The sequence below is a fragment of the Embiotoca jacksoni genome, unplaced genomic scaffold (assembly GCF_022577435.1).
Source record: "Embiotoca jacksoni isolate LCO1_2020_lvr unplaced genomic scaffold, fEmbJac1.0.p SCAF_20, whole genome shotgun sequence".
NCBI classification, from domain to species: Eukaryota; Metazoa; Chordata; class Actinopteri; family Embiotocidae; genus Embiotoca; species Embiotoca jacksoni.
The window spans coordinates 3861672-4144041 of record NW_027185341.1 but is presented as its reverse complement, the minus strand read 5'-3'; the positions used below and the strand labels follow the sequence as shown (position 1 = coordinate 4144041).

At 40.8% G+C, this 282370-nt stretch overlaps 19 protein-coding genes and 2 long non-coding RNA genes across 53 annotated transcripts; 12 read left to right on the top strand and 9 right to left on the bottom strand.

The window, feature by feature from the left end:
* The first annotated feature begins 10096 nt into the window (after positions 1–10096).
* lrrc4bb (leucine rich repeat containing 4Bb) lies at positions 10097–18812 on the top strand. Its single transcript, XM_069155741.1, has 3 exons — positions 10097–10550; positions 14646–15259; positions 15361–18812. Exons 2-3 carry the CDS (start codon positions 15017–15019, stop codon positions 17353–17355), a joined length of 2238 nt encoding a protein of 745 aa, XP_069011842.1. The 5' UTR covers positions 10097–10550; positions 14646–15016; the 3' UTR covers positions 17356–18812.
* An 11944-nt stretch (positions 18813–30756) lies between these two features.
* LOC138202050 (testicular acid phosphatase homolog) lies at positions 30757–38752 on the top strand. Of its 2 annotated transcripts, XM_069155740.1 has the most exons (11): positions 30757–30880; positions 32120–32215; positions 33708–33794; positions 34948–35103; positions 35380–35478; positions 36415–36510; positions 36978–37110; positions 37385–37467; positions 37580–37686; positions 37974–38155; positions 38388–38752. In XM_069155740.1, the coding sequence occupies exons 1-11, from the start codon at positions 30791–30793 to the stop codon at positions 38495–38497; spliced, it is 1239 nt and encodes a 412-aa protein (XP_069011841.1). In that variant the 5' UTR covers positions 30757–30790; the 3' UTR covers positions 38498–38752. The 2 variants fall into 2 exon arrangements, with proteins under 2 accessions (XP_069011841.1, XP_069011840.1); XM_069155739.1 differs by having other exon boundaries at positions 37974–38475.
* A 55-nt stretch (positions 38753–38807) lies between these two features.
* mybpc2b (myosin binding protein Cb) lies at positions 38808–60797 on the bottom strand. Of its 4 annotated transcripts, none has more exons than XM_069155735.1 (30): positions 60668–60797; positions 56269–56286; positions 54265–54285; positions 52718–52741; positions 48404–48472; positions 48135–48283; positions 47634–47751; positions 47474–47522; positions 47158–47217; positions 46860–47029; positions 46516–46648; positions 45602–45726; positions 45335–45440; positions 44382–44551; positions 43794–43959; positions 43536–43642; positions 43393–43422; positions 43106–43248; positions 42560–42719; positions 42294–42398; positions 41983–42171; positions 41726–41860; positions 41407–41574; positions 41140–41228; positions 40692–40887; positions 40436–40575; positions 40168–40327; positions 39866–40002; positions 39357–39543; positions 38808–38937 (listed from the first exon to the last, which is right to left on the bottom strand). In XM_069155735.1, exons 1-30 carry the CDS (start codon positions 60687–60689, stop codon positions 38912–38914), a joined length of 3372 nt encoding a protein of 1123 aa, XP_069011836.1. In that variant the 5' UTR covers positions 60690–60797; the 3' UTR covers positions 38808–38911. The 4 variants fall into 4 exon arrangements, with proteins under 4 accessions (XP_069011836.1, XP_069011837.1, XP_069011838.1 ...); XM_069155736.1 differs by having other exon boundaries at positions 52718–52738; XM_069155737.1 differs by lacking the exon at positions 52718–52741.
* A 13103-nt stretch (positions 60798–73900) lies between these two features.
* On the top strand, positions 73901–77376 carry LOC138201846 (stonustoxin subunit beta). The gene is made up of 5 exons (XM_069155350.1): positions 73901–73965; positions 76078–76110; positions 76223–76285; positions 76393–76535; positions 76881–77376. The coding sequence occupies exons 1-5, from the start codon at positions 73917–73919 to the stop codon at positions 77304–77306; spliced, it is 714 nt and encodes a 237-aa protein (XP_069011451.1). The 5' UTR covers positions 73901–73916; the 3' UTR covers positions 77307–77376.
* Positions 77377–84991: 7615 nt separating this feature from the next.
* Positions 84992–99531, top strand: plekha4 (pleckstrin homology domain containing A4). Of its 7 annotated transcripts, none has more exons than XM_069155714.1 (24): positions 84992–85284; positions 88615–88633; positions 88771–88869; positions 88980–89052; positions 89151–89251; positions 89408–89526; positions 89622–89828; positions 89943–90240; positions 90606–90665; positions 91416–91556; positions 92265–92324; positions 92420–92500; positions 92730–92882; positions 93038–93136; positions 93410–93518; positions 94113–94174; positions 94541–94645; positions 94726–94816; positions 95051–95106; positions 95669–95803; positions 95907–96290; positions 97292–97407; positions 97504–97613; positions 97830–99531. In XM_069155714.1, the coding sequence occupies exons 1-24, from the start codon at positions 85244–85246 to the stop codon at positions 99047–99049; spliced, it is 3939 nt and encodes a 1312-aa protein (XP_069011815.1). In that variant the 5' UTR covers positions 84992–85243; the 3' UTR covers positions 99050–99531. The 7 variants fall into 7 exon arrangements, with proteins under 7 accessions (XP_069011815.1, XP_069011813.1, XP_069011812.1 ...); XM_069155712.1 differs by having other exon boundaries at positions 88615–88684; positions 91416–91532; XM_069155711.1 differs by having other exon boundaries at positions 88615–88684.
* A 1076-nt stretch (positions 99532–100607) lies between these two features.
* LOC138202043 (liprin-alpha-3-like) lies at positions 100608–128714 on the top strand. Of its 3 annotated transcripts, none has more exons than XM_069155720.1 (32): positions 100608–100918; positions 109010–109810; positions 112824–112925; positions 113432–113596; positions 114839–114913; positions 115016–115075; positions 115292–115420; positions 116826–116918; positions 117219–117271; positions 117841–117934; positions 118075–118209; positions 118509–118592; positions 118700–118831; positions 118917–118979; positions 119091–119170; positions 119567–119708; positions 119817–120010; positions 120190–120433; positions 120534–120673; positions 120792–120940; positions 121065–121161; positions 121453–121534; positions 121808–122008; positions 122106–122168; positions 122664–122690; positions 123696–123871; positions 123985–124082; positions 124201–124376; positions 124570–124638; positions 125132–125294; positions 127383–127446; positions 127578–128714. In XM_069155720.1, the coding sequence occupies exons 2-31, from the start codon at positions 109475–109477 to the stop codon at positions 127433–127435; spliced, it is 3675 nt and encodes a 1224-aa protein (XP_069011821.1). In that variant the 5' UTR covers positions 100608–100918; positions 109010–109474; the 3' UTR covers positions 127436–127446; positions 127578–128714. The 3 variants fall into 3 exon arrangements, with proteins under 3 accessions (XP_069011821.1, XP_069011820.1, XP_069011822.1); XM_069155719.1 differs by having other exon boundaries at positions 119525–119708; XM_069155721.1 differs by lacking the exon at positions 115016–115075 and having other exon boundaries at positions 119525–119708.
* A 34-nt stretch (positions 128715–128748) lies between these two features.
* fgf21 (fibroblast growth factor 21) lies at positions 128749–132668 on the top strand. Of its 3 annotated transcripts, XM_069155733.1 has the most exons (5): positions 128749–128769; positions 130904–130928; positions 131033–131110; positions 131249–131352; positions 131437–132668. In XM_069155733.1, the coding sequence occupies exons 3-5, from the start codon at positions 131050–131052 to the stop codon at positions 131725–131727; spliced, it is 456 nt and encodes a 151-aa protein (XP_069011834.1). In that variant the 5' UTR covers positions 128749–128769; positions 130904–130928; positions 131033–131049; the 3' UTR covers positions 131728–132668. The 3 variants fall into 3 exon arrangements, with proteins under 3 accessions (XP_069011834.1, XP_069011832.1, XP_069011833.1); XM_069155731.1 differs by lacking the exon at positions 128749–128769 and having other exon boundaries at positions 129697–130928; XM_069155732.1 differs by lacking the exon at positions 128749–128769 and having other exon boundaries at positions 130866–131110.
* An 816-nt stretch (positions 132669–133484) lies between these two features.
* Positions 133485–142234, bottom strand: LOC138202046 (potassium voltage-gated channel subfamily A member 7-like). Of its 2 annotated transcripts, none has more exons than XM_069155729.1 (3): positions 139025–142234; positions 137970–138744; positions 133485–135178 (listed from the first exon to the last, which is right to left on the bottom strand). In XM_069155729.1, the coding sequence occupies exons 2-3, from the start codon at positions 138657–138659 to the stop codon at positions 134285–134287; spliced, it is 1584 nt and encodes a 527-aa protein (XP_069011830.1). In that variant the 5' UTR covers positions 138660–138744; positions 139025–142234; the 3' UTR covers positions 133485–134284. The 2 variants fall into 2 exon arrangements, with proteins under 2 accessions (XP_069011830.1, XP_069011831.1); XM_069155730.1 differs by having other exon boundaries at positions 137979–138744.
* A 102-nt stretch (positions 142235–142336) lies between these two features.
* On the bottom strand, positions 142337–192013 carry LOC138202044 (voltage-gated potassium channel KCNC1-like). 6 transcript variants are annotated; one of them, XM_069155727.1, is made up of 6 exons: positions 191462–192012; positions 182685–183373; positions 164079–165060; positions 162405–162599; positions 161325–161453; positions 142337–147498 (listed from the first exon to the last, which is right to left on the bottom strand). In XM_069155727.1, the coding sequence occupies exons 2-5, from the start codon at positions 183303–183305 to the stop codon at positions 161332–161334; spliced, it is 1920 nt and encodes a 639-aa protein (XP_069011828.1). In that variant the 5' UTR covers positions 183306–183373; positions 191462–192012; the 3' UTR covers positions 142337–147498; positions 161325–161331. The 6 variants fall into 6 exon arrangements, with proteins under 6 accessions (XP_069011828.1, XP_069011829.1, XP_069011825.1 ...); XM_069155724.1 differs by lacking the exons at positions 142337–147498; positions 161325–161453 and adding exons at positions 148673–153729; positions 160399–160419 and having other exon boundaries at positions 191462–192013; XM_069155728.1 differs by lacking the exon at positions 161325–161453 and having other exon boundaries at positions 191462–192011.
* Positions 184759–196858, top strand: LOC138202048 (uncharacterized). Its single transcript, XR_011178622.1, has 3 exons — positions 184759–185651; positions 186246–186368; positions 192257–196858. It is a non-coding gene; the product is annotated as an uncharacterized lncRNA (long non-coding RNA).
* Positions 196859–198653: 1795 nt separating this feature from the next.
* Positions 198654–202409, bottom strand: rexo4 (REX4 homolog, 3'-5' exonuclease). The gene is made up of 8 exons (XM_069155707.1): positions 201870–202409; positions 201449–201768; positions 201224–201364; positions 200289–200482; positions 200084–200172; positions 199919–199993; positions 199577–199651; positions 198654–199414 (listed from the first exon to the last, which is right to left on the bottom strand). Exons 1-8 carry the CDS (start codon positions 202089–202091, stop codon positions 199283–199285), a joined length of 1248 nt encoding a protein of 415 aa, XP_069011808.1. The 5' UTR covers positions 202092–202409; the 3' UTR covers positions 198654–199282.
* Positions 202410–202619: 210 nt separating this feature from the next.
* Positions 202620–204400, top strand: pigp (phosphatidylinositol glycan anchor biosynthesis, class P). Of its 3 annotated transcripts, none has more exons than XM_069155710.1 (5): positions 202620–202631; positions 202926–203010; positions 203339–203411; positions 203565–203683; positions 203951–204400. In XM_069155710.1, exons 2-5 carry the CDS (start codon positions 202926–202928, stop codon positions 204064–204066), a joined length of 393 nt encoding a protein of 130 aa, XP_069011811.1. In that variant the 5' UTR covers positions 202620–202631; the 3' UTR covers positions 204067–204400. The 3 variants fall into 3 exon arrangements, with proteins under 3 accessions (XP_069011811.1, XP_069011809.1, XP_069011810.1); XM_069155708.1 differs by lacking the exon at positions 202620–202631 and adding an exon at positions 202645–202668; XM_069155709.1 differs by lacking the exon at positions 202620–202631 and adding an exon at positions 202695–202797.
* Positions 204401–205453: 1053 nt separating this feature from the next.
* LOC138202039 (putative nuclease HARBI1) lies at positions 205454–207779 on the top strand. The gene is made up of 2 exons (XM_069155706.1): positions 205454–206315; positions 207068–207779. The coding sequence occupies exons 1-2, from the start codon at positions 205592–205594 to the stop codon at positions 207499–207501; spliced, it is 1158 nt and encodes a 385-aa protein (XP_069011807.1). The 5' UTR covers positions 205454–205591; the 3' UTR covers positions 207502–207779.
* Positions 207749–222284, bottom strand: LOC138202038 (receptor-type tyrosine-protein phosphatase H-like). Its single transcript, XM_069155704.1, has 27 exons — positions 221974–222284; positions 220949–221069; positions 220327–220581; positions 219926–220177; positions 219163–219414; positions 218762–219013; positions 218361–218612; positions 217600–217851; positions 217199–217450; positions 216436–216687; positions 215272–215523; positions 214871–215122; positions 214109–214360; positions 213651–213926; positions 212988–213245; positions 212586–212816; positions 211915–212175; positions 211578–211671; positions 211434–211484; positions 211117–211198; positions 210872–210962; positions 210637–210713; positions 210198–210332; positions 209857–209979; positions 209386–209546; positions 208786–208921; positions 207749–208191 (listed from the first exon to the last, which is right to left on the bottom strand). The coding sequence occupies exons 1-27, from the start codon at positions 222043–222045 to the stop codon at positions 208045–208047; spliced, it is 5091 nt and encodes a 1696-aa protein (XP_069011805.1). The 5' UTR covers positions 222046–222284; the 3' UTR covers positions 207749–208044.
* A 1538-nt stretch (positions 222285–223822) lies between these two features.
* LOC138202036 (ferritin, heavy subunit) lies at positions 223823–225964 on the top strand. 2 transcript variants are annotated; one of them, XM_069155702.1, is made up of 5 exons: positions 223823–223949; positions 224540–224643; positions 224779–224925; positions 225034–225159; positions 225376–225964. In XM_069155702.1, the coding sequence occupies exons 2-5, from the start codon at positions 224542–224544 to the stop codon at positions 225523–225525; spliced, it is 525 nt and encodes a 174-aa protein (XP_069011803.1). In that variant the 5' UTR covers positions 223823–223949; positions 224540–224541; the 3' UTR covers positions 225526–225964. The 2 variants fall into 2 exon arrangements, with proteins under 2 accessions (XP_069011803.1, XP_069011802.1); XM_069155701.1 differs by having other exon boundaries at positions 223823–224390.
* A 1174-nt stretch (positions 225965–227138) lies between these two features.
* On the top strand, positions 227139–232064 carry syt5b (synaptotagmin Vb). Its single transcript, XM_069155696.1, has 9 exons — positions 227139–227299; positions 228185–228496; positions 229541–229716; positions 229807–229905; positions 230055–230222; positions 230551–230718; positions 230874–230991; positions 231138–231271; positions 231366–232064. The coding sequence occupies exons 2-9, from the start codon at positions 228262–228264 to the stop codon at positions 231573–231575; spliced, it is 1308 nt and encodes a 435-aa protein (XP_069011797.1). The 5' UTR covers positions 227139–227299; positions 228185–228261; the 3' UTR covers positions 231576–232064.
* Positions 232065–232560: 496 nt separating this feature from the next.
* LOC138202033 (dynein axonemal assembly factor 3-like) lies at positions 232561–237184 on the top strand. The gene is made up of 12 exons (XM_069155695.1): positions 232561–232627; positions 232863–232946; positions 233844–233950; positions 234049–234142; positions 234218–234372; positions 234583–234777; positions 234886–235008; positions 235098–235220; positions 235990–236134; positions 236312–236426; positions 236612–236686; positions 236901–237184. Exons 2-12 carry the CDS (start codon positions 232865–232867, stop codon positions 237040–237042), a joined length of 1356 nt encoding a protein of 451 aa, XP_069011796.1. The 5' UTR covers positions 232561–232627; positions 232863–232864; the 3' UTR covers positions 237043–237184.
* Positions 237185–237505: 321 nt separating this feature from the next.
* LOC138202035 (troponin T, slow skeletal muscle-like) lies at positions 237506–239955 on the bottom strand. Of its 3 annotated transcripts, none has more exons than XM_069155699.1 (10): positions 239848–239955; positions 239469–239487; positions 239301–239361; positions 239080–239196; positions 238810–238887; positions 238560–238673; positions 238340–238449; positions 238071–238161; positions 237937–237977; positions 237506–237594 (listed from the first exon to the last, which is right to left on the bottom strand). In XM_069155699.1, exons 4-10 carry the CDS (start codon positions 239176–239178, stop codon positions 237549–237551), a joined length of 579 nt encoding a protein of 192 aa, XP_069011800.1. In that variant the 5' UTR covers positions 239179–239196; positions 239301–239361; positions 239469–239487; positions 239848–239955; the 3' UTR covers positions 237506–237548. The 3 variants fall into 3 exon arrangements, with proteins under 3 accessions (XP_069011800.1, XP_069011801.1, XP_069011799.1); XM_069155700.1 differs by having other exon boundaries at positions 239469–239484; XM_069155698.1 differs by having other exon boundaries at positions 239469–239926.
* A 4601-nt stretch (positions 239956–244556) lies between these two features.
* LOC138202032 (carnitine O-palmitoyltransferase 1, liver isoform-like) lies at positions 244557–259764 on the bottom strand. 2 transcript variants are annotated; one of them, XM_069155693.1, is made up of 19 exons: positions 259634–259764; positions 256210–256386; positions 255857–255996; positions 254830–255001; positions 254355–254456; positions 253875–254012; positions 253605–253682; positions 252552–252659; positions 251881–251968; positions 250128–250323; positions 249841–250029; positions 249602–249707; positions 249399–249515; positions 248490–248654; positions 247940–248068; positions 247528–247683; positions 247275–247388; positions 246869–246961; positions 244557–245929 (listed from the first exon to the last, which is right to left on the bottom strand). In XM_069155693.1, the coding sequence occupies exons 2-19, from the start codon at positions 256348–256350 to the stop codon at positions 245804–245806; spliced, it is 2358 nt and encodes a 785-aa protein (XP_069011794.1). In that variant the 5' UTR covers positions 256351–256386; positions 259634–259764; the 3' UTR covers positions 244557–245803. The 2 variants fall into 2 exon arrangements, with proteins under 2 accessions (XP_069011794.1, XP_069011795.1); XM_069155694.1 differs by lacking the exon at positions 251881–251968 and adding an exon at positions 251256–251340 and having other exon boundaries at positions 259634–259762.
* An 815-nt stretch (positions 259765–260579) lies between these two features.
* On the bottom strand, positions 260580–276662 carry brsk1a (BR serine/threonine kinase 1a). 7 transcript variants are annotated; one of them, XM_069155686.1, is made up of 20 exons: positions 276069–276662; positions 275214–276025; positions 274629–274723; positions 274331–274416; positions 273815–273955; positions 272730–272846; positions 272415–272448; positions 271670–271738; positions 271385–271531; positions 270662–270693; positions 270385–270549; positions 268853–268950; positions 267891–268044; positions 267693–267753; positions 265906–266536; positions 265593–265641; positions 265345–265468; positions 264787–264997; positions 264212–264301; positions 260580–263311 (listed from the first exon to the last, which is right to left on the bottom strand). In XM_069155686.1, exons 2-20 carry the CDS (start codon positions 275296–275298, stop codon positions 263112–263114), a joined length of 2589 nt encoding a protein of 862 aa, XP_069011787.1. In that variant the 5' UTR covers positions 275299–276025; positions 276069–276662; the 3' UTR covers positions 260580–263111. The 7 variants fall into 7 exon arrangements, with proteins under 7 accessions (XP_069011787.1, XP_069011786.1, XP_069011790.1 ...); XM_069155685.1 differs by having other exon boundaries at positions 275214–276662; XM_069155689.1 differs by having other exon boundaries at positions 265906–266182; positions 275214–276662.
* A 2326-nt stretch (positions 276663–278988) lies between these two features.
* Positions 278989–280962, bottom strand: LOC138201823 (uncharacterized). Its single transcript, XR_011178608.1, has 3 exons — positions 280856–280962; positions 279986–280098; positions 278989–279227 (listed from the first exon to the last, which is right to left on the bottom strand). It is a non-coding gene; the product is annotated as an uncharacterized lncRNA (long non-coding RNA).
* Between the last annotated feature and the right edge of the window lie 1408 nt (positions 280963–282370).

The following is a 282370-nucleotide window of genomic DNA, read 5'->3' as shown; positions in this document are numbered from 1 at the left end:
GATAGATCGCCAGTCCATCACAGGGCCAACACGTAGAGACAGACGGAAACAAAGACCATTCACGCCTAAGGGCAATTTGTAGAACTACCAATGCACTAAGATGCATGTTTTTGGATGGTGGGAGGAAGCTGGAGTACCCGGAGAGAACCCACGCAGGCACAGGGAGAACATTCTGCACAGAAAGGCCCAGGCCCAGATTGGAACCCAGAACCTTTTCACTGTGAGGCGACAATGCGAACCATTGCACCAACAAACAGTTTATTCCTGATGTTAAAACAGTCAAAAAGTCTGGTAGTTTAGGTGCTGACAGTTTGGACTGACATGTTACAGATAAAATTCTGAAACTAGATTTTAGTGAGACACGTTAATATTTGTTACCTTTTTTTTTTTATAGGCTAATACAATGAGGCAGACACAAGTGTCACATTGAACTTGTTGTTTGAATTAAGAGGAGAAAAAAGTCAACAAACTAAAAAATCTTTACATTTTGTATATAATTCGAAAAAATACTTTCAGTTTCTACTGATGTTATTCTTTTTGAAATATATAGACATTACTTTATTGGTGTAGTAAGGGCAAACAAAGTCCCTCAATCCGACACATGGCCAATAACGTCACAATACTGACATCTACTGGTCAGACTATGGAAATGCAGCCGCAGTTCGTCATCTCAAATATGACCATAAGTGAAAGCGAAAGCTTTTAAATCGGGAACATTTGGATTTCCTGTAAATTTCCGCAGTTGGTTGGACACAGAGGAACAACAAACCCGCAATAAAACAGTAAGTTGACTTGAACTATAAATGCTATTACTTTCCGACTTTACCTTGAACAGTAGAACTTTAGTAGCCCTTAAAATGACACTTACTGATAGCACTTTGTAGTTTGGCTTTCTTGAAGAAATTGTATTTTCTTGATTCCTGTTGTTCTGGGTTGGTTTATTCAGGGCCTCGCCAGACTTTCAATTCTCCCTTTATGGGTGAGACTGAAGACGGAGATGTGTGCAGTGTCACACATCAGTGTCAAATAGATTTTACTGTAAGAAAACTGCAGGTTTGTATTCATATGTCGGATCATGTATGATTTCTCCCGACAGTGTTCTCATTTCTTGTTTTTAAATGTAATTCGACTTTTTTGCGAAAACATGAGATTCAGGCAGCTTTCTGAGAGTGATTTAGGTTAGAATATACGGCGTCATGGTACCCTCATGGTTGAAATGCACTTATTGTAAGTCGCTTTGGATAAAAGCGTCAGATAAATGTAATGTAATGTAATGTAATGTAATGTAATGTAATGAATAAATAAATAAATCAAATAATAACGATATGCTGAATGTTGGATAATCCAAGATGCGATTTTGCCAAGTCTTTCCCCACTTCAAATATTTTCATTTTCTTCTGATTTACTCATCCTGTTCTGTAAACTGGTTTTAAACGACTGGCTAAATAGTGACATCGGTCATAAAACTGAGCATGAAAAAAGAACATTACACTTTATCCCATCAAATACAGACATACATTTTGTTTTATGTAGAAATAAATGCATAAATATATTGCTTGCCAAAAAGCTAGTCGACTATTCTATCCTGCATAGTGACTTACTTTCTTTATCAGATGTGCAGTCATCAAAAGTATCAAGCTGACAGAATTGTGACATAATTATGTTTGGTATGTATTTTGAGGAACCTTGATCTTCCGTACCCTAAACAGAACTTCAGGGTTGAGTAACACCTAAATTTGACTCTGTTCTTTTTTTTTTCTTTTACAGTAAAATGGTAAACATTTACCCACATGTCGCCGGGAACACTTTGGATTCTCATAAGAAATTTCTCTCCAAACTTGAGAAAAAAGGTGCAAAAGTAACATCCTCACGCGAAGGCAATAATGTGACTATTGTCTTCTGTCCCATCGTCAGTCGTTTTGAGACAGACATTAACTCGGCTTTATCCGGCATCTCAGGTAAACACACAGAAACCCCAAAACAGATTTTAATTTTTTTTTGTCTTTATGCTACAAACTCTGATCTGTGTTGTCTATCTTTAAAGGAAGTACGAAAGACGTGATAGTGGTGGCGATGCATCACACCTTTGACCCAGACTACACGGTACCGAAGCTCAGACAGGGCTACTTTGATGTGGCTCTGCTTGTGGACTGTCTGTTTCATGAGAGGAAGGGCCTTTTGTCTTGCCCTCGCAATAAAGATGCAAAGAAAAGGGTCTGTGCAAAGGTAATGACTCAAGTATGGTGTTCTCGTTACCTGGTGTAGTAACATATTAGTATATAGTAAGCATTATAATCCAAGAAACATAATTAGTCATGTAAATGTAGGATAAGATTTTAAGGAAATGCGTCTGTAGTTTACATTAAATTCTGGTCAGCGAGAACAGTAGGACATATATTGTATATTGATATCATGACATGAGTGTGGATATTAGATAATATGATATAAGTGTAGTCTTTTCCTGGTTTTAAAGGCTGCATTACAGTAAAGTGATTCAATTTCAACTGTTTTCGCAGTTCTCTTATTTGCCTTTATGCACTTAGTCATTACATCAATATTACTGATGATTATTGATTAAAAAAAAAAATCACATTTTGGAAATATTTTTGTGAAAGCACCAATAGTCATACTCATAATATTGTGTCAATATCAAGTTATTTGATTCTGTCCTTATCCCCCAGCCCTGATTTGATGTATTACAAAACAGTCCATCAAACATTTAGTCAAACCTCATGATATTTTTAAAATAATAATCTACCTTTATGGAGTAAAGGAAAGTGAATTTACGATATAAACCCATAACAGGCCCATCTCACCAGAGAATAACAGATTACAATTAAAGTTATCAGGACTCACTTTTGTGCAAACACCACACTCGCTTGATTCTTCTTTGGCACAATTTCAATTTGTATTTTAAATGCTGATTATTTACTTTTCTAAAGCTTAACAACTTAAAAAATATATATAAATTGCAGTTTATACAGTGTATTTTAGTATGTGTAATATATTCCCTGTATTATTTTGATGTTTTTTTTATCTTCTCTTTGTTGCAGTTGGATCTTCCAACAAAACGTTCCCCTTTTAAAAAGAAGTGGCCATTTGAAGGACAGAAGACGAAATAGATAAAAAAAATGAAAAACCAAAAGGATCTGAAAAATCAAGTAAGATTTTACAGATGCTGATTGTTGAACTGAAAAGACCAAAGAGAGCTCAGCTGACTAAGTCTTACTCAACGATGACTCACTCTGTACAGTGGTTTAAATGGATATGAGTTGGAGTTTTTATGATTTATCTTTTTGGATTTCCATGATCTTCTTCTCTACTGCTGACCAAAATCATGAGATCATGAGTAAATATATTCATGTAAATTACAGAATAGTTGGAGTTTTTATGATTTATCTTTTTGGATTTCCATGATCTTCTTCTCTACTGCTGACCAAAATCATGAGATCATGAGTAAATATATTCATGTAAATTACAGAATAGTTGGAGTTTTTATGATTTATCTTTTTGGATTTCCATGATCTTCTTCTCTACTACTGACCAAAATCATGAGATCACGAGTAAATATATTCATGTAAATTACAGAATAAATCAATTTCGTGCCTATAAACTTACTCTGGTCTTTTTGATTTGGGCTCATTTCTTGGTTAGAGGTTTGCTTTACAGCAACACACACTCACGGAGATGATCAGAAAGACGTTCTGTCGTCACATACTTTTGCACAAAGGCCCATAGAAAGCCCAAAGAACAGAGGTGGAGCTGCAGAGTCAAAGTCCCTGCAGGTACACTAATCCTGTTATCATTCACCTGAATCTTCCTCATTATATGCTTGGAGCGGTGTGTAGGATCTTCATACCAATATCACTGTGCTCCACATGTTGTGATAGAAGAAGCTGCTTAAATAATCAAAAGTCTACAATGACAATGTTTACATGCTGTTTAGCGGGTTTGTTAGTTACAATCTTAGCATGTTAGCATCATTAAATCAAATCAAACTTAATACTAAGCAAATACATTTTTACCTAATGGCAAAGTATCCAGTAGCTATGGAGACTTTTCACTTAAAACAACAAAATGGGGACCACATGGCTCAATAAAAAGTCAATTATAAAGTAAAGTCAGTTTCTCACATCTTGCTCTCTTTGTAGAAACTCTACAGTCTGTGACACTAGTCTGCACTTGATGGCACATATATAACCTACCACACAAGGAATATCTTTTTATTTCTCTCGGAAAACACTTCACCAATCAAGAAGAATCTCAAAACATAAATCGTCCATCAGATGTAAAGATATTACAGCTCTTTCAGCTCAGTATTTCAGAGAAAATAATTGTTCTTTTTCCCAGCATAGGTGGTAATCCCGAAAAACTACTACAGTTGTATAACCAGAGGGCTGTTGGATTCACATTCATGTTTTGTTTTTTTAAATTCCTCTCCTGTAGCAATTTATGAAACAATTTATTAAAGTTTTATTTATTGTAAACAGTGATTTATGTCGACTGCCCTGATATCATCACTGTAGATACCACAGATGTTTATTGCTATTCATAATGGTTATAAATTTTTTTTTTTTTAAACTTATAGGACTTTTAATGTTGGGTTGGAAAGCGGCTTTGGGAGGTTTAATGTGAGGCAAATCTTAGGACACTTCTCATTCCAGGAGGCCACTTGCCACAAGTTGTAATAGACCGACAGACCCCTCCCTTTTTGTTTTGTTTATTAACGGTCGCCTGACAGTGATTTTTCCTTGGACATATCCTGAAGTGGACTCTTTTTGTTGGTGTTTCTCCTTTTTATTTTTCTCTCATTGAACAATTTTTTTTTCCGTTTCTTCTCTTGGGAAAATAAAAGCCACTTATTGACAAGAACTGTGCATCTCCTGTGGTGTTTTGTCATTGCTAAGGACTGAAAGACGTCTATTTTTGTTGTTGGTACTTTTCTATTGAAAGGTCTTTTTAGGTTGTGTGAGAGTAACGTGAGTTAGGTTACATTACATTACATTTACATTACATTTCATTTAGCTGACGCTTTTATCCAAAGCGACTTACAATAAGTGCATTTCAACCATGAGGGTACAAAACCCAGAACAACAGGAATCAAGAAAATACAATTTCTTCAAGAAAGCCAAACTACAAAGTTCTATCAGTAAGTGTCATTTTAAATGCTATTAAAGTTCTACTGTTCAAGGTAAAGTCAGAAGAGGTGTGTTTTTAGTTTGCGGCGGAAGATGTACAGAGTTATTGTTCATACCTCCTTTGGGTTGGCTTAGTTTAGTTTAATTTAGATAAATTATTGGCAGGGTTCTCCCTGGCTGGCACCCCAGGACCAAGAATACACAAAGTGTAACATTAAGCTGTCACAAAGTGTTGGTAAGAAGTTGAAAGGGCCCAACCATGAAACTGAACTGCATACTGAGGAAGGCATAGCTGAAAAATCAGTGCTCTCTCCTCCTTATGCTCATATTATGTCAGTTTAGACTACATAAAATGAAATGACTATTGATTTAGGGATGTAAACCTTTATATATATATTTTTTTTCTTCTTAATTTAGTCTGGTTACACACCCCAGTGTCTTCTTTTTGGTGTCTTGAATCAATGTTTCTATGTAATTTCTTATTGTCTATCCGCAAGACTACAAAACTGTCTCCTTAGAGTGATATGTAAAGACAATATGTCTGTTTTCCTGTTTGTTCTGTATGCAACACTAGTTTTGCAGGACAGTTCATGTGTCTGGTTGCCTGCTTTATGTGTTTGCAGCTGTGACTTTGCAGCCTCTGTCTCTCCTCTGCTCTTCAATTTGATTGAGGCTACTTTAATGATGACGTTGTGTGCTTGAATAAGAATGATTTGCTGAGGTGTGCAGAATTTACTGAAGCATCAGCTTGGCACATTGTTGGACACTGATTCCCCTGGGATGTCTTGTAAATTGTATGCTGATCTGTATGATGGTGTGTCTGCGTGTTGCTGACTTTGTTGATTTGTATGGGCCTGGAATAGTAAAGATCTTGTAGAAGGTTAAAGCTTTGAATTCACTCATGGATCGCCAAGGTCTGTGGTGTTTGTCATCATCTTTGGCAGCCATTTTATTCTGTGTCATTTTGTATCTTTAGCATCTTACAATCATGATTCCAAGCTGTCTTGACATGCTTCATGATATTCTTCGTGACTTTTACGTGGCATGATTATTGGAATATACTTTCAGTAACATCAAACCTCCGACTGTACAGAGTCACATGTCCAGTTTTCTTTGAGTTCTTATATGTGCTATTATTGTGAAGTTAGTATATATTTTCTTCAGGGTGTATCATTGATGTTAATGTTTTTCCTGTTTACATAGTTGTTACTGCTCATAGTCTCATCAGTGTCTCTGTAGCCCCTTCAAAACAAAACTATTATCTTCAAAGGAATTTGCAGCCAGTTCTGCTTCAATGAATGTCTGAACAAAAGTCAGTCGTTCACTGCTGAACTGTTTGTTTGCAATCGTCTCTACCAGTGCATACCTTTAAATGTTTCTCTGACTTTGGGCTTCCTATTTAGGGAAACATCATTCTGGATTTATGAGAATCGTGTCGTTTTAAATTCAGTCTAGAGATTAATGCGCATGTCATAACTAAACAGAAAGCTCTGGAAACCTGCTGAGTTCTTGATTTTACTTCTCTTTTTTTTATAACTTGTGAAATGAAGCACAGTCTATTTTGTCCCTTGATTAATGCTAACAATAATGTGGTTTAGTGCTGATATTCTCAAAGGATGTGGGAAGTGATACAAAGAAATATCTGACTTAAACTTAAAAGTGAAAGAGGATGTATTTGTGGTTGCACTTCACTCTTCTGCTCACCAGATGGCAGTTGAAGATGATATTATCTCTGCCTTTAACACGGTAGATGCTTGATAGGCCTCCATGAACAGCAGACTCTCTTGAATCTGATTAACTTAATAGCATGAACACAGAATATGTGTGAAAGTATGAATACAAAAAAGAAAGAAAGAAATACAAACATTCCACGTTACATTAGTGACATGTCTGCAGAAAACTAGTTTGAATTCAGGGTACACATTTCTGTTTGTTTCTTTACTTTACTTTAAGGGATAAGAAAAAGGATAACAAATTGTTAAGAATTCTAAAAAATTTACATTTGGGACTGAAAATTGTTTATGTTACTATTTTACTGTGCCATTTTTAACCCATATTTAAGAAATTATAGTTCAACAGTTGAACTTTTTCTTGGTTTTTCTCTTGACTTAACATAGAGCGACATTCTTCGGAGCACATTGACTGAAACACGAGTACATCCTCGTTACATTAGTGGACAAACTGCAGCCCAATATTTGTAACAGGAACGTGGCAACACGCCAGCGCACATACAGACACATGCGCACACACACATAAACAAGTCATTACCTTCATATCCACAAAAACACTGTGTACAAACCAAAAGTGAGTTCTCACAGACAGGAAATGATGTCAGTTCTTGTCTCCAAGGAGATGGAGGCAGTTGCTAAGATACTGTGACACTAGGATTTTTCTCTCTATTTTCTCTCCCTCTCTAACGCATACATACACACACAGGGATGTCACCATGAATAAGTCGAAACTCTCACTCGTGTCTCTTATTCTCTTGCACAGATGGCAATGAGCACCAACTCAACTTTTGTCAGTTACACTTCTAAAAATAAACAACAAAAATATCACTTTGTTCACAATCCCAATTGGACGCTCGGGGCTGTTAAAACAGATCACTAATGCTCTTCGCCCAAATCTAACAAGAGAGCTGCAGCTAGAAAAATTAGCCACATTTTTTGTCTTTCCTTTGAACTATCACTAAGTCACCCACTTCCAAAGCGGTGAGGCCTGTAGCTCCGAAAGAAGTGGTGGATGTGTATCAGTACCCCTCCAAAGCTTCATCACAGCGTGAGCTGCACCTCTCTAGTGCTATCAGCATGCCACATATGTCTTGGCACTAGCATGTTGCTGCCAAATCCTCGTCGCCCTCCCCTTCTCCTCCCCTGTGGCTCCTAACACAGCATTAAGAGTTTATGGGGTTTGGGCTGTATTGGAAATGCCATGCACTCGTCCTCTGGATAGTGGGATTAGCTCTCTCTAGCTGTATTTCTACTCCAAGAGCCTTCCTGTAATGATGACACAAGCAATACAGCAATGAGTGTTTGTTAATTTACTGTGCACAAATGCATGTCCTTCTCCCTCCCTCCACTCCATTGCTCCCGCACAGACAGACAGACGCACACACACACACACACACACGCACACGCACGCACACACACACACACACACACACACGCACACACACACACACACACACACACACAGACGTGCGTGCGCTCAGGGTGCCTGCACACACACAAGCGTACCATAGATGCATAAGGGGCATATCAGATTCAATGTGCAATGACACAGTGAGGACATAGAGTGGAAAGAGGGGGAAGGAAGGAGAGCAGAGGCACAGGGTGGGTTTGGCATGGGCAGCATGGAATCATTTTAAATGGTGCGGGGGTTGGAAGGCAAGAAGATGTACAGAGAGAGGAGACACAAGTGGCGGAAAAGCACTGAAAGGCAGCCAGGGTTGGATGAGAGACTGGATACGGACTAAGATTTTAACATGAGTGAGAGGGAATGAGGGAACAGGGAGAAAGAGGGAAAGGAGGAATATCCTCTGCACCACTGTGTGACTGGAAATTTAATAGAGGGAGAGAGATAGAGGGAGAAAGAGAGGGAAGGAGAGAGGTAGATGGGTGGGAGAGAGAGATGAGAGGGAGCCAGAGGAGGGGGAGGGGAGAGGAAGAGAGAGGCAAAAGGCACAGAGACCTCATTGCTGTGCAGCTTTCAGCAAAAGCTAGTGGTCGTGAACAATGCTCACTACGGCATTCACAGAGAGGGAGGGGAGGAGCAAGGGAGAGGGTGAGGGAGAGAGGGAGGGAAAAAGAGAGAGATGGGGAGGAGGAAAGTGAGTATATATCTTGGGGGTCTTTCTGAAGCATCACTGGCCTTCTCCGTCCTTTGACCTTTAGTGTGAGCTGAGACAGAGCAAAGATGTACCGAAATTTATTTTTACCCACAAACTAGTCTTTGATAGTGGATACAAAGCTACAAGCAGGGTGTCTCTTCTTCTGTACAAATTCACAACTGAAACAAATGCAACCTTGTAAAGAGGATCATGATGATACAGAGGAGATAAGCATGTGGACATACACATGACAAAGATCAATATGTTGACGCTATTTAGTAACACAGGCATCCCTTAGGGATTTCGTTATTGGCTAATAACTTGCTGGTATTTTCAATTCACTAATTAAAACATGCACCAAGCCTCTGGTATCACATGTACTCTAAAACTGTGCTCACAAAATACCTCATGTGCTTACATTTTTGCACGACTCACAAGTATTTAAATGTTTTGCCAAAACTCACAGAGCTGCAGAGTATTGAGGATTTGCTCTCAGTGTCTGGAGAAGAAATAGTGGCGGTGGCTTCCTTATTTACAGCTTTAAATCCTCCACAGAGGCTTTGGGCCGACAAAATAAATACTCATATGCAAAGTCTGCAGAAAACAGATCTCATTAGTGTGCTAGATTTAATCTTAGCTGGCCATCGTCGAAATGCATATGCTAGCGTTAAACGTTCATTATGAATTTGGACATTAGTAGGGCCTATTAAAAAAAAACTCTGTAAGACTCAGTGGACCAGGAAGGTTTCTCACTGCAGATGTTTGGTGGCTTAAACAGGTGCCTGTTAGAAACACTGAAAACTGAGCAAATCTCACTTCATGGAGGAGAAACACTCTGCCTCAGTTTGTCCTGTTGATCATACAGTGCTGCTGAGTCATATTAATAAATAGGTGACTACATAGCTACTCATTACATGCCGAGAGCTTATGTTGCACCAGAGGTTTGTAAAACAAAATATGCAGACTAAAAAAAAAAACACATCAAATATCTCTTATTTCGGTAGGATGCTGCTGTGGATGAACAGTTTAATGCTTTAAAACATTTAAAGAACGCATCTCCATCCATCGGTGGCTGGTCCTTCGTCTTTTCTCCCAGTGCTGTCTTAGTAGGATTCAGACTGAAACATACGGAATGTGCGTAAAGAGCCGCCTATGCTGGACGCAAACTGCTCTGCCCAGCGGGCGCCGTCGCGTTTGCTGCCTGCGTTCCTCTCCAAGGATGATAAGGCGCATCGATGCACTCGTCCCCGACCTCGTTCCTAAATGTGATCATTCTAACATAATTTTCCTCCAACGACCCTTAATCTGATCTCCGTTTTTTTTTTCCTCTTCCTCTCTCCCCGCGCGTGTGTGAGTGGATTGTGTTCATCTTTAACCTGCCATCGCTGTAGCCCCCCGCGTTGCGTTGGCGCTGCGGATCTAGCCTACAAGAACAAGAGCCAGCTCACAGCCGTGGAAACAAGCGAGTCAATTTAGGAAGGAGAAAAGGAGAGACAGATAGCGAGGTTGGAAAACTGACGATCGGAGAGGGGACGGGAGGACAGAAAACATCGACCTTACGCCGCAGCCGCCGAAACATTAAGGTATGTGGAGGCTGGGTTGGTTGTCCAGGTAGAAGCGACCGAAATGGTCGGCGTAATTATTGCATTTGTTACCTAATCTGCATGGATTCCCAAATCAGTCATGAGATGACAAAGATTGAATAATAAAATGTGCAGAGGTTGCAAAGATGCATAACAGTTTAAGTAAATAATTAATATGAACAAAAGATAGAGTCAGCGTCGATGTCACTGGAATAAATCTGTGGTAGTCCTGGAAACTGTATTAAAATCATTTGGCTCCTTACGTAAGCCTGTCTATTTCACATGTAGCCTTTACACTTGCTCGTTTCCAAAGAAATACTGAGCCTATATGGATTATTTTGGGTGCAGTCATGTTGTCATTACCCTGAAGAGAGAATGGATGCAAGCCATTTTGTAATGCAGCATGTGCAGAATTGGGCCTATTCAGAATTTCAATTGCGTTCCCGAGAAGGTGCGCCGTAGTGAGCGCAGCTGCATAGATGAATAAGGCCATTCTGTTCAATTGTAGGATATATTATGCTCGAGGCTATATGATGAGGAGAGATTGCAGATTAGAGGTTGCGACTGCAGGAGAAAACGGTCAGCTTCTTGCGTTTTTTTTTGTTTTTTGGCCGTTTCTCACAAGTTGTTATTAGTGAAATGATGGAAATATATTTGTGATGAGCTGAAAGTGGTGGAAAACATTTGGCACGAACCGGTCATTTTCTCTCACTAACATGTTACTGGTGAAATGCGTCCCATCCTACCCCGATTCCCACGTCCTGAATCAATCTAGTGTTGTCATAGTTACAGTAGATGATGTTGGCCCTGCTGCACCTGTGCCGCTTTGTGTTCATTCTAGACCATCTGTAAATACATGCGGTCTAATTGGGCCTTGTGAGGGGACACAAGAAACAGTCTACAGCCTCGGTGTTTATTGAAAACAACACCACGATTTTTGCCTCTTCATAAACCTTAATGAGTCTGTTGTGGAGAGCGGGACATTGATACAATCAGGCGCTTACGATGATGTGATTGGTTTGTAGCAATTGGTCAGCAGCTTGCAGCTAATTTGTCTTTTCACGACTGAGCGCTCTCTCAGGCCTGATCGAATAATCAATACCTACATGGTTGCAATCTGCTCTTGACACGAAAGAACGGCTAGGATCAAGAAAGAGAAATACATTTGAGTGAAATTGGTTTGAAAAAAATACAAGGTGGCCGACGTGTCAAGCGTGTCACAAACCCAAAGTAAACAGGTTCTGCACAAGGATCATGATGAAGGCCACTGGCGCAGAATTCTCCCTCAGATGAGTCAAGGTGTAATATTAAAAAAAAAAATAAAGACCATCATGGTGTTTGCTGTTGATCTTGAGCCCTCATGTGGTTGGGAACTTGAAGAAGAGAGGTCAAGTCAACAGGCGTCCTGCTTGGAGATTCATGGTCTCTTCCTCAATACAATTACACCCTGCGTGGTGCTTTACATTAACAGCTTGTACTGTCCAATCCCTGTGACTTTTTCCACCTAAAGCAAAGAAAAAAATGTAGCTCAAATCCTTTTATTATTTTAACAAAAAAAAAATACAGCTACTTCTTGACAGGTGCCAGTAGCTCTAACCAGTTGTTAAATGCATCTTTATTAAGGATGCAATGAAGGAAACCCAAGCAAAAAAACAACAACTATTTTGCATGTCCACAATCAGAATGTATTTTGGCTTAATACTACTCTTCCTTGGTGCAAAAAAAACACTTTACTCTTACATCCATGTTTGTTCATTTCAAAAGGCCGCAGGAATTCTTGCAGCTGCATTCGTCCATTTTCAAGACAGCTCCATCTAAAAGAAAGTAAAAGAACAACAAAAAAAGGCAAAGCAACACCATCACAGTGTGTTTGAGGAAGTACCAGAGTACAAAACACGGCATAAAAGATAAAATTCAGTTTGAGAGCATTGATATCATCAGTTCTTTGACCATCTGAATATTAATGAGGTTGTGTTTTGATGAATTCATGAATCATTGTAACTATCAAAACCACCATTTTGGATCAGACACAATGTTGATTGTAAGACAGACACTGAAACATTTTTTAAAACGCTGAAGTTATTGAAATGCATAATTACCTGCTGGACTGGGATGAGAGGGCAACTCTTCAAGGGAAGGACCGCACAGAGGAGTGCTGCAAGGAGGAACATTTAGGTTTATCAGTTGTATTCATAAATCTGCATTTATTCTCTAATCAGAGATGGATAATGTCTTGTTATTGCTCTGTGGCAGTTACAGTTAAGATGGATGGATGTGTGGACCTCTGTGTGTGTGTGTGTGTGTGTGTGTGTGTGTGTGTGTGTGTGTGTGTGTGTGTGTGTGTGTGTGTGTGTGTGTGTGTGTGTGTGTGTGTGTCAAAGAGAGAGAGACAGAGAGGGTGAGAGAATCTGTGGGATGTGCAGAGCATCAGAAAAAGTCTATTTTTAGTATACATTCCCTTATGAGCTTTCTTAATAGCTGCTTTAAGAGTTCTCAGAACTATGTTTTTAATAAAGACGGATGTTGACCTAATCCTCAGACCTGGTAGATGTTGAGATTCATGGCGGATTTGTTCCCTCTGTTGCGATATTGAAGGCCAAGGTTCAACAGTGTGCTTTCTCAGGTTTTCTTGCACTTATGTGAATGTATATTTTCAACATGCAGTTTTTGTGTCTCTAGGTAAAGATACCAACTGAGTAAAAGCATGCTGATTTTATATTTTTATGCCGCAATAACAAATGCTATGATGTGAATAAACTCTAAAAGCTTGAAGTCTCAATGCTCGTTGATTTAGACCTGCTGATCGTTTTAGAGCAGGAAATGTTCATCAAGCTCAGCTAAACACAGTAATGTGGAATAGGGCACTGGACAGTAAAAACACAAGATGGTGAGTGAGCAGGTTGCCACAGCAACCGTGTTTCTAGGAGCGCATGCATCTTCGCCGCATAGGAGAGGAGATGCTTTAGACAGCCATGGAACTTTAAAAAAAAAAACCAAAAAAAAAAACCTGTCTATTACAGAAATTAGAGGCTAGAACGTATTCATAAAATGTATCCAGGAGTTATTTTAGATAGAAGATTGATAACGGTAACACAGTGCTTGTATTTGTGACAGGAAACAAGGACCTTCCTATTTGTTTTGAAAAGACATCACAGGCTTGTGACTGCTAGAGTCATAGTCTCAAGCATAATGTGCCCGAGAAGACAATGAACACTTTCTCTTTCTAATCATTGCAAGGGAAACAGCCCAGGCATTTCTAAATTTAGTGAGTCTGCTGATGCTTGCAGCCATGTCTGTTCAAGACGTGTGTGACAGTAACCAAAAACAAGGCATTTGAAAAACACAATACACACCTGTGTATTACAGAAGCCATAAAAGTGTTTCTGCACCATCGTCTTTCTCTTTGTTCACAATCTTCTTGTTATTTTCATGTCTGGTTCATCAACTTCAGTGGCTGGGGATCTTGTCTGATTGAGCGTTGCATATTGTACACAGCATGTGCATTGCAGTAAAATGTCAGGAGTCAATAATCATTTCTTCATATTTTAATTTCTAAATTACTGCATGCAGGCATCATTTGTTATCTCATTTGTAATGCTGTGCCACCGCCTCATGATGGATTGCATGAATCTCTGCGTTAACCTTAGGTCTTTGGGAATCCCACCAGCAGCAGTTGGAATTGCTTTCAACCACTTTGCATCCTTTAAAATTTGAGATTCTACTCTGTCAGCATGCATTTGACCAGAAGCATGCCAGTATCATAGAGTGGATGGTGAGACAGTCATCCTCCTGCCACACTTGTGAAATTGTAGACTTTTTGTGGCCATTTCAGACCACGACCCCGATGTTAAGTTCAACTTGATGAAGAAAATGGCAGCTGACTCACCAGTCACACTGCAAGGCGCACTTTGAGAGACACCTCTTTAGAAAATAAAATCAGATGTGGCTTATCATGCGCTCAGGACATTGTAATATTTTGAGATTTAAATTCAGCCCTACTTGTATGTATGTGCTACGCAAATATCTTAAAGCCACTGCACACTGCACTTACTTGACCTCCTTCCTGTCTCTTTTTGTCTCTCTCTCCCTCTACAGTGAGAAGCAACAGCCTCCACCGTGACAACACTTTCACAGCCAAATCCTCCCCAAAATCTTGATTTCTCTCCTAATAATTGTCATGGGAGCAAAAATACAGGGTTCCCTAAAATGACATATTGAAAAAAGAAAAAAGGTCAAGGTATTTGATAGTCAAAGAAGTATGAGCAAAGTAAAACAGGAATCTATTAATGATAAATAGAGTCTTTAATATAACATCACACTTTTCTCACATTTTAAAGTGACTGCTTGAAGGAGAAAAACAGAAAAAGAGCATTAAATATGAACATCAAGATAAGCACTTAAATTCCCCTGTTTGGAGGTGACTTATCGACATCATAGCAATAGGGGTGGGTCATGACTCAGTTGCCATGCGTGTTGTCATGGTGACCAGCCCCTGTACCCCTTTCCCCCTCCTCTGGTTGGTCCAGCTTTTGTTGTGGTTTCACAACCATGGACCTCAGCTGACAGAGGCAGCACCCCCCTGCCCCAACCCCTGTACCTGCTCCAATCAGGCGAGTCGTGTCATTTGTACCAGGAAGAGTTTAGATCAAATCCCAGACAGCATTTCAGAGAACACAAGATACCTCAATCTACAAGAGAACTCAATTCAGGTAAATATGGTTTCATGTACACATTCAGACTGACAAGAATATATTATGATTAATTCTGATGTTGCCACCAACGTGCCTCCATGTTCTTGTTTCCACACCAGGTGATCAAGTCGGACACATTTAAACATCTGCGGCATTTGGAAATCCTCCAGCTCTCCAAGAACCACATCCGGCAGATTGAGGTGGGAGCTTTCAATGGGCTTCCCAACCTCAACACATTGGAGCTTTTTGACAACCGTCTCACAGTGGTACCATCCCAAGCCTTTGAGTACCTCAGCAAGCTAAGGGAACTATGGCTACGAAACAACCCCATCGAGACACTGCCGGCATTTGCCTTTCATCGTGTTCCCTCTTTGCGGCGTCTCGATCTAGGGGAGCTCAGGAAACTGGATTTCATCTCAGAGGCTGCCTTTGAAGGTCTGGTAAATTTGCGCTTCTTGAATCTTGGCATGTGTGGCTTGAAGGACATCCCCAACCTCACCCCACTGGTGCGACTTGAGGAGCTGGAGCTGTCAGGGAACCAGCTCGGGATAGTCCGGCCTGGATCCTTCCAGGGTCTAGTCTCACTTCGCAAGCTGTGGCTAATGCACTCCAGAGTGTCAGTCATTGAACGCAATGCTTTTGATGACCTCAAAAACTTGGAGGAGCTCAACCTCTCCCACAACTCCCTGCATTCCCTGCCCCATGACCTCTTCACCCCTTTGCACCAATTGGAGAGGGTACATCTCAACCACAACCCATGGGTGTGCAACTGTGATGTTCTGTGGCTCAGCTGGTGGCTGAAAGAAACAGTTCCCAGCAACACCACATGTTGTGCTCGCTGCCATGCGCCCCCAGGCATAAAGGGCAAGTACATTGGGGAACTAGACCAGAGCCACTTTACCTGCTATGCCCCAGTAATCGTTGAGCCACCCACTGACCTCAATGTCACTGAAGGTATGGCTGCTGAGCTGAAATGTCGCACTGGAACCTCAATGACCTCTGTGAACTGGTTCACTCCAAATGGCACTCTGATGACCCACGGATCGTACCGAGTTCGGATCTCAGTGCTTCATGACGGAACACTCAACTTCACAAATGTGACCGTGCAAGACACTGGGCAGTATACTTGCATGGTAACCAACTCTGCTGGAAACACCACTGCAACCGCCGTGCTCAATGTGTCAGCTTCAGATCCCAGCAACAGCTACAGCTATTTCACCACTGTCACTGTGGAAACAGTAGAGACAGTAAGAGGAGAGGAGGAGAACTCGGCAAGACAGTATATTAACGAGACTTTCATAGATTTCCCTAATCCCACTGTTCAAAGAGGGTTAGATGGCCGACCTGGCATCACTATATCGCCTTCTCTCTCTTCTCTTTCCTCACTGTCCCCAAGAGCCAACAGAGCCACTGAAAATGCAGTGACTGTGTCTATAATGGATGTAACTAACATTCCAGGTCTGGACGACGTAATGAAAACAACTAAGATCATAATTGGTTGCTTTGTGGCCATTACTTTTATGGCAGCCGTAATGTTGGTGGTCTTCTATAAACTCCGTAAGCAACACCAGCTACACAAGCACCACGGCCCAGCCAGAGCTATCGAAATTGTCAACGTTGAAGATGAGATCGGAGCCGGGGCCGGAAGTGGCATCTCAGGTGGTTCAACAATGAATTCTGGCACTGGTGGAGAAGGAACCCTTAGGATACATCATCCAGAAATAGTCAACCTTCCCAACATCGGCCGTACAGATACTCTCAACCATTACTACAAGACACATCATTTCAACAACAACGTGATGGGGCTTAGTATTGGCACCGATGGGATGGGACCAGGAGGGATGCTCATTAACAAGAACCAGCCAGGCCAGGATATCCCCATCTCCTGTACCTCAGTCCCAATCTCTACATCGAATTTGCTCTCCTCATCAGGCAACGGCACCAACATCAACCCAAGTTCTATGTCCCCACCGCTGCCGATGTCCCTCCCCATGCCGACCATGGGCTTACATGGATCGATCAAGGGTTTCATGGGCCAAAACCAGAATCCCCAAATGGAGCCTCTTCTCTTCAAGGGGAACTCGAAGGAAAACGTCCAAGAGACTCAGATCTAAAAACAAAAGTGAGAGTATAGAGGGAGAGTGAGCAAGAGTCGAAGACAGAGAGGGGATTGATGTTGGGTTTATGCGCGGAATGATTAGACACTAGAGTGCATTGACATTACACCAGGAGAGAGGATAGACTGACACGGCAATACACAAACACATAGACTTATCTGTGACAGTGTACTGAGCCAAGGATTACCACAATGGCCCACTTGTGTTTGTAGTAACGATCATGGCCATGGAGATCAAGGAATGGACATTGCTACAATGTAAATCTGTGCCAAAGCAAATGTTTTTTGCAGTTTCTACAAGCTGTGTTCTCATAGGAAAAAAAAAAACCTAGCCTTTCAGAGTAATCAGTCCCCAAATCGTTGTTGGCCAGCGAAGTTGAAAGACATGCACAGCACTTACCACACTGAGGATCAAAGATATCGCAGAATAAAATCCAAGAGACATTTTTCTTCCACAAAAAAACATGAGCCACACTCTCTCTCAAGTGACTCAATAGACTCCCTCAAGGTGAAAATTATGTAGGCATAAATAGATGGACAAAAAGGTACAGTGCAGTACAAACTACTGTGAAAAATCCACAAATTATATAAATATATTTTCATCTAAATATGTATCATTGCAGACTCCGATGCAGACATATTTTGGGGTGGATGTATAAGCTGGTATAGTTTGTTTCTTTGTGAATAATCAGGGGCGGTGACAGTGGCGGTTTGTTACGATACGTTTTAAGTTTGGCTACTTCTCAGAAACATAAGGGCTCAATTGCAACACGCATTGTGAATCTTTGAATTGGCTTTGTGACATGAAGTCCATTTAGGTTGTAGAACAGTAAATGCAGATCTCTGTTTGACAAACTTTTGTCTGTTGTTTCAGTAATAATCATTGCAAACTTTTGTGTTCTGAGAGTGTATTATGTATTTTGTAAAAGCCAGCTACTTGGTATTTGAATTGATGATTCTGATACTTAAATGCCAGCATCAAATAATGGTAAAAACAATGTTTCACAAACACGAAAAAGGTAATCCAATGCAAAGACCTGTATGGGTAAAATAATGTGTTGACAATGTGTTATTTGAATCAGATCAGTAGCCAGATATTTGCTTTTAGACAGGAATTTGATATGACCTCCTTGCTCATGGTTACCATAATCATGCCATAAAATGCTGTCATAAGGATGATTAGACATCTACCTGCAGCAGCATTCAAGAAGGGATTAAACATCCATCTTTGGATGATTGGAATGAATGGAAATGTACAGTATATTAATAATAATAATGTCTGGTTGTATGACAATTGTAAGATCCACATTTTTACAGTGTAACTTTCATATGTTAAATGCCATTTACGCTTCTTGCGTTTCAACTCTGTATTTCTTTATTTTTGTTAGTTTGATATAATGTGTACAGTTGTCTAGCCATGTATCATTACGTGTGAAATAAATCAATCATATATTGGGTTGTGGCGGGTCAATATGGCAACCACACGCAGCGAGTGAAGGGTGAGAAAATATGCAGTCCTCTGTGCTAAACCTAAATTGAATGTATGGTTTGTGGTTTAGCCATTACATAGTCATCCTGGTAATGACAGGTGCCGTCTGCTCCGTTTATGTGCTCAGACAGGCTTTTAGTTACTCTCCTATAGGTGGGCTATAGACACTACTGGTTTTGGAAAATTTGTGTTTTTATGAACAGTCAGTGTATTTATCCGACAGCAGAGTGATGTGTTGAATTGGTTTGAAATGGGAACATACAGTTAAGGAAAAGAAATATATTGATTACATTCAATTTTATTTGACTACGTTCATCAAACAGGAACCTAAAATGTTTGTTGCAATTGAGCACAAACTGGACATGTGACCAGTTATTCCGCAGATAGTACAGCATCCTTTTTGACTGTAATGCAGCGCTGTGTATGATTTTGCTGGGCTTTGCTTTAATTTTTTTCTTTTTTTGTAACCCCTCCCTAAGATCTTTTAACCGGGAATGTTATTCAAAACCACAAATATGAAGTGTTTTATGTGAAGGTTTTTTGTTATCGGCATTGAGCCCGGAAGGAATAGTAATAATGATGATGATAACATGAGTGATGATATCAGACAAAACCCAGAATTCACTGTCACTGAGGTTAATCTAAAGGAACATTTTCTACATCAGTGCACACTATGGCTTACCCTGTTTAATGTTAAATATCTGAGCCATCTTTTAAAGTATATGTCTGGTTATACCAACAATATTACATGTAAACAGGTTGATCAAATAACTCCAGTTGTCTAACTTGCAGCCATGTATTTTCTCAACTTGGTGCCCTGAAAATAATTCCAAATGTGTGACTCAAGATGTAAATGTGGGAGTAAATGTAAATGTGTGACCTGAACCAACAGATCTAGTGGACTGGGTTCAGCTGTAGCCCCACAGGGACACAAATAGAATATAAATGAAGGCTAAAGACACAACATATGGCCACTCTCTTGATGTGCTACATTCGGTGGCTCTGTCGTTGGATTTCAAAGAGCATACTACAGTAGAGGCCTCCTTGTCTGCTTGTGTGAGAGTACATTTCTGCATGTTAACCACGGAACAAATCTTCTTACCTGAACATTACTGTAGCAATGTTTTAGCAGGATGGTGACTCACATAATCGGCACAGAAATATTCCTTTCATACCTCCTAACATCCACAAAATGCGACATGCACAGTTATCATCATTATTATTAACATTTGGAGGAAATGCAGAAGGGTTTTGACGCATCTTAGTATAGTGGCTGTCATTGTACATACACCTGATGCTCTTGAAAAAGGAAGCTCTGTGTCGTAATGTTCAGAAACAAATGACCCCTTTTAATGAAGATCACAAGCTCCAGACTGGAATCTGAATATGTACATACTGGGCAACTGTACCTCCCTGCATTAAGCAGTTGGGCTACAGATGGAGTTCTGACATATGTGTATAATCTGCACCACCCGTCGCTTACAATGGATGCTTTAGTCCAGATGACATTTCTTGGTTTGTTGGAGGCAAAACTCCTGAATGAAATGGATTATGGTATCTGAGACACCAAATTGCAAGACAAGACAATGGACTGACCTTTTGGTCCTTTAAAGGTAAGATGTTCTGTTTGATAAAACAACATAAAAACATCCTGGTCTGCTTTTTAAAAGGAGAGAGAACAGTGTTAAGCACTAGAAAAATTTAAATTTCTTTAACTCAAAAAATATATTTAAAAGAAATGTCATTTTGTGTTTTTCTTTCCTTTTAAAAAAAAAAAAAAGATTTACAGTTGTTGGTTGTATCTCAGTATGTGGTATTATCAGTTTGGGTCTTTATGGATTGTCATTAAATGTCATTTCCCCCCCTACATATTCATTCAGGTACACAGTGTGGCAGAAGAGTGTATTTCTTCAGTTATAGGAAAACCAACATGTGCTTTACATGCACTTCAATGACTGTCATACAGTGACTGAGAGGTATATTATTTCACTGTGTTGCTACTTGTGTGACTTCAAGTTTCCGCTCACTGTAAGGAGTTATTCTGCTATTAGAAACGTATACCACTTTCATTCTTTGTTGTGATTTCATCCTGCAGACCACCAAAACTAACTAAATAAGAAATTAGTTAAAAGGCTTAAAATGACAAATTATGTTGAAAATTGAGTGAAATTTTATAATGAAAAAAATGAAAAAAGAGTCTGAACAACAATTGTGTTTACATTGTAATTTGTTTCTTACGTTTTTTATATATATATATATATATATATATATATATATATATATATATGTATATATTTAGCTTCAATCAGGAAACTGGAAGAACTTTCAAATTAAGGTTAAGGACAGAAACAACCCATCTACTATGTGCACATTAATATCCTAAAAGTAGCTTATTATATAAAGGTAAATTAAAATGGTATTGCAGAAAACGTGGCTGTACAGAACTCAAAGTGCCAGCTGGCTGACAAACTATCACAATTAGAAGCTGTAAATAAAAGAAAAAACAGATTTTCTCTATAATTTTTTTACCTATGAAAATCTATAATTATGAAATATGATTAATTAATTTAATTTAAGTGCCAGAGGTGGGCTCATAATTTTCTTGGAATAAAAGCACCCCACTGATCTATTAGTCTTTGTGGATTGAAATTGTAAAAATAAATGAGTCGACTAATTGATTAAGAAGTCGCTGTAGAAGTGCAGTCACAATATTTTGACAAATTCAACACTAATAGATCCTCTAATCACTACAGCGTGGCAACCGCCTTAATAAATCAAACAGTCCGTCATGTTACATTAGCGCAGTCGTACATTAACCTGTACTGCCATTTTTTATTTGTAGTAAATTTTATGAATTTGCAAACTGGCCAAACAGGTAAAATGAACAAGGAAATCAAGGAAACAAATCACTTCCTTTTAGGGATTCGTTGGACTTTTTCCATGCATGGTGTAAAGAGTAAAAGCAGCTCAGTGGATCTGGGTTATACTGCTGACATCTCCAGAAGAAGAAAATGGGGAAAAAAAAACCGCAAGGCCTTAAAGAGAGACATTATCAGTACTTCTTCTCTGACAGAGCACAGCCTAATTCGTTTGCTTCCCTGTCTCGTATTCTGTTCATCTGTATGCTCCGGAGTTTATTTTAAACCCTGAGGTGAGGTAAAACTGTGTATACTATCACAGATGTCCACTGTGAAGTCCAACCCACATTACAAAACAACAACTTCAAGGGATTCATGCAATAAGAATTGCATCAGTCATGAACCATAACTGTGAATTTGAATATTTTCAGATTACATGTTTGGGCCTTACAGCGTGGAGACACGCATTTGAAATGTTTTGCGATGTAAAGTCATTTTCTTGAATGTAATTGTCTCCGGCTTGTACTCTGGTCTCCAGAGACTTCAGTCCCCATGAGACTTCTTGGACATAATGTTACAGGCTTGTACACTGAAATAACAACAGAGGAGACAGCCTCGGTATAAAATTGTAGAAACGAGGAAAGAAATATTCTTTAACACAATTTGAAACATGTTATTGATATCTATGTTTGCAGCCTTTTCTCAGCTTGTGTTAATAGTGAGAAAACATATGGTGAATGCACAGAAGACTTGGATTTGTCCTCTTTGTGCTACGTTTGAGAAGGGTAATGCTAATATGAATTGTGTGGGGTGGGTTGGGGTGGTCGAGGGGGGGTGAGAGTGAGCAAAGAGTGTGTATGCAGCAGAAAAGAATACATTAATATGCACTAAAGATCAAAGAGAAATGCTCAAATGCAAATACATTTGGAGCATTCTGTGATCTTGGCGTGAATATAATGTGATGCAGTGGGGTAATTTTAAATTAGAAAAGGTGGAATTTAAAAATACCAGTTACATCCCTTGCAGCAAGAAACAACCATAATCCACGGGAGGTATATATATATCAACATAAACCCCCACTTGTAATTTCCAATTCTGTGTTTAAAAAGAAAAGATGATTTCTGTTTGCAAAATGTAACACTCTCCCTGTACAGCCTCATCTCCCTCTGCTCGGTGGTGGTGGTGCAGTCATTTTCTAGAAATCCACAGAGCCTGCACTATCCTCCCCTCTTCCCTGTGCTGTCTTTTCCCTTCAAATTCAATAACCTCCCAGCTGTGTGTTTCTCCAGGGATTCCCCGAGCTCCCCTGGCCCACAGACAGACTCCAGAGTCTGTGGGGAACCTGACACAACATAAACTCCGCTGTGAAGCAGAGGTGTCAGAGTCTGGGCTGCATCTCTGCTGATCGAGGAGCCACGAGAACGCCTTTCATTCCTTCACACTTTTGAGGGTTGCGATGAGAAAAGCATGCGTTTAGCACGAGAGTAGCGTGTTTGTTACGGCGGTGTGGGCAGCAGTCATAGAAAAAAATAAAGCAAGTATAGATCCTGCGTCCTATTTAGGAATTGTTGATATGAAGATGGACTACACAGAACCATCTTAGCTTAGGCTGGGAATCCAAAGTATCATGGAAAGTATGAGGAAAAATACAACAGTGACCCAGTTGGGCTTAATTTGTGTAAGATGGATAAAAGAAAACCAGAGGCCCTTTGATTTAAAGTCTGCTCTTTGTTTAAAGATTCCTTTTTTTGGCTGTTATTACATGAAACTGTTGGCGACTAGAAGCTGATGTTGTCAAAGGAGCGTTCTCACACCGTACTGAACATACTTTGCTTTTGTTTCAGTCTATATCTAGATTCCCTCTCTTCTCTCAGTATCATTAAGAGCCCTGCTGGACCTTTTCACTCGGTGATACGCTTTCCTTTTTCCAACCGAAAGAACTCAATTAATAATCCAGGGAGAGGAGCTAAACAAGCATACCAGAGGGAAGCTATTTTGGTTGGCATGTATAGCTATCTTGCGAGCACTCAGAAGCCCTTGTAACCCCAGACGGTTCTTCACCTCTTCAGGGGATAAAACACTCAAGCTGACCAATAAGACACGTCACCCGGAAAGAGACCTGTGTTTGTTTTTCTCTCCTCTAAATGTGGCTGAAGTGGGTGTGCAGTAGAGGTGCTGTGGTACATGTGTGTGTGGGCTTAGACTGATGCCGACTTATGTCAGATTTTCACGTGGTGTGTGACTTTTATTATGTCATGCCCAAGCACTGTAACAGTTGTATCTATTCATTATTCATTCATTTATGAATTCATATACATAAGTTAATTTAAAATGTTGCAAATGCAGCAGAAAGTTTTGGTGAATTTGTTTTAATGGGTGATAAAAATATCTCTCCCAATGCTAAAAACCAATTGAAAATCTAAAAATACTGTTAAAAACAACACAGTTATATTGCTTCATGATTATATTACGTGTTACCAGAAAAGAAAAAAGAAAAAGATGCCTCCCCAGTGTTACTCTGTAGGCCTATGGTCAGAAGAGCTTTAAAGTAATTACTTTCCCTATTAATATTTAGTTTCCAGCGTACATTGTGAACACACGCTTCCCATGTATTTACTGGGGGAAGGTATGCAGCAAATTGTTCCCCAGTGCATACACTCCCACACACAAAGATGCTCTTCAGGCACTGCGCTGATGTTGTTATTAGATTATTACACTTACTCGGGTATTGATTTACCATAACTGCAGATAGGGGTGATGTTTTTACTTTACCTGGTTAATGTTGTGGCACTTTTAGCGTTTAATGGCACTGTGACTTATGGAGAGATTTTTAGCGTTGTTGATGCCTGGAGAGTATTCATAGATTCAGTCCTGGTGCTGGTTGTTAAAAGAAAAAAAAAAAAAAAAAAAAAAAAAAACGCATGGTGAAGCCTTAGCTAATTAGAACCTCATGATGATGACAAGACATCATATGTTACTGAGCAGGGTCATTAAATAGTCAAGTATAAAATCATTTTTTACATTTACATTACACTAATCTTTTTACATTTCAGTTTTTTTGCAGTTTAAATTGACAAGCTAGACGGTGTGGTACTGCATTCTGTTGAGGACAGTCTCCCTTCTCCAATATGTATGCTACGTTGTGCTAACTGGCTGCTAGCTTCAAGTTGAAAGATTATCTATTAATGTTCACCGGACTACTGCTGACCGCTTCATTCTTTTCTGCGGAAATAGTCAGGAAACCCTGTTTTCATGAAGGTTTGCTCAGCTGCTCTGAATGGGGGACCAATCAGCAACCAGTGGGGGGTGGCTAAGTGCGATGACCTTGAAGCGGTCCAATAAGTATGTGGTGGTGAATGCCGATTGATTACAGGCTGCTCCAATAATTAAGGTGAGGTCTACGCCCGTTAGGATTCAACGATTGGAAACAATCCTCAAAGGAGCGTCACCAGACCCAAATATTCACACAGTGAATTTGGGTCTGGTATCACCAGGCGAGTGGACCTTGGGCTTATTTTGAAACTAATGAAGAAACCTTTAACGAAATTGGCAATGGCCAACATTGCTGTGCAAAAAAAAAACTCGCCAGTTTCCAAACAACAGCTCCTCTAATGTGAGCAGAGTGCAACTTTTTGCCGGTAAATTAAAATTGCAATCTTTTTATTATCATTACTTATTTATACATCTATATTTATTTTCGGTATTGTTCTTGCTCCGACTTAAATTCCTCGATATTTGCCAGCGTTGCTACATCTGGTTGCATCGCTTCATCTCGCTCCACCACCATCGCTATTGTTGGAACTACATTTAGAAACAAACACTTGACTTCATTGCCTTTGTACTTAGCCACGCACAATGCTTGCCGATCGGTCCGCCGTTCAGAGTGACTGAGCAAACCTTCATGCAAACAGGGTTTTCAGACTATAATCACCGCAGTAACTACTGAGACAATGGAAACGAAGCGATGACACATCATTTCCAGTTAAGGCTAACTGCATGAACAAGGTTATAAAAGAACTCTTGAATGCCACAGTTTACACGGTGTCGTCCTGGGTTGTGTGCAACATGGCTTCGCATGAGGTATTTCCTAAATAAAACCAGGTTGTGAAACTTCATAAAAACGGGCAACGGTACAAGAGCATTAGGGGGCGACTAAACATAAGCTGAAACACAGCCGCAGCAGCGGTTGGGAGATATAGGAAGATCCATACTACCAATACCAGATGGTGCAGTGGCTGTCCTAAAAAAATAAATTAAAAAAAAACACCACAGACATATCACTATATATGCATCCTGATGTATATATAGTGAAACGATGCAGATGGTTATCTGTGGGAACCAGTGTTTCAGTCCTCATACAGGAAAAAGTGCTCTCCTTGAAGTCGAACTCTCCACACGGCATCTGAGAAGGAAAACATTGCTCACGAAACCAAACAAATCTGCAAGATCAAACTTTGACAAAGAACATGAAAAGACGCTCGATGAATATTTGCAGCACACTTGTTTGGTAAAATGAAACCAAAAAAAAAAAAATGTTGGGATCAGACGTGTTTCTGAATGTTTGGTGTGGACCTATCCGGCACTTTGACAGTGACCGCGAGAGTGTTTATGGATGCGACTATGAATGCACGTATTGTACAGTGCAAACACTGAATGATAAAAGGACTGAAAATAGTAGAACATCGATCCACAGATTCGGGCAAGAGTGGCATCATCCACGCCCAGAAGGACTGAGTCTTTCTTCAAAAATAAATACAGGCAGACATACAAAATATAAACATGAATGGAATCTCACAATTACAGGGTGCACTGACTTCATTCCTCTGGGAAAGGATTTTGTAATAATTTAATATCTCAGTGATGTTGTACTTTAGGTATGTGTTTTCTAAATTGACCGATTCATGTAAGTCAATAGGTTTTTCTGTCTGATATTTTGTCATCAAGTATAAGATGAGCACTTCAGATGTATTCAAAGGAAAATGTTTGCCATCGAAGAGCAAAAAAAAAGGTGGAAATTCACGGAGATTCCTCGTATGGATACCAAACGGCAGAACAAACTCATCTTTCTATTTTTCACGTCCCCTTTCCTGCCGTTGCGCATATTCTCCTTCTGTCTTAAAGAAGGACATTTTTGTCCCGTGGGGGATAACGATATTGACATCAAGAGACGAGTCGTTGACTGAGAGGACAGCAAGACGGTTGTCACGCAGCAGACGACTCCAGGTAGGCGACCAAACGGCGTAAATGTAACATGTCTGCGGAACACGTGACGGAATATCCGGTCCGGTCCGGGCCGATATGAATCTGAGTTTTGTGCAACATGTCAATCAGATAAACATGTAGTGAGGGGAGAGGAGGGTGGAGGCGCTGCTCTGCGGGCCACAGGAGCTTTGCCGCTCCCCTCACATCTTTACATATTGGGAAATTGATGCAACACCGCTTTGTTCTAATGGCTTACGATATATATGAAGAGATAATGAGATTGTGTTCTGTGCTGATTGAAGGGGGATGATGACATCGATATGAAATCGCTTTGGTCTTCCCGTGGCTTCTGCGTGTATCCCGCGCAGATCCATCTTGGCCCAGTGGGTCATTTGACCGGCGTCAGTTTACGCTCACGATTGAATCACCCGGAACAGAAGCACGTGGCAGTTCAGAGGTGCTCCAGGTAGGAAATCCGTTTTCCTCCAAATGACGCTCGAGAAACGACTGGAAGTGCTGCGGAGCTGCTCGTTCGAGGAGTCAAACGGCTGAGCGTCGGCAGTCCTCGTCTATCATTTTGCGGAAGACGTCAATACGGCGCAAATAGGTTCCCGCTGGCAATTGTGCAAATGTGGATGTGACACGTGAGTGTGCGCCAGCAGGATGCGACAAGAGAGAAATTCACCAACACTTGGCTGCTCTTCTGCTGCTGCTGCTGCTGCTGCTACCATTAGCATTAGCATTGTTCACACATCCCCTCGTCTTAAGGCCGCTTCCACACCCCTCCCCCTCTGCCTCTTCACCCCCCACCTCCCCCACCACCACGTCTCCATCCTCCTCTCCTCCTCCTCCTCCTCCTCCTCCTCGTCCTCCTCCCTGCCTGCATGCATCCTCTCTTTCCTGTTCTCGCTGCGGCGGTGTTGCCATGACAACGGAGAAATGTGGGAATACCTCCGTCCTTCAGAGCGCAGGCGAGAGATAGAGGAAGAGGGGAGAGGATGGGAGACGGACAGAGAGTCCAGGGGTCGACAGAGAGGAGAGGCAAGAGGAGGAAAGCGTTCAAAAAAAAAAAAAAAAGAAAGGCCGTTGATTAAAAGACGGAGTGGGAGTGGCTGTGACTCACTGAACGGACACCGCCACCTGTCACTCAGTTACTGACTCCGACCGTTTGTCCCCCTCCTCCGCCCCCCCACCCGCCCCCCACCTAAAAAAGCCAACCCTCCCATTGATATTCAGTCTCCGCGACGAGGAAGGTGCCACTGATATGTGGAGGGGTGGGCGCCAGTGTGGGTGGGGGTACGTTTCGACTGAGATAGCGCGGTGTCGGTCGGCCACGGCGTGGCTTCACGCTGAGCCTTACGCACGCCATTTGTTTGACGATCCATGTGTTCTGGATGTCTCCATTTGTAGTGAAGCTGCAGTTTCCATGACAACGCCCAGACTAAAATAGCCCCCCCGCCTTTCCCCCCCACCACCACCACCCCCCACCTCTTCTCTCTCACTCTCTCATACACTCATAACTGTTCATTCCTGATCTCGGGCCTCGTTCTGTCTGTCCCATACTGCTCATCTCCATTCATCATATGGATTGAAGCACATGTAAGCCTCCACCCCTCCAACCCCTCACCCCACCCCACCCCCCACCCCCCACACACACACCACCGCCATCATCAGCTTCAACACACAAGCGCGCGTGCGCGCGCACACATTCACGCTCACCACATCTCCTCCCACCTCTTATCTCCCATTTTCAGTCTCTCGGTCGCCCTGCAACAGATTCTGTCAACATGCATCAGCCTCTGTGTTGCCATGACAACGGTCTTGAAAATCACTGCAATTATTTCAACAAAGACAAAAAAAAAAAAAAAAAAAAAAACACACTACAGCCACTTGGGGGAGAGAGGGAGGGAAATTGATGGAGTGTGAGTGGTGTGTTTGTGTTTTATGTTTGTGTGAGTGACAAATGTAGAGAGAGGAGGCGGGGGGGGGGGGGCGTTCAGAGTTCTGAGTGTTTGCTTGCATGTTTAGTGACCCTTCAGTGAACTGCTGTGTATCAATTGCAGCATTTTTCGGCAAATGTGCACATGTTGTTGTTGTTGCTGTTGTCGTTGTTTGTGTGTGTGTGTGTGTGTGTGTGTGTGTGTGTGTGTGTGTGTGCGTTGGCACCATATGGAGAAACTTCTTTCTTTTCCTCCATTCAGACCTTTGAGTATGTGGCTTTGTAGATGAGTGCAGGTGGATTCAGTGACCCGTTTGTACAGGTGTATAGTTTTTCAAAGCCAACCTGTACAATCTACAGTACCAGTGTGTGTGTGTGTGTGTGTGTGTGTGTGTGTGCGTGACAGTGAAATGATTATTGTGCGCTGCTGTGAGATATAAATACTGTACTTTGGTGTATTTGTTTGCTTGATTATTTCTTTTTTTATGCTATTATTCCAATACATTTCACACTGATTGCCATTTAAAGGGTTTTAAATTAGTTCCGACACATGCTGACCGTCATGTTTCATGAGCAGACATTATAATAACTACACTGATAGATTGAAATGCTGTTGTTAATACTATTACTATTACTGTATTTCTGCTTAAAATGTAAGGCTGGTGGTACTTTATAGTTTGCGTTACTGTAAAGAAATTCCATGAAAAGACCACACTTTATCTATAATGGAGTGTTTTTACATTGAAAAAGTCCGGTCCGACATTTAAGCTGCCACTTGCGTGTGCTCTCTTATTGCAGATCATTATCTATGAGACTTAATTTAATATTGAAAACATTTGTTACTCTGACACGCCACCTCTGTAGATACTGTAAATTACTCGTCACGACAGATCCTATCTTACACTTACATCAAATATGGTGTCAACGCTGTATAGCTCTAAGTCTTCACACTCACTAATCCCATTGTATCCCATAAAGCTGCTTTGATACTAACAGATACTTACATGTGTGCTAAGTAAGGGAAAACACTCCAGGCCCTGTAATTTTGGGGCCAAACCCACGGCGGATGACACAGCAAGTTATAATGAGTGTTTGTGGCCCTGGGCCAGTGGCTAAGTGTGCACATGTGTGTTTATTCACGTAGGAGTACAACGTGAGAAGCCAGGTGGGTGCATTCACACTCAGCCTGTTTCTTTGTCTCTGTGCTCCTCTAAAGAGCGTCCTTAAGAAGATGCGACTGTGGCTTTAAAGTAGAGTTATCCACATTTTGAGGGGGGCCGAACCTGTATCCTTAAGATCAAGAGCTGACTCAAACATGTCCGGCAGGGTGGGCTGTCATGTCATGTGCACAGCGGGAGACAGTGATTTGGACTACAGTCGACAACGGAGTAGATTGGGACCAGAAATCCCTGGGGAGAGGGAGAGAGAGAGATGAGGTCAGGTAGGAAGGGCTATAAAAGCACTGCCTAGAACTTCAGTGAAACAGGCACTTGGTGTCAGTCTAGGTAGGACTGAAGATTTGGGATGCACAGCAGCCCACGTCTGTCTGTGAACCATTTGAGTGCAACAGCAAAACGTGTGAACAAGCATGCTGAGGTAAGTGCAGATATTCATTTCTACGGTTTGCTATTTTTTTCAATGCTTTTTGTTGTGCATGTTCTCTTATATATATAATTTTGTATTACATTTAAAAAAAAAAAAAAAAAAAAAAAAGATTAAATAAAGATGACTTAAAATCTGGACATTATTAGTATTTAAAGTATGACCAAATTTAATATTAATCCAAAAGACACATCTTGCATGAACTTTGCTTGACTAAAATCAACAACTATTCATGATATTTTTTTGGTCATAATTAGCTTTATAATGAATGTTTTATGACATTTTTTTCTCTCATATCAACAGGGGGACTTTGCACAGGAAGTAGCGATCAACAAGTCAAAAGATGCAGAAGTTGCAGAAGACTTTGGGCTGTGTGTTCTTCCTCTGTTGCGTCTGCTTGACTGAGTGCCGAGTACTGAAGTTTGTTGTGGCTGTAAGTTTACCCACTTTTTTTTCCCCCCCCCCATCTCCTGTGTACATAATTGAGAAGGGATTTGGACATTTTATTGCTGTTTCAAATTCAGCTGTGCTGGATCAGTGACACATCACACAAGATGTTTGTACAGTGTTATTGACAGCATTTATTTTTTGAATGCCACAATTTGAATATAATCTGGAAGCTACTTTTGCTTGGCATTGTTGCTGATTACACTGTATTTTTCTGCCCAGTGAGTATTATCATATCTGCACTTTTATGTGACAAAGGATTACTTTGAGCCCAAACACCAACAGTGTCAAGCATATCTCCCCCAGACACCACAGCTTTGCTCATAAACCTCTTTACATAACACCTCATTACACAATTGAATCATTTCAGTGAAAATCACACATTCTTCTTATAATGTGTCACTTTTTGAAGGTATTCTGTTGATCTTTTTTTTAACTGTGACCTTATATACCACTTTTGTGTGTTTGTCACTTCCTACTGACGGCAGAGTATTATAATATTATGTTTACTGTCTGTTAGTTTTGCATCTTAATCTAAAGATAAATCTACATCATATCGCATTTACGTTTTGCTATCAAGCAGTTACATTTTTATCAGTTGGTTCCTCTAAATTCCTGCATATCCTCTGGAAATGTGCTTTCATGTCATTGAATTTTAATTGACACATTTTGAGTCACAGTTTGTTTTTTAAAAGTGTTCTATTCTAATCTATTATCGTTGAGTCCTGTTTAGATTGGTTTAGTTAAGATCATGCTAAATCCTAAAACTGTGTTTTTCGTGAAAAAGGACAGTATTGGAAAATAACAATTACCTTTAAAAGCAGACTATGACTTTGTTGACTTGACAATATGGTTGGCTTTTTTTTTTTTCTCAAGTTTTTACACCCACGTTGCTTGTAAAATAAGTTAAGATGTCTGTGGTGTTTGCAGCAGTGAATCAGCTGTGTCCATAATCCAGTTTAATCAACCCTTGGGTTATGTCATTGCTCAGAAAGTGAGCCCTCAGGTTAACAACACTAATGGAGCAGCTCCACTGTCTTGATGATGTCATAAAAATGTCTCTATTGTACCTCAAATCCAGACTGGATTGTCCACAATCACAGGTTTCTATTTATGACTTCTGCCTCAGGGTGGTTATCTTCCTCATAAGTGCACGGTGTAATGGAAAGTACAGGAGCAGCGTGGCATCTGAATACATGTGACATTATTTGTTCTGACTTTGAAGGTGTTCCGACACGGTGATCGATCGCCTATTGAGTCGTATCCCAGGGACCCACATGGGGAAGAAGTGTGGGCTCAGGGCTTCGGGCAGCTGACTGAGGTATTTGGTGTAACTCTCCGTTTGTCATCATTATTTTGTCAAGCAGGATTTTGGGCACAAAACAACTAAATATGGCAATACACCCTCACACTGAAACAACCTGATACGTCAATTTCCATCTATAAGACCAACACGACACCTTAAGTAATTTGACCATTGAAGAGGCGAACAGCCGCACTAGACTTTCATCTTCATGGTAGCGATAATAAACACTAGTTAACGCTGAGAAATGGTTGAAGCCCGGTTAGCTTCAGGAAAAGATCATTATTTGGGTTAAAATAACAAATGTCAGTGTCCTCTGTGAGAGTTCTTTGTTTGATCCGTCCAACGACCCCAAACCTTCTTCCCAAGGTGCACTTCGTCAAGTGCAATTTTACGCTTGATGTTGCCACTCTTGCGCATGGTGGTGTGTGCCAAAAGTGACATCATTCCTGCAGGTGCACGGTGCGCTTTGGTGTCGTTTCGGCTGGTCACAGGCCATCAAAAGTTTTTTGTCACCTGGCGTTCACAGCAGCACCGGTGCATGCAAAACGGTTGAGCAGGAGGTGCAAATCTGTGAGCAGATCCATCAACGAGGGAGCAAAGGGATTTCTAGAGGGCACCGAATTTATGAAAGGAGATTGCTGCAACAACAGTAAAAGATTAGACGTTCCGCAGAAAACTATTAGGAGTGTAGATTGTATGTTTCTCAGTAGCGACACCTTGTTGTTTAGGAGAGAGACGGCACCAAAGGAGATGCACCTCGAGCGCGGGTATCAAACTTCAGGCCTTTTCAGATACGACGCGATGTTTTAATAGCCACAAACAATCGACCGATGTTGTCGTTCTCAGTATGAGGACCAGCTGACGTAAAGAGCTTTTAGTTGTACTTAAAATTCATTCTAAAACACACAACAGCATTTTAAAAACACAACAATACGATGACGAAACCATGACAGCAAAGAGAAAACCCGACAACAAAACAAAAACGCACTTCAAAAAATGTGTTGGTGTGTTTTCTGAAATGTCATTGTGTTTTATGAAGTTTTTGTTGTGCTTGGCACTTTGGGGTCCCTGTACTAGAGTCTATCCCCACAGTGAACAAGCTACCGGGTCAAAGTCTGAACAATGTTAAATAATATACATAAGTCATGAACATCACCTTAAGTAAAATAGTAGTAGTATATTTCACTTACAATGTTACATTATAAAATAAGTTTCTAATAGACTTAAGTCTTTTGATGGGGAAAAAAAAAGTTGGTTGTACAGAGTTTTAATGAAATTCCTTCCTACTGTTCTGCTCTCAGGCAATTAGCTAGTTTACAGTGAATAAACTTATTATTTTATGCTCTTGGAGGCACAGCAGGAGGGAGATTAAATTTGTTATTCTATGTAAATAAGTAGAATGGGGCCATAAATCTGCCAGGGTTTTTTTTTTAGATGAAAGGTCAGATTCTATTAAAAAAAAAAAAAAAAAAAAAAAAATGAACAGTGCTGGACATTTTTCTTTTAGCTGGGCATGAAGCAGCAGTTTGAGCTGGGCAGGTTTCTAAGGAGGCGGTATGGAAACTTCCTCAGCAAAGACTACAGCAACAAAGAAGTAGGTACATTTGCTTATAAATATAAGTATGTGTGTGGGAATTTTTTCTTTTTCCTGTCCTTAGTTAGTTGATGTCCCTGTGAACTAGCGTCATTCAATCCTCCTGTCATGTTTGCCCTCCAACAAGTGAAATCTATGGTGGGTCGCCATCTATAATGGCTGTAACCACACACACTAAGTTAATGTGGCTGACTCACGGCCTTGTAATATGCTGAAACATGTGAGGTAACGTAGCCTCTGGGCTCCATGTGCAGTACAGTTAGTAGCCTGCTGCATGTTCAGTGTGCCCCTGAGCTGCATGCTCAGCATAATGTCATTATGTAGATATTATTTCTGGTTTTCTTCTCCTGCCTTTTTTTCTTTCTTTTTTTAACTTTTTACAATCACTGCCTTCCTTTTTGTTCTCCCACTGTCACTACCCACCTCCCTCTCTCCGTCTCCTTCTGGCTTTCAGTCCTCTTCCCCCTCTCTCTTAAATAACATGCAATTACCACAAAAATAACAGCTCTTCTCAGTACCTGTCATTGGCAATTTGTCGCCCAGCTCTCAGTCAACTTGTACCGTACCTTTCCCTGTGCTGCCGCGTCTGCTTTAATTTCACAAAAGGGGTTGAGAAAAAGAGAAGCATTCTCGGTATCACAGGAACATCCAACCTTATCAGCGTGATTTACTGTGTGCAAAAACCTGACACAGAGTGACAGAGAGATATAGATGAGCGAAGGCTGATGTCAGAAGAGATCACCGCAAGACGGATCTCTTCTCTCTTCGGATCCCTCCTCCTCCCTCCCTCCCTCCCTCGCTCATTCATTTGGATCTCTTCTGACTCCCCTCCTCTTTATGTTCAGGGAATACCTCGGCTGACTTGGGATAAATACAGCTCATTCATGACACACTGCTGCTTTGCTTGGTGCATTTACTTTGCATGTTTATTAAATAAAAATAGAAACTGGGAAAAAAAAAAAAAAAAAAAAAGTCTCTGCGATTGCAGACGCAGTTATTTTAAATTTCTAAAAAGCTAGTTAAGACTGATTTAGCCATTTGGAAGAACACAGCAGAAAGCGGTACTCATGACGAGTTCAGCAGCAGCAGCAGCAACAGCAGAAGCAGCATATGCATGCTACGTAATGCCATGTTCCCTCCATGTTCACCACAGTTGTATGTACGGAGCACCGACTACGACCGAACTCTGATGAGCGCCCAGGCCTGCCTCGCTGGGATGTTCCCGCCGACCACACGCCCGCCTCCCATCACGCCCCAGTTACTGTGGCGGCCTGTTCCAGTGCACACCATCCCCAGGGCCCAGGACAAGGTGGGCTGCAAAGCCACACAAATATTTCCCCTTTCCCACAACAGCAGCTGTACGCAGCGGAATCCAAGCCTGGCTAAGTTCATTGAAGTGTCTCTCTGCAGCAGCTCCCTGTTGTTGTCGGCGTTCACCTCGGCTGTGAACCCGCTGTGCTCAAATTCCCCACTGTTTTTAAAAAGTGTGAAATGAACATATAATTGTGCCCGGAAGACTTGCGGTACCTGCTGTAAACATGCATTATTTCCACTGATGCTTGGCTGCTGTTTTCGATTTCTCAAGCTGTTGAAGTCTCCGGGCAAAGACTGTCCGAGGTTCAGAGCGCTGATGACGGAGACCTTTGAGAGCGAGCCGTACCAGAGGTTCCTCAGGGCTCACCAGGTAAGACGAGCCGCACAGAGAGAGAGACGGGCCGTCTGTGCTGCAGCTCATCCTCAGCATCTGTTCAGTGACGCAAATGTTCTACTCGCTTGTTCGTTTCGTCTTCAAAACATCACTTTCCCGTTGAGTCATGTGCCCGTTAAACAGAGGGGGAAAACTTGCCAGTAACTCTCGTTTCATATCCCCAGACTTGTATAATCCAAATTACCGTGAACAATTCTCTTCCTCACCTCGGCCGCTTCTATTCTGCGCCTTGATTTGTAAATGAAACTAACACGGTAAAATGCACATTTCAGTGAAATATATACTTCACAGTTGTTGGGTGCCAACGCAATCAGCACCTCCAGTGGACGTGTTAGTTATGCTGCAGACATCGTGTCCTCTCAGTGATTTTTCTCAGGCAGGGTGACTCCAGTGCCCACAAAAAGCTGCACGGTGCAATTTCTCTCACATTCTCGGAGAGACATTAATTAACGGTTGGGTTGAATTAGATTTAGAATTACAATAAAAAAGGTTTTAATTAAACGGAGTCCCATGTGCTGCCTATTAAGGTGGTGTTTGAGATCAAGCCAGGGGCCTCCTGCATTGAATTTTAACACCCTCTGCTGGAGGCACAATACCTGCAAGGTATAGGCTAGATGAACTAGATTGGTACCTTTTTTTTTTGCCACCATGCTGTTTGACTAAAGGTTAAATCAACAGCATTAGTAAACTATTCCAGTTCATCAAATTAAGCAGCTAATTTGTGCGATTTTGAATTATAAACACCTAAAAATAGATTGTCGCTCAGTGTTCCTGCCAAAACAACCGCAAAAAAAAAAAGAAAAAAAAAAGTTTCATGTTAGTCACATAAACAATAATTAAAGTGTTGTATTCCCCAGATCATTATTATCCACGGTTTAATGTGATGTTCTTACTCGTTTCTTCACCATGCAGTACTTCGTAGAGGGTCTCTCCAACCACACCGGCTACCCCGTGTCCAAACTGGTTGGGAAGAAAATATGGAGGGTCTACGACACCCTTTCCTGCCAGGTATAATATTTCAAATTAAGCGCATGAACAGACACACAAACAGTATGAAACTCGTCTACTCCTCGTATTATTCAGATTACAGGTTCTTCGATCTCTGATACAAAACAGCAGCTGCAGGGGAGTGAAGCCGAAGGCGAGGCTGCAGAGAAAAGGGGGGAAAGGGGCGGAAGTGGGGGGAGGGGGGGAATCATTTCCAGACATACATTAAGACATGAATAGGGCAACATATTGAAATGATAATTAAAGCATTATGAGATGGGTGGATTCTAGGCCAGGTTGAATACGCTCATTCACACTCGCAAAATGAGCATCTGTTATCTTCAGACTGGCGCTAAAAATAGAAGGGATAATAGAAACGATGAAATGCAGCCATGTAAAACCTCGTTCGTTGCCATTCATGTGTTGTGTAATGTGATTATTAGCGTGATGCCGGATAGTGAGCACTTTTCTTCTTTTTTTTTGCGCAGAGGATCCATAACTTGACTCTCCCACGCTGGGCCACCCAAGACGTCCTGGACACCCTGAAGAGAGTAGCATCCTTTGAGGTCACGTACAGCATCCTCAGTCACAAGCGAGGAGAGAAGGCCAGGCTCTCGGGAGGTGGGGGCTCACATTAGCAGCAATTAATTAAAAAAAAAATGTGTTTCTAATGTTACTGCTGGCCGAGGCTTTGTTTATACCTCTGACCGTGTAATGAGCAGGGTCGGGTTTCCCAAAAGAATATTAGCACATATGAGCTAATGCGACAAAAAAAATAAAATAATAATAATAATAATAATAATTTACGAGACAAGATACCCAATAAGGTCAAAAGGATTGTCTCGCTATCTGGGAAAAATTAATTTGCACTGTTGACGCTGTGTTAATTTACCAGGGGTCCTGCTGAATGCCATCCTGGGGAATTTCTCAAAGGCAGTAGAGCCAGGGAGCACTCTCAAATTCATTATGTATTCCGCTGTAAGTTTGGTTGTTTGGGTCCTTGCACACATTTATAATCTATTGCGCAAACTGCTGTTTTCACATGCGCGCCTCACCTCCTTATTGCTGTGATGCTTGTTCCTCATTCAAGCATGACTCCACACTCATCACCCTCCAGGCAGCTCTGGACGTGTACGACGGCCTCCTTCCTCCTTACGCTGCCTGTCAGCTCTTTGAGTTCTACCAGGAGTATGATGGGTAATGACTTCCTTCCAGTTTTACTTCATGCTCTTTTTTTTTCTTCTTCTTCTTCTTCTTCTTCTTCTTCTTCTTCTCCCTATTGCATATTCAAGTAAGCTATCTAGGTCAGATGCCCAAAACCACTCCACATTTCTGAGCATTTCACCGTTTACTCGCACAAATACCTTTCCCTTTTGAATTCCATGGGAATATGGCAGCCATCCAGGACTGCGATGGTCAAATTAGCACATGATACAATCCCCTTTATATAACACGCAATTGTATTCATCCTAATAATTACCCAGATCCTATTCTGTGGAGCTGTATTACCGCAATGACTCCCGGCGCGACCCGTACCCCAACCCTGTGCCAGGATGCAATGGACTGAACCCCTGTCCTCTGCCCATGTTCACCGAGCTGATGAGGGGCGTCATGGCGGAGGACTGGGAGGTCGGATGCGGGTTTAAGACAAAATGGTCAAGCGCAGGTGAACAAGTCATATTTTATATTCCCGTCCATGTCTTTTCTCTGCTGCACATTATTATTTGGCTCTATTTAAATTCATATTCAAGCACTGTCAAACTGCAATATATTTATTCCAAGATTTACTTTGGGAACCAGTGCGGTGATTTTCAGAGCAAAACTAACTTAAAAAGATGAGCGCTTTTGGAAATGTTCCACATTTACATGTACCTAAACAGAAGTGATGTCTCCCTCAGGTGTGATAACAGCTCTTGCAGTGGCGGTGGGACTCCTGGCAGTGGCGCTGTTGTTCAGTATTGGTGTGGCGATCCACAGGCGGAGAGCACGCTACTCCAGGGAGGTGTAGGGCAGACGACTGTCACACAGGCGTGCCAAAAATACAAAAACAAGCTTCCCAACTTAAGCTGGAATAATAATGCACTCTGTATTTTAATCATTTAGATCCTGACTGTCTGTGGAAGAGGGGACGGTGGCAGTGTGTGTGTGTGTGTGTGTGTGTGTGTGTGTGTGTGTGTGTGTGTGTGTGTGTGTGTGTGTGTGTGTGTGTGTGTGTTGTTTGGGGGCTCTTTACCTCTTCTGTTTGAGATGAAATAAATTGAATACATCCATTAATAATCATAAAAAAGTATTTAAAAAGAAATAAAATGTACTCCAAATTGTTTATAGCAGGCATCACTACATTTTATTGACTGCACTCCTGACAGTGGGAGATTCACCGTTTCGTTAATATAATAATTTTACATTCTTTGCTGTTGGTTCCTCACTTCTTGTCCGGGTCAGTGGCAACTGTGGAACAACACAGCAGGTGACCAGTGTTAGGTTTTGTTCAAAAAGGGCTGAATATAATGACAGCTATCGTGTTGTCCTATAACTTTGTAAGAATAATGATACGATTATTGTTCGCAGCTGTCGTCGCTAAAAGTCCGATTTGTGCTTTTAGCATCAGTCCACTCAATTTAGTAGTGCTAGATGGGATCAGCCGGAGGGACGCGCGCCCTAATGGTGTGATTTATAGTTTAACCGTCAATCAAACTGGCCCCTAACCCTATTCCTAGCCCTGACCCTCCCACTGGGTAACAACCAATCACAGGCATAGTCTCTCCCGCTGATCCAATCCACCACCAACCCGCTCAAATTTCCAAAGCTCTGCCTCCTTCATCTGTCCCCTCCCACCTGTGCAGCCTCCTCCCTCTCTCCGCTCTTACCTCGGACGTCGAGCTTGCACTCCACTTCATCCTTGCCCAGGTCGTTGACAGCCATGCACGAGTATTTGCCTCCGTCAAAGGTGCTGGGCTTACGAATGTTGAGGGTCAGCACCCCTTGGTTGTTCTGCATCAAGTACTTGGGATTCTCCGCAATGATCATTCTGTTCTTCATCCAGACAATCTTAGGCTACGATGCGGACACGTTGAATTCATTGTTAAAAAAAACAAAAACAGGTGCGATAAAACTTCTTAGATTAGATAAAGCGGATTTTCTTTTAAATGTCTCTTCTTGTTCCTAATTAGGCTGCTGTTCAACATGACCTTTGATTAAAAAAAAAAAAAAAAAAAAAAAAAAAAAAAAAAAAAAAAAGCAACGCTACAGCTGGCAGATCTGTGCGCAAGTCCCTTTTATAGCAAACTTCAGATTGTAATTTGCTTATGAGAAGTGGCACTGTCGGCCTGCTCCTGTGAATCACACTCCACAGACTATTTTAAACATGAACGCTTACCTTGGGGAAGCCTTTGACAGCGCAGCTGATGGCAGTGCTGTAACCGGCCACTACAGATCTGTCCACCAGGGGTTGAGTGAACTTTGGCATGCAGGCCATGTCTTTTTCCTTGAACGGGGTTGGTTTGAGCTCCAGATCTACGGATAAGAGGGGTAGGGGCGGGAAATCCGGTAAATCAGAGCAGAGGTGGCGTATTTATATTAACAGATCAAATGCAAGTGTAGGGTACAATTTAAACTACGAACACAAAAGCCTACATGTGCTGTATATACTGCACAGGGACGCGTTCAAACGCATCTCACCTGTCTTGTTAATGATAACCGTGTTCTTGCTGAGCTTGGGCTCGTCGCTCAGGCCGCAGAGGTTCTCACTGTAGATGCGGAACATGTATTCGTTGCCCATGATCAGATCTGAAGCTGTGCAGTGTGTCCGTCTGTTATGCTCATAAACGGTGTACCATTCCTGGAGAGAGAGAAAGAGACCAAGACAAACACTGGCTGGTGGTAACTGGACATTTAGTTAGGTTACTGTCAGGCGGATGAAGGTCTGAAACGCGTCTTCCTCTCTCACCTTGGTCTTCATGTCTGCCTTCTGGATGGTGTATCCGGTAATCTCAGAGTTGCCGTTGTCCTTGGGGGGCTCCCACTCCAGAGCTGCGTTGAAGCCCCAGGCTTCTGTCACCCTCACATTCAGAGGAGGCCCGGGCTTGTCTGTTTTGGGTTAAACAACTGTTAGTATATTCCAGGTGTAAAGACTGCGTCTTGTCTATTTTTCTTTCCATCAGTGATTTCTGAAATGAAATCAGCTCGAGTGTTGGCAACTTTACCAATAATCCTGATGTCGATGGAGGCCCTGTCCTCCATGTTCTCAATCTGTAGCACCAGCTCATACTTTCCAGAGTGATCTCTCTCTGCTGAGCGAATGAACAGGATGCTGTCCGTGTTTGAGTTACGGACGTTGACCATCTTGGGGTCGAGGGGTTGACCGTCCTTGTACCAGGTTGCGACAGGGCGCGGCTTACCCTATGACACAAGAACGTCATCCCGCGTTATGAATACAACAGTCGTTTTTCTAAAAGTTGTGACATTTACTTTCCCAAAACATGTTTTCTAGCAGTAGACAATAGTATCTGATGCCGTTTCTGTTTAGAAAACAGGAACAGAACCAGAGTAAGATAAGTTTCAAGATCTGTCCGACTAATGATTATTATGTCATGTCTTTATTTATTTATGCATATTTTTTTTTTTATTACAAGCTAATGCGGCCCGTCTAACCTGGAAGGGGATGGTGAGGTTGACCTTTTCTCCTACTTTCCTGATGAACTTTGTTCTCAGGTCACGAGGAAGGCGGATCTTTGGATGCTCTAAAGCAAAAACAGACATCCGATATCATTAAAAGATTCGGCATGATGATAATGAGGGCACAAAGCATTAGCATAAACAAATCAGAAAAAGTACTGAAAAATATACGATGTCAACTCGAAATGCTATCAAATATGAGAAGTACTTTTTTCTCGTCACTTCTAAATCTGTCTGACTCACCGACGATCTCCCGGATGGTGACGGGCTGTGACAGTATAGCAGGAGTACTGGATCCAGCGATGTTTACTGCCATCACCCTGAAGTTGATCTTTTCTCCCACGGGGAGGTTACGCACCACAAATCCCTGCCTCTCACAAAGTTCAGTGTTTGCCGCCACCCACTCAGTGTCTAAAATAAAAGAGAATTGCAGGCAGTAAATCGCAGCGAGTAAGATTTTAATCGTGTATTTTTGTTCCGTATTATAGATTTTCATCCGTTTTTCAATTGACCACCGGAGGCCAAATTATGATCTTGTCAGAATAATGTGAGGTCCAGTCACCTCCTTCCTTGCAGTATTCAATAAGGTAGCCGTCCAGGCCCCCGGCTCCAATCCTTTCTGGGGCAAGCCACTTCAGGCTGCATGTGCTGTCTGTCACATCGTGGACTGTCAGACGCATTGGCTCACTAGTTGGGGCTTAAGGTGACAGAAAGAGAGAGTCAAGAAAGACACAGACTGACTTGGCCCAAGAAGGGTGGCAAAGGAAAGGACAGAGAATAGCCGAGAAACAGGAAGGAAAAGACGACCGTGAAACGTACCAATGGGCATGAAGGGTTTGGAGTTGAGACTTGGCGGAGACAAGCCGATGCTGTTGACAGCAAACACCCTCATCTCGTACAGGACTCCTTCAATCATCCTCTTCGCCTCATATGTGGTTGATTCATATACATCAAAGTTGAGCTTTGTCCATCTGCTAGAGCCTTTCTTCTTCCTCTCCATGAGATAACCTGGTGGAGTAAAAACAGTGAGGGTAAAGCCAAAATACATAAATTTACAGGTACTGCTTTATAACACATGTTCCATATTCTGTAGTATAAAAAGGTAGGTATAAAAAGATTGTATTATTTACCTTTGATTGGTGCACCCCCATCAAATTTAGGAGGCTCCCAAACGATGGTGCCACAGTCCTCTCCCACTGATGTGCACTTGACGTGCTCAGGGGGGTCGGGCACATCTAAAATAAGATGAAATTTAGTGTTAACATAGATCACATCAGAAAAGTTCAAATCCAGCAGATACAACAGTTAAAAACTGGTGGACCGTAAACACCGCACACCGTGTTGGTTTCTGTGAAGTTACGCCAGCTGATACCTGGCTGTAAAATCTTCAACTTACCCACAATCTTCACGAACAGCACAGCCTTGTCCTCTCCAGCCGGGTTGGTGACACAGATGGTGTAGTTCCCCTCATCCTCTCTCTCTGCCCCCTCTATGACAAAGCAGCTGAGGTCTTTCTTGGACTCCACCCTTACACGCCCCTCAGTGTCTGTGATTGGCTAAAATACAGGAAATTATAGTGGCTAAGCACCATGAAGTGTAACTTTGCACACGTCATGTGAATTGTCAGAGTAGAGCAATTCAATTCAAACAGCCCGAAACGAAATGGTTTATAGGTAAGAGGGTTACGTAGGTTAGAGCAGTGGTTCAACCTCAGGACCCCCATTTTTACATAGTTATTCAATTTTTGAAATCTTTAGGCCCCTCAAATCTATTTCACAAAAACATCTGCAGTAATACCCAACACCTTCATCTGTATGAAATATGAAATAGAATCGCAGACTTATCTAATTTTAACCCTGTTTACAAATGCTCGATTGAGTGCTAATTACTGATGTGCCAACGTTTTGGAAAACTCTTGAATATACAGCATGTAGATCTTTACTTTATCTCCTTTAGACCAAACAACAGTAGGTGCTGGTTCTCCTGAGATCTCCACATCCAGACGAAGCTTGTTGCCCGCCACAACAATGATAGTGTTTTGGGAGACCATGTTTCCAGAGGTGTCCAGGTGGATCTTTGGAGGATCTGGTTCATATACAACATACAAAGAGGTAGACAATGATGGGGACGGTCTTTTAGGATATGAACCAAACATAGGATTTTTTTTTACGCATGAAAAAAATATTGATTTTGGTTATGTGTGACCTGAGTTAAATTGAGGCTACCTACCTTGTCTGGGTACATAGTCAATCTTAATTTCTGTTTAAAGAAACAGGGGGAAAAAAAAAAAAAAAGAGTTGACAACATTATGAAGGCTGCTGGTGATTAATGCATCCACAATAGCATCTTTGTAATCGTTCTGTCTTTCTCACCCAAGAAGTTCAGCTTGGCAGAAAGTGACAGAGCATATCCATCAGGAACAAACGTGTAGTCTCCGGCATCCTCTGGCTTCACATTATCAATAAGCAGCCGGTGAAACCTGAAACAGAGAAGATAGAATGTAGGGTCAACATCTGCTTCACCAAATAAAGACATTGTTTACATTAAAAAAAAAAAAAAAAAAAAAAAAAAAAAAAAAAATCCTTCTCCGTTTTTCTACAGCCTGAATGGATTTGCTCTCATCTTGGTACCTTCCAATGTGAGTCATTTTGATGCGCTCGCTTGGCAAGACCTCCACTCCGTCTTTGTACCACTTTCCCGTGACCTTGTCGTCAGACACTTCACACTTGAACATGGCCTGGTCCGTTGCCCTGACAGTCAGATCAGCAATGTCCTGCAGCACCTCCAGCTCCTTTTCTGAATAAAACATTGAAAACCACAAGAGCACACATCAGGCGGCCGGTGGAGTATGTGAAGGCAGGAGGAGGATAAGACTGCAGATGGTAACATCTTGACAACCACTGCCATGAGTTGTTACTTAGTTTATAAAGACAGGTGTTAGGCCCTCGGCCCAGCAGTTCATTCAGCTGCATATTCTACACTGAACAGCATATAGTACATTTAAATGACAGAAAACCTGCACTAAATATAGCAAACGCATATCGTTTGTAAAAAAAAAAAAAAAAAAAAAAAAAAAAAAAAAAAAAAAAGGAAAAGGAAAAAAAAAGATTTAAAATTCATCATTATTATTCATTTTTTTGGTCTCAAATATTGTATTATCTGTACATCACTCAAAACTGTAATAAAGACTGAGTGAGACTGATGTTTTGCTGTGGTACCTTCCACCTCCACTTCTCCTTTGGTGTGCCCCCCATTTGTCCAAGCGTGGTACATTCCAATGTCATCCAGCGTCGCCTCCTGGATGATCAGCGTGTGCTTCTTTCCGTCCTTCTTGAAGCGATACTTTGTAGAGTCTTTGTCTTTGTGAAGCTCTATATCCTCAAAGAACCTAGAAAAAAAAAGAGGAAATATCTTTTCATATCTTTTTGAAAGTTGGCAGAGCTAACTTATTGATAAAAAAAAAATAAAAGCAGTAAGGCTGGTTCTGCTGGAATTTTAACAGACACACCGTAATATTTCTAATATTCAGTGAGTATTAAAGCGTTGCTTTGGAAACTATTAATATGCTTTGTATTAATTTGTGGGAAATGTACTATGTAAAGGATACTATGTTTTTCTTCTTTTGATTATTTCTTGCTATGGTACATTGAATAAAAGCCACCTGCTTTAAAAGTGCTACACTCACAATTAAAAAGATCTAAGACTACATACTAAAAATAAATACAAAACTCACAGCAAAACAAATGCAAAGAAATCAAGAAATTGTTTCCTAAATTCTGTAGTTGAAAGCAGACATTAAGCTTTTCAATATTAAAAGTAAATCCACAGATCCTGTTTAATTGGTTTCAGATATCTTTGCAAGATAATACAAGATTTATTTTGTTTTTAATTCAAATATCCATATAAGTCCATCTCTATAACTATAAAGCAGTTATGGCTCTGGAAATTTAAACATGTGATACAACAAGCGCATAAATTAATAAACTTAGATATATGTAATATATCTGATTGAGGTGGAGATCAATAACTCCATAAAACATGCTGCTGTATACAGACAGACTCACTCTTATTTGAAGATTAAGAACATGTTCAATTGTATATTCTGGCAGAGATTAAATCCATGAGTCATGCGAGGCTGAGCATGTACTGCCAAGTAGAGATATTTACTGACCACATGACATGGGCACCTTCTTCCGACACCTCAATCTCAAACTCCACTCTTTCTCCCACAACCACATGATAGTCGTCCATCAGCTTGGTGATGGTCACGGGGGGCTCTGAACACAGCAGAAGGAGACATTAAAATTCATGAGCTCAGCAGAAACCCAATGTGTCATGCAATAAAGATAACAAAGCTAACATTTCTTTTGCTGTAATCTCAGATTGTTACTGCCAGGATGAAAAAAAAAAGAAAGAAAAGAAAAGAGGGATAATGCACCTTTGACAAACACCTCTGTGAAACTCTTGTCCTCGCCGACCACACACTCGTATGCAGCATCGTCAGCCAGGCTTGCCTTATTGATGGTAAGTGTTCGGAGATTCCCGTTTGCCTCCATGATGTACCTTGAAAAGTGACAATCCACAACATCAAAGAGTCAAACAGAGCGTTGAAGTGTTTTTTATCAAAAAGAAAAATGCATGTCTCCATTTCTAACAAACCCTTCATATTTAATTTAGGTTTAACGTTGTCTAACAGACTCTACCCTTGCAGAAAAACATATTCATTTCACGTGTGCAAAAACCCATTTGATCAGGTATCAACATGACACGTGTAAAAATGTATTTTGGACATGGGAACACTTTTATGGTGTTATGTGTAAAGTCCATGTAGATTCCCATGTGAAAACCTCCCCACATATTTTCCACATGTTATCATACGTTGCACCATGTGGTAAATATGTGTCATACGTGTGATCACATGTGTGCCATGTGGCAAACAATTTTTTTCTGTAAGGGTATTTCAATTTTCAATTTTCTGCTGGGCCACAGATTTATTTTTACATTAAGACCTTTAAATGTAGAGGTCTTTGTCCTGGAGTTGCATCTGCATTTCTGTACTCGGGGCACAAGATGTCTTAACATTGAGACATGGTTAACCCACTGGGGGGGGGGGGGGGGGGGGTCCTTATGACTGGCTAAAAATAAAACATGTTGGCAACATCATTACGGAGTAGGACTTTTTGGAGGAGACAATTTTAGCTTGATATTTGTAAAGCACTGCCAATCAAGTCCCTCTTCATCATTTATATGATACAGCCTCAAACAAATTAAGCAATATTTTGCATGGAATTTATCACAGTCTATGTGGACGAACGACAACTGGTGTGTTTGTTTATGCTTTAAGGCATGTACTTGGCTGAGGGTTTGATCTCCTGGCCATTCTTCAACCATTTGACCGGGACATTGGGATCGACCACCTCACACGTCAGGACTATTTTCTTGCCCTTTTCCACTGAGTAGCAAGACTCGAGTTTTTTCAGGAAAGCTGGGAAAGCAGACAGAAAGAGGAAAAACTCAACTCATCATGTCACAAAATCTTGTCAATTCACTTTTATAGTGCCCTTCCTACTTCTCTCCCCTGCTGTCCTTCCTTCTCCATCCCCTTAAGGTAAAATCTCACCTCCTAATTCATTTCTGTCATACTTCAAATACTCCCCGACTGCTTTCCCCCCCCCCCCTCGCTGGGCCCAACTTACCCTCGCTGTGCTTGGGCTCGACCGTTTTCATCTTTTTCAGACGTTTCAGCATGCCTCTCAGGTCAGTGATGCCATATTCAAAGGCGATTTTCTCATACTCGCTTGGATGGGCACTCTTAAGCAATTCCCACACATCTATCTCTGGCTTCTCTTCTTGAGCTTTCTTCTTTCTGGACAGTCAAAGAAAAGGGATACGCTGGCAATTAGGACTGGAGAAGCAATAAGGGATGTTTAAAAGGAATCAATCATACTGTGCGCATGATAATTTTGCAAACCAAATAGTGTTTAAATGTCTCACTTTTTAGTGGCTTTCAGCAGAGCACTGAAATCCAGATCTCCTTCATCCTCCCCAGCATCCCTGCGCAAGGAAACAGACATATAGCAAACTAAATATACTATGTAACTAAGATCAGGCATACCCCTGACATGGCACGAGATAAAATTTACTACTGTCATACCAACGTGCTGAAAGACATTCACACACACACACACACACACACACACACACACACACACACACACACACACACACACACACACACACACACTGGAAAACGTTATAAATAGTCGACGTATGTGTTTTCCCTCAACCACCCAAACCCCAGGGCACTTACGCTCTCTTGAAGGCTGACAAAATATCCGCCTGCTGCTCCTGCTGTGCAGCTGTAACGTGAGAAGTTGCAGAGAACGCACATTATTGCTGGATCAGATCAAAACATCAGCACGTATAGAATCTGTGGCAGCTCCAGCGGGCCGGTGTCCGTTTTCACTCACCCTCGACACAGATCTCAAAGGTGGAGCTATCACACTTGTCTTTTGCCGTCACCTCACACCTGTAGCCCCCAGCATCTCCAACGACCACTTTAACGATCTTCATTTCATAAGTATAAATCTAAAAAGGAGAGAATATGATTTAATGACTTCTGAAAGAAGAGGATCAGATCACACAATACTGGTAATGGTAGCCTCTCTCACACTGGCGCACACACACACACACACACACACACACACTCTCTTTCGAAGGCTGACAAAATATCCGCCTGCTGCTCCTGCTGTAACATGAGAAGTTTCAGAGAACGTACATTATTGCTGGATCAGATCAAAACAACAGCACATATAGAATCTATGGTGGCAGCTCCAGCCCGAGATTATATATGTGCTGATGTTTCTCACTCTCTCTCTCTCTCTCTCTCTCTCTCTCTCTCTCTCACTCTCACACACACACACACACACACACACACACACACACACACACACACACACACACACACACACCTTAGTATTTCTGTCGTAGGCTTCTTTGAACTGAAAATGTTTCCCGGCCTTGCTGCCGAGGTCCATCCATTTGCCCTTCAGCCATTTCATGGCGGGTTTTCTGGTCAGGGTGGTCGAGTCCACCCTGGCAGTGAAAGTAACATCCGATCCTACCATTTGCAAATGACAATTACTTCATATAACATTGTGTTCTCGGGTTATACATTATGGATGGCTACAATTTCCTGTCTGTCTTGACAATGAATCATCCATCCGTTTGAGCGTCTAACCTGCAACGGCAACAACATAATCCGGTGGCTTCTCGAGAAAGAGCCCAGTGAGCTCAGTTGATCCAGACTCTGAGAAGAAGAAAAAATCAATTTCAGTGACTTATTCAATTCTAACTGATTCATAGAACACGTGTTGGAAAACATAACAAACAAAAACCTACACAAGCGGTTACAATGACAATGTCCACAGTGTGCAACGAACAAAAATGCAAAGGACGCAGTGAAATGCTTGGATATTCTTATGCAACATCAAAAATTTTTTATTCACATTTCACACAGACTGTGTACATACAGTAAATATGAAATATTACAGATGCTAATAAATGAACCAACAGCAATCAAGTTAACAAATTGATTGCTGTACAATATATACAACAAAAATAGTTGTCCCAAAGTTTTACAACTGATTTCAAACCACATTCACCATTAACGAGGCTCAGGCCTTTCTAAGATTTAGTAAATAGCCTTTTCTAAAACATCATTCTAATGCAGTAAGTAATAAATACCGTAATATGCTAATTGTTTTGTAATTTGTCCAAAGTTTAAAAAAAGTAAATGATTCAATAAGGCTTTCAGAAGAATTGATACAGGTCACTTTTCAATCGCCTGCAATGACCGACAGCTTACCTGATTTATTGCCATTAAGGCAGCAACAGGGATTGTCCCTCCCAGTCTTGGAAGATAAAGTGTCTCACGTGTTCAGGCAAGCTAAAGTTCCAGTGACATATAATCGCTGCAAGGAAGTATCTTTACCAATTAGAAGTTCCAGAATGCTTTGACACCGACTGTGCTAAGTATAAAACTTCTAGCAAGTGCACCTGCTGACCTCCATTCATCAGCACTTTCTACCCCAGTCCAATCCAACAGACAACTCCGTAAACAATGCACTGGGAATCGGCATTAGCGTCTAATGTTAAGTCTTGCTACAGTGTGACTCCCTGCTTAAATTTCCAATGGTGAGAAGACCTGGTCCCAATAAATAATCATATTTTATCAATCAATAACAAAAGAGAGGCGCACACAGCCCCTCAGAAATGTTTATTCGTTGAACAGGATACTTGACTAACGCATAGAATGGAAAGTTCTACATTTTACCACATTTTGTGGATCAACAATAAAAATATAAATATCCTCAGTCAACATATGGAAGTATAACAAATTCAAGTTATACTGTACCATAAGTCAGTAATAACTCATGAGTTAAACAAGGCAAGTGAACACCATTTACAGAGTGGTTATTCTGTAAAATTATTACGTTATCACACCACACAGTTAAAAACAATCAATTTTATTCATGACGGTAAGATCATGACTGCCAACAGAAAGTAATCAAATATGTTGATTACTGTACATTTCATCATAAAACTTGGGATAAAGTCTTTGAAATTACCTTGATTATTCATTTGGACTGATCTTGTAAGGCAACTCGTCACAAAAGGGGCGATTAGTTTACCCCTTACAGAGCATGTGCACACCGCTCTGCTCAAACCAACCACTGAAATATGACTTTAAAGTGTCCCCACTTTTAAGTGTTTCATATTTTTTGTTCACAGCGTTGACGTGTTATGAATATATAAGTTTGTTGCGCTTAAGATACCATTGGAATAATTCAACTCAAGGCAAGCTTTACAGTCAAAAGGTTTCCATGGTAGGATTTTCAGATTCAAATTATTTTTTCTTTTTTTTTGTTAAAGAAATTGGCAGTAACTTCCTGCTGACATTTATTAGGAGTACAAGTGCCCCCAAAAGAGACTGCAGTTGGCCAAGTGATGATAACCCCCCCCCCCCCCCCCCCCCCCACACACACACACACACACACAAACACACTATACCCCCGTGGGTATGGCTTTAAACAGCCTTGGTATGATAAGCACTACCCACACAGTCTCCACTCTTAATAGACACTGAAGGCAAACTCAGCGTGGTGCAATACCAACTCTGGAGTCAGGACAAGGGATCAAACAAATGGTAGAAATGAAAAATAAAAATAAAAAAACTGATGGCAAAATGAGCGTAGCTTGCTACCACCCAGCTAAACGTAGCTTGTTGGATGCTGATGAGAAATGGTGCTTGGGGGAATCATGCGCTGATAGTAATAACCACGAAGCATGCAAATTTCCCTCAGATCAGGCTTTGCACTTGCTCAACCTTTGTACTTCTTTATATCATGCTCCAGTTTTTTCTGTGGCTACGCTCTGCCACTACGCTCATCTTTTTCTTCTCTTCTGTATGCCATAGTTCATATGCTGAGCTCTGCCTGGGTCCTGTGCAGCAGGGTACACCTTTCCTCCCTCTGGACAAACGTTGCCACAGCTGGAGGACCTTGCCCAGTCCCACAGTCAGTGATGGGCATTTATGGAGGCGAGATGGTGGCATGCACGCTCATAAATTCTAAGAAAAGATTCACAAATGGGGAAAAAACTGTGGAGGACTGACATCACTGGACCCATTCCACAAGGAATTTATAGGAGGTGACATCCAGGTCAGTAACCAAACTTAACATTTAAAGGCTTCACCCCGGCTGCTTGAACCTCCCCTTTTCACTTGGCAGGCCATATTACAGACGAGTTTCAGCTTAGCAGCCAACCTCCCCCACATAACAGCGTTGTTGTGAGGACACGCAACTGAAATGCCACCTTTGAAGGAATCTGTGGCTTCTCACCTCTCCTCTCCTCTGCATACATCATCTGTGCCTCACCAAACAGCCCAAAGAGGAAACACTTTGGTCATCTCCCTGGTATTTTTGGCAAAGCTCCAGTCTCCAGTCTATCTAAACTACAGACTTCTTCTCAACATGTACTGTGCAGCACAAAAAAAAAAAAAAAAAAAAAAGATTATGGATTTCTCAGTTGGCACTACCACCTCTCTCAGCTCACCTAGGTGTCCAAGCAGGGAAATGAAAAGCTTGCTAATGTCTGTGTTTTCCCCTTAGGCGCAGCAAGCGCAGGACATTTCACACACATTTGAAAGGCACCACAAGGAATTAGCAGCCTTCCGTTCCCCCGAAGCCTTGACACTTCCATAACCCTTCTCCACCCAATCTCCTCCGAGTCAGTCAAAATAGAGCAGACACTAAACTCATTGCTCTGGAAGCTTCGGCCCTGAAAGACCGTGGCAGGCGCTGTAACATGAACAGCAGCTCTCGAGTTTCGCTTGTAAAATCTGAGCTGCAGTGCATCCCTGACATTTTGAGACACCTGACTTAAGAATCACACTACATGGCTGTGACATGTGTTAGTAGACCATGTCGATGCCTGCGAGCTGCCGAGACATGACCCTATGTACAGAACCTGTACTGCTGGAGCCATCGAGTTTGACGATTTCTTGGACGACTTGATGCTATTTGACCTCTCCTTTCAGTTTCCAAATACAGCGTATTGCTCAGTTGAGAAGCAAACATAAAAAGTGTCATCACATCAGATGACACTTGGTACGTTAACGGCAACAGCTGCCATTATTACACGATGAGTGTCACACTTGAACCGCAGCTGTGTTTCTACTCTCATTGTTCAAATTGCCTAAGGGACAGCAGCAAGAGAGAGAGCTGGTATCAGAGGTCACAGATGGGAGGAAAAGGACTTTTCACATTGAGGGACTAATTCTGTATTGCTGAACATAAACAGCGTAATTTGCGAGTGACGTGTCTGGTAGCAACGGCACATACGAGCGGGAGGAGACACAACAGGTGAATGAGACGAAGACGGCAAGACCCAATATACCACCTCTTTGTTTTCTCGATGACAGCTGAGGATGTGGTGGGGTGTCGTGTGGTTTGTTCTGAGGGAAGCTTCTACTGGATTGGAACAAGCTGCACGCTCTGCCGGGTGTTTTTTTTTTTTTTTAGCTTGAGGGGTTTTAAATGGATCTGTAAGATAGTATGCAGGACCATACATCTCGCTATCAGCTCTGTGTCACACCAAAACGGAGACACAGTTGTTGTTTTTTTTACATTTTGGTCAATGAGTGCTACTTTGTCTCGACAGATTACAATGAGGTCATAAAATAAGAACCTTGTTTCCATAAAATATCAAGTTAAGATATTGTGCAAGATAATCACACAACTTTGCTGTTTGCTAAATGTACTTAATTGCCTATAAAGCCTACAATCAGTCCAAACTGAAGTATTCAAAAAGATTTCAAGTAATGAAATAGACCCATATCCACTTAACACATATATTATGTCACACATCTTGACGAGCACATAATATCAAAATGATACTACAGATAATGTTGTTAACACTCAAACTGAATGCTTGGAGGGACAAAAGTAAATCGTCAAAAGACATGTTAATATAAATGTTGCTCTTTTCTTACCATCCCCATCAGCGTCTGAATCTGCTGCAGACAAGGAAGCAAACGAAACTGAAAAAAGCAGCCATGAAGCAAATGCTTGTTGTTGCACGAAAAGACGTACAGTTGCAACAGAAACCAAAAATGAACAGCTATAATGGAGGCACCATGCGCCGTCACCGTTCCTTAAAAATCACCAAAATCCTATCCAGCTTGCAGGCACAAAGTTTTCCTTTAGGCATGTTCAGAGTTATCGCATGCATAAACAAATTTATATGTAGATAAGTAAAACATAGAAATACAAAATATTAAAAAAAAATATAAAAAATAAAAATTCACAGTAGAAACAGAGGAAACAAATAAAAATACAGTACATTTGTATACTGTACTTTGAAATTCAACTGTAGATTACAAAACTCTATGTTGCAAATGCTGCTCTGTAAAACCAAATGGAGTGTAAAGTCACGCATAACATATACTATACAGTATACGTGTATATCAGTCCAGTGAGGAAAAACAACATAAAGCATTCAATGTCATATAAATAATTGTAATTTACCAAGCACTTTTGGTGCCTAAACACACCCAAACTGTTTCGGTGACCAGGACGACAAAAGGTTCAGTAAGGCCGTTGCTGGTACTATACAGCGGTACAAAGCCCGAAGACTCAGTGATGCGCACGGAGCAGGCGTAAATTACCACGCGTGTGCGATTTCACCATGGACCCTAAAACCTGAGCAGAGAGCATCAAATGTTGGGTCAAATTTTTGGAGAACACAAATACCCTGAGTGGGCACGTTGTCATGTGCCATCGCATCAGAGGTCAGGTTGTTGATGCCGGATGTTTTACCTCAGAAAATCACAGCTGAACTCAGTGTTGACAGTCTGACCCGAGGGGGCCAAATTTACAGTTGACAACCCCGTGAATGTCGACGTGGCGCCCTCTTCAGTCTTGGAAAGTGATGTTTTGCTTTATATGCAAACATCGCAGAAAAAAAGAAAAGAAGCCTTTTTCTGGCTGATTACTTCATCGCCGTAGGTTTTCTGAAGCATTTCAAGGGTCTCCATTGCCGGTTTCCCCGAGATTGACAAAGAATTTGATGCGCGTCCTCTGCTCATGTCCATGATGATGTCACAAATGCACATTTAGTCTCGAGAAAGCATGTAACTCCGGTGCTGGTGTCAATCAGGCAACGTAAGTGAATACCTGCTCACAGAAGATACTGCTTATTCCTGCTCTGTGAGTATTAGTGTGCTGCAATCTGTACGTGCACAACAGGAACAGTCTCGGAGGGTTTTGGCAACCTGTTGTATGTAATTTTAGCAAATAACCTATTCTGTTGTTTTAGAATGAACATGTGTTGAATTTTGCATATTAATGAAAAAACATAATAAATACTTCATGAAGGTGTAACCAAAAGTTAAACACACAAGAGTCATGCAGATACTGTAATTCCCACACAGTGTGGCTCATGTATGCACTTCTATGTGAATACATAGAATGGATTACACATGTGCATATATTAAACCAAAACATCCGATGTCAATTCATTCCCAGGATTCTGTCTTACCTCCATTTGCAGGGGGTGCATCTAAGGAAAATGAACTGAAGTTAGCTTAGGTTTCAATGCAGACTGTAATTATTCACTATATGGAGTAATAAGTGAAGAATCGAAGTTGAAGAACAATGTCTGTGGAATGTGTGTATTATTCCTTGTCACTAAGATGTGCCTACCATCTTCTTCTGGCTGTGGCTTAGCTATACAAATAAAAATCATGGTTCAGAGATTGAAAACAGAAAGATGTTGAGACCTGGAAAACGTTAATGAAACGAATATTGAAAAAAACAAAAAAGGAAAAACTTTAAAAAAAAAAACGCAGACACTTGCAGATTTTTTTTCCTCACACTTCACATGCCTGCAGTGAAATACAACCCAAAGGTCACTGTGAGAGAGAGAGTTCAAAGATGTGGAAAATGCATCCAGTTGCAGTCAGTCGGAGTGCATTCCCTCACGGTGCTCCCTCACTGCGAGCTAAACACTCACACTCTACAAAATCACGACCGTTTGCTGTCCTGGCTCCTAAATGGTGGAATGAGTTCCCCAACGACATCAGGACAGCAGAAAGTCTGTACATCGTCCGCCGCAAACTAAAAACACACCTCTTCCGACTTTACCTTGAATAGGTAGCACTTTAGCAGCCCTTAAAATGGCACTTACTTTTAGCACTTTGTAGTTTGGCTTTCTTGAAGAAATTGTATTTTCTTGATTCTTGTTCTGGGTTTTGTACCCTCATGGTTGAAATGCACTTATTGTAAGTCGCTTTGGATAAAAGCGTCAGCTAAATGAAATGTAATGTAATAATGCAATGTAATGCATTCAAATCCACACAGACGTCTTGTTCACTTCATACATAAGAATCATTTCTTAACGATACAAAAGTAAACATGCTGAAAAACTAAAAATCCACTTTTTTTTCTTTTTTTTTTTTTTTAACAGCGACAACAAGGAAACAAGAACATGGTCATCAGCACACGACAAAACAGGAAGAAAAATGGACTCCCATGTTGCAGTGAACATGTACAGGCAACTGATTTTTGACATTCGATCGGTGATTGTGATGATGAAGTGGTTTCCCGCACACTCTTGAAGTAGTCTTAGCTAGCACAAGTGATGCATGCTGCAGGCTAGCCAAGAAATGCAAACACGCTGAACAAGAGTGGCATAATAATTGCATTACCCCATTCAGCAGCTTCATGTTGTCTCGTGATGTGATTGACTTTAAGGCCTATCTTCTTGACACAGTAATTGCTCGACTTATTATCTATAGTTAAACTACTTGTTCTGGATTTTATTCAGATAATTACCCTGACTGATTAGTTCAAACGCATTTTTTCCAAACACTCGGTTCCACTCACTCCATGTCACATATTAACAATGTGTAAATGCACTCAAAGTCACAAAAATTTAAACAGAAGGCAATTATTTTCAGCCTCCTCCACCGGGGCTAAAATGAGTGAATCTTTTGTTAGTCATGGCAGCAAATGAGAAGTAACACCATGGTAGCGCCATTGGAGAACAGGTAGGCTATTAGAGACACTCCAACAGCTGAGCAAATGGATTTCATCAGTGTGTCACATAAAATCCAGACCGCTATCACATGGCCACACTCAACTGTAGCCCGTGGACACCAAAGCAATTTTCTCAGTGCACTGTCTGTGCGGCTACATAATTTAAAGTCAGTTGAGTAAACAGTTCCCGTAATCTTGTAATGTATGGTATAACAGATTCCCAGTGAAACGCCTGGAGGTTAAAAAAAAATACAGAACACATGCAGTACAGTAGCACGCTGGCATACATGAATAAAATAAAAGACGCTCTCCTGACAAAAAAAATAAATAAATGTTTATGAATAAATAATGCGGTGCGAGCTGATTTACACAGTATCAGCGTTTGCTTGACACAAGCGGTTGACATGAGTGAAAAGTGAAAATGTGAGAGCTATGATCACGTCTCTCTGATAATGTAAGGCGCACAAAAGGTCAGCAGGCAAATGCTGTGGGGCAGCTGACTTACCATCCCCCGCCGGCTTTGCTGAGAAACAGAAAGAGAAGAAGAAAATGATTACAAAGATGCATCGCATACTCTGTTCATATGCAATCAGAAATGTTAGCAACATGCATGCATTATTCATCTGTAGATAGTTTTCTTCCTCTGTAGCTTGGGGTGTGCTTTACCTTTAAAAGATAAACAGACGTTGGATCTTTAACTATATCACTCCTTTTAATTGTGACATTTAAATAGGTGTTTGTCTAAAACTGATGGCTATATATATATATATATATATTTTGAAACAAATATTAGAAACTGATATCTTGACCTGGAACGGTTTCATTTAAGTTTTTTTTATAATGATCTGGGCGTGTGATTGTTGCTTCAACCTAAATCTGGTAAAAGGAAAGCCTCAACTGAAATAGAGGCATATAATATCCCCAACTCTCCAAGTGACCCCCCCACCCCACCCCCACCCCCGCCACCCCGCGGCTGGAAAAGGCCAGGCACGGTATCTTATGACCTTCTTGAAGTCATGCCACGTTCTCGTGAGCTGCGCACTCGTTTCCTTGAATAGTCTGGCCAATTTGACCTTGTGCACTTCACTGTTTAATTAAGGTTTGTCACATATTACTGGCTAAAATAGGTGTTGTTAAACAACGTTGCTGCCGTGACAAAAAAAAAAAAAAAAAAGAAGAAAATCCTGATTTATTTTACCTCTGTTTAAAAAGCTGCTCCAAAGTTCAGATGCATTTGATTTCCCGATACTTAAGAGATAGTTTCGAGAAAACCCTGCTCAGCTGGGTCCTCATGATAACGGGTGCAGTCCTGATAGCACTGAATTTAGTTCTACACCTGCGTTATTTCATGTGATTTGTTGCCAACAGCTAAACGGTCTTTAAAAGGAATGATGGCTTGTTATTTTTCCCAGTACAAAACGGGAAAATGATCCAACACTTACAAACCGGAATGCAACTCGGCACAGAAAGTCTTTGGTAGGAATACTTCGTACACCCTGTTAGGAGGGTTAACACCTGCATGGAGTGTAAATTTGCACCAACATCTGCTAAGTCAATCCACTTGGGGGTGAGAATCTCCATCATCTTCAACAAGTTTATGATAAAGCAAGAGTAATGAACTTCTGAACAGCTGCTCCTCACAGTTTAAATGTCCCCCTTCGACACCGTCTGTGGTTTGACATGCAGAGTTGAGCTAGTTGTATAATTAGTATGATTTTTAGTATGATATGCTTGTTGGGTGTAAACTTATATTTTTGGGGTATTTTCTTTTGTCCAGAGAGACTCTCTCATATTTCAATTTGTCTAACAGGGCGTGTACGCTCTCTGTAGCACTATATAATATCCCTCTTTGTCCTCCATCATAATTCAAAAATACATTTTCATGTGTCCTTTTTCTACCTCAAGTGTTTTTGTTTGCTTTCAGTTTAGGTCTTCACATTTATCACTGATAGTCTGATTTAGTGTGTGTTTAATGACCACACAAATGTGTATTGGGTGGCCTGACCTGAGCAAACCTGAGAATCTCTGGATGTCCTTCCACAAACATTAGTCTGCTTTTATAGATATCTGAATAAACCAGCTTTGAATGCATGCTAGTTTGGATATGTTATGAGCAAACATATTTTGTATATATAAATGCCAGTGAATGTGATTCATTTTTAAATATTATGATTTGAGCTTTAATTCTGCATCTGGCCAACGTGCCAAAGAATTGAAACTTCCTATTTCTTCTGTTTACATGATGTAAAGCTCGCTTTTTTTAAATTTAGATATTTAGTCTAAAAAGAAGATTGTTCATTTTTACAAGAAACAATAAAATGTTTGTAACGATTTCAAAGGCTAATCTGTACTTTTGTCCTCATCAAACTGAGATATACAGACAGCTGAAACGTTTGAGTTGGAATGAGAAAACGAGTCATATGCGTGTTTCTTAACGACCTATCATTCTACCGCCGTCTTTAAATAGTAAGTTAGAGACCTGCCACTCAGCCCGGGAGTGACAACAGGTTTATATCCAGCTTGGTTTTTGGTAATGGGGCTTTTTTGTAGAGATTCTGGGATCACAGTGATTGATTTTAAGACAACATGATTCATTCACCAAGATTCATCATTTTATCATTTCATGTTAGAGTTTGGTTTTTTTTTTTATCCCGAAGAAGATAAACAGTGGTGAAGGACCGGAGCAGTTTTGGCCCAACTTGCTCTCATAGTGTTACATCAAGATGAAACGTTGAAAGGAATAACGGCCATGAATCATAGCATCACTTCCAACCACTGACTACAAAACTGTCATGTGCTTGATTGACTGCACTGGAGCAGCGCCACTGCTGACCAAAAAGGAACTTTCTCAGCGAGTGACAGATTACATCATGATTTATCCCAGCTGGGGCTGCAAAAGTGTCAGAGCAAAACCCGATACGCTGGGGTGTGTGAAACTTGGAACTTCCAAGAAGAAAAAAAAATAGAAAAATAAAATAAAAAAAGGGTGGAAAATGTCGGGGCTTAGTGCAGAGTATTTTTAGCTGTTAGCTGAGGGCCGGATATGGCTGCTATCGAGTGAAGCAGAAAACATCTCGACAAATCTTGTGTGCAAATACAGAAAATAATTAATAATGTGTGAAAATATGCGGCGTTACATTGTCGTGAAAATGTTGCCACCATCCTTTCAAATGGTCGTCAGACACGTCGAGCTGTTAAAAAAAAAAAAAAAAAAAAAAAATCGTCTTTTCTATTCAAATATCACATCAAGGGTTTCTGAAGTGCAGCTAAAAACTAAACAGCGGTAGGTCATCTGACCTTCACAGTTAAAGTTTAGCAGCTGAGTTTGGCTCAGAACGACAGGGCGGAGGGTGGGGCGGATACAGAGTGAGTGGAAAGTATCCATATTACTCAGATAAACACTGTTACTGTATATGGTGAATAAAAGTAGTGCCTGGTTATGTTTCTGGGATAAAAATAAAGAGGGCTTAGCTTAGATCTTTAAAAAGATTAGGGCAAGGGCAGACGTAGAGAAAGAGAATCAAATACTGCAAAGCAGAATTAGGAACAACGTGCTAACAACCCCAGCAAAGCCTGTTATCACAGCACGGTCAGTGTAGAAATCAGATGCAGGGGGCTTGAGAGGCGCAACACTCTTCTCTGCAATCTTGGACTGTAAAACTGAACTGACACACTGGTCTGCTGCGACATTTCTCCTCTTGCTTTACCACCAGGTGAACGTCACCAGGCAACTGTTTATGAGAAAGTGGTTTTCAGTGCAGGACAGCGAAATCATGAAATGTGAAAGAATTAGTTACGATAATGCAATAAAACAGACTCTGACTGTGAATTTTGGATTTAAAGTGACTGCAATGTCTTTTTCATTAATGGGGAGTTCAAACTTTGAAATGAGTTATGTGCAGTAACATAAACTGGCCTTCCCTAGAGAGACACATATAGCCGGAGACACACAGCTGTTTCTGGAAGTGTTCCAATTTCGTCTACAAGACAGCACTGATGTCATTAACATACTGACCCTGATGATATCCTTTTTAACAGTTGGCTGTGATTATTTATGGACTATATATTGAGATATAATGCATTTCTTCATGCCTTATCTCCCTAGCAACTGTAATATTAAAAGCATTAGCAGTGTATCATCAGATTTATAAACTAATGTTGGACTTTTTTTTTATTTTTATCACATTTGTAAGTATTTTGGTTTGAAATGTTACTTTGACTTCAACATTTTTGGCTTAAAATTGCATTTGTTAAGGGATATTGTTTATTTTTCTAAATTGTAAGATTTTGTTCTATTTTACATTTTGTCAGTCAGTGTAAAAATGACTTCAGAAATGGGATGAAAGTGGGTGAAACTGTCATCAAGATACACGTGCACGAGTTACAGTGATGAATGAGATCATCTTGTCCTGTGTAAAGCAGTTTAGCTATAGTTTTAACCCTGTGAAGCTCATCACTGCTTTCCCCGAATGTTTGATCATAAACAACTAAAACCATTTACTCCCTTTACTTTTAGCCATCTGCTTGTGTCTTATGCCATAACAGCAGACATCATACATCAAGCAGCTAATACCATTCGTCTCTCCTTTTTCCATTTCATTTGAAAATGTATGCATTTAATAAAACAATCCAAACATGAAATGATCATCCTGAATCTTTGTGTAAAGCACTATATGAGCATACATCAAAATACAAACAATGTTGCAAACATAAACCTGGAAACATTTAATACGAATCATGTATTTCTGCAACATCCTCCGGTAATTACTGCTCTCCATCTATTTCAAACCAATACACCTCAGTTCAAACCAGGTTATCTAAATTCAAGCATCAACAGTGGCACTGAAACCCAGTCTCCAGACTAATTACAATGAATTAGGCTGTTACAAAAAGTATCTGCATACCTTCAGGGACTGGCTCGGGCATGGCTTTTTCCTGTGTCTCCTCTTTGCTGCTGGAAGACTGAGGGGCTTGTCGGGGCAATTCCTTTTATTTCGCCCCTCTCTCTCTCTCTCTCTCTCTCTGTTATTCAAAGCTTTCCTGGCACTCAAGTCACCCACACCCCTCTGGTGAGCGAGGATTCTGGAGAGACTGATGGCACCCTTGAGGAGTTCAAGAAGAGGAGCACTCAGTGAGAGCGTGTTAAGGTGGAGAGACAAGAGGATACGGTGGTGGCGAAAAGGGTTTTGCGCATTTACAGCCCGATGAGATTAATGAGCTGACGAAACCTGTTGGGCTTCGATGTTTGCTGGAGAAACGCAGAATACACCGAGATGACCAGCAACTGATCCGTTTTCATCTTGGGCCTTGTGGAGTGAGACTAATCTTTCAGTTATCACCCCGTACACCCGCATTAAGAGCGGGATCAACAAATGTTTCAGAATACGTCGTGTGGTTTCTCTTAACACACTTAATACTTTGGCAGATGTGTGGCACAGAAGTGGATCCAACAAAATGGCGGACACTTAAGAATTAAAAAGTTCATCATGCCGTCCGCCGTTGACGATCGACTCTGTTGAACTGATCAGACACATATTGTATGTTTTTTTTTCAGACTTTGAATTTTGGCACCTTTACACTCATGTGATTTCAGCAGTCGGCACTATAAAGACATTCATGCCTTCTCCGTGTGTAACATTTATTCAAAGAGTTCAAATATTTTAGATGGAGGAGTATGAAGAACGTCTAGAATTGACATTTTGGAGAATATGCTGCTTCTTTTCTTTTTTTTGTTGCTTTCTGGTAGACAGTTCGGGGAGAACAGAGATGCAGCTTTAAAATATTTTCAAATGTGAAGCTGGAGCCACCAACCAGTAAACTTAATCTAGCAAAATGCCAGAAAAGACAGGGGGAGATAACTAGCCTGTCTAACACCAATTAACATCTTATATTTTGTACTCACTTTATGGGAACGAGAGAGGGGGGTGGGGTGGGAAGGGGAGGGGGAGGGGGAGTAAGGTTATAAGGGTATAACTGTGTCTTCAGTGGAAACTGTAACTCCCTGGAATCTTTGCTGGACGGCAAGCAAGTGGTTTGTTACCTTTGGAGGAAACGGTTTAGCTGTTTCCAATATTTAAGCGAGGCTAACTGTTTGCTGAGCCAGCCTTACATTTCATTTAGCTTTATAGCCTCATCTGTTATAATCAGCCTTATATTTATAGTACAGATATGAGAGTGGTATCGACCATTACTTTCACCCGTCGTCGAGAAAGTGTTATTTTACAAGAAAACGAATACAGCGGTGTAAAATACTTCCGTAAAAGTACAGCAGTGCTGTGAGCAAAATGTAACTAAAGAAACAATAGAAATGTTTTCCCTGTGTGGAAAAATGTATTATTTTTGTTATTGGATCATTTAAGTTTGCTCACATTTTACAGTTAATGGGACTGGAACTCATTTGAATAATATTTCAGAATACAGTGGTGTTTGGTTGTATAATGTGGAGGAGCGTTTTACATCGTAATAGGCCGATACGTGCTTTGTATGTGTTTATACGTTCTATATATTCATGAATATATTCAAATATATGTAATGGTGTAAAACGTACATCATTTAAGTAACTTTACTTTTTAAATACTTCACGTAAACGGCTCAAAACTGCACTTGGGTAGAGTATTTTCATAAATGTGGGAACCCGAATGATTCTGCGGCGTAATTTGTGGCACAGATGTTACGTCAGCAGTCAGTTGAAAGGCTGACTTGCAGCGGACTCACTGCAGATGGCCGGCCCGGCCACAGTTAATAACAGTGTACTTTAATCATGTGACCCCATGCGGCAGTATCCCGTCTCCCGTTCCCAGGCGTCTCAGGGTGGAGATTAAGGCCCAAGACGCATCTTCATTACTTGACGTCATCTCCCTCTTTATTTGTCAGAAATGTGCATGCATCAGCTTGGAACCACCGGGGAGACAAGTCTCCCGCTACCGGGGTCAACGTGTGAATCTGTGAAAGGGGCAGGAATGCCAGCCGACAGGGACCCCCAGACAGGTGTATCTATAGCTGAAGAGGTCGCAATATTTTTAGCAGGAAGTACAGCAATAGAGAGAGAGAGAGAGAGAGAGAGAGAGAGCAGAGCTGAGAGCGGGAGAGGTTTGGATCGAGACAGGCTAGCTGCTTCCCTATCGGTCCAGTCTTTATGCTAAACTAACAACCTGCTGGCACCATAGCTCCATATTTACTGTGCAGACAAAAGAGGAGTATTAGTCTTTTCATCTCACTTTCAGAAAAGAAGGGAAAAAAAAAAAAAACATATTTCCCAAAATGTCAAACTATTGCTTTGTAACCTGTTTAGTGTCTCCAAGTCTTAAAAAAAGAAAAAAAAAGAAAAGAAAGTACGCGTCATTCAAAAGCTAGTATAGTTGAGTGCTTTAATTTGCACGGTGATAGTGACAGAGCAGTGAAGTGGTGAACAATAAGGCACATACATGACAAGTAGAGTGAGTCACTTCAAATAACTTTGATATAGGAAAAAAAGAAAATAAATCACAAAGCAGTTAGAGAGAGTGAGTGTGTGTGTGTGTGTGTGTGTGTGTGTGTGTGTGTGTGTGCATGAGCAGCATGAGAGAGGAAGAGAGAGAGATGGAGAAGGGCAGCATGTATATTAAGTTTCTCTGAGGATGCTTGCTAGCGCCTCCAAAAAAAAGAAAATTTGAATAGTGATGAGATGAAAATTCACTGGCAACATGAAAATAATTCTTCCCCAGTCAGCCGCTTGTGTATCTAATGTGATTAGTCAGTGATTAGTCCAGAATCTGTGAAGACACACTTTAATGGAGTGTCTGCAAGTACAAATTTAAATTGAATTTAACTGAAAATTTGCTTCGCATGGAACGAATTCTCGCTGATGTAGCATTTTCAAAAGAAATGCTGAAATTAACATTTCAGGCCTCTCGCATTCAACAGCTGTGAAACCGAAAAAACCCAGGAGGAGGAGGAGGAGGAGGAGGAGGAAGAGGAAGAAGAGGAGGTGGTCTCGGTGTAGTGGTGCATACCGCATCAGGAGCCTGGAGATGCTCACTTATAAAGCTTCTCACCATTTTTCTTTCCATACTTCACCAGGTTGATCTAAACAATGTAAACTGTCTTGTAGACATCTTAAGTTACAGATTTTGTTCCTCAGCTTTCCTCTTTTAATCCAACCCCCCCCCCCCTCCCGGGTTGTATAGATTCCACAACTCCTGAAGTCCTACCAGTCATATTCATGACTACTGCAGCAAATATTGAGACAGACATTTTAACAAGCTTGCAGGGGATTCTGGGGTTTCGTATCTTCCAAGGGGGAGACTTGACTGTGTTGGTGACTTTGTGTCGTAGTGCAATACATTTTCCAAGTTTAGACGCTGCTCCAAATACCACTCAACAGTTTGATATGAAAATTGAATCGGAGGGCAACTATAAATATCTAGGGGCGTTTACAGATAGGAAACTTCAGAGACGGTCACAGATATAATTTGTAGTTTGAATTTCATTTTCTCCAACAGAAAACAAATTCTTTTAACATCTGTTATAACATTATGACACTGTTTTACCAGATTGTATTGCCTTAGCTGGGAGTATTGCAGTTGTTGAGTGGAGCTTTATGAGGAACCCCAGTGTGGTTACTGCTCCGAGCTACAAAAAAAAGAAAAAAAAGAAATAACAGATCTGCGAGAGTCACATGCTCAAAGACGATCATCTTTTTGACTTAAAGAGGGACTGATCCTTTCTGGCTGCTCCTCCACACTGAATAAATTTCATGGCAAAGGCCCCAGAATCTTATTTATTCTCTCGGAAATTAGATGGTTTAATTTGAACATGAAATTCTTCAGCAGTGGGGTTTTTTTCTACACAGCAACAGTTCGGCAATTTACACAAAGACTGACCAATTATTCCGCTGTCTGGTGGGCGATATGGGTATTTTGGGTTGATTTGTGTACTACAGTGCTTTTATATTAAGTGTTACGATTCTCGGCTTTAAGTGTAGTTTTATTGTTTGTGTTATGTATTTCTAGTTTGGTGATTTTACTGCTCAATATTCCCTATAAAGTATTTGGGTTAAAATGAAACAACTATATTGATGTTTAAACAACAGGTAGTCATATAGTGACACTCCATCATTACTTTTTTGAGATTTTTATCACATCTACAATTACAAATATTTCTAATTGGATTTTCTTGAAATATTTTTTCAGCAGGAGACTAATCAGCCAATCAGTCACGTGGAATTTGTGTTAAAAATGTGTAATGCTTTAAAATGGCAATTCTGGGCAAAAGTTGGTAAAAGTTGTTCCAGTTTTTCAAGTTTTGATTAATACCAGTTTTACTTTTTTTTTTTTTTTTCAGACTTGCACAATAAGATTTTGACAAGAAGAATTGCAAAAAGTAACCAATAAATTGTTCTTACTGTACATATATAATGAATAAAAGCGCATATTAAATCCTATAATTAAAATTTAAAGCAATTCAAAGCCCCCCCAAAAATTCATAATTCTTGGCTAAAGTTCTCATTACATTTCACCTAAATCAATTTCTGACACAATGGCTCTATCTTGTGGAAGTATGAGGACATTTCATTTAATTCACTGAGGAAGATGTTTACAATCATCTCTATTGAGGTTGACCATCTTGAAGAAATAATAATAATAACAATAATAATAATAATAATAATAATAATAAATGTGAAGCAAATTGTCCTTTCTTGCATAATAAATTATGTAGCACAGAAGTTAAAGGCTCCATTCTTGTTCAAATGCACAGAAACTTTAAAGGCATTACAAAAGAATGGTGTCCATGAAAAGACAAAATGCGAAACGGCAAACGATGGGAAGGATACTTTTGAAACGTAATCAGTCACAGATTATTAGTCTCCCACTTGAAAATGTAATGTAACTATTTTAATTACTCTCAAGTGAAAATCTCAAGTGACTCAGGTGGAAACATGTTCCCATAACCTCAAACCAAGTCTACATTCAGATGACAGAACTAAGGGCCGAGTACTAGTCCCTAGTTTTTAACCAATGGTTCATGAATGATCCTTTTCAAATACCACTTCATCTTATCCAACAACACAAGCAATGGCCTTGATCATTGATCTGATTGGCAGATGAGAGATGGGGCCAATTCATAAAAAGAGAAATGATCAAAGATAAGGCTCACAATTGTAGGTATAATGCCAAATGAATGGAGTCTGTCTACACATACACAGAAGGCATTCCTGCGCAGCGTAAAGTTGCAAAGCCTTTATAATTACAAATATTTCGGATAGTAATTCAAGTACTTAAATTGTGTTATTAACTGTAACTTATAAGAATGGCATTCATTTTGTAATTCAATTACTCAAGTCCTTTACATGCAACTAGTTATTACCCAACACTGGATTCAAACTATTAAATTTATATATTGACATTTTCTAAATGATGATTTCCCGTATCCGACATTATAATTCAGAAAGGAATATGCAAAGCCTCAGTAAAGAAGCACATTAGGCAGACTGACGAGGCAAGCGTGCAAGTGTGATTATTGCTTAACTTTTTATGTCAACCCTGTAAATTAAAACCTAATTTTGTTGTTGAAATCTCGTTACTTTTGCTATTAGGACACCGTGCTGCAGATGTTGTAATAAAAGATGCCGTATTTCAAGTCATTCTTGTTGCCGTATACTCTACTTTTACAGATCGAGAAATGGAAACTAAGGTAAGACACCCAGTGGCGGTTCATTTAAACCACGAGGTTCAACATCCAGGCAAGAATCACAACACTGAGGACTTCTATATGTAGAGCCAAGCACACAAGAGACACCTGTGTCTCTAACTCACCTTTGGTCCGCTGCATTGATGGTAGTTTCGTTTGTTCGTTCATAGACCTCCTCATCTCCTCCCTCCGGTGCTGCTTACCAACTCCTCTTCCACACAAAAAAAAAAATCGTCGATGCCAGCTAACATGCTACGCCTTTAAAAGCGTCCAGGTGAACACGCCTGCTCACCTTTACGCGCCTGTTCTTTTCTTCTTCTTCTTCTTCTTCTTCTTCTATCCATCCATACAGTCACCTTACTGCCCCCTCTGGTTTTAGCCCTCCGCTACAATCTTGTATCTAGTTGCTGGCAAAAACTCAAGTGAAGCGAGACCGAAAGTGTTGTAACCTGTAAAACGCGACATTTAACTATAAGGTTGTAACACGGTCGGTTGGACTTCAATATATTGAATAAAACTTTTAATCATCATTGGTCCACTCCCCTCCCCCTCCCCCCCTCCCTTGCCCCATAAAGTCTGAACTTTTGCACTATGGACCCATATTTGCACTACATCGTACTTACATATATTGCAGTTAAGCGTCACTGTGGTTGTTGTCTGTTTTACTATTTTTATTGTTACATATTTATACTTTTTCTTATTTTATCTTTCTATTTTGCACACCGTGGGACTGTGAGAAACAATATTTCTGGTAATTGTTCAATTGAGCAACAAATATGGAGTTGCTTTCATAGCGTGAATTTCTTCAAAAACTTTAGATTCTTGCAGTCTGGACCCACCGTTGTACTTCTGCTGTGCGTCCAAGATGCGTTCAATATCTGAACATCTGATTACGACCCACGTGTGATTCAATATTTCAAAGTATGGCTAGGGTTATAAAAGTTACAAATTATTCCATCAGACACATCCATAATTAAGCGTCTTTGCTGACATTCAAATCACATCCGCTGAGGGGCCAGAATGAACGTTTTTGCCACTTCCATTTTTAAACATCTATTTAACGTTCACTATTGCCGTCCAGGTGACATCCATCGTAAACGTTAAAAAGACATTCTAAAAAAACAACTTTCATCCTGGCTCCTCAGCTGGTGATGTGAACGCAGTGGGTAGTTTTACAACTCTCCTTTCATAGTGGGGTATCTTATTACAATGGAACTCTTTGTATTTGATATTACTTTACATAATCTGTAATTGTGTCATACATACTTATTATTATAATTTCATTTGCAGTAAACAAATATGGGTGCAGTGTAAAAGTTTGAGAGATCTAGCCAAACAACCACTGAGTTCCTGCTCCGTCACCCCCGTAGACGGTGATGGAAATTTGAGCTTTCCTGGACCTCTTCCAAGGTGGCTGACAGGCAGAGATGATCCAGTTTCAGATGCTGTTGGACATGATTTCAGTTGCAGTGTCAGCAGTTTCTTGGGGTTTCCTCTGGGCTCGGCCACTGCGGAGGTGACTCAACGCCTTCAACTGCCACCCAAGGTGGGACAGGCATGTGAAGCTTCAGGTGACACGTACATGTCTTCAAGCTTTACATCCGTGGAGGGACAGGGCGCTATTGCTCCAAGGAGTCCCTGCCATGATCATTCCGTCAAGAAGGACAGTGGTAACCACAGACTCCTCCCTGACAGGTTGGGTAGCAGTTGGGAAGGTAGGCCGGCGCGCAGTGTGTAGAAACCCCATTGGGGTGTCGAACACTTCAGCGTCTTAGAATTGAGAGCGGCTCACCTTCCTCTGAAGGTCCCCTCCGTTCAGGACAGGCATGTCTTGATAAGAACAGACAGTTCCTCCGCTGTGTATCACATGAATCACCGGAGAGGCACGAGGTCCCCGTGTTGCTTCCAGGTGGCAAAGAAACTCCTGTGTCTGGTTTTGCACAAGGTAATTTGTTGAATATTCCGGGGGTTGTATCTCAGCCAAAGACTTTCTGTCCAGGACCGGTCTTCCTCAGGAGAGTGGAGGTTTCATCCAGAAAGTGTTGCCCTCTTAGGGACTCAGTTCGACATGGCCTATTTGCGTCCGCACAGACGACACATAACAGGATGAGGTTTCGATGAACAGTCTCAAGAGAGATCTGATAGTTGTTTGCTTTCCTCCATTTTGTCAGGACCCATTACAAGGTGCCGTTCATAGCCCCCTTGTGGCCGAAGAGGCATTGGGTTCCAACGCTTCATTCACTTAGTTTACACTCAACCTTCAATCTGACGGTCAGGGTGAACTTTCTCTCTCTGGCACCCTTATTTTTGCCGAAAGTGATAAACCCTAAGATGAACCAAGAGGATGCGATCAAGTTGATCCAGCTCTCCCACGGAAGGAAGTGAGCCTGTTTACTTTGTGTCCAGTGAGGGTACTAAGGCCTTATATTGCACACACTCAGCCTCTGTAATTCTCTCAGTCATTTGTCTGTTTCAATGGTAACAAATTGGGACTCCCGGTGTCTAAAGTGTGTCTAAGTTCAAGGTACATTTTTGTACAGTATATCAAAATAAACGTAAATATATTCACACAAAAAGATGGTTTGGTGTCAAACTTCCGAAACACTTTTTCAGGTCTTCTTTAAATGCTGTCTATGGCTGTGAAACACAACAGTGGCTGCCCAATGAAGTGTCAGCAGAGCTGTGATTGGATTATAAATGGAAAATCCACGGTCAGTTTTCTGTCTTACATTTCTGAGATTGTTAGGGAACCATCAATAATCATACATGGTTCCAAATGAATTATATAGCATTTCACTTGTGTGGAAACAAACGATAAAAGTATGACACGTCAGAATCATCGTACAATTTGGGGAATTTTAGAAGTGGTTGTTCAAATACAAATACACAGAAATACTATAAATGTCGTGCATGTGACCACACCGTAGGGAGCCACTGTGGGTCCCAAGCTTGTTACTCGTGAGAGCCAGTGGATGGAGACAAAGAAAAGTATTTCTTAAACAGGAGACGAGCACGGCCGATATCTCACTCAGAGGAAAACAAACTGAGTCACCATTGGCCCCAACAGTTGTGATTATGTCCATTGTTTTGGTCGGAGTCACAATATGAATTGCAGAATGGGGAAAAAAAATAATTGAACAGAAGTCTATCAATATTTGTCCCACTTTGATCTGCAATATGAAAATGTTTTGAAGTTGAAAGTCATTGACGCTCAATTGAGTTAAACTTTTTTCATCACTTTGCCGTATATTAGTTGCAAAACATCTTTTCTGAACAAAAGACAAGAAAGAAGTTGTATAGAATTCAGAAATTATGCTTGAGTCACATAATGACATAAAAAAAACAATTGTACTTTATACCATTTAATGCAATGTTCTGTTTGTGAGTCAATGTAGTGTTTGTTGAAATTTTGGTTGCTACTGACAACCTCAAACATCACTTCAACGTACATAAAAAGACTTTCAGGTTGCCATCAACTTCTTAAATTGCTTTTGACTTGAGAGAGTTTAGCTCATCTCCGCATGCCTTGAGCCTTGAAAAGGTAATGCAAAAGAAGTTTGTACCCAGCCTGTGGAAATCTGTCCTTTCTGATCTCTTTACTCCATCATGAAAAAGTGAATTTTAATTATTGTCTGTAAACTTAGGATCAAGTTTACGCCTACGCCTTCTTTCAGTTTTATCAGCTCCTCTCCTCCGTCCATGCTCCCTCACTTGCCCTATTTATGTTCTCACATGCGACCTTGTTTATTGCTTCCCTGGATCTCCTTTCATGTTAGCAGTCAAATCCTCTGGCTGCCCTGCTCCGTGAAGAATGAAAGATCCAGAGCAGCTGGAGGTATAGTACACTTTGAATGTGTCGCATGACATTGATGGATTAATGTTCCTACGCTGTAACCTAGTATTTAAAAATCACGAGTTATCCCCTGGGTATAACACGGAGCAATGCAGCTTTGCAAAAAAAAAAACTGTCTTGTTTGTCCTTTCATAAACATTAAGCATGAAAACTACCCCGGCTAATATGAAGCTCATTCAGTTTATTGTACAAGCGCGTATCTCCCCCTCTCTTCCCTCTTAACGCAGCTTCTGAAGGGACGGTTAACTGCCTCAAACACTCTTCACATGCCGTGTTTTTCATGAACTGAATCCTGTATCCTGAATTTTAGGTTGATTTGAGTACAGGGCATATTTATTTGGATTTTAAAAGTGACATTATCAGTCATGTGTGACACTTTAGACCCACTGTCTGTGATCCACAGCATCTTATTGGCTGTCTTATCATCCAGGGAAAAGTTGATCCAGTCTGCGAGATGTGGAAAATTTATAGTGAGCAACGACATATTTTTGGAGTAGAGGGGGAAAGTGTGGCAGAATAAAGCAGATTTCAATGATCGTTCTTACATTTTAGAAGATCAGCTCTGCAAGTGGGCTCAGGGATGTTGGGCTCGTAGACAGGGATATTTTCTGAGTGACGAGAAAAGTCCCATTATAAAGGCAAGCTGACAGTGATTGCAAAATTATGAAAACATGATAGATATAATAGAAATAATATATAATATAATAGAAATAACCCATGTTTAAAGAGTGTACGAAGGCAATATATTTTCCATTATGTACTTTAAAAAGTGTACGAAAGAGTGTACGAAAGCAATATATTTTCCATTATGTACTTTAAAAAACGAAACTTTAGGAGAAGCCTTATGTTTGGATTTTGTCCCTGTGAGTTGTTTTGTTTTCACCAAATACTTTGGTTTTTAAGTTTAAATATAAGAAAATTGTTGTAACAATGTATACAATCTGTTCAGAAGAACTGGCCTGATAACTCTTCCCACTTAAACACTATAGAAAACAAATCTAAACAACAAAAGTCACAGGTAAATATTTAATAACAGAAAATCAGGCTAAATCTTCATAAATGTGTTTTCACTGCCACCACTTACTTATGTACTTTTAGATGTTTTTTCATTATAGAGCATCATCTACGGAGAACCTAAAAGGGAGTTTACTCACCAAGTCTGCCGGCTGGAGGCAGAATTATCGTACTGGGAGCACTGGTTGGCATCTTTATCGCTTCTTGTCCTGTAGAGGTTTCCTGAATGTCGGTGTCTGTCAGCAGCATACTGCCACGATGATGCAAATGGATTCTTTTTATACCTCCAGGAAAGGGGGTATTAAACGTTTCGGGGGGCCCCTGGGGCTCCCTAAGATACATTTTGGTAAGGTATGTAGAGATAATGAGCTCACTAATGGGCGTGCCACAGATCCTGCCAAACGAGGACATGGACATCTGTGCCCACACCTGACCTCCTGACCCATATTTATCCGAGTAGCTCCAAATTTCTTCTTACGATTATCCTGTTATCTTTTTGCAATCAAACACACATCTTGGAAATTGACACCTGTTCAGAAATTTGGAGGTCCTGTGCCAAACAGAGGGAGGGCGTACGAGTGGATTAACCGACCTTTTAGAAATGGTGATGGAAGGAACAGGATTTGGTTCAGTGAGGGTTTCATTTGGAGTTTATCAATATTGTGTGCTTTTAAAGAGGAGTACCGTAAGGTAAAGATACAATCCTTACAAAATATTTTTCTATCTTACTGTAAGATATTTAGACTTAAAGACTCTCTGAAAGGCTAAACCTGTGGTGAGGAACTTTTGTCTCCCCTTTCTGGCAACATGTTTATATCAGGCTTTGCCACTCCTTTGGTTGTGTTGCATCTTTAAAATGGTAGATAATTTGTTCATCACATGCTCCACGAAATTATTTGTTTCAATATCAGAATGAGACCAACTAAAAGTTAGCCAGCTGAAGTCTCTGGTGCACATTCTCTGCTCATAAAGTATGCCCAATATGCATTCTTCTGGCCAGCACGGGAATGTCTCACCAGACAGCAGATTTAAAAACTCAATATTTTTAAATACAGAGAGATGTACCTGGTTGCAATATGCTTAATGACCATGGTGTGAATTTGTTTGTGTGTTGGACCTTCATTTGTATGTAAAAGTCCTGTACTATATCTTAAAGAACTAAAGTGTTCTGGCAGAGATCTTGGTCTCTAAACTCTGTTTCAGAAGCCTGTCACCTCTGGTTCATAATGCTTTTGTGAGAGGAGAATTGGACGAACTCGGATACACCTTAAACCCATTATACACATTCCCCGCTCCTTTTTAAAGATTCCCCTTCTGGGACAATTCTGATGCTAAAGTTTCTCGTATGTATTGTTTATTATGTCATTTGCACTGCAATCAGTGCCTGGCCAACCAGTCATCTGCTTGGGCAGGCTGGAACACAAGAGGGACGAGCCAGCCTTGACAGGAAGTTTGGCGGAGTGCTGGCTACAGTAAACACCTCAGACATGCAGAGACTGGAGAGCTGATCACAAGAAAGGTTTTACGACCCGCGACATGCTTTTTCTTTCAACCCAGTCCCTATGTATGCAGACATTTGTGATGGTAAACGGTTGATGTGATAATGCAGGGCTAGAATATTGTTAAGTCTGGTATGATGCCAAGCAACATCCAGTCAAGTGACCCCAGTTGCAGTATTTAGGTTAAACTGCACTGTATATGTGCACATGAAATTTGAATTTCTTTTATCATCTATGATTATCAGATGTTATATAGTAAAATGTATTAATTTATCTTTTAACCATCAGTAAACCAAATTACCAGAATGTTGAATGTTTGCAAATATGTCTAGTGCTATACATGTTATATAAGTGTTTTATTGTGAAATGAATAAAAAAAATTGCAAATCAATGTAATATAGCTTTTTTTTTCAAGTTTGTGTGTACTTGTACTGTACTTAAATATGATCACTTAATAAAGACATTTTAAGTATTTCTTTGTAAGAAATCATTTCTTGATAGAATATTTCTAAGGTTAAGTTTAACCAGGCAAAATGTGATATGCACTTAACTTAAGATACATATACAGCAGCATGAACAAAAGCTTCTAAAATGTATACTTTAAAGAGGGAAAATATTTCAGACTAATTTATTGTTTTTGAAATTGCCACTAAATCTCTGCAGCTGCATACTGTAAATTAGTGTGTGTGTGTGTGTGTGTGTGTGTGTGTGTGTGTGTGTAGATGTTGATGAGTGTTTAGATACTGTACACCAGAATTCCTTGGTTAGGTCAGGTAGTGATACTGAGAGTGGGGCGGGGTTTACTTGGTAACGGGGTGTCGCACAGACACTGAAGCATCCATCTGACCTTTTTAAGGAAAAACATACCTACACAGATCCGATTACAAACCTCCGGCCTCCCCCTGTTTTCTATTGGCAAGTTTTTTTCCTCACGCTCACATTCACGCCGCCAACGATGACTCCTTCACCTTTGTCCTGCATTTCAGGTATATAAGAGCAGCATTAAGCTTTCAGACAGTGGAGCCGACGGAGATTCATCATACTCAGAGGGACGAGTGACATCAGGCCTCGACACTGCAGCAGCTTAGACCGTTAGTCCGATCTCAAGCTGGTATCAAGATGCCGACCACCAACAGGATCATTTCTAACACCCGGAAGACAGATAAAGGTGAACTTTATTTTCTGCATGTCACACTATTAAGAATAATTAATTTATGATATAGTTTATCCTGAAAAAGTGCAATATTTCTTTTTTTTACAAATTCTTTATAGTTTTTTTTGCAAATATTTTAGAGTTTATCTCTCAAATTAAACCTTTAAATAATATTGCACCACACATTGGTTGATGCATCTAATACAGCGGCAATCCTTTAAATGTGCTGATTTAATAACCGCGCTGTATCTGCGGCATTAAGGGTTTTATTATCCTCCGCGGCAGATTCTGAGTAAACGGGTCACTAGAGTTTATGTCTGGGTAGAAAACGCAATAATTCACTGAGTGATTTCATGCTTGTCATTATGAGGGCTGTATAATGGTTTTATTGCCTGCGAGCAAGGGTCTGCAAGTGTCAACATCGTCTGCATTAAAAAAAGATTTAACACGCTGCGCTGTATGCATTTAACACGCTGTATGTACAGCATAACGCCTGGTCCTGAAAATGAGTGACATTCAGTCGGATTGTGAGCATCAGCCTGTACTGAACATACAGTGTTATCATGATGAAAGCAATACAAGTAATCTAAGTGTTAACAGATGTAAACTCATATGACCCTGCAAAAGTTGCTGAAAAGTTAGCAGTTTTTTGTCAGTATAACTCAATCTAACTGTGGGCTCTCTAATGATTGGAATCCAGCAACTTTCCCACTCAAAACTAAGAACTTTTATAATAATAAAAAAATAATAATCTTTACACACCTAATGTAAACATTATTACCATGGAAACAGATCAAGTAATGAGTCTCTTATAATCAAAAATATTCTGTCAAATACCAAAACCAATTGACTAACAAGCCTCACACTGATTGTAACAAGGGGTGGCCGCTGGTCTTTAGCTTAAATGTTAGGTATGGTGTTGGGTTGTAATGAGGCCAGACAAAGCAGTTCATTTTATCACCTCATGCTATATCGAGACAGGTGGCTTAGCATTCTCGCGTATCGTGTCTTTCAGACTGCTGTCAACAGAGAGATAAATCTCAGCTAATGCAGACGTGGTACACATATTGCGTCACGTAAAAATAACCGTTAAATTTGAAAAATGTGGATAATGATGACAGGCAGATTTACATGCACCGGCTGAGCGCAGACTCTCCTTGAACTCTCAGTCTCAACACTGGTGCAAAAAAACCTGCAATAAGTTGAGGCATTTTGTTAATTCTTAATATTCTGAGGTGGTTTCATGTGTGAAGGAAACAGGTAGTTTCTTTTGAAGGTGGTGCTGCTTGTTGGTAAAAAAAATAAATCACATTACTATGTTTGTCTCTGCTGACATCTTAATGATGTAAGGATTAAGTGTCTCCTCAACAAGAAAATAAAATAAAACAACTGGAGACTGAATGCGTATATGATACCACAGTATTACTTATGAAACTGGCCTCAGGGCTAGGACTGATATGTAAGAAGAATTAATCAGCCACTACTTCAAGGGAAGTTTTGAAACAACACAGCTGCCGGTTGTCAAACTTAATTTGAAATCTAAATACTGGCAGGCTTTTAATTATTTTCCATCTGTATTGCTATAAACCTGTCTGCTTTAATAATTTCAGGGACAACTATGCTGAATTTGTTATTATTCATTGTCTGCACATAAACTCTCCTTTAATACGGCTTCTTTGAGACAAACTTTCAAATGCAACTGGTAACTTCTTGGATGATCTTGACCCTGAAAATCTCCAGGCGAGCATTGGATCTGCATCTCTAACTTATCTGATTTTACAAACAGATCATGTCCCCTCTTCTCATCTGATAATCTGCTCTGAGCTTCATGCTGAGCGCTGTAGTGTGACTGTAGCCAACCCTATAGCATGTGAGGTGTCTTGGTAATTCCAACTCCCGGGCATGAATCAACCACTGGCTCCAGAAAGCATGCAGTTGTTGATGTGATGATCTGACAGAGGCAGATGGTTTTCTAAGTATACACTTTTTTGCAGCGGCTCACTTCACCATCTGTTGACACACCTGACGCCTGCCATTGCATACAGTATTTATGACATTCAAGACTGCCTGTCTTAATATAGATTGCTCTGCTGAAAATAATATTGATTTTTTTTTTTTTTTTTTCAGGCAAAAACGTGAAAGCTGAAAGCACATCCACAGGTAAGACAGTCACATTATTGCAGTATTTGTTTTTAAATGTTTGCACTGTAAATGCTAATGCACCCACGGCTTTCCTGACCTCTTCATTATCTCCTGTCACTTTACCCCTCAGAGAAGATCCCAGCCTACGAGCCAAATATCCCTGAACCTCAATGCAGAGCAGATCTCGTCAAATGTAAGAATGTCTCTTATATTTGAAATCTCTTTTCACCATTTGGTCCAAGCATGATCATCTGTTAAATAAATATTTATTCCTGTTTTTTTTGTTTTTTTCCCCCCCAGACTGGATTAACTTGTCCTTGGATGACAAGACAGCCAACAAGGTGCTGTGGATCACAGAGGGCGGCGCTAAAGTGGCCCGTATGACAGATGAAGTCACTTGTCCCGTCTTGGACAGACCTGAGAGATACGAGTATGCACCACAGGTAGAGTGCGAAGATGTGATTATATAACTTTGGTGTATAATTACAGCGTTTAAAATTTATTTTCTCCTGATTTATCATCTGCGAGATGGTTTAAAGGGAGATCAGAGTGCCGTGAACTCATCGCCATGCCATAGCAGGTGGAGTCTGATATGACTGTAAAACACAAGCAACAGTATTATGTACCAGAGGCCCCCTGAGTTTATTTAAACCCTAAGCCAACTGGTTAAGAGTTGCTAACTGGAAAAAGCAAGGCCACTCTTAATTCTCCTCAGTGTCAGCTACAATAAATCACAGGTTATGTTGGATTACTGATTCACGCTGACATTCTCATCTGCGTTCCTAAAGGTTCTGTGCAAAGAAGGCATCCTGGGCTTCCGCGGCTACTGGGAGGTGGAGTATTCAGGATGGGTGGTGGTCGGAGTGGCATACGAAGGAGCAGCAAGGAGAAACGGTGAAGGAGCCTGTGGCCTGGGAGAGAACGAGGAGTCCTGGGGGCTCGGGTGGAGTGGTTCCAGCTATCATGCCTGGCACAATGAAAAAAGCATGGAGATCAATATCCCTCAGTGCTCCACAATAGGTGTATATCTCGACCAACCTGCTGGTATCCTTAATTTCTATGCAGTGGAGGAGGTGAAGGAGGGAGAGGAGGGCACAGGTGTAACGGAGGTGAAACTTTTGCAGCAGATTAAGGGCTCCTTTAAGGAGAAAATGATACCAGGTTTCTGGGTGGGGACACAGTCTAACTGTTTGATCATAAAGAATGAGGAATAAAGGACTGAGTCAACATTATATATTATATCTAAATGTCAGCAGAGCTCTGGCTGGAGTGAATCCTATTGTAAAACAGCTGCCAATATGGCAGCTTTGAACACAAAATGACTGGACACGTGGTCATTTAACGCGAGTCGACCATGTCTATGGAACTTTTACTAACATAGCGCAGAATGACATGAATCCTATGCACATTTCATCTGCCAATTAAACATTAGCACACATATATAATGTAGATAAATGTCTTATATGCATTATCTCTAAGGCAGACAGTTAAAGAGTTTGTACATTTCATTGAAGGGAACAAAGTGCTATCAGGGAGGGATTCAGTTGGGATTCACCTTTGACCGCCCACTCTCTGAACTTTCCTGAAACCACCGGACCACTCAAGGTTTATACTCGTATATTTATATGTATTTTTATTCCTCCGTTGTTATTGTTTGCTGAGAATGTACAAACTTAAATAGTTTGATATGAGTGTATGTAGAATGTTAAATCTGTAAAGTTTGAATAAATAATAAAACAGTATGATACGTTTTCTTCTTTTTTGTTATTCTCAATATTAATATATGATGAGGACAGCAAAAATATGCACAAAGTAGTGCTGGACATCTATGAATGTACTAAAATTAAATAAAGTACACTGGCAAGGTGTTTGTTTGACTAACTGTAGTTTATAAGTTCACATTTTCATTCCATTAAGAACGGCTCTGAGCATTATATACTACCCACATAGTAATATTCAGCCCGGCCTCACGCCAACGCGTGCAATACATCCATCAGCCCACTACACAATACTGTGTCAGTGTCATGTTTAGGTTCGCCTCAGCCACCTCTGAAGCAGTTTAACTTTGGGACAACAGATCAAAATGTACCAAGTACCACCTCCTGACCAATCAATTCTCTTGGAAAATGGCATCACCAAAGAAAATCCTGTGGGGCTGAGTAGTCTGATAGTTTCTGTGGAGGACTGAGTGTTCAGACACCAACAAACGTCTTGGTCTTTCCCAGACGATTTTCATATGAGAGAAATAGATCGGTCATGTGCTACAAACCCAGCCCCTTTTTATGCGACCGCACGCATAGCTGGATTGGGAAAACCGGGGTGTGCTTAACGAATGCATAACCACAGCGTGATGTTGTTTGTCAGGCTTAGTTAAGCCAAATAACAGAAAGATACCCTGGGTATGTTGAATCTGCTTTGTAGTACAGGCCACAGGAGTTTCACCTAGCAAGACCACTGTTTCGAGTCTGTGAGAAATTGGATCTGTTTAAAGAAATCTCTAGCAAACCCTAACCAAGTCGTTTTTCTTATAGCTAAACTTAACTGAGGAATTCTGAATGCCCTGGCAAGGCAAATCATGGCACTGAGACAGTATGCTGTGGTCGACTGACGGGTGTGTGAGCCTGGCATTATACCATGGACATTGACAATATTGGAATCCACTGAATTACATTTTTATTTTTATTTTTTTAAACACACCCACTTTTGCACACATGGTTCTCTTTTGAGTCTAAATAATTAATGGGTTTAGAGAACATTTATTTTTGTTTACTTTTATAGCATCACTTTGAATATTAATGAACATATATTAATATGAATCAGGTATTTATTACAATAAATGAATGTTAATATGGAATGTTAAAATGAAACTACTCATTCTCTAATGAGTAAGATTACACATACAACGTAAAGTACACATGACACCCATCCCCTTCAGATTTGGCTAAGTAAAGGAGTGAGAAGTGCCTCCCTCTGGGTTCAGCGGTCTCACTTTGATATGCGAGATGCTCCACCTTGAAGATCACTTTCGTGCTTTGACAGATGGGCCCCAACTCCTGCTGCTTTCACACCTAAAGCCTGAGCTTTACCGGAATTTATATGGGGCACACCGACAAATGCAAAACAGCACAGGCCTGGTGCATCACGCAACCTCGTTTAACAAGCGTCATGAGGAGCCCCAGTGAGCCGGCAGCATCGCAGACATTTTAACTGCTGTAATTTGTCCTTCATACTGTACAATGAAAGTCACGTCTGTCTGATATAGCTTTGGAGGAAGACCATACATGAGGCCTTTGCTGCATATTTCATTATCACCAACACTCCGACCTAAGTAGGTCAAAATTAAATGATCTGTATTAAAAAATAATGTTTTGGTTTTTTTTGTAATATATATACTTTATACATTTCCTTACATGCTTCTCATTCCCATCATTTAAAGACTCATAAATGAATGAATTAATCTTAAGAAGTTATGCTCTTAGACCGCAGATTAAGCTGTGAAGCAGTTAAGTAGCTTCTAAATTCCTCAATTAAGGCAAATGTTCATCCACAACAACTGGAGTCAGCTGGCTATAAAACAGGATTATTTCATTATAATAAATGGTGAATGGACTGTTCTTATAGAGCACCATTTTACCATAGAGGATTATTAGCACTTTACAATGTTTGTTTTTCATTGACCCACTCACATACACACTTGCATACTAATGACAATACATGGGGCAACTTGGGGTTCAGTGTCTTGCCCAAGGACACTTCAGCTCGCCTAGCTGTGTAAAACAACATTCATGCTAACAACAGTTGAGATGTGTTCCACAGTAAATACTATCCATAATTTTTTACAAGCTTTGGGAAAATTGGATAGCAATATAAAAACTTAATTTTTTTTTAGAAGTTAACAGATATATATATGAACATAAACAGAATGGGGGCGATTTAAGAATGTTTTTTTTTTTAAATAAAATCAAATTTTTGTGACAAAACTCAAAAAACGTATCATCCATCTAATTTTTCATCTAAATGTTACCCAAAAAAAGGCTTGTTTTGCTGTAACAATAGATATTACATTGGTTATAAGTCCTGTCAGCACAAAACTGTTTACTGACTCAGACGTACACCTGTCATCAGAAAGGGATTTATGCGGTGGCTCCTTTGTATGTGAAAATTTATAGTCAGTAATCTGCACAGTTAAACCTACATGACAGGTACAAACATCCATCGCTGACTAAAGAAAACAAAACCGGAGACCACAATCCGAGAATAATCTCACCCAGAGAGACACCGCTCCAAATGTTTTCATGTGTGAGCCAATGCGAGGCATGTCAGTGAGTGGTAACTCTAACCTTGTGTCCTGGGGTAACGTGGTAAAAGCAATATGAGTGACACGTATAGGCTGACATATAGGTTGAGAGGGAGTGGGGTTGTCCAACATTTCATTTAATGCTGCAGTGTGCACGTTTTGCAAACAATAAACAAAAGTGATTAAAAACCTGAGTTTTTCTCTGAGGTCTTCGTGTCCGCTTCGTCTCCTCAAATAGAATTTATGAGCATCATGTAAACACTTGTATACAGTGGCTTGAACAAGCTGTGGTCAGTAGCTGCTTCTAAATGTGCTCCCATGATATCATTCCCACCTGGTCCAACACCACCCTATCAATGGTATGCAGCACTCATTTATCCTGGCACTATTGCTCCCGACAGATTTACTGTCATGTTGCTACTGGCCCACATTCAAACTGCATAAAGTCTAACATGGGCTGGTGGGAACATCGGTTACATATTGCTCTCTCTCGCTCTTTCTTTCCCAATGTATGTATACATTTAATGTAAATACAAATTTTAGATTCAAAGAATAAAACTCATTCTGTTCAAACTGTATTATTACTTTGAGTAGCTTTTTCATAGTAGCCAGTATAACTATAAATATAGTGTTTTCTTATACTTAGTCACTGGACAAAATGTTTAATAGTAGACCATAAGTTATGAAACTCACAAAGTAAAATGGGAAATGCCTGTTTATAAGGTTTTATGGGCCCAAGTAACTGTGCCATTCCTGTGCAGTGGGGTATCTAAACATATTTCAGGTTCATTCACTCACATTACCAATGAGTTGGAAGTATTTATAATTTTCCAAAAGCTTTTTTTTGTGTTTTGAAAACCATGATTTAAAATACAGGCTTGTTTTCATAAATTGTATAAACATTACTCTGTAAAATACTATGTGTATATTTTAAATTGAGTTATTTGTATCAAGATTTACAGTATGTCTGAACTGAAAAATAAAGAGCTGGTTACAATGTTATGTAACAACATACTTCAGGTAAGAGGCCCAGTGTTTGCTTTTGGGTGACGGATTGTGCCTTTAACCGAGAGAGACAATATTTAACAGCATTCATTTTACAACTTGGCACAAACTGTCACTTGGACTCAAGGATGAAATGATTAGAATTTGGTGTTCAGAGGTCAAAGGTCACTATGCCTTTCCTTTTTCCCCACTCTTGTGAATGCAATATCTGAGGAAGACCTTAAGAGGATTTTTTTTTTTTTTTTTTTCAAATTTGGCAGATTTGTTAATTAGGGTTCATAGAAGAATTGATTAGAATTTGGGGGACAAAGGTCAAATAAACCAGTGACAACATGATGTTCCGCAAAAACTATTTTCTAGGCATTAGTCAACACTATAATTTGGGAACAGAAAGGGAGACGGTGACCATATTTCACATTTGGTCAGAAATTGACTGAATAATCCTGGGTGTCCACCGTGAAACTGTGATGACTGTATAGATCGTCTGTGCTGTTGAATGCGTGTGAGGCATGTACATTTTAGAAGGTGCAGCTTCTTTGCAACAACATCCATATTTGAAGTATTGTCTTCTGTCATTGCTACAACTTTATGTTCTATCCGGATCAGTTTTACTGGCCAAATTCCTTAAAAGTCTACTACATAGATTACATAACTCTGGTCAAACATGGATGTAAACTTAGTTGGTTGAGGCATACAACCATGAGGTATTGATTGTAGTTAGACTGTTGTGTTCCCACTTTTACCATCTTAAAGCTATGACGAATTCCTTAATCACTGAAAACGGTGTCATTATGGGTTGTTGGTTCTCCTGTGACCAACCGTTTTTGATGGCAAGTGGTGTTCTTCATTGTAAAAGTTGACAGCATCATCATCTGTCTAAAATGAAGCATTACAAGACAGATATGTTGACACTACCATCTATATAACTATTAAACTATACCATAATAACATAGCAAAGCTTTTCTGGACATATTTATCATATACTATATAGTATATACTGATATGAGTCATTTTGATCAAAACTGACATTAAAAGCCAGATGTGACATAGAGTTATCAAACAGTGTCACCTGCTGGATTCTTCCCATCAGTACACAAGACATTTTATACACACTAAAGACTGTGTGCATGCTGAAATGGATCATATATGCATCCCTGTATTTAAGTTGCATTTGGAATACAATAAAATAATAAAAAAGGTATTACAAGATGTAGACAGATCAAAGTCATGTTCAATTACTAGTCAGGATGAATCATGAATTTCCTAAATGTGAAATATTCAAAATATTCACATTTTCTATAATATCACATTACACTGTGAAATTAACTAATATGTGATATTGACTAATTCAACTAATCAATCACACCAAAATAATTACAAGGATTATAATCTTGAAAAAATGGTTTCCAGAGAAGAAAACAAAAGATTGAAGACATTACATAGATAATTTGTGTATCTGTTTGTAAGAATATCATTATACGGTCAGCATTACTTTGGAACTCCACATTTTTCAATATCAGATCAATAATTAGGAGATTGAAGAAATAAGTAATCATATTAACACGTAAAGTATAATAAACAAACTAATTATTGTGAAATTAATTTTAATCTGTGGTATGATATGATGCCAACATTTGTCTGTGATCAAAAAGAACTACAGTTTACAAGAGCCAAAACCATTGTTGCTTCCTGCATGAGAGCATGTAACAGGATGATAATAGCCATGCAACTGTCAGTTACCAAAGCTGGTTGTGTAGTAACAAAGTTATTTTTGACTGTCATTTCAGAGTTTAAAAAAAAAAAAAAAAAAAAAAAAAAAAAAATCTGTTTGAACATACAATATCAAGAAGAATTTCAGTTTTTGGTTTTATTGTGTTATTACTATTTTTTGTTTTTATACCACTTCTGTCTTTCCATTTTCAGCCAAACTGATCTGAAGATTATTCTCAGGCATACCAAGGTATCTGAGGGCCAATCTCATATGACGCCAAACCTGGGGTATAAAGCTCTAATGAGACACTTAAATATTTCTACACTTTATACACAATATTAGTAACATTATAACTGCAGAAGTTCAACTGTGACCAGACACCGTGCTATGACGATAGTACGGTATATTTTTGTTTACTTTTGGGGTTCATATATTACAGGTTAATGTAAATAGCTATTTGTCCACGGTTAAAAAATAACTATATTTCCCATAAACCAAGTGCCTCTGCTTCCTGCGTGAGAGCGCCCCACAGGTTGTTGAGTGTGTAACAGGAGATGCCAAGGAGCCCTGCAGCTGTCAGTCACCGAGGCTAATTGTGCCGTGTATGCTAAAAGGGAGGGGCCACAAATATCTGCCGGCAGACTGATGTGTTCCCTGTTAGAGCAGGACATCCTGGCCATCCGAGGTCATGACCTTCCTTGTCAAAACCAAATGGCCTGGACATGCGAGATGCTATTTATAAGACGGCATGATTACTATTTGAGTAGTCTTCAGTGTTTTGTGTCGAGGTTGCAGGAATACAGACAACAATAGCATTTACTTTTCGTCACACTGTTCACACATTTAAATATTGTGCCACTAACCAATGGGGCCAGTAGGCTGCTCGCATGTGAGAACAGTTTTAGACTTTACTCTTCTCCTGTTCTTATCATACCACTTAAAATGCCTTTGATATCTTTCTCTTGTACGGCCAGCTTTCTGGAGGCATGTGTAGTGGCCCGCTGCTGTGTATCAGCTCTCACTTTTCCTCAGAGTGCTTTTCTTCTCGGTCTAGGTTTTTGGATATTTGTCAGAACTTTAAATGCTCTCACTCCGTTCACCTTAAAGCACTGTACATCTGTTTTCTTACAGCTGGATTAGTGGAGCACCATTTTTCTTGTGTTCTGCATGCGAGTCGACTGCACTGGACGCACTTCACTTTCTATCTTGAGAATATTTGGAGAACTCCACAAGACGCTGACTCAGTGCAGCAGGAAACCTCAATCAGATCCGACCATCTGTGGAAAATGCTTTTGCTTAATTGTTGAAACCTTTCAAGTTTAGACCAACTAATTATGAGACAATGAGACATCTGATATTTTAATGCGACTTCAGGTATCTTGATTTTCTTTTCTTTTCTTTTTTTTCTTTTCTTTTTTTTACTTTTAAACCTATTGAAATAACCTTTTTGGCCCAAGGTCACACTGTTATCCGGCTCAACGCTTATCTGCTGCACAAATGATAAGCTTGAATGATATGTCAAATTAAACTGATCTATTACAGCTTTATTCTCGACATCAGTTTGCCAGTAAAACAAAACCTTTAAGCCTTTGCGCTCAGCTGTCTCACCGTACCCCTAATACTTTGAATGGTTGGGCCTTGATCGAGAGTGATAATTCAGGAGCGGCCTCCAAATCTCTAATTGTCACAAACCTAAGCGAAGAATTTAAATCATGCAAAGGGCAAAGCAGACAAATGAGAGAACAGCTGTTTTTTTTTTTTTTTGGTAAATTCCTGAGTCACAAACCCACACTCGGCAAAAGACAGAGAGGCTGTCAATGGCAGGGTGAGAGGGAGGGACACTGAGGAAGAAGAAGGAGAAGAAAGAGAAGGGGGAGGAAGAAAGAAGGGGCTCACAGAGAGTGCACTGTTAGAGGACAGTAAAGCAGACAACAGCCAGCGTAGGTAGAGTACCGGACGAACACTGCTGCTACAAGTCAGAACGGAGGGACACAAGTCGGCAACGGAGAGGTGGATTCACACGTACGATGAGAGAAGCGGCTGAAGAGAGTTGGGACTGCTTGGACAACAGGAGCTTGTAGAAGCCAGGAAGAGGGCAGCCAAACCTGAGGAGATGCTGTGAGGGAGCGTGCCAAGTGATGGAGCTTAAAGCAGCCAGCAGGCGGGCGCAATTAGTCAGGTACAGCAATATGGCATCTTTATTATGATTTATGACTCATGTAATTCTGTAAATCTGAACAGTTTCTCAGAAAAATACTTTTAAAAATCAGTTATCCGTATTTAATCATTTATTTCTGTTATCTTAAACGAATGAAATAAAACTTTTCTAACATGTCATTTACTCGAAAGAAATTCTGATGCTCAAGGTTAACAGTATTGTGAAGCAGCGTGGCTATTATGATGTATTATGTGGCTGAAACGTTAAAAGCCCAGTGGGGGACTTTTTTTCATCTCTGATATTCCAGCTGTAGTTACCAAGCACGATTTATGTCAATAAAAAGGCAACTTTACTGCCTTTATCAGTGAGAAATGTGCTGCACACAACAATCCCATGTCCTCATGTTAGAAGCTGAGACAATGGTTTACATCGCTACTTTACTTATCAAGGTCAAATGCATTTTGATGATTTTGTTGACGTTAAGAAGCATGAGAATGTGGGAGACATGCAAATGTTTTTGTTCAAAGAGAGAGAGGATTATTTTCCTGACCAATGTATTCAACATGCTCCGTGTACAACTTCACATGATGCTTTAGAGTCCTCGGGCATTACAAAGCGCACTCTGTGTCGTACACAGACCCACCGTTTGTCCTCCCCTCCATCCCTCTTTAGCATTTTAAGTCTACTCCTCTCCGAGCGAATGACCTCCACTGATTAAGGAGATTTTCCAAATTTTTCACAACACCCACATAACCCCCAGCGGCTATAAAGTTGTTCGTCTCCGACAAAGACATGATTGTTTTCTCGCGTTTACTCCGCGTCTCAGTGGTGGAGGATTGCGGTTGATGCCGACTTAGATTGTGGATACTGAACCCATGTCAAACCTCTGGGTCACCCACCACGAGTGCTGGTGGAGGCTCAGTGTGAGATGTTTCACATGATTTGTATCTCCAGGGTCATCTGTATTACTCTTTCATGAAGATCAACCGCGAGCTTAAGTTTAGATACACTGTTAAATTAAGCTTTGTTAAAGTAGCCTCAAAAGGTGTAACTTGAAAAAGCTGAGAACCAACTTAGAAATCTAAATAAAGATTTTTTTTCAGCAGTTAAATGAGTTCGTAATTAGAGTGATTGTGGTGTCAAATATAACACGCATACACGTTCATGGGAGGCTGCGGCTCAGACGGTAGAGTGGGTTGCACACTAATCGGAAGGTTGGTGGTTCGATCCCCAGCTCCTCCTGTCCACATGCCTAAGCGTCCTTGAGCAAGACACTGAACTCTAAGTTGCTCCCGATGGTGTACCATCAGTGTGTGAATGTGCTCCTGATGGCAGCACCTTGCATGGTGATCTGTCTCATTAGTGTGTGTGTGAGTGGGTGAATGGGAAAACCATGTTAAAGCGCTTTGAGACCGAAAGGTGATAAAGCGCTATACAAGTACAGACAATTTACATATATACACACATAAATATAAACAGAGTGTGTACATACATAAAGCAGTTTTGCCTAAAAAGGCAATTAAGGAATATATTTTTTTTCTGCTATTGCAGATAAAGAAAGGTAGTATAAAAAAAAATATATGGACTTCTGGAGATAGAAGAAAGTAGTCTGGCACTGTGTGGGAATTTATGAAGAAAATTTTTGCTGTAATATGTAAAGAAAATGTTACTTTCTGTAGTAGTAGTACTGTAAGATAGATCTTAATTGTACGAATATTCCATCATTACGACCTGACAGAGAAACCTTTTTTAAACTGCAAATTTAGAAAATATTGACCTAGCATATGACTCTCTTAAACTAAGTGATATATAAAACAGAAGTTAAAATGGCACTATTACCCAGTAATAACAATATTTATTGTATAAGAAAAAATGACACCAGGTCCTAGTACAGAAGCATTAACAGCACACTATAGCTAAAATATTAAAGCAAAAGATTATCATTAGATTATTAATACTGAAGCATTGGTGTGTAAGCAGCATGTTGCTTTTGAAGCTGCTGCAATTGGAGCTAGTTTGAACTACTTTATACAGTTTTATATCCAGGGGCAGCAGATAAATGTGAGGGGTTGTCAGATAATGACTGAGAGGAAAGAAGAAAAAGCTCTGATCCACAAATACATTTTCAGTTTCTGGACTTTTTCCTCTAACCATTGATTTTTGGAGAGATATCGGATCATAACATTTTTTGGGGAAATTAAACCATGGTGAGAAGTTTACAGAAAAATTACTATTTGGTGGCGCTGTTAAGAACTCTAAAATGGGACCGCGACTACACCCTGATTTCTGTTAGACATCAGAAGATAAAAAAGGTTGGAGACTATCGATTTGATCCCGTGTTGTATTTTAAAGCTTGTTATGCTATTCATCGAGTCATTGAGTCTTCACCTATTGTGTAATTAAAGCTGCAAAATAAAAATAAAATGGAGTGGAGCGGAATGTACAATATTTCTGTCTGAAATGTGGAGTGGAAGTATGAAGTAGAAAAAAAATGAATACCTCTAAATTGTACTTAGGTACATGTTACCTTCCACCACTGCAAATACGCTGATGAATCCCTGAGAGTTGGCATGACTCTGACACCGTGAGGCTCGTCCCTCTTTGCACATTTGTCTTCAACGTGCCACTTTACTTTCCCGGCACTCTTTTAATTTGGTTTTCTGCCCTCAGCAGTCCACGCTGCAGTCCTGCAGTATGGAACACATTTCAAATCTCGTCTCTCATACCGGCCCGTCCCTGCTGCCAGATTGGTTTTCACACAGTCCCGGCCCCTCCCTGCTACCACGGCGACGCAGCTGTCACCTGTCAGTTTCATGGCAGGGATGCGTGCCAGCCTGTTATGGCTCAGAATAGAATTGCGGGAGAGTTTTGCTGGAAGTGGGAGAGCGCAGCACCGAGTCTCTGAAAGAATGAACAGTTGACCAGGAAAAGAAATCTCAACTATATAAGAATGTGGCATGTGTGTATTCGGAGGTTAAAGGGTGCTGTTCATGGGAGACACTGACTGTTCCTGCAGAGAGAGACTCTGGCTCAGACTGTATTGGTAAGGCCTCTTGTCATAGCCACACCAACACCCACTAGCTAATTTAAGTCAGCTACATTACAGGGAGTTGTTGTTTAGTACTGCTTACTATTCTATCTTTTTTTTATTTTAATATATTTAGGAGGTTATGTTAAACTTTGATTGATATTTTCTTCATATCTCATCTGAAAAAACATTGAATTACATGTGAAATTGTATGTGTGACCACTGTATCTTCTCATTCTCAACTTCTCCATTTTCTCTGTCTTTTTTGTTTGTTTGTTTGTTTGTTTGTTTGTTTTACTGTTTTTTTGTTTATTTCCCTGCAGAATGGATGACCAGGACAGAGTAAGCCAAGCATCCAGCGTGGCCACAATTTCCTATTTTCCAGTTATAAAGGTTTTTTTTTAGTTGGCATGTCTTTTTGTCACTTTTAAAGCATACAAATGTGCATAATAATCTATTATTACCTCTTCTGGTAACAGGAGAGTGATGGAAAGGTGCAAACATTTGGGAAACGATGCCAGGCTGCCAAGAGAGACCCCAACTGCCCTGTGGTCATCAGAGGATGGCTCAACAAAAAAGTAATTTGGCATAATTTTGTTCTGTGATCTGCTAAAAAAAATGTAGAAGAAAGAAGAGTGTGTGACCAAATTGTGCAAAGAGCAGAACCTAATTAATCTTCCCTCTGCAGGACAGCTCTGGTTTGAAGCTTTGGAAGAGGAGATGGTTTGTCCTCTCGAACTTCTGTCTGTTTTACTACAAAGGTAGAATCCACAGTTGTAGACCAGCAAGTTGTCTGACTGGATGAAATGTACAATAATGCATCTCTTATTTTGTTCTCTTCTTTTCTGTCCTCCATCAGACAGCAGAGAAGAATCTGTGCTGGGCAGCATCCCACTCCCAAGCTACAAAATCCTGTTTTGCACGCCGCGAGAATGCAAGAACAGAAAGTTCACCTTCAAGGTACTCATGATTATTATTATTATTTTTTTTTAAATTTTTTTTTTTATATATAAATAAAGTATAAATAAAAAGTTTATAAATAAAATTTGTTTTACTGGTAAAAAAAAAAAAATAGCTTCTCTACATGACTTTGAACATATACTTGTGAATAACCAGGTGGTGCACCAGGGAATGCGCTCTTATTACTTCAGTGCTGACACTCAGGAGGATATGTTGGGATGGGTTCGAGCCCTCAGTCAGTCTGCAGCAATGGAGCCAGACAGCTCCCTGAACAGGTACCACTATATTCACTGCTGACATGAGGTTTTAGATACTGAATATTATGATAGCAGTTCATAGGTGTTTTTCTGTCCTTCTCTAATTCTCTCAGGCGCTGCTCAAGTTATCAGGATTTTACACAGATAGGTGGCAGCAGTGAATCAGTGGACTTCCCTAAATCCCCCTCTGATGAAGAGGGTTCCTCCCAAAAGCGCAGGCACGTCAGCCGGACACTGAGTGAACCGAGTCAGCTCAGTGGTGGGAGGATGGGGATCTCAGAGCCGAGGGAGCGGCGGCGTGTACATCAGAGAAACAGCAGGTTGTTAAATCATCTCTCTGTGTGAACGGCACATCCTGGTTCACTTAAAAGGTATATCTGAGAAAGGTCTGAGTTTGGCATTCTGTTCTTCTTTTTCTGGTGTTTTCACAACAGAACGCCGAGCCCTCCCGACTCCAGCAGAAGAAGACTGTTTGGTCCAAACACAGAGGAGGATTCTCTTCCCGGCCAAAACACACCACCACAAACAGACATTTATGGGACAGGTTCTTTGACCTCGAGGGGTCAACTGGGGTCACGACCTCATACACCAGTGGGAAGGGTTGACATTCGACCCCATGACAACCCGGTCATGGGGCCACAGACCCTGTACTATGCACCTGCCTCACCTCAGCTGGAGTTCAAATCCAACCCTACAACTCCAGTCACAGAAAGGTGGCAAAGCCTAAGCAAGGTCAGGACTTATTTTTGTTTGTCAAGACCCTAATTTCAAATGAATATCATTGTGTGTCACACTGTTTTTATATTTAATTATTGCTATAAAGGATCCAATTTTACACATGAAGTTAATAGAAGGTAATACAGAATATCACTGCCCGTTAAAACAGTTGTATAATATCTCTGGAGGAGCTTTTCAAAGTTTTAAACATAACCCTGATTATGTCATGTAATCAAAAATTACTTTTTAAAAAAAGCCTTTAAAACTGAGGGTGTGGCAGTAAAAGGAATATGGAGAAATGGAGGTCTAAATAAAGACCGTATTAGAGAATTGAGGGGAATCGTAAATTGTAGACACCTTAACTTATACTTTGTTAACAGCCTGTCCCTACATATGGTTCTGTCCATCATACACCGAGTGGGCGAAGACCTTTGGGAAAGGTAACTATATAAAAATATATTTATATCCATGCTAGTTTGCAGCACATTACAACTATTGAGTAAAGTGTAATAACCCAGTATCACACCCAAGCATGAAATACACACATCAGCCCACTAGAGGATAAAGTGCAAGAGTGACATTTTGCGTTGCCTTGGCGTGAAAAGTAAGTTGCCTTAGGTTGGTGAAGTTTAGCGAAAGATCATTGTTTAAGTTAAATTAAGCAATTTTACCTATAGTGACGATATACGTCAAGTTTTAAGATACTTTACATATTTTACATCAGTAAAATACATTACGTTATCCAAGTAATTTACTTACAGAAATCCATGTTGAATTTAGCTGCTTCACAAACATCCAGGTGAAGGTCCTGTGTTTGTTCCATCCAGCCATCCCGACCTGCCATATACGTGGACTTTATCGTCTTTGTAGCTCTGCAATGAGATCAGGATGGTCATACATGTGTGTACTTCTCACACCCAGGCAGAGCAGAATGTGTCACATCCTCTAGTGGACTGACAGGTGTATTACACACTCGGCATGAGTGTAAACCGTTATCAGTAATTCTTAATTTTATTGAGTGAAACGTACTATAACAGGTTATTGAAGTCACTAATAACATGCTTTTAAAAAATTTAAAAAAAAAACCAATAGTAGTTAAAAACTCTGTTGCATTGGTCTTTGAACAAAGACGTCAGTACGTTTTCTTTAATATCATGCATTCTCTTTTCACGTACACGCTGTCTCTACAGAGCTACTCTACAGGGGCACATGCAGACTTACTGCCTCCTTTACCCCCCTCATCGAGAGCCCCCCAACCCCCACAACACCACCACCACCATCATCACCATCACCGCAGCCATTTATCTGTGTGTGTGCTACCGCCAGCTATGGTACAGCCCGACCGGCTGAGCTGTGCTGTGTTCTTATGGCCGTTTGTGTGGTACAACTGTCAATGGTGTTGTGATGTTTTATATTTGTTTTATGTTGCCCTCCCAAAAACAAAACAAAAAAACAGTCTAAACTATGCCGTCTTTAACAAAAGGACTCTAAGAGTTTTGGCAACAACATTTGTATTATCCTGTGATATTGTCCTGTATGTCGCTGACTTGTTTCATGTCCATGTCACTGTTTTGTAACTAACTGTCACAGTTTAAACTTTTTGTGTTACTAATAAATCATATCTTTGTTATTATTATTATTATTGTGTTTAGTACTATCATACCTGAGGTCGTTATATCTATACTTTAGGTTTTGTCTGAGGAGTACTGCCAGGATTATGCTAAATTTAATGACTAGTAAAGTTGACGATTACCAAATTACAAATGCATCATGTTATGATACTTTGAATAATGATTTTCCAGTTTCATGACAGAGCTCCTAATACGTGGCTGTAGCGTGCTGAAGCTTGTGCAGTGCTCTGTTGAAACAGCTTAATCTTAACATTTTAGCACTAACATTAAATCCCTGAAGCATTACCCAACACACAATATCCCAAATAAATGTTTACTTTGGTGAGAGTAATATTTCTTAAAAGATTAAAGGGATTTCCTAAAAATGTATAAATTGTATGTACAAACAATGACTTCGATGCTTTTCAGGCGCCGAAACCTGACCCAAGGGATTTGCCACCAATCCGGCCTCTTGAAAGTGAGGCAGATGTGAGTATTCAAAATTACAGGATGTGGATGTCTCTGCAGCATTTTATTACATATTTTTTCTCTGAGTACATACGAGTTTGATTTTCCCTCCTCAGGCTGTGTTGACGAGGCTGTGTGGCTGTGACAAGCTGCTACAGTCTCTGTCTATAGAACTGGCCCAGCTACAAATAGACAAGGTTAGTAAAAACAACACATCAACATGTTTAAGGCTGTTTTGACGATACATGACTAATACCCAATCCCACTCATGAATGGCAAACAAAAATGGACATTGTCTCCAGGGCTAAAAAGTGAAGTCCCTTAAAGCGCAATGTCACTAAGGGCCACAAGGGGCTGGCTCTAAATTACCTCTGGCCCCAATAGACTCCCTGTACAAATATAAGAAACCTTATGTATCTCTTGCAGGACAGCGTCCAGTGTGCGTTAGAAGTGTCCAGGCTGCAACTGGAAGAGTGGAAGAGTCAGGGGCCGCGGGCCCACGAAGAAGCACTGACCCAGAAGGCTTTGCTACAAGAAGAGCTGGTCACGATCCGCGCCAGAATGTGTGACGTATCACTGGTGTGTAAACCAACAAGCAAAGAGACCATTTTGCTGTTATGTCACGTATCATTATATAGATTCTCTTGTTTGTTTGTTCTTGTTTGTTAACTTGTTTTCAGATTCATTATAGATTTTTTTGTATTGTTTACAAATCCTCTAATCTTTATGTTCAGGAAATGGAGCAAGTTTGGAGTCAATATGAGCGAATGGAGAGTGAACTGTCTGTTATCCGTTCACACCTTCAGCACATCTGTAACTTTGGAATGCCACAGGTATTTGTAAACTACAAGGCACTAATTCTTTCATGAATATTTTTTTTAGTTTTATTACTATATAGTGAGCTTCGTTAACATGTGTGCTGCATCTATTCAAAAGGTCTCATCTTTGAGGACGCTCATTCATAACCGAAGATAAATATTTTAGACCTTTTAGATTTGTTTCATGTCTCAGAGTGGTAGACCCATGACCTTAATGTCATGGATGTCTTTCGACCAAACCTCACGTTCATGCCTAAAAATATTTATAAGAGTCAGTTTCATCTACAGGAGCAGTCTCAGGCTCAGAGAGAGCTGTGGATGATGGAGGACATCCTTGCTGGACTGAAGATCAATAGGGATCAGTTCCGCTTCCTGCTGGGACTACAGAGACACCACAGTAAGCATCAGATACTCCTACTGTAATGTTTACAGTCTTGATGTGGATCTATATCCTACTGTAAATTTCTGTTTCTGGTAAATTATAACAGCGGAGTTTTGCCTGAATCTTTTAGAGTGTGTTAATGGCTTCATTTATGAGCAACGCAAAACAAAAGAAAAAGCTACTGTGCTGGACTTGTGATGTCAAGGCAACAAAACCACAACTCTGCATCAGATACTGCATAGATATTCAAAAATGTAAATGTAAATAGGCTTTTCCATTTTGCCTCTTGGTCACCCCCTTATAACACATAAAATTGCAGCTATCTTATCGGTTTATCCAAACAACACTTCATTGTAGAATAGCCTCTCAGTTTAGCTAAAATGAAAACATCTCCTCTGCACACAGAAATTAATGAATGATGACTTTAGACTGAATAAGAAAATGTGAATCCTCTTCTTCGCCTGTATGAAATCTTCAAAATCCAAATAATTGCTTTGTGCTGCCACTTGGGGTCACCAATGTGTTTCCTGGTCCATCTTGGTTATGCACATGAAACCTGACAATAAATGAACTGTGTCAACACAATGACCTTTTCTGTCTCCCCCTCAGTGTTCCAGTCCACAGCTCCACATCCTGGATCCCCTGGCTCTCCCACAGAAAGGCTGCCAATGGTACGAGTGTCCTGTCTGTTGTTTCTTTTGTCAGTTGCCCCTGACGTTCGCTCTCTGCTTTATGAACAAATGCGGATTTGTTTTCGACTCCAGGCGATGGTTAAATCAATCTGCTGGCATCTGCCAACTTGATCTTTGAGCCCACAGGTGTTTCTTACAGCAGCCTTTGGATTCAACTCGTAACATCTGAAGCATTCATGATATTTGGCTAACTGAATCAGAAAGAAGGAATCGCACTGTATTGACATAACTGCAGGCTCCAGTCAGGGTTGCATTTGGTTTTATCAGTCTGGCATTGATACAAAAGGACCTTGCATCATGGCTTCACACTTTTGATCACATCCCTTGTGACTATGATCCCTGCAGGATGTGGAACAGGAACTACCAGTCCGCCCACCGTTACCCCATGAGCTACAGGAATGCCACCAAACCAGGGATCAGGGCCACGGCTGGACAGAGTCGCCATATGAGGTGGGAAATTTAGACATATGCACTGACAAACACAATCAAGTTTGACGATATTTTCACATTTTTCTATGCTTGTGTTTCAGGGAATCTACAGCCACACTGTTGAGCCTATACACAGACAAGGAAACAGCCAGCCTGACCTCCTTCATGTGAAAGCACAAAGAGACGCACCCGGTTGGCACATATAAACAAATAAGAGTGATATCAATACAGTGTGCTGTATATTCATATTTTCTGTCACATCTATTAATAATTACTTTAATAGATGTTTTAGGCAAAATGCTCAATCGTTCAACCTTCCCCCCCTCACGTTTCCAATTTCTCTCTCTTCCTGTCACTCTCTCCTTCCACTCATCCTCTCTCACTCCCTCCATCCGTGTCTATTCTCTATTTTCATTTCATCGTTAGACTCGCAGTCTACTTCAAAGTGGATCCCACCAGACGCAACAAACCAATCAACCAAGGTTTGATTCTTCCTAATTTCCTGTATGCTGGTGTGCAATGTGATCCAAAATGCTCCAAATATAGAAGCAGTCAAAGCTGATTTTTCCCTCATCGCAATCACAGCCAAATTCCATTTCTTTGATTCGCTCATCTGTCTTGCAATTAGGGCATGTTGCAGTGCCTTTTGTAGCCGAGAGGGGGAGGCAGAGGCTCGTATCTCAATACAGTGGCTCACTCGTCTCACTTCAACTACCCAACCCCCCTTTCTCACATGCACACATATACAGTATACATATACATATAAATATACATATACATATATATGTACTGCATATATAAACGTAGCATGCAAGCAGCCATCCATATTCTCATGTGCACACACACCTCTGAGCAAACCGATGCAAGCACAAAGCCGTAAAAAAAATTTCCCCTCGGAGATTAATAAAGTAACTACATAACCTAACCTAACCTAATGATCATCTATTTAATGCCAGTCGTGGATTCTGGCTTTTTACGTGCAGGTTTCTGAAGGTGCAGTGTTCATAAATGACTCATATTCTAAAGAGCATATGTCTTTTCTAGAAGATGAAGATGAAGATGAGTGAAGAGGAGCAGATCGAGAGAATGAAGAGGAATCAGGAGAGGTTGACTAATAGGAAGAAACCTCCCATACCCACCCCAGGTTCCCAAACCCAGAGTTCAGAGACAAGAGAGGAGGTCTGCCAGATTATTATTATTAGTTATATGTATAACTGACTGAATCACGACATTATACTGTATACCAACGCACATTTACCGATTTATCTTGGTATTTCCTCAGGCCCCCTTTCCCTTAAGGGTGACCAGAGTTGTTACAGCTGTACTACCATCCTCTCTCGTGGCCAGACGAGTTTCTGTTGAGGATCCCCCGGCTGAGCTTGACACTCCACTACTCGAGCAGATCCCACCCGAGATGCAGCAAAGAATGACTGAGCAGAGGAAAAAACTGTTGAACAAGCCACCCAGACGGCTGTTGTTGGACAGCCCTGATCAAAGCCGGTCCTCGGTCGAGATGCGCCAGGGTCAGCCCGTCAAAAAGACAAGCAGACAGCAGCATCAAGGAGCGTCAGAGAAGTCAGAAGTGAGCAGAACTGAGGGTGGAGAGACCTCGAGCAATCAAGACCAAGCAGGTTCGGGAAGTGGAAGTGCAAGCTTAGATGTCCGGGTAAGAAAGACTGAAATATCATTAAGGGTGTTTTGACACCTTAAAAGTCCAGACCAAGGTCATGTTTTTGTTACAGTGTATACATTTGATTCAGATAGTTTTGGTTTCCAAATTGCAATTTAGTGAGCGCACTAAAGAACTTTGCAAGCCTACGTCCTGTCATCATCACTTATGTGGGCTGCATCTCCAAACCAAAGACTGGTTTGTAGCCAGGCGTGGATCGACCATTAGCCTTTTCCATTTTAATGGAGAAAAACGGATGAACAGATTCATTTCATTGCTACAATACTATTGTTATTGAAGCAATACTACCAGCACTTATTTTTCTCTTGAAATGTTTCTGTTGAGGATTCTTTCCGAAAATAAGTCATATGCTGCCGCAATGTTATGCTTTGCTTTTTCAAAGTTAACGTTTTCTTTGTCAGACCATATATAAGTCCCTACCTCTCCCCATGCAGCTATCGCAGCTATTTTTGCTCTTTTTTTTTCAGTTCTTTGTCATCTTCTATTGTTAAATGGGTGATAATAGTCTGCCTCAACTTTTTGTAATTGGTCCGAAAGTTTGAACCATCCAGTGTGTTTTCATACTGCAAACAAACCAAACGATGGTTCCGTTTGATCTGGAGTAAGCCTACTTCATTTCGGATCACATTTTGGCCCATTGGTCCAGACAGTGGTCCGAGGCACCTTTCACACCTTTTCGGCTTGGTTCGGACCAAAGAGAGATAATGCATGATTTTGTGTAGCGTAATTCTAAACAAAACATTTGTTCGAAATCATGCTTATGAAGAATTCTATTAAAAAGAGAGAAAATTTGTTTTTTGGAATCATTAACAAACGCCTGATGTGCTCAGGATGTTAGGGTTCTCGCTCATTGCAGATTCCTTCACATTAATATTTGCTGTCATTACCGTGCTAAAAATGATTCATTGCACTGATAGTTTTCCTATTAGGCAAGGTCATTGTGATATGTCCATTTTAATGTAAAACTGCTTGAACAGGCAGAAGAACAGTCAGCTGCCGCTCTGACCCCTGTCACGGACCTCTGTCTGACCCCTGAACAGCGAGAGGCCAAGCTCCGACGAGTGGAACGAATACGAGAGCGAGTTATACGGAGGTGGGGGTTTGTTTTTCTTTTGTTTAATTGTTTGTATATGCGCTTTATGTAGATGGTCCCCACAAACTGGTTGTTGTCTGTCTATCCATCTATCAGCGCAGTCAGAGAGAGTGCTACTACACACAGTCACATCCCAGTCAGCGGACCATGGAAAGAAGTTCACCAGGGTCCCTCTGAATCGGCTAGGAAACAAAGGATGAAAGCAGGTACTTCTTTTACCTAGACAAATTCAAAAAAGTTAAGTATGACATTAAGTTGCAAATATTACGTTACAGTTTAACCAATTTTCTTTGTAATCGCATGATTAATTATTTTCATACTATGGAAATTAGCCTTTACTGACCATTAGCTATTCAAGATCTACTGCAGAGTCAACTGATGTTCTATAAACAAATTCTGCCCCGTTTTTTTCCTGTTTTCAGGCCACGACTCTCACGATGGCTACGGAAGCTGTGGGGATAACTTCAGAAGCTCTGCAGAGCTTCAGCTTTCTCGTGCAACATCTCAGGATGAAGATGCAGAACATGAGCATGTTACCAAATTTAAAAGTCAGGCCAGGTGTGGGAACAAAACACAGCACAGGGGGAGACCGGGGGTTGCCAAAACTAAAATCAAACGCCCAGCGTCACCATATCACATCTCATCCATGACAGTCTACCAGAGAGACGGAGCCAACGGGTTTATAGGTTGCAAAGATGATGAGCAGGAAAAGCTTGAAGAACATGCCGATGATGACAATGAAAGTAATCTCAAGTCCACTGATCTGAGAGCCAAGTGGTTCCTGTCCACCAACCAGTGGCAGGGGTTCGTACCTTTGCAGATCCCTGACATAGAAACACTGTGCATTGAAGAGACGGCAGACATCGACAACCAACCGGCTTCCTCTGATGACATCACCGATTCCAACGATATGTCATCAACAGTGAGTGAAAGCTTAGCGAAAATGAAAGAGAACCATTCACTCTTCTATAAGATTGCATGTGACATCAGTATTTCAGACTCAGACATCACAAAGAATGATGGGAATTCATCTGCTCAAGTACCATCGAGGACAGAAGATGAAGAAGCCCTGTTGATCACTGAATCTGTGCCGGTTGAAGCGACCAGTAAAGTTGGCAGATCATCTAACCAAGACAGCAAGGATTCCTGTCAACATCTGTCATCAGACAATAATGACATTAATCTAACAGATAACAAAACCCAAGATTCCACAGTGGAAATCCAAGAGAAAGCAGAGTTAGAGATTTCTGTGAATCCAGCAAAGGAGACATGTGTTTCTGAAAATATCATTCCAAAAGAATGTGAGGACGACTCGGGGCAAGAAAGCCAACTGGAGGGTAGAGAAACTATCGATGGAGCTTGTGCTCGGGACGTTGGTTCTGATCACGCGGTGGAGGAATGTGCAAAGACAAGAGGGGAGCGCAGCGGGACGAATGAGTCAGAAGACAAGAAGGAGGACCAAGAGAGATCTGAAGCACTGAAGAGATGTACCAGTTTAAGTGAGGGGAACAACCAGACTGTGCAAGAACGAAGCGACAAACACTCCGTGTCTCTGTCCAGCTCTGCGTACGAGGGCAGGAGTGTGACTCGGAGCGCCTCTTTTGGGAAGGCGAGAGTAACAGTATTAAGGACAAGTTTGTAGACGCAAGAACAGTGAGGGCTTAAGGAGCTTAAGTGAACGAAGGACAAGAACACAGTGAAATGATTTATTGTAATGGAAAATGTCAGAGGAGGAGGATTTCCACTGACTGAAGGAGTTTGGACCTAACTTTGATCTCGAAATTCTATAACTGGAACATTCAATATCAGAAAAAGACATAATATTTGGTAAACTTGAACATTTCCATTAGTCATAATAGGAAAATCTTAATATTTCATCAAAACAAACTATGTAATCAAATATAGTGTTGTTCTTGCAGTTGATGGTAAACATCAAATACCTTATGTATAACTGCAGTTATTTTAACACATTCATTCCTCTCAAAATATGCATCTAACATAACATAGGAATAATAGATGGTGGCTGCTTTTGGTTGGCAACATAACCCTGTTATTGTCGCTGTAACAAGATGTGTTTTGTATCTCAGGTATCGTGATTAATAAACATGCTGTGTGCTACATCGAGACACAGACTCCAGCTTTATATGTGCAAAGAATCACATTAATGTTACATCCTTTTTTTTTCCCCCGATGAAGGTCCCCAGGTGCTCGGTCGCTGCTCTCTGAGGAGACTTGATGCAGAATTACACGGCGCCTCTGAAAATGCCTTTGTCACTTTAAATCCTTGCCGTGTCTCAGTCGATGACATCATTGTCTGAGAACACATTACATCACCCCTTCCCAGGCTCTCTCTCTCTCTTAAAGACAGCACCACCTTATGTTTACTGAGCCCCCCACACACATACACACACACATGCAAACATATATAGAGAGAGAGATGGACCTACTGATCTGTTTACAAATTTGATATCATTATGAACATGCATATTAATCACTGTGAAGATCAAATTTTGTGTATGGGCTGAATTCATTTTTTGGGGGATGTTAAATTAAAGACAGCAGTCATAGGTATGGCCAGTTTCATAATTAGATGGATTAACATTAACTGTAAAGATATTCCTGCTATGATTTAATGTCACTGGCATGTGCCCCACCACACTATACACACTGAAGGCATTCCTGGATATATCATAAGTGAGAGTCTCTGTCTATTCTGACATACAGTATTCAGACATCAAAGATACTGTGTTTGCTGCAGAATTGGGAAACGTTTATGCTCAATATGTGAACAATTGTCATTTATGTAGACTGCTTCCATAAAATGTATTGCATATAATGCATTACTTAACTGTTATAGCTCAGAATATTGGCGTATACGCCCGATACATGAGCTTTTCTAATGGTCTGAAGTTCGGCCTGTGGAGCATCACCCCACAGCTTTCTTATACAATGCACAGATATAATACTGGTTTATTATCAACAAATAGATAAGCACTGTATTTGTGTTGAACTGGTGAATTTGTGCACACGATGCGGCTCAAAAAAGGGCAGGATGCGCAAGTGTCAGGGTAAATGTGTGTCTGTTAGTTGGCTCTTGTCTCTGATATACATACACACTGTATAATTAATCAGGTGTTTGATTGGCCTGCGAGTGCGCGCGAGTGCGTGGCGCGCGCGTAAATCACAGAGATGCGGAGAATGCTGAGAGAATGTTTCTTTAAGACCCATTACCTTCCAATCCGACAGAGGGGGAGTCCGTGGTAAGGTGGCGTATCGTCTCTCTTCGCGTCCCCTTCCTCGCCGTTTACATGTGGAAAAAGAGAGACAGAGGGGGTGGGGGGGAAAAACACACACCGTGAGCTTTTAGGCTATACTCCGCTTTTTCTGGATGAGGGGCGCGCACACACACACACACACACACGCACACACACCGAGGCAGGAACCGCGGTGATGGACCTAAGGAATATTTGACATCAAACATGGACACTACAGGCTCCCCCCGATGACTGTGGTAAGGATGCAACTTCACGCCGCCCCATCGCAAAACCAGTTTCCATCGAGGGGGAGAATAATATTCATCGAAAGACGCACGAGAGGAATGTGCATGCACTGATGTATCGATGCATGTGTGCGTGCACGCGTGCGATAACAAGTACCTAACATTGTGTTGCCAAGGATTTAGAGGGAGGGGGGCTGTATGTGTATGCGTGTGTACGCGCGTGCGTGCGTGCGTGTGCGCGTGTGCGTGTGTGTGTGTGTGTGTGTGTTTGGGGGATCTTTTTGAATGGAAGCAAATAGGCTTATATTAGATGGACTATGCAGCGCTTGGTGCCCATGTCGGTGTCAGGCATTGACAGGTGTGTTGGCAGCACACAGCACGATATATGTAGGGCGCGCTTGCTCGCTCCCGTTTGCATACAGTTAGGCGAGGTGATAGATACTCGGGAGAGAGAGACAGAGAGAGACAGAGAGAGAGAGAGCGAGAGAGAATCCTCTTAAATATCATAAGATGCCACTGTATATTGTGTTGCTTGTAATTAATCATGGCTGCAACTAAGCTGCTCGCCGTTGGGAGTCTTTGTAGTCAAAACCACCCAGTTCGTCTCACTACTGTCACTGGCCCTATGGGGTTGCTTATAATTCTATAATGTCTGGGGAAAAAAAAGGCAGCCCCCCCCCCCCCCCCCCACCATCGCTGATAATGTGCGAGGAGTATAGTCTATTTTTGGGGCCATCCTCCTGACGTGACGCTTATTCCACAGTCTTTTAGGATCTCTGTGGAACAGACGTGGATTCGTCTGCCTTCGTGGTCAATTTTAAACACACGAGGGGACACAATTTCGAGGTGCCTCCGCTACACAGCTGCCGAGCTGCTTACTATAAAAAAATAAATAAATTAAAAAATTAAAAAAAAATGTAGATCTGCGCGTGCGCGATCGTGTGCCTGCCACCAAATGGTCTTTCCTCCATACATTCAAAAATGGAGGTATATATATATATATATATATATATATGGCCACAGTTAAGTCGAGCCGTCATCTGGAGAGCCTCGTCGTTTTCCCGCTAGCCCGGTGTGCAGTGTGGATGCCAGCGCGCTAATAATAAAAAAAAAAAAAATTAAAAAAAATTAAAGAAAGAAAGAAGCGTGCTACAGTCCCGGATCCCGGTGCTTTCATTCCCTCCACCCAGCTGCCGACAATCACTTATCGATTCCAATGATGCGTTTCTTGCCCATGGGGTACCGTTTCATGGTATTAGGAGAGGAGGGGAGAGGAGAGGAGAGAAGATGATGGGAGGAGGCGCGGGGGGGGGGGGAAAGAACCTTCATTATTACTCGCTATATATGCTGTGCTTTTATTGAAACGCATCCGACATGCTCGCATTCTTTTTTCGCTGTGAAGCTGACTTTTAACTGGATGTATATATATATTCAGAAAAAAATAAATCGCCCAGACCCTCATTCTTCAGTTGCTCATTGTCGGCGGCTGTGGGAGCCTGCAAACCCCCTCTCCCCGCCCCAGTGTCTGGTGGAGAAGAGCTGCTTTTGCTGCCCCCCCCCCCCCTCTCTCTCTCTCTCACACACACACACACACACACACACACACACACACACACACACACACACACACACAACAAGGATATTTCCCTTTGCCCATTTTTCAGAGAGAGGGAATATTTAGTAATATGATACAGCGCCTAATTAGGGGCTTGTCCTAATTGGTAAATGTATATCATATGTGCAAGTCTAACAACTAAATACTGTAAAGCCGTGTCTGTCCAATCCAGATTATAGGCAGCTCTAACCAGGACTCAGTTTGACTGTGTATGATGGTGGTTGTGATGATGATGATGATGATGATGATGGTGATGATGATGATGATGATGATGATGATGATGATGATAATGATGAAGTGTATGCAATCATGGTAGAATGACACATGCACCACAGACACTATAATACACACTATTGATCGATTTCAGACTGGTGACACTGTGACATGAGCTCAGCCATTACACCAACGAATCTAATAAACGCGCTTGATAATGAAGCCGTATATTGTAAGCTCCACATTATAGGAAAATGTTATCACCAGCTCGTTGATTTTAAGCCGCCTCCTGGGCCGGTCCCTATGTGCTCGCACCCATATGGCAGCACGAATAGCAACTATTCAAAGTAAAGGCCTCGATAATGCTCATATAGCTGTAATGTTATGGCATGATAACTATTCTACGGCGTTCTCTCTTTTTACAGCTATCTCGCTCTCCCTCCCACTTCTGCACACGCTCATAAACACACACACACACACAGGTCCTGAAGCTCAGTGACCTCACAGCTGACGCTTCAGTCAAAACTGCAGGCTGCACAGTTATGTTTTGCCTGTACTGAATCAGGAGTCCAGCAATGAATAATTTTTTTTTTCTTCATCCAGTGCAGACTCATCATACGACAGTAGGAATGCAGAGAGGTATTACTGCGAGCTGTGCAGCTATTGTTAAAATAAAAGTCTGCAGTAATTATGTTACTCCTTTCTCTGTTGGCCCTTCTGTGGTAATGAAGAGCTGCTGGGGGTGACAAATTCTAAGATTAAACCAACCAAAATGGTGGAAAGTTTTACTTACAGGCCAGTTTACACTTTAGTGGTGGTATATCAAGGTGCTAGACTAACAAACAAAAAAAACAAAAAATCAGGAGAATATCTGGGGTAGTTTTGATCACAAATTTACAGGTAAAAGCTGCTGCTTTTCAATCCCTCCAGGAGTTTTTTTTTGTGATTGTTACGATCAAAAATGCTTGATTTTGCGGGGGATTTTCTCACAAATTACAATATAATTTACAGAGTTCTAAGTGAGTTTTCTGTGGTAATAATCATGCTGCACATCACAGAAATATTGTAGTTCGAATCTTTTTTTTAAATTCATTTATTGAATTTAGAGAACTACGGGGCTAAAAATTACGAAAATGAATGATAAAAGTGATGCAGCTTTACAGAACAGACGGTCTGTGACTGTAATATAGAAACAACGTTTACATCAGCTGTCAAAATAAGAGCTTTAGATGCTGTTTAATTCATGTTAATTCAACACAGGCCTAATGTATTCACAAAAGCAAAATGCAGTCTCTTAAAACTTGACTCGTGTATACATTTTCTGTAGCATATACAGTAATATGTAATCACTTCCACTGATAATGAACATTTCATTAGATGTTATTGTGAAGGCCACATTTTCCGCAGACCCCGCCACTTCCGGTTTATCCGCTTGCTTTTTGTTTTGGTGAGGAGACGAGAGGAGGAGAGCCGTACTGACTGTAAATGAGTTATTTGTGCTAATAAAGCGAGTTTTGTCTGAAAAGACTTATTTTATGCCCTAATACCTTCAGCACAGCTTCTGCTTGTCAGCTTCTGGTTTGGGATTTTTTTTTTTTTTGGTGTAATTAACATCATTATGATTCTAGACAATCTACCCCCCACCCCACCCCCACCCACAAAGAGAATGGCTTTATGTTATATTTCAAAACAGTTGACATACTCAAGTGATTATTTTTTTTTTTCATCTTGAATCAGGGCTGTAATAACAGATACATAAAAACTTTATCTTGAACTTTATCAGTCATAATATGATCTATAATCACAATCAGCTGCCTCGGTGCTAAGCAGACCTTTAATTGTGGTCTTTTTCAGTCAGGTGTCTTGAGTGATTGAGGATCTAATCATCAAGAAAAGTATGTCATGCAAGAGAGCCAGTAAAAACAAATTGAATGGTCAAAGTTGTCAGATTGACCTTTAAAGCGTATTGATTGATTCATAACATAAACGGCTGCACTGAATATAAGATGCAGGAAAACCTAACACGTGAAGAGGTGCTGGTAGCCTTTGAGCAAATTCAAACACGTTTTCTCTAGTTTGTATGTTAGCTAGTAAAGATAAAAAAAAAAAGGCAGCTAAAACATCCTATCATTTGTTGGACAAAAACATGTACGTAAACAATTATAAAAACGGACTTAGCATCAAGCCCATGAACACCTCAGGCTATAGCTAACAGGTTGGCTTCTACTAAACCTAACATTAACTGTTTTATCACCCATATGACTGTATTTCTTCAAATAGTGACGGGCCTTTATTTACCTCACCTGGTTAAGATAACTGGCATTCATTTCTAATTCTCTCATTTTCATAAATGTAATTATTTATTTTGTAATAGTCAAAAGCCTCATTTTGATCTGCTCCCGTTTGCCCTGTTAAAGTTGCCGCTTTTCATTATTAATACAAACTCATCATTTTGTACCGTTTCAAATTAAAAGCCCTCTAGTGTTTTACTAAAACGTATTCAGGAATGAGTTGTGGAAAACTTAGCAAGTATTAAATTTAGGTACTGCTATCTTCTGGTGCTTACATAAAAAAAATACAGTTTGGCTGCGACGTTAACACAGCGTACAGCCGCTGTGACTGAAATCGGACATTGACACTTTAGATTATTAATCCAGAAGAACTGTTGATAATATAGAATTTATTACATTAAATCTTTGGAAAATGAAGCTTGATAACGAGCCACAACTGCACAACCGTGAGCGCAAGCGCGTCATAGGTTCGCTCCGGTGCTTTAACAAACAGAGCTATATCTCTGCAGCTAAAGATCTTCCACTGAAGCAGGTATACATTTCCTTGCTCTGGATTATAAATTTCCATCTCATATTAGTTGATGCCTCAGCCTCACCTTTTCAAGCCTACCCCTTTGTTAATGTTCACAGTGTGATCATGATACAGTTTACTATTGTGCATGCAGCCATTAATGTGGCAGAGAAGCTGCTCTTAAATCTGATTTCATTTTGAACACTCGCACTGTATTTTAGGGAAATGCAGTCAATGCCAGGTCAGTCTTGCGTCAGTAATTATCCGTCAGTGGAGCGGGAAAAGGATGTACGGGGTTTTTTTTTTCAGTGGGACACGCAGGGAGGTTGCCAAGTGCTCTCGCCAGCTCACCAGCATGAGGAGCTAATTCAGAGCTGCATCAGGCCTCCAATTACCAGCTAGCCCATTTTTAGTCTTGGATGCCCCTATGACAACAATAAGCGGTGGTATTTTGCATAAATATGTGCTCTGTAAATATGTAGTGTCAGTTGTCCCCCTTAGTCTTTAAATAAACAGTGCAACACCTGTATGATGAAGAATTAAATCAGCAAGTGTAAATACGTGCATCTGCACTGCTTATTAGAGTTATCAGTAATGAAGTGCTTTAAACGCATTTGAGTCTGCACAATCTGAAATCTCAGCATATTTCATCCCTCTTTTCTCTGCATACTGTAATTACTGTGACAATCTTTCACTGAGGGCTTACATTATATTGGTCACAGTTTTTCAGGTCATCATTATACCCTGAGCGTTGGAATTGTGTTTCCTCTTCTGGCATGAAGGTACAATCTTAAAACTTTAAAAAGGCACAGTCCATAGACAAACAAAACCTGGCTAAGTATTAAAATTCAAACCTCAAAATTAGACCCTGCAATCACTCTCAAAGAAACAAGATTTATCTTGTTGGAGGCAGAGTTGTTAGACTGTGGCTCAGTCTATCAATTATTACGTTATTAAACTACTCTGATGCTGCTAAACATTCATTTCAATCCGTAGAATTGATCAAAATACAACAGTAAATAATGTTTCAAAAGTTATTGAGACTCCTTGTGAATTACAATTATTGTAAGAATGCAAGATTTAAAATACATTGTACAAAAATTACATTGATAACTTGGTGTGAACTGCTGAAAGTGACTGCTCGAAATGACTTTTAGAAACAGTTTTTTGAGCTCAGCTTTCCTGACATCCTCAGTAAAACGAGCAGACCGTGAGGATGAACCTGCAGCCGATTCACTCTCTGTGGTTGTTTTCTCAAACCGAACATTATGCTGCTTCATTTATCAACACACGGACTACAATAACAGCTACCCAGCCATGCTACATTGCCAGGAAGCTGCATTCACAAACCTTTTTTCTTCTCAGCTGCTTCTTTTCATGCGGTCTCTTAATTAAATTTGTTTATGACACAATTGCATCAAAGTTCACCTGGAGTCCTCATCATCAGCATTAATGTAATTACCATATTTGGGGACAACCAATATTTTTTCACCAAGAGGACAAAAAAACATAAGACATAATCCAGTCAAACTATTTATCCAGCCAACAGTACTCGTTACTTATCCTGCTAATGATGTAAAATTTCAATATTACAGATAAAAAAATAAAAAAAATTCTCCTTTGTGAGGGTTTATATAGTTGTACTATTACCCTCATTTCAAAACTCTTGACAATAAGACCACGAGCAGAGACTTACTTCCACTGGTGCTGAGGCCCATGTGCTTCAGTAAGTATGCTCGATTCACAAAATGGATGATTCTGTTGGAACAAAGATATTCTTTATAGCACTGCCCAGTCTCACTGACGTAAAGAAGCCGGCGTCGTTCACTTAAAAGTATAAAGGCCAGTGAGTACTCCAGACAAGACAATGAAGAATAATGGAAGAAAGAGAGGGACTCAAGGCAATATCATAACGCTGATTGCCTGGATCTATAACGTTTTGGCTCACTGTTTGCAAAGACAGAGGCCTCACTCAGTTGAAAAAAAAAAAAAAAAAAAGTAATTTCCTTCCTTTAATTAAAGAAATGTTTTTGGGGTGAAATCACATCTTTCAATTGTAATTGCAGAATGTGAACAAATTATACCTATTTAAACAAACTGTTAATGTTAATCTTTTAACACTTTTATGAGTTAAAAAGTTAATCTACCGAAATGATCCTTTCTGTAAACTTAAAAAAATTGTTTGATGTACGACTTGAAATCCTGTAGTGTGAAAACACTAGTGAGGGAATACTGAGCAGAAACCCGCAACAATCCGTGACAGCGAGCTAACCAACCACACAAACCCAGAGCACGGTAATAATAATAATAATAATAATAATAATAATAATAATAATAGTAATAATAATAATAGTAATAATAATAACAGTAGTAATAATAATAATAATAATAATATGAAACAACATTTCCATAGCAGCACAAGTTTGGAAAATGAATACAAATGACAACATGTCTCATGGTAACAAGTTTCACCCCCACCCCCCCTCCCTCCCCCCCAACTCCTCCACCTGTGCACAGGTAAGAGATGTTAGCATGTAGCATCAGCTAGCACTAGACCCGTTTAAGACAAACTATAAAACAGTCTTTGTTACTCACCTCAGCTTGTTTTCTGAGCAATAACGTCATCCGCAGATTTTTTTTTTTTTTGTTATTGTTGTTGTTGTACTCCTATTTTGTTTTTCGGTGCAAAACGTTAGTACAGACAAGTGCGAGCAGCTGACGACGACAGTGCGCCTCCATGTTTGTTTTGGTCTGAGGTCACGTTTGATCTCCCGAGTTTCTGCGAGATTTTAAGGCCGTTCTGAAAACCTAAGTGTTTGATCCTCTTTAAAACGTCTGGTGCGTGCGCTCTAATGATTAAAAGGTTAAAAGCTTTATGGCAAGGGGTCTCCCAGGTTGTTAAAACTGGCTAAGATTTAAAATCTAGTCTTGCGTGCAAAGGGCTTATACTTATCAACGAGCTGTAGCTTTACCTGTTTTACTGACAGACAGGCTATCAAGTGGTATTGATCTATCACTTGGTATTTTTCAAAATCTTGAACTACGGTTATAGTACACATAATTTAAAGCAGTATTATGTGTTATCTGGACAATAACTGGGCTGAACAGTGATCTCTTTCCTGTCTCCTTAGACATGTCTCAAGTAGTCTGACTCTGTGTGTATGCTACTCAAATACTGTACACCTTTCATTTAATTTGCTGTAACTGGAAAGTCGAAAGCTTGACAGTGGATGTATGAGCAGAGATTCCCCTTCTGAATTAAATTATTGTGTACAAAGTCAACATATAGGCCTATTTCTGTGTTAAAAATTCTAATTGCAAATCATTTTTTTGTCACATTTCCATAGAGTTACATTAGTGGGTGTTGTGAGCTAAAACTACCAGCTCATGTTTGTGGTGACTTTTATCATTTGTTACATTCACAGTGGAATTTATTGAGGGGGATCTAATGCAATGCTTGCTCTGTTTTCCAGCTCTCACCCCCGGGGCTGTGAGGAGCTCTGCCTCTTGGACACAATTTAGGAGCATCGGCCCTCCTTTATCCCTTCCTTCCCCATCACCCTTTCCCTTCCTCACCCTCCGCCAGTCCTGTAGCTGCCCACAGAAACGGCTTTCCTGTAGATACTTCTTCCTTGCCTCACAGGGGAACACGTAAGCATTCCGATCACTTACCATGCAGGTTGGGACTTTGAAGGAAGTCAAGTGTGCAAAGACGTGCAGAAGGGAGAACTAACAAAAAAAGGCAATAAAGACAAGGAAGCTGTAGATGTAGACATGACCAAAGGAACAATATTTTTGGAAAACTGAACATGAAAAGATTTATATTTTGTACATCTAACTTTTAGCTCATAAAAACCCAAGGCACGACAACACACATTTTGCACGTACAATCCCCTATTTAGTTTTCTTTATTAACTTGACACACACGCCACGGTCTCATGATGATGTGCGAGGTGATGCCCACCATATCTGAGGATGGGCGAAGTGGGACTGGCGGAGGCCCCTCCTCACCTCCCGGGGCGGGGGTCGCAGGCTCCGGAGGTACGATTGGTGGGGGAGGATTCAGTGGCAGGGAGCCCCGAAGCGGAGGAGACGAAGGGGGCAGCACGGGGAACCTGGAGTCCCTCATGGTCAACATGCTGACAGAGAGGGAGAGGCTGCTGGAGAACCTGAGGGAGACACAGGACTGCCTGGGCACAGCTCAGCTGCGCCTGCGCGAGCTCGGCCACGAAAAGGAGTCACTTCAGAGGCAGCTGTCAATCGCTCTGCCACAGGTAAAGCTGTGTGTGTATGTATTCGCAATCTGTGCATGTATGTGGTGGAATTAATCGCGTTTGAATGTGAAAGTATGTGTTTTGGCGATGCAAGGGAGGTGAAATCGCTTATCCTCAAAGACTAGTTACATATGAGTGTGTTTTCATGAGTCTGTCATTGTGAAGGGAGCTCATGAGACAGTAAGCCTTTGCAGTGACGGCTCATGGAGAGAGACGCAGCAAGAAAGAGGTTGGCTACTTCCCCCTCTGCATCTTTATAGTTTTCAGAGTAATGCAGAGGTTTATGTTCCCATCATTTTCTGGCTGTCTAGTCTAAGTTGCATCTGCCATTTCCCCCTTATTGTCTAATCAGGTTTTATTATGTTTGTTGAGAATAGTGTTAGTGGATGATTAATGACACTGGAGGATAATATTTGTTAATGGCTTAACTAAATATTAGATTTTACTGGAATTCTCTTAGTTTACTGGGTAAAATAGCTTATTAGTAATAACCATAATTTAAAGATTTTATCCTCACAGCTTTCTGTTTTTCCACTGGTAAAAATCCCCAGCTCTGACTGTGAATGTTGTGTTTACAGTATTTATAGTTTGCTGTTACACAATGTCTTTTCAGCGCCATATGTGAGATCCCTTTCTGTTCTCCCCAGCCTGTAATGTGTAAGGTGTGTCATCACAAATTAACCAAATGGAAGCAGTCACATTCTTTTTGCGCATGTTGTGCTCTGTGATAAACACCAGCTCTGCAGTGACTCATCTCTTACAAACATATAGGAATAGGGGTGGCCGATATGGTACTCAAATATTGTCATGATATGACTTGTTATTTTCTGTGATAACGATATTCTTGATGACATGAAAAAATACAAAAAAAAATATGTAAGTATTAATTTCAGTAACATACTATATGATAATATACAACACATTTTAGATGTCAGCATAAACGTAAAGATTTCTTTTGAATATTCAGTAAAACCTACAGAGAAAAAGGATCTCTCTGTTCCTTAGTTTGTAAACAACAACAGTAACTAATTGGTTGGGTACTGATTTTCTGGAGTCAACGTTCATTAATTCATTTTGGGTTTTTACTTGCCCTTTTTTCTTTTTCACTTACAGTAACATAACGAACCGTCGTCGATTTGTTCACTTCACCTGTGTCTCTCCTGCTTTGTGTGCATAGTGCAGGATGAACCCTGTCCTTCATAAAACAGAGGAGAGAAAAACAGGAGACACCGCAAATGTCTCTGAAACTCATACTTATCTGAAATGAAGTAAATAACAATGCTGCACAACCAGTCGGAATATGTCCATCATCACAATATGAATTTGTTTCATCCCATTTAATATTACACCGGTATTATTGTGATATGATATGAAACACCTCTATGCAGAAACCTAAAGAATCTGATTCAATTCAGATTAGCACATTCTAAAACTCTTTGATATTTTGTCTCCTATTTCGGTAGAAATTTCGGTAGAAATAGGAGACAAACAAGATAATGACAAAACCGCATTTCATCCACAACTTAAAATTACCATAATATTGAATTAACACCTCTACAGCTGCAACAAAGAGTCAACTGATTGGTCTGCAAATATTTTGATAATTTGTTTATGTGATTTTTCAAAATGCTATTCATTTATGTGTGTTTGCTGCACTGCTCTGTCATGTGATAGTGAACTAAATATCTATAGATATATCTATGTTTATGAATTATTAGTCTGACAAAAAAAAGTGATTTAAAGACATCTTAAAGTTTAGGATAATGCAACATTTTATAGACTGAACAGGTAACTGGTTACTGAAAAATTAACAGTTTAGTTCACAAATACAAATAACTTTTAGTTATATTTCCAAAAACCTCACACAATCTCATATTACAAGCTTTGCAATTTTGCTAAATAATTACTTTAATGAGTTATATTTAAATGTAAAAAACATGATTCATGAGAGGCAGAAGATTACAGAAAAATTTGCATTTGTGTAAGTTTCCATGAACATTGTGGAGCCAGACTCCATGCTAAATGAATGGAGAACATAGCCTATAGAGATAGAGTGAGTAGAATTAGAAAAGAAACAACAAGGGGACAAGAGAAGCCAACTGAGAAGCTGACCCCTATCCAAACAAGAAACAATCCCATAAGGCCAAGAGCCAATGGACCCACTGTGTCACCATCTGTATAGCTCTCTCTCTGCTCCCCCCCTAACCCCCCCCCCCCCTCTTTCTGCAAACACAGACCCATTTCATGTGTCTACCGTCAACTGTTTTTGAATCATAAAGCAGGTAATCCTGACCGTAAACATCTGCACATTATTGTCATTGTCATAAACAGCTATTGCCTCCAAGCTGAAGCCTTGGATGTGTTTTATGGCGACATAAAGAAATCATTGACCGTGGATTCTATGAGTTTTGCTCGCTGCCTGCGTTTCGTTTTTTCTCTCTGAGCAAATAATGTAAGACACGCTCTCCTGTTAGCATTCTGCTTCAGCATCGTGCAGGAGTTGCAAATCTACTCCCAGCGGTGTTGTAAATGACTTATCGATGCTGTGTTTTTTGGGGTCTCTCTTGTGCATTCCGGTGCCGAGTCATTGTGTAACAGTGTGATGTAATCCGTCCATGAATGCGAGTTCACAGAGGAGGATGAGCAAGAGAGAGTGGTGGTGGAAACTGTGTCAGTGATTTACATGATTATTATGTAGGTTCACATCATGTACGTCCTCATTCCTGGTCTCAGGTGTTTCACAGTGTGTTTCTGGAGGCCTTTGGTTATGTATATTTTTAGCGTTGTGTGTGTATTTGCTCTGTACGTGTGTTTGTGTGTGCTTCGAGGAGCCGATTGTGTTTTACTTTCAGAGTCACTTGATACTTTTTTAATGTCTTGCCTGAATTATTATTTGTTCCTTTAAACTCTCATTGCAGCCCAACTGGCTGTGCAGAGACCACTTAAACTAATAAAGCCATACATTTAAACAGTTTGTTTTGTTGCCCCTGAACGCAGCTTGTGTGTTCCACAGGAGTTTGCTGTGTTGACTAAAGAGCTGAACGTTTGCCGGGAGCAGCTTCTAGAGAGGGAGGAGGAGATCGCTGAGCTCAAGGCAGAGAGAAACAACACACGTGTAAGATATTTAGCGGCCATTTTGCTTATTAGCACTGTAACAGCCTCTGTGTTATCTTCCTCACCCATTGTGTTTGTGTGGGTGTGACTCTGTTTCATTTGATTTTTTTTTTTCCCCTTCTTTCTCTTCCTTTTTGCTCATCCACATTCTCTTTTCTCTCCGTGACTCTATTTTTTTTTTTTTTGTCTCTATCTGCTTCCCTTATCTCTCCCATTCACTCCTTGTCCCTTTTTGCTAACCGGGGACTCTTCTCACCACCCAATTACATCTCCTTGTCACTCTTAAAACCCTTCACTCATCTGACTCGTCTCTGAACCTTCTCTCTGTCTATTTTCTATCCTGTCCCCTATCTGTTTGTCTTGTTCTCTATTCCAACCTCCTCTTCCGTGTCCTCCATCCTTCAAACTGCCTTTCTTCCCGACATCTCTCTCTCTCTCTGTTCACCTCTTCGCATTCTCCCGTCGCCTCCCCATCTCCCTCCCCCTTCAACTCACTCAATCTTATAGCTGTTGCTGGAACACCTGGAGTGTCTAGTGTCTCGCCACGAGCGCAGTTTGAGGATGACGGTGGTGAAGAGACAGGCCCAGTCCCCTGCGGGGGTCTCCAGCGAGGTGGAAGTCCTCAAGGCCCTCAAATCCCTGTTTGAGCACCACAAAGCCCTGGATGAGAAGGTGGGTCTAAAAAAATAAATCAAAAAAAGCAGATGTGAACAATATTTGTCATCAACAATGCACCACACAACTAATTTCTATGGAGTGTTTTAGTCTCTTTCAGCTAATTTCTTGGAGTTTTCCAAATTTACTCATCGGTCTCAGATGTTGTTTTCGGTCGCAGCAGGCAGCTGTTTTCACAAAGAAAACCCAACAAACAGACTGTGTGTGGCAGCTGACCTTAAAATAAAACAGTAGCAAGACAGAGTCAGCTGCTGGCTGTGAAAGTAGAGGATCGTTTCGCAAAGAGCAAAGATATTTCACTGTAATTGGTGGAGACCAAAAATGGAGCACAATGGATATTTCACTTGCAGTCACTGGTCACCAGAATCTTGACACCAATTAATGCGAATGTTGTCCTGCAACTGTTTGCTGACATTGTAGCCCGATTAGCTTAAAAAGCAATTTGTCAGCATCATCTCAAATTTGTTTCTGCTGCCCCCAAGCGGCCAAAAAAAAAGGAAATCAGTTATTGCTGGTCGAAGAGTAAAAACTACTGAGGAAATTTCTTTTGACTTAAAATAACTCAAAGTCTGGCCTTTTTTTTTCACATGTTTTGAAATGACTGTACGCCATTTCACTGTTTAGTGACAGATATAAATCAATACCCTGTAGTTGAAGCTCACAACTTCACTTTCTCATAAGCAATTTCTTATATTTTATCACTGAAAATTATACATATCATAATCAAAAAAACTACAATGGGAAAATAATGTGATGTGTTATTTCTCTCAGAGCACACAAAGTGTGGTTGATCATGTAATCACTAAATGGTTCCTCTTAGACTTTACTGCAAGTATGACTAACTTAACAAATGTATCTTATACAATGTTAATAAAGGACTGTTCTACTCCTCAGTTGGCACTAGAGCATTGTTCAGGGTGATAAGTACAGGTCTATGTGAATAAACCGTGTGAGCCTCACCCCTCACACCCAATGCAGGTGTGGGCTCTACTGAAATGCAGCGCAGTGCACAGAAATACCCAATGTCCCTTTTGTGGTTACCTTCTGTTGTGATGTAAGTGTTTTGGCCTCTAATTGAATCATAAATTTGTCTTCATATTTCTTAAAAGTGTATCAGGATGTAGTTACTGGCGAAGGGTAAAAGGTCACATCCATTTTAGTAATAAAGAGCCCAAATCTTAATTGTATTGCCACAATGGGTGGCTGACTTATTTAATCTCTTGTTGCTTCACCCCGCAGGTTCGAGAGAGGCTCCGTGTGGCCCTTGAGAGGGTGTCCATGTTAGAGGATCAACTTGCAACATCTTCTCAAGAGGTAAAGTCTGACTCGAAAGAATTCCTGTCTCAAGATACTACATCTGTCTCAGTGTGAAGAAAACATTAACTTGGATTGCTCGTTTTGTCTCCCTCTTTTCAGGTAATCTCTTTAAAAGACCAAATTAAAAGACGTCAACAAGGGGTGGACGGCGGGAAAGATGTAAGGGAGGGTTTTATGCATGTTGGTTCCAGTTCTTTTTGTGTATGTGTTAGCATCCAGACAGTCAGTAGACCAGTAGATATTGGGTACCTTGGTGTGTCAGTGTGACTTGAACTTATCTACAGCACATTTATCTTTAGCTGCGGTGTTAACTGATTCTAACTGATTGTTTTTCTTCATCACTCATTTTCTTTTGCGATATTGTCATCATTTCAGCGACTACCCAACGGCCCCTCCTCTGGTCTGGAGGACGGGGAGCTCGAAAGGCAGAGAGAAGGAGAAATAGAGCGACAGAGATCTGAACTCTCCCAGCTGAGGGAGAGGCTGGCCCTCATGTGCCGGCAGGTGAGTGTTTGTGATCGTTTATCATGGTGAGCTCTAACGTGAGTTTTGGAGCTTCAGAATTAGGACATTTTAAAAGCAAGGATGGTTTCACCGCTCCAACGGAATATTTTTAGGGTTTCAAGTTGAAATTGTGATTAAAATGTTTTAAAGACCTTGAAAAGTTTTTCTCAACAACATGAAATACCCACCATTAAGCAGCAATCAAACTTAAAGTTTAAAAAGAACATTTATCAGTCTGAATTAAAAAAAACTCCGCTATACTCAACTCTAAAAGGCTTTGTGGGTGTGGATTGATCAGATTTGATTGACAGTGTCAATGTAGCATAAACAAACAGCCTCACAACTGTCAGCACATTTTGATTGAAGTATTGATAAATAGTAATTAGCACATAAACACACTTAATATCACCTTTTTCCAAATGAGCCCATCTGCATCAAAAACAGGAAAAACTATTTGCTTTCCATATGCAATTATCTTCTGTTTTGTATTGGGTTTTTTTTTTATTTATTTTATATAACTAATTCTGTCTATGAAGTAGTGGCAGGTTACTCCACAAGAATTTCCAACAACATAGTATAAAACAGGGCGATTAAATCTCAATCACAAGAGGGCCAGATAGAAAGAGCAGTGAGGGAATATATTAGTACATGGAAGAAACTAATCACAGATCAATTTCAGACAGCAAATTAGAAAATTAACCTTGTAAAATGCTAGGAGCCTGTTTATGATATTACCAAAACAATACCAAGCAGATATATGGTGCTTACAGAAGGTGCTTATCCATATTTGTTAAAAATTAAAAACACTGAAGTAGTATCCAGACAAGCATCTTCTTGTAGGCCATGGAAAATTTCCAATAGGTCATATCTGGCCCGCAAGCCTCAGTTTGAATACTCTGTTATAGAAGGAGGTGAACTATGTAGAGTACTTCTGCTGGTCGCTCTCTTCCCTCTGGTGGCTGGTTACACTACTGCAGCCGTTTTAAAAAGCCACAATTATATTGTATAGAAGGCTAAAAGACGCCATTTAAAGTTAATCGCAGACATGCAGTATGTAGCACCGTGATGAAGTCTTGTGCAAACGGTCAAAAGTATTTAGATGACTAATCAAGAAAAAATGTGTGCTCTACACTTTTCTAACTGTCTGATGAGAAGATAAATGGACTGAAGACAAAACAAAAACGTAGAAAAAGTCACTTTGTGTGTTTGATGTGTCAGACTCTGAAGTCAGCATGTTACACCGTGTCAGTGGTGTTTTTTCCCCAAGAGTCTTAAATTGACCAGACGGACATTTGTAATCAGTCACTGTCGCCTCTATTTACACCAGTTGATGCTGTGGCAGTCAACACTGACTCACGTAGGTTCAATCTGTGTCATCTCGTGTCCCTTTGTGGTGTCATGTCAGGTTGGGGAAATAGAGGAACAGCTTGCGGCCGCTAGGAGGGAGGTGACGAAGTCAGAGGAGGCCAATCAGAAGCTCCAAAGGGAAGTGAAAGAGGTCTGTTGGGCCAATCTGTCTCTTCCTGGCCAAGGACCTGAGCTCTCTCAGCACCTGGGGCTCCAAGTGTATATTTGAACACAGTGGGCTTATCTACTGCTATGTATTTTATTTTGGGGAATATTAACAGGGAAGTTTTGACATATTAAACAGTTATAAGATGGATTTTTGTTGGTTGCTCTTACTGTAGAGAATAAATTGTTCGATATGTCTTGCCTGGATAAGAACTGTAACATTGTGTATATTATTAAAGTTTTGACTATATATCATCATTTGTTGATATATCACGGTCTTCTTCAGGCTCTTTGCCAAAGAGAGGACATGGAGGAGAGAATTACAACACTAGAGCGGAGGTAACCTTTCCTCTGTTTTTGGTTTTATGTATCTATTTGTACCTTTTTTTTTTTTTCCTTGAACCTGAATTCCATACATCAACTGTCATGCACCAAGCAGAAGGACCATATGTTTCACCCGTTGGCTAGCAATGTGTTACAAAGGTGTCCTTACACCTCTGAATATAGTCTTAAGAACATAGTTTTACATAATGATATGCATTACATTTACATTACTGTACAGCTTGTTTGAGTTCCTGAATGCAGCAAACTGTGGATGTGTCACTCCTAGGTTCAAAATATAAACACTCCTCTTCAGTATTTACGGTTTTAATGAATGGTTATTTGGTTTATTGGTGTGTTTTTTTTTATTAATTGATGTAAAATGATTGTGTTGATGAAAAATTTCCAATTTGTTTGAAATTGTTACCTTGTTACCAATCTAAGATTTCCTTTTTTTAGATTAAGGTTCTGTTTCTTATGCAATAACCAACCTTAACTAATCAGACATTAGTCACATACATTGCGCTGTTTGGATTGGGACTGCTGCAGTAATGTTACATTTGTTGGTGGCTTTGTGTTGCATGCAGGTACCTCAGTGCCCAGAGGGAGGCGACTTCTCTCCATGATATCAAAGACAAGCTGGAAAATGAGCTGGCCAGCAAGGAGTCCCTGCACAGACAGGTAAAGTTCACCTCAAACACTCCAGTATCCATTTATGGCTGTAACCAAACTTCCAACTCTCGCTGGGTTTAAAGGAGTTGTGATGGTATTTGCAAATCAGAAAATGGATCTGAAGTGTGTGTTTTCTTCTGTGTATCCAGAGTGAGGAGAAGAACAGACAACTACAGGAACGTCTGGATGAGGCCAAGCAGAAGCTCCAGCAGACCCTGCAGAGGGCAGAGACGCTGCCTGAGATCGAGGCCCAGCTTGCCCAAAGAGTGGCTGCTCTCAACAAGGTACTTTGATTCAGGGGTTAATCACATACGCTATCGACCTGTCCAGATAGTGTAACTTGTCACTCAGACTCCGTGCTAAAATAGTATCATATTTAAAGGTTAGATTTATTTCACAGTGGCTGTAGCCATGTATATAGAGCATTCTGTCATAGGTGCTATCAGTTAATGAAATAACTGGATCATTTTGCATCTTGAAGAGAATCATCTAGCCTTTATTTGAATCTATTTTCAGATAATTTATGCCTCAGAAATCAGCTTTTGGCAGCATGTAGAAATATCCTTATGCCCTCTCTTTTTAGGCTGAAGAACGCCACGGAAATTTTGAGGAGCGACTACGACAAATGGAAGCCCAACTTGAAGAGAAGAACCAGGAGCTGCAGAGGGTACCATCACTTCTGTTTATCTACTTTTCTCAATTTCAACGAAAATTAAAGTTTCTGTCTACATTTTTTTCCCCCTACTTTGAGCACCTCTCGTGGCTTTTTTTTAGGCAAGGCAGAGGGAGAAGATGAATGACGAACACAACAAACGCCTCTCAGACACAGTGGACAAGCTTCTGTCCGAGTCCAATGAGAGACTTCAGCTCCACCTCAAAGAGAGGATGGCAGCACTTGAGGAGAAGGTAAAAAGAAAGATAATCAGCAGTGATGAATGATATGTTGGTTTGTAAAAATGCATAAAATATATTTCTCCCTCTGCACCGCTAGAATGCTCTTTCTGAGGAACTGTCCAATATGAAGAAAATCCAAGATGATCTTATTGCTAATAAGGTATCCATCTATTCAGCAGTTATCACTTCATGTTCCTTGTTTGAGGAATTGCAGATGTGATGTTTAATAATCAGAGGTCAGATTATAGTTTCTTTCTCCTGTTTATTGTAGGAACAGCTTCTAGCTGAGCTGGAGCGAATCCAACTGGAGCTGGATCAGCTGAGAGGCAGGCCAGGCTCTTCATATTCCAGGTTAGACCCTGATGTGAATCTATTTGTGCATTATGCCCCACATTTTATGAAAGCCCAAATAAAAACAAAGTCTCCCAAGGGATACTATAAGTAAACTGCCCCTTCTGAATACAAACCTTTGTTTACTCCTCTGTTTAGTTGCAATGTAAAATCTACTTTAAGTAATTATTCATAATGTACCTGGAGGGCGGAAGTCTGGCTGATAAATATGCAAATAATATATGCTTTATTTATATGGATACATTTTGTATTTACAGGAAACCTGTCATGATTTCACACACTCACCCAGGAAATGGGAACATTGTCAATTTCAAGTACTGTGACATAACAAATGAATTCTGGATCTCACCATAGGGCGGGCAGCGTGAGCTCACTTCCGTCCACCCTTTTTCGAAGATCTCTTCCAGGGAGCGCCTCGGAGCTGCGGTACCCGCAGGGCAGTGGCTCGCTCCCGGCCGGCTACAGCAACTCCTCTGGTGGGGTGGTGGTCAGGCGGGCGCACCGCGGCCGCTGGGGGCCTAGAGACGATAGTAACAAGGTGTCCATCTCAGGCTGAGATCATGTTAATCGTAATGAACATGCAGATATAATGTTGATATTAGTATCACATCATTTCCTGCATCCATGCATTCGTCTCTGTTTTCAGTATGGAGAGTGGGACAGCGGCACCATGCTGGGTCCTGGGTTTGAGGGCGGTGTCGAGGGCGGCTGCTCTGATGACGAAGACGACAGGGAGACTCTTTTCGGATCGGAGCTGCTCTCTCCCAGTGGACAGACAGATGTACAGACTTTGGCCATCATGCTACAGGAGCAACTGGAGGCCATTAACAAAGAGATTAAGTAAGTTTAAGTGGATCAGAATTAAGATTAGACAATATTTTATCCAACATTCAAATTATGTTTAAAGTCTGAGGTATAAAGATATTAAATTCCTCTCCTCTCCTCTCCTCTCCTCTCCTCTCCTCTCCTCTCCTCTCCTCTCCTCTCCTCTCCTCTCCTCTCCTCTCCTCTCCTCTCAGGCTGATTCAGGAAGAAAAGGAGAGCACAGAGATGAGGGCCGAGGAGATTGAGAGCCGGGTCAGCAGCGTGGCCCTTGACGCCTCATCTCTCCAACCCTCCTCGTTGGGAGGACGGGACAGTGTCGGGAGGGGCTACATGACTCCCTCCATCACCTCCTCCACATTGGCGTCTCCCTCGCCTCCCAGTTCTGGACATTCCACACCACGCCTGCCACACTCACCTGCCAGGGAGACAGACAGACAGGTAGAGTGTCGCAGCTAAAACATACCAACAAATTAACAGGTGAGAAAAGTCAAACTGAGGTGCGTGATGTAAATCGATTGAATTTTCTTTCACCCTGCAGAATAGCAAAGAGGGTGAAGAATGCAGAGCACTTGCCCTGATTGACTCCACCCCTCCACCTGTTCCTCGAGCTCTACGACTGGACCGAATGACACACACTCACCCAGGGGCAGGCCTTGATGACCATCGTGAATTTCGCAGGTACTCTCAAAAAGAATTCCTCATAAACAGTAAATTTGGCTAAAAAAAAAAACACACCCTGAAATACGCTGTGTTGATTTCACTGTTGATTCCGTTTTTCCTCTTTCTGTCGGTCCAGTCTCTCTGCTGACGGTGCCATCACAGCGAGCCAGGATTCCCTCCACAAAGCCAGCAAAAAGAAAAGCATTAAGTCCTCCATTGGTCGTCTCTTTGGCAAAAAGGAAAAGGGACGGATCGGAGCACCTGGACGTGAATCTGCCTCGCTGGGTCTGTGAACAGATTGGTTGCTAATCATTCAAAATGAACAGATTTATCTCTCTACAGTAAGAAAGTCATAAACAGTAAAGCTGACACAAAGTAATTATTATTTTTAACCTGTGATCCTGAACAGCCTCCACACCGTCTGACGACCTCGGCTCAGCTGACCCGTTAGGTCTGGCCAAACTTGGGACCGGAACGGTAGAAAAAGATCGCCGCAGCAAAAAGAAGTGAGATCCGTCATCTTTCCCCACTTCTCATGTCATACACAGGTCTTTGAACCTCCTGTAGACTACACTGTATCAGTAAGTTACACCGTTAATTGTCCTGGCTGCGACTTTTGACTCCCCTGGTGCCATTAATTTAAAAACAAGCTCTTGTGGTTCTGCAAGGCACAAATGTGGCGTTATTTAACATCTCCTGTTAAAAGTTATTCTCTATTTCTAAAAGGAGATGATGGTAAAGTGAGATATGAAGAAATGAATCTGTGTCAAACCTCTGTTTTCCACTCTGCTTGCCAGGCACGACTTGTTAGAGGAAGCCTGTCGTCAGGGTCTGCCTTTCGCCTCATGGGATGGCCCGACTGTTGTTACATGGCTTGAGGTACGCATGTGATGACAACTCACCCTGTGAAATTGTAGGATCAATTCAGCACAGTCTGATATAATGTCATGAATGAGTTTACCAAGCATCAACTGCTCACAGTTATGTGAAAAGTAGCTTATTTCAGGCATCTCAACGAGAAGGGTTTGGATGAATTTTAGTAACAAGTCAGGTTAGAGTGAGGTTTATAAAGTCTGTAAATATAAAAGTGACACCTGATCATTAACAGTGTTTCTGTCCAATGTGCACAATATTTACTTCCTATTTGCTTAGCTGTGGGTGGGGATGCCAGCGTGGTACGTGGCAGCGTGTCGTGCCAACGTGAAGAGCGGCGCCATCATGGCCAACCTGTCGGACACAGAGATCCAGAGGGAGATCGGCATCAGCAACCCTCTGCACAGGCTCAAACTGCGCCTGGCTATCCAGGAAATGGTTTCCCTCACGAGTCCGTCTGCACCCGCGAGCACTCGCTCTGTAAGGCTCAGTAAAAAGCATGATCAAACATGAGTGTGCGAACCACACGTGCACACAGCTGGGTCATTGACACTCTCATACGCTCATGTCTTTACAGTCGACCAGTAATATTTGGATGACACATGCTGAGATGGAGTCTCTCACTACTGCCACCAAACCAGTAAGATTGAGTATTACATTTAAAATCTAAAAACAATTCATTACTTTCTGATGCAGATTCACATAATATAAATAAAACCTCAGACAGTTTGAATACAAACTTTGTTACCGTATGAAATATGACCAAAACTCTCACATTGATCAGCTTCTTTCTTTTTCTTTGTCTCTGATTAGGCATGTTTGGCTACACCTTTCCCTTGCTATTCCCTGAAAATCTGTTTTGACGTAGTGTTTTTTCCAACTAATTCTCACTCACTAACAAAACTTTTCCTTCTTCTGCCTTCCCTCTCCTCCTCTCCACTCTCTCCCGACGCGGTTTCACCATAACACACACACACACACACACACACACACACACACACACACACACACACACACACACACACACACACACACACACACACACACACACACACACACTCACTCCCTGGTGATCTGTCCCTCTCTTTGCAACTCTGTCCCTTTTCCTCTCTTCTATTCCTGAATGAACCAAAAGGAGCAGAAGGAGTTCAGCTGGGATCAGGTGAGTTTCTGGGAATACACAGAGTATGATAATATGAGTTCATATTTGCCCTAATAACCATCAACATATTTAGTGATGAACAGTGGTCTGCCGGAGACTGGCATATGGAGAGACTGGGGACCTCTGGTGGATGGACGGAGTGACACATGAAACAAACTGAATAACTGAAGGGAGAGAAAAACTAAAACTTTGAGAGCTTTGTCTTGTTTGGCAGCTCTTAACAGGCAGAATGGATCAAATGGATGGTTTGTATGTAGTTTATGTTAATGACAAACAGATAACAACACAAAGCAAGTGTCATGCCTCACATTTAAGATGGTCCTATTAATGACTTAACAAATCTATAAACAATCAATAAATGAAGGATTAATAAAGTCATTAGCTACACCTTCTAAACTCCAGTCTAATCAGTCCAACTCCAACATGTAAAGATCATGGACAATTCATTCAAATGTACCACCACAGATGGTCTTCTTTGCATTTTAGCCTACAAATCGAGTGTTTCTTCTTACCAGTGATGTATCATTTGACACTGCAGTGTATATACTGTACTGCAGTGTATATACGCTACTGCAGTGCATATAGAGCACCCAGGAAGGAGAAACAGTTGGAGAAAAACCTGTAGGCAGAAAGACTATTTTCTTGGGAATTGAGGATGTTCTGTGTATTTTTTAGAGCAACTTCTGTCTTGTTTCATTACACCATTTGGCAGGACTTTGCACATCTTATATGTCACATTGTAGGGCTTCAAAATACATTAAAAATATAATGCAAGTCTTTTTAACTTAAGTTTATATAATGTAAAAGGAAGTGACACCATCTTTAGACCAGCTATTTTAGTAGTTTTATAATGCAGTTAGAGTAAACTAAAGTGCAACATGTGTGTGTGTTATTCTTTGTTTAAGATTAAAGTTATAGTCCCAGATTTTGCCTATAAGATCATTTCATACTTTCTCCTGTTTATCATTTGTTTCTGTTATTTTTATCGCCCCTCCTGTCCTCCAGATTCTGGCCTATGGAGACATGAACCATGAGTGGGTGGGAAACGAATGGCTGCCCAGCCTGGGTCTGCCGCAGTACCGCTCTTACTTCATGGAGTCACTGGTGGATGCCCGCATGCTCGATCACCTCACCAAGAAAGAACTGAGGGGCCAGCTGAAGATGGTGGACAGTTTCCACAGGTCTGAGAGAGAGATTCATGGGGCATTTGTGACAGCGGATTTGCACCCACACCATGCATCAGTCTCAGCCAACTTCAATGACAATTAGGCTAATGAGTCCTTCTCACTTGCAGGGTGAGTCTTCACTATGGTATCATGTGCTTGAAGCGCTTGAACTACGACAGAAAGGAGCTTGAGAGGAGGAGGGATGAGAGTCAACATCAGAACCAAGGTGAGGCCTGTGGATGAAGTCCAAATCTCCTCTTTAGACATGATTTCAGAGCATTACCCACCCCTCTGGGTATGTACATGTATTGTTATGACAACTGACTCTGTGTCTGTCTCCATAGATGTGATGGTGTGGTCCAACGAGAGAGTGATGTGTTGGGTGCAGTCTATCGGTCTGAAAGAGTTTGCCGACAACCTATTAGAAAGTGGGGTCCACGGGGCCCTGCTGGCGCTAGATGACACCTTCGACTACACTGACTTGGCCCTTCTCCTTCAGATACCAAATCAGAACACACAGGTACTCCACATATGCATAATCCTTACTGCTTGTAGACCCTGAAATTACAAAAACTGAACCTCTGTCGACGTTTAATCTCTCAACTGTCGTCAGAAATTCATACTGCCGCAGCTTCTGTTTGCCTAAAGCCGAGATAATCCTAATGTTTAACTTTCAAATTATCTAAAAACTCTGTTTCGTGTATCTTTTGCAGGCAAGGCAGCTCCTAGAGAAGGAGTACAATGCTCTCATCTCCATGGGAACAGAGAGGAGGCCAGATGAGGTACGACAAAGCAGACTTGCAGGAGAAAGTCAATCCAGATAATCTTTGCTGCCAGGAGACGGGAGTGTGTGGTGATTATAACGACTTCGAGTCAGACTTTTTGACTCGACAATAGGGCCTTTTTTGCAAACTTTTTAAATTTTGCCTTCTTAAATCGGTGACATGACAGACTAGTTTCCCTTCTGGTCATAAAAAAAAAGCAGATAAAAGCATCTGTCTTCCTTATAGAGCAAGCCTTCATGGCATCATTGCATGCACCACTGCTAGAGAAATGTTGCCGTGCCAGAGTGGTTCAGCTGTGTTTACACGGGTGCTAATTGCTTAGTTACAGCGTGTAGGACTAAAAACAGTGCAACTGTGGAATATTGTCAAAACAAATCTTGCTTTGTCAAATACCACTTCGTTAACCCCCCCCCCCCCCTAATGTATAAAATAGCCTCCACTGTGAAGGCTGTAATTTCTAATCACCAGCATCATTTCATCGTCTCCGCAGGACGGCACAAAGACGTTTACACGGTCACCATCGTGGAGGAAGATGTTCAGAGAGAAGGACCTGCGCGGTGTGACCTCGGACTCCTCAGAAACGTTACCTGCCAACTTCCGTGCCTCGGCTATCTCAACCCCCTCCGTCACCCTGAGGAAAGTCCAAAGTGAAGGTGAGGAGATGCAGCAGCACTGCCAGGATCAGGCGTTACACAGTGGCCTCTTCCTGTTTAAACATTTGTGAGAAAAAAAGAAAAAATAATTGTCCGTTATCAAACGTTAGGCTCGTCATACTGTGAACTAACAAAGTCAAACATTCTTAGACTGAAAATATGTGACACAGAAACACATCAGAAGATTCTACTGCATGCAAATCAGCGTTTGTTTAGCCTAAATGTGTTTATTTATTTACACCCGTGTGTTGGGTTATAATAAAGAAGTACAAATCCAAGCTCAGAAGCGTTTGACAATTGAGTTTAAAACAGCTGATCTAAAGATGAGGCAATGTGATCTGCTGTAAATAAAGCAAAAATAGTAGGAAATGAGAACCACAGACCAACACACTTAATCATGCTGTATTTTACACCAGACAGTCTTTCACAGCACAAGCATGGTCGCAGTGATTCTGTCACTTCCTGTCAGTCACACAGATTACTTTGTTTTCATCTCCAATAGTATCTGTTGCAGTAAAGCCAGCTTTTAGAATTAGAAATCGTTATTGTGATAATAATTAACTACCATAAACATTGGGTGGTGTGTTATGGTTATCTGGTAAGAGAGCAGAAACTGGAAACATCCTGTCGGTTTCACTGAAAGAAAAGAACTAAATACCAACATCATTCACAAATAAACAAATATACAACACAGTTGGTTTCCCAAACAAAACAAAAAAAAACAAAAAAAGAAATACTCAGAGGAAAGAAACTATATCGCTAAACTGAACAGTCACAAAACAGTGGCAAAACGAAAGGGCAAGACAAAGCAGTATGGGACAAAAAAATGGACTGAAGCAAAACCAAGTCAAAGCAAAAACAGCAGCAGGTGCACCTACAAAAGGAGGGACAAGTTAGGATTAACTAGGCCCATGCTGCTGAAATACCTATTAGTGTTGTGTCCCTACTCACCACCTCTGGCATGCGAACTTAACACACTGGGAAGTCAAGATGGCCGAACAACAATGGGGTTTCCAACACCAAGTTCAACCACTGTGTCAGATAAAGTTATAACAACAGGTAGACACTAAGCATGGCGTTTAGACTTTGGCATTCGAGTGATCATTGCAACTTCATACCTACAACTCCAACACTAACAGCCACAGCAGGGACACGACAGGAGACAAGAGGGACAACAAAGGACTGATTATAAAGCTGAGAGGGAGGAGTGAGGCCTCGAGCTGCTTTCAGCAACACTACATCTGACTGTTTACCTGAACGAGGAGAGCATTCCCCACCACAAAAACAAAACTGTTGGTATCTGCAGTGTACTTGGGAAAATTGGTTTGATACATAGTGCTACACAATCTTAAAGGTTTGGGAACCTCTGGTCTCAATATGTGGAAAACATTTGCTGAACTCTCCGCTACACAGTCTGTTTTAATGTCAGGTTTTTTTTCTCTCTGAGTCGTGTGATGAAATTCACATGAAACACTTGTTCAGTGGTGCTTTCAGTGAAACAGCCCAACGTCAACACAAATAAGAAGCCCGTGAGATTACATATGTCAAGTCTGTGACACCAAATGTGATTTTTAAAGAAGTTTAACATTTTCATACATGCACATTAACATCACTCACTGCACAGTAAATATGAACCTGTTGCCAGCATCTGTAATGTTTTTGCACTTTGTTTTCTGTAGATTAAACAACGGAGTAATATAAAATTAATTAGTCACTTTCAGAGGTGTTGGCAGATGGATTTTGTTGCCTATGGAGACAGCAGTCTTTACAGTGCCCTCCTGTTTTCAGGCTTTTATGCTAAGAGTACCTAACTAGCTGCCGGCTTCATGTTTGCTGCACAAACACGAGTGTTGATCTTCTGATCAAACTCTCAGCGGAGTCATTAAGTGGAGCCCAAAGTTTGCGTTTTCCTAACAAGAAAGGCAGCTTTCTTCACACAGACAGAGCACAGATATTCTGTTTTATCAGGGGCATGTACCACTTCTACTCTCCACAGATTCCATTTGGAGTTGCAGAAAAATATAATGTAGTTTTTACAGTTTTATTTCGGTCTGTCACATTTAGTAATTACCCAATTCTCTCTGTCAGTAAACTCTGGTCCAAGAGGAGAGTCGGCGTCCGTGAGAACATATTCCTGCTAAAAGCACACCAGGTGAGCAGAGCACCCTCTCTGATGATTGTATCTGCGGCTAAGAATAGCTTGTATGAACACCATATCAATCATCTCATCTCAGCGGGAGCTAGTATGGGTTCTTTATGTGTGCTTTCTTTTCATTTTTGTAGAAACCCACCTCCATCCCAACCCAAGGGGGGAAAAAAACACATTTTTGAAGAAAAAAAAACTGAGGAACAAAAACAAAAATGGACACTAGAAGATGACCAACAACATTCGAGCCACGAGTCTCGAAAAAAAAATCAAAGACACTGAATGAATGACGATGTGAAAAGATGATAAAATAATGAGTGAATGTCTGTTTACCCATCAGTTTCTCTCTCTTTCTCTCTCTCTCTCTCTCTCTCTCTCTCACTCCATCTTGATCCATAGTTGTGGCATGATGCTGTTTGATTCTGTAGAAAGTGGCCTGTAGAAAGTGACCATCGCCTATCGTGAATTCATCTTCTGTTGTTTTGAGTGTGAGACGGCAATATTGACACAATGAATTTATCGTTTTTTTAAACTGGAAAAAATGCATTCCTGCTCAGATCGAGAGAACGCCGGCCCGACACACATCCTTTCAGTTGATCTGACTTTGATTTAGACCGATTAGTAGAACATACTCTGCAATACAGTACAGCCTGGGGGGAGGGAGGCTCAAGGAGAGAAGGTAGGCAGGTGTAAAACAGGGGAAGAGAAATGTATGTTCTTAAGCCATAACAGAGGTGAGATGCACAAATGTGAATAGGACTGACAATGAGGCCACGAGCAAAGTGCTTTATGACAAAATCCTGTTTAAACTGGGGGGGGGGAAACAAGTTTAGTTAGGGAGCATTTGTGTTAATATGCATGCCAAAATCAACCATTTTAGAGTGAACGTCATGATATCAATCATCTAATGATGTGAACGCTTGGGTCAGGACTTTGTAAAATGTGTGTATTTTATTTTTATCATTTTTTATGATAACTGCTATTGTATGTATGTATGTACAGTACGTATGTGTGTGTATTAAACTGTATGTTCATTTCATACTTAGTTTTAAGACTGACTGTAATTTCATTTGAGGTTGACAAAAGGAAATATGTTTTAAATTATGGACATTTAAGATATGCTACTTGTATGTGTACATTTTGAAGAAAAAACAAAACAAATTGTGTTATGATTTAAATTCATATTATTGGAGACTAGTGATGATTATTGAATATAATATGATAACAATAATGATGATGATTGTAAAAGCTGTAATTAAAAAACATACCTGTAACGTTGACACTGAAGGAGTTCTTTTGCAGTTTTCCCTCCCGCTGATGTGCTGACAGGTAAGTGGCTGTAACAGCCGGGGATGAAGCTCTCAAAATGTGCTGTTGAAATCCAGATTCTCAGTTTGTCCTTGAACTGCCAGCTTTACTGTAGCTGGAATATATGGCAGTGAGGGATATAACTTAACCAAGACAAGGCATGTAAAGCATGGAGGGGCTCAGACGGGGACCATAATCTTGTTTTCATTTTTATTTTGGTCCCGTAACAGTGAGATGTAATTTAGGGTCTAATGTATGGTATATAAATAGACATTAAAAAAAAAGGGTCTTTCCCTTCCTAGTTACAGCCATTTTTTTCCATACAGGAAAGGAAGAGATAGAGTCATCACTCCTCTAATAACAGGAGACACTGTATTATTTTGCTCAGTCAGAGGTGAATTAAGCAGCACAGTGCTGGAGATGAGCCATAACAGGAAGAGGAAACCCCAGTGCTTTTTGGCCATGGCGAAGGTTATAAATAGTTCAGGTGTTTCTATCCAGACGAAGAGTATAGAGAGGATTTTTTTTTTTTTAATACATTTTTGAATTTTAAACTTCTCAATATTGATTCTCGCATATGGGATCGTGTTGTATATATGAAAGGAAATAATGAGCTCCAGCAGTACCTTCAGCTATAAATAATCTGACTTAAATAGAATGTAAGGTGGCGTTTCCTCCCAAGTATTTTTGGCACCCACAGTGGTGTCACTTCCTTTCACTTCCAAGGTGCAAGTGGAGGCTTGGAGAGTAAACAGGAAAACACAACATAAACATGAAGAGATGTTTTTGACTGCTGGTGGGTTTATATTTGTGTTAACTTTCAATATGATAGATAGATAAATATATGGATGGATGGATGGATGGATGGATGGATGGATGGATGGATGGATGGATGGATGGATGGATGGATGGATGGATGGATGGATGGATGGATGGATGGATAGATAGATAGATAGATAGATAGATAGATAGATAGATAGATAGATAGATAGATAGATAGATAGATAGATAGATAGATAGATAGATAGATAGATAGATAGATAGATAGATAGATAGATAGATGGATGATGCACAGCGTTTCTCACACGTCCTGCCTCTGGTGACGGCACAGCTGCCTGCCCGTAAACTCTTCTCCTGCTTACAATTCTTACATTCTTTCTCTCTCAAACACACACACACACATCAAAATAAGATAAACACCATAAAACTCAAAACAGTCTTGGTCACTTCAGCCTGTAATTGTTTGTTGTAATTCTTTCAGCAGATGACGCAGATAGATATGCGTGTGACATCTTCGTGCAGTTGTGAAATGTGTATATTTTTGAAGTGAATGGGAAAGCACCGAGTTACTGTAAACTGTGATGTCCACACACGACAGAGCGGAATTACTAATAGTTGTTAAGTTGCATAGATATGTACAATTGGACTAAAATAACTTAAATAAAAGTAAAGAGATATTGAATGTGTTGACGAGTAATTTAAAAGTATGTGGATGTATATTTAAGTAAGAATTGCACATAGAGTATTTTATACACATGATTATTCAGAGCTTCTTTAATGACGTTAAATGTTTTGCTGAAATCAAATCAGTGGGTTACATGAAAGCAATCCTCTATATACACATTTGTTATTGTCTCGTTGGCTCAGAAGAGTTATAACCCACCTGAACTCGTAGGAGTCCAAAAACCCAACTTTACAAGTGACTCTTACCGTAAACGACAGCGAGAGGCCCAAACACAGAGTGAAAACACAGGTCTTCCTCTCAGCATTCAATCACGCTTTAATCATGTAGACGTGTCTGACTCATACTCATGAGGTGGGACCTCCTTCTCTAACTCCTTTATAAGAGCACCAAACTTTGCTTCTGTTTAGAACTAGCTGGTACAGAGCTATATATTTTCTATTTATTTTTATCATATTATATATAATATATATTATTATATAATTTTTTTTAAAATCTGTATTGTGCTATTTATTTTTTATTTATTTCTTATTTATCTTCTTCCAAAGCTTCCTTAACCTTTTGTTCCAAATGTTTTTGTTTACAATCAGGCCCTTTTTGTACCTGCCTTGTTTTTTCTTAATTATTCCACTTCCCATCTCTCTGTCATTTTACCTCCCTGACTCCAACCCACTTCTATCCTTTAATAATCAGGTCAGAGAAGGGCATCTCTACACAGGTATTTGAGATACTTTTCATTTTAGTCATTTTGTCATAAGTTCAATCCAAATATTTGAGGTTTAATGAGATGAAGTTGTTGACTTCTTTCCTTCCTTGTTGCAGAGAATCACAGACATGGCATGTATCTGCAGATGGCCCTGGATGGGAGAGTGACAGGAAGTGATGCTCAGACACTTTACAGTGAGTATTGGGTGGATAAATCAGTGACAGACAGCATCTTTTTCCCCAAAATACACAAGATAATTTGAGGCCCAGAAAACTGAGACCAGCTGCAGACTTAAAAAGAAGATACATCTATTTATGTTTCTGTGTTTCCAGGTTTGCTGCAGCTGAAATCAGTTAAACCAGGCCACATCATCATCAAGGGAAAATCATCATCCATGTTTCTCTGCATGGACAGTGGAGGCCATCTGAGAGGGCAGGTGAGCCAGAAGAAAACCTAAACATCCTCAGGTGTTTCATCTCCGTGTCCTTCTCTAACAGTTTATAACTGTTGTCACTTTCAGAGTCACTACTCAGAGGCTGACTGCACCTTCAGAGAGCTGCTGCTGGCCGATGGTTACACCCGTTTCCTGTCCTCATACTATGGATTTCCGGTATCGCTGGCATCAAAACGTTCCCCGGATCGACACGCGTTGCCTTTTACTCGTTTCCTACCACTTCCGAACACGTTGACGGGGGAGAGCGTGTCTGAAAGACCACCAAACGATCAGAGACATTTCAACATGGACTCCGATGACCTTCTTGGAATAAGTGTCAATTCAATGGGAAGTCCTCAGTTTTCAGTGGACAAGTAGAAAACTGAACTGCACAGATCTCTAACTATATAAGTTTAATTAGATTGAACCAATGCACCTAATTTTGTCAAGCGATTCTCAACATGTTTCTATCAGTAAGTTATTTATTTATTGTTGTGTATTTTTGATGGTTATTTAAAGACATTAATTTTGACCACTGTTTTAGAGATTTTATGGTTAGTAGTTTGAAAGTATTGTGTCTTTGAAAGAGCGGGTTCATGTTGATCATGTAAAAAGTTTACATTTGTAAGACTGAAGTGTGTTTATTGGACTGGAGACAAATTTTTAATGAAAATAAGCATGCTATAAATATCACTTTTGTTTGTCTAAGTCTATTGTGCAATGATGCAGCAGAGTAACTGAACAATTAGACAGACGAGACCGGATGTATTTACCAAATATAAAGAATATATTCTGATTAATGATCAGGCTCTGCTGTACCAGACTGATCCTGGTTATTGTGAGAGCAGGAGCACTCTCTAGTGGACAGAAGAGTCATGATAGAAAGTAGGCCGGGCTCTGTAGCAGTTTAGTTTGTCTGTGGGTTTGGGAAACGTTTCTCTGTTGTTATACATTATATATACAATAAACTGTGTGTATTTAAATCAGTGGAGTTTTCCTAAAATGTGTTGTGCTTTCTGCCAACTCTTGTAGAGTTTCTCGGTGGCTGTTAAATTGTCCTTATTGCTTATTCATTACAGTTATGTGCAGTTACTTGGTGAGGCAGGGCTGCAATTCAAGAAAATATAAGGATTATTGTAATTGAGGTGTTTGTGTATGTTGCACTTGTAAAACCCGTTGTGGCAACCTTGGGATTTTCAGTTCGTATAAATTTTTTTTTGAATAAATTCAATAAAATTTAACCCAGTGAACTTGCATTGAGTTGGGGTCAAAACTGTTGCTTCACTCAAGGCTACCACATATTTCCTTAATTTTGTTCAAAATAAAGTACATAGGACTGAAAAAGTAGAGTTGAAGATAGTGTTACATATTTCTGTTTTGAAATGAATGTTTCTGACACAAAATAAAAGGTACGTGCAGCTACTGCAGCTCCACTACATCACAAGTCGGTAAAGTCCCTCTCAATGAATTAGCCCTCATGGACACAAGAAAAAAAAAAAAAACTTTTGTTGCTATGATTGTTTTTTTTTCTGCCTTGCGAATGTTTTCACATATAAAAATATAAAGAATAAGTCAGTCATTTTACATATGTAACAGGGCAGTTTGCTTGGTTTTTGTTTCAGCCCTGTGTTCCTGGCTAATCTCTCCGAGTAGGCAGGGATCCAATTTATATCTCAGGACAAAGTTTAATTTATTTGCCCTTTACTGACTGTTAAACTAACATCAATAGCACAAACAGAAACCCATTACTGAGGCAGTTTACACCATACGCGCACGCATTAGTACACATACCTTCCATGGGTCATCACTGCGATGCCGTGGAAAGTCTTATGTGTTCCAGTGAAACTGAGAACAACGTTATTGGAAGGACTGCTTATAACGGCTTAGTAGCTGTTGAAAAGGTCGCTCACGGCTAAACAAAAGGGAAACACAGACTCAGTCTGGCATAGTGTTGCTTGTAGATATAGTATAGCCTCAGTAACAAAGAATTTGGTATAATTGTTTTCCACTAGTTTATTATATTTCATAAAATAACACTGCGATATCTAGTAGGATTTTTTTTTTTTTTTTTTTTCCACTGGCACCAACACAAGTTTAAATCTTTTCTCTAAATAATGAGCCAGGCAACCGTAACATTGCTGTTTATAAGAAAATTAATAAAATAAAATCTTTATTAAAAACACTGAGTGCATCATTAAGCAGGTAAATAAAGCATTAGCAATCAAAACCTCACTTTTTAACCCAAATCCTGTAGGTAACATCATTAAGTAACACTACAGTCTTGTAGGGGACATGAAAACGGTCACATCAGTCGTTTTAGGTAACACAGGCCAAAACTACACAAATGTGAACTTTGTACATGGCATCCAGAAGAATGTTGAGAATGTGGAGTTTGTTCACGAGAGATCTCAGTCTGCCTGTGGTGACGGCTCTGCTGGTGTTTGGTTCTGACGACATCTCTATTGCTAATAATCTATCTGCTTCCACTTCAAACTTTAGGGGACATTACTAAGACATCATAGTTTCAAGGCGCAGACATTCAGAAAGTAATTTGCATCTCAAACACAAGTTGACAGCATTAATAAATAACAACTCATATCATATATCGTGACCCTGAGAATGTAAAATTTTCGCTTTGTTGAAATTGTATTGTACAAAAGTTGCTCTTCAGTGACATTTGACTGACTAGTGGTGCAATAAATGGACAAGGAAAGGTAACATCAGGCTGTCAGGAGGTATATTAGTGTTAAATCGATTGTAGCTACATAAATGTCCAGTTGCTGGTTTGCCAGTTTTTCTCTTCAGGACCTCAAGACCTTTGAACGTATGTTATTTCACTGGTGCATCTTTCTGTGTTTTCATGCACTTTTCCTTTTTAACCATTTCCTACTCTGTCTTTGTCAAAGGGTTTGAATTAAAGTTACCCCCACCCCACCTAAACCTGAGTGACCAGTGGTTCCCTCAGACACATATTTCCTCCTCTGAACTCCGTGCTTTGTCCCGTACACAGTCCACGAAATATAGTCCCATTCAGAGGGTTGCAGTTGCCCTCAACGGCGTAATAATCTCCCTCTGGATCCCTATCCCCTTCCTCTATTTCCTCCCCGTCAGGCTCCTCATCCTCCCACAGAGTTGTGTTGACATGAGTGTACTGGGTGTGATCCTCACACTCAGTCTCTCGATGGTAGAAGTAGCTGAAGTTGGACACTATGACTGGCACTGGCAGCGAGATGGTAAGAACACCGGCAATGGCGCACATAGAGCCCACCAATTTACCCCACACTGTCGCTGGGTACATGTCGCCGTAGCCCACCGTGGTCATGGTGACAACTGCCCACCAGAAGCCATGAGGTATGCTGACGAAGTCCGTTCTGTTGTGGTCGGCTTCGGCGAAGTAGACGGCACTGGAGAAGAGAATGACGCCAATAAACAGGAAGAAGATGAGCAGGCCCAGCTCACGCATGCTAGCCCTCAGTGTCTGACCGAGGATCTGGAGCCCCTTGGAGTGACGAGACAGCTTGAAGATCCTGAAGACCCTCACCAGCCTGATGACTCGAATGATGGCTAAGGACGTGGCTGGAGAGGCGTCGTCGTCTTTGGCCAGTTCCGTTCCCAGAGTGACAAAATACGGCAGGATGGCACTGAAATCAATGATGTTCATTACATCCTTGAAGAAGTGCACCTTGCTGGGACAGCAAGCAAAGCGCATGAGAAGCTCAAAGGAGAACCAGCATATACACATGGACTCCACTATGAAGAAGGGGTCTTGGAAAACACTCGGTGAAGCTGGCATGCTCTCAGATCCGTTTTTTCCCTGGGACTGGAGCACCTGAAGTAGAGGACACAGGACGGACAGTGAAGTGTAGCAGCAGTATCACAATAAGTGGAATTAAAATACTTGTGCAAATCAAAACAGCGAGCCAGGCTCAGTCCAAAATAACAAAATCCACTAACAAGCACCACCAAAGCTCATAAATGAACAGGTATTGTACAAATACCAGAAGTGCAAATACGATGGCCTAAAACTGAAGTCTCAAAACGACATATGTTGCAATGAAATGTGACAAAGAACTTTAGAAGGGCTGACACATTTTTTTTTACTTTTGGATAGAGCCAGGCTACCTGTACCCCTGATATCAGTCATCATGCTAAGCTAAGCTAACTGACTAAACGTTCCAGCCAAGGTGCAAACATGACATGAGAGTAGTATCTAACTTTCTAGCAAGTCCAAAGTGAACAAATGTACATCAAACTATTGCTTTAAATGCTCCTTGATTTTCGAAAATGCGACTGCTGTTTCCATGGTATTCTAATAGACTACACTGACCTTCAGCATGTTGTCCACCATCTCATTGGTTCTCACTTTTGGCAGCATCATAAAAATGTTCGACATCTGCGGCTTCCCATTTAGCTGTACCAATCTCTTTTTCAGTCCACCTGTCGTTGCATCGTCCGTGTCAGTTTGCATTATACTAACGCATTGGCTATTTAAAACATCTTATGCTTAACATCCAGTCAAAAGAATGAAAACGGATGACATGGATATGAAAGGATCGGCTTAGTACGCTGTAATGGGTTTTGTGTGGTATATAAAGTTTCAGGGTAGTTTAAATAAACCTAGAGTATTCCTCATGACTTTCAGTAGCAGGTCAACGACCGTGTTTTTTGCTAAAGGTGGACATCTACATGTTCATCTGCTCCAAGGGTTCTCCTAAGACTAAATATAACCCTGTGAGATCTCTGAAGAGAAACATGAGTGTCTCGCTTCATCTCCCTGGCCGCTGAGGCCGTGCAACATTGCCAGTGCAGTTCAGTGGGTGTATCGCTGACTTGGGCAGGAGCAGATTACAGTAGTTTCCTGGCAGCTCCGGCACAGCAGTCCTGAAGGAATGTGTTAACATGACCCAACGTATGCTACTCATCCTATAAGACCTTTTAGTCTCTGGTTCTAAGCTACCGGAAGGCCTTGGCTCACCTTTGCCTGTGTATACGGTCACTTGTGACCTTTCATTAACACACCTAACTGTCTTGCCACTCTGTCTTTCCTTCCTATTATTTGTATTCCAGGCCCCACCCATTACACCATTTACCCTTTAGCACTGCCTGAATCCAAGTGTATCAGATTTAACAGCCGACTAAAATTATCACGCCATAAGCTTCCTGCAGTCTCCCTCTCTATTTCTCTGGTCTGCTTCCAGACATATTGGCCAATAGTTCCCCATGTCAGTAGTTTTCCTCTTAACACACTGTAGTACTCTCTAAGTGTGTGTTTACCTAAACACCTGCTTCCCATGGGATCATGTTTCATTTGTCCCAAACGGGCACGCATATTCCATTCAAGACCAGATGGTTTGATTTGGACTTTGTCGAATACTTTTATCAGTTTTAATGTGTTTGTTTTTAGCAAGAGACATTGATTAAGTTGCTGTGAACAGTTCTAAAAATATTACAAAAGATATGAGTTATTTTTCGAACCCATAATCTTTGACTTTCTCATGAACACTCAATATGTCGGTGCAACATGGTGTGCTCCGTGGAAGAAGACCCACTCCCTATGTTGATATTTATTCTAAGGAAAGTAAAACGCAATGTTTCTTAGTTTGAGGTGATTATAGGAGGTGGAATCAAAAGGTTTCTGTTCCTGTTGCCCATGAGAAGCACAGTAATGCACACAGTGCAATAACTTTCAAGAGAAAGTCTTTCAAGATTTGTAGCTTGATCAACATCAGTACCTCTGCTCCTCATATTTTTGTGACCATTTCTATTCGCAGATTTGCGATTTTACCATGGACATAAAATTTTAGCGGAGTGCACAATGAATTTTGCGTCAAATTTATGAGGAACAGAAAGAAACTGAAGATGGCCAAATCCAACAGGTAGGGGTGGTGGAGAGCTACAATTGTGTTTTTGCAGGTGAGAAACTAACGTGTCTTGAACACTGTTAGCAGGCGCATTGTCATATTGGAGAACAGTTTCTTCACTGTGATTATAGTCTGGAAAAGTCACTCACACACTTGGACACTGGTCCATGTGTCAACCAGTGTCGGTTGGTAAGTACGATGATGATGAAGTCAAGCTGCTCCAATCATTTCAAAATTAACCCGAGGTTTAGACCCAGTGGGATGCAACTACTGCAAACGATTCCCTATGGAGCATCCCTACTCATAAAATGTGATGTGCGCTCTCTGCTCACGTTTCAGATCCATGTTGAAATCGCAAATGTGCACATAGCAATGGTCACAAAAATGAGTGTAACACAGGTGCTCATATGGATCAAGCGACAGTACTTGGAATACTTACAAAGGTTTTGGCTTCCCCCTGCTCTGTACATGTCTTGGTGCTGTGCTCGCTTCATTCAAAACAGGAACAATCTCAAAACTTTTTGATTGCACATTGTACACCAACCAAAACATAATTTTTAATATTATATTCTATTTCTGCCATTGGATGCCCCTCAATCATACAGTGATCATTAAATCGAGGCTACTTACCAACATTCATTCTCATAAGGCCGTCTATCTAACATTCAGGATACCTGTAAACCTTTAAGAGTACTCAACCCTCCACCTTTGACACCTCATAACTACTCTGCCTCCCAAACACACAGTGCAGAACATTACATTTCCAACCTCTTTGTCGTTCCTGAGGTCGGGCAGCGTCTCCAGGCAAAAGATGAGGATGGACACCACAATTACCATCACACTGATGATGGCTATGATACGTGCACCCGATGAGGACTCAGGGTGCTCAAACAGCATCCACAGTTTTCTCTGGACTTCGTTGGACGGCAGAGGTCTCTCCTCCTCTTTTGGAAAACCCTCGTCCTCCTTGAAGCGGCTCACGATGTCCTCTCCGAGCTCATAGAACATCAGCTCATCCATGAAGATGTCCAGAGGTATGTTCGCGGGCCTCCGCAGCCTCCCGCCTGACTGGTAGAAGTACAGAATGGCATCAAAGCAGGCCCGATTTCGGTCCAGGAAGAGCTCATTCCGAAGGGGGTCAAAGTACCTTGACCTTCGCCTTGGGTCACCAAGCAAGGAGTCAGGGAACTGGGCTAAGGTGCGGAGCTGAGTTTCATAACGCATCCCTGAGACATTGATGGCCAGTCTTTCACTTAATGCCCATCCACTCCTCCACAAAGACCCTGAACGCCGTCTCTCCTTCTTCTTCTCTTTCTCATTGCCTTTGATCTCCTTCTCTCCTTTCTCCTCACTGTTGAGCTGATTCTTCAGATGTTTTCCTTTCTCTCCGTCGCTCTCTTTCTCTATGCCTGTTCCTTCGTTGGGATCCTGTGGGTCTCTGCTTTCCATCCCAGTTTATATCCCAAGCCAGGGAACGCTGCAAACCGCTCTCCTGAGAATTTGTGGAACACCTGGACTTAAAAGCAAAGCCTGTCTGAAACCAGAGTGATAATTCCATCAGTGGATTCGGTTTTCACAAGCATTACAGAAGGCATTAGAGACAAATGGCTGAAGGGGAGATACTGTGGCACAGCCTGTTTAGTAAACATTTTCCACAGCAGATTTTAATACATTTAAATGCAAACAGTCGCCCAAAAAGCTTCTTAAATTTCTTGTAAAAGTTAATTAATGATTATTCTGCTTAAAAGTTGAGCTGAGGGTAAAACAGTAAGCAATGTTAGTACCTAGTTAGTGAGAGGAAAGACTTTACTCACTAAGTGTAAAACAGCTGCTGACAGAGGCTAATGGCCGCATGAAAAATCACATTGTTCGTCTCCTTTGGGTCATCAGGTTGTCTGTGTCTCTGACTGTCATCATGTCTGTCTGTCACATACACAAAGTCCCTGTTTGGCTGACTACCTTCTGTCGGCACTCGCATAGAGCTCCACTAGCGTCAAGCTTAACTCTGAGACCAGGGTGTACATAAACTCTGCTTCCAGTTGTTTGTCCAGGGAACATCCACGATCTCTCCCTGTCCCTCACTGCCTCAAGTTGTCCGTCTTGAAATTTTGGGGAAATGCTGTCCTGTTGAAATTGGAGCTCTGCTAGACCCCTCCGACCCCTCCCTGTTCTTTCCCTCCATTTTAGCTATGGGGCAAGGCAACCTTCCACCTCCCTATCAAATGTCACCTCTGCCCAGCACTGCATGGTGCGACCCTCTCTAACAAGCATGGTGCTGTGACGGACAGTAGTCCCTCACTGCCCTTCATTAACTCAGTATTATTGTATTTGAATATGAATTATTTAAGAACTAAAAACAGTGGAACTTATACCTTACAATAGGGGTAGTAATAGAAAGCAACATATATAATGAATGGCAACTATTCAATGTTAGATTGTTTCATTCCTACATTTTCTAATAATAGAGTTGTACGAAGGAGGAGTCATACCGGCACGATTTGAGGTGTGTTGGTCAATTATAATTTTGCGAATGCCCCTTTTTTGTACATTTGTACATTTTTGTACATCACCCAAATTACATTACATAGGTTACAAATCTACAATAGCATGACATGCCAATAAGACAAGAATGTGTTTACGGTTGTTCATAAAAATCATGCAGAGTAACAGATACAATTATTGGACATTATTTCTTCTTTTTGTGTCTCCAGTGTGTTTACATGTAAAGCAAGTTGGTCATGATACATGAACATTTTCATTCACTGCCAAAAAAATTCTACCCTGAGAATAGCATCAGAAAAAAACTACCCTGAAAATGTATGTAACATGTTCAACCATCTTAAGAGGCCATTTCTATCAGAGAATTTGACTTATGTAATCAATAACAAGGGTCAGCTTCATGAAGTGTTACCTGTTCAGTGAGCCAGCATACACAATATCTAGACCTCCTCCTCGTGGAATAAAGAATCATTATCAATAAAATTAAGAACACCTGTGCTTTTCCTGTTATGATGTGTCAAAATGTTTCCTGTGACAAACATCTATTGGGTATATTATATATTGTTTTATTTGTAAAGAAGCACATTTATATATATTTTTTTAGCAGGTGAAAGATATATTTAGCTCCATCACGTTTTTCCTCCTCATTTTAACGATGATGAGTTCAAAGAAAATTGGACCTTTGTCTGCCTCCGCTTTTACCATCAGCTCCAAATCATGATCAGCCCCCACCAGTCTCTCAATCTGTTGCTGATCTCCACATGACTGCCATGAGTCACACAACAGGCTTCACCCTGAAAAAGAGCCAGCGAGTAAACCTTGGATTTCAGACACGATAATTCATGTCCAAATCCATGTGTGTGTGTTACCATGTCCAGGGGAAGAATATAAAACCTCATTTTGTGGATGTGGATTTTTGTGGTTTGTCATTACCCTAGAGATAAAAGAGATAAATTGGTGGATATCAAAGGGTTCAGATTGTCTCGTTCAGGGAAACTATTGTTTTTTGCAATCAAATCTGTTAATGACTTTGTGAAGAAAAAAGGAATAATTCAAAAACAGGTGCAAAAATACGAAATATTTCCCTTGAATAAAGAAATTAAAATGTTTATGTTTTGCTTTTTTCTAGTGATGTTTTACATATTCAATGGGAACATGGGGTTATGTCACACATAGCACTTTCCTATGATAAAAATATAAATGTACCAAAAGCAGACACTACTCTGTGTTACCACCAGAGGGAGGTGATGTTTTAGCACAAATGAGGAAAAAAAAGCTAAAAGAGGCCTCTGCCGACATTTCCTCATAGCTGCGTTCAGTCCCAGAAAAAAAAAAATCACTCATGCTCACCGGGCTCTTACATTCCCATCTGAACACATGTCATCAGTCTGAATATGATAAGCTGCACAACTGAGGGTGGACAAAATAAATGTTAAATTAAATAAATGCAGTTAGGAAGCAAGCTCTTTTTTTGTTTGTTCTTTGGTAAAGACATGGAAATAAATGCCCCATAAAAATGCAGTTATATGGTTCATGTTGTGGATTACACTCTTGAATAAAGGAATAATGTAACAGAGAAGCAGGTGCTTCTGGTTGTGTAAACTCTTTAGCTTTCATGTAGCACTGCAGAGCAATCATTACGACTCCCATGAGACGCCTACCACTAAATTTCTACACTACCACAATGTCTACAACACCGTTTGAGACAGACGGTGGGTAACAGTGAGCAGAAAATAGATAACTCATCAGACCACAGGGATGTCTCTTAGCATGTGGTCCTTTGCCTACATCATGGATATACTGTAAGTGTTTTCCTAAAAGCAGCAGTGACATCAATTGGCTGTTTACAGTGAGCAGGTTTTCTGTTAAAGACTTCAACTAGCTCACTTAAATCAACATGTTCATTCACCTAAGTTGACTTTTTCTCCTGCAAATGTGCTTCTGATATAACATTTAAACACTGCCAAACTTTTCAACGTGACATTGCTCCTGTATGTAATAAAATAAATCTATTTTGTCCACATGAATTTCACATGTGGTTTTGGAACATTTTCATGGTGAAATGTGCAAACTTTTCTACATATTTTCCCCATGTTATCATATGTGGCAACACGTGGTAAACATGTGCAATACATGTGACCACGTGTCCCACGTGGAAAACGTGTTTTTTCTGAGATACCGCAATGACATGTTGGTGTCTGATGTCTCGGATATTAGGAGTTAGTTATTTGATATTGAGCAGGGAAAGCAGCACTTATATTACCGCATCACTCTCAAATATCAGTTACAGCTGACCTCAAACTTTTAGATTACCATCATGTGACATTGAATCTCCAAATGCAACTTCTTGTAAATGCTGCCATCAAAACACACCGTGGCCTTAAACTTTCAGTCACAAACTGAATGCGTCATCCGCTAGTTTCTTTAAAGACGTCAGATTTTCATCGTGTCCTCACTTCAAATCAGATTATATCCATCACTGTATTGTGGTATCCAGTTGCTGACAGGATGATGAACAGCGTTAACTGTGACAGGCGGCTCAGAACGTCATACAGTATCCGTCTATTGAGCACAGGAGCACATATGTCATCATAATATCAGAAACCTCAAACAAACTGACACACATCTGACATTACTTTTTCATTTATTTTAAGTTGATTTCAATGATTTTAAGCAATTTTTAATGTGTCTGAAAAAGCATCTCATGACTGTTAATCAGTTATTCATTCAAGCTGCTATGGAGATTGGTTCACATTAGATCGCATTGACATTCATACATTTTTAAGTCTCAATAGTAGAAATATGTTCAATTATGACACTTTATTGATATGTTTCTATTTTTTTCCTCAAAATATAAAAAGATAGATCATGAACATTCCATTGAAATATACTTTATACAGTTCTTGATGAGTTGCTCTTTGTGTTCCAACATTTCAAAAAAATAAAATCCGGCAAAAGTCACCATCAGATACTCCAGTGACCACCTCTTCTCCCCATTCACTCTCCTACTAAGACCGCAGTACAATGGACTAGTACTTAAGTCTGTTTTATACAGTTTGACAGCATGTAAAATGAACATACGTCTTTTATCTTTGGAATGCTTACGTGGATGCAATGATGCTAATATGTAATATTAGATGGATGTATGACCTTTGTGTTGTTCATCACATTATTTCTAATTAAAATAAGATATTAAATATATTAGAAAAATCTATTCAGTATGATAACATCTCCTCTAAAACAACTCTGGTCTTATCAATTTGTAAAATAAAATATTTTTTTTTCGATTAGTGTGATTGCTAAAGTCACTCTATGGTAAGCCATAAAGCCACTACACATGTGGTTGCAATCATCTGAACTGATGACAGAACATCTGTGTCTCAGGGAGCATACAGTAAGTGTCGATCAGTGGCATTCGTGGTGCAGATTGCATACAGTGTCCTCAATTTAAATAGAAAATAAAACATATTCAACAGAAACAGGCATGTAAAAAAAATAAACAGGATGCCATTGAGGATGTGTCATCCAAGGACCACATGACACCTTCCAAATACCTGCAGATGACATGCCATAATATTGTCCCTACACATCGTGGCAAGCGGTGGCACCTTACCATGTAAAGCATGTTTTGTTCTTTTGGTTGTGTGAGTGTTTTTCACATGAAATCTATAACAGGTTGCAAACTTTAGAAAATAAAACAGACTTAGCACTCTCGACATTGTAACTCATTCTGTTCAACGTGTCTAAATCAAATGGCAGTATTATGCATTGGAAAAGGAAAGACATCTTTTTTTTTTTTTCAGCCTGGCATCGGCAGAGCAGTCACAATGTGGAGAATGACGAAATGGCAAAAAGTAAACGGTGAAAAAATAAGGTAGGAGAAAGAAAAAGAAGACACTACTTGGCCATAAAAACACAAACAGCGGGGTGAAGCACACAAGTTTTTCCACACGTGCACACCATTGCGAGACGTTCACCTCTGAAGTATTCATAAACATCTTTGTGACCATCAAAGCCATTGTAGCTTAATGCCTTCTGAAATGGGAAGTGAAAGGGCGAGTTTTAAAAAGATACGGGACCCCAAAACAAAATCCAACAGACCATTTTTGCAAATAGACAAAAGTTCTAGACCCTGTAAAACCAGTGTAGACTCGACAGAACTCTTGAATAGTCTCTGCAGTCTACATCACGCCACTGAGTCTCGTGTTCTGGTGAGCCTCCGACTGCAATGTACTAGGAATGGACAGAAGACCATTCAGCTGCCTGAGCTGAGCCCCGGACCAGCAGGGCCTGAAACTCACTTGGAAAGCCAAGCCAAAGGACGAGGTGCTTGGTGAGCACTCAACATCGACTTCTTATTGTTAGATTATTATCAATCTCCTCTTGGTGGACACTGGTATTTCTCATCCTGTCTTTCTGACATCATTTTGGAAGCTCTGGGTCTCTTTGATTGGTGCTCACATGACTGAGTTGTGCCAGCTGGATGACGGTCACTCCATGGTAAAATGACGGATGCGAAGACCTGACCATCTTTAAAAAAAAGAAAAAAAGAAAAAAGAAAACTTAAGACAAGCTACCTCTACACACTCATGCTGACACCGTGAGTGTGAGTAGTTCTCAGTTGCCTCTCGGAGGAAGACGTTTCTGCTCTACAACACGGCACAGTGTTTTCTAGTTATCAGGACGGGATTCATGACAAACAATGATTAGGAGGCTAAAGGGAATATGTCAAGACTCTGTTCCCCTCTCGAGAGATTATCAAGTCATAATGCATGCGTTTTTTTACACATCACTGTGAGGTGTTCACATTATCCTCGTCTATATACTAGAATTTATTATGTTATAAAAGAAAGATAGCAAAACACCTACATCCACGCACACCAGCAACACACCTGAGTCCTTAAAACCACACGTAAACTTTGGAATGGCAGTTGGTTCCATGCAAACCTGAAATCTCTCTTGACTGTTCAGCACAGTATCTCTCCTGGTCCTGTTGGGTTTTATTGGATAACGCGCACTTCCATTAGGGCGAGTGGAACAGAACTGCCTACCCAAGAAAAAATCCTGCCAAGGGACATCCAAGGCCTTTACGAATCTCTTAAACACTGAGGCTTTGAGGATTACTCGAAGGACTCGAGGTTCTCCGTTTGACCTGCTACAATCATGTGACAACTCTTTTATTATTGCCAAAAGGAAAAAAAAAAAAGAAGCAAACTATGTGTACTAATCAAGCTGTCAAGTTGTGGTGTGGAGAGCTGTTGATTGATCTAGAACTGCTGCTGCTGTTGCTGCTGCTGCTACAGAGGTTGTGCAAATGATTCAAGGAGGAAAACATGGGGATTCACAACAAACATTCTTTGCGCAGATGCTATAGGCAAAGTCTCGAATGATCGCTGCTGATTGAACCGTTTGAAAACATACTGCTCAATGCAACATAAAATTAAAAAAAAACAACACTGGAATGAAGAATGTAGGGCAGTAGTAGCAGAGAGATTTCATCAAACAAAACATAGTTCAGGGTGTACTTTTGCAAACATACATGTTTCAATATTCACATTTTTTTTTTACTCTTCAAAACAAAATATAGCTCTTCTCTTTCATTATAATCTTTTTTAAAACATTAATTGCATATAACATTTTTTTAATTCATTTTATATATACTTTTTTTTGTATCTCTAGCACCCTTGTCTTCAACTAAGGGCTTGCAGAAAAGACAGTCATGCAAAGTAGTCATGCTGGTAAACAAAGTTACAAAAATGCATTATCTTTTTTTTTTTCATTTGTTTATCTCAGCGTCCATCACTTGTCATCCCCACGTCTTTATAGGCAAGAGTCTGTCATTGCTCATTGTCTTTCAAACAAAAAACAAAAAAACATCATCCCAGTGCTTATGGGGTGAACAACTCTGCAAACCCCTCATGACAGAATAATTCCATCTTTTTCCAGGACTTTGACTCCATTTCATGATGCCAGATATTCTTTCCGCATTTGCATCTGATTTTTTTTTTTTCTCTCTCTCTCTCTCTCTCTCTCTCTGGACCTTTTCTGCTCAGAAACACCTCCTCCAAAGTCATGGAGAGTTGTAGATTTGTTTATCAAAATATAGATTTGTTCTCTTTGTACACTTCCACACTGGCTCTCTACTCTTGGTCCACTTCTTCTCTAAGGACTCCCCTAAATGGGCCACCTTCATCTCGACATTGACTCGCCTGTGAAGCAGTCGTTGGCAGCAAGAGGGACGAGAGAGAGATGGGGCAGTATGCATCTGGGGAGTCTTGTACCTAATTGGCAGTGTCGGCCTTTGTGTTAAGAGGGGAATATTTATCTGATTGGTCCCGAATTTCCAGCTAATGGATAGTTTTATGTGTCCTTCGAGTACAGGGTGTCACTTTTGTTGGAATTTAGGCAGGCCAATATCCAGGACCGATGAGGTTCTAGGACTTGTTTTGCCTCCCTTGTCAGTCTTTTAGCTCCTATAGTGACTGAGTACTGTGTCAGTCAGATGTGAGGAAAAAATACTGTTATATTTAAATGTGCGTATAGGAATGTGATGCTTGTGGCAGTTAAAGGACTAAGTTCTTCAAGAGGAATGACTTTGTACCAAACAGAGACAATGTCCAGTATGAGGGTGAGTATAAACCTCACCCTAAATGGGAACTTCTCCTAATCTATAATACATTACAGAAGGTCATTCAGCAAGTGCATGCTACAGGACCTTTGGTTTCCCCACATGGATTTTTTTTTTTTTTTTTTTTTTTTTTTTCCGGCAAGCCCATGTCAGTACATGAGAGATAAAGAGAAGTCTTCTTCCACAATTTTGTCACAGCGACTGTTTCATGTCAGTGTAAATGTACAGTAAATGCCATACATAACTTGTTCGAGGTGATGCTACATGTGCTTCATTTGTTCATCTTCATACAGTAGTTAGTGCTGCTTTTGATTATCTCGTGAGGAGGGCAGTGTTTCAGTCTGATAGACGTGAATGGAAGACATAGGTTCAGTGGCAAACATACTATACAAGTGCTCAACTTGAATGAGGGACTATCGTATGGATGTAGTATTTGTGCATCTTTTTTCTTTTTCTTTTTTTTTGGAATGTCAAGAGCTTTAATGAGTAAGACCAATCCTTTGTCTCTCATGTACTTGCGCTATATATATATTTTTTTCTTCTCCGCAAAGGAACCCATGAGGAAAATGACATCTAGAAGATCCCTTGAATGCATAAATTCCTCTCTCGTTGAACTGTTGGATCAAGTCAAGTTATTTCCCAGCCAACAAATGCTACAATATGTTAGCAGAGATGCTACATTGTTCATTCAGTCCAGTTGAAGACAAGTGTTTTTGTTTTTTTTTCGGAAACTTGTGAAGTTGCTCAGTTGTTCAGCACTGCAGACGGTGCTGAGTTGGTCATCATACAAGATGGCGAGTATAAGGTTGTCAGAGAGATGTCATCTGGAATGTGTAATCAGGAGTCCTTTTCTCTCCCAAAGTGTGTCAGTGCAATGCTCAGTCAGTTTTCCAAAAAACAAAGAAAGGTCAGTCAGGCAGTTGTCAGAAGTGTGGTCGGAGTTCCGAGAGGCTGCTTTGGTAACAACGTGAGGAGCAGACCATGTGATTTTTTTTTTTTTAAACTCATGATTAACCTCTGGTCTCTCTTGTCACCCCAAAAGATCTCCGTTAAACTGTCCATCCGTGTCACACCTGTCGCTTACGTGGCTCCCGCCGCAAATTTGTGTTTACTGGTTACTGACTCCTCATTAGAGAGAAGGCGAATGCTAGAAACTTAACACTGTGAAGACAAGAACAGAAATCCATTAATATTAAGATCACAGAGAATAAATAGAATATGCAAAAAATCATGTTCAGTGACACTAAAACTAAAATTGTAACATTACGAGTAAACAAGTGTATCTAGATTGATTTATAGAAGTGCTCAACTGGTATAAACCAATCTTAGTTGTAAATTGTTGATTTTTCTTGTTGTCATGTTTGGAATTTGTCAATTACTTGAATATCCACAACACAGTTTCATAATGTTACAAACTTTATGTGCAATAGGAAAATAATCAGGGATTACCATTACCTGTAAACTGCAGGTTAACTGTGTCAGAATGAGGTGCACAAATTTGAATTGTAATGACAACTCAGCTACAGCTACAAAAATAGTCGACCTCATAAAGATATGTACAGAAACACAGTTGGCACATAAGTTATTCTTGAATTGCAACATCAAGAAATGGTGACAATAACCAGCCCGGTAACTACAAAAAACTACAAAGAAGCATGTAATACACCTGTCGGCCTACTAGAGGACACTGTCAGTTCCACGTTTTGCCTCGCGTGGGCGTGACAAGTACGCACCTGCCTAGTCACATGACCAGAAGAAGATCATGTGATGAAGTACAAAGAGTAATCAAGTTCACACAAAGAGGAAGCTTGGATTGGTTGGATTGAACAAAAATAGGTGTTGCACTTGGAAGATTGATGTTGCAGTACGAGAGAAAGCAAAAGTCAATGTAAAATTCTTCTAAGTACCATAAATTACTTGCATAATGTGACATATTTGTTTTAACCTACGAGATTTAGGTCAGATTACGTATGTGAAATAACTTATTCTAAACCCTAACCACATGATGTTTTTTTGGGCCTAAACTGAAAACGATTTACTTTACACCTAGGCGAGGCAAAACATGACACTGACAGGGTGTCTTCTGTTGGACTGACGGGAGTATTACACGCTTTGGTGTGACACCGGATTGCAATAAAATTTGTGGCTGAGATTATTAGCAAAACAAACAACAGACTGAATGAAACAAGCTGCCAGCCAACTGACTCGCACCATCCTCTCCACTCTGCCAACTCTCAACAAATATAGCAGTCATTTTTTTACAGGGGTGACTTATGTACACAACATTTCAAAGCTAACAAGATTAGGTGATAAGGAGGTTATTTACGAGTGTCTGTCTATATGTGTGTGTGTGTGTGTGTGTGTGTGTGTGTGTGTGTGTGTGTGTGTGTGTGTGTGTGTGTGTGTGTGTGTGTGTGTGTGTGTGTGTGCAAACTTTCATTTGAATGACATACACACTTCATGGAAGAACCCATTTTTGACAGATGGACACATACAAACATACTCAATGCTATTCATGGAGGTTTTCACATAAAAAAAATAAAAAAAAAGGGATCGTCGTACTTGGAGTTACACACAAGCTGACACAGTTTCAGGAGGCTTAACCTCCACTTTAAACTACACACCATGCAAACACAGGTCCTAATTCAAGAAAAGTTGGTCAGCAACAATACGTTGAGCATTTTCAATCCTTTGCCTTTTGCATTGTACAATATTTATGGGCAGATTAAACACTTCTGCTGTGGTCTCAATCAAACATCAATCTACAACACAAACATGATTGTTATTGCAGCTGTATTGGTCCCATGAGCTCTTCGTTTCATTCCCTTCTTCTGTCATTGTCCGCTGTATAGGTGCCATTTTCTCCAGACAAAAGCTATTAGCAAGACACAGTTCATTACTTACAAAGAAAGTTGGATATTTAGTCAACTGTCAGTAAGGTCTTTATGTATCCTATGTGGCAAAGTCGGCAGCTGTCAATCTAACCCACCACGATTATGAACGTAAATATATTCAAATTGAATGCAATTTAACATTCCATTAAATGTAAACATAAAGGCAATGCCATGTCTGACACTTTTTCAGGTGTCAGGTGCATACACCTGTTTAATTTCCCAAAGACATTTACACAAAATCAATCAACACCTTATTGCCAGATTTCTAAATTCCTGCATGATGTCACACTGGCAGCTGTTTTGTGTGACATAAGATAATATTCCATAATTCGTGGACAGTGCGAGCTAGCTAACCTTCTTCCCCACACTCACAAAGTATACATAGATATATTCATTTCATATGACTTTAATGTATTCACATGTGTAGATACAGATATGTACATATTCAGTAATACCCACTGGCCTATTAAGCATTTCTTCAAAGGTTGAGCTAGTTAAATCTAGCTGGTTTGCATCCTAAATTGACATCAGAGCCTACAGGGGCCTCATAGAGGCACTTACAACAAATGCCTGTTTTGTTGACTTAAATAATGTTTGCTTTAGAGTGTGCTAGGTAATTTGAATTGGCCCCTAACTATGTGATATAACTTTTTTTTAACTCAACCGAAAACTCACAGTTATGACATTCTTCAGATCCATTCTGAGACAACACAAAGCAAATATTAATAAATACAGGACTTAAATAATGACAAATGTTCAGATCAAAGTGGTGTGAGATTGTGTTACTCCTCTCACCCATTGTCACTCATTAGTTACAGTATTAAAGAAACATTCCCCTGCAGATATAAAGGATGGACGGACATTCTTCTTCTCTGAGACAAAAAATGTACACTCAAATAAAGTGGCACACCAGTGTACGTCAAAACATCTGCAAACTGTAACATCCACATTGTGGAGTCATTTCATGATTATACAGTATGCATGTGCGCTTAGAAGGTGTGATGAGGTTTTGAGCACTGAGAAAAGTGATGCCGGCAAAAGTTACAGACCAAAATACAGGTTTGCTCATTTGGACTAAGATTGAGGATATAACCCCGGCTAATCAGTGTATGTCACCGCATGCGTTACTTATTACATAGTCACAAACGGTTTCTTTTAGGTGAAATACGTTTAAAAACCTACAGTCCCAGAGTGTCCCTACCTTTAACTGTACAACTTCAGTACATTATACATCAAGGAGCTATCAAAAATCCCCGGATTCACTGGAGAACCAAATCCCTGCATGCTGTATCACATACTTTCAGACAACACTTAAAATACTGCGTTTTTTTTTTTTTTTTTTACATCATAATGGTGAAATGTATCAACACAGAGTATAAGCACAAATGTTTTATAACTTTGGTCTGAAAATATGTGCAACAGGCTTCGAAAACCTGTTTCAGAACAAAGCCAGGCAAGCATTACTTTTTGCAGTGAGTGTGTGGTAGGATCTATCCCAAATGAGACACTACAGCTTCAAGAAAAACATTCAAATGATGTCATAGCTTTCATCTTTGTACTGCATATCTAAGTTCTCAAAGTTAAGGGGTCTGGAAGCACGTCGATTTTTAGACAAAATGGCAGTCAGGACTGTAGATTATGACATCAGGACTATCAGGACCTGACGGACTTGTTTTTCCTCTCGATTTCAGTCTTACTACATTTAATGTTAGTTAAACATCTTTAAGGACAGTTAAATACAACATTGTATTTTTTGGGGGGGACAAATGTTATTTTAGACAATCAGTGGTACAGAAAAGTCATTCCTTACAATGAAATACAAATTACCAGTACAAGTGAAGAAAATATATAAAACCATTACAAAACAGAAACAATTAAAAAAATGGCATCAACAACATCAAAAACTGTCATGGACTACATTGACTTGAAATAAAACAAGACAAATGGCTCATGTCATCAGAAGACTTTTGAACACTTAGATTTGCTAAAAAATAAAAAAATAAAATGATTGGACTGCCTACTAAGTCTGTGCATTTTTAAGATTAAAAATATATTTGCATATTTACATATGTATGTGCACAGCATATTTTCCAGCATTAAAGTAATATTGCATGTTTATTGCACATGTAAATGTGTCATCCTTTTTAAAATCTTTTTTGCTCAACTTTTAAGATACTGTAAGATCTATTTACATGTAAAGATGGGAAATTAAGGATGGTATAACCTCAGTTACAAAAAGTGCTTCAAAGTGACCATGTATTTGAGGGGGGCATTAAATTGTAACCATTGATTAATATCAATTTGGTCATTTTAATTGGATTTGGATAAATATGTAGACAAAACTAAACAATTGAAAAAAAAATAACATTTATATTATATATATTTAGTTCATCCATGTTTTGTATTATAGCTCTTATCTTGTGCCAACATGCAAGCTCTAAAGGTTAGTAAATTAATACCAATTGTTAATAAAGTGCTTGTATTTGTTTTAACTGTATAATTAATTATGCAGTCATCCATATCTGGCTTTGTACATTTGCTGTACTTAAGATTCTTTATATTAATTTTTGAGAAGCTTTCTAAATATATTACATTTCTTCAAAGAATTGAAAGCTTACAAGTACATATTTTATTTTATATGACTGCCCTGATTAGGATTTCTTTAAAGGTCCATTCAGTCATTTTCTATCATCAGCAATTCGTAGGTGTGATCTGTTAGCGAAGGCCGGTAGTAAGTAAAAAGCTAGTACTAGCTCGGCTACCTCCATTGATCACATGACTATTGCCTTGCGCCCTCTAAAGGCCAAACTGCATTAATGCAGAACAGCATGTGCCAAAACCACACCAGTGGTGCCAAGGCAAGCGCAGCACCCTGACGCGCAGCACTCTTTTCAGAGAAACGGTTCTGTCGTACTTCAGAGTTCCCGCAACAGTTCTTCTTCTCCTCTGCCACAGGAGCAGAGGAGAAGAGGCAGCTCGGTAATCTTCTTGTCGACTTTCCTCTGTTGAGGTTGAGAAATTCCCCGAGCTATGCAACTCGCAATCACATCGTTATGAAAACAGTGTCAACAAATATATTGCCTGGTGGGCCACAGCTCTGGAGACTGACTCTTTAGTGGATAAATACATTTTAGTTCGTGGGTGTCGACATGATTTTAAATTATCTACAAGGTGCTGAAATATTTTTAATGGTAGATGTTAGTAACCTATAGTATGATCAATTTTAGTGTGGAAAAAATGTCTTTGCACTACAGTGCGACGCTTCCTGGTGCTGCAGGCGTTAGCCTATTGACGCGGCGCGGCGCCAAAGTGTTTTCATCTTTCCTCCTCCTCCTGACACCAAACAACCTCATCCTGCTCCTCCCCTCGGTAAACTGAACTTTTGCCCTGACAACAGCTAAACATGGTCGTCATGGTTCGAACTTTGCACGTGACAGTCTACAAGGTCTTGAAATAACAAAAAGTTGAATAAATCTTCTTCATATTTTTGAGATATGATTGTTATAATTGCATATATGATGATGATAATGATAAATACACTATATCGAATCCTATCAGATAACATGCCAACAGCTTCCAAAAATGACTGAATAGACCTCTAACTGTACAGCGTAAGGTAACAATGGCATATATGGGAGCAATTTTCAGGAGGCATTTTAGGCTGCACAACTATGATTGTTCTTATTGTACAATCCTCATGTTCTTTTCATTTACGTCAGGGTTTTTGTTTGATCAACATTATATATTGCTTCACTTCGCTGTAAAAACTAGTAAGGTAAAGTGTCCGATGATGTCATGATGATCATTATTTTTAAGAGAGGATTACCAAAATGATGTCTACGCAGTACACACATTAATATTCACAAAAGACAGAAAGTAGAAACTTGTTCAACATCAATCTAGTCTATAAATGAAGTTTTTCTTTGGCTAAATGAACTGAAGTTTTTTGTTTCATGATCATTTCCCTGGACAGTGTTGTGAGCTTAGTTTTGTTGAGTCCAGAACACACAAAAATGGATGTATATCTACACATTTAAGTTTTAAAATGCAACTGTGCACATATTTTCATAGTTTTGTTTTTTTTAAACCCATGATATTATTCTATTTACTAACCAATCCAAGTATTTTTTTTTTTTTTACATTTCTTTAAAGCTAAACTTTGTATTTAACCCCATCCGCTGTTGGATTTACAAGACAAGAGGTCGTTCTTTCTACATTCGAGTTCATTTTACGTTATTGCTTTTGTATTTGCACGGTGTACAATGCAAATGGAGGCTTCAATGTGATCGGTCTGCAGCTAATCCTCTGCACCTCTTATCATCCAATCATGGACATCCTTTCTGCTACAAAATGGAAGGAATAGGGGAACGGCAGCGGCGCAGAGGACCTGGGGCCTCATAGGTCTCAAAGGGAGGACTAGTGATAGGAGCGAGCCTCAGAGATGACCCAGCCATTCCCGATATGTTATTGAGACTGCGAGATTTCTCGTAGCCCGTTGCTTTACGAAAATAATTTTAACCGTGGATTGATTCATTATATAATGTGTATTTGTTTTGATTTCATATGCAAATCAAATAAATGTTGAGATGTTTGGGCATTTTAAGACAGATTTTACATATTTAGGTGGTTTGTTTTGAGTTTTGAAACATGAACATGAGGTTTACGATGTTTTAAGAGGAAATCAAAAAGAAAAGAAGCATATAAGTGAAAGGAATAACCCGAGGGTAAGATAAATGTTATCAAATCATAAAGACATATAAAGGAGAGACGAGGACAGACAGAGACAAGACAGACAAGACAAGACAAAACAAGAAAATGCGAGTTATGATATGTCGTTTTTTTCTCAAAACAAAAAAGCAAAAATTTCTTTGATATTAAAAAAGCTAACAGCAATTCTCGGCCGATTGCATAAATCACCCAACATTTTCTCATGAGGAGGGTAATGTCCAATGTTTGGGTGTTTTAGACATATATTTGGCCAAAACTACTGAAAGAGATGTCACTGATACAGTGTAGGAGTTGACCACATGAAGCTTATATATGCCCCCAATGAATTTATATAGAACAGGTAATTGATTTGTGTTAAACTTCATTTACAGCCAACTTAGTATTTGCTTTTGGTTGCTGTAAACTTCAAATGGCCAACACAGAAATGTCCTTTCAGTAACATTTACAAACACTTCCTATCCCCCGGTAATCGCATCCTGAAATGAAACCACATTTTTCTACAGTGGGAAATGACACGTGGTAGGAAAGAGTGATTGAATGACTAAATCCAGCCGCGCAAGTGACTTTGAACTATAATGCATAATACTTGCACTGCTCAAGGTACGTCTACAGTAACCAATTTATGTAAGGAATAGCTCATTGGCCTTTGTGTCCTTTCCCGCTGTATTTCTGGTGTGTAACAGCATGCAGAAGTTGAGTTCTCCCTGTAGGAAGCAGCCACAGAGGAGGCAGTGCTGTGCTGACGGAGTGTTGTTGCATCAGGTGAAGTGAAAGACACCATTGGTAGGTAGCAGCATTCTGCTCTAACAATGGCTAACGGACAATATAATGGGTGGAGTTTTACAGTTTCATTAACGATGTGTTTTCTCAGCTGAATATTAATTCTAATGTAATGCAGTAATGCTAACAGAGTTTGTGGTAAAATCTTGAAGTTACAAGTCCATGTTTTTGTCAAACTCCAACCATCACATGGCCACAGTCAGACAACAAAGAACACTCATTGGTACAGTGTTACGCCCTTTGTGCCTTCCTGCTGAAAAGGTAAAACAAAAATACAGCAATATTGTGCTGCAAAGTGGCCAAGTCTACCTCTCTCGATAACGCATCATTTGAACCAACCACAAATAAAAGTACTTTTTTTTTTTGCTCAGGTGCATTACTTGGATGGCTGCTCAGTGAAATATTGATGATGCATTTTCACCGGGCTTCTTAGGCTTCATGTCACACAAAGATTTCTCAGAAGCTGTATGGAAAATCGGTGGTGCTGCTTCATTCTCAAGTTCACTTACGGAAAGATTTTGTTTATACTGCCTAATAGTATCAAGACAAATTGTCAGGTTGCATAAAAATGGCAGCCATATTTTTGATGTTTGCTGACTCAGTTAAGGGGCAACGACAGGAGGAACGACTACAGCAGTAAAAAAAAAAAAAAAAAAAAAAAAAAAAAAAAAAAAAAAAACTTTTCAAATTATGGAAATACTGTAGAAGAATGCTCGCTAGTAAATGCTGACACATAATCAGAAAAATACCTCAACTAACTAATGCTTATTAGCTTGATAAAGATATTATTCTCAAGATTTCAAACCCTCCTTTTGATACCACACGCCCTCACACACGCGCACACACACACACACACACACTCACACACACACACACACACACACACGGGATTCACAGGAAATTCCGTGTGCATTTAATCCAGTGTAAATTATGTCAGCTTCTCGGTTTACTGCTGGCTCTCAGACTCGTGCCAGAGCTGTATAAAGTTTCCCCTAATGCAAACAGAACATTTGCTGCTGCTGCTTCATATTAAAAGCATTCAACTGCTGACATATGGGGTGGCTTTTACTGTTAAACAGCGTCAGGAAACAAATTGTGTTTGTGTTTTTTTATTCATTAAGAATGTGGCTACAAAACAACACGGTTGTATTTGTCATTTCGGTGACAGATCGTACAGTTCCTACTACTTATCAATGTCAGCGCGGATGTTGCCAAATGGAGCAAGAGTGAAATCTTGAGGATACTCTAATTTAAGTAGGGTTATTTTATTTAAATGTGCAACAAACTACTGTGCCATATAATATTGTTCACTTCAATAGTTGCAGACTACTAAAGCTTTAATATAAAAAAATAAAATCCATTGGGGTACTTCTATATTACTTCTGTTGTTATAGAAATGTCTCAACAGCTCATTAGTGAGTTATATGAAGCTAAATATTTAGGAACTGCTTTACTACAGATTTAAATTATGCATTATAGGACTTTAAAAATATGTTTGGAGGCGTCTATTTGAAGTTAATTTGTTTTTTTATTCTACTGAGAAAATCCTTCAGATTTATTCTTCGTGATAAGCAGAAGTCTGCATGCAGCATGCCGAGTGGAGAGACAAAGAAAAAGAAGAAGAATACACACTGCTGATGTGATTAAATGAAGACTAACGGCACTGTTTTATATATTTTATAACTGAACTAAGACTAAACTGGTGAAAGTAAAGGTGGTCATGTTTGTAATCCTGAATCGTGGCTTTCATGTTGGATCTGTAGCATTGATAGATGTCCTTTTTAATTTGCAACACTTGTCATATCAGTAAAATATGAAGAAGAAAGTAAAAAAAAAAATAGATCATCTGTTCATGAGACAAAAGGTGAAACTGATGGAGAATAATGAGGATCAGACAGTAACGTGGTTCTGATGATCGTGATGGTTTTTAGTTGACTGATATTAGTGTCTTTTTTGTATGAAAGTATTTCTTTGACAATAAAAATCCTTGTGAAGTTCATCGTCTCAGCCACTGCAGTCTGTCACAGTCTGCTCTCCTCCTCTCTGAGCTATCTGCTGTATTTACAACAACATCAGCAGGGTTTTGTGCTCTGGGATTCTCCATCAGGGGAGATGGAGAGTTTCTGGCTGTCACTGTATTCAGTGATGACATAATTCCTGCCCAAAGTCACACTTCATTTACACTATGGAGGGAGTATTTACCTACCGAGAGTCAGACTTTAGTTACACTTGCACTGCAGTGGCGGCCTGGGGATGGGATGGAGAATGAGTGTTAATCACAGAGGGAGATGTAGAGGGAAGACAGAGTAATGGAGAAAAGAGCTGCAAATATTGTGGCCAGATTGTTTACCCAGGAAATAGTTATGTAAAATCAAACATATAGACTCAAAATAATAGACTTAAACATTCGTGTATGTACTGTATGCGTGTAGGAGGCAGAGAACTACTTGACCGTCTCTATTTCTTACCTCACACGTGTCCTATCATTTCATGGGGGTGTGTTTGCGATGGAGACGCAGGATTTACTGACTGCTCACGTTCTATTCTTAGCGTGGCCACACACTGTATCATTCTTGCATGGGATCAATTGCCTGTTAAAGATGGTGTGATTTCCTGTTACCCATGATTAGAAGTATTGATCTCCCTATAACCATTACTGAAGCCACAATGTGAGCATACAGTACATACAGTACTTTCCATGTCTTTTTGGGAAACTAGAGAACGTGCAACTTTATCCTGCATCCTCTCCTTAGCAGTATGAAGGTCACATAGACCTCTACAGTGTCATTAAAACTTGAATACATTTGTATTTCATACTTATACTTATCATACACATACGTGAGCATTTATCATATGTACATCCATATACGGTACACTGTACATATATACAGACCATGTATTTTTCCTTTAACGAGGTAAAAATCTGGCTCAGGCTGAATATTTGCAGAATGTAGTGAAGAGGAAACAGTAAGACACACAGAGTGGAATTGTTACACACGTTTGAACATGCATGTCGATGAAGAACAAGTTTTACATACTGTGTAAACCTAGAAGAGCAGAGACAAGTGGACTGACAAGCGTTACCACATAAAACACGTGTTCACACAAATAAGTTTGCACAAGAAACTTTTTAGGAGTTAAATTTTGAGTTATTATTCTGTAGCTTGTTGTAATAAGCCACTTACTGCAATAAAGGTTGTCTACAGCAGAAATTGACTGTGGTAAATAACTTTGCATGAGCGCAGGTATAAAAATTCTGTGGTGGCTTAGTTTAAGTGAATATCACAAAACCATAGGGATTTAAAAATACTTCCACCAGCAGTCGATCCTAATCAATAACTGAATTATAAATCAATAGAGTAAATAATGGGAGGATGAAATGTGGATGAAGAGCAATTTTTTCTAGAACCACAATATTTGATTAGTTCATGAGTGGTAGGAGTTGATAAATAAAGTCGTATGCCTGTTCTTGCATCAAAAATACATTGAAATTTTCACATTATGGCTTTGGTTGAATTTAGTAATAAATAATTAGTTTTTTTGTCAAACCTCCTTGAGAATGTCCTTAACCAGTGAGCTTTGCACCACCTTGTTAATTAATTTCACTGTTAAGTTGGCAGGATTTTTTTTTAATCATTCCAATTTATCGAGGACAGACAGCAGGTGATGGTGAAACTTAAACCAGAACACAGGAGGAACATAGGGGAGGTCAAAACAACAAAAACACAGTTGTACAAAACTCAAAGACATTAAGAGAAAACAGACCACGACCACAGACGACAGCAAAATATAATAACTTTACAGAAACATAACTTAATTCTATGCACACTGAAACAATAAAGCATCCACACTACAACACATAAACACAAATTTCTACAAATTGCTTCAAAATACTCTACAAAAATACTAAATGGAAAATGTACACTCCATGTTAGACACATAAAAAAGCACACACTAGTACCAACAACAACAACAACAACAACAACAACATAACAAAAACAACTTATACAGATATAGTGGAGAGAGAGTGGAGGAGGAGAGAGATAAAAGAAAAAGATACAGAGCCCAACGTGACTGAGGTCCTTGAAGAAGGTCTGTAGGAGCGATTTGGAGTGAGCAATCAGAGGGGTGATTGACCGTTTGACCTTTGTGAGCCATGCATAGAGCACCGGGTGCAGAGGAAGTCAAATGGCCAACGATCAAAAAGAAGGAAAGCTAAGAAAGGAAGTTGCCAAAGACATCTTATGCATATATCTACCAAATAAATCACAAATGAAGCACACAGGAATGAGTTTTAGACAGCGTGAGAATCCCTCTTTAAAAACAAGACGGAGAACATTTATAATCAGCAGAGAACAGGGACAATAACTAAGATTGTTTTTGGCTCATCTTGATGTGCAATATTTCTTGATTACCAGATTTTAACGGCTTTTCTATGCGTAGACATCTTTTTATTTTCACGTAGTAGGAGGGGGGGACAACTCCCTGGACAGGTCATTTGTCCATCGCAGGCCGTTATATACACACGACCTTGTCATCAAATGCCAGAGAATCAGGTTTCAGAGGAAGCAAGAAACAGATCGAATTCCTACGGTTATTTACTGTATGCACCAAGAGAAATCTGTTTCTTTACTCAACGGGGCTCGGCATATTCATCCACAACCTGAAGGCACAACTTTCCTGTCAGGACCGAGCCTGCTCATTTCTTCCACTGGACTCCCGATTTGCTTTAAAGAGGGATTTTTGAAGCACTTAAATTTCAGTTGTATACATAAGAACCATTTAAAACTGTAGCGATGTCAGCGACCTCTGAATAAAAGGCTCGAGGCTTGCTTACCTGAGACAGCATGTAGCCACTTTTCAGTCAAATCTGTCACAGCGTTTGTTTGTCTGTCTGTCTGTCTGTCTGGTCAGTGAGTGTTTCAGTCACAGAGTGCAGCTTACATTCCTTTTGATTTCTATGCAGGTACAAATACAGTACAGGTCCTGAACTTTGGACTACACTAGGCACTGAAAGCACAGTTACACGGTCCAGGGAATAGTATTTCAGATCCATTACACGCTCGTAGCACAATTCTTTTGTAAATCAGCATTGAAATGTTGTCGCTGATTTATAAATTAAATTGATTTTTTTTTTTATTAAAACAGTCTCAAATGTTTGCTTGGTTTCAGCGTGCCATGTTTCAAGAGGTACTATCCCTTGACATAGATGTCCACTAACCCCAGGAACCATGGGCCTTGGAAAGCTAAAGTACAGCACTGCTCTCACAATCACATCTGTGTGAAGCTAGCACGGCTGGCCAATTGATTTTTACATAAAACGCAACATATGTACATGTAAGCATGCAAATCATTGAGCCTTCACCACATTATTGTCGATAATAAAAGCCCTTGTGCATGAGTACATGTACATATTACATATACGAGTGGAAGAAACTATTTTTTTTTTTTTTTTTTTTTTTTTTCCTTTTTATATATTGCAGTGCGTGCTTTTGTTTGCCACGGTGGAGGTTTGTGGGGCAGGGAATAACATGAATAAACACAGTAGAAGGGAGAAACCAAATTAAGCCACACACGACAACACAAACACAACACTCAGACGGCACTGAGAGGACAGAGACACAGTGTATAACATGTAAGAATGAAAAAGCCCACATACACACGCGTGATATGACACAACCTGAAGAGAGAGACAACAACAACACAGAGGCACATCAGACAACAACGTGACCCGCTGTTTCCCGTTCATTCTTCTTCAGTGGATGTTTTATTAGTTATTGACACAGGACACAACAACTTGGTTATTGTCACTTGAGCTGCTGGATGTGTTTTGCACATGTGCATGCCCACGTGGATGCGCTCTTGCACTCGTGACTGTATGACATTTTAAGCTCTCACACAGACGCGCACGCACACACGCACACGCACGCGCACACACACACACACACACACACACACACACACACACACACACACACACACACACACACAAGTTTGTGCTCTCTACTTATTGTGGGTGTATTGTGGGTCCAGATGTTTTGTAGTTGTTGTTTTTTTTTACATCTTGTACATTGTTCATTGAGACTATCATATTTCATATAATAAAGCAAACTTTTCTGCAAGTAGGATATTGGGCTGAGGTTAGGTTTCATTCAATGAAATACCTCACAAATCAGATGATGAGCCTCAAAATGTCCTTTTCCACCCAAACCTGAATATTCACGTGTTGAAGTTGGACCTAACCTTAGCTCAACTGCTTGCATCAGTCTCTTAAAGTTGACAGCACACTTTCAGGCACAGATAAGACTCCTTACAGGTGACACTTCAAACGCCATCGAACATTTAGACACAACACTGTGAAAAGACTGGTGTATTGGTGATTTGAAGTCATACATACTGTGTGCAGCTGCATCTGTGTTAAAGTGGGTGCTACTGGATATTGCTGTGCCGTAGTTTGTGCAATTGCAAAACATGCTATGTCATGGAGAGCCAGGTCACAGTTTATGGGTTGCTTTCCGTCTAAAGTTAACTAAACTATGGGCTCCTTTATTTATTTATTTTTTTTTTAACTTTTGTCAGTGTTACCTCTGGTCTATGGTTTGATCCAGGAGGAGGTGGAGTTTGCATTGAGGTCCTGCTGTAACAGAGACCCTTCCATCTTAAACCAATCCTCAGTCAGAGGGGAGTCTGGGCTGGGTGCCAGGGCTGCTGCCTCTAGTTTGTTGTCAACAAGGGGTGTTGAAAGTTTGGAGGGAGTGTGAGGGAGTGTTTTGGTGCAGGTTGGCGGCAGTGGTGGTGGTTGGATTGCAGTAGTAAATGAGTCGAGGTGTCAGGTTTTCATGAGCATGAATATAATGCACATGGGGGCAGAAAAATAAGGGGGGGAGGGGTTACGTGTAGCACAAAGGAAAGGGGGGGTGGGAGGGCATGGGATTAAAGATGGAGCAGAGGGTACGGGTAACCAGGAGGGTAAATGTGGGGCAGGTTAGGGAGGAGAAGTCGTCAAAGGATTTTGGGGGGGGGGGTAAAAAAAAAAAAAGGGACGATGCAAGGCAGGAGAGAGAGAGAGAGAAACAGACAAGGAGAAACAGAAGTGACGAGAAGTAAATTAATGCATGGTCAACTGTCTGAGTCCAAAAGACAGAGAAAGACGGAGATCGTTTTTGAGCATGAATGAATGTGACATCATGAGACACAGAATGAAATTCATAGACACCATGGAAAGATAGAAGATGTGACTGAGGCCGTGTGAAGAGAAAGGAAAAAAAAAAAAGGAGAGAGGAAGAGGGACAGAAAATCTTTGTCTGACAGAAGAAATAAAACATGATACCAAGCGGTGATGAAAATACAGACAACATGAGTGTGAAGAGGTGGAAACAGAGAGCAGAGCAGAAGGGCAAGGCGTATGTGCACGTGTTGTAATTGTCTGACTGCAGATGTGTGCAAGTTTGGTTTCTAGCTGTGATTAGAGTCTCCAATCTAACCCATGTTTCCTAAATGTTTGATCTGAAAAACATACAGTAACCTACAGGTGCTTTATCTGCATTGGCTGCACACTCAACATATGTAATATATATATCGTCATTTATATAGAGCCTGGCATCTGACAGTGTGTTTATGTAAGATGTTTGTGTTTGCACGTCCGTCTCCTGGTGCAACACATACCTTTCCGCACATTCCCATCTGTGGCGCGGAATTCCCTGGTGTTGAGTAGGAAGCAGGCTCGGTCCTGCTGGTAGCGTTCCCGGGTCGGCCCCCTCCCAATGGGGCTCCTCTCGTCTGGGCTCAGCACTTGGTCGATGGTGGGGCAGTCCTCGTTAGCCAAGGCGGCTGAGGCTGCGTCACCGTTCTGCTTGGAATCTAGATGGGGCAAAGCAAAGGGAAAAAAACTTACAGGAAAATAACTGTATGAGAACTGTCTACTTTATCACAAATACTATAAAAAAAACTTAATGTATATGAATTTAGTTCATGAATCAAGTGTGAAAAAATAAAGCAACTGATTTTTTTACTATAAATTTGCATTTTGAGGTTAATAAGTTAAGAGTCTCCCAAATATAATGAGAAATAGGATTATTATTGATATTGTAAAATAATCAAACACAGTTTAACATTTAAACTTAATGTTAAACATGACTGGTTAGCGTTTAAATACATACATGCTAACAGCCAGGCTTAATTAATCCTTGTGCCTTTCAGTCAGCAGTTACTCTGCGTCTGATCAGCCAGGTTTGGCAATGGTGAAGGACATTAAACCAGGATGCACTGACTGGGCTAGGTCAAGCTTGGCTTTACTCTATTATCCTGGATTTCTTAATTCTGCTTTTATGAAACAGCTCACAGGTCATTAATTAAGAAAACTACCAAATCTTTGCTGATTACAGTGTCCCAGATGTGCACATCTGTAACGGTGTATGGAATTTATGGAAGTTATTTGTTGTTATTCAGATTTCTTTTAAGTTGTGTTATCTACTTGTAGTTCTGCTAACATGGCATTATTTTTTTAATTTTAAAGACTAAACAATGACTGAAGAAAGTTCTGAACGGTGGCCTATAAACTCTTTAAAACTGTCATAGACATGTCGAGTGCCTGCTGAGGAGTCACGCTCAAATATGCTGTTTCTTTGTTGTGTTGCAGCATGATGATACTGCAGAGGAGTCTTGTTTGACAAAAGTTTGACTAATACAACTTCCTGCAAAAGAAAAAAAAAGAAAATCTCCTGACACAACGAACAAAAAGCCTGGAAGAAAGCCAAGCAGACAAGCTGTAGTAAAAGCACTGATGAAACCAATATTTTCTGGCTCACTGATGACTAAGCCGGTAAAGTAATGCATTAAAGGTGCATTATTGTAGCATGTGACTGACGCCTGACGCTGCAGCATGCAAAAAGCAGAGAGCCAAATTACCTCTCTTCCTGATTTTAATGCTAATGCCAGAGAGAAAATATGTGAAGTCAGCCCAAATTGAGATGCATTAAGCTGTTTTAATAGATAATTGAGTTCATTTTCCTTCCATAGTGTTTGTTCTTCACTGGCAGATGGGCGCCTTAAGGCAACCGTGAACCGACCAGTTGATCATAAATTACACATGAGTTCTGATGGGCCAGTGAATTCTCCAGGGTGGCTTGAGAATCAACTATGCATGATGACTTCCTGATAGCCCTGCCTACTTCTTTCTCTTGACACTTTGGCACTCGTGATTCTCCACCCGACCTCTAAAATCAGTGTGCATGTCTAAAATTGTCAGTTTAACACAGATGAATTTGACACTTGAATATAAACTCTTTTTCACCAATATGTTTTTTCAAAAGAACAAAATAAAGGCACTTAATCTCTCACCTCTGTTGATCTCTATAATTTCTTCTTGGGCGAGAGGACAGTCACCCCCCATGCCTCCAGACCCTATCACTCCGCCTAAGACATTTCCCAGGATCCTTTGCGGTGATGCGGTAGCCATTGCCAGGGCATCTGGCTTGCAGTAGTTGGGGGACCCTGGCTGCGGCGCTCGGGGGATATGTTTGTTCTTCTTTTTGGGCAGCTTTTGTTTGGCCATGGCCAGAGAGTAGTACATGCCGAAGTTGTTGACAATGACAGGTACAGGCATAGCAATGGTTAGCACACCAGCCAAGGCACACAGCGCACCCACCAGCATCCCCGACCATGTCTCCGGATACATATCTCCATAACCCAGCGTGGTCATGGTCACAACGGCCCACCAAAATCCAATGGGGATGTTCTTGAAGTTGGTGTGGGCACTGGCTGTTGGGTCGTCTGGGTCTGCGCCGATTCGTTCGGCATAGTAGATCATGGTGGCGAAGATGAGGACACCGAGGGCTAAGAAGATGATGAGCAGGAGGAACTCATTGGTGCTGGCGCGGAGGGTGTGGCCGAGAACACGGAGTCCCACAAAGTGGCGGGTCAGCTTGAAGATTCGGAGGATACGGACGAATCGGACAACACGGAGGAACCCCAGGACATCCTTGGCAGCTTTGGAGGACAGACCGCTCAGGCCAACCTCCAGATAGAAGGGCAGGATGGCCACGAAGTCGATGATGTTGAGGGAGCTTTTGAAGAACTCCAACTTGTCCGGGCAGAAAGTGACTCGCAGCAAGACCTCAATGGTGAACCAAATGACGCACACGCCCTCAACATACGTCAACCAGCTGTCAGTCACCACCTCGTATACGATCTCCTCATGGGTCATGTTGCCCACCGTGACGTTCTCTGTCTTGTTGAGGATGGTGTTGAAGGCCTCGTGCGTCTCCATGCAGAAGGTGGAGATGGAGATGAGGATGAAGAATAGGGAGCCAAATGCCACATACTGGACGGAAGAAAACAGAAAACAGAAAGAAAAACAGGAAGAGAAAGCAGAGAAAGACAAAAGGAAGGAGAGAGTCAGTTTCAAAACAATAAGATTGGAAAAAAAATAGACAAAAAAAAAAAAGGAAAAACAACAGCAATTGTGACCCCACGGCAAAGAAAATAAAACATTTTCACCGAATTGGACAATGAAGCCCATATATAAATATATGATATTAGTACAATCAGTTTAATATTAAACAGCAAAAGTGTCTGCTTATTTTAATATTTATCAGAGCCTGCATTTTGTTTTGAGTCTAGTTGGACCTCTTAAGACCTCAGATCGAACTGACATATGGAGGGGAAACAGAAAAGCAAGATTGAAAGACAGAAATCAAAAAAGTTAAAGTGGGTGGAAAGATCATTTGTTGCACTCTGTGAGGGAGAACACGTGACAGGATGGAGGAATAGAAAAGGAAAAGAAGCTGAGAGGATGAGATAAATAAATAACTGATCATATGGATGCCATAGTAAACAAGTGAGAAATCCCACACGTGATTCCAATAGCGCGCAATTTTTTTCTGTGTTGTACGGCATCGGAGCATGAGTTTGGTGCAACTGTCAAGGTTGCAGTTTTCCCAAAAAGAAACATTTGTTTACAAAGGTAGTATATGATGTCAGGCATTGCAAATAAAGAGTAGACTCATGTTTTGAAATCTGAATTTTTCATTATTTAGAAAGGTAAAATGTTTAAAACATTGGAATAAGTTTTACGAGCAGATAAAACTACAAGTTCACTTGACTGATGGTTCATGTATGTTCAGGTTGTATTACCTTTCACTCAATCATCACATCATTTGACCTACTTCTCAATTCAAATGAGATGTTTATTATAATGAGCACAAGACGTAGAGCATTTTCAAATTCGGAATGTTTTTAAAGTATTGGAAGCAAAGTTGTGGATTTATCCATAACATTAAGTCTGTATTTGGATTAACTGCACACATACTGATTACAATCAACCCATATTTTGACAAATGTATGTTAGCTGCCATCCCAGAAGTACAGAAGAGCCCTAAGAACTTTGTGTCCAACACATTAAGTGTCTTGAACTTGATCTGTAATTAAGGTTTACATAAAACATATTTGTAGCTATAAGGTTTTAGATGCCTTTGCCAAGATACTGTCTTTGTTTCAAATTGAAATGCTCCTGCTGGACCTCCGGGGAGTATAACATCGGTATCCTCTCAACAAGTGGCAACCTTTCTATACGAAAATATCTTGCAGCTCTTTGTTTGCTTGTTCACTTCTAAAATGTTGTCCTCGGGGTAACTTTCATGGACTGAAAGTAGCAAAGTCATAACTAGTGTCCCACAGCAGAGATCTCTGTTGTCTCAGTGAGCTTGTTTTTCACTGTTTGCTTATTTTTTTTTCATCACTCAAAGGCAATTTTCTCGGCCATCTGTTTGATCTGCGAGCTTACTATACTGTATGTACACAAGCTTATTATTCTACAGAAACTCATTCAATTGTCAGTGAGTCAATTACAGTGGCGTGATAACACCAGTCAGTGTGTGTGTGTGTGTGTGTGTGTGTGTGTGTGTGTGTGTGTGTGTGTGTGTGTGTGTGTGTGTGTGTGCATATGTGTGTGTGTGTGTGTGTGTGCATATGTGTGTGTGTGTGCGGCTACTGCACAATCTTTCCCAGTTGTGATCCGTTCCTACAAGCCCTGCAGTGTATTTATAGATGCAGTATACTTTGTGCTTTATCAAATAAATAATAAAACACAGACATGGCCTGAAAACCAAAAGAGAAAGGTAATTCATACTTGAGTGGAGCCCATATATATAAGAAGCCTGAGTGCCCTTAGTGTATTGTGCGTGTCACCGTGTATTTTCGACATTATGCACTTACGTAATATCAAGAGCAACATACTTATAAGAGGAGGCCTTATAACTAAGCAAATGGAGGCAACCAGCCTCAGTTACTTTTTTCTTCAGAGGTCTTGCTTCACCCCCCCCCCCCCCTTTTTTTCTTTGAATTGGAAATTGGATGAGAGCCTACACATATTTCCTCTAAGTGCCTTTATCACGGAAACAGACTAAGGAGAAGACTTAATACTCTGAGCGGCTGTATTTGTTGAGGAGATTAGCTGACGAGCATTTACCCCCCCCCCCCCCCCCCCCCAAAAAAAAAAGAAGAAAAAAAAAAGAAAAGTGACCTTCCAGGAAAGTCAGCGTCAAGTTTAGATCGCTCCATCCGTTAATGTTCTGCAGTCATGTCTACCTTCACTGTATCCCGAATAGTTTTCTAATGTGTATAACAGGTTTGTTCCAGCTTTTCTATTCTTCCATCTTCTGTCCTGCTCACAACCACCGCCCCTTCTCACACTCTCTCTACCCTTTTTTTTTCCTGCCCCTCTCCTTCTTCTCTACTTGTCCCTTCTCCCCCTCTTCCTCTCCATCTCTATTCCCTACCTCTTTTCTCTTCTGCTATGTTTCTCACTAGTCGGTGTCTGACCTACTTTTCAGATTGCTGCAGTGCTCTCCTCCTCTGTATCGTGAAAACACACACACACACACGCGCGCGCGCACGCGCACACACACGCACACACGCACGCACGCACGCACACACACACACACACACACACACACACCTATACTGAGGTTCTAAAACACCCCTCCACCCCCTCCCCTCACTCTCCCTCTACCCCCCTACCAGCCCCCCCTTTGTCCCAGGGAAGCAGGATAGCACCAAAGGCACCAGCTCAGGATGCTCCCTTATTGGCTGAGCTCCAGAAACTCTTCATATGTACAAATCAGGGCAACGAGGAGAGATTTGCCCTGAAGTGTTATAGTCTTATTTTTTCATGTTACTGTTATTTCTTACGATGACATTAATGATGTAATATAATAACGTTTTTACTGAGGAGATGAGCAGCGCTGGTATGGACAGAAAGTAATGAAATGTTGAGGATGTGTCCTCAAAGTAAGTTGTTTTATCCATGCTATCCATTACATATTCACAAAGTAACACACGTACACCAGAGGGAACAGACAGAAAATAGTGTCAAAACTGCAGTAACATCATATCTTCTCTGTAGGCTACACAGGTGGAGACTCAGGAGGGGGCGGACAGGTGGGAGGGAGACCAGACGATGTGGATCCATGCGTAGAGAGGCACAAAGGAAAAAGTTAAAGAAAGGACAGAGTATGAGCGAGAGAGGGTGAGGAGCGAATGCCAAAATACTGTAGTTCAGTGTAATTCAAACACTTAATTCGGGGAAAAGTTTTCGAAGCTCGACTTAGCGAAGGTAGCTCATCAGTCTCATGATCTCGATGTGATGCGACTGTGTCATGAAAAGAGGACTTCTAAAGAGACAAGGAAGAGGACAGAAAGTATGACAGAAATGAAAGAGCGAGGAAGAGGGAGAAGGAAAAGAAAAAGAAGCAAACATGTCAAGCTAATACTAAATGACAGGCTGTAGCCATAAAAGCAACCTCTGTCAACCAGAGGGACACTCGGAGCTCTGTGTCTTTGTCCAACATGTTAGTCCAGAAAAAAATGGCTGTATTTCAAAGCTGGAAGCACTTTCATGTAGAAGTGGCTTAAATTAATGAATCTGATTTAAAGGTGCTCAGTTGAGCTTTACTTTCAGTGTCGTTTACCTTCATTCTAAATCCCGATGTGAGGCTACAGCACACACAAGATTGCGGGAATAAAAATATCTAATGGATTCAAAAACAGCCAAAGTCGAGGTCCTCACTTTAACATGTTCAACATAATCAGATTTTTTTTCAAACATATCACTTTGCTCCATGCTGTTTTCTACACGTCTGCTGACCTGTTAGTGCCCAAAACATTTAAAAGAAAAAACACTTTGTTTGGGCTGAGCCGACACTTTAAGTACCCTCTAAATTTAATACAGTCAAAATAACGTTCAGCATCCTGTTCACAGTAGGTGCTGCTGTCACTGAAAATTACATTTTCAACAAAGCAGATCAGTTTAGATTATTTAAACACACATTAAAAAGTTGTTTTGTTTCCTGCTGCAGAGAAATACTTTGTGTTCACGTATGTTCACGCTAAATAAGGTTGTCTTAACCTCCAGGCAAAAGAAATTTAATTGAGTTACTCCAAAACAATAATAATATACACAAAATATAGAGCTTATCAAATTGTATTTAGACTATTGTATTGTGAATTTTATCAACCTAAAGAAAATGCAGATAAATGTACATTATCATCAACAATACAGTGTCCTGAAAATATAACATAACTTATGTACTACCGAATTAATATTTCTTCTTTTATCTCAGCATTAGATTCAATTCAGATTTTTGGTGTTATAATCTGGTTCTTGATTCAATAAAAAACTAACAGTGGGACTATATTTTGGTTCCAGATCACCGTGTGCCAAGCCAGAGTCCTGTCATTAGCCCACTCAGCTGCAAATGAAACATGAGATAACTGGTCTTGATGAGGGTCATTTCCTGACTAACAGTAAAGAAAGGTGTGTTCTAAGTAATATGTTTAAGTTAATTGCACTGGCTTGCCAGTGTCCTACACTATCTTTCCAGCATGTGCAGGCTCTGCACCATCCAGGTGTTGAACTGGTTCTGTTTGGTTCATTAACGTAACAATATTATTATTGTTATACAATATTAAGTTTTATTTATTTTTTAAAGATAATAAATAATTACATTTTTATTATTTTCTGAATCAATTAAGTGTCATGAGTATCACAATTCTGATGTGAATAAAAAAATTCCACCCACTCCCATGAATTAACAAACACCCACACCAAAACAATATTGTCAAACCACTCGGTCTTTTCCTGTCTAGCTGGCACAGTGCAAACACAGCAAGGGCACCAGAGATTTGTGATGTAATTGGGAAGTCTCTCCTGAATTGCAGATTTGCCCTATTTTTCGAAATTAAACTGTGGTGTTGGTTGTTTTTACTGTTGGGAAATCATGTACACACAGGAAATAACACACCTGTATTTCAATCTGAAAAACCTGAACACAAAACGTGTTCCTGAACAACAGAAAAGAGTAATCAAAGAAAGCCTGACCTAACAATGAAATGTCTTCAACAAAGTATTTCTACTAGGTGCAACTTTAACCTGTCGTACTCAACTGCAATTAATCTGACCACAAAACAAAGGTTCATTCATGGTTTCAGTAATTAAACAGTATTTTTAGATGGCAGTGTGCAGTGTATTACACTGTAGATCCGAAACATCAAAACAATATGGATCAATCCATCACAGAAATCAATTCTTTTTCAAATATACAGCAGAAGTTTGAACATTAATAAAATGTACTTTTAGACGCTGTACATCAAACCACGCAGCACACAGGTGTGGATGTACTGTATGTATACATCTGTTGGCGTAAGTGCCTGGCACAAGTGAGTGTGTGGACATGACTCACAATGTCAGGGAGACAAACAGCCTATGGGCACAGGAGGTGTGTGTGTGTGTGTGTGTGTGTGTGTGTGTGTGTGTGTGTGTGTGTGTGTGTGTGTGTGTGTGTGTGTGTGTGTGTGTGTGTGCGCGCGCGTGTGTGTGTGCGCACTTGCTGATCCCAGATAGTGAGTGGTAGCTGCATGAGCACTGCATTGAAGTGATGGAGAGGGATGAGCGGAGAGACAAGAGGGAAAGAAAGAGGTGGAGGAAGATGATAAAAGGAGGAGTAGCAATCTGTCACTTCACACTTATTTATCTCCTCGGGCACTTTGTCTCTGTTCTCCCCCCCTCCCCCCCATCCTTCTCCTCACTGCAACATGAAGGTGTGCATATGGGTCTGAACAGCCATGTTAGTACTGTGAATGTATACGATTTAGAGGCACACTGTAATTTTAGAGGCACATTGTAATTTTGGATGGAAGCGTAATGTGCTGAATTCCCTACAGTAAAGCCACCATGTGGGACACCTGCAGCCCAATGACCTTCAAGGTCCAATAGAGTCCCCCTCACTCTCTAGACTCTGAAATTAGATTTGGAAAGATCATCAACATAAATTTAAAAGAGCGGGAGTCAGAGATAGAGAGAGACAGAGAGAGGAGCAAATGAATAAGAGCCTTTGAGAGGGAGGGCGTGAGAGAGAGAGGGAGGAAGGGAGGGAGGGAGGAAGAGAGAGCAACTGTGAAAGGAAGTTGATGATAGAGAGCGTTGATTGTGTTTCGATGGATGAATGAGGAAGAGAGAGTGAAGGAATGGAGGGAAAGGCGATGATGAAAAGATGAGCAGAGGAAAGAAGACAATGATGTGAATCTCACCAATCAAAGGGGTGGGGGGGGGCGGGGGCAACAGAGAGCGAGATTGCAATAAAGAGATAGAGAAGAAGAAAGGAGGAGGTGCTGGGAGCATGAATGTAAGTGATATAACCAAGGAGAGATCGTTGGAGCTGATATTAGCCCTACAGGCGTTTTTGCATGCACGGCGGTGTGCTGCGCTCTTCCTTAACGGGACCCTAGTGGCGCTGTGTTTACTGCGGCACCATCCAGAAGAGCTTTATCATTACAGTATTACCACAGCCCTGCCTGGCTCTCAGTCACCATGACAACCACTGCGTTAGCCTCTGCTTTCAGGCACCAAGGACAAGACTAAGCCAAATACTGCTCCTACAGCTGGAGTACAGGGCTGAATATAGAGGAGCGAGAGCCAAACTGTGATCATTTGCTCCGGCTGCTGATTGTTCAATGAAAGGCTGTAATTTGTCAGGTTAAGGGTGAGTGACCTTGACAGAGAAACATTCATATTTTGCTTCTCATTAGCAGGGCTTTTGTTCCGTGTACACTAGATGGTGATGTGTGATCAGTATTACTATTACGTACCGGTAAGTATGTGGAATCTTTTCCAGAGGGCAAAGCAAATGGGCGACCACTACTGCAGAGTCAGCAATGATAAGAAGACATTGAGGGATGATGTGAAATGTGCACATGAATGAGGCATGAAAAATGAACATTTAAATGACGTGAAATACAGAACGGTCTCCTGAAGGGCAACCCGAGTGACGGTTTCGACTGGGATCGAGTGATTAATCTATTATCTTAGGTGAATGACTGTGGCCATCAGTCAGAGACTTCGGGAAGGAACCACTTAGTGTGCAGTGTGAGTATAACCTTGGGTGGGTTACAGGAATAGCGTTCACTTGTGCCATCATCATCGCTGCGGAATAATGTTGAAATGGAAGGTTTCTTGCTACAAAGGGTACAACAAAAAAACTAAACCCAACAGTCAAACACTCGCGAACGAGACAAAGAGAACAAGTAAAATGTCAAAAGAGAGAGAGTTCCCCTTAGGGACATGGCGTGTGAAATGGACAAGCGGTAAAACCGGGTGGAAAGGAAGAGAGTGGGATGAACACTGAGCGAGAGAGAGAGAGAGCAGCACAGGAAAGATGTCTCTCATTGTTGTTCAGTGTTGTGTTTTCTTCTGTGTGCTGAATTATGAAGTACTTCAGTGGCTTTTAGTCGTTTGTGACCCGCAACCTCAAGGCTTCTTCATGTGAGTCTACGTTATGTCTGCATGGTCCAAGAAATGCACCAAATCACAGTTACATCTCTGTGTATCAGTTCCACTAAATACAGTTAATACCACCCTGAATGCGCTTGAATACAGGCCTGCAGGTGACTCTCACTATCATTAAACCGATAAACATTTAGCCCAGTGTTAGAATATTTGGGAGTCGGAGAGCTTAAGATCCAATGCTGCTGAAAGTTGAATATATAGCTACCACCAACAGCCAGTCAGCTTAGCTTGCAGTCAAGACATAGTGTGGCACAAACCACCTGCAAATGCTAGAAATGTATTTGGAAAATCCATTAATTTATCATATCAGCGCCAAAAGTAAGAAAAAGTTAACACAACAGAGATGTTGAGAAGGTTGGCGAGGTCATTTCAGACCTGTTTTACATTTCAAGGTGCACTGATCTGGTGGCACTTCGAAGGAGGGATCCATGACAGCTGATGATGGCAGACTGACAACAGGCAGAAAACAATCGCAGAGGAAATATCAAGTTCCCGTCACCCTTTCTTCCTCTCCGACCCTCTGTCTCTCCCAGATGAACTGCAGCTGTGTCTCAAGTAATGCAACCGACACGGACGGGCGTCGCTGGTGTCCAAGCCGGAGACAGTGAGCCCCCTGCTAGGGGTCAACCAGCCATTTGAAGGGCAGGAGAGGTGAGATGTGAACGAAGGGTGGGACAGGTGGAAGCAGATGTGGGACGTAACGGGGAAGCTGCATGTGTTGCATGGTTGCATGTGTGCCAAAACACGTGGCCCCGTGCTACGCTCCTGCATCCGGCTAATCAAACACCTGAATGCTGCAAGACGGGAAGGAGGAGGAATGCTGGGGGTTGGAGCGAGGTTGTGAGATATAATTAGCTCCTGCTCTGGGTAATCCTTGCGTATACTATATTTTCTGAGAAACTGTCTGAGGTCAGCGCTCTTGGAGGTGATCCTGGTATAATTTCAATCACAACACAGACTCGCTGACATGATACAGTTAAATAAGTAAGCTCTCCCACAGGGTCGTATGTGCTCTGCAGAATTCAGGTCCCCTCCATTTCATTCCCACTGCAGTCCTGTGAAACATGTTTGAAGACAAACAAACGCTGCTTCGGATTTGGTTCAGATTGCGTCAGCATACATGAGTGTTTGTCCTTGAGACGCAGCCCAAGTCTTCCTCAGCCATTCGTCCCTTTGCCTACCTTCCTCACCCCTTCCTCCATCCGTCCTCTCCTGCCCTGCTCATACTGTCCGAGACACGTAAAGCGAGTCTCCGCTCTATTAGCCACGATGACGGACTGCCTTCACGCCTCCTCCTCTTTTCCTAAATCCCCCCCCCCTGTCCTTTCTCCCTCGGGGCCTCATTAACTATCCATAATCTACCTCACTGCTTTGTCATAAAAGAGAAAATTAAACGTCAAGGAACATGCACAAAGGACTAGCTGCTCATAAAGTTCAACTAAAAAATATATTTAAAAAAAGTTGTGAAACTGCTGAATTTGGAGAGATCTAAACAAAGCCTCTACCAGGCGCTCTGACTCATTTCCATCCAAATCAACTCCCAAATCAGACTGTTACACACTTCTCTAGATCGTGTTTCTATTTAAAGTGGTCATTTGCTGATACACGCACTCTGCCTCCACTCCGCTGCCACTTGGACAGGAGGGACAATCACGGGGAAGCAGATGGTCACACAGGAATCGTCCCAGTAACGCCCTCCAATGTCATTTTCCAAGGGAATGAGCAGGGATCCAGTTTGACTGTTTAAGTGCCACATAATGACGTGTGGCCAAGCATGCAGGCACACACACACAAAACTGGAGATGTACAAGTAGAAGTGTCAGTAACACGGTGGCCATCAGCAGATTACATGTACAATTTGTTCAGTGCAGTAAAAATAAGAAAGAAATCTGATAATTAATTAAACCTTTACTACAAGTATGCCAAAACTGAACTGGTTTCAACTTCTCTAATGGACATAACCCCCCTGTAATCGCTTGAATCTCTTTGGGTTTCGGCCTGTTGGTGCAACTAAACAAGACGTTTACTGGAGCTCTGGGAGATTTTGATGAGCATTTAACATAATATATTTAATGAACTCACGGTTAATCAAGAAAACGGTCATCAGTAGTACCGAAACAGTTGGTTTATTGATCGATTAGCTGATAGTTCAGACAAATAATCAGCAGCAGGGTTTGCTGCTTCTCTTTGTGTTAGTGATGTCAGACAAAACAAGCGGTTTAATGACATCATCTTAGAGCTTAAAAAAATTGTGATTGGAAATGCAGAAAAATCAAGTTTCTGCTTCTCTAGTATTAAATAGTATTTAATAATGTCCAAGATTTCCTTTCCCTTAATATCTGTAGAGTCACACTATCTATCACAGAATGAGGTGACACAAGAGTGATGGAGCCTGTGACCCACTGATGAAAGCCTTTGCGTGTACAGTATTCCTTACTGAACGAGCTGGGTGGCGTGGTGACATTCTCGGGAAAAATCACGAGGGTTAATGTTGTTTTCCACCCAGCAGTGGTTGTTCCACAAGAGACAGCAGGCCGAGTTAATCCTACAAACTCGCCAATCACTTGTGTGTCGAATGAGTGGCGCGACACTCAGTTTGGATCTCTGGGAAGTGAAGTCCAAAAACACTGCTGCCGTTACAGTTTATCACCGTAGGTGCCTCCAAAGAGGACTAAATAGGGATTTTCAAGATTGTTAACTCTGAAGAAATCACAATATGCCACTGATTTTTTTTTTTTAAACATTAATTCGTTAATGCTGAAACTTTTAGTCAATTAAGAAAATAAGTCAGTTGAATTTTGAGAATTCATTATGTGAATGACTCATTTATTAACTAAAAACGAACAAAAGTTCTGATACTAATTTCTGAAATGTAATGATCTGCTGTTTTGAGTAAATTAAGTTTTAGAGCATTGGTTAGACAAACTAAGCTATTTAAAGGCATTACATTTTATTGGCTTAAGAATAAACTGCTAAACAAAAAAAACAAAAATATATATATATATATATATTAAATAGGCTATTTAATCTTGAAAATATTAATCAGTTTCGACCTAAAACTTTTTATGGCAAGCACACATGAGGTTTCATCAGCTAAATTACATTCAGTTTGTTGGTCTGTGCGGCTGTGCGGCTGTGCGGCTGTTCGACGCTTGTCTTCGCATGGCATCCACGTGTGAAAGCGATCTGCAGGGTGACGTGTGGGGGCATATCAAATGAAATGATTTATCTGCGTGCTGTACGTGTGAACACTCGGCTGAATGGTTTGTGGGCTGCTACACTTACAGACTATGGGCCAATGTGTAAAGGCGAACATACTGAGGATGATTTATGTACAGCCAGTTGTTTGAGATGGTCATATGGAAGATGCATGTTGGAATAGAAGTGGGTAAATGTGTTCCTCTGCCCCGTAAAGTCTTCCTTTAGTTACACTGCGTGCTGGTTATTGTTTATGAATAATTGACCATCCTGACGCAGTGGACTTTGGATTAAGCACGCAATTAAAACGATGTTTTAGCTGTCGGTGTGCCATTTGTTTACATATGCATGTGCTCGCGCATGTGGTAGTTTGTGTGATTATAGTACACAATGCAGAGCCCCCTGGTGTGATTTGACAAGACTTGCCCCATTTAGAGAGTTCAGACTCCTACCACAGTAATCGGCTCTGGCACCGTGTGAGCTCTCCACCACGCCACTGCTCTGAATCGTTTTAATTCCACAGCATGAGAGTGAAAACGTCCGGGGTTTACCACAAGGTCCAACTAATTGACTGTGTGTACAGTGCTGCAGAGCGCTGATTCAGCACTTAACCAGCATGGCTCAATGGGCAGAGGCCGAGGTGAAGGAGGAAGATGGCTCGGAAGGACATAATGAGAACGGAGGTATTTGAAGTAATGGGGAGGCAACTTTTCCAACATAACCACACAATATGCTCGATACTCGAATATGCTGACTGCAGTGTAATACGACAAATAAAGTTTGACATTTTAGAAATACACTTATTCTCTTTTACTGCCAGGAGTGAGACGAGAAGATTGATACCACTCTCGTGTCTGTACGCTAAATATGTAGCTACATCGTGCTGCAGCTTTTCAAAAAGACTGCAGAGAGGCAAACAGCTCACCTGCCTCTGTCCAAAGATTAGAACAAAAATCCACGTCACCACCTACAAAAGTCACTACTTATGTCTCATTTGTTTAATATCAAACCCCCCCCCCCCCCCACCCCCAAAAAAAAAAAAAAAAAAAAAAAAACAGTCCACAGCTTTAGAGCAGGTTATATGTCAGACTAGTTCTTGGCTCGGAGCAGTTGCCAGGCAACCAGCGGAGACTCTGGATAGTCATTGGTCCTGCCTGAGACATTTCTAACACAACATAACCCCCTGTAAGATATTTGAATCTTTGTTTTTACACTGCAGATCAGAGAAACAAGGTGTAATGTGTTACTTAGTGAGCTTCAGTGGGTGATAATAGGTATATTTTGTTAATAATTATATTATGTTAATAATAATAACACTAGACAGTCAGTCGAGCTGTTTCCAATGTTCAGGCTAAACTACGCCAACTAGCTGCAGGCTGTATTTACTGCACAGACATGAGTAGTAGCAGTAATATTGGTGATTGATAAGTTAAACTCTTTTTTTAGATATTTGTTTTTATTCGCTCCAGACTTTGAAGAAGCCACAGCACTAAGTTGTAGCTGTTAAGTACTCGGCCACAGTAAAGTCATCACTAAATTAATAAAGCAGTCAGGTCGTGTCAAAATATTCACAATATTAAACATTCTTCAACTAAGAAAGAACATTTGGAAATCACAAAAATCGACATATGTCATATTCTTGTTTACTAAATCGAAGCCTGGCTGTTTTATCCATGCTTCTTGCTTATTCAACACAAAGATCCTGTGTCTATCTTTGTTACGGGACATCAAGCATCTATCCAGTTAAGTATCGCCAACAGACAGCGCTCGAGTTACAAGGCAGCAAATGGAGGGACAGTATGCAAACACAACACGAGAAGGCCTGCGGTATAAAACCTTGTCAGGGAAAATTGAAACGGAACACGATATATTTACCGACTGCAGGCACAGAGAGAGAGTTGACTAATCGCCACGCCCCTGACAGCAGCTACAGCTCAAAGAAAACAGTTTACCTTAATTAACTCAGTGAGCAGGACAGGTTTGGTGCCTTAACTATTTTCAGACCAGTGTTTTCTAAGTGTTGCTTATGTGCTGGATGCTCATACAAATACAGAGTCTCATCCTATCCCTAGTAATGGAGGAAAAGATTTGCCACCAGAGAATGAAATTAAGGCCTCCTTTCCCTTTCTTTGCTATTTTCAGATGCAGTCCACAGAGAGAGGAACGAGAATGGAAGTGGGAAATAGGACTTTCAGCAGGGTTTGAATGGAAACAACTTGGATACACACATACCAGACCCCCCTACTGCAAGTCAAATTTTAATTCCATGGATTTAAAATCAAAAGAGCACCATTAAAGCGACAAAAAAATCATTCACACCTTCACTGACACTGGTGACAAAAATTGTAACTTCGAGGTTCAAAATAGGACATTTGTACGGTAGTGATAAAAATCGAAATGATTCTAAAATAACGATCCCAGCTGTAATATTGACTCTACCTGACGTCCAACACACAACGGATACCAGGTCAATAAGATGAAGGTGAGTGAGGGATTGCTACGACTGGTAGGGACCTGTGCAGACAATAAATAGTCACCTTCACCACAGTTCCCATTATAAGCCGACCAGAGTTGGCAGGTACTTGGAACAGTGTGGCTCTGAGGCAAACAAAACTGGTGCAAAATAATCTCACAAGACTACGCTAAATTAGAAGTGACCTAGTATATAGTAAAAAATGCCTGCGTGTGTTACGGTTAAAATCAAAAGAGGACAGCGGGTTGTATTGGAAATTAATAAAAGACCTTGTCAAAGACCTTTCTGGTGTTTAAGTGACAAGTTGGACAATTATACAACTTATTTTTGTCTTTACATCATTTTTGGGCAACAAGGACTAAAATGTGATACTGTCCGCAACAAAAATAGTAACGTAATAGTAACCCTGCCCTCAGCGATGTTCTGTCCCATCATAAATATTCTATACTCACGAGTTCCTCATCAATACATCTTTCTTTCTATTTTCTGTCCAGCGCTGTATTTTTCTCCCCGGAGACGACCTGTTCTGAGACGGCCGGCATAGTGGCAGGTTACATTTGCGTTTATGACAGCATTATGCTTCTCTAGCACTGAACACAGTGGAACAGGACAGCAAACAATGAACCACAAAATATGACCTTTAGGGAGAGGTGGGCTCTGGACCGCAGCGTCACTCCCCACAAACGAATCAAATACGGGCACAGGCAGTCCGATTTTGGAAAGGGGGCAATGGGGCATCTTGTACATGCTGAGTTACAAATGGTGCTTCGTCAGGAGATCGCTGACAAAGACAACTGTGCCCTTCTGGTGTGAAACTGGAGGCAACCAAAACACTGCTAAACCCGTAGGACAGTTATCGGGCAACAACAGGACAGCCATCAGTAGAATTAATACTGATGTACACTTGACTGGCATGTAAGCTAAGTACCTATTTAAACAGAATGCAGAAAATTGAAAATTCTGCATCTGATGTCTTTATAAAAGCACAAATGTATACTGTATTACCGTACAGTGTGTTAAATTCACCTCTTTAATCCAGATTTTAATGTCCAAAATTGTCTGTTTAATACTCATTCAAAGCTTTTTTCTTTATGTAATTTGTAATAAGACCATTTCGGTTTTTAAAAAATCCTAATCTCAAAGGCTAAATAATAATTAACCGTCAAACATGATCTTCTCCATCTTTGTTTAACATTATCTAGTCAACCTGCCGAGTGACAAGTGATCGCATCAAATTAGATTAACTCTTGGTCAATGACAAAACACTGACAAAACATTAAGCACAGTTCATCAATATTAGTGAATCCTTAGTTATTCAATTAGGATCACTGTAGCTCATACAGATTTGAGCTTGAAACACTAAGTTGGAAAAAGAACTACACCAAAGGAGGGATAAACGGGCCTAGATACTGCAAATTGTATGTCACCCATGCTTGGATCAATAAGGAAATCAAATGCAAATCGTATTGTATAACTCCTCAACAAAGAGAAACACATACGTCCATAAATTGAGTACAAGCCCCCTGTACAGTAAGCCCTCAAATTTTAAGTGGTGATAGAGAGAGCGAGAACGGCTTTAAAAACAGGCAAAAAGAGAAGATAATCAATAAAATATCAATCAGTAGGCAGGAGGGCAGGAAGATTGGATGGCTCGAGCCCTCAAAAATAATCGAAGATGCTAAGGCAAGGGTCCCCACCCCCTTCATGCAACATGTTTCTTTCTGTGGTTGTCCCCTCTTCTCTGTTTGTACCCCTCTCCGTCTCCCTTTCTCCCCCGTCCGTGTCCCTCTCAGGCTCCCCCTTCAGTCTTTCTCCCCCTCGATTCCTCTCCACTATGTCACCCCTTCTCCATTTCTCTCTCGCTCCCAGCCCCCCTCCACCTCTTTTCTCTTTCTCCGGCGCTCCCCCTCCTCTCTGCCGTGTCTACTGCAGCAGAAAAGCCAGCACAGACACCAGCGTGTGTGTGTTTGTACATGTGTGTGATACTACGGTAAATCCACCAGCGAGACGCACACCATCATGGAGGTGAAATTCAGAAAAATCCCTGCGTGCGTGTCGAATGCTCTGATCAAAACATTGATTGCTAGCGCGTTACATCACAGCCATGCAAACAAACCCCCGTTAAATCACTAGAGTAACGTCTCTCCTCCTGTCTCCCTTTATTTCCTCTCATCCCCCTCTTCCTCACCGTGTCTCTCTCTCATCTGCCTCATTCTATTTCCACATCAGCATCACAGTTTTTTTATTCCTGTTTCCAAGCCTTTTCTCAATCCCTCTGTCTTTTCTCTTCACGTATAATTTGCATCTCTCAGGACCGAGAGACCAGAAGGTGCTGGCACATCGGACAGGACACTTTTAGAAAGAGCAAAAATGAGTGATCTGGGTCACCTCACTGTTTGACGTATGGCACTGGCATATCGGACATACACAGTGAAATGGGGCTACGTTCACCCACAAATGGAGCCAGTGTGGTGCAGCCACTGAAATGAATCCCACCTACCACCTGTTCTGTGCTCTCCACAACCCCAATGTGGTGTCATAAACACCAACCGGGACGCTGAATGAATGTTAGTTTTTGTATGATTCATGAGATCTTGGCCAGTGTAACCAGTGAATGTGATGTTTAACTGTACATTGCATAATATGGAGCATTTTATCAGCCAGACACCAGGTACAGTATCTTACATCAGTAAGGCAACAGTAAAAATGCTTGTCTCTTTTTGCTGCAACAAATCTCGGACCAAATCTGCTTGTGGGTCGATGGTTCAATGACTCATTTGAAGCATCTTTTCCCTTGTTGGAAAATTCTAATTCTAAAGCTATCTCCCTCCCATGCATCATTAGGAAAATGTGCAAATAACTACCTCTGTGAGCTGCTTTGTTGCATGGAGTAGGGGTAGAGAGGGTTGGGGTAGTAAGAAATGCGCTTCCTGCTGGATCCCAAGTCCAGAGAGGCGGATCAGGTGGCCTAAACCAGACTAGGTGTCCGTCACAGTCCAATACTTTCCTCCTCCTCTGAAGGGAGCAGAGTTAAGGTATGAAGGTCTATCTATACCTGCTGCTAGAAGAGGTGTGACTGTGTTTCAGAATAAAAGTGTAAGAGCCTTTCTGTGCAGTTATTGTCTTTATCTGTGGTTGTATGCATTGCTGAGTGTGCAGTGATTGGTGATTTAATCTTTTTTCACATTCAACTATTTCCAGCGTGATGGCATGAACGCCTGGCCACTGCAGGTGTCTGCTGACTGTCTGGTTTTGTATTTGGATCTACAGTATTCATGCATTCACAGCACCAATGGCTCCTCACACAGGCTCATACCAGAAAAAAATAGTCCCAACAAAAGCAAAGACATGGTGCGATGAGGATGATCAAACTATAAAACTGAATATAAAAAACAAAACAAAAATCAAACCAGATATGATGAAGCAGCTGGATTCAGAGGGTCTGAGAAAAAAGATCCACAAGCCCACTGTAACTGTTTTCATGTACCACGGATCAAAAACACAGTCGGGGGTACTTGTTACTCTTACACCTGTATGATCAAATGCCATCAAATGGCTTCTTTCAGGAGGTAAAATCATGAACTATTTACATGAAAACAATAAAGGTTATCCCAACCCAGTAGCAAGTTATGCGTAACGGGAATGAAGCCCGTGCGTAAAAGCCATGTAGCATTCAACTGGGACAGGGGGAGGACTGACAAAAAAACAACCCAGCACAGTGGAGCACGATCAAGAACAAATGTGGGGGAAAAGACGTGCTCTTTTACACCGACGGTTCGGGGTCGTGCAAGCCTCTTCAGTGATGTGCTAAAATAAATGACTAACGTGAAATACGGCGCATTGATGTGTATCGTAAATGCATAAGTATCACCTAATGAAGGCGTTTGGATGCAGGAGGTGCAGTGGATGCTGCGTTTGGGGGAAGATATGTATTAAACCCGCTCATGTAGCAGAATACGACGATAGGAATTAAGGTAGCAATTAAAAAAAAAAAAAAAAAAAAGGTATTCAGTGTGAATCCAGCTCGTGCGAAACCCAATTTACATCATGGAAATATAAGACATGGAGATGATGTGTTCGACAACTATGGTTGTTAATTCAACTAGTAGCCTACCCATTAACCAATAGCTGACATACAATTTTCCATTTTTTTTCCAATGCTATCAGCATTAATTATTCACAATCAGTGTCCATATCCCGCCATTTCATACAAGCTATAGGCTTCTGTCAGAAATGACATACCAGCAGTCAATGCATGGTCTGCATTATGAAGGACTACATTTTTTTTTTTCAGCAGTAATGATAACGGAAAATGTAAAAAGAAAGTTTTAAAAAACTTATCATGACTCAAGCAGTGGTCTGAGACATCATGAGGCAGAATATGCAACAGTACAGACAGAAGTTGGCCCCTACAGGAGAGACGTGGGGAACTCACCCGGGCATATTTGGAGGAATACGGGTCTTCAAACAGTGCCCATATTCTGGGCTGCCAGGTTTTCCACCAGCCCGCTTTCCTGGCGTCCTCCTGCATGCACAGTCTTTTTAAGTCCCCATCCGCACCACCCAGCGCCGGGTCGTCGTCCGGCGCGTCCGGTTCTGGATTCTCGAAGCTGTCCAGCGCCTCCTCCGCATCCCGATGCTGCCGGTAATTCATCCAGCAACAAGCCTCCACGTCCGTCTCGTCGATGCCCCAGAAGGCCAGCTCCTCTTCGAACAAGGGACCGCACACATCGTTGGGACAGTGCAACTTCCCGGTGCGGTAATAGTTGAGGATGAAGGAAAACACTGACGGGTGGCGGTCGAAGAAGAACTCGTCTAATTTGGGGTCGTAGTCGAAGTTGCTGAACGCGTCCGGCTCGGTGAGCCACGATAAGCGGGTACCGGGCAACGTTTTTAGGGTGCTCCGGTAAGTCTCATGCCGCACCCCCCCGCAGTTTATCACGATTTTCTCGCTTTCCGACGGACAAGTCATGTCTGCGCTGTAACATGCTTTGTTGGACGACTTGTTCCCACCCTTGCGCCCTTTGAAAGAGGATACACACACCGAACTGAGCATAGAGGACCGGGGGGGGAGGGAGAGGATGAGAGAAACCGAAGGGAGGAGGAGGGAGGAGTCTGAGGAGTCTGCAGGGAGAGAAAAAGGGCAGAAATTTTTAGCAGAAGGGAGAAATAGGTTTGGATTATCAACATTGCAATACAAATTAAGAATCACAGGCTAATGCCAGCTGTGTGTGCAATCATTCATTTGATAATCAGCTGATGGAAGGGCACGAAAACGACCTTGTGCAAGTACAGAGGGGGACAGGGAGCAGGGGAAGAACATGATGAAGAGCAAAGTTGTTTTTTTTTAAAAACAACATCCTTTGAGCAAAAAAAAACATGCCAGTGCAGTGCATGAAAACAGGTGGCTTTGTACACCGTCATGAGTCAGCATCCTCGTGGGCTGATTGTTGACACCGCTGTGATGAGAAGATCTGAAATCCCAGTCTGAAGCTGTGGTGATGTGATCGGGTTCCCCGGGGCTGCTTTTCCCTCCTCTGAGCTTTTTTGTTTAATTCCGACTGTCATGATGTGCTCGCATTTAACAATCTCTAAATTGATCAGGCTGTTGCTCAAGTCAGTGTTCATTCAAATCCTCTCTCCTAATTAGGCCACCCCACTCACCCTCACCCCACCACCAAAAACTGCATGTGCGCCCAGGGGTGTGTGAGAGGGAGAGAGAGAGAGAGAGACACAGACAGATGAGGGGAGAAGAGAGGAAAACTGGGGATCTATTTCCTTTCTTCCCCCCCCCCCTTCCTCCAGAAAGCCTCTCTGATGTTGTGGTGCAGCGCCATGTGTGTGTGTGTGTGTGTGTGTGTGTGTGTGTGTGTGTGTGTGTGTGTGTGTGTGTGTGTGTGTGTGTTAATTGCCTCCCGAGAGTGTGGTGTCCGTACTAATGTTAGATCTCCTCAATCAGCCTATGTGTGTGCTACACACACTGCTGCAGCCCCCTCCGACCGCACTGAGATTCATGCGATGCACAATTATGGCAATGCTCTCTCTGCCACTTCTACCATGCACTCTGTGTGTCTGTATGGGTGCAAAGACATTCGGAGATAGAAAAAGAAGACGGAAGGTAAAGGGGTGTGTGTGTGTGGGGGATGTGGGGGGGGGGGGGGGGGGGGGGTTAATGCCATAAATCTGAATTTTAATGGAAGGATCGAAAAGGACAGAGCAATCAGGAAAACAAGGCAGGCAGACCTTAAGACCGGGACAGAAGAGGGAGACGTGGAGGGGAACAAATGAAAACAGAAAGTGAATGCAGCACATTCACTGGGGGCAGTTACAGTGAACAGCTATAGTGGAATATTGTCTCTCCTCTAGGAATGGAAGAAGGGGGGGTAGAAGAGTGTCGGGTGGGGGGGAGGAGGAAGGAGGAAGAGCCTCGAAAAGGAGAGTGCACTATAAAAGTGAATGAATTCTGCTGCAGTAAAAAGCCAAAGTTATTTGCTCTCTCTCTCTCTATCTCTCTTCTCCTGGAGGTCAGGTTGTTCACCCGTGGGCTGCATCCGGAGAGGGGCTCACTATGCTTCAGAAAAGACGAAAAGGCAACGACAAAAAAAAGCCTATACATGCACTGTATCTATGTTGTTAACCTTTTTCTCTATTCAAAGAAATGCACCACTCTCCTCCTCCCGCTGTCCCCCCCTCCTCTCCTGCCAGCTCTCACCGGCCCTCCCCCTCCTACTACTCTCTCCCTCACTTTCTCTTCCTCACTCGCTCTCATATTCCGCATAAAGGAATCACATTTCATTGAAGGAGGGGAATCAAGACTTCACTTCTTCTTCTCTCTCTCTCTCTCTCTCTCTCTCTCTCTCTCTCTCTCTCTCTCTCTCACAACACAGTCTTATACCCATCCGGTGTCCGTCCCACTCTACCTCTGTCTTTCTCTTCACTTCTGCTCCTTCTGCTTCCTACTTTCACTGCATCTCAGTCCAATGCACTCTTTTCTTCCATTTCTCCACTCTTTTTTTGCTCCTCTCATTCTCTCTCATTGCTCCCCCATCCCAAAGTGAGCTCCCTTCACTTTGTTTCAACTCCCTCCTCCTCCGTCCCCCGTCCCCCCCCTCAGACTTTTGCTTTCTGTCATGTAGGACACTGCAGTCTTTCTTTCTGCCTCCTTACTAGTGTTTACTCTGATGTTTTCATCATTTCACTGCAACTTCCTACCTGAAGGAAACAACTTTTGTTCATGGAAAAGTTTACTGTCGCTTCTCTTCAGCTCTTTTATTGTTTTAATGGGTTTCTTTAGTTTTTGCTCAGATTTTATTTTGACTTTTTTGTGTGAAAATTATCTTTTTCCCCCCCTCATTTTTGGATATCCTGGGAAAAAAAAAAAAAACGATTTGACAGCGCTCAGGTAAGATATACTAAGACCAAGGTTTCTGCATGTGTGAACAACCAAAGAACAAACTGCACAGGAGACAAAAACTAACATGGACATATGTTATGTGCACAGATTAGAAAAACCTAGTCACTGCAGTGTTAAATGGCTCAAATTCCTACTTTCTTTCCTCAGCTATCCCAAGTTTTTGCAGTGTTTTGCTGCAGGAGCATCAAACCTGCTTGCTTGACAGAAAAAAAAAAAAAAAAAACCTGCACTGTGAGTTTGAGAGTTGCACTGCATCATTATGTCAAAGTACTTTAGTTTTAATCTAAACCCTTTGTAAACAGCAGCAACAAAGACAACATTTGGAAGTGAGGTCAGGCAGGGAGAGAGTGTAAAAACATTTGAATCCGTAGTCAGCTTCATCCTGTGTGGATTTCCAGCAGGGAGCACTTGTGTTGTGGGATGGATTACATTTCAGCACCATGGAAAGCGGCGCTCTCCTCTCTCCCTCTAATGGGATACTCAACTTTTTAGAAGCAGTCTCTGTGAACTCACTGTCAAACTTTTATTCTTTAAATAACTTATTACTTTTTTTTTTTTTTTTTTTTTGGCTCAACTTTGTAGCTCTGCACCCTGCCTTGCACTTCATCCGCAGTCGTACCATTATGAGTGAACTGATGAATATTTTATCCATGGACAGCCACAAGTCTGTAACTGGTGAAATGCCTTTTTGTTCCCTCGTGCGTGGTGAGTTTATTGATTTTATAAATTTGATTAAGTATTCTTTTATGTATCAGAATTGTTTTGGAGGTTAATTGGTAAAGTGTGTTATCTCTTTTTACAAGCAATTTAAAATGTTGGACATTTAAGATTTTTAGTTTGAGTGTGTCAACAAGAGCAGATTATTGATCTTATTGAGTTCTGGAGTTGAATACCATCTTTAGCTTAATACAGGGGAAGTAAGTACATCCCTTTAACACCTCATTCACTAACAGAAACACAAAAACAGAGAACAAAATGGGGGGGAAAGGACGATGAAAGCGGGGGATTGAGGCTACAGAAGGTGAGCGTCTTGTGCAAAATGGAGGAAGGGAAGTCGAGAACCAGAGGACACGAAATAGCACAGAGGTGAGGAGGAACAGAGAGAGGATAAAAACTGAGTGCGAAGCAAGGGGGAGGGGATGTAGAGGAGCAGAGAGGAGGAACAATCCCCCCCTACAGCACCAACACTTTCTCTCCCTCCTGCAGCATTTCCTGCCTTGGCCACCATGTCCTGCGCCACCCTGCTACTAGAGTACCTCACCACTGCAAACACACACACACACACACACACACACACACACACACACACACACTGGGGAAAGGAAGGGAAAAGGACGGATGAGGGGGGGGGGCACGCACACATGCTCACCTGGCTACTAAAAAAAAAAAAAACTAGCTTCTGACGGCGAAATTAGGCTTGATGGTTTAAACCTTTCAGGACAGGAGATGATTTCTGCAGTGGACTGATAGATAACAGAAGGGGGTTCAGAGAGGAGAGGAGCATACACACAGCTCTTGCACGAAGACTGCACTGATGCTAATATATATTAGCAGAAACACTGCAGTAAGAGGGGGAGGGAGCACGAGATTATGGGATGCATTGACTGTGAGGTACCAGCAGCAGTAACCGGGGGGGAGGGGAGGAGAGGAGAGCACACCAGAGAGGGAGAGAGGGAGAGAAAAGGGAGGAATTGCGAGGAGTGCTGACTTTGCGGAACAGAACCAGCAGTTGGCAGAAAAAGCAAAAACCTTTCCCAAACACAGAGGGGAAGATGGGGAGAGATGAGTGAGATATGATGGGAGAAGGAGGGGTTTGGGGAAGAGTAGAGAGGAAACAGGACAGAAAGAGTAAGGGAGCAAAGGTAGGTAAGGTAGGGGAGAGAGAGGAGGAGGGAAACGAAAAAGGGGAGGACGGGGGAAAGGGTGGGGGAGGAGAGGGACAAAGACAGAAAAAAAGAAGAAAAAAAAGACCTTGCAGTGGCTCAGCATAGCACCTGAATGGCTGCGAAGGTGTGGGAGGGTGGATTAGAAATGTCCTGCAGTACCAGTGAGAGGTACGGGAAGCGGCGGAGAGATTACGAGAGAGGAGGAGCGGAAGGAAAACAAGTGGAGGGATGTAAAGCAGATATACAGCTGAGATGAATGGCAAATGTGCCACTGGGGGGGGTGGAAAAAAAGGGGGGGGGAGGGGGGTATGCAGGCAAGTGCGTAATTGCGTAATGTGTTTGTGTATGTATGTATGTGTTCGAGGGAGAGAGAAAGAGAGAGAGAGAGTACAAATTGTGTTGCTTGGTGCACAGCCATTTTTTTTTCCCACCCGCTACCTCATCAAAGGATGTAACCACAAGGCTTCACGCTGTTCCATCCATATCACCACCCTCCCTCCCACCGTCTCTACCTCCCTCCCTCCGTCTCTACCTCATCTCCCACACTTCCCAGTGTTGAGGAGACCCCAACAGGAGAAAGTGAAGCACTGCAGCATGGTGAAAGCACTGCGGTCACCTCCCCTTTTAGTGCGGTGTCACACCACACGCTGTCCTCTACCCCCTCGGATCGTCACTGCACCTCATGGTGTAACTCGTTTTCTGCCAGGAGAGGAGAAGCCAGATGAGGCGTGTGCGTGTGTGCGTGTGTGTGTGTGTGTGTGTGTGTGCGCGTGTGTGTGTGTGTGTGTGTGTGTGTGTGTGTGTGTGTGTGTGTGTGTGTGCGCGCGCGCGCGCGTGCGGATAGCGGTAAAGGGAAGGTAGAGTGTGAATAGAACCAATAAGAATGAAAATGAGGGGAATTGCATGAATGAACGGAGAGAGAGCAAAGAAAGAAAAACACACGCATGCCGAAAAAAAACAGAAAACAGGGCCACACAAAGACCCAGCAGCTCCCAGACGGCGCTAATGTACACAAATGAGAGGGTGGGGGTGGGCTGGAGGGGCCCAAAGCATTTCTCATAAAAAAATAAATAAAAATAAAGCTCACCAGTGGCCAATTCCCAGAACGTGAATTAAATAGCCAATCAATTAAGCAAGCAAAAAAGGAAATGGCCAATCTACCAGAGGCAGCTCCTCTACTCTGGGTGTGGAGACCTCCAGGGGCTGACCAATCCACACACACTGCAGCACCAACACCCCCTTGGGGGTCTTGAGTCTTGTGCATATTGGTCAATCACTCCTGCCAGAAGCATGCAGCAGCTGCTCTCTTCTTATGATCCCCTCCAGAAACCCTCTTTTTTATGAGAGAAAAAAAAACCTCATGCACTCCTGGTTTTCTCCTTTTAGCTGGCTGGGGGATGATTAATACATAAAGCCATATTCAGGAATAGACTAGCAGCAATGAAGCCTGTAATAGAGCTCTGAAAGCTCAGTCAGTGTCCATGACTAAAATCTTTCCTGCCCACAGAACGATAAAGGGTGAGATTTTTTTATTTTTTTGATAGATATGAAACCTGGGTGAGACTTCACTAGTGACAGAAGGATGTTGGGTGAAGGGAGTGATGAAGGAAGCGGTACTAAAGCTCCCTTCAAGGAGCAATCAGTGGCGTAACAGCGGTCAGAATATTCCTGAAACAGCACAGTGTGAGTGTAGGGGGGAGGGGGGGTGAAAGGCACAGGATAGTGTATCATGTCAGGAAGGAACTCTATTTTTGGACATGGATAAATCTGAGCTAATATCCCTCAGTTTTCAACTTTTAAATCTGCTTCTTAGAGAATTTGCATCAGGAGTATATCACTTTAACCCCCCCCCCCCTCCACACACACACACACACACACACCTCCCGACTCTCTCTTAGGTCATTTAAACCTGCCTACTCTTAATTAATGACACTGCCCTCCCCGCATGATTAGGACCATTATGATCCAGCAGTGCAGTAATGTGGTACACGGGGCCAGACAGACAAATGGGATGAGGGGAGAAGGATTACTGCACTGATTCCTGACCTGTGAACTAGCCAGCAATTAGACATAAAGGAGGGAAGGTAAAGTCACAGATGAGAGTCTAAACAGCTGATAAGGAGGGTGAGACGCTTTAATGTAGAACGAAAAAAGAAACTAGACGACAAGAGAACAAAGGAGGATGAAAGGTCAGCTTGAGGTGAGCCTCAAGGTCATGGATTTGAAAGACAGAGGGGGTTTTAAAAGGCCAGACCGGCTCAGTGAGGTGGTGAATTAGTTGAAGGAAAAGAGGGAAAGTTCTTGCAACTGGAGCTGGAGCAGAAGATGGAAAATGAGAGATGTGAAACCATCTCAACCAAGGAGAGAGGAAGGGTCAGAGGCAAGAGCACACACACACATACACACACACACACACACACACACACACACACACACACACACACACACACACAGGACATGACACATGTGTAATTCAATCACAGCCTCAAAATAGATTTATTCCCCTCGTTGCTTAAACAGCAGCGCCCTCCTTTTTAAAAGCCCCATCACTACTCCACCAATCGCATCCACTGACAGCATGCCACTGTCTCTGGTGGGGAGACGTTTTTTTGTTGCTAAAATCGAAGGGGTGTTTTCTGGGTTACCCTCAGTCTAAAAATAGCACCAGCTGTAGATTTATAATGCAGGATTGAGGGTGGTGGTGGTGGTGGTGGGGAGGAGGTAGAGACAGAGAGGAGAGCAAATGGAGGAAAAGAGGAAGAGTTCCCATTAGGAGAAGAGCACGCTAGAGCCAGTTGGCAGGAAGAAAAAGAAAAGAGGGGAGGCATGTGCTGGAAAGTAAAGGCAGAAGAGGCGTGATGAAACCAGAGACTTTGTGTGGAATGCAGTGGAATGCAGAACTGTCTGTGTATAGGTGATGTGGCGACAAGGGGTTGTAGAGAGAATCCCACGTCTAGACATTTAAATGCCCCCCTAGACTTCCTGGATGAGATCTCAGTGACTCTATGTCCTTCCTGTAGTTCTGCTCCAGTGCCCCCCCTCCCTCTATTCCCCCCCCCCCCCCCCCCACCTCCCAATCTCTTCCTCACAACATCTTCTCCTCTCCCCTGCACGCTCTGGTGTGTGTGTTTGTGTGTCAGCCCTCTCACCCTATGGTTCCTTTATCAAACCTCCATTTCAGGCCTTGACACTTACCCAGTGCTGCCATGATGCACGGCCACTTACACACACACAAGCACAAACATACACATACATATATATATATATATATATATATATATATATATACACACACACACACACACACACACACACACACACACACACACATACACTGAAGGTACATGTAAGTAAAACAAATGCATGCCTACAAATGCACAAAGCAATACACACATGGAAACAGTTACTCACGCAGACAGACAAAATGATGCAGAGAGGAATGCACACACACACATTCCTCTCAGAGGCATGAAACTGCTCTGATCTGGTGGTGTAGATGGGGAAACACCCACCATTTGTGCAATGAGGAATATTAGGATTTAAAAAATGACAATTCCAGGCGTCATATCAGGAGGTAATTATAATCAGACTGTAAAAGTATATTGTTCTTTGTGTTATAGCAGCTAGAAATAATAATATTAAAAAAAGGACCTGTGAGGAGGTTTATGACTCCAATCTGAAACCATTTTCACACATTATGATTTCTCCAGATTTGTATCCAAACACAAACAGGCTACAGAAAATGTCAGTAATTGTGGAAAAAACGATACTTGTTGAATGTAGGTTAGACGCTGTATTTATTTTTCCCTTTTTTTCTCTCCTGGCCAATAAAATCCACTGTTATTAGGCGGATAAACGCAGAATAAAGCCACCAAAAATACAGACATATACACAGACACGGTTAATACTCACTTGCTTTTGGTTCAGGTTCGTTTCGAGTGCGTGCAGAAACACGCACATCAAGCTTAAAGATCAATCAAAATGTAGTTTTCTTTGTTAGATCGCTCTTTCTTATGATTTCAGAGAGTATCCAGTTTCTCGCAGGCATTCAGTTGATCTTCCCCCCCCCCCCCGATTATAATAAATCAAAATAGGATTGCGCGCATCTGTTGGTGGAAATCTCGTTTTGATAGCGTTATTGCCGAATGTTACTTATAGCTTATGGTCATGTTGATGATGGCAAGGGATGAGTCTTTCGGATGAAATGAAGCAGAAGTCTCCCTGAAAACTGGCTTTTTGCTATTTCCCTCGATTTCAGAGCCCCTCTCCCACCTCTTTGTTATTGCCAAAAAATAATTGCCAGCCTTTGTTACAGTGTCTCTACGCTTCCAGGCGCAGGGTGTAGCTACCATTCAGCTCTTCCTCTGTCTCCCCTTTTCAAATGTTTCAGTGGAGATGGAGCCTGTAGACACCTCTCTCTTTGCCTTTCCCTCTCTGTGCGTCTCTCTGTTCCTTTGGTGGAGCGTCACCTTCTGCACTATTTTTTTCCTCAGACGATACATGTGGGCGGATTAGAACAAGACAGAGGGGTGGGAGGACCCCGGTGGATACAGAGGCTAATTTCTCATATGGCTGCTGAACTTCATAAATACATATGCTGGGAGGAAAAAAAAACACACACACACACACACACACACTAGGCTATAAAAGGAAATATTGTGCTGATTTGTTGTCATAATCTTTTTTTCTTCTTCTTCCCCACTTTAGCCTATACAGCAAACACATGCTCACTCTGCTGGACGGACGCACAAACACCATTTTGTCTACAGGTTCCCTGCCTTGACTGTGGCTTGCCTGACATCAGCAGTCATGTGGTAGCAGAGGAGCAGGTGGATTATATGACAGTCTGGGGTGATATGTTTAATAACAGTAAGATGAAGCTCTGAGGACGCTCCTGATTGTCAGCAAACATAAAAATGACCTCGCTTATCTTTAAAAAAAAAAAATGCCACTATTTCATTTAAATTTCTGATATAAGTCGAGCTGCATGGAGAATATTACCAGTTTCTTTAAACAAATAAGTGGAGAGTTTATGTTTATGCTTGTGGCAGTTAAACCTCGACCACCTCAACCATCTGCGCATACGTAGTTGTTGGTGTTGCGGGATAATGGTTTGAGCCATATAGCTGAAGCCCAATGATCAGCAAGCAATGTTGCTGATGTGCTTATTGACAGGAAATATCTTGAGTAAGTGCAACATCGCCTCATAAAATTTACAACACTGGTACAAGAGCAAAAGGCTAGTCCTGATGTGCCCGTAACATTTTACAGTGACCACAAAATGTTCTTGTGAGAGCAAAGTGCAGACAGAAAAGAGATGAGTAAACACATGAAGATGGAGGTTATTTAGCTACATTTAGGTTTAAGAGGTTTGCGTTACTGTGAAATTGATCACTTAAATGTGCAAAAGGGATCTTTGTAAATACAAAATTAAAGTTAAATCCTAAGTTTTGCGTATTTACGATTTGCCGTTAGTAGATTTTAGTTGACATTGAGATCTACAGCCTCCAAACCTCTTAACTTACATGTGAACCATTTGCACATACTCCCCCAGGAAATGCTTCCCTAGTGCTGTAAGGATACAGTGCTAAACACTAAGCCACAGCACTTCTTTTAAAAGACTCCATAAATCACAACATTTCTATCACTAAAGACATCTGATGCAGCCCTTACAGAAAAAAAACACATGGATTTCACATGTGGAAAAACTTATGTGATCACATGTGACCACATACATGTGATTGTGCTCATGTGAAATGCATTTTTCCCACGGGAAACGTGGTTTTGGAACATTTTCAAGGTGTAATGTGTGAAGCCCATGTAGATTCCCAGGTGAAAACCTTCCCAGAAATGTTCCCCTTGTTATCATAAGTTGCAACATGTGGTAAACATCTCTCATACATGTAATCACGTATGTCCTATGTGGAAAACATGGGAAACTTCATGTGTTTCGGCCACACAGGAAAAATGAAGGGTAGATTTTGAAAGCAGAAAAGTGAGGAAACTGCACTTTACAAGGGTGCTTAGGACTGACATGAAGGAGACCTCATGAATGTTAATGACTGTTTATCAGTGTTCAATTTAATCAATTTAGTCCATTTCGAGATTGTTTGAGATGTCTTTCATCTGACAACTTGACAACATAACCATCATGTAGCCCTAACTTGTACCACTCGTTGAGGTCAAGGAAATTCTTCATAGAAGTAGTTAGCCATCATAACAAAAACTTTGTTACTTTATGTTGTCATCACAAAGATATCCAAAACAATGTCAACATGAACTTTGCATTAAAAGTGACATAACTGACTGAACGACACTTAATAAAAAACAGTCATAAAGATTCATAAAGACTCCTTCATGTTCATTGCAGGTGTCATATCATCTTTATGGTGTCACATCAGTCATACTCTTTCACCGATACTGTTAAGGACAATTTAAAATGCTTAATATGCCTACAAACATTGGCATTTAATAGTTTAAAAACTAAAGTAAAAAAATTGGCTGCTATTCTAGGCAGCAGATGAGTTTTGTTTTGATTCCCACTTTTCTGCATTCAACAGCCCCCGTCTTATTTTTCTTTGAACAGTCACTGACCCGTTTGGGAAGCCTTGTTTTAAAGTACCCTGTGGACTTTTGGTAAACTATGGCACAAGTTTAGAGGTTTGATCCCCACAGCAGCTACATGTTCTGTTAAGGTTTCTATTAGCACAAAACTAAATCTAACCTCTTCGCTGAGACTCACTCTGAACACTTTTCTCTGATATTTTGTATTTCAAGTCAGGTCACACCGTATGAGGCTCCCACCTGATACCTCTAGGGAGTCCAAGGTTTACAGTTGTTCTCTGCACCCTTAGGAAACAATGCATACATCTATTTTGCACTATGTCACCCCTCGTTCATTTACACTCCCCAAAGCCCGGCAGCACTGTGTAAAATCAGTCAAACACAAGATTTATGCAGGTGGTGCACTCAAGAATTCCTGTATGATAGAACTTTTTATACACTTTGAACATATCTTGAATATTAAAAAGGTTATAAAAAAAATACTATGAGTCTGTAGGCATAGCAACTCTCTAAGGCTGTATTTGAGCAAAATGGTGGAAGGACCAGTGTTGGGAGGGTTACTTTTGAAATGTAATTGGTTACAGATTATTAGTTACCCAGTTAAAAATTTAACAAGTGATATAACTATTTTAATTACTGACATATGTGACGTATTACATTTGATTATATTTTGAATATTTTTCTAACAAATGATTTAAACTGGGAAATACACGTGAAAATTCCTCAAAAAAACAACAACCCAAAAATACATTTAAACTAGGCAGAAAATGTCACAGCACTACTGAACAGCGATTACTTTCAAACTCTGATTAAAAGTTATTCAATATAACTTTAATTAAGATGGAAAAGTTTTGATGTTCAAGTTCAACCACCAAAATAAATCACAACTATGTCGACCACAACTGACTGCAATAAAGGAAAAATATTTCCATAACTTCAAACCAAGTTCACATTTAGGTCAACTTCATGCGGGGAACTATGAACAGGGCTGGGTACTGGTCACTAGCTTTTGGACACTGGTTCCTGAATGTTCCTTTTTAAATACCACTTCATCTTACACGAACAATCGCCTTGCCGTGGTTGCTTAGAGCAAAGCACATCGATTTGATTGGCAGATGAGAGGTGGTTCAAATTCAATCAACAGAACCAATCCAAAACAAGCCACAAAATTTGAGCGCTTATTGCCAAAACAATGAAGCCTGTCTCGACATAGAAAGGAATGCCTGCGTAGAGGAAAGCTGTAAGGCACCGTATTAACTACAAATTCATGCGGTTCAGTGAGAACATGTGGCATTTATACATCACAGTAATTTTTTGCAAAACTTTGTTCACAACTGGCCACAATAAAACTAATAGACAGCATTTGCGTGTCCAGTTAAGCCTAACCATGTCCAATAACAACAAAACTGTCAATCACTGCTCGTCATGGCACCATCCTTTGCTTTCAACTCAAAGTGAGTGCACAACATGCAAGCACGAAGTTGGCCACAGAAAGTAGCTGACACCGTTTCTTCATCAACCTGCATAAATACTGAATGTTCAACTTTGTTCGTTCTAAGAGTGAACATTAGGCAACACAGACACATTCGCAGTCGATCTCTTGGCGGCAGCCGCCCACAGCTCATGCATAAGGAAGTGGGGAGCAACAGACCTGAGCAGACAAGTTGTGGTCAAGAGAAAAAGCAGCTCTGTGACGATGTCCTCAGTCTCACAGGTTTACCATATTTTACAGTAAATATTATCGTTATTGTATGGGAGGACATTGAACAGCAAAAGCATTGTGAAAATGTAAAGCCTTGAATTGAACAACAAACAGCTTGATTTGCCAGAAACTGTATATCCTATATTTTTGCACAGACGGGCACAAAGCCGTAAAACAGAAAGGACTGTAAGGTCTCCAAAATGCAAAGATGGACTGAGGACGAGAAACTAGTGGTTCAATAACCTTTATTGATGTTGTCTACCACTAATTGAAAAACAAGAGTCCACTGACTTAGTACTTCCCGTCTCCAGAATGAAACATGTCACCTCAGAGATGAACCCCGGCATGATCTTCAGACGTTGAACATATTTTATGTTCAAGCGAACGGTGTACAAAGATGTAGGATTGGTTTTGGTAAGGGAACAAAGCAAAACACACAAATCAAACTTCGCAGAGTTGTAGCTTACATGCAGTCCGTTTGAAAACCCAGGGATGACGCCCCCGATGTCAACGTGGACTCGAGACAAACTGCAGCAGGTGAGACAGTTTATAAAATCATGAACCAGGCGCCATGTTAACAGCAGCGATGCCTCCAATTCCATCAAGAGATTTGTTAAATGATTGGACGCAGTCTTACCGCAATGTTACTTCCTACACTGCCACTATTAAAGGGACTCTACAGTCCTGTTTCAGGAGTTTTAGGAGCTACTTTCCGCAATTTGCTTTTATTCGTTGAGCAGTATCTGATTATCATCAATAATTACAAGTAAATATATAAATTCTGAACAAAAATGTAGCTTAAACCTTTACTGTCTGACTAAAACCATAGTTTTACACAAACACTGTGGTCTCAGACAAACTTATTTGACAGGAGTTTGCTGCTGTTTTGACATCAAATCTTTACACATTCTTTTCACAGGCTGAAATGATAAAAAGCCTGAAGTTCAGCAAGTGCCATGTGAGCTGGTCTTTGCAATCGTGACAGAAGAAGAAACTGTAAATGCGAGGCCCTTCCATATTTGTTGAAATAAAAAAAGATCTCACGGAAAGACGCTGATGTGGTTCTTTCTTACTGCATGTTTCATGACTTCATGTTATTATATCTGAACTGTGACAACTTTAAATGAATGATGTATGCAAACTGAGTCCCTGGAAATGTTCACTACGCATGTGTAAAATCTATGATGACAACAACGAACAGATCGGGGCCCACAGGACAGCCCTGTGTCACGCTTGGTCTAAACTGAGGCTTCTGCGTTTTGCACCCTTACATGTTAATCTTACATGGCAAAAAAAAAATCAGAACGCTCTTTTATAAAGGCTGCAGCAAAAGAAAAACATGTTTGATTCCAAAGTAGAGCCCTGCTAAACTTGTATTAGCTTTTAAATGAAATCAAATCTGCAACTAGACTACCTTCGTCCCATAAACACAGACTGAGCAGTATGATAAATGAGTTCTTGTTCAGTTCCACTGCTTAAATGGCTGCATTAGCTTACATTATTTATCATCGTTACAGGCCCCTCATCTCCCTCAGTACAGAAGATCCTTGTTTGGTCTTTGTTCATCCATGATAACGTAGAGGCCTCCGTATCAATGAAGGTGCAACCCAAACAACCAAACCAGGTTGGATTTTCCTCTTTTTAATTCAGCTGCTTCTACTTTTCAGTCAAACTACTGATTTTTGATGTGACGATAACCTCTTACCTTTAGAAAACTGAACTCCACAATATATCTTGAAATATGAAGAGCCACTCAACAGCAGTGGTTTTGTGGTTGCTGTGTAAAATTAACTGTTTATTGTATACTGACATTTAGGCGAGATGTTTTTTCACTATTAATGAACGATAAATCCTTCTGCCATTTTGTTGCACAACACCCACATACCAAACAAGAGACCATCGTGCATTCAAATTCACAACGGACTATTCCGTTCTGCCAGAAGCCTTCCCAGCATCGCTCTGAGCGTACAGCAAAACTTAATTTAAAGCCTTAAGGCTGCAGACCAAGGGCGTCGGCTTCATTTGAGCCACAAACACAAATCACACTGTGACACACTGTTGGCACAGAGAGCCTGAACTCCTCACTTCCCCATGGCAGAAAGAAAAAAATCAAAAACTCCATCACTTAAAAATTCAGAGCTGCTTAAAATTGTGTAAAAAAAACCCCACTGAATTAGACTAAAATAATACATAAAGTTGGTTGGCTGTTTTTTGTTAAGATGCTTTAAGAATACTTTAAAAAGTATATTCAAACAATGAACAGGCAGGAGATGTTTGTTTTTGAGACCAAAGTCAACAATAAAATGGAAACCGAGTTCATCTCCTTTTTGTGTTTGTCAGAGAAAGATAAAGAGAGAAAATGTTCTACAGTCTGAATGAGCTCCATAACTTCAGTGTTATTCAGAGACCGGACCAAGGGTGTAAGTTTCATTTCTAGTGTACAACAAATCACACAGGCACACGGGAAGCCTGAATCCCAGTGCAGCAATGAGAAGCCCCGATCCAAAGGCCAAAGACAAGTCATGGTAAAAAAAAAAAACTCAACTCTCTGGCTCACTGCTGAAATGCTTAAAAAGTGAACCGAAGATCGACTTGAGTATTCAAGACGGCACTTTTGCTCCGAAGGTGGACAAACTGTGGTCATCCACGAGGTAAAGACGAGACAAAAAAAAAAAAAATCTATCACATTACAAAGATTTAACTGTGATGAACCGAAAAATTGAAAGTTGTGATTTTGGGTATTGGATGGGTGAACAGTCAACCGTCTGCTGTGTAGAGATCCGTTCAGGCGATAATAAACTTGGATATGTTATAAACAAAATGTGCAATACAGTTACATAGAGTGCCTCATGTTTAATTTAATACCTCTTCAAACATTCAACTTTTAAAACAACCCTGGGATTATTCTGAGCCAGGTCACAAGAGACCGAAAGCTCTAATCAGACCATTTATAAAATACTGAAACCAAAATGCATGAACAATACATAAACAATGCAATATGTGTTAAAGGACAAATGATTTCACGTTCTCAAGAGCGCTCCACAGATGATGTTTGATGGTGAATGATTTTAACACCTGCCTTCGACTGCTGGGAATTGCATTTTGGGGAAATAATGTCTGGAAATATTTGAGGAGGATCTGTGTAAACAAAGGCTCTGTGCTTTCTCAGATGGTTTACATATTCAGGAACAAAACTCCTGGCTGGTCAGCAAATAATCAAGTCTTTCACAACCTGGACCGGTCCCCCTTGAGGGGACTCAGGAAATCAGCTTTTGGCAAACATCTTTACATTTTCACTGCTTTTCTTAATGGTTTGCTTTTGCCCACTTTGTGATGGATCTCACAGAAGACTTTTATACCGTCTTGAGTGTTCTACATCCTGTTGAAAACAAATCTCTAGTCACTTCAGTCACTCTGATCAGGTCCTTATGTTGGTTTTGAATTCATTCTCCCATGTGATTGTCGTCCTAGTTGTTGGGAGACTTGGGCTTTCTCTCACTCTTGTCCAAGTTTTTGTTTTTCTGGCTGGCTTTGATCTCTACTTCCCAATGTTTTCTCACCATTGTGTACAGCCTCATTGTGGCCTGAGCGTCTTGGACCTGTAATAAAAAAAAAGAAGCCGGGATAAGTGCAAGATGCAACAATTTACATAGTTTATAATGTTTGGCAATAAAACATTTGTGTTTAAATCAACTGTTGTTATTCTGAAGGGGGAGACGGTGCATATTATCACCATTACTTTATTTTGAGTGATGACTTACAGATGAATGTTCGCCCTGTTGGACCTTCACATTGAGGATTTCTCGACAGAGGGCTTTCAGTGAGGGTCGACCGCTCTGAAAAAACAAAATCATTTCATCACTTAGATTTCTTGTTTTATCATTTTATTTTTGCACACCGTGGGACTGTGAGAAACAATATTTTGATCTCTCTGTAGGTCTTGTGCACATATGGTGAACTGACAATAAAGTTGACTTTGAATTTGATTTCATAATCTGGTCTGGGACCTTGCACAGAGTTTTGGGGGGCTCGGCTGTACTTGGGAATCAAATTCATTACATTTGTAAACATTTGAGTTATGAGTAATTATATTGCATGATTACCCTCACGATCTTCTTAAAAGGTTTATACTTCTGAGTGTCCCGGATTTTCTTTTTTGGATGATCCAAGAGCAGAATCTGAAACAGGAGTCGGTTAAAGGTGGTTTATGAGTGCTCAAACTTAGTTTGAAAAGTTCAATTTCCTCTCAGATATTACATCAGGGCTACCTTTAAGTCATTGTGGATGGCATGTCCAACCACTATTCTCCCTTGCAGGATCTCAGCAACCTCCCTCTGCACAATCTGTACATCCTCTCCTGCAATGCGACAACCACGGATGATAAATGCATACAGAATAAACAACTTTCAAGCAATTGATAATAAATCGTCTAGCTTTATCATATTGTTCATTACAACTGACGTCATGACTCACCATCTTCGATGTCCTCCAGTCGGATACCACTGAAAGCTGTCCTGTAGTCTGTCACCTTCTCTGTGGGTTTCACATATTTGTCATAGATGCATTTCCCAAAATGGTTCACGAGGGACACGCGCGCCAACATGCTGTCCTCCCCGTCAGGACCGACTCCCACCATCTCGCAATCAATGGCCACAGCTCTGGTGAGGCTGTTGTAGGTGAATGGCAAACAGGGTGACAACAGAGTCAAGAGAGAGTCTTCACTTATATTCCAACCTGCCGGAGGAGTGATGTTTCTCTTTTTGGTTTGTTTGGATAATCTTTAAAAAAGTAAGGCGCAACTCTGGCCTCTGAAACACCAAAAACTTCTCCAAACCAAACTCAAAATCTGTCTACCCATCATCGGCCGTAAAAGTGTTTTCATAACAGAACAGAATGTGTATTGACGAGTTATGTTGCAGTAAATCAAGACGGAAATACACATACGGGCGTCCTGAGAAAAAAAAAAAGAAAAGAAGAAGCAAAAAAAATACAGTTGATTTCAACCAGTACTTAAACTTTTTTTTTTTTTTTTTTAAATTGACTGCCACCCAAGAGACTTTGCTATGCTGTACTGGGGTAGTATCCTCTTTAAAAACCTGTATATGGCCAGCCATTTTGACTTCATTTGTCAGCTCTCAATTTGGCGATCTGGGCAAAACAGACATTCCAGTCTGGCTATTTCATCCACACAAAAAAAACTTGATTTTTTTTTTCCCCCCCTAGAAATTTCACCTCACGTATCTATTAACACGAGTCACCATGTTACATTTTGTTTTTTTGCCTGGAAGTTTAAGAGGCAACATGTCGATCTGTTATTTATCGTTATTAATAAGGCATTCATGTTGCAGGCTGTATTCTCTCGTGGAGCAAAACTCTGGGAACAGGAAAAAGGACATGTAGTCACGCACCCCTCAAAAGAGCGCTCCTTGACCAGGGCGCTCTCCGTGTCCTTGGTCACGCCCTGCTTCTTCCTCATGATCTCTGCTGCTTCCGCTCCCACCGTGGCCTCAATGTCATCGGGGTCTACGTCGTCAAACCAAAGATCCTCTCTGCGACAGCACATAACAACGTGGGGTTAGCAGCTGCAATGATGCTCATGCAAACGTCAGCAGAAGTCGAGGCAGCATACATACTCTTTTAGTTTCGTCTCCTCAACCACAGACTTCTTTTTCTTGGCTGCTTGCTCTGCGTTTGACGTTCCATTGTCCATTTTCCTTTTTGGCGGACTGAACTTCTTTGTGTTGGAGGCAGCCGGCACCTCCGAGTTCCCTCGAGTCTCCTTCGGGACAGCTGTGTTGTGCTTCATCATTTTCTCAGAGGCCGTTTGGCTGGGACAAGCATTGTTCTTGGAAACACTTTTGGAAGAATTTTCTTGAGCCTTTTTTGTCAACAGTCCGTTCTGATGTTTTGGTGTCACTGGCTGCTTCTTCTCCGGCGCACTCGCCTTCAACATCTGCGGAAAGTTGAGCACAATCTTGAGGAAGTATCGATTTAAAACAAACAAAAAAAACGAATGCACATATATTACCTACGCATCAAGATCAACCTACTGACCTCTTGCAGTGTTTTCCAGTTGGCAGAGAACAGTTGGGCATCTTTCGGACGTTGCCATTGCAGGTTCTTAGGTTTGTCTTGGTCCTGGACTAGACGCGTCTTCATCTTGATCTTCTTTTTGAACCAGAGCTTCTTTTTCTCTTTCACTATGTTGTTTTTCTCAACTGCAGGCTGGCGTGTTTTAGCGTCACCGGCTGCCGTCTTTGCCCTCACCTTAGACATTATGGTCACCTTTCGTTTAAATACTGCGCATCATTTGTTCAGGTGCGTAAATTCTTCTAACCGTCCTCAGCCACGCTGGATGAGCGGAGCTGCGACGCTTCGTTACCACGTCACGCGTAGAAAGCAACAGTCAGTAATATCTCACCGAGAACTGTTTCCCCACAGTTAGTTGAAGCCACGCTAACACAGAAAACGTGTTTCGATGGTTTCCTAAACTGCTGATTAAATTCCTCGTTCGTAAACTTCTGGTACTCCGAAACCATGCTGCAATGTATATTTCCGAGATGCGCAACAGACAAATGTGTCCGTCAAAAGCATGACGCCGTGTTTTAAAACGTCTCCAGTTAGTTACAGCCCCAAACGATCTACCGCTGTGGTGTTGTTTTTGGGAAAACATTTTTTTTTTAAATAATACAATTAAATATTTTAATACGTAAAAATGTTATGTTTAGTGGTTTATTCAGCGTGTTATTTGAAAGGCGGAACTGCTTTTCATAGTGAACGTTTCACATCGCGCTAAATATTGCGTGGGACAAACAGGTAAGATGACGGACTGACGATGTTTCTCGGCTTTAATGTGATTAAATCAAACAAGCAGCGTGACTTTTAATAGAAATATTTTGTGTAACTTGTTTTACTTTATACAGTCGACTATATCTGCATGATGGATTAATACGTCACGTAAAAATATTTCGTAAACATCTTGGTAATTAACTTTGAATATCGAAAGCTGAGTTCTGTTGCATTGACAGGAACATATCTGGTCGTGTTTACATTGCAACCTGCGGGCCTAAATATGTATGTTGTTTTAAGTTGTTGTTGTTTTGATTCCAGATGATGGTGGAGAACTCTCCCTCTCCTCTGCCTGAGAGGGCCATTTATGGCTTCGTTCTTTTCCTTGGCTCAAAGTTTGGCTTCTGTAAGTCAAATATTGTTATTTTCATTCTCCCAACATAAAAAAATAAAACTATATGATGCATCCAAATAACAAAACAGTGCTTCTCTTCTTGCATGAAAAAAGAAAAAGAAAAAAAAAAAGGCCTGCTGAAAATAATATTTCCATTTAAAAAAAAAAAAAAAAAAATAGGCTGCAAATGTAACGAAGAGGAAAACTCTTAAAGCTTTTTTGTGCGGTGTAAAAATGTTTTAGGTGTACAAAATGACTCCGATTTAGAAAGTAAACGAGTCAAATATTTACATTTTTCAGTGTCAACCACATCTGTAATGTTCCTTGCCTCTCTCCACAGGTCTGTATTGCCTGTGGGCTTTCATACCAGAGGAGTGGCTTCACTCAATAGGCCTCACTTATTGGCCTCAAAAGTGAGTCCAATTGTTCGAATCAGATGGTAACAAGTTGCCTCCCCTGACTCGCAAATAAATGCATGGCACAGGGAGTACATCAGCCACATTAGTAGTTTTTTTTTTAGTTTTTTTTTTTATGATCCTTGAACTGAAACCTTTTTCCCTTTGTAGGTACTGGGCTCTTGCGGTGCCCATCTATCTGCTGGTCGCAATAACCATCATTGCGTTGCTGCTGTTCGGAGTGAACATGAACAACACGGCCCCGCTCAACTCTGTGGACAACATCACAGGTGAGGAGGACGTTACTGTAAGCCGACTGTGATCTATGGTCATTATTTCTTCGGAAAAATTTAGAAAAAAAGTTCTAAATGAGAATGTAAAAGCTTAAAATGTGCTGTCTATTTTAATGTAATTTAAATATTTATGATAGTCAATCTCTAATATCATGTCTCCAGACTTCACAAAACACTCAAATAGTTAGAGGATTTTTTTTTTTTTTGAATGGATTCCCAAACGTCCTGACCATAACACGTTTGAATGTCTCCTTTCTGTCACAGATGTCTATGCTCAGACCCAGAGGACAGACTGCTGTCATAAGGGGGGAGTACCTCGACTGAGGGACATTCCCATCAGTGAAGTCAACAAAATGTTTTATTTATCTTCCAAGATGTAACAAACAAGATGTTGCTGCTGGCAGAATCGAAGGGAGGGTGGTGGGGAGTTATTGTGGTGACAGTGTTTACCTTTTGTTTATAAAATATGGATTAAACTTTATTTCTTTCTAAGAAGATTGTGCGATGCTTTATGCATCTATATAAGGCCAATTGATGTACTTTGTGTTAACAACAGTTTTGTGCTGAATGTGATTTAACACAAAATCAGGATATGATTGTAAGAGAAACTTGTACATTGGATGGAAAAGATAGCATTTGATTTTGTACGATAAGTTGCAGACCTCCGTATATATTATTTTGTGCAAAAAGCTTTTTTTTTTAATATCATACTTATATGAGATGATACATTATATGAATTATATTTGAATTGTAAGAAAAATAGTATAACCTTATCGTTAGATACAGTAAAGTTAAAACAGATAACATCTGCTGGAGCAGTTAAATGGCTCTCTGAGATGTCCTGATTCAGACTGACAAGGTTAAAGACGCACAAAGCAATAATTGTATTGAGAAGCATATCAGTCTGATTGTCAGATTTGATCCGTATTTACAGTTTAACTGAAATTACTTGCGATGTTTTTAAACATAGTTACACTTTTGTGTTTTTTATTGGTGTCCACTAGATGGTGACAACAAGCACATTTTCCAACTGCCTGAACATGAAACAAGACCGTGTATCCAGGATACATTGTTTTGTTACTGCATCTTTTGGCAGCCCTGATAGCTGGAATAAGACCAAGAAGTTCATGGAATAGCTGCACAATGTCAGACTAGAGAACAAAATATCAGTGGCGGAAAGTAATGCAGTACCTTCGCTCAGTTGACTGCTCAGATTTATATAATGTCGCTGGGTATAAAACTGTATATAAAGTAGTTCAAACTAGCTCCACCTGCAGCAGCTACAACAGAAACATGCTGCTTATATTACTGACGCTTCAGTATTAATCATCTATGACGTCTTATGTATTTACAAATCAGTGAGGGGGAACAAATCAGTACTTTTACTTCAATACTTAAACTAAGTGCAGCTAATACCAGCATATGATATGCTTCTCAATACAATTATTGCTTTGTGCATCTTTAATCTTGTCAGTCTGAATCAGGACATCTCAGAGAGCCATTTAACTGCTCCAGCAGATGTCATCTGTTTTAACTTTACTGTATCCAACAATGAGGTTATACTATTTTTCTTACAATTCAAATATAATTCATATAATGTATCATCTCATATAAGTATGATATGCAGCTACTTTTACTTAAGTGGGGTTTCTCTCATCTAGGACTTTTACTTGTAATGGAGTATTTTTAGTTAAATGATCTGAATACTGCTTCCACTATTTGCAAACTGTAAAGAGCTGTCAAAAAAAAAGGAGCAGCAAGTAAACCAGCAGAGGGCAGCAAGTGATCCACTGCAGCGATCTAACGGAGCGACAGAAGAAGAAGCAGCAGCAGCAGCAGCTGTGCAGCCCCTGACATGGCCTAGCTGTTTAATTATTATTTGTGACACTTGGTGCTTGATGTTGCATGCGTGTTTACACTCTCCGCAGTAGTAATAAAATGGCCTTCGCTCTGCCGGTGTGGCTTGCAGTCCAGGAAGAGCTCCTCGGACATGGCGAGGAGGCGGAGTACGGGACTCCGAGCTGTTTCGACGGTTTCGACGACGAAGCTTTGTTTGACTATTTCCACCTGACCAGACCCTGCATCGCGTTCATCACAGACACCGTCCGCCTCCGCATGAAGACGGTTGCCTTGAAGAAACTCCCGCTGTCCGTGGACGCGATGGTCATGGTGGCGCTCAACTATTACGCACTCGGGGTGTCGTCCGCCGCGGTCCTGCAGAAGGTCGGCCTGAATCTGATCGAGTGCCCCACGAACATCGTCGGCACAGTCTCCGGGGTCGTGGCGGGGATGTCCGACCAGTTCATCTCGTTCCCACAAACACCGGAAGCCAGAACCGACGTGGCCTTGAAGATCGAGACGTTCTGCGGGATCCCCAACGTGCTGGGCGTCCTGGCTCCAGCCCACTTCAAGATCCGAGCTTCTCCGTACGAGAAGGACACGTTCAGGTCTTTTGTCAACACGCAGGGCTACACGTCGGTCATGAGTCAGATCATATGCGACTCTGACGGCAACATACTGAGTGTTGAAAAATGCTGCGTGGGCAGCACGTTTGAGCAGGAAATGTGGGACTCGTCGTTCAAGGGACGAGAGATGGAGGAGGACCTTCACGGACCGTTTTGGGTTCTTGGTAAGAAAGCGATACAGCGAGTGGTCAACCTGTTTGGTGTCACATCCTTTTCTCCATCCTTTTCTCTGCGCAAAGTCTGAATTACTGGAAACACAAGCAGCTTCCTGTCATTAGAATCCAGAGAAATCCAACAACATGGTATTTTAATTAAGTGATATCCAAATTTTGACCCTAAAAAGGATCGAAATCAAAACTCTGATTCACTCACTAGCTCTTCCATAGCAGTTTGAATTTGCTCTGTTGCGATGGACTCACCAAAGTCTATGAAGACCATGATGTGTGGTTGTAAAAGCTGAGTTTTTAAATGTTCAAAAAAAAAATGACTATTTTCAAGGTCAAATACAAACCCGCATGCTCACAAATGCTGATCTTGATCATGTATTATATATGCATATAATATGTACATAATAAGACTATTTATAACATGCAATGCAGTTGAGTTCTACAGTCACTCCTCTATGTTAATTTTAATTAATGCTGGCAGGGTCTGTTTATTATGCTTACGTGCACAGGAAATGACGCATTCCCGTAGTGAGTGTTTTAGCTTTGAAACGCGTTACTGCTTCATCGTCTTTGCAATTAAATACTAAGTGCACGACTCGTCTCCTCGGAGGTGTACAGATCTGTTCCCATGCATACTTAAGCTTTAGATGTATCTACATTATGGAAAGGTTCTCTCCATTTAACTTCACATTTAAACGTTTGTTTCTCTAATGCTTCATTAATTGTCTTCTCTTGTGTTTCCTTGCAAGCTGGGAAGGGCTACCACTTAAGCAAACACGTCCTAACTCCGGTGTCGGAAACGGCGAACGAAAACGACATCCGCTTCAACGAGGCCCACGCAAAGATCCATGATGTCATGCGGACAACGCTGGGCTCGGTGAAGAGGCGTTTCAAGTGTCTGATGCAACTCGGTTTTGCACAAGAAGGCTCTTTGAACAAAAAGTCGAACATTATCAAGGCGTGCAGTGTGCTGCACAACATTGCTAAAAAGTTCTCGGTGCCTCCCCCGCCCACGGCTGGTAAAATTGAGGCCCTGCTTCCAGGCAAGCAGCTCTCAGCAGCAGCAGAGATCAACCCCGATGCCCTGAAAGCCAGACAGGAACTGATTGATGCCAACTTCTCTGTCGGCTCCAGCAGTCGGGACCCATCGGGTAGCAACACGACAGAGGAGGAGGACGTATGAGGTTGTGTTGTTTGCTCTAAGAGGCCAATGGAAAGGACCGTCCTCATACTGACTGACACTGGAACCGAAACTCTTGTTTACACTGCAAAATTTACACAGCCTGAAGCGAGTTGCTGCTCTGTTCAGTTTGACAGGAACATGTTAAGGTGACAGCATACTGGGTTTTTCATTTCAGTTGCAGACTCTGTAAAAGCACATTCAGATACTTTTGTGAACACAAAATATTTCATATCTTTTTTTACCTGTTTTTTTTTTTTATTGTTAATAAATGTAATTTTAAAACATTCTTTGGTCACCTGGAGTGTTGTTTCCTTACGTGATAACAACAACAACAACAACAACAATAATATTAATAAGAGTACACAACTGGCAGAAGACAGGAGCAAAAATGTCAACGTTAAATAAAATCTAAAGTGTGTTTTGCATTTACAGTAAATATAGAGAAAAAAAATACATTTTAGTTTCCAACAAAATATAGCATATAGATATTAGAAATAGTTTTTCATTAAGTGCATAAAAGACTGAGTGCAGGGTTGACACTCTTTAAGTATTACTCCTGTTTGAAGTAAACTCTCGGAGTGCAGTGGCATTGACGTATATCGATTCCGTATTCTCATATATGTTCTCTTCTCCGTTCTCATATGGCTGCAGACAGTCCATGATGCATTGGTGCAGGAAAACATACTGGGACTGAAAAGACATTAACAAAAGTTGCTGGTCATCTGAAATGCAGATCTCATGGTTTGAGAGAATTTAGTATTCTGGCCGACACTTCTTTGTATTCAGAATTTCTACAGAACGGGTTAAATGCCTCAGAGTTTTGCAATAATGTTGGCCAAACCTTTGCTTTTGCACTTAAACTTCACTTTTGTGAGGCTTGCATTAATTTGACTAAAGCCAAGATTTCAAGTAAAAACCTGAAGCAGTGCAACTTATGTCCCTAATGCTACACATTGCTGGCCTGTGGTTTTTTTTTTTCCCACTATCATAAGCACTGAGATGTTGATATCTGGAGTTGCAAATAGAAATAATTTTAAATAGTCTGTTATGCAGATTGACTTGTAGTTCAAGTTAAAAAGGGGCAGAAAAAAAGGCATCAGATCCATATATTTGAATGAAAGGATGAAAAGGAGCAACCACTGGAAATCGAATAGCTTACACATACTATGCCGCAGTGTCAGTGCTTGTACTGTACCACCAGCTCTGTTTAAAAATAAATACATGGGTATGTAATTGAGGAAGTGGTATCTCAGCCTGAAGCAACTTAGTACCATTAGTTTTTACCTCTGTCTGCACCATGTACGGTCGATTCAGCCTCATCTTGCGCACAAAGGCATTGATGCCCACTGCTCGCTCTTTCTCCAGCTGCTGAAGCAGCACATCTAAGGCAATGATAGTGCCAGTCCTCCCCACTCCGGCACTAAGAGAGAGACAACACAGCACAAGTGTCATCATGAGGTAGTCCTGACTGTAACACTGCATACTTAACCATACTTATTTAATGCATTATTGTGCCATGTATCGGTATTTGTAGCTGTGACCTAAGTGTGTCTCAGTGAGCTCTGATAATCCTTCACACACTGTCAGTTTTAATCGCCACTGTGGCAACAAGGAGGCACTGGACAATTTGCAAGTGTGGGTATTGGAATGGACCTGTTTAACTTTCTAGTTCACAATTCATAATGTCATGAAAACTGATATTTTATAAAACAAGATATAATTGCAGTGTTCGATTTGTGTTGACCCAATTTCTGGACCTCAAGTTTTGACATTTCTCTGACATTTTTTGTTAACCTTAAACTGGTTTTTATATAATAGAAGCCTATAAATGGTGTAGGTTTCTCTCCCAGGAGTCTAGATTGAAAGCAATCATTTATTCTGTACCTGCAGTGAACCACAGTTGGAGCTCTTCCTCCTTCTTTCTCTATGTGCCATCTCACCAGCCTTCTGAACTCGATCAGGACTTCAGTGCACTGTGGGACTCCATGGTCCGGCCAGGCAGTGAAGTGGAAATGTTTTACTGTACGTTCTTCTGCGGTGTCTCTCTGTGAAGAAGATTCAAGTAGAGGAATCCAGTTAATGTGGGTCTTGAACTAGTGGTTGATATGAATTCTTGGAGTACCCAACAAACATTGTCCTCTTTGAGAGAAAATGTGTGAAAATTCATACATGCTTCTATTATGACACAAACAGCAAACAAAGGCATTAAATATTATTCTATAATTTGTTATTTGAGCTCTGACACAGCTCTATGTGTCAGACAAAGCTTTTTGTTTCGTTCACTTAACTTGGATATATGTTAACACTCAACCTATTAAATTACACAACAAAAAAAAATGTAGAAATGTTTTGTACATGTTTCACACTAAACTCCCTCAACGTCCAGTCGGGCTCCTGTCGCTCTGATCTGGTGGTGACCACCAGCTCTCCATAGATGCAAGGCTTGCCCTCTCCAGGCCAGTACCGTTCACACTTGGTCTAGGAAAAGGAAACATAAAGTGGAAATGAACATCTGTTCATATCAGAGCTGTATGAGCTCTTTGTGAAAACATTTTTTTTTTTTGTGCAAAGGGAGGACATGTACATTATCTCCACCTGACAACACATTTGCTAGAAGAGAAAAATATTAACAATGCATCACTACATTTTAATTTGCACATCTTTTAAATTCTATTGCAATTTTACTGAGGACTTACCCGTCCGCCTTCGGTGCAGTTGGCTACCATGACGATGCGTTTTACGCTTTCTTCCCAAATCATTCTCCAAAAATCGTTGAGTGTGGAGGGCAGAGGACCCTGAGTGGCAATGTATTCTCTATTGCTGTTGTAGCCCTGAGAAGCAGTTGACAAAGTTGTCACAGTGCACTTATTTGGCTTTTATATGCCTCAGTGTGAAATGTAAAAAAGCCTTTTATGGTCACGACATCAGCATAACTTGCCAGACTATAAATGAATGTGCATTTACAGATGTTTAAGCAACCATGGGTTGCAACTTCACTCCACATAGTTAAAATTTCAGGCATTTCAAACCTGTCTTTTCTTACTAAAGTTTGAGTCAAGATTTCTGCATGCTCACTGTACTATAGTTACAGAAAGATCTTTACTAAATGGTTGTCAATTATGAAGTAAAACCTACTGGCATGTAACTGGCATTAATGTAGTCTGAGGTCCCATTTGGATCTAATGTAGTTAGTTTCACCCGACACCAGTCGTCTATGATGAGAAAACAGAAGGTAATTTTGTTGCAATTCACCACAAAGGAAGACTTTTCTCAAGACAACCACAGCTCGAATGAGTAAGAGGATCTGGGCCATTTCATGAGTCTTCATTGCTCATGATCACGTGCCTGAACAGTCAGAGGACAGACTTACATGGCATGACGTTGTTGAAACGATTCTTCCCTTTGTTCTCGGGTAAAATAGCTACCCTTCGTATCTGGTCCGTGCCAATGGGAATGAGGTCCTAGATGGAAGTGAGAGATGACACGGCATGAAATACAGACAAAAGCCAACAGAAAACAAAATAAACAACAACTGGAAATAGTTCTGAGATCTGACTCGAAAATCGGAAGATAGAGAAGAGGAAGAACAAAGTACAGTTGGAGTTTTTTATGCACCTCATATTCCCGGCTGAAAGCTCGGTTCTCATCCACTTTTAACTGATAGAAGTGCTCTGGAAACTTTGCTATAGAAATAGGTCTGAAAAATATACCAAATGTAGAATTCATGTCATTCTGTGTATCAAATGAAATAATAAATATTACAAAGTATTGAGTACATTTTTCACATGTGGTTAACATAACTAATTCTCTCCCAAATGTGCCTCACTATACAATTATATAATGATACATTATACCTAATTCAATTAAAAGAAATTGTGGGTTACTAACAGCTTAACATTAACGAAGAGATGACGAAACTTTCGGCTACTTACTTATCCGCTGTATTCGATTGTTTGGATCCACCAATGAATGCCTTTTTTCTGCTGTGGGAATGAATCAAAGAGTTTCACTGAGTGAATCTGACAGAATAAATTTCAGGGATATAATTTTAACTAAAGCACTGACGCAGCACCAACCTGATAATATCTGGTCTTTTAAGGAAAATGAAGATCGCCACACAGACAAGAACACCAAAAAACAACACAGCAAATACTGACCCTGCAATGACACCTGCAGCAAGTAAAAACATAATCAAACATTTGAAACTTCAACTGATACTCAACAATGCAGAATATGCATCACAATAACATTTTTTTTTTATTTTAATCGTGTAATTTAAGAAGACACATAAAGTTAAAAGAACCAAAGCAAGTCATATAACTCATGGCAAAGTGCAATAATGAGGGAACAGTAAAGAAAGTAAAGAAGAAGAAAAAAAAACAGTACAATTGTGATGCAGTCACTTTTACTCACCCCTTGGATCAGTAGCACATGAAAAAACAAATGGTTCAGAACTCCTTATGCTCCCAGACAGTGAAGCAACAGACACTGTGTATGTTTTGGCAGGTTGGAATCCAGGTATGATGATGCGTGTGTTATTGGCGTGCACTGTGGAATTCTTCCCATTCACGTTAACCTCCACAGTAGTCCACACACCATTCGGCTTATTCCAGGCAATAAAAACAGAATAGCCAGATGCCCAGTACTCACAGTGAGCACTCAAAACAGGAGGAACTGAGTAAATCAAGAGAAAAGATGTCTTTACAATCAAAAACAACGACGCATTACAACACAGAAAATTGTAAATATATGACATGTCGAAAAAAAACTACATTTTATATTTTGGGTTTTTATTGATCACAAAGGCGCAACCCTTGAATCTGGGTAGGATGCTTGTTGTGGGCATTTCACTATTTATTCATGTTTTTATAGATCAACTGATTGATTCATTTTTATTTAAAAAAAAAATATCAGTCAATGAATTCATACTAAAAAAATAAGTATTACTATCACAACCAATATGGTCACGTGCTCTGAGATCTTAAATCTTTCACTACAGAATGTGAAATATTATGCTAATACATCAGATTATTTCTGTTGGGAATGCAGATTAATACATTTCGGTAAAACATATTTGTACTCACGGACTGTCAGATTGTGGCGACACTGCTGCAAAGGTGTGGGAAATTCTTCATACATGAGAGATATGTCATAGGTGGCACCAGGGTAAAGGCCAGTGAATGTCACATTTCTTCCTCCAGGACTGACATGAGTTTGTGATTTATTAGTGGCAGTAGCATTGGAGAACAAGCCTTCAATCGTTCCTCGGATTGATGAGTTCGTAACGTGCCAGTTTACCTTGGCACAGTCAATGGCTGAAGAGGATGAGAAAATAAGTGCAAACAGACACAAGTTAGTACATAATGTTATCAAATCAAAACATGAACTTGAGTTTTCCGGAAGCAGAACTTGTCGACTAAATTCATGCGGAAAAAAAAAAAGTATTTTTATGATGAAAAATAGTTTGACATAAGGCTTCCATATACCTGTTACTGTGAGAACTTCATAAGCAGTGCTGGTGAGTCTTGAGAACAGTGTGATCACGCTGATTGCATACAGTTTTCCAGGCTCAAGAGGTGTTACTGAATACGACACGATATGTGAGGATCCACCTGGGATAACTGCGTATTCAGTGCCATTAACCTGAACCAAGTATTCCCAGTCTGTATTTTTATTCTCCCATTTTAGAGTTATGGTGGTCAGCAAGCGTTCAGTCACATTGACCAACAGCACCTCTGGAGGAACTGATGAAAAGAAACAAACTTTTATTCACCAAAAAACTCAAAGGTGGAAATTGTTTGGTGTGTTGAATTGGAATTACTACATGTTATGACATATCACAAATATTATCTTGTTATTGCAAACATTTACAAGTTAAAAGTCTGAATAGATATAGCCAGGCAGTGCCAGGCCACAGCTGATATTTCCTGCTTCTTTATTGCAGTTATACTGTTCTCAAATCTCTCCCTCTTTATCTGATTTATGACGGGACAAAGGGTACAGAAAGTTCCTAAACTGTACGACTACCGGAATTGTTATATGGCTATTTACTTTACGTGATAGGTTGAAAAAGTGAAAAGGGATAGGTAAATATAGAGATTCACAAAAAAAACCATCTAGTTACACATAAATAATCACAGATCACCAACCTGTCGGAACAGTAAATCTGTGTCCAGTGCTGTTGACTCCCCCAAACACAGTGATCAGAGTGAAATAGTATCGTGTCCCAGCATTAAGCAGAGAGACCTCATGTGTGACCGATGCCTCTTCAAGAGATCCATCGCTCTCGTCCATAACGTGACTGCCATTGTCCATGTCATCATATAGTAGGAAGTAAGTTGAGATGTTCTTGACCTTGTACCACATCAGAGTTATACTGGTTTCATTTTGAGACAATACAGTCACATTCTGAACAGTTTCTGGAGCTGAAAGAGGGCAGATGACAAACAGTGGTTTCTTTAGAAAACAAAAGGCAGACTTATTTAATTTTTATACATAACAGCAGGTTATTACAAGGATAATTTACTCTGGATAAAATTAATTTTATTCAGTCATACTATAACAGCAACACAATAAATGGGCCTTTATTACAAGAAAGACATCTCACCAGTGACAGCAGTGAGGTTGACTCCGCTGCTTCTGATGTTCTCAAACACGGTGAAGAGAGTGAACTTGTATTCAGTCCCACTTGTCAGATCTGAGATTGTGTGTCTCTGAAGTCCTGCTGAGGTAGTAAAGTTTGTCTCTGCTCCATTGAAAATAAGTGTATACCGGTGGATGCCAGACACTTCTGTCCACTGCAGAGTTATACTGGTCTCATTTTGTCCAACTGATTTGAGCTCATCAGCGTTACGAGGAGCTAAAATGTGAAAACACAAGGTGAAGAAACTGTAACACAATGGAATTTGCACATTTAAAAAAAAAAAATCAATGAATGTTACTGACAAAATGCTGTACAGTATTTCTTTACTTTTTCAACAAATATAAAGTTTCAATTAATTCCAGTATTTCTTCAGTGATGTCAAAAATATGAAGTGAGCAGCACCCTTCTGTTACTGAGAAACTTTAAATTAAACATTGGTATGGAGCTTTGTCCTAGCTGAAATTAGGTTATATATGTGAAAACACAGTCACATTCTTAACATGTTCTGGAGCTGAAAAAGGACAAACAGTGGTTTCAGTTCAAAAACAAATTCAGAGAATTATTTCAATTTTAAACATGACAGCTGGTTACAAGCATAATTTTAAAAGCATAAGTTTCGTTAGATAAGATTCATTCCATTCAGTCATACTCGGAGAGAACAATGCATCTGTTAAATGAATAAAACATAAAATTTCGTAGTCCTCTATGAGAGGAAAGACATCTCACCAGTGACAGCAGTGAGGTTGACTCCACTGCTGCTGATGTTCTCAAACACAGTGAAGAGAGTGAACTTATGTTCAGTCCCACTTTTCAGATTTGAGATTGTGTGTGTCACAAGTTCTTCTGATGAGTTAATGTTTATCTCTCCTCCATCAAACACAAGTGTATAATTGTGTATCTCAGACCCTTCTGTCCACTGCAGAGTTATACTGGTCTCATTTTGTCCAACTGATTTAAATTCTTTTGCATTAAGAGGAGCTGAAATTTGAAAATAAATCAAGAAGGAACAGTTACAAAATTTAGTTTACAGACGACACGATATCCCAAATAAAACGGTGTTTCACATGTTAGTAAACCAGTCAGTCCTGGCTCCTTTTGTGGGCCGATATCAGACAAAAGTATCTTACCAGTGACAGCAGTGAGGTTGACTCCGCTGCTTCTGATGTTCTCAAACACAGTGAAGAGAGTGAACTTGTATTCAGTCCCACTTGTCAGATCTGAGATTGTGTGTCTCTGAAGTCCTGCTGAGGTAGTAAAGTTTGTCTCTATTCCGTTGAAAACAAGTGTATACCGGTGGATGCCAGGCACTTCTGTCCACTGCAGAGTTATACTGGTCTCATTTTGTTCAACTGATTTGAGCTCATCAGCGTTACGAGGAGCTAAAATGTGAAAACACAAGGTGAAGAAACTGTAACACAATGGAATTTGCACATTTAAAAAAAAAAAAATCAATGAATGTTACTGACAAAATGCTGTACAGTACTTCTTTACTTTTTCAACAAATATAAAGTTTCAATTAATTCCAGTATTTCTTCAGTGATGTCAAAAATATGAAGTGAGCAGCACCCTTCTGTTACTGAGAAACTTTAAATTAAACATTGGTATGGAGCTTTGTCCTAGCTGAAATTAGGTTATATATGTGAAAACACAGTCACATTCTTAACATTTTCTGGAGCTGAAAAAGGACAAACAGTGGTTTCAGTTCAAAAACAAATTCAGAGAATTATTTCAATTTTAAACATGACAGCTGGTTACAAGCATAATTTTAAAAGCATAAGTTTCGTTAGATGAGATTAATTCCATTCAGTCATACTCGGAGAGAACAACGCATCTGTTAAATGAATAAAACATAACATTTCGTAGTCCTCTATGAGAGGAAAGACATCTCACCAGTGACAACAGTGAGGTTGACTCCACTGCTGCTGATGTTCTCAAACACAGTGAAGAGAGTGAACTTATATTCAGTCCCACTTTTCAGATTTGAGATTGTGTGTGTCACAAGTTTTTCTGATGAGTTAATGTTTATCTCTCCTCCATCAAACACAAGTGTATAATTGTGTATCTCAGACCCTTCTGTCCACTGCAGAGTTATACTGGTCTCATTTTGTCCAACTGATTTAAATTCTTTTGCATTAAGAGGAGCTGAAATTTGAAAATAAATCAAGAAGGAACAGTTACAAAATTTAGTTTACAGACGACACGATATCCCAAATAAAACGGTGTTTCACATGTTAGTAAACCAGTCAGTCCTGGCTCCTTTTGTGGGCCGATATCAGACAAAAGTATCTTACCAGTGACAGCAGTGAGGTTGACTCCGCTGCTTCTGATGTTCTCAAACACAGTGAAGAGAGTGAACTTGTATTCAGTCCCACTTGTCAGATCTGAGATTGTGTGTCTCTGAAGTCCTGCTGAGGTAGTAAAGTTTGTCTCTATTCCGTTGAAAACAAGTGTATACCGGTGGATGCCAGGCACTTCTGTCCACTGCAGAGTTATACTGGTCTCATTTTGTTCAACTGATTTGAGCTCATCAGCGTTACGAGGAGCTAAAATGTGAAAACACAAGGTGAAGAAACTGTAACACAATGGAATTTGCACATTTAAAAAAAAAAAAATCAATGAATGTTACTGACAAAATGCTGTACAGTACTTCTTTACTTTTTCAACAAATATAAAGTTTCAATTAATTCCAGTATTTCTTCAGTGATGTCAAAAATATGAAGTGAGCAGCACCCTTCTGTTACTGAGAAACTTTAAATTAAACATTGGTATGGAGCTTTGTCCTAGCTGAAATTAGGTTATATATGTGAAAACACAGTCACATTCTTAACATTTTCTGGAGCTGAAAAAGGACAAACAGTGGTTTCAGTTCAAAAACAAATTCAGAGAATTATTTCAATTTTAAACATGACAGCTGGTTACAAGCATAATTTTAAAAGCATAAGTTTCGTTAGATGAGATTAATTCCATTCAGTCATACTCGGAGAGAACAACGCATCTGTTAAATGAATAAAACATAACATTTCGTAGTCCTCTATGAGAGGAAAGACATCTCACCAGTGACAGCAGTGAGGTTGACTCCACTGCTGCTGATGTTCTCAAACACAGTGAAGAGAGTGAACTTATATTCAGTCCCACTTTTCAGATTTGAGATTGTGTGTGTCACAAGTTTTTCTGATGAGTTAATGTTTATCTCTCCTCCATCAAACACAAGTGTATAATTGTGTATCTCAGACCCTTCTGTCCACTGCAGAGTTATACTGGTCTCATTTTGTCCAACTGATTTAAATTCTTTTGCATTAAGAGGAGCTGAAATTTGAAAATAAATCAAGAAGGAACAGTTACAAAATTTAGTTTACAGACGACACGATATCCCAAATAAAACGGTGTTTCACATGTTAGTAAACCAGTCAGTCCTGGCTCCTTTTGTGGGCCGATATCAGACAAAAGTATCTTACCAGTGACAGCAGTGAGGTTGACTCCGCTGCTTCTGATGTTCTCAAACACAGTGAAGAGAGTGAACTTGTATTCAGTCCCACTTGTCAGATCTGAGATTGTGTGTCTCTGAAGTCCTGCTGAGGTAGTAAAGTTTGTCTCTGTTTCGTTGAAAACAAGTGTATACCGGTGGATGCCAGACACTTCTGTCCACTGCAGAGTTATACTGGTCTCATTTTGTTCAACTGATTTGAGCTCATCAGCGTTACGAGGAGCTAAAATGTGAAAACACAAGGTGAAGAAACTGTAACACAATGGAATTTGCACATTTAAAAAAAAAAATGAATGAATGTTACTGACAAAATGCTGTACAGTATTTCTTTACTTTTTCAACAAATATAAAGTTTCAATTAATTCCAGTATTTCTTCAGTGATGTCAAAAATATGAAGTGAGCAGCACCCTTCTGTTACTGAGAAACTTTAAATTAAACATTGGTATGGAGCTTTGTCCTAGCTGAAATTAGGTTATATATGTGAAAACACAGTCACATTCTTAACATGTTCTGGAGCTGAAAAAGGACAAACAGTGGTTTCAGTTCAAAAACAAATTCAGAGAATTATTTCAATTTTAAACATGACAGCTGGTTACAAGCATAATTTTAAAAGCATAAGTTTCGTGAGATAAGATTCATTCCATTCAGTCATACTCGGAGAGAACAACACATCTGTTAAATGAATAAAACATAACATTTCGCAGTCCTCTATGAGAGGAAAGACATCTCACCAGTGACAGCAGTGAGGTTGACTCCACTGCTGCTGATGTTCTCAAACACAGTGAAGAGAGTGAACTTATGTTCAGTCCCACTTTTCAGATTTGAGATTGTGTGTGTCACAAGTTCTTCTGATGAGTTAATGTTTATCTCTCCTCCATCAAACACAAGTGTATAATTGTGTATCTCAGACCCTTCTGTCCACTGCAGAGTTATACTGGTCTCATTTTGTCCAACTGATTTAAATTCTTTTGCATTAAGAGGAGCTGAAATTTGAAAATAAATCAAGAAGGAACAGTTACAAAATTTAGTTTACAGACGACACGATATCCCAAATAAAACGGTGTTTCACATGTTAGTAAACCAGTCAATCCTGGCTCCTTTTGTGGGTCGATATCAGACAAAAGTGTCTCACCAGTGACAGCAGTGAGGTTGACTCCGCTGCTGCTGATGTTCTCAAACACAGTGAAGAGAGTGAACTTATATTCAGTCCCATTTTTCAGATTTGAGATTGTGTGTGTCACAAGTTTTTCTGATGAGTTAATGTTTATCTCTCCTCCATCAAACACAAGTGTATAATTGTGTATCTCAGACCCTTCTGTCCACTGCAGAGTTATACTGGTCTCATTTTGTCCAACTGATTTAAATTCTTTTGCATTAAGAGGAGCTGAAATTTGAAAATAAATCAAGAAGGAACAGTTACAAAATTTAGTTTACAGACGACACGATATCCCAAATAAAACGGTGTTTCACATGTTAGTAAACCAGTCAGTCCTGGCTCCTTTTGTGGGCCGATATCAGACAAAAGTATCTTACCAGTGACAGCAGTGAGGTTGACTCCGCTGCTTCTGATGTTCTCAAACACAGTGAAGAGAGTGAACTTGTATTCAGTCCCACTTGTCAGATCTGAGATTGTGTGTCTCTGAAGTCCTGCTGAGGCAGTAAAGTTTGTCTCTATTCCGTTGAAAACAAGTGTATACCGGTGGATGCCAGGCACTTCTGTCCACTGCAGAGTTATACTGGTCTCATTTTGTTCAACTGATTTGAGCTCATCAGCGTTACGAGGAGCTAAAATGTGAAAACACAAGGTGAAGAAACTGTAACACAATGGAATTTGCACATTTAAAAAAAAAAAAATCAATGAATGTTACTGACAAAATGCTGTACAGTATTTCTTTACTTTTTCAACAAATATAAAGTTTCAATTAATTCCAGTACTTCTTCAGTGATGTCAAAAATATGAAGTGAGCAGCACCCTTCTGTTACTGAGAAACTTTAAATTAAACATTGGTATGGAGCTTTGTCCTAGCTGAAATTAGGTTATATATGTGAAAACACAGTCACATTCTTAACATGTTCTGGAGCTGAAAAAGGACAAACAGTGGTTTCAGTTCAAAAACAAATTCAGAGAATTATTTCAATTTTAAACATGACAGCTGGTTACAAGCATAATTTTAAAAGCATAAGTTTCGTTAGATGAGATTAATTCCATTCAGTCATACTCGGAGAGAACAACGCATCTGTTAAATGAATAAAACATAACATTTCGTAGTCCTCTATGAGAGGAAAGACATCTCACCAGTGACAGCAGTGAGGTTGACTCCACTGCTGCTGATGTTCTCAAACACAGTGAAGAGAGTGAACTTATATTCAGTCCCATTTTTCAGATTTGAGATTGTGTGTGTCACAAGTTTTTCTGATGAGTTAATGTTTATCTCTCCTCCATCAAACACAAGTGTATAATTGTGTATCTCAGACCCTTCTGTCCACTGCAGAGTTATACTGGTCTCATTTTGTCCAACTGATTTAAATTCTTTTGCATTAAGAGGAGCTGAAATTTGAAAATAAATCAAAAAGGAACGGTTACAAAATTTAGTTTACAGACGACACGATATCCCAAATATAACGGTGTTTCACATGTTAGTAAACCAGTCAGTCCTGGCTCCTTTTGTGGGTCGATATCAGACAAAAGTATCTTACCAGTGACAGCAGTGAGGTTGACTCCGCTGCTTCTGATGTTCTCAAACACAGTGAAGAGAGTGAACTTGTATTCAGTCCCACTTGTCAGATCTGAGATTATGTGTGTCTGAAGTCCTGCTGAGGCAGTAAAGTTTGTCTCTGTTTCGTTGAAAACAAGTGTATACCAGTCGATGCCAGGCACTTCTGTCCACTGCAGAGTTATACTGGTCTCATTTTGTCCAACTGATTTGAGCTCTGTCGTGTCAGGAGGAGGAGCTAAAATGTGAAAACACAAGGTGAAGAAAATGTAACACAACAGGATTTTCAAAAAAAGATAATTATCCCAACAAAATACTTCATACTTTTTCAACAGATAAAAAATGTTCAGTAATTCCAAAACTTTATATTGATATTTTTGTCACAAAAAAAACTATAGATTGTTCATGTCCCACTGATGCAGTAACACTATGTGAACACAAATATATAGTTGATGACATCTCTCAAAATATTAGTGTGTTTTGTTTTTAAATAGAGTTTTGAGTGTGATGTTCACTTTTACCACATTAACAACCAATCAAGATTGGCATTCACATTAGTGTTACGTGTCGCCCACTAAAGACAAAAGACAGCAGTTCATACTTACATGGTTTTGCTGTTGTCATTGAAGTGGTTAGCAGGGTTGTTTTCGGTTCTGGTTTTGTTGCAGTTATCACTGCTGTTGTCATTGTGACGCTTGATGTTGGTGTCGTGGACTCACTTACACCCTGAAAACAGAACAAGAATCGGCACAGAGAAAATTACCTAATCCCCAAAAATCCCCAAAGTTTACTTTTATACTGTACAATACTGCCAGAAAATCATTTAACTACGGAATCTACGCAGTTGGGACAATGCTGATGCAATCTCTATTCCAAGTATACCAAGGCCATTTAATTCATGCTTTCTATCTTGTATCAACTTGTACGGATGTGCAGGAAACTTGAGGAAACATCAGAGAATGTCAAATGCAAATTATGGTCTGGAAATTGTGTAACGTTTTGTATGTATGCTTCCAAAATCTACAAGTATATCTAAAATATGTTGATCAAAGAGCTGAAAAATGCATGAATTCATAAACAATGGCCAACCATTGCATAAAACCGCTTTTCTATTGCCAAAATCGCCCATGACCTATATTTTCAGCCCTAATATAACATTCAAAATTCGATATCTTCTGATAAATACAGTCTGGAATATATCAACAAAAACAGTACCGAGCTACATCATCTTGTCTACAATAAACAATATAACAATACGTTTTTGAGATATCGCTTGTGTTTTACATTGTTGTTTCCTCATTCATGCTTATTTTTTTTCTCTGAGGAAGCAAATAGGAATAGATTACAGCAGTTTAGTAAGAATTAATTCATATTTCCCCATCTGAAAAAGTCCATAATTTGTATTTTGTGGAATAGTTTTTTTTGTTGCTTCTGTCTGATGTTTCAGAGAATGTAATTTCATTGTCTAAAGTGTAATTTCATTGTCTAAAGTTCATTATGTAATGCACATCCTGCCTTGAGCCCTCCGTGTGGTTTTGACTGCATGTTTTGTTGACGGTAACCTTTTGAAAAGAGTGAAACTATCTGAGCAACATCAAACTGGAAAGTAAAAAAAAACAAAAAAACTTACCCATAGCAGACTCAAGAAAGCACACAGCAGCAGGTGGTCTGAGGTGGTTGTGAAAGATAAAATCTTCATCATTAGTAAGGAGTAAGGACTATTAACTTACACACATACTATGACCGTGTTAAATTCCTTTGTTGTCCCAAAATGAACAGCAACTTTCTTTTCTCAGCACTGCCGCTGGTGTGTTGACAGAAACAACACTTAAGGGTGGAAGAATTTCTCCTTCTGGGCTGACGCAGTACAATATTAACTTTATTCCAGAAGTGTTGACTTTTAATTTCTAACAATGTCCTCCTCCTGTAACCTCTGGTCCCTTCTCATACTGGCAAGTGACTAAGTAAATAGCTGCTTCTCCTTTTTGGCCTTGAACAACCACAGAGACCTTTACCCCGCCTGTTACTTCCTTATAACGGTCGCAGTGTGCTGCTTGTCAAACGTACGTCAATCAAGTGAATTTGCCTGTTATAAATGTTTATTAGTGGGAATTACTTTATATCTGCTCTCATTACATGTTTGGGACTGCCTGTTTAGCTTTTTATATAGGAACGTTTTTTATTTGTAATTTATGAGCACAGGCAAACTTTTCAAATACAATTCAACATAGATACCACTGTTGTTTTTTTTAAGAATTTGATATGATTATTCTCGTGTTTTCTTAGTTAAAATCACTGCAGAGTCTATTCAGCTGGACTGGTGTCACAGAACAGTAAATCTGGCTTCTTTGCACCTTCTCATTAAGCTGTGATATTTATAGCTTACTTGTGGTTGACATCTTAAAGGAACTGCGAACAGAAAATATCACCAACTTCTAACAGCATGAAGCCACGGCAGTGTTTATGATGTCATATTATAAGTAGTGCTCAATAAAAGTGCTGATATGTCAAACAAAAAGTTGTCCACTGTGCACAGGGGAAACATGAGGAGGAAGTGCAGCATAGTATTTTTCTTTATCAGATAATTTTTTAGTTACACTGTTAAACTGAACAAAAATAATGCGCTTCCGTTTTCAATACTGAGTATTGAGTATGTAATAGTAGAGTATGGCTCTAACACTCATTCAACAGTCACACAAAAGTACAGCAGCATAGTTAGTTAAGTTAATCATAAACTTTATATTGCATTTTTTTTTTTTTAAATCTCTCAAAAGTTAACAAGTGATACTCACATTGAAGATAGTGATCATGTTTTTAAGTCCTAAGCCACACAAATCTTATCAAGTTTTTACAAAAATCTTTGACAAATAGTGACGGCATAATGCAGAATTTCTAAAATTTTGAGTGAAATAATGCTTGAAACCTGGAGCTTTAACCCGACTATGTTAGTACCATAAATAAGGCCAACAGAACTGACAGATATTAAAATCTTACAAATGGATGGAAGAAAATCAACTCTGCAGCCTAACGACTCGTCCAAACATTGAAAAGAAAATACTGTACAGTTGGCAAGCCTTTCTGTGAGTGCAACGATATCCCTTTGTCCCTTTAAATCTTTCTGTCTCTTGGAGGGATTTCTGAGAAGCTCATCCATGACTGGTTCTACCCTCAACAGGAGATCCACTGCTTTTCCATGCTCAGGCGCAGACACGTGTATAGTAATGTGCTTCACACCAACCAGGGTCTGCTTACCATCAGCAACCAGATATCTTCTGTTTTGACTTGACTGATCAATGTGCAGCCCTTTGTAAACATCACTAAACGTTGTATAGGATGTGATACTCAGTGTTGTGGCTCAACAGCGTGCGGTCACTTCTATTAAAAAGTACAAGAGCAAAGCTGATGCAGTAGTTTTGTCTCATCTGAGACTGACATATGTAGTTCGTCCACAGCCCAACAGGCGGCAGTAGAGATGCACAGAGTACCAGCACACCAGCGAGCTAGCTGCAGTTAGCTCAGGAGGATAGCCGTTTAGTGTAAACAAGATAAAAGTCAGCCTGTCAGTCGCGGTACTGGCAGAGTGGCGCAGCGCTGCGTCCAGACAAGGTGGGTAACAAATGGAAAAGACGAACTTCATCCACATTCAGGGACGACTGACTTAACTCGTCCACGTGTCGTCGGTGCTAACTTAGCTCGCGTTAGCCGAGCAACAAGTAAGCTTACTCTGAATGTCGGCTCACGTAAAGTAAATGTCACGTAACGCGAGTGGGTAGTTGTCGTTTAAAGGGTTTTCAAGTGACGGGTGTGAACCGAGCTCCAGTTTACTGCGACCACTGAGGTGAGCTGTTCACGTCGTGGACCGACTGGACGCGTTCACGCCACTTGAACTCAATCCGCTTCGTAACACGTGACGACAGCCGGTGTTGAACTGAGCTCTTAAATATCAGCTGAGTAACAACAACAACAAACAAAAAAGTGTCCTGCAGATAAGAGCTCACTTCAGAGAGAAACCGTGTCGGTTCGTCAACTCAGGCTGAGGACGTAGAGGTAAGAAATAAGTCTGGGGTTTTTTGTTTTTGTTTTTTGTTTTTCTGCCAGGAGACCAAACTGTTTGTATGTTGGGACTTTTGAGCATAAAAAAAAAAAAAAAAAACGGTCGATTATATTGATTGCTGTCCCGTTTCTGTCTTTTTAAGACATGCAGTCTGCGGTCAAACAAAACCTCCATTCGGAGACCGAAGGAGACGTCAACAAACTCATCAACCTGAAGCTCAACGCTTCCTACACCTACCTCTCTCTGGTACGATGTCTGCAACTAATCCGCAGCTGTAGGACGACGAGTGTTTCTAATGCGAGTTATTATCTCTCGATGTTGACTTCTTTGTCTTAGGGTCCTTCTTCCTAAACATTGTGTTTCTTCTCCTCTCTTTTTAAGGGGATGTATTTTGACAGGGACGATGTTGCTCTGCCAAAATTCTCCAGTTTTTTCCTGGAGCGCTCGGTGAAGGAGCAGGAGCAGGCCGAGAAGATGCTGCAATATCAGAACACCAGAGGAGGCCGGATTTTGCTTCAGACGATCGCCGTAAGTCCCAATCCAGTCTGTGTGGCATTTTAAAAGTCATTCAATATTAAAGCTGGTTGTATTTCTTGGTACGTCTGTTGATCAAAGTATCAACTTTTGTCATTTTAGAAACCGAGTAGAGAGGATTGGAAAGGTGGTCTGGACGCAATGTCCTTTTCCCTGGAATACCAGAAGTCCCTGAACACGCGTGTCCTGGATGTCCACCGCAGAGCTGGCACCAACAATGACCCGCATGTAAGCATGGATTAGGAATACGCAGTGCTGCTTTTATGGCTGTGTGACGGTAAACGGACAAAAACAATCCTTTTGTGTGTATGGAAGATTTCAGTGACGTTTAACACGCTATTAATATTAGTTTAGTATCTGTTTGACGATCTTAAGAGATTTTTTTTTTTTTTTTTTTTTTTATTAAGCTCTTACCCACTGTTTCTTTTCTGACTTCTTTTGTAGCTCTGTGATTTCCTCGAGCAGCACTTTCTCCTCGAGAGCCACGACGCCATCAAGCAGCTGGGCGATTACATCAGCAGTCTGACCCGCATCACCGCGTCGGAGACCAACGGTCCTATGGGAGAATACCTGTTTGACAAACACACTCTGTAAAGGTCACAGCAGAATAGTGACACCAGCTCCACATGTTAAAAAAAAAAAAAATACACTGCGACAACGGGGGCAACAGTCCCGTACACTATGCACTCGTTTCCGTTAAGAAAACGTTAAAATAGTTTCATGTTACTCTTAACTTCGTTCTTGCGCCAATCGCACAAGAGAAATTCTGAAATACCTCAATGGTGGAAAAACAACGTTCTCACAAATGTGGTGCTTAAAAACTACAATTTTCTTATAAGCTTGTTGAAAAGAGTCGCTCATTGTCAGACTCCGTTTTATCATGCGTAATGCATTCCAGTGTCATTAGGTTCTGCCTTCACCTCTATTTTGTAAAAATGCATAACATTTTGAGTCCAAATTGGGAAAAAGATTTAAATATTTGGAATCTTTTTTTTGGAAAATCTCATTAAAGCCAGATAATGCTGACAAGGTCTTCGTTGGTCTCGTTTCAAAATGTGTTTTACCCTGAAACTCGTATGTCCTGTTGCTCAGCAGACAGTCATGTCTCCGTCACGTCTGCACCTATAGAAAACTGCAAAGATAACAGTAGGACTTTGGTTACTCGCTGTTGGGTGGGAGCTTAATGGTTAACATTAGTCCAACAGACAGTTTGTGGTTTAAAAAAAAAAGTCCACACTGCTTCTTGGTAAATTATATATTGCAAAAACACTGCGTGTCAACAGAGTGCGTCACATCCAGGCGCGCGGTACGTCCTATTTAGCTTTGTTGATGTTTTAGTTTCGTCGTAGTGATCAGGGCTGCAACACGCTTCAGATAGAAATACGGATATTGTGCGGTTGCGAAAATGATTCGATTTGATTCTTCATTTCTGTTCCGTTGACTTGAAGAAGTTGTCATAACTGAGAAAACGCAACAGTGTCATCATTACAGTACAATTAAAATGGCCTAGTACAGTGGGTCCTGTACTAAACCCACGTGTTGACGCTCTTTTCTTACACATTTTAAGGGGAATATAATTGAACCGAGCACAACAGCAGGGAACTCCACAAAGCCGACGGTGTTGTTTTTGTTTTCCTCTGCAGTTCAGTATGTTAACTCCGGTAGAGAGTTGTGTGTTAGAGAGGCCACAGATATCTCCAGATGTGGCACGCCGCCCGGGGATTACTGCCGGCAGCGTTCTAAATACGGGTATGTGTTTTGTACAGTAAAATGGTAAGCCAAGGGATAGAGACCGTGGAATATCCACTCTCGGTGAAAGTTGTTTTGTAGATTGACGACTGACTGCGAGGACGGATATGCAGAGGGGATTAGTGAGGGGGGGCCGGGACGCACCGCAATCTCTTCGGTCTAATGGATAAACACAAACCGCCACTTGCCATCAATGTAATGAACAGTCACTTTTCCCAATTAACATGGGGGAAAAAAGCCTCGCGGTGTGTAAATTGCAAACACTTAACATAAGAAAAGTCTGTCTGTTGGTCTTTATGCTTCTTCACTCAGACAGAAAGCAACAGATGTGTATTCAGCCGTCTAATGTCCGTAGGAGGGATGGATGGGTGGGTGGGTGGGTGGGTGGTGGGGGGGGGGATTAAATGACAACACTGTTCGAGTGATTTGCCAGTGCTTTAGCTTTGATGGAAGGAGCCTGCCAGCCAGAGTCGGCAGCGTATCGAAGGATTGATAGGTGTGTGTGTGTGAGGGGTTTCCAACAAGCCAAAAGGAGAAGCAACGAGAAATACACTCTGAACTAAAAGGTGCCCCAACGACTCCTTCCATATAAGAGGGAATTAAAGGAGCGAATCAACAGGTAAGATAAATATTACATCATATTTCATTGTTGTTATGATCAAGTTCAAGAGCACTGCAACAAATGTAAATGTTTAAGAACAAGATAAAAAAAATACATATATATTTTTGTTTCTTAATGATAAGATTTTGGATTTTTGACAACCCCAGTTAAATGACTGTTTAACCTCATGATTGATTAATTGATGCAATATGTTAAAAGTTTTCTATGAATCTGTCTTAAATCATCATCCCTCCGATAAACATGAAATAAGAGTTTTGTTTATTTGAATTTAAATCAACAGCTTTTATCATTTATCATTTGATTCTGTCAACAATTTAATTGACTTCTTATGTACATACACGGTAAAAAAAAAAAATGTAGTTTATTTTTGTGATTTCTTTTTTTTATGGGTAAAAAATAATGAAAACTACAAATAAAAACTGTGCTGTCCCTGAATCTGGATGAGAGTAGTCCACTGGGCTTCCTTTGAAAAGCCTTAATAAGCAGTTATGTTTCCAGAAAACTTTCCAAAGGAGTTGACATCGGGGGTGGAGGGGGGGACATTGGCTATAGGTTAGGAAAACTGCAGGAGGAGACCAACCCCTATTTATTAAAGCTTTGAGAATCTGGGATTTTGGATTAATATTGCAGAGCCAGAGTTTAATCCAGTCTCCAGCACAGACAGTGATGAGAGAAAAATGGGGATGGGATGAACGTGGGGCCTAAATGCGTGGGTTACGGGATGGAGGAGATGACGGACAGTATGAGAGTAACAGAGGGATTAGGGTCAGCCATGTTGAGCATCTGGCTTAGAGCCGTCCTCTGCTCCCTGAACTGTACTGCAACACATGAACACGGGGATTACACAGCATGCACGTAAAGTTGTGTTATCTCTCGGTGCAGGAGCCAAGTGGGCAGAGAGCACGACAGGCCGACGTAACGTGAATTCCTGCGCTGATTTGGCTGGTTTCACAGCTGACATGAGGCCGGTCGGTGCCGGGGTCCGAGTCCGGAGGGCCGTCAAGCCGTCCGAACCGGAGTCGGAGGAAGCCACGGAGCCGGTTCATCACGAGCCCTCTCATCCAGAACACCTCGAGCACGAACACACAGAACATACAGGACATAAAGAACATACAGAACATGCAGAACATCACCCCGGGCACGACTACAACCACATGAAGGACAAGTTCATGAATGAACTGACTCATCTGCCAAGTGAGCAACATCTACAATTTGAAACGTGGTCAAGTTATAACTGAATATACCTGTTGAAAAACGCACATTTGGTTATTATGGAGGAAATCCATCCCTGTACAGAATTTAAATCATGCCAAATTAATATTCTTACAGAAATATATTAACCAGTTTTATTCAGCATCTTCAACAAACACAAAGTTTAAGATGCTTGTTGATATAAGGGGGGAGAATTCCGACACTAAGCCACTGATTGTTCTGGACACATTCGACATTTTCTGGGTCGTTTCAACGTCCATGACCACAAAAATCCAGGTAGAACATGGCATTTAACCGTTGTCCCCACAAATGAACAACTACTGCTGGTGATGCCTGGAGTAAAGCACTTAATGATGAGCTGCTGCCGCGGTTCCACTGCTGGTGGTTGAACAGGGCGACTCCCAGACAGGGAGCGTGTTATTATCTGATAGTGGAGGAGGGCGTTACTGACAAAACACGCGCTCCGCAAACCGTTCACGAGATAAGTGAGTGGACAAGAAATGTTGAAATGAAGAGAGAAGTGCTCACAAGAAGCCTCCAGTCACTGTTGTAAGAACAGAAGCACTGATTTTCATTGCAGTAGAATCATATTTTATTTTGATATCGTGCATTATGCCTTTGGTTATGTTTCCAAACTTAAGAAAAGCAGTTTAAGTTCCACAACATTGGAACTAATGTAGAATATAGAGTAAACTTATCAAAGTGGATTGTTCTTGTATATAATCTCAGATGTGAGAAAGTTGAATCCTCTTCCTGATGGCTAAAATAAGATCAACAAGCTTTTACAAAGCTGTTGACAGAGAGAAGGGTTGAAAAGTTAAAATATCTACTTTAAAAATCTGATTCAAATGTGTGTTTTTTGTTTGTTTGTTTGTTTCATTTGGTTTCGGTTGTTGATGTTTAAGGATTTGTTCACATCTTGTCACTATTTTGAATGCAAACGACGTACACTCCTTTCTGCCACGATAAACGAATGTTACGTATCCAGTGAGAACTGATGGGCCAATTCATCTCTTCATTTCGCAGTTCCCATATGGGCCGTGGCAGCCATTGTGGTGTTGGTTCTGGTTTTGGTGGCGTGCTGCATCTTCTGTTTTTTCAAAAAATGCTTTGCAAAAAAGAAAAAGCCGAAGAAGGTGAGGGAGAGGAAGACAGGCCGCCGCAAAAAGGATAAGGAAGGTGAAGGGGAGGCTGGAGAGAAGGTAAACGTCGATGTCCTTCCGGTAACTCGTTCGCACCTGATCGAGATCTTCATGTTGAATATCCAACGCAACCATGTTTTTGACTTGTAGGAGGGCGAGGTGAAGAAGGAAGGCGAGGAAGAGGAGAAAGAACAGGAGAAGCTGGGTAAGCTGGAGTTCTCCTTGGACTACAACTTCACAGATGCCCAGGTAGGTCATGCGTGAAAACAATCCATTCATATTAACGATTAAAACGTAAGGTCTTAAAAAATAACTGTCATTCCTACGTATGTTCTGTCGGCATTTAAACCGTCGCCTTTTTCTGGTGCTTCTGACGCTTGTTCTCTCTTCCCCCGAAGCTCATCGTGGGTATACTTCAGGCTCAGGACCTCGCCGCTATGGACATGGGGGGAACTTCAGACCCCTACGTCAAAATATTTTTGCTGCCGGACAAAAAGAAAAAATACGAGACCAAGGTTCAACGCAAAAACTTATGCCCCGTGTTCAACGAGACTTTCATCTTCAAGGTAGCGCACCCGTGATGGACCTTTGTCGACTTGATGTGATCTTGTGTTTTGCCGCGTGTCGGTGCTCCATCCTGTCCGTGACATGTCACTTTGTACCTCCGTGCCCCTCGTGAGGCAGACGTTTCGACCTGTGTCAAGCAGCCACTTCCCCTCATCTTCGGTCTTTCATTTCCCGAATGACATGTCAAGACACCCCTCTCAAAAATGAATGCAGTATGTTTTGCCTCACTGTCAAGTATGTTACATTTTGTCACAGTCAACGAAACTGTGTACTTTTGACCTATTGCGCAACCTAACTATATATATATATATATATAACTCTTCCTAGATTCCTTATGCAGAGTTAGGCGGAAAGACTTTGGTGCTGCAGGTTTTTGACTTTGACCGCTTCTCCAAGCACGATATGATTGGTGAAATAAAGATTCCCATGAACAGTGTTGATTTGGGACAGCCAATGCAACAATGGAGGGACATAGAGAGCGGTGAGAAGGAGGAGGTATGTATTTATATAATTCTTTATATTTAGATTTACTAAATAACACACTCTATGCTGTTGCTTGTAAAACGTGAGGAATCATGACAAACAGCTGTTGTATCAAACATGATGGGTCCTCGATGACATTTTTTTTAATTATTATTATGTCCTTTCAGCAGGAAAAACTGGGTGACATTTGCATCTCTTTACGCTACGTACCCACTGCTGGAAAACTGACAGTGAACATCATGGAGGCAAAAAATCTCAAGAAAATGGACGTCGGTGGCTTATCAGGTAATAAAACCTCGTGCCATTAATCTGTATCATCATTCCGTCAGATATTTGCTTTAATTCCTTCATGAAAAAGATTTAAGTTTCATGAAGATGTGAAATATCAACACACAACCTGACCGTGTCACTCTCTCTTCCCCTTTCATAAGATCCATATGTAAAGATTGTGTTGCAACAAAACGGGAAGCGAATTAAGAAGAAGAAGACGACAGTCAAGAAAAACACACTCAATCCTTATTTCAATGAGAGTTTCAGCTTTGAAGTCCCCTTTGAGCAAATACAGGTAGGCTTTACATCACAGTTCAGTTTGTAACACACACTATAGTGGGAACAAGGAGTTTAGATTGGATTATGCTTTTTTTTCTGTTGTCTTTCAGAAAGTGCAGGTCGTCCTCACGGTATTCGACTACGATAAACTCGGCAGCAACGACCCCATCGGAAAGACCTTCATGGGTTATGGAGCGACAGGAGTTGGCCTGCGTCACTGGTCAGAAATGCTTGCCAATCCCAGGCGTCCAGTGGCCCAGTGGCACACTCTGATGCCTGAAGAAGAAGTCGATGCGGCACTCAAAGCAAAACCCCGTTAAAGAGTCGCACCTCGATGGATAATCAAGTGCTGCCGAGATGTCGCTTCGTGTTAAACCTGATGTTTTCTCAATTTGCATGTTCCGTTTTCCATTTCGTTTCTTTTGAGATACTTTAATGTGCGCGTGTATGTGTGCGTGTGTGATATACAGACAATTTTTTTTTTTTTTATTTAATTGTTATTAAAACCTTGGCTTTCCTCTATTTATCTTATATTATAATCTGACATGGCTCTGTATTTGTATACTTGGAAATCACTTGTCTGTAAATGTGTATATTTTGCGTATGCTCGTGCATGGGCGTTGAAAACTTTGGAAGCATAAAGGAACGGTTCACAGAATGACTCTGTGCTCTGGAGAGTTTGTTGGCTCTGAAGTCATGCTTGAGTTTCTAGATTTGATGTTGTGTACACTTGGCATTTTTGCTCGTTTTGTTGTTGCTGTGGTGCAACGGAGTCCAGAGGAATGCAAATAAACCTACAATGGACAGTTTCATATCAGCGCTTCCTTTACTCTCTTATTTTTGATGACATTGATTGTAATGGGTGATGAAAGTGATACAATATACTGGAGTAAATTATTGGTCAATAATAGGGGTGAAAACTAAAACTTTAAGGGTACTTGTACTTCACTTGATACTCCTATACTTTCACTTCACTGCATTTCAGAAGGAAGTATTGTACTTTCTACTTGACATCTAATACTTACTTTTAAGATCAAACTTTTTTTAATGACAGATCATTTATGATTTTAAAATGCAACCCTGTTAAAGATGCCACTACTTTTGTACTTTTACTTAAATAGGAGTTTTTATGCAGGACTTTTACTGGAGTATTTTTTTTTTTTTTTTTTACGTTGCTTTATTGGTACTTTTAGTGAAGTACATGATCTGAATATTTCTTTCACCACCGACAAGTATACCGTCACTTCCGGCCGGTCGGTGACGTCTGCTTCCACCCCCTCCCCACTCGGAAATGTTGCCTAGCAACAGAACCCAAACTTTCCTCTCAGACCTTCAGCTTTAACATTTTCCTCAGTGGTCATCACATTAGTCGGTGAGTTGAGTTTTCTCAGCAGCATCTTTGCCGCGACGGATAGCATCTGTTCGCAGTTTATTGTTTTTATCAACCATATTGAACTTTGTAGCGCGTTTTTTTTTTTTTTTTTTTTTAGCTATTTGATGAGTTGACGCGGTGTTTAGCCGCGAGCATTACGACGTACCTGTCGGTTTGTCCTGACGTAAACCACCCAGGTGTACGGCTTTGTTTGTCTGTTACGTTGAATTCGCAGGGATGAGTGCTGGACGGGCCTCGGAGGGTGCGGGCTGCGTCACCTGGTGGGGCTTCAGTCCCGCACGCGACCTGCTTAGAACAGGTGAGAGCCGCAGGTGCGCGAGGATGCTGCGCACACGTGGATCAAAGGAAGTTTAAGAGGTTTTACACAGCGATGGAAAGCAACTTGTATTTTTTGCCCAGTTACTCTGCTTCAGTACAATTATGAGGTACTCTCTTTGAGTATTTCCGTTTTATGCAAATATTGCATTTTTTTTTTTTAATCATTTATTTTTTAATTACACACCGATACTTACTCTTCAGTTTTCAACATATTAAAACATGTCAGCTGTTCATGAAATAATGTATTGGATTAAACGACTCATCAGTAGGCTACCGGAAGGAATTTAAATCAGCTTCTCCTTGGCCACATACAACATAAAACACTGCTTACATGTTAATGCATCATGAATAATAATCCAGCAATACAATATTTAAACACAAAAAGTGGCCCTTCTGCATAATAAAAATGTTCTTCTCGTTTTTAGTTCTTTTGTATTGTAATTTTTGCATACGTAAAATTCTGAACCGATAACATCTATAGTGCAGTATTTTATAGTGTGATATTGTTTTGGGTTTTATGTGTTACTGGTAAATACAAGAACAGGTTTTAATAAATTTTGCAAGCCACACTGGAAAAAACTTGATAGATATAGATATAGATATAAAAGTTGAATAACGGAACAGAAATGGGTTAAAAATGTGTTTCTAAACTTCCTCAAACTCAACTATGACTTCCTTCTTGAAACAACAACACTCAACAGTCACTATTTATATCTTGTTCGCACTAACTGCAGCGTTATTGCACTGAATTATAAAATGTTTATATTATTTTGTCCATCCCATTTAAATAGGACAGAAAATAAGTGTAACATTTCAGTACCAATACCAAAATAATGTTGTTGTTTTTTTTTTAAATTATTTGTCTTTCTGTGCCTAGGCCCTGTGAGAAATGAAGGAGACGTCAATGTTTTACTGGTTGGCAGTGGAGATCCACGACATATTTTGAAGACCATCTCTGGTTTGAAGGACAAACAAAGTCTTCATGTGAGCCTTAGTCTCTCAAACTGGGGTGTTACACCCCTGAGAACAGATGGTTAACACTCCTCTGAGCTTCAAATCGTATCTTTTCTGTTGCACTGTAGGTTTGGGTGGTAGAAAACAGCATGGAGGTGGTTGCTAGGCAGCTGCTGCTCCTCTACCTGGCACTGATGCCCCAGGAAAGCATGGGAATTAATGGTCGGTATGGGGATTTTGATAAATTGTGAATTTTATAAAAGCCAGACGTGTCCTAAACAAATATTTTATTTTCAGAGAAGACGGAGGTTTTCCTGGAGGTGTTTGGAAACAGTGAAATCCGCAGTCAGACGGAGGAGACGCTGCGACGTGCAGCATCACAGCTCTCCCTGTCCGTTACGGAAACACTAGAGACGTCCGCGTATGCCTGTCTGAACACAACTCTCCTCAAGGTACAAAACTATCCTCTTTTTAACCCTCCTGTTGTCCTCGGGTCAAAATGACCCGCAGCTGTGTTCAACCAAGTTCTATTTTATTTCTATATTTTTGAATATTTTTTGGGATCATTGGTCATCATTCTTTAAAGAAACCCTCACAGCCTCCGTGTCACCAATGATCCCCCAAAAAAATGTGAAAATATGAAAAACCGAGTATTTCTCCAGTTTAAGGAGCGCGATGAACTGGCCAGGATATTCAAGCTGTGGATCAAACCTCGGTCTTCATCATCTTCGAGTCCCGACGCCATCTCAATATCCAAAGCCTGGGACTATCGGGTGAGGCAACATCTCGGAACGCGCTACGACTCCAAGAGAGGCTGCTTCGACTGGGACCTCACAATGAAGCTGCACGAGAAAGGGGTACTGAACATTTGGGTGTATTGTTCGGTTATTCAAATTTACGCCAGTTGGTGACAGAAATGTTTCGGTGATTTGGATGTAAACTCTTCCCGCGCTGGCTGTCTGCAGTGCGGCGTCATCAACAAACAGCAATACGTGCAATGGAGGGAACGGGGCCTGGCGTTCGAAATGAGGGACGGTGTCTACAAAATAACCAACCCAAGTTTGCTCTCTTCACGAGTCTTTGATCAGGTCCGTGCTCATCTGTATTTCTACAGAATTATTCCACGCCGCGTAGAAACAGAAAACATGAAGGGATTTCATTTTGTGTGTCTGGACAGAAAGGAGACAGGGTGGTTGTCAGGGGCTACTGGGGCGATATAGTGTCCAGTCCTTACCTCTCGTTTGGCATTGAAACTGATGACGAGAGCCTGCTGAAGACACAGAATGGGCAACACACCAAGGTAAAGTATTCAGCACTCATCACACATCACGTGCCGCAGTAACTCGGGACTGCCCTGAGCCGCACCAACACGGCGCGAACAAAAAGGTTGCGTGGAGTTAAAATAATGCTCTTAAGATCGAAACAAAGAAAACAGAGGAGGTTGTACTTGGTTGATCAAATGAGCATCATAAAGGTCTGATTGATATCCGTGCTGTAAAAATCATTAGACGCAAATATTTAGGTGTAATGATCTGTTATCCTGGGGGGAAAAAAAAAAAAACTACTGAATTTGTCCGCAAAAGGAAAAAGGAAAGAATTTCAGCAGACATGTTTTTTTTTTTTTTTAGTTTTTTTTTTTTAGGTCAAGTAGACAAATTCTTCTGCTGTTCTACAGTACTGTAATACCATCTGGTACAAGTGTTAGTCCACTGTGTTAAAAGTCAAAATGACTACTGAGTAAGAATCTGCTCAAAATATTGTAGGCGAGCCTCTACAATTCAGCCCACAGAGTCGTCTCAGATTTCACCCCATTTCCTGAAACAGCGACCGCACGCTATCGCCATCAAATCAAAGATAAGGTTCTGCGATTCCACAAGATGAGACCGAATCACCCTTTTGTGCACCAGACAATCTTTGTAATGCTGCATACGGAGCTGCCGCGACGGAAGAAAAGTACCGTCGGCCTCACCATCATCACACACCGTCGTCTCGTCTTTTTCATGACGCGGTTGCAGCGATTTGCACGTTGATATCCGTTTTGTCATTGTCTCCCGTCCTCACATCCGCAGACCGCCCAGGATCTGTCCGTCGCGAACGTGCAGGGATTGTTACGGTCCCTGTCCGGCAGACGGGGCTGCGCCGCGACTTCCCAGTCAGACTCGGAGGCGGAGGAGCCGTCCACACGGGTGGACCGGAAATCTGTCACCGTGAATGGTAAAAGGCCTCTGGCTTCAGAAAACTGGCAATGTGCAGGCGGGTTCAAAGCGATTCGGTGTGTTTTGGTGTTCGTGTTTAAGAGCCTTTCTGCGCCCGTCCTTGCGAAAGCCCTTTTGTTGACAGAAAACAGCGACTTCGTAGTTTTATCACTGGATTTTCTCAAATCTTCTTCAGACTTGATGCATCTAAACGGGATCTCTGTGACCTTCCTGCCTTTGGACTCGCTTCACAAACTGCCAGAAAAACAGAAATACTCCCGCTACTTCAGCAACATTTACTTCTCTGCCAGGTGAGACATTTTTTTTTTTTCCTCTAATTGCTACATATATTAAGCTTTTAAATGCAAACACACCCGACATATCCTCAAACAGGATGGTTTCACCGTCTAGTCGCCTGGACAGCAGACGACGGCTATGACTGCTGACCACCTTTCGTTTCTGTGTTTCTGTTCCCCGCCCGGTCTGCGGTGCGAAGCTGCGCGCACCAGTTGGGCCCGACGATGAGACAGATTGCGGCGCCAGACGCCGTGCTTGTCGTGGAGTTGGCCAAGTGAGGTTTTTTTTATATATTTTTTTTTTTATATAGTAACAGGGCTTGTTACCATGGTGACCGTACAGTCACCGAGAGTACAGTGACTCTGCTGTGTAATTGCAGATCCCCAAATTTAAGATCAGGGACGGCTCTATTTCTGAAAGTGAATCATCATGACTGCCGTGGAGGTTTTTGCATGGAAGCTGCATTCGTCTGTCCGTTTGTGTCTCAGGTTCATTTTGGATGTGAACAAAGAGCAGGAAGCAGGTTTTGCGCAGAAAGTGGCCAGCGTCGCTCTGGAGGCTGGATTTGAACCGTGGCGCGAGGGGAGCAGTGACGACGTCCATGCCGTGTTCGTACAGCAGAAGGAGTAAAACGTGGTTAAATTAATCAGAGCTGTTTCCTGTAAACGCAGTGTCGGCAGATTTGCCTCCACAAAACGCGAGCGACAGTTCGGATGATGAACCTTCACAGCATAGCCGTTTTACAACATCTTGTGCAAATAGGATTTATGTTTCCCTCACAAGGAAGTTCATAAACCAATGGGCAGCAGCTGTCGGAGGCCTCGGATAGTACCTCATATTTGTTTGTAGCAGCTTTGAATTTGCAGCAGCAATAATCTGATTTCATTCCAGTTTAAAATGATACCATAGGAAATGTCCATTTTATTAATACATGCACTTTAATAACTACAGATGCAAAATCTAATCGTATGTATTTCAATAAATGCCACACCAAAATCTATCAGCTCAGGTGACGAACTCTTCGAAGTTGATGCCATCTTGTCCTCAACCTTCTTCTTGTGTTTGAGTGTGAGTGTGTGTGTGTGTGTGTGTGTGTGTGTGTGTGTGTGTGTGTGTGTGTGTGTGTGTGTGTGTGTTCACTTCCAGCGTCCTCCAACCTTCCCCTTACCGTGGACCTTTTTGCTGCATTGAGACAAGAGAAGATTTAAAGTCGGTTACGAGCAGTCGTTTGCAGAATTGACCGGCAACTGTCAGAAAAAGGGAAGTAGTGCCGTTTCCCTTTATGCACTATCACCCCGTGTAAATATCTACGATGCGTGCATCCTGTTCATGAAGCGGCAAATGCTTAACAGGTGTGAAAGCGGTATTTCCCGTGTGTGTGTGTGTGTGTGTGTGTGTGTGTGCGCGCGTGTGCTGCCATCAAGCTGTGATATCTCTGCATTGTCAAAACACTGCAGCTCACTACGATGCTCTATTCTGCTTCGGGGCGCGTCACGGGAAACTGAGACGAAGAGACAGACTCACAATTTCTGAGCGTGTTGGATTCTGTTCAGGAGGACATTGATCTGCGAAGAAGAACATCAGATTGCGACGTCACGAACCGTGCCCCATTTTTTTTTAAAACACCAACTCGGTGTATTCTCGGCTGCTGGCCTCACCTCGTACTTCTGCCTCCTCATCTTCTCAGTCAGGTCAAACTTCTCTGACTCCAGCTGGTAGATCCACTCCCACATCTCCTTGGCTCTCTCTCTATATCACACCAGCAAATAACAACCGGAGCTGAGAGAAGGACGCGCCTTTTCCGTCAAAGGCTCAGCAATTTCCAAAATGGTGTGTGCCGACACGGAGCTCCGGCCAAATCGATGGCAGCAACAAGAGAAAAAAAACCTCCCAACAGAAATCCGTGTGTCACGAAGGTCACACTGACCTCAGGCCGTCCTCTCTCAGGTTCTCGATAGCCAGTGGCTCGCGTCTCTCTGCCAGAGTCTTCTTCTTGATTTCCCTCGCGGTTTGCCTTTTGCCTCGTCTCTGCTCCGCCTGCGGGGGACGAACACGCTTGACCTTTAATGTAAAACTCAGAATGCACTTCAATGCGCTCTGCATGCTTCCAGCATAAAGTGACACACCCGCCTCCAAAATGCGTTTACCTTCGCTAAGAATCCTCCAAAGTGGGCGCCCATGTTGGAGAGCACTTTCTTCTTCTTGGCCTCGTCGTCTGCCCTTTTCTTTGCCTCTTCGTCCTCCTTCCTCTGCCTCTCCTCCTGAAGAAGCCACTCTCAGCTGGTTACTTTCACTTAAAAGGCTCTTTTGCGGCGTGTGGGCCCAAAATACCGGGATCTGAGCGGACTACTGACATGCGTGGATTAAAGAACGCGTGCAATAAACATGATTCGTTACCGCAATCCGTGTCTGTCTGCGCCGCTCTTTTTCAGCCCTCACGCGCTGCTGCTCGGCTCGTTCTGCCCGCCGGCTCTCCTGTAACGGACAAACCACATCAGCCGGACCCTCCACGCACTTCTCACCGTTAGTCTGAGTGATGAATGCGGCCCGACAAAATCCTTCTATCGCACAAACAAGTGTGTGTGTGTGTGTGGGGGAGGGGGGAGGAGGGGGGGGGGGGGAAACATCAACAATCTGCTGGTAAAACAGTAAAAGAGATGCATTTACAATTCTGTCTTTGAGTCCAATCAGCTCCTCTTCCTCCTTCTTCCTCTGCTCAAAGTGGACATCAATCAGAGTCTGCAGTTCAAGAAGATCTTTCTCCATCCTTTTCCTGTGGATGTCCTGACAAGAGACCAGCGGATACGCAGATTCAGATCAGTCACTGCTGCCTCTTCGGTGTAAAGCGTTTAATTGTTTCCTTCGACAAGAAACTTGAAGGAACGTACATCAAAGTCAACCCTCTCCCCCTCCGGGATCTTTGGAGCAGCGAGCTGTGTGATCGGCGGCCTGTAAAATAACACGAGGACACAATAACATACATTTCAATTGAAATCGGATGATTTATCTGTAAGAATCGGACAGTATTGACATGTAGCATTTCCATACGTGCTTACTTGTATTTGGGGCGTTCTTCTTCAACACAGCAGCCGGAGCAACAACGGAAAAAGCGAATGTTCATTGTTTGACATACCACAAATAGATTTGAAAACACAAGAGATGATTAGCAATAAGAGGCAACGAGGCAGTAAATTGAACAGATGACAAAAGCCGCAGTTCATGTCCACCAATGATCAGCATGGACTGCCCTTCAAAAGGAAAACCGATGCTTTTCCAAGTTTGAAGCCCCTCCCCCTTCATTTGTGTTGATCAAATGATGGATTGATTACAATATACTAATCACTATAAGGTTCTCCTGTGTGACAAGGTTGCTATAACAGTCTGTATCTTGACGTGTCATTTTATTTTAAAAAAAACGCGGAGTCACGGTCTCACCTCCCTCTCCCTGCTCCTCATCTTCTTCTGGAGAAAGAAACCGTGAAAGTGGGATATGAGTTGGCAGAAAAGATGCAACTATTTTATTTGTTAAATGTATGAATGTTTGTACTTACCCTCCAGATGCCCTCTAAGTTTAAAAAAAAAAAAAAAAAGAAGTAAAAGAATAAATGCCATACAAGACATTAATGTGTTAAAAATCTAGAAAAATTGGGAAATGAAACAACTAGTTGACTCACCCATGCTCCTCCGAATAAGACATGCTGACACTAAAGAGAAAACCATAAACATAAAAACTAAAATGTCACTTGCATTTATAATATAATCTTCTTATACTTAAAAAAAAAAAAAAAAAAAAAAAAAAAAAATCTATGCCACCAAAAAAGATAGGGCCTCCATACTTTTTCAGAATACTTGTTAAATTGTAATATGCCAGCAACATCAGACGTGTTCAAAAACACATGCTGTATTCATAGGCAATAAAACAAAAGCTTTATTCAATACACTGGAGGACTTATGCATACAGTATTGGGTATGTAGCTCATGGTTGGCCAACATGAGATAAGACAGATATGTCTGTGTATTTGTTGGGGTTATTTTTTTTTTGTCCCCGGGCTTGATGAAATGAATTGAAAGGAAATACGCTTTTTAATGTGGTTGTCACTGTTCAGAAAACACTGCAATGATAGAAAGAATAGATCTGAATTCGTGGTGTTGAGAATCTTCAATTACAACACTATTCCTTTCGACATAAATATATATGAAGCGCTCGTACATACGTGACCTCTGATGGCTAAACTTTTCATAGGCATTTTAAATTAAAAAAAAAAAAAAAAAATACACTCCTGTAGCATCCAAAAACAAAAAGCTGCTATTTACTTGTAAGTTGGTGCTTTTGTTGACCATTTGTAGCGAACGATCTGGGAACAGAAGAGGCCAGCGGCACCTCAGATGTTACCCAGGATGGGGCAGCGGTACCAGCTGTCCCATCCTTCTTGTTTAATTTGATTTACGAGAGAGAATGCCGGGACGGAGAGATTAAGCTGGTCGGCTGGCTCCTGTTAACACCAGCCAAGTCCTCTGTTATCATTTGATCTCCTCACGGTCTCACTGCGCGCCGAGCCCCAGAAATATTGGAGCATTTGCTCACCATCACTTCAGAGGTTTGCGTGCATCATTTCCCTCTCGACTTTAATGGGAGGTAAAAAAAAAAAAAAAAAACCATTTAATATTTACAGGGTGCTAAGTCGAACCGGTCGGACGGGCTGCCGTCGCACTGGACAGACAGACACGCGGGTTTCTGGCTGGATGCAGCGGCAACAGGCCAATTTTCAAAACCCTAATTTCTATACAAACAAACCGAAAGCCCTCCCGGCCTGCTCGTCTTTCAAGCGCATTAATGTGGCGAGATCCGGAGCCGAGGCCGCCCGAGTCTTTTGGATCCCTTCATGGTTATTATTATTATTTTTTTTTAGCCCCGGATCTCAAAAGTATGAGCGCGTGAATCTGAATAAACAAGGGTCATGGACAAAAAGGCAGATGAAGGATTGAGAAGAGGACTCCGCTGCATCGCTTCACTGGTGGCTAAACCGACTAACGGAGTCATAGCCGGCAATGACTGATGGACAAGAGAGGCGAAGGCCACTGAGAGTGACTTGCCATGTTTAATTCCAGGGCCGTATTACACCTTCATCAACCCCCGTCCCCCTGTCCCCCCCCCCCCCCACCCACTGACCCACTGGAGGGTCCAGGGATCAAACACATTGTGTTATTTATTATTAAACAGTTTGGATGAAGGAGGGCTCACAGAAAGGTATGGGTAAAATCCCAAAGTTAGGAAAGATGCACAATACTTTTAAGCCGAGAAAACATGGCATGCATATATATATAATATATATATAGTTCACCCAATATTAGCATATTTGAGTAACAGAAACGAGTCGATGCTAAATCCAGTGAATCTGTGACGTTTTTTGATCGCTGAACGATGACCATGTTTAGACTTCAGCTTCAATCATTTTAAAGGATCTTTGGTTTAATCATTTATTTATTTACTATTATTTGAATGTTAAAAGTGTTATCAACTCGGTTTTTTTTTTTTGACCACTTGCAATCAACACATTACCACGTTTTAAACTATTTCAGAGAATTCAGGTCAGCAAATGAACAGAATGAGCTGAAAGACGAAGATTTGGGGATAATTCTCTTTGGGCTCATCACCACGACAGACCAGCTTCACATTACTCCTAGTCCTGGTTATGAAAACAGACAACAGCTGCATTAAACAAACTAATCAGAGCTTTTCACTGCCTGTATATTATTCTTGTTGTTTTTTTTTAGATTTGCCTTTTATAATGTTTGCGCTCCATAAAGAATCCCGCGCAATCAAACCCGGTCGTGTGCAGGCTCCTTGGAAATTGTACATAATTATTGCACCACTATAAACTTAAAAAGGCAGAAGGTCAGATTTATCAAATATCACAGGAGGGACAGAAGGGAAGTCAAAGAACGTACCTGGACAGCAAAAGATGCCAACTGCTGATGACTAGAAGAGGAGTAACAACTGGAGGGCTAAAAAAAATACAGCTTTATATACGGGGGGTCCTCTGGGGTGACAAGGAGGCGCGCGTGCGTGTGTGTGTGTGTGTGGACTTGTATTACTCATGCTGTGGGGACATAAATACCACCTTCCTTTTAGGGACAAATAAAAAGTCCTCATAATATTAAGTGTTAGATTTCTGTAAGAAAATCTGGGTTGAAGTTAGTTGAGGGTTTGAAAAGTAGTACTGATGGTTGTGTGTGTGTGTGTGTGTGTGTGTGTGTGTGTGTGTGTGTGTGTGTGTGTGTGGACGTGTAGTTGGATTTTAGACCTCGAGGACATTTTTGGTTGCTTGTCCCGTTGAGAGAAACCTCTGTAGAACAGTTTGATGGTCAAGACTTTAGAATTCAGGTTATCATGATTTAGGTTCGGTAAGACATTTAGATGTGAGGGTGAAGGACCGCGGGATGTGTCGTTGTCTGTGCGGCGTGATTCAGAAAAAAGAAGGACGGCGACTGCACGTGGGATTCGGGGGGGCTTTCGGGGACGCAAGCCGAAGTCCGACCGGCGGGACAATGAGCGGAGGGTTTGTCGCTGACCTCACTGCTGAAATAAGAGACAGAAGGACAGGTGGCAGGAGCTCAGAGGGACAGAGAAAAGGACGGCAGAGCAAAAAAAGGAGACCATTTCTGTCGGCGGACAGAGGACCAAAATGGACAGAATCATCAGAACATGGCCGGAGTCGCTGGTTACAAACTGTGCGGTCCCGTTTTTTTTTCGTTTTTTATCAAAGGGTCAGTAGAGCTGAATCTCGAACACTGAAGGCGATTCAGGAGTTTGTTCCTCTATTTCCCACCGACCCGTCAACCACGACTGACCGTGTCATTTCCCGGTTTCCCACGGTGTGAACAGATACATGGCGGCTGTTCACACCGCGGCAACAGATCCTTGAACAAAGTGGAAAAAAAAACAACAACAACAACATCAACGTAAAGACATAAAAAAAACCTAAATAAATGCCGACACAATTCCCATAAAAGACGAATGCAAAAGTTCTTTGGAAACGACCAAAACCAAACACGTGGAAGGAGAGTCGGGACCGTTTTGCTGCCGTGCTTTATCCGTCAGGAGGAAACATCTGTGCGTCAGGTTCGACGGATTTCAAACGAGTTACTTAATTGGAGCGAAGCGGAGACGATCCGCGGGTGCGCGCGCACGCTCGAACGCGACGTCACGGCGACGCCGAGGACGCCCAGGTCACGTTCACGCTAACGCAGCCTTTGTGGGGAAAATATAAAGTGCCGCGTTTGGAATTTATAAAATCAAACGTGTTTTGGGTTTTTAATTATTATTATTATTTTTTAATGTCTTAATAAACGGCACGATCCGTGAACAGCGGGCCGTCGGTGTGCTCGGGCTGCACTGGTTTGTTCAGGGACGAGCGGAAACGGTCAGACCTTTCGGAGACTCGCACCGCCGCCAGCTGAATGATGACGGGGAGTCTGTGCGACGCCCCCAAACCGTCCTCCGAGGTTTCGACAGAGATTGCGTTTACTCGTTTCCGTTTGACCGCACGTTTGGTTATAACGTCTGTTTTTGTTTTGTTTGCGTTGAAGGAGATGCATTTGTCTTCGCTTGCAAAGATGCATTTAAAAATCCATATTTTCTCAGGTGTGAGGAAAAGTTGCTTCCAGATAAATTGCCCGAGGGGGCTCGCTAGAGTGAGATTAGTTAAAGCTGAAGACTTCCAAGTTAAAAAAAAAAAGAAGAAAAAAAAAAAAAGAAGAACCCCTGGAAATGAAATGTAAAATAAAAAATTAGCGCATGTATGTAACCTGCTTTTTTTTTTATTATTATTATTTATCTCCGCTTACGACTCGAGGCTTAAAGCTACATTGGCACCTACGAGCACAACAAGCCTGCCAGTTGCATTTTAGGTAAAAAAAAAAAAATTAATTAAAAATAAATAAAATGGAAATACAAGTAGACCAACTCTGGAGCAATACGTTGATGGGAGTACTCTTTTAAGTCAACAAACAGAAACGAGCTCGTTTTTTTTCTTTAAGAATGTCTTTATGTTCTCTTGTAATATTGCATTAAAAAGGCTCACAATAGCAATATAATGAGACAAGCTGAAGGAGTGAAAATAAAGGCAGTAGTCAGTGGAGAATAACAAGAATCTGTGTCACTTGTTTCACACTTTAACATCTAATCCACATCTGACCTGCAGCGCTGCTTGAGACGCAATACTCACAAATGATGCTCATATACATATATCTATACATAGATATATGTATATATATATCTATATCTATATCTATAGATAGATATAGATATATATCTATATATAGATTGCATTGTTACGGTGCTTGTGTCAAAACAGTGCTCAAAATAAAAAATAATACAAAACAGATTTATGGCAGTGAAGTAACCCGAGCTCATGAAAGTAAAGTTGGTCAGTTTGAAATGCCTACTGACCAATGAAATAAAACTGACCAACAATAACTATATAGTTTGAATACGTTTGGAAACTCCAAATGAAAGTTTCCTGGGTGAGTTGGCACTGAATATAACGCCTATCGAACAGCAATGACTTCAATAGAGTCATGTCATTTCACTACATGTATAAAGAGACTGGCACTCTCAGCATTACAATCATGTATGGAAAAAAAAAAAAAAGAAGAAGCAGATTTATACATATTGAGTAAACACTGAGAAGTCGCTGACTTCCAAGATTTGTCAAATACCTGGTGTCACTGTAATGGCAATGTTGCATTCAGATGGGAGAATTATGAAACCACCTCAACATGCAGGACGCATGTCGTCTTCTCCATGGTTACGCGCCAACAATCACGGTGCATCACAAGCTCACCAAGAGAAAGTTACTGGTACACAGAGTGGCGTACGTAGTGTCAAAATATACCGCACTTGAATTTGTCGTAGTTTTTCCCTGCAGTAACGTGCCGATAGGGTTTCTACCCTGAACGTCAAGTGGTGCGACGCACACTGGCCTTTCTAAAATAACCAAACATCATTATAGAGACTTTTTTTTTTTTTTTTCATTGAAAGGCTCTGGATACAATTTTTTTTAATTTTTTTTTTTTTTTATAAATAGTTTGACTATAAACTAAACCAATACACCATACCGCACTTATCATTTTGTGGACCTTTTCTCTCTCCACACTCCCACTACACAGCTAATATATAGACAAATATAGATGCATATCAGTACAAAAAAACAGAAAATCGCCTCAGTTGTCATCGGTGTTCCCGTGGAGCCGTCTCTTGAATATCATGTGCATGGCTGTAAAATTCTCCCACTGCATGAGGAACAAACACCGGCCCTTCCTCACCTCTTACGGTAACATCTAGATTTGTACAACTTCCCTTCTGCATCCTCTTCCTCTCAACGCGTATTTACTGGTCCTTCTTAACCTCGGGTCGACTCTCTTCTGTTTTGGTGGGCTCTTTTTGGTTGGGGCCCAGCAGCTGTATGAGATCATGCAGGGCTTTTCTGATCTGAGCGCCAAACTTATGGGCACCCTTTAAGAGAGACAGAGAATAAAAAAAAAAAAAAAAAATTTTTTTTTTTACATTTCTTGCAACAACCACAAAAAAAAAAGAAAGAAAGAAAAAAAAAAGGCACCAGTCAGCTACTCAACTGCTGACGTTGGCTCCTTTTCTACATTGGAAAGTTCTGTCATTTAACCTTTGACTGTTTCTCGGACCTCGTAGCCATTTTACAATTTCACTTGTTTAAAAATCAACATCTGATGAGTCCAAATCCAAATGCATCAGGCGAATGTTAGTAACATGCCATGTTGGAGGTCACATCATACGTTGCTGAGCACAGATGGATTTCATTCCTAAAATATCTTAATGAGTAACAAAAAAACAAATATCTTTGTAATGTGATGCGTCTATAGATTAACTGTTATCTGTCATAGAATTATGTTAAAATAAAAGATTTTGGGCTTCGGCTGGTTGGGAGTGCAAACCACCAGGTGGAGCCTGAACGATGTTATAGGTCCCACAGTTGAGTTCAGTTCAGTCACTTCTCTAAATAGCAGAGATAAAGTTCAGCTACCTTTATTACCACAAGGGGAAGAAAAGAAAAAGCTCAGCTAAAAACAAAACTGCATTGATTGTTGTTGATATAATTAGATTTTCTTAAACGCTAGTGTGCTGATATCTGTATCAGCATCAAGAAATACCTGCTCAGTAAATCACCTTCAGAGGCATGTTTTTTTTTTTTTTTTTTTAAATGACACTACCCTTGTCTTCCACTAAAAAACAAACTACAGGAGTCATTACTATTGTACTGTAGAACGCATCTGGACATTACTGGAAAAAAACACGCATCTTGTTCATTGTTTCTGTGAATGGACTGTGGCCAAAAGTAGTAACACAGCATAAGAATATAGAGTACATTTTGTCCACTTTCTTAAAACAGCGTAGAATAACTACTTTCATAAAACTCACCGTGTCTGGACATGAGTGTTTGCACGAGATGTGGAAGTTAATCATGCTATCTCCCAAAATGTAGTAGGAAACCCCATAACCGTCGTCAGCCACCTGAAAGAGACACAATATTTATAGCATTGGATGGCTGATGAATATCACAAGAATCTGCTCTGCATGTGGAAGAAATACTTCAAAACAAATGCACCAATATTTTTACAGTGTCAAGACTGTAAAAAAAGAAAAAAAAGTACTGGGTATACAGTCATTACTATGGGAGGTTTCTGACCATGTAAAAAAAAAAGCTGTATAGAATAAAAGAAAAATGCAATTAAATAGACAAAGCTTGCAAAAGTGTCATCTACGATGTACAAATGTAAATTCATTTCTAGTTTAGCGATAAATTAAACCCTTCAGAGATACTGACTGGTCCAAAGCCCCCTCCACAGGAGATGTACTCTGGGTGGTTGACCATGTCAAACAGCTCCACCTGCTGGACTGGAGTCTGACTTGTGGAAAGCCTCCACGGATCAGCCAGCACCTGGAACAACCAGGAAAAGAAAATTTAAAAAAAAAACATAAAAAAAAAAATCACACGAGTTTGTTAAGGTCTCTAAATAAATACTCCTACTGAACTGAATATTTCAATATGAATAAAGTGACAAAGACAAGAAACAAACCTCCTTCAAGAAAGGAGACTCCACTCCGAGGTATTTGGACACCACGTAGAGGCAAAAGAGGTGTCTGTCGATGCCGTCTCCGGTCATAGCCATGCGGTACAGCTGCTGGTGCTTTTCTGATGCTGCGCGGAACATGCGCCTGCACACATCTGCTGCCTGGTGGAGAATGGCGAGAATGGCATGAGTGGCACGAGTGGCATGAATGCTTGGCGCAGCGCGCATTAAAAATAGACACCGTGTGATTTATCAGAGGAAAACAGCAATTATGCTGTCCAGACATCATTGTTTTTGTTATGCGGATGTAATCCTGTAATCACCCTCTTTTGAGTTCCTAATCTGTATCCCACCATAAATGTCCTCAGACACGGCACACAAAAGGATGAAAACCAAGACACAGTTTCCATGTTCTCACCTCTCCACCCTCCAGCGCTCGGACGAAGGCACTGCTCTCATTGGTGCAGGAGCGAACAGTCTCGGTCCTGGCCTCCCTGAACAGACGGGTCATGGAGGCCTCGTACGTCAAACAGAATGTTTTCCGATCCTAATATGCAAAAAAAACAAACACAAAAACAAAAAAAGTCTATGCGACAGAGTTTATTGAACAAATGTCCAAATTTAATACCTTCACATTTGTCTGGCTGTATGCTACATATTTGATTTGAATTTTAACAACTGAAGTTAAAGAGCTGTTTTTTTTCGGGCGGGGGGGGGTGTTTCCACATTGGTTGAACTGTGCTGAAATTGTAGCCGTTTAAATGTTGTCCCCAAAACTGATTAAAAAGGGGTAAGATACAGCTCCGCTGTTCAAACACTTTGCACGTACACTCCTTCATACCAAAGCTCACCGATTCGTCTCCGAGCCGATGTGCTGGAGTCGAGAGCAAAAATAACAGACGGGCTTCGCTTACACGAATCTGCAAGTGACTGTATACACACGTGTTCTACGTCAGCGAGAGGCTCACCCTGTAGTACGCCAACTGAAGAGCCATCTGAATGAAGGCATCCGGGCTGACTCGACACTTCTTCACCTTCCCTTTGCCGAAGTCTCGGAAGGAGAAAACGTGGAAGTCCACGTCGTCAGCGAGGGCCTGGGCCACTGCCAGAGACTCAGAGATCTGCTCCTCACACTGAGACAGACGAGTCCAGACAGCACACGTCAGCACGACCGAGACACCTACGGTTTAACCACTGAACCCTGCTTTAAAAACACAAGAGCTACACTTGTGTACCGTCTCGGATAACGAGTCACCTTTTAACATGCAGTTTTACACGTTACATGAACATTAAGTATATATTATCGAGCTGGACTTGTTTTTTTTTTGTTTTTTTTTATGTCCATGTGGTCGACAGCCTGTCACCGAACTAATCTTTGCACGATACATGGTGGTGAGCATACAACTGAAACTTTAACCGAATGTGCATTCGCCAAATTAATGATTTCTATATGGATATATAAAATGCTGATATCACTGTGAGGTTGCCAGGCAACTAGCAAAGACAGGAATTTGCTGCTCCTGGCAAAGAAACCGTTAACTCGCTGTAAAACCAAAACATGTCGTTCTGACATTTTGGTTTGAGCACAGAATAATCAGCTTACGATGTAGTAAATTTAATTTAGCACTACTTATTGACTTTTACACCGAGTTCCTAGATTTGTCACTTTGTAAATAAATCCTCTGAACCATTTCTGGTTAGATGACGACAAAATGACTTTGCACAGAGTCGGAAAATGTTGTAGCAAGTATAATCTGCATCACACTCGAAATGAATAACGAAGCGTGTAGCTTTGCCTCGTGTTCACGACGACAGCCTGCGTTGTTTAGCTGAAGGAATAAAAACAATGAATGGAAATGTCTCCATGACAAACTGACTTCTGGAGGGATTTCCCAATTCAGCTTCTGCGGCCGCGACAGGGATGAATCCACTTCTCCTTTGCAGTGACCCTCTGCATTGTAACCGAGCTGGAAACTGTCAGTGGCCAGGGTGTACTGGAAACACACAACGTTAGAAGTCATGGTTTCTTCTCAGGAGGAAGGGGACAACACCGCGCAAACTATTCTTTCATGCTCTTTACCTCCCATAAGTGCGCCAAAACTGGCGCATCAGCCCACGAGTGCTCTGCGTTTATGCCATTCTTTCCGTTCTTGTAGTAAACTACTGTAAAAGACTTGTCAAACCACCTGCACGAACACAAAGACAATAGAGGGACACGGTTGGGAAATTTCCGACATTTTAGCAGCTAAACAAAACAAAAATAAACTCCTTAGCTGATTGCATGTTTAAAAGACAGCGATCAGTGGAGTGTAAAATTACCTGTCGTAACATTTCCCGTGCAACAAGGACTTGGCATAGCGATCTAAACTAGTGTGTGGGTCATCTCCCATCATGCCCTGCTCATCATCATCCAGCGTCACAAAGAAGGCGGCCTTCTCGATGCAGTCCAGAGAACGTTTATTGACCCCACTGCTGAAATACTTCGTCCTGGCGTTGGCCCATGGAATTCTGGGAAATATTTGAGAAGTAAAGGATGACGTTGCATTGATGATGCGGTGTGCCGTTTGATCCATTTCACTGGAACATTAGCGGCTTCTCAAACTGACCTGTCTCCAGCAGTCAGGGCCCCGAGATTGGCCTCTCCTTTGGAAGGAGCTGCAGGGTCGTCGAGGATCCTCTGAACCTGGAATTCAATCTCCCTCGGAGACAGGAGTCGGCCGGCCTGGTACACCCACAGACGAAAGTAGCGACCTCTGTGGTATACCACTATGTAGTCGCTGTCCTGCCAGTGCTGCACAGTGTCTTCAGACACAAAAGAAACAGGGGTGAGGGGAGAGTGTCAATATTCCACCAATTGAGTCAAAGGCATGAATTTGGTGTACAATTTAGAGAAGATAATGAAGGGCAATCTGAGAAAACAGCTGTTGACGGGGTGATATAAGAAAGATCAGGTCATGGAAACACAAATACATCAGGTGATGCACTTAACTCAGGGATTCAGGTGTGCCTTTTGTTCAAGGTTTAATGAAAGGCAAAGCATTTCATCTGTCCGACTGGCGTAGTTTTTTCTCACATTCATATTAATCATTTTTAGCACTATGTTGATTTTTTTTTTTTTTTTTTTAAATGTGCCCTTGATTCAGTTTTGTTTGGGATGCCAGCATACAACAACTTGATTTGCAACATACTTTGATAAAATTACATAATAAATACAGAGATAAATATTTGAAATAAATGTTTCTTTTTCAAATATAACCCTGGAACAGCTTGTGAACAGAGTTGTTTGTGTGAAAACAGGGACCTTCTTTTGTTACGGTCCACTGGACAAAGGGAAACACATAACAATGCCGACCACAGTAAGATGCAAGAGATACTTTCACAACATCCCTGACACACACCCTCTTTAACGATTCAGGATCTGTTGCCAGTATAAAAAGAACAAATGTTATGTTTGTTGCCTGGTGCATCTGACCCCACAAAATACCACAAAGCTGAATATGTATCGCCTCATCCATATGCAAATAGTTAGCACACTTGACTTTTCTAAATTTAGATGAACTGTACTGTAAAAATGATCGTCCTAGATTTAGACACAGACAAGAGAAGGCCTACTGTAATTAACAAATAAGAGAAATAAAGACACATGCTTGAGTTAAGATCAGTTCTTACATTGGTTTGGCATTTAGAGATCTAAAACTAGAAATGGGCTCGTTGTGTAAAAACATAAACACTACCTGTTAGCGTTCCCGGGATTCGACACGTGTCAAACATTCGCTCAAATTGATAGGAACAGCAGGGAACTGCAGACCTCAACAACCACTGAACGGGATAGAGAAAGATGGGCCAGTACGCAAACAAAATACAGAAAACAGAGAGAGGAAACAAAATAGGATGGTAGAAAATAAATAAGGAAGTGTTGGGATGAAGTAGAGAAGGGAGAAGGGAAGAGAAGAAAAAAAAAAAAAGATGAGAAAACAAAATGTGTGGGCAGAAGAAAACAGATATTAGTTATAGACAGAGCTTTTCCAGAAACCTAGACAGTCCTGAGATGCGTCCAGAAGGTAAGGTGAGAGGGAGCGAGGGAGAGACGAGGGATGACAGGACGAGCTGTACAGCAGACACATTGTGACTCAGTGAATCACAGACGCCTTTCCTTGAACCACACACGGTCTTTCACACAATTTTCTTTTCCGCGCTTAAACTCTGGAGGGTTCAGACACCTTCAGTACGCCTCACCATCGCTGCAGGAGCGGAGTATTAGCAACTGTGAAGTCAGAAACCGGCTGTCTATGCTCAGACGTGATCGTGGATCAGACATCAGCGGTGTGTCTACGTGGGTGTACAAGTCAATCTCTTTACCGGTCTCCTCTCCAGGAGTGCGTGTGGTGTTGAATATCCTCTCACACTGAGCTGCACACAGAGGAATGACAGTGCCTGGTATACGACTCTGGGAAACGGAGAGGAGAAGGTGAAGATGAGGGGGAATAGGGGGAAGAACAGAAGAGAGCGGTGGAAGACATGTTGAACCGAGCAAAAAGAGGGTTGTTGTTTTTTTGTTTTTTAAGGGAGAGAGAGAGAGAGAGAGAGAGAGAGAGAGAGAGGAGAAGAGGAAAGTAAATAAAAGAGAAATGAAACAAGCAAAGGAAAGATTGAAAAGAGAACAAAAGGGAGGGGTGAGAGATGTGCATGGTATGAGAACACAAGGGAAATGTCTTTACACAAACATGAATACTAAAATGAAAGGAGATGCACATGCTTTGTACCATCAACAGTCAAGACACACAAACACTGATGGATGGACGTTCCTCACACAGTCCAAACAGCCACAACACATACTGATGGCTTCATACATCCGTTGTAATATATAAATTATTTACCAACGATAAAATATACTGTAGTTCTACAAATAAACATCCCAATGTCTGAACATATGAGATATCTGATTAACAGGTCATCTGCTGCCATGGCAAAGAGACGTGAACGTCTTCATGTTCATGGAGCAGCAGGAGCTGCCTGGTGGTTTAACTCACAGGTTTAATCTCCTCTTTGTTGAGTTTACGGCGGTAGAGGAAGAATGCATGGATGCTGTTTCCTGCCCTGGCAGCCTGGATAGGTGTTGGAGTCACATATAAGAAGTCCTGAAGAGAGAGCCAACAGATGCAGGAAGTCAGGAGGTGTGTACACATAAAGAGATTATCATCCAAACAAAATGGTCCCTGAATACAAGTGGGATTAAAAGGCACAGGTTTAAATCTTTTGGAGAGGTTTACACGAGCGACACTGATCTCCAACTGATCCCTTGCTACTATGCCCTGATCAATATACAGATACATGTATCATGCCCAAGGTCACATATGACATACTGTTTCTGCTACATTATGCCCTAGAAAATGTGGCATTGCTAGTTTGTCATGGCGGGGGGCTAAAATTTATATTTTAACAATGTGTCCCTTTAGTTCCCAACAGTTGCCGAAAAGCAGAAAATCCAGGTTAAAAGTTATGTCCGAAATGTTACATGTATGAGTGGAGCTGTATGAATAGAGTGTAGAGAAATTAAACTGAATGTGACAAAGAGTAGCTGTCCTAGCCTTAACAAAACAAAAAACAAAGTCCCAATACAATTGGAAGTAATACATGGACCAGCAAGCAAGTCAAATAAGAGTCAGAATAAGTCAACCATTTTAAAACATCAAATATACAGAACACACAGCTGCAGATAAAACCTTAAAAGCAGAATAAAACAACCACATTAAACTATCAATGTTAAAGTAATGTTAAAACGACCAGCAACAGTGGCATACAAATGCATGGAGAGCAAAAGAGAGAGTAGAGGAGAGGTGAATCATGGGAGCTCTCCACCAGCAACAAACAGCAACATATACTTATATCCGCTATCATTCCCTCCCATGACAAACAAACAGCCACAAATCCTTAAATACCTCAAAAGCCATATAAATACAACATATTCAAATTGTAAGGTAGGTGTGTACATGCCCAACATGTCAACTATTACTCAATCCAAAATGAGAACTACACCCTCGTAGAACAGAAATAATAAAAAAAAAACAAAGAGATTTTCCTACCATGCCATAGTAGTTACTGTTGACCATGATGGGGCTTCGTCCCCGTAGGTAGACGTACTCCTCCCACCAATCACTGACCTAAAACACACACAAAGGCTAGTTGAGGAAGCTATTATCGCAGCCAAGTGGCAGTCACAAAGGTTGCATATTCAGACAGGATGAATAATTGAAACCCACAAGACTTTGCACAGATATACATTGTTAATGGCATTTTATATTTCCTTTGGACATTTAAGTGGCCGAACAAGAGCATTGTGGACCACCACTTACGTAGTTTGCGGCCCAGAGAGCTTTGAGTTTGAGGTACCACTGCAGGCGGTTGCCGAGGCTGCTCTCAAAGTCTGCAGCCAGCTTGGTCATGCGTTCATACTCCGCGTCATTCATCAGTGGGCGTACCGATTCCAAGTACTAAACAAAAGAGATTAAGCAACAAAAACAAACAAACAAACAGATATAAATATAAATAATTAACAAAAACTGACACCCACGGGGGGGCGAGGAGAACAAGTCTTCCACCGTCACAACAACATCGAATTCTGTTGATGTAACACCAAATCTCTTTTTCTATTCCACCGCCTCTCTTCTGTTAAATACATCTCAATTTAGAATGACAGCGGGCTGGCGTTCTTACAAGATTCTCCACTAGCCAGAAAGAAAACTTCAGACAACAAATGATAAATGTGACAACAGATCTATCTGTTTTATGGACAGTGATCGGTGCGTTGTCATTTGCTTCGTGTGACATCTCACCCTCTTGACGGTGTCCTTGATTGCGGGAACAGGGAGGTTTGGCAACGAACCCTGGTAGCTGTAGAGCAGCGGCTTTCTGCCAGAAAAGATTCGCACCAGCGCCTGATATAGACACGCAAGCATATACACACTTAAATATTAGTCAACGTGGTGAAAATCAAAATCAGCTTCTTTTTTTTCTTTCTTACGTGGTTAAAAGGATGTTTTCTTACAAGTACAAAACAGAGGTTTTTTTGCAGCCTAAAACGTGAAAGTGTTTCCACATGCGAGGACCCGTGAACTAAAAAAAAAAAAAAAAAAAAAAAAAAACATTAAACTGTAAATGAAAAATATGAGTTTTAGATTATCCTGCATAAAACAAAACCAGCAAATAAACATGTCAGTGACGCCTGGAAGAGATTGGCAGAACTAAGGGGCGGTAGAAGATGTGGTGACTTTACAGTGGTGAATGTAAAAGGGGAGAAAAGGCACTGACCACCCAGACTTTGGTGGTGGTGGACATCTTGCCGTGCTGCTCAAACATCCAGCGGTGGTAAGAGAGCAGCTGCTTGAGACACAGGCGCATGGTGAAGATGAGCAGGAGCCATAGCATGGTGCTGAAGAGCACTGCTGACACCACTGTCTGGCACTGCGTACTCATTGACTGGCTGGAAACGGTGGAGACAAACAGTGAGCAGAATAACCGGCTACAAAATAAACAACAAGTGAAGAGGATCGGGATGAGGAGCAAAACACAGCACAACAGACTGAGATGTTGCAGTGAAAGAAGCGAGAGCTTTCATATTTAAATACAAAAGCCAGCTATTACATAATGACAATATAAAATACCACCAAAAAAAACAAAAAAACTCCCAAATCAGTTCTGTGGTAAATATCCACTCTATAGTGAACACAAAATCTGGTGTTTATAAAGACAAAAGCAGGAGAGGGCAACGAGAGATAAAAACGGGTATAACAGAAGAATATTAGGAAGGAATGATGGAGAGGGGGAAGGGATTTTCATACCACACTTAAGAAATCCTATATATTCCGTATACTGGAGGTTTTAAGAATAAAATACAATTTATTAATTATAAAATAACGCACTTCACTGTGCAACATGAGATCAATGCCTGTTGCGAATGCTGGTACTAGCATGCAAAATGTGTTCACCAAAAAAATGGCTTTAGAAGGACTGAACAAGGCTATTATGTTTAAAATAAATACTCAAATTATTGTCCTTGGATATTGGTCAAAGTGGGTGACCTGTGTGTAAACATTAATGGAATATACTCAAATTTGATATTTTTTGATCAATTTGCAGGATTGATACACTTTGTTCATGCTTGTGAGATCTATGATTTACTTTTGTTTACCTAAATGTTGTCGGATATTTAGTCCCATAACATGACACCGATCCTCTGTGACACAATGTACTAAAGGGAACAGGGGTGCCTCTGTGGAGGTGTCTGGTGAACCAACCAATCACCTTTAGCATTTCCTGGAGTCATGAGATGTGTTACCTGACTGGCAGGTGCTCCTGTATCTTGGCTATGAGTCCCATGGAGGGGTCAGAGCGAGTGTACATGGTAGCCAGGATTGCTATGACCACAAAAAGCCAGGAGGATGGGCTAGCAGGATACACCCCTGTAATCACACTATTCTGTGAAAGAAGAAGGGATCAATGTAAATGTTATACTTCCCGTTTACAATTAGTACACAGACATGGCGTCCGGGTCGGGTTGCCAGTGCCAACATACGGAGATAATGAAAAGCTGTGCTAACAAGGACACAGAAGAACACTGTGAGCACGGCTGGGATTATTACAGAGGGTTTGTGGACACTCACTAAGCATAAACAAACACAGCGGAGATACCTTGAGTCTGATGATGCGCTTCTTCCAGGAACGCACGCCGGAGAGGTAGATCTCAGTGAAGGCCTGGTGGGACAGCTGCAGATCAATGCCCTCTGGGGTGACCGTGAACTGGAAGGCCACCGCCTGGTGGGCTTCTGCCATGATTACTGTGCACGATGAAAGGACCGGAAGTGGAGACTGAGCCAAAAAAAAAAGAAAAAAAGAAAGAGGAACGTTTTGGGTTTTTTTTCAAATGAGAATTTAAAGAGTCAGCCAACAACCTGAAGACAAGAAGGAACTGAGTGTCCAACACTAAAGCCACACCTAACATGCAAGAGTTCACAGGGCAAAACTACTGACCTCAGGTGCATCCTTAAGTGACACAGGAAACAAGCCTGTTTAAATATCTGCAGTGGGCTTTAAGGCAATATAAACATGGAGGATGTGGACCTAATAAAAGTCTTAAATTTACAGACACTGAACAGCATTATTTTTTGTAATAACAAATCAAATTATCTGCCAGACAACAAAGATACATCTTCGCTGGGCCGCTACTGTAAGAGTGTTACTCTGACACCAAGAGCACTCTTTCACTGTTGTGCTGTAAAGAAAGTCCTGCCTGAATTTGTGGTTGGATGCACACTTGTATTGACCTGGACGATGACGTTCTGGTACTCGGGGGCAGATTATAACGAGGGGGAGGAACATCTAAACAGCCGCTTTCCATACCATGAGTTGACCTACTTAATAACAGGCCACAGAGAACCGCGTGCAAGTCGTCAACAAGAAAAACAAAAACAAAGAGACATGCAAACAATGTAAACGGCTAACAGCAAACATCCCCCTGTGCTTCGTGAAATTTGATCACATTTCTTATGTGCGACTCCACTGCAGCAGCTGATGGAAAACTGAGCCCTGAACGTGGAAGCGCATGCTGTGGAGGGACGTGCAGATGATTCATCAAACTGGAGGGTGAATTGGGAAATGTGCGTGTGCATGCCTGGCAAATCACATCCATCTTATGCATAAGCGTATTTAATAAAAGCTCCAAAAGAGACACTATTCATGACTCCTTTCAAATGCAAAGTCAGCTTGAAATTGATAGAGTTTGATGGGAAACGTTGACTGGCTGCTGATGTTATCGGGTATCTTTGTTTAAGGCAATTACTGAATCTCTTCACAAAGAGAATTGATTTCCCTCCACAAAATAGGCTATGGATAATGCCCCGAGGGTTAGTCACTCCGACACTGGACTGCACCCGTGTGGAGGCTACGTCTGCTCCTGGCGTGCGTCTAAAAATGGCAAATTCACAAACAAAACAATTTCCTCTTCGTCCCCAGGTCCCACTGAGGTTCTGATCTTCATGTCAGATCTGGCAGAAACTGTCACAATCGTGCCAAGGACTAGCAGCAGTACATCTTAGCCTCGGTCACTTCCTTTATTTCAGTGCCAACGCAGAAACAACACACCTGCTTAGTTCAGCTCTGACCACATACACTCTTTATGACATGCCGGTCCTCCTAGATTTTATTAGCAGCACCCTTTGACTGGATTACGTTTTTAGAGGGCTTAATCTGTACCGATATCCTAGTAAGCCTTTGCGTCGCTGCGACTTTGATTCCCGGTTCAGTTTGAGTTTGCCTCTGTTGCTGTGTTATAAAAGAACTTCTTGTGATAGATAAGTTTAGTTTCAGTGTATAGCGACAAACAGAAAAAAATATCAATAGGAAGTACATTAAACAACTGGAAAAAATGTGCAAATCTCAAATATGTATCTGTATTTTTGTAGAAATTTAAAATTCTGAGGAAAAAATTAAGAACTTTCCCCAAATGTAGTTTTTGCATGATATGCAAGTGGTTTTAAGCTTATATGAAAAAAAAAAAACATGTGTAAAACGTGAGAGTAGAAAATAAATCGTGTTTGTTTGAGGCCTTTTGATCTCCAAGAACACAACCAGTTTTAGTACAGAGACTGGAGGGTAAAGTAAAGAGTAGAAAGCTATTAGGACATCATATACAAACACAGAATATATTCTCAGGAAGCTCCTCCTGCCTGCCTGACGAGGAATGAGGTAAAGAGGGAAATAAAACTATGTTATAGTATTATGTGCACAACTAGTGACATAAGTAAGGTTGGCTTTAACCTGTGTAGCTGTATTTATGGATGCATGTTTTGTTTTTTTAACTGTTTCTGACTGCTGTCTGCAGCCAAATTGCCCCGTGGAGACATTAAAGCTTCAATCTATGATAACAAAGTAAAAACATCAGGTAGCTTTTTCACTCACTGTTAAAGCAACAACATCACTTCAGGCAAATATAAGAAACAAAACATCTCCCGTGAAACCAGCTTCCAGTTTGGGTTCTGGAGGCAGACGGCCTTTCTGCTTCCAAGATAACATCTTAAAACTTTCCTTTTTGGTGGAGCTTTAAAGTTTATGCCGGCCAAGGTGAACCTGAACCATCCCATAGTTACGCTGCTGTACGCAGAGCTGCTGAAGGACCTCCAATGGTGCATTGAAAACCTCCCATTCTCTCTTTCTTTTAACTTTCCATGCATTTATATGCAATTATATTGCACGCGTCTTCTCTCTCATGCAGTTTGTGCTTCTTCCTCTCTCTGCAGGCATGCCTGGCTCTGGAGCTGCATGTTTCTGATCTGCGTTTATTGTTTCTCCATGCTCATATCTTTTCTCTCCCCTACACCCCAACTGGCCGAGACAGATGGCAGCCCACCTCTTGAGTCTGGTACTGGAGGAGGTTTCTTCCTGTCCACTGTTGCCAAGAGCTTGTTCAAGAGGAAACGTCGGGGTATCTCTCTATAATATTGAAATGTCTCGGCTATATGTTGTGATCTGGCGCCGTGTAACTAAAAACTGAACTGAGTATTTAAAAAGGCAGCTCCCCTTTACAAGTTCAACTAAACAGAGAGCTAAACCTCCTCCGCAAAGCCGGCGGCTTCATTATTTTCCAGTGTTTATGAGGCAGGTCTGGACAGAGCTGTGCATTTTTCCCATTTTTAACAAGCAGAAAACTTGTGACAGGAAGTACCGAGGGAACATAAAGCCACGAACTGTACCACCGACTGTAAGGCAGTTCACAAACAAATCACTGTCAACATGACGCTCCGATTCTTTAATCGTGTCAACACCCCCCCCCCCAAAAAAAAATTAAGAGACCAGCCAGGAACCGGGAAAGGGTGTTATTAAAACAAAAACATTTATAATAATCCCAGTATTGTTCGCTGTAAGGTCACAGCAGGCTTGTTGCCGGACGTTAACGTCCCCAGAAGGTTTGAGCTAGCCGGCTAGCTGCTGCTAGCGCTAACTAGCCGGAGCGCCAATCCGTCGTCAGCGACACGACAAACGGCTCGTTGACGCGTCAAAGCAAAGGACGCGACTGTTTGTTGTCTCCGTTGCAACGCGGTCAAGACGTCTGTTGACATACCTGCTCTTGCGTGCGGGGGGTCGAAATTTCCACACAAAAAAAAAAACCGGGCGAAGCAGGAAGCGACCGTTAACTTCTTCCGTCGCGCGAGCGCCCGGTGTTCGCCGCCGCCGCTGGTGTCGGTGGGCTCGTGGGCTCGTGGGCTGGCCCCTCCCCCTTCTTCTCCTCCCAACCGCGCGCATGGATGAGCTGATGATGCTTTCAAGACTATCGGAAAACTCGCGACCGTTCGGTAAGGAGGAGGAGGAGGAGGAGGTACGGAGCATCTGGTGATAAAAAAACAATAAATTAAAAAAAAAAATCAATGTATCTGACTTAAGTCGTGTACATTTGAGCGTTTAAAGATATGGCGGTGGTGTATTTTGAACGAGTTAATTAACCGATGTGCAGCACAGCTTACACCTTTTCAACAGGAAAAATGTCAATGAAACAAAAACTAAGATTTTGTATTTATCCTATCAATTTCATATTTAGAGTGACAACTATTATTCACAAGAACTATTCTTAACTATTTCCAGGGCGGATTTTTCCTAAGTTCAATTAAAAGAGTTTTCTGGGGCTTTAAACCGCATCATAGTCTTCCTCAGGATGAATGAACTAGCTGCTTCCATGAGATGAGTTCAAGAGCACTGGGGAAAATTCAATTTGACAAAGAAAACAGTGAGGCACGATTGAAAGCTCCAGGAAAAAACTTAATAAATCTGCCTTAAGCAGGCTTGTTTGTTGTGCCTAATTACTGTTTCCAAGGTCAACAGGTAATTTTCATGTTACATTTTCTGTGCTATTTTGCCACTTTTATCTCAAGAGGTTTCTGTTATTATATTATTTGACATTACAGCACATACAGCTCAATGTTTGAATTGAGAGTAAATACTTTCAACCTTAAACGTACAGCCACTTAAAATAAACAGACACCATTTTAACCAGGAAACTAAATAGACACACATATGAATTTAGGGTTTATTATTGTAACCATAACAATACGGTGGATCTCTCTTTATTTTGACCATCAATTCAATCATATTTGTTCTTTTTATCACAGGCAATAGTTATAATAGTGCACTTTTTATATTTAAATTATGATACAGACATTTCTTTTTTTTTTTTTTTAAACACCTTATTCTACTGACCCTTATGAATGGAGAATAGTTTACAATCTTAGCCAGAGTTGGGTCAATGAAAGTGAAGGTGATGTGTTGAGGTGAAAGATGCAACTGATGGCGGTGAGCAATCATAAAGTGTGTATGGACAGTGAGGCAAACAACTTCGTACTGTTTCTCTTGTGATGATGGCTACACAACAGAGGTGAGGGGCAGACAGAAAGGGGACAAGGCATGAAAGCAAGAGATGAAGCGAATTAGCGAGCATTCAATGTGTGCGAGAGAAATGGAGTGCCTGTTAGGGTTTGGCTGTGTTGATTATTTGAATATCTCTGGGTCAGTCAAAATTTCCGTACTTAATCAGCTGAAAATGCATCTGCTGTGAGGTTTTCAGCTCCCTCTCACTCAGTCATCATCCACCCGTCTCAGCCACAGATTACAGTTACCAGAGATAAGCGCGATTAAAAGAGACGTGAGATACAGACAAAAATCACCGGAGACGCAAGATGAGAGCAACTTGTCAGCACTGGTATCAAAGTCGTTCTTCTGCATGGAAAGGAGAGCTCAAAAAAGATGAGAACTGAAATAGATCCGGTTTCTCGGATTTGTTATTGATCCATTTTTGTTGGCATAAAATCTAGTACATAACATTAAATAATTTAAATAAATATAAATAAAAATTTAAAAAAAGAATAAATAGATAGATGGATAGACAAGAGTGGAAAAAATATACAAAAGAAAAAAAAAATACCGTTTAAATAAACAGAACTGTAGCACTGTGTAATCTCTCTGAAAACATTCTGCACTTTTGTTGCATATTGTGCTGTATGGAAGACTGGTGATGAACATCGACTAGTCTGACAGAGTACTGGAGTAATACGTGACTGTCTGAGCTGCTACGTCCGCGTGCAGAATGGTGCGACTCTCAGTGATGAGCGTGGGTGCGGTGATGGACTACTTGGCTCGTTGGTGAACACTGGAATGAGGAGCGTGGGGTTAGGAGACTCTTACCGCTTCCCATTTTGAAGTCCTGCTCGACAAGGAATTGGCACTGCAAGCCTTTTGAGTCCGGCATCATGAAAACGTCCATTGATGAATTTCCTTTGTGTGTGTGTGTTTCCTTTTTTTTTTTTCTTTTTTTTTTTCTAAATTTAGGATGTTATAAGTCAGTACGTGAATACTATGGCAACGGGAGAACAAGCTGGACAAGGAAGGTGGTTTCTGTTTGATCCACAGGCCAGGAATGCTCTTCTCATTCACTCTGGGCACAAACAGCTGTGATGAGGTTCATGGAACTATTCACGCATAGTTTCTTCTTTTTGTTTCAGATAGTAATGTTCATATTTCTGTTCAAATCAAAAACACTTTTCTTCAGAGCAACAAGGGTCCAATGCAAAAAAAACCCCCAAAAAAACAACCAGAGATGCATTGTTTCATATCGTCTCTGAGTAAAAAGGAAATACAAAAGAATTCAAACATTTAACTTTAAATGAATGCCTGCCAAAAAGCAACTGGTCAGCTCCACGTCAAACACCGTAGTGTTTTTGTTCCGGCTCTACTGCGATCACTGTGCTACCTGACATCCTCAAAAGAAATATGTAAACATAAATTAAAAACTAAATAAAAAAATACTTTTTTTTCACATTCACTTACTTTAGCTTACTTTGTTGGTTTTCTTTAGCTCAGGAGAAAACACTGCTGGAATCGCAGGATGTAGTTTCTCCTGAGAAAAACAGGACCTTTTGTTCAGCTCGTCACCACTCAGTGAGGTGGTGGCAGCTTGCTCACTCTTTAGGGTTCTTCTGCTGAGATGCATTTATATTTCTTTCATTATGGACTGGTAATTGCATGTTGCTTAATAGTGATATGAGCAGAGCACTGGTTAATTTAAGGAGTAATCTGGAAAACCATCACAAGACTTATTTGTTTTTGGTGTCAGATGCTGTATTAAAATGATATGGTAGACTAGTCTATCTGATCATGTCAGCATCCTTTAGCAGGCTGATTTGCTAACTGGCATGCACATTAGCACTTCAAAATTCTTAGTTTGATCTGTGAAGCTGTATCTATTATGGATACCAAACGGCTCATTCACATATAATTTTTTTGTAATTAAAGGGTGGTTCCTTAACACTTCTTTCTTATTTAAGGGTAGGAATCCTGGTGATCCGAAAGTTCAAGAGAACGTTATGTTGGGAAAAAAAAAAAATACATGATGGGAAAAAGGTTCAATCCTTGGTATGGTCAAGCACCTTCAATGACTTAGTCAAGGAAGAATAGGAGTAGCTCATGGCTTGCAGGGATACTTGGAGATGGAGTTATACTGTCTTCTTTCCGGTGTAGTTCAGACATCCTGCTGTGTGGTCTCACTTTCTATCCTATGGTTGGGATTGGGTTCCATTGGAGGACAGCAGTCGGGTTCTCTCTTTTGCCGAGCCTCTACGCTGCAGAACTCCCCCGCTGCCTCCTATGCCTCCACCATCTGCTCGGTCGCCCCACTCGCATCTGTCGCCCCCACCCTCAGAGCGCCTCGAGTTTTGGCGGGTGGGGGTCCCGTGGGGCCGGCCGTTCTTCTCATCTGGGAAGGGATCAGCAGAAAAGAACAGGAAAGTCACTCTTAATGTATACATGCAATGGTCTCCATGGATCAGAACCAGAAACGCAGGTGTGATTAAAATGTTGCGGGTGAACCTAAAAAGAATCCCTATTCACTATTTCTTCCTGCTCTCAAGTCCGCTGTTCAAATAGTCAGAGGTGGCAACTACTGTTCTCCCTCTGCCTTGGCCACTGTGGCCTCTGACCTGTCCAGAGCAGTCTTAGAAAAATAGGATTAAAAAAACCCCTATTGTTTAAAAAGGAAACTCCATTAAATTACATAAAGCACCAAGAAAAAAAATTAAACAGTTAAACAAACAATGAACTATGCATGTATTTAGAAAGCTCAACACTCATTCAGTTGCCAAAAGATTACTTAAGAACATTAAATTATAGACATTTAAATAGAAAAAACTAGAATTGGCACCTCACAGTCAAGTTGCATTGGACATCTGTGTCTGTCCAGACTGATACACTTTGAAGGAATTTGTCCAATAAAAGTTTTTGTACAACATTAAGATGACACAGTAAAATTGACCTTTTGACCTTTTTAATATATCATATTGTCACTTCATGAGTTTATCCTATTAGACATTTGTGTTAAATTTTGCCATACTTAATGTATGAATTCTTGAGTTATGGCCACAGACATGTTTTGTGATGTCACAGTGACCTTTAAGGACAACCTGAAATTTGCCTGTGTTGACAAGGAGGCATGAAAAAAAAAGAGTGTTCATTTGCAAGTATGCAAATAAAACGCATATACAAATACAAACCTCTCTATTTAAAGAGTGCTCCTGCATATTACGATAAAGAAAGTCAAAAGGTGAAAAATGTTCATGTTTACTTGAGTGTGTGGACCAGTGTGTGTGAGCAGTCTTACCAGATAGGGCTTGCACCAACGGCTGATCATGGGAGCTGAGAAGTTGAGCTTGAATTGTTTCCACCACTCGTCTGAACCTGCGACTCGGACCTGGAGATGTGCCAACACCAGTGAACACATCATATTAGTGCCAATATGATACCTGACTTTTAGTATCAACATTTTAACCGTTTCAAACCAAAATGAATGTGTTTTAAGTTATTTTTAGACAAACCTTTTGTTTTAAACTTGGTGAAAGAGATTGAACTTCTTTCAATGTCCACATAAAATAGTCTTAAAATAAGCAATCAAACAATAAAATGATGATTGACTATGATCAAAGAATAAATAGACTGAGTACAAACCCTTCTCCCTGTTTCCAGTCTTTGTGCTAAGCTAAGCTAACCATCCTCTGGCTAAAGCTTCATGTACAGACATTAGAGTAGTATTGATCCTCTCACATCACTCTCCCTGCCAAACAATAATTGATTATGTTGAAATGTTAAATTGTTTGAAGTAGGTACAATAAAAATGTCTATATTGATGATGTTAAAGTCATTTAAAAATCAAAGGGGTGAAACATCCGCTGCACATGCCTGATATGAGGGTGAACGTCACGCTGTAGATTCCTGTCTCCCTCCTGCCCTCCCTCTCGGTCCTCTCCCTGTCTCGCTCCCTCTCGCCCTCGGAAAAGGCAATGTCCACCTGGAATTTGACGGGCTTCTGGAAGACGGAAGGGCCGCCGGAGGACTTGTACTCGGCCCGGAAGCTGGTCTGGGAGAGGACGCTGTGACTGAGAGACGGGATCTGTGTAGTGGGGAGACAGAGAAGAAGCAGAGAGACCGACAGACTTACGAGGCGGGAGAGGTATGGGGTCCAACGTGAGTATAGGGAGACAAAGGGTGAGGGTGAGGAGAGGAGAGAGAAAGAGTGAGCCATTGGTGAAAGCAAAGTGATCCATCTATGTGCCACGAGTGAGCAAGATCAAATCAAGATTAAACAAAAGAGGAAAACTGAAGTAATGAAAGAAATGAAGTGCGCACAGTATGAGAGTGCATGTGAGTTCCTTACAGCTTCGCCAGTGAGAGCCATGCTTTGTACAAACACGCTTTGATAGTGAGAGGCGTGACAGACAGACCACGCAAGATACTCACAGACAGGAAAGCGTGAACAATGTCTGCTTTGACAGAACTCAGAGGTTTGTCTCTGATCACCACAAAGATCTGCTCCTCTTTCTCCAAGCCGATGAAATTCCCAAACCACGACTTCTTAGCCAGCCTGGCATCCAGACAAAAAATATATAGAGTATGAGCAAACACAGGGAAAACATCGAAGAGCACAAACACACAGCTTCATACTGCGAAAATATCAGCAATTATTTATGTCAAGGAATGTGACTTACTCAGGGCTGGATTCTGGTGTTAGACTGGACATGTCTTCCGATGTAGGAACTGAGAGAGACAAATCACGATTAAAATTCATATCTGTGTGCATTATTAGATTAACAGCTGGAGGGCCGAGAAAAAAAAGATGAGATAAAATCCTCAAGACATTATGGAGGTCCGGAAAACTGCGTGCTGTAAGAGAAAATTAAAGTTTTAATGGCATTGGAAGGAAGGAAAACTATAAACTATGACCTTCATGAGTTGTTCCATACCTGTGCAGTGAAAACACACCATGGTGTGAGTCCCACATGGTAAACATCCACAACTGACCTTGCAATTTACGGCGATGGAACCGCGGCGAGCCGAGCAGGTTGTTCTTGAAAGAATTGAGGCGAGTCCTCCAGTGGGCGGAGCTGCTGGCCGCCATGCCGCTTCCCCCTCCTGGGCTGGAGGGCGGAGTCAGTGACAGCGAGCCCACCCCTCCCCCTCCCTCCGCCCGTGAGGAGGACGAGGACGAGGAAGAGGAGGGCGGGGTGGAGGAAGGGTGGTGAGGGTGGTGGACAGGGGTGCCCAAGGGTGTGGGCAACGGAGAGCCCTGGGGAGTGACCTGCGGCACAGAGTGGGCAGAGTTTGGGTAGAAGCTCTTAGTCACTGACTTTAGGACAGAGGACGAAGGGAAGAAGAAACGGGGGATGGGCGACAGGAGTGGGGAAGGGGAGGGCGAGCGGGAGGATGGGTTGTGCAGAGGCAGGGATTTGATGGGCTGCAGATGGGGTCGCTCGGTGGGTCCCTTGATGGGCAAGGTCTGAGTCTTTGGGTTGGGGGGAGCTTTGGGCCTGTCATGAGCCCGTGCTGAGCGAGGTGTGGTGGCGATTCCCTGTTTGGAGTCCTTTGTGAGGGGGGAAGCGGTGGCAGAGGTGACATCTGATTGGCTGAAAGTGAAGACGGGGCTCTGATAGGACTGGGGAGTGGGTTTGTGGGGTTGGAGGGGGGAGGGGAGGGGGCAGGAGAGATGGAAAACAAGAAAGAGAAAGGGATGGAAAATGGAGAAAGGATGGAAATGAATATCATGCTTAATGATAAAAGAGTGCATCTTGTGAGTAGCGAAAGTGTCAAATGCAATTCTACCAGTGCTGAACCGAAAAGCTTTAATTATTTAGTCTTTTGTAAGTGCTGTTATAATGCAAGTCAGCGTTAAGTGACAGTTGAGACAGTGACAGGGTTAAGAATGCAGTGACAGGACAGTGGCAGTGAAGGTGTTTCTGTAAAGTTATTGCTGCTATTTAAGGTTTCTCTATTTGACCATATGTAGCCTATTATAATATAATTTTGAACATGATCAAACTATTCAAGCAAACAATTCCAGAAATCATCTAATCTTTAAGTTCAGTTCTCTAAACAATTGTCCACAGAACGAGCTCATGCATGGGGAGGAGGAGAAGTGACATGAAGACAGAAGAAAAATGCAAACCTCCTGCCGGGTGACAGATTTAATTTGAAAGACTGGTGTTGTGATGACGTGTAAAAATGACTGAGGAGATTAATAAATGGATATTTTAGGGGCTCGTAAAGAGTGGTTAAAATTTTTTAAAACAGTATAATATAGTGGCGTGCAACATCAGCAAACAAAAAAAAAAAATGCTGCAATAATTTCCACAGCTTGTTGAAATCTATAGTTTACAGTACAATTAGTGAAGCATTAAAAATGTGAATAGTTAATCATGTGTTTATAAATAAATGGGTTTTGTGGTTAAAAAAAACAACCACATATATCTAAAAATAATACCATACAATAGAACTGTAACATATAACATCCAAGAATACACAATCAATTTTACTGTAGTCACGTAACCAACCCAGAATCTACAAGGTCTGAATTTGAACACAGTGCACACTTTAACTCCAATGGGAATGCAAACCATACTGACGCTGACAGCTGGGAAACACTGCAGCACACAAAGTCAAGATCGGGACTTAGAACTGTCGTAGAGTTGGGAGTTAAATAATATTAATGAATGTTGGAAATTCCATATTTTATAATGCGTGTTTGTATCATGTTCAAAGCGAGTGCAGCAACAGTGTGTACGGTTGTTAAAAGCTGGCCGATGGACCCTTACCCTGGGACTGCTGAGGGGGCTGGAGGAGAGACCAGTTGATGCCCCACTGACTGAGCGAGACCTGACGGAGAGACCGAAGGTCACAAGATCGTGAGAAAATCCACATGAAACTGTGCGAGACTGGATTCCTGCACTCCTGATATGCAGCGTTTAGAGCGTATGTAGTGCACACAAGTAGGTGTAAGAATAATAGACTACCTCTGGCTGTGTGCAGCTGTGTCCAGGGCCCTGCGAGGCGGGGTAGGAGACCCCTGTTCAGTAACACTCAGGACCTCCAGGCTTTTCCTCTCGGGACGGCAGCGGCCGTGGCGCGTCAGCATCGGGGAGTCGACACGCTTTCGAGGAGGATCTGCTGAGGAACACCAACACATGACTTTGTCACTGATTGTATTTTTTTCACAGTTTAAAGCTTGTAATCAAGCTTTCTTTTGAAATAGCATTACATGATAGACTCAGATATAATAAGACTGCTCCCAAAAAAGGTGGCAATGTTATTGTTAAATTGTTTCTTAAAATAAAATAACACATTTCTAATAAACCCTATTCCTTCCTGTTAAGAATGGTGTTTGGTCTTCCTCATCCTCACTATGTATTTATTTTCTGTTTTGCACTTCTGAAATGTATGATAATGTTGGAGGGAATTTTTCCACAGGCCTTTTGCTCACTGCACCATCTGTGACAGTGATAAACTTAGCTTCATTTGCACTGGCAGAATGGCTGCCCTCTCCTACTGTTGTACCATAGAGAAATGTTGCAGATGTCCTCCGAAGTCTGGTATGAACAGCTTACAGCCAGTTACAACTTATTGTTGGTAATAATAATAATATATAATAATAAATTCTGTAATTTGACATTACTATCGAAAGACAAAACTAAATAAATGCTTTGTGCCAACAAATTTGACAAAAAGGAACTTGGGTGCCAACCTCTGTCAGTCTTCCATATTATTTCATGTTTTATTGCTAATAGTAATGCTGATCAGTGCAAAATATTCAATATGAAACTCAATAATGTTTAAAGCAAAACCTGAAATACAACCTTATGGACAGAGGTCACGGGTACCTGTGTAAGACACCAGATTGTGGTATAATTGCTTTTCAGAAATTGAGAAAAGTAGCTTCCTCCCTTGAGTGGATCCCTCCTGCCCCCTAATGACTGACCTACGTCATTGCGCGGAGGTAAGTCCTCATCCTCATAGCTGGGGTACCGTTCTTTACGGTCCAGCAGAAGGTAATAGATCATCTTCTCCTGATTTTCTCTGAGTCACAGAGAAACAAAGAAACTCACTGGATGAGATGGTCAAATATTGAGGGAAACATCGAGAAGAAAAAAAGTGTCGTTAGGGTCGGGAATCTTCCTAAAAAGTCTGTACAAAAAATTGTGAAGGTTGTCCTAAGTAATGTCATTACATGGCCATGAGACGTAGCTTTTAAAAAAGTAATGACACAAACACAAACAGACAAGGATTTCATGATAGATCTTTTACAGCAGTTCACTCTATTTAATTGGAGATAAAGTTTTAGCTGAATTTCAGGAGCAGGACCACGCCTCAACCACTCCCCCACTTCCGGCCACACTCCTATAAATATCCACCCACTCTAAACCTCGGCCTGTTCACGTTTTCTGCATCCCACCCTCCCTCCCTCTTGTTAAACCGTTTCACTTATGGTTATCATGTTTCATAGCCTTTATCCTTCCGTCCCACATGGCGATCTCGGGGATCTGCAAGGCCCGGGAGCCGCAGTGGATCCTCGACTAAGCCTTCCCCCAAACCGCGAAACTCTCACCCTGGCTTAATCTCCCCCAATCAATGAAGGTTCGCCCCCAGCCGAGGCGGGGTCCTAGCGAGTGAACTGATTATGTGAACTGAAACAGAAATGTCAGAAATGACAGATATGTGCCACAAACATATATTCACATACTTCTCATGCTACATTTCATGCTACTGTTTGTTCAGTGGTTCGATCCTCCAGAGGCTTAATGCAAACGGACCACATCATAACCAGTCAAAAAAAAAAATACATATCTTTGTGAGAACAAACCAGTGTATTACTTCAAACCCTAACAATTACTTTAAAAATGGACAAGGAGCAGCTGACAGCACCATTGCATTAATAACTGTAAGGGTAGATCATAGACATAGTGCAGGATGAGAAGGCTCTTTATAATGCGCCTCATCCTTTAGAGGATCTACAGTAGTCACCAAAATTGGACACAGATTGCTCACTCTCTGGTCTCTTTAAACCTTTTGTTAAGTTAGTCAAACTTACTCAAAACAGGAGTGTCACTCAGCAGGATAAAGAAGAAACTATTTCCTGTTTTCAACTTAGACAGCACTCAAAATGTTTATCTACAATACAGGAGGTCAATGAAAATCAGATGCTCAGTGACCAGAATAAAAACAACTATAAAACAACTCAATATAACAGTCCGAAAATGAATAAAAAAAAACCTTAGTGTCACTTATGAGTTTAATTGTTAAGAGTTGTTGCTTATTAATTCATGGGTAATCAATATAATGCCGTTTTCAAGCATGCCATATCATGGTTCCACCCTTTTGAGGGTGTTTGTTGCGTGTTTATTGCACTTGTATACCATGTTTTACAAGTGTTTCAATTTTCCCTTCGCTCAATGTACAACCAGGCACCCAAAAAAACAACAGTCACGTTCAGAGAGGAAAAAAAATACTCACTCTTCACATTGCAAGTCACGTGTGAGCTTGACTCGGTCTCGGAAACAACCCAGCGAGTGCATGCTGTCCAACACATCTGGGTCCAGCTCGGTCAGCGACAGGATTCGCCTCACACACACCCGCCTGGGAGGAGGCTGCTCGGGACACGGCTCATTACGACCACCCCTAGAAGCCACACGCATAACACACAGTGAAACACAGAAATGACGCAGCTGTAACGTATATGACGCATCATAACCCCCACAGTCGAGTGCATGAAAATAGAACGTATACTCACTGATACCAGGTGTGTTTCTGGATGGCCTCTAGCTGTAAGGGGTGACAGGGCAGATGGGGCCATTAGTTCCTACAGTCTGTTAACAGCCAGATGGCCACAGAGCTTTGCTGGGCAAACAATTCACACCGGATCCACACATCTAATCCGTTCTGGATACTCGATATTAAAATGGCAGTTTACAACTTTGCAACATTTATTGTTTTTAAGAATACAATAGAAAACCTTTCAGCGTGCTGGAGAAATGTTACTAAACCCAGTATAAATGTTATGCCGGCAGAGAACATCGACTCAAATATGTCCCAAACACGTCCTTCTCACCTGGCACTGACCTTCGCTCTTCTGATGGTACTATAATATAACAAAATATCTAAAATCCTAATGTGACTGCACCGAAAACACTTAAAGCGGAAGCCACACGTGTAAATGCAACTGTGCCTCTAATCCTTGTCAACAACTGCAATTAAAATGCTAAAGTGCAGATCCAGCAACAAAGTGCAAGAGTTAAGCAAGCAAGCAAATCTAGACGTGAATCAAAACAAAAAATATTCCTGTTAATAATAGCAGCAAATTAAACTGCTCTGTTCAATCACTATATATCAATGCGGAAGAATTGAGAGGCAATTCCAATTCAAGGTGGACAATCAACACGGCTGTTAAGTGTGACAAAACTCTTTCAGGATATTGTCTGCATATAAGACTTGGACCGGTGTGATTATCTCATACCGTGAGCCTCTTCTCAGGGTTGACCTCGATCATGCCTTTGAGCAGGGACTGGCAGTCCGGGGGGATGAAGTGGGGCATGTGGAACACCCCACTCTTCACCTTTTCCAGGAGCTGGCGTAAATTGTCATGGTCAAAAGGCAGGGCACCCTGTAGGGAAGAGGGAGGACGGAGAGAGGACAGAGGAAAAGACCTTATCAAATAAACCTGGCACCACTGGGAAGTCAGTAGGAACTGTGAACACGTGGGGACCAAACTGCATCGTGAAAACACGAGTGAAAGACGTACCACCAGTAGGGCAAACAGGATGACCCCACAGCTCCAAACATCTGCTCTCCGCCCATCATATTTCTCCCCCTGCCAAAGACAGAAACCTCATGAATGCATTCGCCACTGACCATTAAAATAGTTAAATGATTCACAATGATTGACAATGTTCACTGAGATCATTTCGACTGATTTAACCCTCCCGTTGTCCTAGGGTCAAAATGACCCGCAGCTGTGTTCAACCAAGTTCTATTTTATTTTATATTTTTTTTATTTTTATAGATATATCCTTGTCACCAATGATCCCCAAAAATATAAAAATAAAGTAGAACTTGGTTGAACAGAGCTGCGGGTCATTTTGACCCTAGGACAACAGGAGGGTTAAGGCTGAGCCAAGACTGACCACATCTCAGTCAAAAGAAACGCTGTAATCCATTTTAATCCAGCACTTAGTCCAAAACACTGTGGAACCATCTTTTCATTGATAGAACTGGATTATCTTCAGAGTGCTGCTGAGTGCCCTAAAGGTCACTCTGACTAAAGATCAGCCCTCATAAAAACCACAAAAGTGACACATTAGATTTTTCTATTGGAAGTTTTTAATACATTTTCTTGATGATTTTTAAATAATAAAATGAGGTCTTCAGTTAGTGTTTAGCTCGTTTATCTTTGTAACTACTGTATGTAACATATTAACATAATTTGCTAATTTTTATTACTGGTGAGTATATTTGAGTAAGACACTGTATAAGAGCAGGACACTTACTCGTATAACTTCAGGGCAAGCATAATGTGGAGATCTGAAATCAAATATTTTACAGGAAACATTGTTATGCTTACAAATATAGAAGAATTCAAAGTAAAACTAAAACACTATCAAAAAAAAACCTGATACAGCTATTTAATCTATGACTATTGATGTGGTGCTTTTAGCTTCTGTAGCTACTAATGTGCTCTATCTCTGAGGAATATATTACATGAAATAAATACATTTACATTGCGAGTTATTGCAATAGGAAATATGAATCGTTTTATGCATGCACACACTATTAATGGAGTCATACACAGTGTTGGTACTCACCCACAGCTGGTTTCTAACAGACTGTCTCCCACCTGTAGGGAGGCCATACCAAAGTCAGCGATACGAATGTTGTTCTTTTCATCCAGGAGCAAGTTTTCAGGCTTCAGGTCTCTGTGACTGCACAAACACAACAGATCATCTCAGTCTTGTGGTGCTGATTATGGCATTATAGCTGAAATGTAACTGCATGGGTGTCTTTGACACTGGTTCACACTCCAGAATCACAGTTTTCTGTTCTTCTTTCTTTTTCTTTTTTTCCACTCATTTATAACATCGAACGGCCACTGATTCGTTATTGTTTAAAGAGAAGCCTCCACATAGCTCCGTACAGTGGTCTTAGTCTCAAACTGGTGGGTCTGACCCAAAACTGGGTCCCTGGGCCATTTTGAGCAGGTAGCAGATGTGTGTGAAAAAAAAAAAGGTTAGGGAAAAAAAAAAACTTTCATTTTGAAGGACATACAGTTCCCATGACGTGGAGTAGCTGTTTGCTGCTGGCATTGTCATAACAGTCACGACCAAAACTACAGTAGTCACATCAGTGGTTAGCTCTCACTCGAACATTTATAAACAGGTGCAGGATCATTTAAATCTGTTTTTTTAATTTAAAGATAAGTCTGCCTTTTTATTTCATGTTTCACACAGTTCAGGTCAGATTCAGCGAGGAGGATCTGGGTTCTATCCCGGCCGGGGGCCTTTCTGTGTGGAGTTTTCGCGTTCTCCCTGTGACTGTGTGGGTTCTCTCCGGGTACTCCGGCTTCTTCCCACCATTCAAAGACATGCATGTCAGGTTAATTGATGATTCAATAAATTGCCCTGTGATAGACTGGTGACCTGTCCTGCCTTCGCCCAAAAGTGAGCTGGGATTAGGGTCCAGCCCCCACCGTGACCCTGTTCAGGATGAATCTACCGTTTAATTTCATTGGGTTCTTTGTTGTTGTTTTAAATTGCATGTCGGCAGTGTGCATTACTGCACTATTTTCTATATTTCATCAAATAAATTTGAATGGTTCAAAAAGTTGAGGAACCCAGAGGAACCCGTCACCTAGAACCCAATCTAAGCACCACTGCTCTGTGCAAAAACCAACCAGATGGAATGACTGTGGCAGAAATCCAAAGCAGAGATGATCTGCCTGAAGAATTTCCTGGCCTCTTTCGGAGTGAGCCGGCCCTTCTTCACCAGGTAGTCAAAGAGCTCTCCTCCTGACACATGCTCCAACACCAGGTACCTGTCGACAAACACGGACAACGGTGAGATTTGAAACCTTCCTCTCTGAGACAGGAAGTGGACAAAAGAATAACAAAAGCAATCTTCACTCAAACACTACTAAACTGATTGATCTCAACAGTTTATGATGTCACAGATGTTTTGCAATGTTATTAAAAGGTTTGGGGCGTGTTCTTCCTCAAGATAGATCAAAAACTTTTCAGAATAAATGTAGGAGATGAAGCGAAAGTGAGAATTACATTCAGGAGAGCAGATTAATGCAGTTCTTAAAGGTGATATTTATACACTCCAAAGATCACTATTCAGCAAAAAAAAAAAGCATGCAGACTGCATTGGGCTAAAGTGCAAGGCTCTTTTGAATGCAGAAGTAACTCACAGATATTTGTTATTCTCGTAAACATCATGCAGCTTCAACACATGCGGATGCTCGATCAGTTTGAGAATGGCAATCTCCCTTTCAACCTGGTTAGAGAAGAGAAGGATAGAAAGAGGTGAAGACACTAAAGCAGAGCACACAAGCCAGCATCAAAGCTGAGGTTAATCAACCAACTAACACAGAAGATAAATATAGAGAATATGGAGCAGTTTGTGTACACTTAAAACAACATGCTCTGTATAAAATTAGCATCGTTATCGTCACTGTGAGCAACGACCTCGCCGGCGTCACACCGTACCTTCATCAGCACTGACTCAGACAGCTTCTCTCTGTTGACTATTTTGATCGCTACCTTCTGACCCGTAATACAATGGATCCCCAGCTTGACCAGTCCTGACAGACAAAGAGAATGAGAGATGTGAGAAAGACAAAAATAAGACTTAGACAGGCACGGAAGACGGAAAGAAGGAAGCATCATTTTCAATTTGAATTTTATATATATATATATATATATAGTCGTCTGGGAGTAAGAAAATATCGATACGCGTATTGCGATATTGCTTTGTGATATTGTATCGATTCAAAGATTCATGGCAGACAGTGGTTGACTTATCCTCGAACACAACATCATCTTGAGACAGGAAATAGCATATACTATGACACGAAGTGGAGTACAGCGTGACGGCGTTCCTAAAATTAGATTTAAAAGCATCGCTATGTTTTGCCTCGGTTACAGTACCGCGATAATATCAAATCACAAACCTTCGTCGTGATAGGCATCGTACCGTAGATTCTTGCCAATATTCACAGCACAACAAAAATAAACTTTGAATATAAGAGAACCGCATCATTTTCTACTCAAAAGCAAATTTGGTGTACTCACCTGTCTGTCCCTTCCCCAGAGTCTTTTCCAGTCGATAGGGCCCAACATATTGAGCTGACTGACTTAGAGACAGTTCCTTACTCATACTGCTCTTACAGGAGGCTAATACACAATTATTACTGCACTGTGGTTATTGCAATTACTGTGATATTGTACAGCTTATACAGAAATTACTGCGGGATACGAGATGATGCTCAATTTACAAGGACTCCCTTTTATTCCAGTCTGGAGTTACTTTAATGAAGTCCAACTTCTGCTCATTCAGGATAAAGGATTATTTTATTTTTTTTCACCCAAATCGAGCTAAATATTTCGAAGCACGGTAAACATGACGGTAATATTTAACAACAACAAAACAAAACAAAAAAAAACACCTTGCTATTGGTAGATTAAAGCAGAGAAACTGGGATGACACTAAAGTTGCGAGGTTGTTTTCTGCATTAAATACCAAGCACTACCCTAAAGATAAACATGACAATCTACTTAAACTAATGAGTCTCACTTATGTACATTATCTTATTTGTTATATATATATATATGACGGTTAATAAGAAAACGTTACATAGCCTCGAAACAAGCAGGTTTCCACGTCTTTTACGGCATTTGCTGGCCCGTTTCCCCCCGACACACAAAAAAAAAAAAAAAAAAAAAACGTCCGATAAGTCAAGTGGATGTTTTTTTTTTTTTTTTGCACTGGATATTTAAACCCGTGTTATTCTCTCTGTCAGGGCCTGGAGGTTGTTGTTGTTTTTTTGTTGTTGTTGTTGTTTTGTTGTTTTTCTTGTACAGGTGCAATAACGTGCTATTTTAGCCTCGCCGCCGCTCTCCCTACACAGCAGCGAGGCTAGCTTTAGCTTCAACGCCTCGACCCACGGCCGCGTCGTGTCGCGCCGCCTGTCAGAAGAACCGACACCGCCTGAAGTTTCTCGGCGTCGCCAAATGTAAAGATTTATCGCACGGCCGCCGCATTCTCGCTGTATTTCGGGGTGAAACGCATATTCCTCGCAGAACAACCATCTTTAGCGTAGTCCTCAACCTCCCTCCCTCTGTCTCTCCCCTCTCTCCTTCTCCCCTCTCTCCTCCCCGTCTCTCTTACATCCCTGCAAGTAGCATCTTCTCCTCCTCTCCCTTTTTTTTTTTTTTTTTTGGCGTGTCCGTCCTCCTCCTCCTCCTCCTCCCTCACCGGCAGGTGAAAAAAAAAAAAAAACAACACACACACAACACAGATCAACCACCGCTATTATCAGCTGCCGTATCTCCTTCTCCCCTTCCTCCTCTCCCTACTCCTCCGCACTCCTGATTATAGTTCACGCAGGGTAAAGGCCCCTTGTATTATAGTCCCTTCGGTTTTCTTGCCGTAAATCGATATTTTCTCTCCTCTTCCTTCCTTCGCCCTCACTCTCGCATCAGCATCCGGGTCTCATTCCCTCTCCATCCTCTCTCTCTCTCTCTCTCCTCCTCTCTCCTCCTCCCTCCTCCCTCATCCCTCCTCCCTCCTCCTGATCATCTTCCTCAAAATTACGCTTCCCTCTGCATTCACCGGCCACACGGTGGGACACCTCCCTCAGTGCCACTGTTATAATGAAAGACCTTCGTAAACATGGCCAGGGGCAGCGGAGGGGGGGGGGACGCTGGGGTGTTTTCCAGAATAAATGATGTCCCGTACAGGCTGTATTTTGTTTTCAGTTTCATTTATACATTTTTAATTGAGGTGTCAAATTTTAGGCGTGGGCTAAATAATAATGTAGAGGTGTACCTCAGGGAATTGAGTGAATTAATTGGTAGCAGAAATTGCAATTTCTTAATGTAAAACACGCAATTACCATGGGTAAGAATTAACTTTACTCAATTACTTAAATACAATTTTGAAGTATTTGTACTTTACTTGAATATTTCCGTTTAATTGTACTTTATACTTCTTCTTCACTACATTATAAAATTTTACCAACACATTTATTCACTGATTAAAGTTATTTTAAAATTTCAATTTTTCAAACAAAACATTTTATTTATTAAACTCTCCAGCATATAGGCTGTACGACAAAATACAACTTTATAAATATCCATTATGGATAATAAGTAGATTTATAGTTTAGGTACATTAAGTACATCTTGCTGAGAATAGTTGTGATTTTTTTTTTTTTTTGGCCCTATTTGACATTTGGGTACTTGAGGATCTTATGACTTCTTCCACCTCTTTCTATTACAAGTCCTGCAATTCAAACCATTCTAATCATGTGGAAATATTACCAGAAAAAATATAGCAATGCAATAAAATAATAATCATTTAGTGGCAGATGTGCAGTGGCGGGAAAAACACAAGTACAACAAAACAGACAGGAGGTGAATGATTCCAAAGTAAATCAGGAAACCCAACAAGCTAAAAGTTAGAAGTATGGCATGGTGTGGTTTTAATGTTTGATTATAGGCTGTTGTCAGCTGTAAAATTATTGAATATTTAGTTTCAGGGTCTTGGTATTGTGCATGCTGGCTCTTTGTCACACTCTCACAGCTTACTGAGACTCAGGTAGAGCAGATCAGTCGTTAATGTTATTAGTAACACCTGTTCTTTGTTTATTTCCAGTCATAATGTCTGCTGTGAAAAAGCTCTATTAGTTTCCTTGAGTCCATTAATGTACCAAAAAACACACTTGATTTTAACTTTCTGCATAAACAGTCTGCTCCAGTTTACATAATTTCGAATTTGTATTTTTTGAAAAAATCAGCAGGCAAATCCATGTGACATAATGATACCACATCACAGCAATATCCCATTTAAATAATGGAAAATTACTCTATAAAAGCTTCTACATCCCAGACTATTTAAACTTCAATGACACACACAATGGAAAACATTTTAGGATGAGCAGAGCCCAGCAGAGACGTGTGAGATGGTGATTCAAATGAATCACACATAGATGACAGTTTTATGAAAAAGGGTAAGTAGGACATTCGAATGTATCATCTGTAAAGTGCCTTGAAAAATCTCTAAAATCTCAATTTGAAATGTTGTGTGTGGGCGGATAATTCCCCAAAGCCCATCTTCATCTGCGCCTAGCTGGTTGCTTTTCACGCAGCCAGAAGGATTTGTCTCCAACCACGGTGCAGAAATAGAACAGAAAAGATACTCATCATGCTGGTTTGTTCAGATTGAGATTAAAAAAAAAAGAATGTTTAGGCCGACATCGGGACCGTGACTGACACACCCTGCAGGAGAAATTAAATAAATTCCACCTACTTTAAGACAAAATAACAAATAAGTCTAAACTGAAAAAAGACATTGTAAAAGATGTTGTCATGGGATTTGAAGGAGTTAAAAAAAAAAATAGGACAGAATTCATCAGTCTGTAAAAGAAGTTTGCCTTCTTAACAAACCTGCAAAAATACACCTGGAAGTGAATTCTGTCCCCAAGAACTCTCCACTGAACGTCTGCTTTATATTTTATTCAGAAAAAAGAGCTCTGGAAAAGTATCTTTTCCAAGTCCTTCCTTCAGTCATTCCCACAATCTCCACACTCCTTACCAGAGCTCAGACCAGAAAAGTGACATTAGACCGCTCTGTGCAGGTGCTAATGTGAGGATTAAGCAGAGATTAAGACTCTTCTTAATTCTATTAAGAATCACTTCTGAATGTATAAGCCTATGATCTGCCAGTGGAGCGGTTCCAACAACCTATACAAATAAGAATTTGATTGCAAAAAATTCCTGATAAATTACATTTGTGATTACCAAAGAAAAACAACATACTGTGTGGTAAATGGAGGAGCTTCGTATTTATTGTTTTTTGAGCATACAAAATTACAGTGCACATGTAATCAGTGTTATAGTATAGCTCATAATGCAATTACAACATTTATAACAGAAAGATTCACACATTCACAGAATGCCTATAGTGTCAGAAATGCAATATCACCCCTCCTCCCCCTTTTAGTTTTCAGATGGTTCAGTCCAAAGCAAAAAGGCAAGGAAGGGGGTGAGCAAGTGAAGGACTTTGAAGTGAAGCTGTGATTTAAACTGAAAAAACAAAGATGAAAAAATTTATGAGGCAGCAATAACTGGGGAAGAATGTGACAAAATATGTGATTCAAACCATCCATGTATAATATAATGCAATTTGACAAGGAAGTGGAGACTTTATGGTGTCTATAGAATTATTTGAAATAGCATATAGAACTACAAGTTATAGACAGTGACACAAAAACTAAACAGTTCCTCACAAAATCATTAATGTATTTATTGTAAATGGAGCAGCGGATTTATAATTTCCAAATTTCATTAATTTGTCATTACAATAACCAATTTCCTTTTTTAAAATTTAAGTATCTATTTTAGCATAATATTATTATTAATATTATAATATATATAATATATATATAATATATATATAATGCCTGACTTATTAGAGTTGTACAAAACTTATTTTCTGTTTTCCCTATTAGTCTGATTCTGGTTAGACTTCATAAATTTCAGCTTTTCTCTTCTAATGAACTCACATTTATGGTTATCTGTGGTTGAAATTAGTAAAGCAATCTGACAAATTAAAAAAAAAGAAAAATAAAACTCTTAATTTGAAAATGTGTATGTAACATCCCACTCTCAACTGGCAGTGACTTAGAAGCACTACGGCTATCTGTTTTGTTGTTTTGACAGATTGTTATTCTGGTTTACAGGCACTGAGAATAAAACCACAGATTGTATATTTTACTGTTGGTGTATTCTGGGGAAAAAAAAAAATCTATGTTCATAGTTTGTAGCAATTTGTGTGAACTTACATTTTGTAAAGATGTATTTCATTATGTATTATGATACCTCAGACAGAGTTTTTATACAGGCCTGGAAGGCATCTATCAGATCTTTACAGTCCTCTACTCCCTTTTCTCTGACACTGAAACACAAAGCCAGATTTACTAAACACACTTGTCACTCTGCTCTCTAACACACAAGGTTACAACTTTGCTCATGCAAATTACATGTAAATATGGAGACATGTAAAACAAATGAAAACATCCAAAGCTACATCACCTGATTCTGTCTCTATCTCTATCTCTACTACATCTGAGGGATTATTCCAGTGTAGCCCGATAATAATGCATTTCAACTCAAACCTCCACCACGGGTGAGTAATCTGCACAGCAGCTCGACTGACACTAATCACTGCTGCACGTGGACATACACCAAATATCTGTGGCTTCTTGCATGCACGTAACATGAACCAACAGCCTGGAATGTACCGGCCCTCTGCAAGAGGTCGAGCATGTGGAAGCCTATTTTAAACCTCAGTTCTTTTTATCCCTTTATGTAGCTGTGAGGGTCCTATGTAAACATCTTTACTCATAGTCCAGTGGATTTATGGATAAATGTAAACAATTATTCAACAGTAGCTCCATGTTCAACCCAAGTTAATGTAAATACACTGACCAGTATTTATAAATGCAAACCAAACGCAGTTAATTGATTTTCCTTCAGGGCACAAAGTTACACAAATATATTTTGTTCATGCAGTGTCACGCTGGCTGGAGAAAATGTACTTATTTATTTTATCATTTTTAATGTATGTACATTTGTAAAACAAAATAAATAAAAAAAAAAAAAAAAAGCATTTTCAGCATTGGTAACTGTACATCATTCCTGTCAGCACTCACCATTTGTCAACGTCCTCTTTGATAACCTGGCATGGTGCTGGCACGGCGTCATTACAGTCTGGCATTTTGACAGAAGAGAGCTGGAGTTTGTGGAGGTGTGCTGCTAAAAGAGCTGCAGTCAAGTGTGGTTACAGATAGAGATGGAGGGAAAGACCGTCAGGGAGGGAAGGAGGAAGGGAGGGAGGGAGGGGGGGAAGAGAGGGACCCATGACAGTGACCTTGTATGTTAAGCTGAAGAGAGGGACAAGTCGAGGAATCTCCCGCAGAGTGATCATATGGAAGAAAATTATGCAGAAGGCAAACATTTAATTTTTAAATTTGACTTTAATTTCCAATGTTATTTATTCCAGTTTAAGTGAGTTATTTCACTTGCCCTTTTTATGTACATCAACACAGTGTTCTTAAAATTCCTTCATTCCTGTCTTTTGTTTCATTTTCCCATTAATGAATATGCAGATGGTTTATCTGGCTGAGTGGAGCCATTATGCATTACAAAGACCTCCTAATGCATCTAAAACACTCACTACAGGGGAGCTGGCAGAGGACTTTTTCCTGAAAACACACTGGAGTTCCTGACTGTGTTTTCAACTCTTGTGTTGCGTTTAGGGGTTGAGCTGAGAGTTGTAGCATTTATTTCACAAACAAAACTCTGCATTGAACAAGCCTGTAGAAATTATACAAATAATATTCTGGAAATAATCCAGAGTTTTAAGGCTTTTAAAGATAAAGCAAAAGCAGATGAAGGCAGCATTAGTGTGGTTAATCCCCACAGGGACACACTTTTTTTCTCCTTATTTTAAACTCATCCTCACTTGATTGTGTATTAACATTTCAGCGTTTTGCCATTTACCAAACACTGAGGGCTTTTATGTCCCACAGTCAAAGATTTTGTTTAATTAACCTTTACAGTTAACTCCAGCTAGTTAATTTACATGCGTGTAGACTTTTACTGAACACAAAAGGTGGTAACATCATCAAAAAATATTACAAATACCCGTTTCCTTATCAGAATAAATAATAAAATAAAAAACTTAATGTTATGGAGATTTTGACAATGCTAATACTTGATTCAACTTGATTGAAACATAGCACTAGCATGGCACAATCGAATGGCAACACCCATCCTATTTTATGATAATATATAGAAAATCAGAAACAACTTCCTATGTTTTGTTTACTCTGTGAGATACAATAGGGAAATACTCCCATGAGTTTATTAGAAGTTAGAGGTCTTCACGCTCCAAGGCTAACTGATTAACTACCCTTTTTCAGATGCAGTCACAATATTATTTTATTATGAACAGATAAGTAAATGGCTCAGCAAGGGCTTGGCTGGATTTAAAATTTATTTTCAAGGAACATCTTCCCAAATTTGCACTTTAGTGTCAACAATTACACCCCATTGATAATGACACAGGGTAAAATGTGTCATTATGGTTGATCCGGAAGTGCTTAAAATGCATCAATATAACACGAGAAGTACCGGCATGATGTCTCCACTTTGCATTTTAGAGA

Bases quoted from the DNA above. Each gene is read 5' to 3' on its own strand.
- LOC138202038 (XM_069155704.1), bottom strand. From the start codon at position 222,045: ATGATGAAGATTTTATCTTTCACAACCACCTCAGACCACCTGCTGCTG. The intron at 212,817-212,987 runs GTATATGGAAGC...CATCCTCTTCAG, and splicing joins TGAAGTTCTCACAGTAACAG to CCATTGACTGTGCCAAGGTA. The intron at 209,547-209,856 runs GTACAAAACATT...TCTTCTTCACAG, and splicing joins GGGAGTTTAGTGTGAAACAT to AGAGACACCGCAGAAGAACG.
- syt5b (XM_069155696.1), top strand. From the start codon at position 228,262: ATGAGGCCGGTCGGTGCCGGGGTCCGAGTCCGGAGGGCCGTCAAGCCG. The intron at 228,497-229,540 runs GTGAGCAACATC...TTCATTTCGCAG, and splicing joins TGAACTGACTCATCTGCCAA to TTCCCATATGGGCCGTGGCA. The intron at 230,719-230,873 runs GTATGTATTTAT...ATGTCCTTTCAG, and splicing joins AGAGCGGTGAGAAGGAGGAG to CAGGAAAAACTGGGTGACAT.
- LOC138202046 (XM_069155729.1), bottom strand. From the start codon at position 138,659: ATGGAAAGCAGAGACCCACAGGATCCCAACGAAGGAACAGGCATAGAG. The intron at 135,179-137,969 runs GTAATGTTCTGC...CCTCTACTTCAG, and splicing joins ACGACAAAGAGGTTGGAAAT to GTGCTCCAGTCCCAGGGAAA.
- LOC138202050 (XM_069155739.1), top strand. From the start codon at position 30,791: ATGCAGAAGTTGCAGAAGACTTTGGGCTGTGTGTTCTTCCTCTGTTGC. The intron at 30,881-32,119 runs GTAAGTTTACCC...CTGACTTTGAAG, and splicing joins TACTGAAGTTTGTTGTGGCT to GTGTTCCGACACGGTGATCG. The intron at 36,511-36,977 runs GTATAATATTTC...TTTTTTGCGCAG, and splicing joins ACGACACCCTTTCCTGCCAG to AGGATCCATAACTTGACTCT.
- LOC138202044 (XM_069155722.1), bottom strand. From the start codon at position 183,305: ATGCTCAGTTCGGTGTGTGTATCCTCTTTCAAAGGGCGCAAGGGTGGG. The intron at 162,600-164,078 runs GTGAGAGATTAA...TGCCCCATCTAG, and splicing joins AATTATAGAGATCAACAGAG to ATTCCAAGCAGAACGGTGAC. The intron at 160,420-162,404 runs GTATGTGTTGCA...CTCTCTCTTCAG, and splicing joins AGATGGGAATGTGCGGAAAG to GTTGTGTCATATCACGCGTG.
- LOC138202043 (XM_069155719.1), top strand. From the start codon at position 109,475: ATGATGATGTGCGAGGTGATGCCCACCATATCTGAGGATGGGCGAAGT. The intron at 117,272-117,840 runs GTAACCTTTCCT...TGTTGCATGCAG, and splicing joins ATTACAACACTAGAGCGGAG to GTACCTCAGTGCCCAGAGGG. The intron at 120,941-121,064 runs GTCTGTGAACAG...GATCCTGAACAG, and splicing joins ACGTGAATCTGCCTCGCTGG to CCTCCACACCGTCTGACGAC.
- lrrc4bb (XM_069155741.1), top strand. From the start codon at position 15,017: ATGCGTGTTGTCATGGTGACCAGCCCCTGTACCCCTTTCCCCCTCCTC. The intron at 15,260-15,360 runs GTAAATATGGTT...TTTCCACACCAG, and splicing joins TACAAGAGAACTCAATTCAG to GTGATCAAGTCGGACACATT.
- LOC138201846 (XM_069155350.1), top strand. From the start codon at position 73,917: ATGCCGACCACCAACAGGATCATTTCTAACACCCGGAAGACAGATAAA. The intron at 73,966-76,077 runs GTGAACTTTATT...TTTTTTTTTCAG, and splicing joins CACCCGGAAGACAGATAAAG to GCAAAAACGTGAAAGCTGAA. The intron at 76,111-76,222 runs GTAAGACAGTCA...TTTACCCCTCAG, and splicing joins AGCTGAAAGCACATCCACAG to AGAAGATCCCAGCCTACGAG.
- mybpc2b (XM_069155735.1), bottom strand. From the start codon at position 60,689: ATGCCCGAGCCAGTCCCTGAAG. The intron at 45,727-46,515 runs GTACATGCCTTA...TCACTTTTCAAG, and splicing joins GAGATCAAACCCTCAGCCAA to GTACATCATGGAGGCAAACG. The intron at 42,172-42,293 runs GTAAATAATACA...TTACTCCACCAG, and splicing joins TGGGGGTGCACCAATCAAAG to GTTATCTCATGGAGAGGAAG.
- rexo4 (XM_069155707.1), bottom strand. From the start codon at position 202,091: ATGTCTAAGGTGAGGGCAAAGACGGCAGCCGGTGACGCTAAAACACGC. The intron at 201,365-201,448 runs GTATGTATGCTG...GTGCTGTCGCAG, and splicing joins GAGGAGACGAAACTAAAAGA to AGAGGATCTTTGGTTTGACG. The intron at 200,173-200,288 runs GTGAGTCATGAC...GTCGCATTGCAG, and splicing joins ACTGGAGGACATCGAAGATG to GAGAGGATGTACAGATTGTG.
- LOC138202035 (XM_069155698.1), bottom strand. From the start codon at position 239,533: ATGAACATTCGCTTTTTCCGTTGTTGCTCCGGCTGCTGTGTTGAAGAA. The intron at 237,978-238,070 runs GTGAGGCCAGCA...TCTTCTTCGCAG, and splicing joins TGAGGAGGCAGAAGTACGAG to ATCAATGTCCTCCTGAACAG. The intron at 237,595-237,936 runs GTGAGTCTGTCT...GTCTCAATGCAG, and splicing joins ATCCAACACGCTCAGAAATT to CAAAAAGGTCCACGGTAAGG.
- fgf21 (XM_069155731.1), top strand. From the start codon at position 130,781: ATGTTTTTGTTTACAATCAGGCCCTTTTTGTACCTGCCTTGTTTTTTC. The intron at 130,929-131,032 runs GTATTTGAGATA...TCCTTGTTGCAG, and splicing joins AGAAGGGCATCTCTACACAG to AGAATCACAGACATGGCATG. The intron at 131,353-131,436 runs GTGAGCCAGAAG...TGTCACTTTCAG, and splicing joins GAGGCCATCTGAGAGGGCAG to AGTCACTACTCAGAGGCTGA.
- brsk1a (XM_069155685.1), bottom strand. From the start codon at position 275,298: ATGAGTAAGGAACTGTCTCTAAGTCAGTCAGCTCAATATGTTGGGCCC. The intron at 271,532-271,669 runs GTACGTCTTTCA...TCTTCCCTACAG, and splicing joins TCCTGTTTGCCCTACTGGTG to GGTGCCCTGCCTTTTGACCA. The intron at 265,642-265,905 runs GTCAGTTGTGGA...TGTCTCTCTCAG, and splicing joins CCATCGCCGTAAATTGCAAG to TTCCTACATCGGAAGACATG.
- pigp (XM_069155708.1), top strand. The intron at 203,011-203,338 runs GTAAGTCAAATA...CTCTCTCCACAG, and splicing joins TGGCTCAAAGTTTGGCTTCT to GTCTGTATTGCCTGTGGGCT. The intron at 203,412-203,564 runs GTGAGTCCAATT...TTCCCTTTGTAG, and splicing joins CTCACTTATTGGCCTCAAAA to GTACTGGGCTCTTGCGGTGC.
- LOC138202039 (XM_069155706.1), top strand. From the start codon at position 205,592: ATGCGTGTTTACACTCTCCGCAGTAGTAATAAAATGGCCTTCGCTCTG. The intron at 206,316-207,067 runs GTAAGAAAGCGA...TTTCCTTGCAAG, and splicing joins CGGACCGTTTTGGGTTCTTG to CTGGGAAGGGCTACCACTTA.
- LOC138202032 (XM_069155693.1), bottom strand. From the start codon at position 256,350: ATGGCAGAAGCCCACCAGGCGGTGGCCTTCCAGTTCACGGTCACCCCA. The intron at 249,708-249,840 runs GTAATTTTACAC...GTGTTCGTGCAG, and splicing joins CACGGGAAATGTTACGACAG to GTGGTTTGACAAGTCTTTTA. The intron at 247,684-247,939 runs GTGAGAACATGG...ATTCTCCACCAG, and splicing joins GAGCGCTGGAGGGTGGAGAG to GCAGCAGATGTGTGCAGGCG.
- plekha4 (XM_069155711.1), top strand. From the start codon at position 85,244: ATGGAGCTTAAAGCAGCCAGCAGGCGGGCGCAATTAGTCAG. The intron at 88,870-88,979 runs GTAATTTGGCAT...TTCCCTCTGCAG, and splicing joins GAGGATGGCTCAACAAAAAA to GACAGCTCTGGTTTGAAGCT. The intron at 89,053-89,150 runs GTAGAATCCACA...GTCCTCCATCAG, and splicing joins CTGTCTGTTTTACTACAAAG to ACAGCAGAGAAGAATCTGTG.
- LOC138202033 (XM_069155695.1), top strand. From the start codon at position 232,865: ATGAGTGCTGGACGGGCCTCGGAGGGTGCGGGCTGCGTCACCTGGTGG. The intron at 235,009-235,097 runs GTCCGTGCTCAT...GTGTCTGGACAG, and splicing joins CTTCACGAGTCTTTGATCAG to AAAGGAGACAGGGTGGTTGT. The intron at 235,221-235,989 runs GTAAAGTATTCA...TCACATCCGCAG, and splicing joins AGAATGGGCAACACACCAAG to ACCGCCCAGGATCTGTCCGT.
- LOC138202036 (XM_069155702.1), top strand. From the start codon at position 224,542: ATGCAGTCTGCGGTCAAACAAAACCTCCATTCGGAGACCGAAGGAGAC. The intron at 224,644-224,778 runs GTACGATGTCTG...TCTCTTTTTAAG, and splicing joins CCTACACCTACCTCTCTCTG to GGGATGTATTTTGACAGGGA. The intron at 225,160-225,375 runs GTAAGCATGGAT...CTTCTTTTGTAG, and splicing joins GCACCAACAATGACCCGCAT to CTCTGTGATTTCCTCGAGCA.